Source organism: Ostrinia nubilalis, chromosome 21, assembly GCF_963855985.1.
Source record: "Ostrinia nubilalis chromosome 21, ilOstNubi1.1, whole genome shotgun sequence".
NCBI classification, from domain to species: Eukaryota; Metazoa; Arthropoda; class Insecta; order Lepidoptera; family Crambidae; genus Ostrinia; species Ostrinia nubilalis.
The window spans coordinates 12834554-13058215 of NC_087108.1; the positions used below are offsets into that span (position 1 = coordinate 12834554).

A 223662-nucleotide genomic window follows, 5' to 3' on the forward strand; every position below is an offset into this window, starting at 1 on the left:
TGTTAGTGTGAATTGCCGCGCGTGTTTTCTATACAAACTGAGGTACTTGCATACAATCATTAAATCTGTCGCCCCGCGCTCCGCGGCGGAGCGCGGCGCAGTGTGATAACCGCCTTTAAGACATTTTATTAGAAAGTTTAGTGTGAAATAAAAATAAATAAAATGAAGAAAGAAAAGAGGATCCTGTACATCATCTAACGCTCAAGTGCTCGAAAAGACATGAACCCAAACTCGATGCGATTCCGCCGTTTCGTTTAGGAGTTCCTATGGCCACCTCCCGACTCCATCATCAGGACTATGGTCATCATTCAGTACCAAAGGGGTCTGACGCAGAATGTGCACTTCGCAAAATGAGCATTTCGCTAAATGCGCACTTTTCCATACTAATATTATACAAACAAACTTCAGCTTTTACATTTTTGTGTAGAAAAGTCCGCATTTTGCGAAGTGCACATTCTGCGTCAGACCCCACCTAAGTTCTCGGCAAGGCAAATCCAACGAACCCAAACTCGATGAGTGTCCACCGTTTCGTTTAGGAGTTCCTAGCCACCTCCCGACTCCATCATCAGGACTATGGTCATGATTTAGCACCAAAGTGCTCGGGAAGACAAAACCAACGAACCCAAACTCGTATGTTTCTGCTGTTACGTTTAGGAGTTCTTATGGCCACTTCCTGACTCCATCATCAGGACCCTGGACATCATCTAGCACTAAAGTGCTCCAAAAGACAAATCCAATGAACCTAAACTCAATGAGTTTCCGCCGTTTCGTTTAGGAGTTCCTATGGCCACCTGTCGACTCCCATCATCAGGATCCTGAACATCATTTAGTACTAAATTGCTCAAAAAGACATCCAACGAACCCAAACTTGATGAGTTTCCACCGTTTCGTTTAGGAGTTCCTATGGCCACCTCCCGACTCCATCATCAGGCAGGACCATGGTCATCATTTAGCACCAAAGTGCTCGGGAAGACAAATGCAACGAACCCAAACTCGATAAGTTTCCGCCGTTTACTTTAGGGATTTCCCATGGCCACCTCCCTGTCTCCATTATCAGGACCCTGGACGTCATTATATTACTAGTGCTCGAAAAGACAAATCCAATGAACCCAAACTCGATGAGGTTCCGCTTTTTCGTTTAGGAGTGCCTTGCCACTTTCCAGTTCCATCGACCAGCTCGATGGTACTATAATATTGTATGGTACTATAGTATTGTCATCTAATCTAATCTACATAGTGTCTTGATAAAGTGCACATTATGAAAATAGGTGAAACTAGACCTATTTTTATCGAAGGAAAAAATGACCAAAAAATAAAAAATTACTATGTCTGTTTTTTTAACTTTTATTTTTTAGATTTTTTTTCTTTCAATTATTGTAAGGAAAACGTCATAACTTTTAAACTAAGAGATCCTATTAGTCCTACCAGTCCTACTAATATTATAAATGCGAAAGTGTGTATGGATGTCTGGATGTCATGTTTGTTACTCTTTCACGCAAAAACTACTGAACGGATTTTGATGACGGTTTTATTATTTATAACCCAGCAGTGGCGGCGTAGCATGGGTTGGCACCCGGGGCGGTCATAAGTCCTAAGGCACCCCCTGGTGCCCCCCAGGATTTTGGGGTTACCTACCGATTCGAAGATTGAAGACAATCGCAATTTCCATGCGCAAATACTTGAATAAATTAAGAAAAGATATGAAAAACGATATTATGCCTATAAAATTTGAGGGTTGCCCTCGATTTCCCTAGGATCCCATCATCAGCCCTTGATTTGGTGACAATGGGACCACCTCGGGAGTATATCCTATTGAACAAAAAAAAAATTGGAAAAGTTCTGCGGTAACATACGTTAAAAAAAACACTCGAATAGAGAACCTCCTTTTTTTGGAGTCGGTCAAAAATAAAGTGGACTGTATAGTCAGCGTCAAATATTTCGTGACACCAAAAAAACTGACTATTTTCGTAAAAGGAAGCTATAAAGTAAGCAATATTACCACGTACAATTCACAGAAAAATTGCCCGAAATTCGTACACTATAAATTTAAAAATGTTTACGGTACGGTCGCGACGACCACAAATGAAAAAAAAATTGTCAAGACTGATGTTTAGAACCAAACTATAAAAATCTACCCCATATCGAAACAGATTAACACGCTGGAAAACTTTTGGAGACTAATCTGAATGGCTTTTTTAAATTTTTATGACCTTACCCACATTACACAAAAAAATATGAAAGGTCACTTCACTAACCTTAAAGTCTACCCTCGCCACGGACGGCAGCCAACCTGCAGCAGACGCACGGCATTGCGGGCGGTGGAGCACTGCCTGTGCCTGAGTATCATCGGAGCTGATGATGATGGTGGTACGCGGAGCACTGCTACACTACACGCGCGAACAATCGCAAAAGACACGCGCGAAAAATCACAAATAACCGTATTTCGAAGGGGTGAACGTCAATCGTAGATTCGTTGAGCGTGCGCGACACACGGGTGCGTGTACGCATTGAGCGTCGCCGGGCAAGACAACTGACGCTTGTTGCGACCATTAAACGACGGTAGGAAAATAAAGTTGACGAAGCAAATATGCCAATATTTTTACAAGGACTGAACAATAATAAGACAAAAGAATGACGGAAAGTAGGAGACAATAAAATGTAATAATCGTTTTGATCATGATTATAAAAATATTGTTTAATAAAATAAATAACTAATAAGTTTTTTTTGGGAACGTCATTTAGACGAGGTAAAACAGGGAAAAGTACAAAAGAATTCTTTATTGCACAGGGATATTCAAAAATACTTACATAACATGAATAACAAATTTGCGATTCTCCATTATTATGAAAAATATGGCATGTATCATGATTCATTACCATTATCTGTATGTACAATCATAAGCAAATCTATGCTCGACGGCGTAGACATATTATATTACTTAAATTAATAATAATATAGAACAGTTATAGTATCGCGAAATTAAAGCTCTTTTGTATGTTTTCAAAATTCAAATAACAACGGAAGGGAAAACAATTTAGAATTTCATAACGCTGGCTTTGGTATACAGAACAGGAAACAATGGCACGGAGCATGCTGACATTACTGACGCTCGTCGTATAACTTATGTTCGCGTAACATAAAAATATATACTGTAACATTAATTCAATAACGGCTGCGCTCAAAATCGTGCTTTCAATGCAGACTAAACCCTGACAAGGTCAAGGTAAGGTGATTTCAAACGACGTTTGCGTTACGAGCCATTCCCTGTGTCGCACCATCACACTGCCGAGCGCGCCTGTACGTGGTACAGTCAGCGTCAAATAGTTCGTTTCGTGACACCTAAAGTGGCGAAAAAGTTGACAGCTTATTCCAATGAGGGCTATCGTTTTTATACTTAACAGTTGGCACCCCTGGCGATTGACAGGACCTTACTCTACAGTGGCGCCATCTTGATGAGTGCAAATGCGATAGTCCTCCTACCACTTTAGCGCTCACCAGTTGGCGCCACTGTCTTCGCCACTAGCAAGTGACAGGACCTTACTCTACAGTGGCGCTAACTGGTGAGCGCTAAAACGATAGCCCTCATTGTAATAAAGACGTGTTGCGAACTTTTTGACTAATTTGGGTGTCACGCTATTTGACGCTGTCTGTACATCATCATAAGAGTTGATCTTTGTAAAATTACAAATATTTCACGGACGCGCTCGGCAGACCAGTAATATCAGAGTACATTATCCATTCTAACAAAAATATATTAATTTATATCAGGGTTCGAAAATATCCTTATGATATATATCCGATATATATCGGATATATATCTGATATTATGATATATATCCGATATATATCGGATATATATCATAAATATCGGATATATATCGGATATTTTCGAACCTAGGGTTCGAAAATATTCTTATGATATATATCAGATATATATCTGATAAATATCATAAATATCGGATATTTATGATATATATCCGATATATATCGGATATATATCATAAATATCGGATATTTTCGAACCCTGATTTATATAGAGACTAATACTATGAATCATCTCACTACGGTTACAAGTTTCCGACATTGTGCCCTAAGCCTTGTAATGATCATAAGAATAAAAATAACATAATATTGAGCCCATTCCATACACTAGCAAGCTCATGCAGACATCAAGCATCGATCAATTATAAAATAATTAAATTATTACAATAATGGTTTATTATAAACTTAATGCAATTTAATTTTACTAAATTAAAAACTAATACGCGTCTTTAGACACGCTAGAATATATTATTACAGATGCGAAGAATAATTTGTAGCGTTTTATGTACAGTAAAAAGATTTTGTATTATTATTACTTTGATATTGTAGGAGAAAATCCTTTTATTTCTGTAATGCATTTTATATTTTTACATCGATACAAAATATTCTGGGCATCGTCATCATAATCTATCGATTGAATATAAAATAGATCAATGAGTAATTACTGTTATAGTATTATATTACAATCACATCAGTCTCGATTACAATTTATTAAACAATAACAGCTAGCGACCCCACGCGTTTGTTCTATCGCGCAAACAATATTTAAAATAACGACATAAGAATAATTCGTACACGATTAAGTAAGAATAGTTTTTTAGAAAATTATATCCGATTAGCTGCTGGTAAATATCCGATAGCGATATTTTTCATTTCACTTATTGTACGAGAAGTGAAAAACTAAGCTTAACAACAACAAAGTGAATAATGATGCAATCTGAAGTGCCACGACACAATTTCATGCTAGAACTTCATCGTATGTAAACACTTCTGACTTAGCTCGACTCATAGTTGTTTACAGTGATGGCATCATCATGACAAACAAATTCAAGTACAAGGTATAAGTAGATAAAATTTAAGAAACAAATAATAACGACAAAAATATAACACTTCCTATATCACACCAACGTTATTTTTGCTTACAAATACATTAATATATTTGAATCTCCCACTATTCTCATAAGATGGAATGCAATTTTAGTCGTAATAAGTAGAAAAAGTGAGGTACTGTGAAGGTATAGAGTGAACAACTATTTCATATAAATGACTGTAAGAGTTTAGATAAAAGGTTTGGGTACGGGACTATTCCCACCTCTCGTTCCCACCACTGCAACTCCTGTGTAGCCAGGATCTACAGCTTGACCGCCACAAAAACCCAACCAATGAAGGTCAAGTTTGTCCCGGGGGAAAGTTAAACTGTCATTGGACCCGCAACGAAATTAATCAGAAGAACATAGGAGGAGTTCGAAATTAAGGTTCGGGTAATGCAATATTGCGTTTTTGTCACGATTGAATGAATGATATTGTTATTGGTCTGGGTTATGATGCGGCCAAAACTAGATATATGTATCTGGTTTATGTACAGAATTATCACATTCAATAGGCCAACATGTCAAAATATTTGTGTGTCCCATTGAAAGAGTTGTGTGTATTTAATAATTTAATCCTTTAAATATGTTTACGGTAATCTGTTACCAAATAATATTCTCATATCACACTTGACAATTTGGACACGTCCAGTCCACGCCTCTATCCTTGAAATAACAGTCCTCCTCGTGATTGAGCAATATTTTTGTCAGTATAGCAGCAACCTTGCGTAATACAGCAGGCTGTCTATTATAACATTACAAACATTCATTCCTCGTGGTTCCATGTTGAAGCATCCGACATTAATTTCTTACAAATATGCGGTTTTTGAGCACCCGACATTTATTTCTGCCACATGCATGCAGTTGAGCAAAATGTCGCTCTATTAGTCCACCAATGTATCGAGAACTGCATTACGTTACCGTATTACATGACTACATTGCCTGGCTATTGTGGAAAGGACTTGTGAGGGAACAACAAGTCCTCCAACCATTAAGTTAATAGAAACCGATTTTAGGATGTCACTGGTTGTCATTTGTGTGTCAGTTTTCAGGATTATTTCATTGTTTTAATCACTGAACCAGTCACAAAGTTTCTGAAGCACTAAGTAATAAGTATATCTGATAAACATCCACGATCGCATGTAAAATCTGAAAAAATCTCAGAGCTCTATTTTTGAGGGCTAATGAACTGTCAAATAGTTGCAACAAACGGTTCTGTTACGTCGCATCACGTCTCTTTTTATCACAGTGTTGCTGCTAGTGGCATGTAGCTCGCTCAGTTCTTCGTTGCTCTATTCCGCTGGGTGTATTAACTTTATGCTTTCAACACGACGTGCAGTGCGGTGTAGTGTCATGGCTCACATGGTCCTCAACAAGGCCTCGAGCAGTCGTCGTGCGGTGTCGTGGCTCACATGGTCCTCAACAAGGCCTCGAGCAGTCGTCGTGCGGTGTCGTGGCTCACGTGGTCCTCAACAAGGCCTCGAGCAGTCGTCGTGCGGTGTCGTGGCTCACGTGGTCCTCAACAAGGCCTCGAGCAGTCGTCGTGCGGTGTCGTGGCTCACGTGGTCCTCAACAAGGCCTCGAGCAGTCGTCGTGCGGTGTCGTGGCTCACGTGGTCCTCAACAAGGCCTCGAGCAGTCGTCGTGCGGTGTCGTGGCTCACGTGGTCCTCAACAAGGCCTCGAGCAGTCGTCGTGCGGTGTCGTGGCTCACGTGGTCCTCAACAAGGCCTCGAGCAGTCGTCGTGCGGTGTCGTGGCTCACGTGGTCCTCAACAAGGCCTCGAGCAGTCGTCGTGCGGTGTCGTGGCTCACGTGGTCCTCAACAAGGCCTCGAGCAGTCGTCGTGCGGTGTCGTGGCTCACGTGGTCCTCAACAAGGCCTCGAGCAGTCGTCGTGCGGTGTCGTGGCTCACGTGGTCCTCAACAAGGCCTCGAGCAGTCGTCGTGCGGTGTCGTGGCTCACGTGGTCCTCAACAAGGCCTCGAGCAGTCGTCGTGCGGTGTCGTGGCTCACGTGGTCCTCAACAAGGCCTCGAGCAGTCGTCGTGCGGTGTCGTGGCTCACATGGTCCTCAACAAGGCTTCGAGCAGTCGTCGCGCGGTGCAGTGTCGTGGCTCACATGGTCCTCAACAAGGCCTCGAGTAGTCGTCGTGCGGTGCAGTGTCGTGACTCACAAGGTCCTCAACAAGGCGTCGAGCAGTCGTCGTGCTGTGGAGTGTCGTGTCGTGTCGCGTGTGGGCTCACATGAGCGCGCAGGCTCGCGGCATGTCGGGGTCGTCGGCGTCGGGCGGCGCGCGCGCGGGCGGCGGGCCCGCCACCTCCGGCAGGTACTTGTCATATCTGTGCACGAACATGTTTTGGGTAAGGCCCAGAACAGACGGTGAAACGCAACTGCAACGAAACTGCAACTGCTAGTTAATTTTGAGTTGCATGTAAGTTTCTGCCATAGCGTCCGTTGAGAGACCACACAACACGCGACCAGTTTGAAACTTTCAGTTTCAGTTTCGTTCATCAGAATCATCAGAAAGTTGCAGTTTCGTTGCAGTTGCGTTTCACCGTCTGTTCTGGGCCTAAGACTTAAATTACTATTTTTAAAATATGTTTTTTTTTCAAACACACTCATTAATAATCGAACCTTATAAAATTAAGGTTTCAACTTATTCTTCATCATGACAGGACTTACCATCGAATATGCTGTCAGAATGGCGTTTCATGACATGTATCACATGTCACGTAAAGTTATGTCGTATCTCGTCGTTTGATATCGCGTTCCGTCGAATACCTTTTTTTAATATCCATCGCTGTGGTCAGGCGACGGGTTATGTGGGGCTCTGCTTCAGAAAGGAGGAGGCTACCCACTAAAAATCCACCAATGTCCTTCTTTCTGAGCACGGACAACTAGTAAGCGATTTCAACTTTTGAACGAATTTTGTCCAATGACCCCAAGCTACCCATCCTTATCGCTCGCGCGTAATTATAATATTGCTGTCGCGACTGTGCGACGGGCGCCCGCACTAAGTGTGCGAGCGCGACAGCAACATGATTACACGCGAGTGATAAGGATGGGTAGCTTGGGGTCATTGGACAAAATTATACGTGCTCACAGACCAGACTATATAAATAAAACCATACCTGAGCCCCTGGCGCTCGTAGAACAGCAGGTAGGCGGCGGCGGGGTCGATGGCGCGGCGCGGGTCGACCTCGCGGCAGGAGCTGTCGTTGTAGCCAGCCTGTGACGTCACTGTGTGCGAGCACGCTACCTGAGCCCCTGGCGCTCGTAGAACAGCAGGTAGGCGGCGGCGGGGTCGATGGCGCGGCGCGGGTCGACCTCGCGGCAGGAGCTGTCGTTGTAGCCAGCCTGTGACGTCACTGTGTGCGAGCACGCTACCTGAGCCCCTGGCGCTCGTAGAACAGCAGGTAGGCGGCGGCGGGGTCGATGGCGCGGCGCGGGTCCACCTCGCGGCAGGAGCTGTCGTTGTAGCACAGCCAGGCGCCCGACGGGTTGCGTGCGTATGCCACGTAGTGCCCGCCGCTTAGTTGCCCCGAGTGCGACTGAAGAAGAAACGACAGTGTTTTTTAATCATAGTAGTTGGAGAGTAGGACAAACATAAGATACATAAGTGTAAATGGATATAGGCAGAAGGACTCCTCACACTAGTGCAGCAACGCTAATACTGAGCGGATGTCGAACGCGCTTTGTAGATTCGGCGTTCAGCACGCGCCGCGTCGACGTACTAACGTCCGGTCGCCGAGCAGATAAAATTTCGTTCAATGACCCCAAGCTACCCATCCTTATCGCTCGCGCGTAATTATATTGCTGTCGCGACTGTGCGACGGACGCCCGCAGTGAGTGTGCGAGCGCAATAGCGATATCTCGCACACTGACTGCGGCCGCCCGTCGCACGGTAACTTGGGGTCTTTGGACGAAATTCTATATGCTCGGCGACCGGACTATAAAGGATGCTTGATACACTCAACATCAAATAAACCGCACCTTCCGCGACGCGAACTTTAAAGATTTTCTTCTGACACAATCATGGTACCACAACAATATTGGTGTCATTTGAAAGCCCAATAAATATCCTTAAAGAAAAATACATTTCATTTCTAAATAAATGATTAACATATACCATAAATGTGACCTGAAAATAGACCTCACTTTGGGCTCACCTCTGGGATCAATTAGACCAATTTTTATGGTTATAAAACCAAATAAAGATCTCACGTGTTCTCTTTAACAGATGGATAGCGATTAATCCCAACTTAACAGTTATATAGTCATAAAAAATGGCTATACCGTAACTACCTATTTTTTGAAGAAGTGACTCTGGATCCTTGTAAAGACACATATTTGGGGTAAAAAGCTTTCCTTTAATGAAATGAAGTTTAGAACTAGGCTTTCAAATGGTACCAATGTTGGTGGGAAGTGGGGATGCATACGTTTGATAAGTGCTTGTCGCGGGAGGTGCGATTTATTTGATGCCGAGTGTAGATCAATTATATACCTGAAACGAATTAAAAGTGCGAGAGATCGTGCTTTTGTGGCGTTCTTTGGGGGGAGGTTTACGTTCAGCGGCGACGCGTAGTCCGCCACAGCAGGCCTACTCTAAAACGCTATTTACGTAGTTCTGGTCTACCTGTCACCTTCGCTCATGCTGATATCTCGCTTTACGTTATAGGGATATGTTTTTTAAACTTTTTTTCTCCACAACGAGGAAGCTCTTGGCCTGTTGTATCTCACCTGATGGTAAGTGATGATCAAGCCGAAGGTGGAAGCGAACGTTTTTCAGAGTAACTTCGCAGGCGTCACGCTGGTCTATGTAAGCAAGCGTGACGTCACTCACCACCACGGCGTAGAGGTTGTAGCGCAGGCGGAAGGGGTCGGTGCCGGGCTGCAGGCGGCGCGCGTGGGGCCTGGTGTGACGTCACTCACCACCACGGCGTAGAGGTTGTAGCGCAGGCGGAAGGGGTCGGTGCCGGGCTGCAGGCGGTGTGCGTGGAAGTCTTGCAGGTCGTCGTCGGCCACGGGCGCTACCGCTAAACTGGCCGACTGCAGGCGAGCCCGCCGACCGCGCTCTAGCGAGGCACGTCGCTTGGCTGCCATCTGCGCCTAGAGGAGTAAATGGATGCTCATAAAAGTCATTTATTTATGCAAGTAGGCTTTTAAAAAGCACTTTTACACGTCCCAGTATTAACCCTACCACTGCTTCAGGACAATAAATGGGCCAGTGCTGAAGTCAGCGAGTTATGGAACCGTACATTGTAGTCAGCGCGAAGACACCGGGTTGCAAAAGGAGACTGCAAAGCGAGAACGCAAGGATGATCCTAGCTCTAACGACTGAGGGAACAGAAGAAGCAACAGTATATCGCCTTTTGTTTCCTTTCCTCGGTGATGCCAACGGGCCATCACCAGCATCGAACAGAAACAGCTGCATGCTTCCAACTGCTCCTGTCACCTCCCATGCTGGGGAGCCAGTAGGGCCATAGGACGGACTGGTAGTTGAAGGCTTTGTCCAGATTCCCAAAGTTTCTCTCATTTAAGGTGAGTAAAGCCGCACCAGGATTACTTTAATGGGCATTCCTCGTCCTTCTGAATAGACAATTATCCCACATAATCTGTCCTGCCCCCCACAGATTTTTATTAGAAATTATTACGAGTATGATTATTTCTAAACTGAACTAACCAAAAAAGATTACTTCAGTTTGTATTGAACCTAAAGTAAGGTAGCTACAAATGTATCTTACCTTACTCTTCTGCTTCGGCGGCTGGCTGTCATCCTTCGCCTCCTCCCCCTTGTCATCCCCATCCTCACTATCCTCGCTCTCCGTGATCGCATCCCCCACATCCATAAACAGCGACGCTCTCCTCTCAGTCAGTTCTCTATGCCTGAGGATGGTTTCCTTGGGCACGGACGCGAGAAACTCAGTCGGGTCGAAGTCTTCGAACGGGAAGTTCACCACCTTTTGGGACTTGATCCATTTGTTGTTGACGTACTGGAACCGCTTTAGGTGGATTATCTGGAAGTGGAAATGGCTGGTGAAGTTTGGGTAAGGAGATATGTGATATAAATAGCTGACGTCGCTACGTGATGGGATGGGTTAGAGAAACATAGCGTTTTTTTAGCATATTATGAAGAATAATACGCTGATGAATAAGTCTAGTGTTTTTATGATGCTGTGGACAGTTTACACGTGACGGTGTTGTATACACGTGAAATATGCTTTATTATACATGCAATGGGTGCTGTATACAAGTGACAGGTGCTGTATACACGCTACGTGTGCTGTATACACGTGACGGATGATGTATACAAGTGGCGGGTGTTGTATTCATGTGACGGATGATGTATACACGCGGCTGCATACGTACGAGCACGGGCGGCGCGCGCCACAGCTGCAGCGCCTTGCTGGCGGGCTGGTGCGAGCGGCAGGCGAGGCAGTGGTAGGGCTGCTCGGGGTGCTGTATACACGCTCGGGCGCTGTATACACGCGGCTGCATACGTACGAGCACGGGCGGCGCGCGCCACAGCTGCAGCGCCTTGCTGGCGGGCTGGTGCGAGCGGCAGGCGAGGCAGTGGTAGGGCTGCTCGGGGTGCTGTATACACGCTCGGGCGCTGTATACACGCGGCTGCATACGTACGAGCACGGGCGGCGCGCGCCACAGCTGCAGCGCCTTGCTGGCGGGCTGGTGCGAGCGGCAGGCGAGGCAGTGGTAGGGCTGCTCGGGGTGCTGTATACACGCTCGGGCGCTGTATACACGCGGCTGCATACGTACGAGCACGGGCGGCGCGCGCCACAGCTGCAGCGCCTTGCTGGCGGGCTGGTGCGAGCGGCAGGCGAGGCAGTGGTAGGGCTGCTCGGGGTGCTGTATACACGCTCGGGCGCTGTATACACGCGGCTGCATACGTACGAGCACGGGCGGCGCGCGCCACAGCTGCAGCGCCTTGCTGGCGGGCTGGTGCGAGCGGCAGGCGAGGCAGTGGTAGGGCTGCTCGGGGTGCTGTATACACGCTCGGGCGCTGTATACACGCGGCTGCATACGTACGAGCACGGGCGGCGCGCGCCACAGCTGCAGCGCCTTGCTGGCGGGCTGGTGCGAGCGGCAGGCGAGGCAGTGGTAGGGCTGCTCGGGGTGCTGTATACACGCTCGGGCGCTGTATACACGCGGCTGCATACGTACGAGCACGGGCGGCGCGCGCCACAGCTGCAGCGCCTTGCTGGCGGGCTGGTGCGAGCGGCAGGCGAGGCAGTGGTAGGGCTGCTCGGGGTGCTGTATACACGCTCGGGCGCTGTATACACGCGGCTGCATACGTACGAGCACGGGCGGCGCGCGCCACAGCTGCAGCGCCTTGCTGGCGGGCTGGTGCGAGCGGCAGGCGAGGCAGTGGTAGGGCTGCTCGGGGTGCTGTATACACGCTCGGGCGCTGTATACACGCGGCTGCATACGTACGAGCACGGGCGGCGCGCGCCACAGCTGCAGCGCCTTGCTGGCGGGCTGGTGCGAGCGGCAGGCGAGGCAGTGGTAGGGCTGCTCGGGGTGCTGTATACACGCTCGGGCGCTGTATACACGCGGCTGCATACGTACGAGCACGGGCGGCGCGCGCCACAGCTGCAGCGCCTTGCTGGCGGGCTGGTGCGAGCGGCAGGCGAGGCAGTGGTAGGGCTGCTCGGGGTGCTGTATACACGCTCGGGCGCTGTATACACGCGGCTGCATACGTACGAGCACGGGCGGCGCGCGCCACAGCTGCAGCGCCTTGCTGGCGGGCTGGTGCGAGCGGCAGGCGAGGCAGTGGTAGGGCTGCTCGGGGTGCTGTATACACGCTCGGGCGCTGTATACACGCGGCTGCATACGTACGAGCACGGGCGGCGCGCGCCACAGCTGCAGCGCCTTGCTGGCGGGCTGGTGCGAGCGGCAGGCGAGGCAGTGGTAGGGCTGCTCGGGGTGCTGTATACACGCTCGGGCGCTGTATACACGCGGCTGCATACGTACGAGCACGGGCGGCGCGCGCCACAGCTGCAGCGCCTTGCTGGCGGGCTGGTGCGAGCGGCAGGCGAGGCAGTGGTAGGGCTGCTCGGGGTGCTGTATACACGCTCGGGCGCTGTATACACGCGGCTGCATACGTACGAGCACGGGCGGCGCGCGCCACAGCTGCAGCGCCTTGCTGGCGGGCTGGTGCGAGCGGCAGGCGAGGCAGTGGTAGGGCTGCTCGGGGTGCTGTATACACGCTCGGGCGCTGTATACACGCGGCTGCATACGTACGAGCACGGGCGGCGCGCGCCACAGCTGCAGCGCCTTGCTGGCGGGCTGGTGCGAGCGGCAGGCGAGGCAGTGGTAGGGCTGCTCGGGGTGCTGTATACACGCTCGGGCGCTGTATACACGCGGCTGCATACGTACGAGCACGGGCGGCGCGCGCCACAGCTGCAGCGCCTTGCTGGCGGGCTGGTGCGAGCGGCAGGCGAGGCAGTGGTAGGGCTGCTCGGGGTGCTGTATACACGCTCGGGCGCTGTATACACGCGGCTGCATACGTACGAGCACGGGCGGCGCGCGCCACAGCTGCAGCGCCTTGCTGGCGGGCTGGTGCGAGCGGCAGGCGAGGCAGTGGTAGGGCTGCTCGAGGCGCTCGTCGCTGGTGAAGGCTCGCAGGCACGAGGCCAGGTCCACGGCCGCCGCCGCCGCGCCGCACTCGCTCACCGACGGGTGCTCGATCCACGCCTGACGACAATAGAGTATTGGTGATATTCTGGTTGCTGGTTCATGAGCTAAAGTCCGGTCGCCGAGCAGATAGAATTTCGTCCGATGACCACAAGCTGCACACTCACTGCGGCCGCCCGTCGCACAGTCGCGACAGCAATATAATTACGTGCAAGCGATAAAAATGGGTAGCTTAGGGTCATTGGACGAAATTCTATCTGCTCGGCGACTGGACTTTAAATGACAATGATTCGAGCTACTACATTCCCTAATATTTGGACATTCCAGGAAGGCTATTGAAAGTATTCCAAACCTATGGCTGTAGCCTCTGTTGATACAACACATCTGAGCTGAATGGAGATGAGCAAGATTCCCCAGACCGGCAATGTTTCTTGCAACGTTCCCTAATATTCTTAGGAAATCCTAGGTGCGCTGCTTGCAATGCGGGAAGGTCTGTTATCAGTGGAAGGCACATCGCTAATGATGGTACAGTCAATGCAGTGTAAACAGTGCTGGCTATCAATTTCCATCTCGTCTCCACCACTGCAACTCCTGTGTATCTAAATATCCATCCAGTAAAGTGCTAGCTTTTTTTATGCATACCAATGCAGGTGTTTGACCGCAAACGCACCTGGTGTTAAATGAGATGCAGTCTAGGATGGTACATATCTGCCCTATAAGTGTCTATTCACTCTCGCCTTATAATGGTCCGAATAGTGTTTGGGAAAGACAGCAGCAGACAGCGAATTCCAGTCCCTAGCTGTTCGCATTATAAAAGAGTTATCGAAACGCTTAGTGCGAGCTGGTGGAATGTCAACTTCTGTGTAGCCAGGATTTAAAGGCCAATCAAGTAAGTGCTAGCTAGTCCCATACCTTCTCTCTCGTGCTCTGGTAGCGAAGATGTAGCGCGGTGGGGTCCCAGTCGATGGCCAGCAATAAGCGGCGGCGCGCGCCACTCACTTCCAGCCGCTGGATCACGCCGTTCTCCGCAATGTCGTTGGACTCATCCTGCGGGGAAATACATCAGTATTACAATGAGGTTCCGCGCAAACGGATCACCGACCACAGTGGCCGTCGCTTGCTTCGTCTTTCTTTCGACCTGAAGTTCTTCTGTCGACCCTTTGTCATATAAACTATATATAAATTACTGTATTTTATTGAAAAAGAGGTTGATAAAGGTGACTGAGTTTCTTCCGCCACCTCTTCTCAGCACCAGCCCATATGTTGTCCCGAAGTGGTGGTAGGGCAAGCTATATTTGGGACGTGTATAAGTGACCTGGAAAGGGCCTATGTACTGAATAAAATATTTGAATTTGAATTTTGGCATCACGCCCACGAAGGAGGTCGGTGGCTGCCATCATCAGTTTGTGGTGGCCGCTACCATTAGTAATAGATTTGTATCGAGTGGGTGACCCAGGTGACTTGTTGCGAAATTGAATCATGAGTGGCACCATCAGTGGCGTATCGCGCACTTTGAGTATGCACAGTGTGCATCAATCATCAATTCTATACAAAAGTATTAAATATTTATTTATTTCATGAAAAACAAACAGCACTTATGCAACAAATAATATGTGATTTTATAAGTTATTCATGAAAGAAGAACGGTCATCTGTGACCCAGGCCCGACAGAAACAAGACATGCCTCAGTTTTTTTGTCATGTCTTAATTAGTTAAATTATATATTTTTTATATTCGAAATCTATGTATATCAACAAATTATTACCCTTTGTTTTTGTTCAGGCGTCATACAAAAACTAATACAAAATGCCTATTTATCACCAAAATTGGTAAATGTATGTACTTAAATAGCTGCTATGGAATGTATCTAGGTGACCTGGAGATACAGCCGGATTATACAGGGTGGAAACGTGAAGTTACAAAATCCAAAAATTCAATGTTACCAGCTTCCATAATCTGTAACCTATTATTGGTACCGTTTGAAAGAGCTCATGAAGCACTTTCAGGATCAGCAACTAGTTTTTGGATATCTTGTATAGTTTAGAAATAATCGAGTGAGATCACTTATCGTTTCCACCCTGTATGTCACTGACCTGATGCGCGAATCGCGCGCTGGCGTGTCGCTGCAGCTTGGCGGCGGCGGCGGGCGAGCTCTGCGCCGCCTCCGCGCTCGGCCGCCGCCCGCGACCGCACTCGCCTGCAACACAAGAGGAATACACTAAGTGGGCTGCTAAAGAACACAGCATAGCAATTTGAAATTTTAATATCAGCGGGTGGATGATATTAAAATTGCAGCTTAGCAGCTGCCAACAACTGGTTGACAATTATGACAAATAATTACACTAGTTTACAAAAAAAAAGTTTTTCTTTTACCCAAAGATAATTCATATTGGATGTGTTTTCTATCAGCCCCCTTATTACAAAAATATACGTCTCATATTTTTATCACGTCAAGTTTTTGAGATATCCACATTTACCTAAGTAAGCTGTCTTGTTAGCCGTGACGGAGTTTCTACTTTATTTTAATTGCGTTTAAGTATGATTTTAACATTTTCACTTGTTTTAAAATGTCACCAAGGCAGTGTAAATTAAGCCCAAATAACTTTTGCTAAGTTTGTGGCCAAATTATATTGTCAAAAAAGAAGAGACCAGTCACTAAGGCCGTAAAACCGGCCTATTTCTATTACTTTCTAATCTCGGTAACAAACCTGATAAAAAATGGGTTCCTGGTGTAGTGTGCGAAAATTTGAGGAGTATATTATTGCACTAGGCTGCAGGAAAAAGAAAACATATACGAATTGGCACCCCAATGTTATGGAGAGAACCAACAAATCACACTAATGTCTGTTACTTCTGCCTCACTGAAACTACAGGTTTTAACAACAAAAACCAAGAACATACAATATCTTGATGTTGCATCAGTCACAAGACCTGTGCTACAATCTGAAGGAGTTATTACCCAGCAATTCCAGTAAGGGAAAGATGCTTGATATTAATTTAAAGCAGTAGTGAAAAGTTTCCTGGGAAACTATAAATTTATCTGAGAATTATGCAAAAATTGTTTCCAAATTATTGAGGAATTACCAAAGAATGGGTGTGAATAAGTCGTTAAAAATTCATTTACATTGTCACCTGGATTTTTTTCCTGAGAACCTGGGAAGCGTGAGTGTTGAGCATGGCGAAAGTTTTCACCAGGATTTGAAGGTTTTTGAGGAAAGATACCAAGGAATTTGGGATAAAAAGATGTTAGCGGATTGCTGTTGGTCTATAATAAGGGAAACTGATACTAATTAAAATTAAAGAAGGAGTAATACGACTCATTTTTGGTTGTTTTTAGAAATAAATGTATAAAAATGATAAAAATTAACATAATCAATATTTACAAAATTTGACGTCCTAAATTTTTTCTAAGTTCAGTTTTTAAGTAAGGGTTAATAACTCTAACGATACATATCAGTTTCATCTCTGGGTAAAAAACCTTGTAAACTAGTGTTATTTAACATCTGTAAACCAAATTAAAAATTATGCAACACAGGAGAAGAATGTAAGCGTGTTTATTATGTGACATGTTTTTTTCCTATTTTGGTGCCTTTTGCACTGACGCGAATACTGTGGTCAGTGCGTAAATTCCAGGGTGTGCGAGTGGTATGTCTGGTGCTGAATACACACAACGCTAGCTGTACTCACGCGACAGATGCTGTATACACGCGATGAGTACTGTATACACCCGATGTCAGCTGTATACATACGAAGTCAGCTGTACAGTCTGTTCGCCGAGAGTTGATAAAAAAAATTAAAGATGTTCTAAACTCATAAATTGCGGCCCGCTAATTATTTTTGTCGATATAATGAAAAAGTAGGTAGATTATCATTATTATCTCTTTTAAATTTACGGGAATTATTCCGGTTAGGGCATACGTGGGGATACGGATCAAACACGTGGCGTCCATGTGTTGGATAAAAAGTATTTCATTATTATCAAGTGGCTTATAGTGTATCCCAATGTTGGGCAAAGCCCTACCCACTGTCATACCATTCATTTCGGTCTTATGTAAAATAAATCTATTCCGTTACACACATTGCGTTTCACACATTGCGGCCCGCCGGCCGGGGCGCTTGACGACAGCTGCGTGGCTCGTACCATGGTACTCAGTGCGCGTTGTGACAAACGACGCCCGCCATACAGAATGCGATAATTAAGCGACAGTCGCTATTGCAAGACATTTCATAATATTTATCAACTCTCGGCGAACAGATTTTATACACACGACGTCAGCTGTATACATGCGACGTCCGCTGTACAATATACAAGTCGGGTGCTGTACACTGCCGCGGTGACGTCACAGTACTCACGGCAGCACAGCACGAGCGGCGCGGCGTGCGTGGGCAGCGCGCAGCCGCGGCACAGCGCGGGCCAGGCGCAGGCGCCGCACCACGCGCCCGCGGTGACGTCACAGTACTCACGGCAGCACAGCACGAGCGGCGCGGCGTGCGTGGGCAGCGCGCAGCCGCGGCACAGCGCGGGCCAGGCGCAGGCGCCGCACCACGCGCCCGCGGTGACGTCACAGTACTCACGGCAGCACAGCACGAGCGGCGCGGCGTGCGTGGGCAGCGCGCAGCCGCGGCACAGCGCGGGCCAGGCGCAGGCGCCGCACCACGCGCCCGCGGTGACGTCACAGTACTCACGGCAGCACAGCACGAGCGGCGCGGCGTGCGTGGGCAGCGCGCAGCCGCGGCACAGCGCGGGCCAGGCGCAGGCGCCGCACCACGCGCCCAGAGGCCCGCTCACCAGCCGCAGCGTGAACGGGAACTCGTAGCCCAGGCTGTCGTCGCTGTATACATTATTATTAAAATTTTATTTATTATTAAAAACTGTAATAAGTCTTCGACAGTCGACGAGACAATGACGACGTCAGACAGAAATATGGGATTTTTGTGTCATTGAAATTCATTGCAGTGATCCAGATGTCGTCTAGATCAGCGGTTCCCGAATGGTGGTCCGCGGAACCCTGGGGTTCCGTGGAAAGGCCGCAAGGGTTAAGTAAAAAATATTATCCCACGTTTCGTGACCGACGTTGTTCGCTCGCATCGACTTGTTTACGCACAAGGGAGGGGCAGGGCGTGCGGGCGGAGTAGTACGGGGGTTCCGCTAGGAAAAGTATAATCAATTAGGGTTCCTTGGCAAAAAAAATTTGGGAAACCCTGGTCTAGATAAATGCTCGACAAAGGAGTAGAGCACGATAATGTTATCAAAGTAAGATAAATAGTGAATGCGGTCAATCCAAACCAGTAGTTGTAGTAGGCGTGGTTCATTGAAGAGTATAATTCCTAAATTACATACACGCGGGCTAACTTGAAGACTACCGGCATTGTATGGTAGGCAGTAAAGACATCCAAAGGTTGCCACGACAATAATTCTAAAACACGCTAGATTTTTATTTTAAACTCACCAATCAGTGGCATGATTTGACGTTTCGTGCGTAGGTGGCCTCGCGCTGAGTAGCCTCGAGACCTGTAAGAACGATGGAAGTTATTATTTTCAGTCATTAAAAATGCCAAAACTCTAGGCGAATACTGATTGGACTTGACTAATATTGAAAAATTGACTTTTGAATTTGTCTTCGCTAACATTCGGAGCCAATAAAACTCAGGTTTGATCAATATTTGATATTATTATAATAATGCGCCTTATGTACACTGTTCTATGTGCATGTAAGTTTGAAATAAATAAAATAAATGCGAAGGTAAGTAATTTGACAGTAAAAAATAACTATGAAGTTTGAAACGTCTGTGATGAAACAATAGCAAATGACATGTACAAGTATTTCGACACAATAAATCTCATTAATGATGGTAAAAATCAGCCAGTACCAGTGAAAGGTTGAAACCTTTGATTCAAACAAAAGGGAAGATACGGTAAAAGCGTCTCAAATATGTCATGCTTAAATGACGTGGCACGACAGCATTTCTGACAGAACACTCACTGACAATTTGACATTCGCCATGATGTCAGGGCCTTGTTTTTTCAACAACGTAAGCACATGCCGTATCTTCCCTTTTCATTATACTCTAAGGCAGTCTTTCCCAAAGTGGGCGATAACGCCCCCTTGTGGGCGCTGCAGGCTTAAAGGAGGGCGGTAAGAGACCCAGAAAAAAAAACGGGACGTTGTTTAGAGGCTTGGGAGGCTTCATTTACTAGGAGGACTCTTAGACACCGACTGAGCACTCGACACTCGACTACAAATGGGGGCGCTAAAAAGAATTTATTCTCAAAGTGGGCAGTAGCACAGAATAATAATAAGTACTACGTACAGAAGTTTTACTTCGCGAAGGTATTTAAAAAAATGTATGCTCAATGTCATTAACAATATGGTGTAATCTAGCCTGTCTCAAGAGTCAAGCACCATTTTGTTGACAAACGTCAGTGATCGGCACTGCGCCGAAGCTATAGGGCTGACTTCGGTAAAATGATGTGACGTGAGGTGCCAAACTGCGGAAAATGGCGGAGGAAATACATGATTTAGCATGAATTATCATGAATAATATTAACTACATATTTACCTCTCAGTGTCTTGAGGCAACTTAAAAAGTACATTCTGTGTTTTTATTATTATTTAGGCAGTTAAATACTGCACAGTATTTAGTACCCCATTTTTTTTATTTTCTTCCACCATACACAAGAATACGCGTGCGTGAGTCAATGTTCGCTCGTATGTGAGGCCTTGTCGAATAGTATCCTGTAGGTGGGCCATCGTGCGTGTTTTGTTTTCGATGTAAACTCGCGGAGATGAACAGGCCTGGCAGTAGACAAAATAAGTTCGGGAACCGCTGCTCTAAGGTTACCTGCGTCCAGACGGCGGCGTAGATGTCGCGGCCGCTCATGCCCTCGCGCAGCCCGACGAGGAGGGGCACGCCGAACAGCGCCGGCTTGCAGCGCTGCGACGACAGGAAGTACGCGTCCATGCGGCACTGCTTCCTGAGGGACCATACGGGACTTGACACACTAGTCCAGGGTTTCCCAAACTATGGGTCGCGAGCGAACATTGAGTGGGCCCTGCCTGTAGAACAACACACCACACTACCGATCCAACCGCTTGGCAGCGGGCGAAATTTCCTATACTAGGTGGGTCCCGAGTTTGGGAACTTGTATTAGTAGATGCGTTTGGGAACCAGACAACTTTGGGAACCACTGCACTAGTCAATGACACATGTTTTTGAGCTGTCAAAACGAGGCTCTCCCATAGATTTTGTGTAGCAAAAACAAACTAAGGTTTACTGTTTATTTGAAAGATTCATTTTTGCTGCAAAATAGTACTTATTGCAAATTCATAAGACTCTAGCTTATTTTGATGTGTTGTGTGTACCAAAAAATTTTCAGGTGCCGAAAAACTAGTGGCTTCAGTGATAGTTGCGCGAATGTTTTTTTTAAACTGTGTCTGGCTGTGGTGACAACAAAACAAATATATTTTGAGAGGCAGTTTTTATAACAAAAAACCTCATTTACCGTTCATTCTCATTAATTTTTGACAGGATACAAGATTGATTTCTACAATAAATCAATTTGAACAATAATAACATCTATTTCAACACTCAAGGATCGATCTTAGAAAAACCAGAACACATTTGAAAGAAAATTAAACCTGTAAAGCCCGGTCCATGAGCACGTAGAATTTTGTCCAATGACCCCAAGCTACCCATCCTTATGGATCGCGCGTAACTATATTGCTGTCGCGACTGTGCGACTGGCACCCGCTGTGAGTGTGCGAGCGCGATAGCAACATAATTACGCGCGAGCGATAAGGATGGGTAGCTTGGGGTCATTGGACAAAATTCTACGTGCTCACAGACCAGACTATAGTAGGCAGACATCCTACACTGACCTGTGCACTGCGACCAGGTACTGTATCCGTCCGACCTGCACGTGTCCGGTCGGCGCGTCCAGCCCACACATGTTCGAGGGCGACGAGCCGAAGCGCGCCTTGCCCAGCGCTGGGCTGCCCGGCTTGAGCGTCAATGACCGCACGCTGAGCGTGGGCGAGCCGTTGTCTATGGGTTTTAGAAAAAAAACTTATAAATAGAAAGATCATAGACTAAAGTCCAGTCGCCGAGCAGATAGAATTTCGTCCAATGAACCCAAAATACCCATCCTTATCACTCGCACGTAATTATATTGCTGTCGCGCTCGCACTCACTGCGGCCGCCCGTCGCACAGTCGCGTGATAAGGATGGGTAGCTTTTGGGGTCATTGGACGAAATTCTATCTACTCGGCGACCGGACTTTACATTTTGTAGCCCTTTAAGTTATCATCAATAGATCAATTTTATTGTTACCGCGGTCTCATGGAACCGCTTCGGATTCCACGAGATAGCAAAACTATTTTCGCTCTAATTAAATTTAAATTATTGAACCCAGTGCCGTTGAAGCTCCGACAGTTTCCGTAAAAACTCGAGCATGAGTGACGTTACAATGTCTAATCTTTCTCATTGTAAAAAACATATTTTTCGTCACTTTAAATAGAAACCATTGACACTGTACTATCAAGAAATCATTTTGTGACGTCATATCACAAGCATGGCGATCAATCGTGACGCGTTCGTGTTCACGGGATCTTTTTCAGTTTTTAAATTAATTGAAGAAACATTTTTAAAAAGTTTTTGCATAGACTACAAACATACAATTTTAAAAATACATTAAAAACGCAGGCCGCTACCAATCGATCAACATGGAAAGCATTGGGGAAGGCCTATGTTCAGCAGTGGCTATCCTATGGCTATGGCTGAAATGATGATGAAATTAAAAATGATTTTTTTTTTCAAATACCCATTTCTCTCCGAAGCTCCCTAGGTAGCGTCCGACTGCGCGGGTCCCTACAGGCCTCCTCCGTGGCGTCGGGCCCATCAGGCCCGTCGGTCGCATCGGGCCCGTCGGCCGCGTCGGGCCTGCTGTAGAAGGCTGAAGGGGGACTCTGCGACATGAGGATCTCGGAGCGCGATCTCTGGAAGGGCGGGGCGTTAGTATGTTATTGTTGAACGGACAGGGAGAGCTGGCTCGTTGAAAAAGAAATTATGTACTTTTAGGAGTATTTTTAAAAGATATACACTGGCCATCATAAAAATCGACCCACCCGCGACAAGCACTTTCAAACGTATGCATCCTCACTTCCCACCAATATTACTATACTATATTACTATACTATATTACCATTTAAAAGCCTAGTTCTAAACTTCATTTCATTAAAGGAAAAGTTTTTACCCCAAAAATGTGTCTGTAGAAGAATCCAGAGTCACTTCTTCAAAAAATAGGTAGTTACGCTTGAGCCAACTTTTATGGCTATAAAACTGTTAAGTTGGGATTAATCGCTATCCATCTGTTAAAGAGGACACGTGAGATCATTATTTGGTTTTATAACCATAAAAATTGGTCTAATTGATCCCAGAGGTGAGCCCAAAGTGAGGTCTTTTTTCAAGTTTTTCAAGTCACATTTATTGTATATGTTATCGTTTATTAGGAAATGCAATGTGTTTTTCTTTAAGGATATTTATTGGGCTTTCAAATGACACCAATATTGTTGGGGCACCATGATTGTGTCAGTAGAAACGAGTTTTCCTGTAAAACGTAGGTGGGCCGGTTTTTGTGATGACCAGTATAGAAACGATGTAAGTAATTTTAGAGGTATTTTCAAAAGATAAATACTTGTACTAACTTTCGATAAACAACATGGCTACTCCGATACGCTGTTTACGTAGTTTCAAGTTTATCACCGTCGCTCATGCTCGCATCTCGCTTGGCAAGAGAGGGAAGGCGACATTCGAAACTACGGATAACGTTTATCAGAGTAACCTTACAGTATCGTAATTATTTTTAACATAGCTTTTCAACGAAAGACCATTATTTTAATCAGCCACCGAATTACAGTGGTAACTAGATGTGACGGATGATTAAATTGCATCTTAGCTTGCACTTATCACTAAATTCCAAATTGACTATTTATGAAGTGAAAAAGTTAAGTTTGCAAACAAGGGACATTACTTGAAGTTATGATTAAAAATTGTGACTAATTAGTTGATGTACGAACCAGCTCAAGTTTTTATAAGACTAAATGCCCGTAACCTATACAAAAATCTACCTTTCTACTATACACAAAATAGCCTACACACAGCATAGCAGGAGGAATATTTCCACAAATCAAAAACAAACAATGGGTGGATGATCGGATGATTTTATCTACAGTTCTAACTACTGATGTTTCAAGACAAGTCCAAATACCTACCGATCGCTATATGTCTGCCTCGTTCTATTAGAGTACTAAAATGCTTTCATGCATACTTTGTAAGATCAAAAGAACACACATAGAACGATTCAGTGGTAAATTCAATTCGTTGAATGCAGAATTTCGACAATCAGGGGTGATTCACACAGGAGGGATGAAGAATGCAACAAAATCGCGGGTTCGAAGCGAGATAAAGCGAAGCTATTTCACATTTGAGCATTATAAAAAGGCTTGAGTACAATATGATTTAAACAAGGTTTTTGAGATTTTGTCGCTTTTTTCATCGTTCATGTGTGAACCAACATTTTTTTTACTACAAAACAATGAAAACTTCAATAATAACGAAACACCAAACAAATACATTTCAAAATCGTGTATCAGACTTGAACAGGATAGAATGATGTGTGTAAGAGATTTTTGTACTGTAATTTCAACCAACAAAATGTTATGAAAGTCTACTTTGGAACTATGTACAAAAGTTACAGTGAGTTGGACGTTTACTTACTGGGTCCCACGTTTATGTACAATTGAACAGACACAAGGTACACACCGGATTAGGATTATGTACATTCGTAATATTGTTAGATCCCCCAATTTTAGTTAGATTCTCCCAATCATTATTACCATTTTAGTAGATAGTTTTTAGATATCTGTTAACCCTCACCGACTTCATTTTTTATCATATTAAAATGTGGTATCAACCAAAAATTAATAAACTTAAAAATAATGTTAATTTGTATACTTTATAAGTGACGTGTACTACTAATGGTTCGTGTTGTTATTTATCTTTTGGTTTTGAGCTGTAAATCTTAACAAAATTTTGTACAATGTTATTTTAAAATTACTTTTTACATTTACTTAGGTTTTCTTTGTGGCCGGTCTTGTAATCCAATCTAAAAAACTGAAAAATTTGGAACTTCAATTTGTGTTTTATATAAAATTGATTGACGAAGTGTTAGTGTAATCCAATATGAAATCGCTCGTAAAATGTTTATCAAACGTCATTATAGTGATATTATGCTTTTAGTTACACACAAAACAATAGTTAATACATTAAAAATAAAGAAAAAAAAACATTTTAATTTAAACTTTAGATTGTCAAAAATAATCAACATACGATTAATATTAACCTTTTCAATAACATAATATTATTTTTTCAAATTCAAATTGTGTTTATTTTAGTCACTATTCATTTGAGAACATCTTTATTAATCTGTTTGACGACGTAAGATTACACGTAACATTTTAGTCGTTAATTGAAAACATTTATCGATTGACAATTATGTTACAGTCAGCGTAAAATAGATCGTGATACCCAACAAGTAGCAAAAAAGATCGCAACACGTCTTTGTTACAATGAGGATTTTCGCGAATGAAAGATCCGCTAGATGGCGGGACGTGGATGTGGGGTCTGACTGCTGCGTGATTGGTGGATTTTGACATATCTATCAATGTCATGTCAAAAATAACCAATCATGCAGCATTTGGACCTCGCGTCTACGTATTTAATCTTGAAGAAGTTTAAGAATCTAGAGAATGCCACATGGCATTAAGCTTGCCTGTTGTACCACTATTTTTTGTGTGCAATAAAATAAAGATTTTAAATAAATATAATGATATCGTTCGAAATAAAAGCATTTATGCGTTTCTGAAAATAAATAACAGAATTAACATTCAAAGCTCTTATTCCGTTTCATTAACCGATTTAAAACAATATTTAACATTTTATCGGTAATTTATAAAATACATCTCCATGACACATGACATGCTCGTGTCACATGACATTTTACTCTTAAAGAAAAAATAAACCAAAGACAACCTCAAAATAGGTTTTCTTTACATAAATAAATATTTCCATCTGGCGGATTTTTCATTCGCGAAAACCCTAATTGGAATAAAGCTGTGTTGTCAACTTTTTGGCCACTTTGAGAGTCACGAACTTTTTGACGCTGACTGTACCTAGACATGTGTGTGCGCTGTACTATCGGCCACAGTTCGAGCTATCCATTTCCATTTTTTCTCTCGCTCTCATCAAATGGTGACTCTTTGCGATAGAGCGAGACACATGACCGGGATGGGTAGCTGGAAATTTGGCCGATAGTATAGATCGTTTCATCCACGCAGACGCGCCCCACCATTCTTCCGCTAATGTTTGAGTGTTATCGGTACATCTAAATCATCCATGAGTGCACACGCACACTACAATAATGCCGCTCGGATTGCTCGGATCAAACTCCCCGCATCCCGCGCGACCTCGATCGAAATAGACATGTTGACACCACCAATCAATTGACGTACTTTTTAAAACTGTCAAAACGAAACTCTCCCATAGATTTTGTATGGCGCTACAAGCAAGTGACGTCACTATTTTGTCAACTCTATTAAACTACTTTTTTCTATTACAATGCGACCAAAAATCGTAATTTACAGGTAATTTAAAATTAATTAAGTTTTTAAGACCAGAATGAAGTGTCTTTTTAGAAAAGTTTTGATTTCGAATTATTGGGGAATGGTGTCAAACTGTCTATTGGTGGGGCGCGTCTTCGTGGATGAAGCGACTGTACGTGTGTATTGTGTGTGTGTGTGTGTGTCCGTGCGCGTGCTAACCTTGAAGCAGAAGAGTGCGGGCATGCAGAGTGAGGAAGCGGGGCCGCGCGGCGCACTCACCTCCGCCCACGCCGCCTCCGCGCCGCTCCAGCCTACACACGGTATGTTTCATTAATTAAAATAAAACGTATTAGTGAGTACTAATTTAGGAAAACATTTTTAGCATCAATCCGATTTATCAATCAACAAAAACATCTCAACATTAAACAAAATTGCCTACAAAAAATGTTAACATTAAACAGTGACATGAGGTAAGAGCACTGGACTTGGTCTGTTGTCTTTTAACAACTACTACTTCTATTTTTTTCTTCTTTTACTGAAAATGAGAAACACTTTGATCAAATGTGGTCTTGGCTGAGATATTTGATTAGTTTCGGTACTGGTACTGAGCTTTTTCAAAGAAAAAGCGGATAGGCACTTACTGTCAATGTGCAATGTCCTAGGCATGTCATAATGCCTAGGACATTGCACATTAGCTATGTTTCCGGAGCGGTAGGACCACTCCTGCTTTTCCCCAATCGTTCGTTTCAATTAAATGACGTCCACTGTTGGACAAAGGTCTCCCGCAAGGATATCCACAACGACAGATCCTGCGTTGCCCGCATCCAGGTACTTCCCATGACCTTCACCAGATCGACGGCACACTTAGTGGGGGGCCAATATCTCTATGAATAACTAGGCGTTGTAAAAGACAAGAGTATGGACATCAGGCCTTACCAACTCGTCCAGTTATTGTGTGGGAGTGTCGGCCAACCTCTCTATGTGCGTCTGGTAAATTAGAAAGGGGTCTAACTCCTGAAAATTGACTGGACTGTACACAAGTCCAAGTTACGTACGCGTGGCTCGACCTGCACAGCTGTAGTGCGCGGGGGATCACTGTGTGTGGATGTGGTGCGCAGGGGCTCTAATATATACTAATTTTTTTATCATGTTTTTAATGAATTGATGATAATACTGCGCCATTATTATTTATTGTTGCTGGAAACCCATTGAGTGATTTAGTGTCTGTCAAGACTATACATTTATTTTTTCCATTGAAAATTGATAAGAATTTTCCCCTGAGACCCATTTCTAAATGAGATGAAGATGTTGCCTATTTAAAAGCAAAAAAGTGCTTTCTTTAAGGGTAGTTAATGATACAGCCTTAGATTAATAAAACCTAGATGGATAGTCTTCATACAAACGCTTCGTCAAGAGTGAGGCAAAAATCTTATGTCATTAGTGTCAATTTTGTTGGGGAGTGTAGACAGTGAAGGCGATTTTCCCGAAAGTAGGAAAATTTTTAATACGTTTTTAATTATTTTATAACTAACAAAAACAAAACGCATCATGTACTTACTTATTTATTGAATTCAAAGTACCTACCTGATTACAATAAGATAAATCGACTTAAAAGTCTAGATTTCATAAAAAAGGAAGTGTATTTGTACGGCGAACAATTGGAAAATAAATTTTCTTGTTACTGGTATCATTCCCGTATTTAATTTTTGAAAGCCAAATTCAGGCAAAATACGCGTCGAATCGTAGTACTTACTTATGAAATGTAACACTGGTCACTTTCTTTAGTTTTTCTGATGTATTTAGACACCCTTTCACAGCACAAACCGTCTTAATTAATTAAAAGTCGTCGGACGTGTTTACCAATTTTTCACTTTGACAGTTCATGTGACGTTTACGAGTAAGCCATTCTGGCTCACTAAAATCTGCCTCACCTTTCGTGCACTGACTATCTATCTAGGTTTTATTAATCTAAGGGGGGGGGGCTCACCGGGCACGCAGGGCGCGTGGTGCGGCGCGGGTAGTGGCGGCGGCAGCTCGTAGGCATACAGCTGCATGGCCCGCGCGGGGCACACCTTGTGGCCGTCCTCCAGGACACGCCCGATGGTCGCGCCGCTCAGCTCCACCAGCAGCATCCTGGGGACGCACAAACATCATCAGGCTTGACCCTGGAGTACACGTTTCAATGGCCCTGGAGGACACCGTCGGGTTTTAGTAGGTAAAAGAGTCCTACATAACTCACTGACTGTCCCCATTGGCCAGTGCATTTACCGACGCAAAAAAGGAGCATACAGTAGAGGGCAAAAATCCTGTCTCGCGGTGTGAGCGAGGCTTGCCCCAATACGTGCGATATTTACGATCGCGGGGTGGTGTGTGCTTGAATACGAGAGAGAGAGAGTCGTACACCAGCAAAGTGCGGAGTTAACTCCATCGGGTTCGAGCTTCTTTATCAAAATTGGAACAAATTCTCCAAGTAATTTTACAATTTCTGTGTTCCATCTGGGACTTGATGGAATTCTAACCAGCATCCTAAATCGTTTAATTCTCTAAATGTTTATGCATGGAGTTATTTTATCTATTCAAATCTACTATATAAAAATAAGCCGGTTTTCCTTCCTGACGCTATAACTCCAGAACGCACGAACCGATTTCCATGGTCTCGGGCTCCGTGAGGTTTTATAGCCTATAATATAATGTAGTCCACGCGGGCGAAGCCGCGGGCGGGAAGCTAGTTATAACTAAAATATAAGCTAAAGTTAGTCATAAGACAATGTACATTGAAAAAATGTCTGACAAAAAATGAAAACGAACAAAAGTAGAAGTTTGTGAACTCACGAGTCAGGCTCCAGCCCGCACAGTTTCGCCAGCTTCTGCTTGAGGTCCAGGTACGTGCCCTCCGAGTGCACGCGCACGCCGTACTTCACCGGCACCGAGCCGTCCAGCAGGATCACTGCAAGCAAACACTTTACTATCAAGCGGCGCTCGGGGCGGAGCGGCGAACGCGAACAATGCTCGCGAGCATACGTTCGCGATCTTTTGACTCTAGTAACTTGCTAATAGAGTTGGACTTGGGGCCACGAAGGGTAAGCTCCTGTCACTCGTCAGTGACGCCAACTAAGGAATGCAAAATACAGTAGCCCTCATCATTTATACAGTCTGCTGTGTGTTTCTATCGTCACACGAATTAAGGCAATTTTGGGTTTATATCAATGGCACTTTTTGCATAAAGTGTCAACAAGAAAGACAAGTCGATTATTTTGTTTTCTTTCTTCCTTATTGTATGAGTGTTTTCGTCCAAAATGTGATGACTTATGGTTCGGAAACGTGTATTCTCACTATAGGCCTTATACAGAAGTTGCACAGCGTGCTATGGAGAGGGCTATGCTCGGTGTTTCTTTACGAGATCGAATCAGAAATGAGGAGATCCGTAAACGAACTAAAGTCGCTGACATAGCCCGACGGATTAGCAAGCTGAAGTGGCAATGGGCAGCGCACATAGTACGCAGAACTGACGGTCGATGGGGCAGCAAGGTTCTGGAGTGGAGGCCGCGTACCGGAAAACGCAGGGTGGGACGTCCACCCACAAGGTGGACCGACGACATCATAAAGGTAGCAGGAAGGCGCTGGACGCAGGCCGCTACCAACCGGGCAACATGGAAAGCATTGGGGTAGGTCTATGTTCAGCAGTGGACGTCCTATAGCTGATCCCATGATGATGATGTATGAGTGAAGGTGACGGAGTGTAGCGTGACGGAGTGTAGCGTGACGGAGTGTAGCGTGACGGAGTGTAGCGTGACGGAGTGTAGCGTGACGTACCTCGCACCTCGGCGCGCACGATGGACTCCATGGGCAGCGGCAGGCTGAGCATGTTGAAGGAGTGTAGCGTGACGGAGTGTAGCGTGACGGAGTGTAGCGTGACGGAGTGTAGCGTGACGGAGTGTAGCGTGACGGAGTGTAGCGTGACGGAGTGTAGCGTGACGGAGTGTAGCGTGACGTACCTCGCACCTCGGCGCGCACGATGGACTCCATGGGCAGCGGCAGGCTGAGCATGTTGAAGGAGTGTAGCGTGACGGAGTGTAGCGTGACGGAGTGTAGCGTGACGGAGTGTAGCGTGACGGAGTGTAGCGTGACGTACCTCGCACCTCGGCGCGCACGATGGACTCCATGGGCAGCGGCAGGCTGAGCATGTTGAAGGAGTGTAGCGTGACGGAGTGTAGCGTGACGGAGTGTAGCGTGACGGAGTGTAGCGTGACGGAGTGTAGCGTGACGTACCTCGCACCTCGGCGCGCACGATGGACTCCATGGGCAGCGGCAGGCTGAGCATGTTGAAGGAGTGTAGCGTGACGGAGTGTAGCGTGACGGAGTGTAACGTGACGGAGTGTAGCGTGACGTACCTCGCACCTCGGCGCGCACGATGGACTCCATGGGCAGCGGCAGGCTGAGCATGTTGAAGGAGTGTAGCGTGACGGAGTGTAGCGTGACGGAGTGTAGCGTGACGGAGTGTAGCGTGACGTACCTCGCACCTCGGCGCGGACGATGGACTCCATGGGCAGCGGCAGGCTGAGCATGTTGAAGGAGTGTAGCGTGACGGAGTGTAGCGTGACGGAGTGTAGCGTGACGGAGTGTAGCGTGACGGAGTGTAGCGTGACGGAGTGTAGCGTGACGGAGTGTAGCGTGACGGAGTGTAGCGTGACGGAGTGTAGCGTGACGTACCTCGCACCTCGGCGCGCACGATGGACTCCATGGGCAGCGGCAGGCTGAGCATGTTGAAGGAGTGTAGCGTGACGGAGTGTAGCGTGACGGAGTGTAGCGTGACGGAGTGTAGCGTGACGGAGTGTAGCGTGACGTACCTCGCACCTCGGCGCGCACGATGGACTCCATGGGCAGCGGCAGGCTGAGCATGTTGAAGGAGTGTAGCGTGACGGAGTGTAGCGTGACGGAGTGTAGCGTGACGGAGTGTAGCGTGACGTACCTCGCACCTCGGCGCGCACGATGGACTCCATGGGCAGCGGCAGGCTGAGCATGTTGAAGGAGTGTAGCGTGACGGAGTGTAGCGTGACGGAGTGTAGCGTGACGGAGTGTAGCGTGACGGAGTGTAGCGTGACGGAGTGTAGCGTGACGTACCTCGCACCTCGGCGCGCACGATGGACTCCATGGGCAGCGGCAGGCTGAGCATGTTGAAGGAGTGTAGCGTGACGGAGTGTAGCGTGACGGAGTGTAGCGTGACGGAGTGTAGCGTGACGGAGTGTAGCGTGACGGAGTGTAGCGTGACGGAGTGTAGCGTGACGGAGTGTAGCGTGACGTACCTCGCACCTCGGCGCGCACGATGGACTCCATGGGCAGCGGCAGGCTGAGCATGTTGAAGGAGTGTAGCGTGACGGAGTGTAGCGTGACGGAGTGTAGCGTGACGGAGTGTAGCGTGACGGAGTGTAGCGTGACGTACCTCGCACCTCGGCGCGCACGATGGACTCCATGGGCAGCGGCAGGCTGAGCATGTTGAAGGAGTGTAGCGTGACGGAGTGTAGCGTGACGGAGTGTAGCGTGACGGAGTGTAGCGTGACGGAGTGTAGCGTGACGTACCTCGCACCTCGGCGCGCACGATGGACTCCATGGGCAGCGGCAGGCTGAGCATGTTGAAGGAGTGTAGCGTGACGGAGTGTAGCGTGACGGAGTGTAGCGTGACGGAGTGTAGCGTGACGGAGTGTAACGTGACGGAGTGTAGCGTGACGTACCTCGCACCTCGGCGCGCACGATGGACTCCATGGGCAGCGGCAGGCTGAGCATGTTGAAGGAGTGTAGCGTGACGGAGTGTAGCGTGACGGAGTGTAGCGTGACGGAGTGTAGCGTGACGGAGTGTAGCGTGACGTACCTCGCACCTCGGCGCGGACGATGGACTCCATGGGCAGCGGCAGGCTGAGCATGTTGAAGGAGTGTAGCGTGACGGAGTGTAGCGTGACGGAGTGTAGCGTGACGGAGTGTAGCGTGACGGAGTGTAGCGTGACGGAGTGTAGCGTGACGGAGTGTAGCGTGACGGAGTGTAGCGTGACGTACCTCGCACCTCGGCGCGCACGATGGACTCCATGGGCAGCGGCAGGCTGAGCATGTTGAAGGAGTGTAGCGTGACGGAGTGTAGCGTGACGGAGTGTAGCGTGACGGAGTGTAGCGTGACGGAGTGTAGCGTGACGTACCTCGCACCTCGGCGCGCACGATGGACTCCATGGGCAGCGGCAGGCTGAGCATGTTGAAGGAGTGTAGCGTGACGGAGTGTAGCGTGACGGAGTGTAGCGTGACGGAGTGTAGCGTGACGTACCTCGCACCTCGGCGCGCACGATGGACTCCATGGGCAGCGGCAGGCTGAGCATGTTGAAGGAGTGTAGCGTGACGGAGTGTAGCGTGACGGAGTGTAGCGTGACGGAGTGTAGCGTGACGGAGTGTAGCGTGACGGAGTGTAGCGTGACGGAGTGTAGCGTGACGGAGTGTAGCGTGACGTACCTCGCACCTCGGCGCGCACGATGGACTCCATGGGCAGCGGCAGGCTGAGCATGTTGAAGGAGTGTAGCGTGACGGAGTGTAGCGTGACGGAGTGTAGCGTGACGGAGTGTAGCGTGACGGAGTGTAGCGTGACGTACCTCGCACCTCGGCGCGCACGATGGACTCCATGGGCAGCGGCAGGCTGAGCATGTTGAAGGAGTGTAGCGTGACGGAGTGTAGCGTGACGGAGTGTAGCGTGACGGAGTGTAGCGTGACGGAGTGTAGCGTGACGTACCTCGCACCTCGGCGCGCACGATGGACTCCATGGGCAGCGGCAGGCTGAGCATGTTGAAGGAGTGTAGCGTGACGGAGTGTAGCGTGACGGAGTGTAACGTGACGGAGTGTAGCGTGACGTACCTCGCACCTCGGCGCGCACGATGGACTCCATGGGCAGCGGCAGGCTGAGCATGTTGAAGGAGTGTAGCGTGACGGAGTGTAGCGTGACGGAGTGTAGCGTGACGGAGTGTAGCGTGACGGAGTGTAGCGTGACGGAGTGTAGCGTGACGTACCTCGCACCTCGGCGCGCACGATGGACTCCATGGGCAGCGGCAGGCTGAGCATGTTGAAGGAGTGTAGCGTGACGGAGTGTAGCGTGACGGAGTGTAGCGTGACGGAGTGTAGCGTGACGGAGTGTAGCGTGACGGAGTGTAGCGTGACGGAGTGTAGCGTGACGTACCTCGCACCTCGGCGCGCACGATGGACTCCATGGGCAGCGGCAGGCTGAGCATGTTGAAGGAGTGTAGCGTGACGGAGTGTAGCGTGACGGAGTGTAGCGTGACGGAGTGTAGCGTGACGGAGTGTAGCGTGACGGAGTGTAGCGTGACGGAGTGTAGCGTGACGTACCTCGCACCTCGGCGCGCACGATGGACTCCATGGGCAGCGGCAGGCTGAGCATGTTGAAGGAGTGTAGCGTGACGGAGTGTAGCGTGACGGAGTGTAGCGTGACGGAGTGTAGCGTGACGGAGTGTAGCGTGACGGAGTGTAGCGTGACGGAGTGTAGCGTGACGGAGTGTAGCGTGACGTACCTCGCACCTCGGCGCGCACGATGGACTCCATGGGCAGCGGCAGGCTGAGCATGTTGAAGGAGTCGAAGCGCACGGAGTCGCGCGAGCACGTCACGCATCGGACACGGGACTTGAGTTGGCCACAGAACAGCTCCGTTAGGATTGACTGGTTGCGCGCCGTATACGCCGCCCATGACTCTGCTGCCACCACCTGTAAGCAGACATAAACTTTATAACGGGTAAATATAAAGGTTGCAGGTGATCCGAACGGCGCAGTACTGTACTATACGTCACAGTAACTGGATCGCGCTGCGCGAGTTCGCGCACTCCTGGCACACGATCAGGCGAAGTTATGAGAAGAAGTGATGACATTTATCAACGATAGCAGCCCGACGCGAAGTACCGTATTTGTGGTGTCAAGCCCCAGAAGGGGGAGAATTGACTATGAGAAGGGACATGGATCAGATAAATTTGTAGGGAGTCAAGCAAAGCGCCCGGGGAAAAGAGCCCAGAGCAAGTACCCGCGCGCTCTCCCGAGATTCGGTTCGTACGCCGTGAGGCAGGAAGAACCATGGGTGGTGGTGTACTATACGTCACACTCATAGCGAAAGACGCTGCACAGAAGTGATGTGCGTCACGACAACGCAGAGCTAGCGCCGCGACGGGAGACGGTGACGTTCGAAAGATGATAGTGGGGGGGCTTTAGTCAAGTCAACGTCACTGACCTGGTCGATGACAAACCTTTTTTTGTCACCTGTCATCCGCTTTGCAACGGAGTCGAACCTTAACTTCGAACTCCTATGTTCTTCAAATTAATTTCGTTGCGGGTCCAATCCAATGACAGTTTAATTTTCCCCCGTGACAAACATGACTTTCATTGGTTGGGTTTTTATTGGCGGTCATGTTGTAAATCCTGGCTACACAGGAGTTGCAGTGGTGGGAAAGAGAGGTGGGAATAGTCCCGTTTGACCTGGTCGGCCAGCAGCTCCCGCGCGTGTGACGTTACTGACCTGGTCGGGCAGCAGCCCGCGCGTGACGTCACTGACCTGGTCGGGGCGGCCGTCGGAGTCGGCGGGGGCGGGTGCGGCGGGCGGGGGCGCGGCGCGGTTGAGGTCCTCGTGCAGCGCGTCCAGCAGCCAGGCCAGCAGCCCGCGCGTGACGTCACTGACCTGGTCGGGGCGGCCGTCGGAGTCGGCGGGGGCGGGTGAGGCGGGCGGGGGCGCGGCGCGGTTGAGGTCCTCGTGCAGCGCGTCCAGCAGCCAGGCCAGCAGCCCGCGCGTGACGTCACTGACCTGGTCGGGGCGGCCGTCGGAGTCGGCGGGGGCGGGTGAGGCGGGCGGGGGCGCGGCGCGGTTGAGGTCCTCGTGCAGCGCGTCCAGCAGCCAGGCCAGCAGCCCGCGCGTGACGTCACTGACCTGGTCGGGGCGGCCGTCGGAGTCGGCGGGGGCGGGTGAGGCGGGCGGGGGCGCGGCGCGGTTGAGGTCCTCGTGCAGCGCGTCCAGCAGCCAGGCCAGCAGCCCGCGCGTGACGTCACTGACCTGGTCGGGGCGGCCGTCGGAGTCGGCGGGGGCGGGTGAGGCGGGCGGGGGCGCGGCGCGGTTGAGGTCCTCGTGCAGCGCGTCCAGCAGCCAGGCCAGCAGCCCGCGCGTGACGTCACTGACCTGGTCGGGGCGGCCGTCGGAGTCGGCGGGGGCGGGTGAGGCGGGCGGGGGCGCGGCGCGGTTGAGGTCCTCGTGCAGCGCGTCCAGCAGCCAGGCCAGCAGCCCGCGCGTGACGTCACTGACCTGGTCGGGGCGGCCGTCGGAGTCGGCGGGGGCGGGTGAGGCGGGCGGGGGCGCGGCGCGGTTGAGGTCCTCGTGCAGCGCGTCCAGCAGCCAGGCCAGCAGCTCCTGCGCGTCGTGCTGGCCGCCGCCCGCCAGCGCGCGCGCGTGCCGCGACACCACCCAGCGCACGCGCAGCGGCGCCACCGAGCGCGCGCTGCACGACCACACCTGACACAAAAGATACATAGTCACAGAATTTTTTCTTTTTTTTATGTGACTGGAGGCAAACGAGCAGACGGATCACCTGATGGTAAGTGATTACCGTCGCCCATAGACACCCGTAGTCCTAGGAGCGTTACAGGTGTGTTGCCGGCCTTTAAGACGATCTCTTCTTGAAAGTTTACGTAATGATATCAAATCATAAACGCAATCGAAGCCTTAAAGCTTCAGCCAAACCAACCCGTTCAGCTTACAACTGCGTTAGCGTGCACGATAGAGATCAAATGTCGTGTACAAACTGTGTCAATGTGTTCACATTGACACATTCTGTCATTCGACGCAGCGTCCAATAAAATGTCTGCGCACGATTTCATTTTGACGATTCTGATTTTAAAATGGCGGAGGTTTTTCATGGTGAACGTCTGGAATGCGAACGCGGCAGGGTAAACAAGTTTTGCAAGCGCAATGATCACTATCGCAAATGCAGACTGAGCGCATTAGTTTGACCGAAGCTGTGATAGTAATCACAGTGTCTTCAAACTCAAGTAGAATAATTTTAATACAATAAAATTTTGTGCGACGTATTGTTTATGGAATAAACACTAAAGAAATAATTTATAAAGACAAATAAAACAAAAAAGGCGACAATACATCTAATCTACTAAATCTCTTTTAATCGTGAGTATTCAGTTTTATCAAAAAAAGTAAAATTGACAATTTCTCGAATGTTTTGACTTACCTCCTTGCAGAGCTCTCCGAACCGCAACGCGAGGGCTCCTTTAGTCCCCAGGGGATTAGCGGTATTCAACTCATACATGTGCATGCCAGAGTTGAAGTACTGTGTGAGAGGTCCCGTGTTCCATACCTGTACATAATAAGTTGGAGATTTTAGTTATGCTGTCTACCTAGAAACTTGAAAACAAACAGTTAACCTGAGCTCAACGCAAATAAATATCAATTACGGGTGATTGATTCTCGCTTGACTACTTTTCAATTTGACATGTAAAAAAAGGAAACGTGTTGTTAATATATTGGCTGAGGCTGTAACCTTATCTACGAGTATTATCACGTCACGTTTTTGATTGACATATTCGTAGGTGTCTGACAACATATTCTCCAAGAACGGATTAACCCTATCTACGAGTATTATAACACGTTACTGACAGACATAGGCATGTAAAAATATCTAAGTACGGTGCAGCTTACCGACTGTAGCGCCGCATTCATGAAGCAGGTATTGCCGAGGTTGTGAAGACCAGTGGCGCCCGGCAAGTTGGGCGCGATCAGCGTCTCGCGTCTCTCCGTCGCACGGGACCCACTGAGGAATAAACACGATATTATAGGATAGTGTAGACATACGAGTAGTGCGGCGTGGCCAGTAGGCCTAGGATGCGCGCCGTGATAAGCTTTTTTCACGCCGTTTTATCGATAAGCCCATACATTTTTCATCTAAAATCATCGATAAAATTTTATCACAGCGCGTATCTTAGCCCAGAAGGGCCGAATTAACTTGATGGTTACTCTACCCAGTTGCCTAGAGGCTCCACACTAACCTTTTTTGAAGATGAAAATGGCCCCCATTTTGAAACCGTAACCTGTAAACGGGTGAAGGGCCCTGAGGCAATCCTCAGCCTATGGGTCCCGACAGGGTAAATCCAACCCGCATACTTGCGCTTGAGATGTGCGTTGTGTTTGTCTAAATCCTCCATAGAGAAGTTCACATCAAGCAATAGGCTGCAGCCGAGGTTACAGTGGGTGAAGACTGCGAAAGAAAAAAGAGATTGCGAATGGGCGCAGTCTGCGCGTGGCTGCAAAGTGCAGGTGGGGTGGACTGCAAGTAGGTGCAAACTGCGTCAGGGGCAGCCTGTGAACGGTATCGGGCCAGCGGGTGCAGCTTGGCCGCTCGACGCCTGCGACCCACGTGAGCGCCGTGATCTCCTCGGGCCAGGTGAGGTCGGGGTTGCGCCGCTCGAGCGGCAGGCGGCGGCGGCGGGGCCTGTGTGACTCACGTGAGCGCCGTGATCTCCTCGGGCCAGGTGAGGTCGGGGTTGCGCCGCTCGAGCGGCAGGCGGCGGCGGCGGGGCCTGTGTGACTCACGTGAGCGCCGTGATCTCCTCGGGCCAGGTGAGGTCGGGGTTGCGCCGCTCGAGCGGCAGGCGGCGGCGGCGGGGCCTGTGTGACTCACGTGAGCGCCGTGATCTCCTCGGGCCAGGTGAGGTCGGGGTTGCGCCGCTCGAGCGGCAGGCGGCGGCGGCGGGGCCTGTGTGACTCACGTGAGCGCCGTAATCTCCTCGGGCCAGGTGAGGTCGGGGTTGCGCAGCTCGAGCAGCAGACGGCGCGCGTCAAGACGTAGCTCGTGCAGCGCGGGCCGCTCGTCGTCCAGCAGCACAGCATTGGCTCCGAGTGCCCACAGGCGGACGTCTTCCCGAGCAAGCCCCAGCGCTGCGCACAGGAACTCGCTCACCTGCACACCAATGTCATGCTTACAAAACTGTTCTAAGTCTGGATCGAATCTCATGATTGGGAAAATAGTGTTGTTTTTTATATCTATTCGTATATTTAATCGACGCAGATAAACAACCAATACACACATACACACACACACACACACATTCTTTTGCACAATAACACTTAATATTGAACAGAACTATGTAACTAATTATTTATTTTAATTTTATTTTATTTTATTCGGAAAACCAACAGCAATACAATACAAATAATGGGACCATAAATTATGTATCTGCTTAGCCATTTATAGGTAATCGCAAATGGAAGTTAAGATGCAAATAGACCATATGCCATAGCAGACATTTATAGAATTTACAAGTGAAAACTTAACAGTCAACAATACTTTTTAAGCGCCGCTGGAGTGGGAGTCGAAAAAGTTTGAATTGAATAATTTATTTATAAGTAGTGGGTTTCGTTCGAAATAATTCTAGATCTAAGGTTTATTAATAATTGTATACATCTATGGAAGAGCGGACCCTCCAAACACAGGCATTTTTTGCTTAAATGGAGGTTCCAATCTACTTATTAACTAAAGAAACCTTGTAAACGAATTTTTTTTTTCTGCGGGCACGATACTGGCGACGGCCGAGCAATGAGCGGAGCGACGCGATGCGCAGCGGTGACGATGAGAAATAGTATTGCCATCGCCCCGCCCCGCCGCCTTTGAGCCACGGCCTCACAAAAAACCGGCGTGAAGCAGCGCTTGCGCTGTGTTTCGCCGAGTGAGTGAGGATACCGGAGGCCCAATTGGGGGGGAATGGGATTTAAAAGGTTGACAGCGCACTTGTGACTTCACTGATGTTGCGGGTGTACATGGGCGACGGCAATTGCTTACCATCAGGTGATCCGTCTGCTCGTTTGCCTCCTATCACATAAAAAAAAAAGAGCCCCCGTTCGAGCTACTGGAACGCTGCCACGAAATTCTAATCGACCAGCAGATCAAGCGCCGCAAGTGGAACTGGATTGGCCACATTCTCCGAAGGGACCCCGATCACATCCCTAAGCAGGCTCTGGATTGGAATCCCCAAGGAAAACGCAAACGTGGTCGCCCCAGGCAAACTTGGCGGCGCACTGTAGCGGACGCTGCGAAGAAGATCGGCAAGACCTGGAGCGAGATCAAGCGAGAAGCTCAAGACCGAACGAGATGGAGGACTGTTGTGGACGCCCTCTGCCCCATCTAGGGGACATAGGACCATAAGTCAAGTCCGTTTCGTGCCCGTAGACTTAATGCTGCAATTCCTAGAGTAAAATCTGTCTAACGCCCGTTTCCTATATTCAATCCTTGTCCAAATCCGGATTACAACTGTCAAATTGAATTCAGTTTTAGATTATATTTCCAAAATGTTTGATGCATTTACACTTTAATATTATTTAAATAGTCTTATAAACAATATATAAATGTAAAAACATCAAAAACCGCAGATATTTTGGCCAAAAACATATTTAAATTTGACAGTTGACAATCCAAATCCGTCCAATTTGGATTAGGATTGAATATAGAAATCCAGCATAAGGCAGTCGCGATTCCGCGCACACTATTTCCGCGATTCGGCCAATACAACCGCGAGGTTGGTGTAGCCATGGGAGGTGGGTTTGCTACAACTTCTAGGTAGCCAGGATCTACAGCTTATCTACCAATGCCGGTCACATTCGCCCTAGATGAACTGTATAAGATGATGAATTAAACAGGAGAGATTCACATAGTTTTCTTCTTGCTATTTTCTTTTTAGAATTCTAGAACGGCATACGGAAAGATGATGACTACTATACAGAAATCTTAGCTAAAAAGTACTAAAAAATGGTGCAAACTGATTAACCTGTAAGTTCACAAGAGTATAAGTAAAGCCTGACCTGCTTGACGGTGGCCAGGCGGGAGAAGGCGGCGGTGTAGGCCAGCGTCCGCTCGGGCGCGGCGGGCGCCACGCCGGCGTAGGCGCCGCCCGCCACGCCGCCCGTGCCCACCACGCTCAACGCTCCTGAGGACAACGGACGGATACGTCAGCGGCACGCTACAGGGCATTGTGGATTGAGATATGGCTGTAAAACCATGTATTCATTATAGTCTTTTTCAGCTAAGATGATCCGTATGACACTTTAAGGTTATCCATATTACGCATACTACATATGCAGAATATTTTTGAAAAAATATTTGTATTTCATTAGCAATATAATAAAAAAAAAATTAACTACTTGTCTTGAAATATACAGCCTTGGCCAAAAGTATTGAGCACCCATGATATTTATTAATTTTGAAGGAATTATACATGTGTCTGAATCAAAACAGTTTTTAACAGTTTTATATTGTTTATTAACAACAAAAAATTAATACTTTGTTGGACCACCCTTTGCCTTAATTACTGCAGAAGTTATTTTTGGTAAAGATTGTACTAATTTATTACAATCGTCACATGTTAAAGCGTTCCACTCTTCCCGCAAGCGACGTTTTAGGTCTTCTTTTGTTTTTATTCAATGGCGCCGGACCTTGTCCTTCAATAGACCCCACAAATGCTCGATGGGGTTCAGGTCTGGTGACTGGGCAGACCATTCAAGCAGCTCGATGTTATTGTCACTAAACCAAGCCATCGTTTGTGACAAGGTGCGTTATCCTGCTGGAATTTGACGCTTTCCATGTTGGTGTCACCAAAAAGTGTTGTAAACGAGGGCAGAAGTGCGGATTCAAGAACGTTTATGTACTTTGTAGAGTCCATGCGTCCTTCACACACAAACATTTCCCCAACTCCTGCGGCGCTCATGCACCCCCAGACCATCACACTGCCGCCGCCATGTTTGACGGTAGGTACCTTACACTCCGGGGTAAATTCTTCGTCTACTCGACGACGTACAAATGTCACACCAGGTGTGCCAACAATCGTAAAGTAACGAAATTTTGTTAAGTGTTTTTCGGTCCAATATTTATTTTTACAAATATAGTTTTATAATATTATTGTCGCGTATTGTTATTACATGATATTGGCTAACTTACCTCAAAGTTTGATTCATCTGACCACACAATATTTTTCTAATCTTCCTCGGTAAAAGTTTGGTATTTTAAAGCCTACTCGTAACGAGCTGTTTTGGTCTTTACTGAGAGCCATGGCTTCTTTCTGGCTGTATAGCCCTTAAGCCCAGCTTCTTGGAGTCTTCTGCGAGTTGTTCTTGCAGAAATCGGCGTATTAATTTCAGCTGATAACTCAGCAGCGAGGTCGGAAGAAGATTTTTTATGATTTTTCAAAGACTAACAATACTACAGTATCATAGCTAAACATCTCGAAACGTGTTTTATTGCACGTTGTGCCGTGAGTTTATGTTTCAAAACCTGTCAAAGAAAGGTTTTTATCAAATATCTTTGAGTATCTTTTATAGTTATCACGTATAAGCAGTATTTAGGGGGTGCTCAATACTTTTGGCCAAGGCTGTATAGTAAAATCTGAGTCTATTGATTATATTTTAATTAAATACGATGTAAAAATATTTTTTATTTAATGTACGCAATGTGTAAAACGGAATAGATTTAGTGCTGGGGTATTTGTTGTATAACAAAATCGATTATTTCCGCGGTTCATTAATCGATTGTAGTGATTACTTAGTTAAAAACATCTCAAAAAACAACTATATTTTTCGATTGTTGACTTTAATAAACGCATTGAAAATAAATTAATAGTTTTTAATTTAAAGAAATAGAACCAGAACTTTTTAGGAACCGTTTTTTTGAACACGAAGTCCATGGAATTTGAATATTATCAATAAAAAATTGTTACAATAATATTTGTAATTTAAAAAACATGTTTTTTTTGTTAAATAACACATATACAAAATATTTCTCTAAAAGCAGGTTTCACTAACTCTTAGAAAAAAATCGATAGATAAATCGCTATGGTTTAGTTATGTGACATCTCTATAACTTTCAAACTCGAAACGTCATACGAATCATCTTAGGTGAAAAAGACTATAGGCAACATTTGTTGATAAACTGTTTATGACTAGTGTGAAACAAGTTTACCATAAACACAGGTTTCTGAAACATGGCCGTCCACACTTGTCAGTTGTTGATAGGATAAAGCTCTATGAGCATCGAAATTTGGTTGTTAGACCACACTACCTCCATGTTTATAAACTCGAGCAACACACGTCCACACCTGTCGACTTCTGTCTGATGTTTCGTCTTGCTCTCCACTCATAGCGGGGAGCACGGCAACATGTATCATAAACAATATTACATCATCTATGTTTTATCTATGTTTATGAACTTTTTATAAACCAGAGAATCACAATATTGTTTATGAACAGTTTATAAACAGTGTTTATCAACAAATGTTGCCTAATGATAATGAATACATGGCTTAACTCTTGACTTATCGCTGTATAATATTCCTAAACCAAGAAGATACAATAGATGTCGTTGTACGGAACTAACTCGTGCTGAAGTATCCCAGTGCCCCTTGTAAAGGCACGTATTCTATGAAGTTGAGTATCTATAGAACAATATGGTAATTTGCGAAGTTTTTATTTATTAAAGCAAAACAAAATATAGGTCTAGCACTTAACTGAGTCAATGTAAGTATGCCTTGTCCGCACCAATTGTACAAAGTATCCAATGAAGAATGTTCACTAATTTTGTTTTTTAGCTTATTTGAGTATTCTCTGTTAAAAATAAAAAATACACGTGAAAGAATTATTTCGATACGTCAATTAGTTTCCAAGATATTGAATTTTAAAAGTGCGGGCGGCGGCCGGCCCGCCATTTTATGCGCGTGACGTCATATTACAGAGACTGGCTCATATTTGTATGGGTGGAATCTTGCAAGCTGAATTAAGACCCACTTCCAGGCAACCGATTAAGCTGAAATTTCGCAAACACATGTGATTTGGATGACCATGCAATATTATGATGACATGGAGCTGATCTGATGATGGAGCTGGAAGGTGGCCATAGGAACTCTATAATAAAACGACTTAAATCCATCTAGTTTGGGTTCGTTCGTTTTGTATTGATGAGTACTTTAATTCTATATCCTCTCAAGCGATCTGCGGCGGGAGCAGACGCACGTCACTTAGCTCTAAAGTGCTCTGCGGCGGGAGCAGACGCAAATCACTTGTCCAAGTTCGGGACCTTGTCATTTAAAAAATATAGTTCTGTTTCTTTCGCTCGAAAGTAATAATGCTTAAGTATGAATGTGATAGCTATATTTTCTAGGCACTATGGTTGCTTTTCAACGAAATTTTTCTCAGTCTGTGTTTGAAGATGACGCGATCCGCGGTGCCCGTCTGGGTAGTGAAAAAGATGGATGTTTTTTATCGTTTAGATGCTTTGGAAGTGTGTTTTTCTTTATAAAAAACGTGTATAATGTGATTAACTTTGGAAATAAGTGTTAATATATAACATTGCTTCTAATTTTGAAGGTGAATCAAGTGCAATCACAAAAAGTGACAAAAATGACGAATCTTTTTTTTCAAGTAAGTGTTGTACCTAAAATATATACAGTGTGTCCGGGCTTGTAGTGATCAAACTTTAAGGGCGTAATCTATGGACAATTTTATCGATGAAAATACTTCAAATTTGGGGCTTGACCCATTTCTCGCAAAATTACGAGGATTTAAGTTTTTAATTTTTAGTTTTCACCTCTTCCTTCAAAAACAAGTGAAAGCGTGGGTAGCTTAACACTAATAAGCAAAAATTTTATATCATGCGATAGCCAATAAAATTATCTATTAGCAGAAGTAGAAAACAGATACAAGTTTCATACATTTTAATGAAGTAAGAATGGATTTATTAGGAAAAAACATAACTTTTTTCACTTCTTTTTTTCAGTTATTTTCCAACACAAGAAAAACCAGGTCGTTAAGGTATGTTTTATTTGCATTGTATTATTAGTATTAGAGCTATTCTACAAAACGAATGTACATTTATTAGTCTACGTCTATTAGTTTCGACGTAATTGTTGAACAAAGATATCCCTTCCCAGCGGTTTCCATAGCGCACGCGACATGCGAAAATGCACTGCCTGAAAGAATCACACAACCTATTCCGATTACTATGGAAACCGCTGGGAAGGGGTATCTTTGTTCAACAGTTACGTCGAAACTAATAGACGTTGACTAATAAATTTACATTCGTTTTGTAGAATAGCTCAAATACTAATAATACAAAGCAAATAAAACATACCTTAACGACCTGGTTTTTCTTGTGTTGGAAAATAACTGAAAAAGAAGTGAAAAAAGTCATGTTTTTTCCTAATTAAATCCATTCTTACTTCATTAAAATGTATGAAACTTGTATCTGTTTTCTACTTTTGCTAATAGATAATTTTATTGGCTATCGCATGATATAAAATATTTGCTTATTAATGTTAAGCTACCCACGCTTTCACTTGTTTTTGAAGGAAGAGGTGAAAACTAAAAATTAAAAACTTAAATCCTTGTAATTTTGCGATAAATGGGTCAAGCCCCAAATTTGAAGTATTTTTATCGATAAAATTGTCCCTAGATTTGGCCCATAAAGTTTGATCACTACATGCCCGGACACACTGTATTTGTTAGCCTTAAAAGTTACACCAAAAGACGGGTAATTTTATCCAGATTCCAAAAATGTGACTCGATAGTATGTAACGGTAATAATGATAAGCTATTTTAGGGAAAATGCGCAACGGGATTTTTTTTTTTTTTTCCCGCGGGAAGTGGGGGGCACTTCACGCAGTAGCGCCTTCCCGCGGCAGATCGCTTGAGGGGATATAGTAATCAGGGTCTAATGATGGAGCTGGAAGGTAATTCGCAATAAAACGACACAATCGCATCAAGTTTGGGCTTGGTTCAATCAGTGGCGGCGTAGCATGGGTTGGCACCCGGGGCGATCCCCCCCCCCCCCCCGTCATAAGTCCAAAGGCACCCCCTGGTACCCCCCCAGGATTTTGGGGACCTACCGATTCGAAGATTGAAAGACAATCGCACCCCCCGTATCATGACATAGACTGCAGATTTGCCATGCAGATGCGCCAGTGAGTACTAATCTGCGCGACTTGTGTCACCCCCTGATGCTTGGCACCCGGGGCGGACCGCCCCCACCGCCCCCCCCCTTACGCCGCTACTGGGTTCAATTTTAATTTCTGTGATGGGTCTGGGTGTTAATATGTATAATAAGTTTGTATTTACAAAAAAAAATGTATTTAAGTATGTTTATATCCGTTTTCTAGTGAGCGGACACTGTGAATGTACGTCACGCGGGGTCACGTGACCGTCGGCGGCACTCAATATTTAAGCGAACTTTGAATGCCTATAAAATCATAACTACTGGGTATTTTTGAATGAAATAAAAACGAATGTATTTGTAAATGTAAAAGCCTAACTGTAACATAGGTTTCAAGTGATTTTGCATACCTAGTAACATTCTCAATTTTATTAAAATCCAATGTTATTAAACATACCTTGTTGAACATGTCAGAAACACTTTTTTGGATTACAATCTAGATTAAAACTGTATTTATTGTTGGTTGTACCTTGTTGATTGTACTCTGTATGTGTTTTTTGTACAAATAAAATAAAATAAAATGCCTAAGATATGGGAGTGGCACCGGAGGAGTGACATTGACATATTATGATACTAGCTTTCCGCCCGCGGCTTCGCCCGCGTGGAATTTTGACTGTCACAGAAAAACTTTATCGCGCGCGTCCCTGTTTCAAAAACCGGGATAAAAACTATCCTATGTTCTTTCCCGGGACTCAAACTATCTCTATGCCAAATTTCATCAAAATCGGTTGCGAGGTTTAAGCGGGAAAGCGTAACAGACAGACAGACAGACAGAGTTACTTTCGCATTTATAATATTACTAGCTTTCCGCCCGCGGCTTCGCCCGCGTGGAATTTTGTCTGTCACAGAAAAACTTTATCGCGCGCGTCCCTGTTTCAAAAACCGGGATAAAAACTATCCTATGTTCTTTCCCGGGACTCAAACTATCTCTATGCCAAATTTCATCAAAATCGGTTGCGAGGTTTAAGCGGGAAAGCGTAACAGACAGACAGACAGACAGACAGACAGACAGACAGACAGAGTTACTTTCGCATTTATAATATTAGTTAGGATAGTTGGGATGAAAGAGCATATAAATCTGAAGTCTAGCTGACGTTTGACGTTACAGAAACACCCTCCCGTGCCGCTCCCATACCCCAGGCAGTGACTAATTTAAGCACTCTAAAAACGTGGGATGTACAGCGTCTACAATATTTTGCATAAAAGAAAGAAATATTGCATGAACTAAGTTTAGGTAACTTACTTTGCGTATTCGGCACGTGCCTTAAAATCTTCAGTTGCAGAGGATATAGCTCAAGTTCAACGTCTGAATTCGGTGGCCTTATGACCTGAAAAGAAATGTCATTTTTAGACTGAAGAATTACTAGCGTGACGTATACGTACAGTGACAAAAATGTAAACACTTCGTAAAGAAGGGCCTCCATTAAAATGCGAGCGTCCGCGCGAATTTCTACGGAGGCCCTTATTCCCGTGTCCTAAGGTGTACATTCCGCTGACCTGTCTCGGCAGCGGGTCGGGCACCAGCTCGAAGTCACGGTGCCGCGCCATCGAGGACCTTATGTACAATCCCCTGACCTGTCTCGGCAGCGGGTCGGGCCCGCCGTACCACAGCGCGAGCGCGCGCCACAGCGCGTCGGGCACGAGCTCGAAGTCGCGATGCCGCGCCAGCGAGGGCCTTATTCCTATGTGTTAAGGTGTACATTCCCCTGACCTGTCTCGGAAGCGGGTCGGGCCCGCCGTACCACAGCGCGAGCGCGCGCCACAGCGCGTCGGGCACGAGCTCGAAGACGCGGTGCCGCGCCAGCGAGGACCTTATTCCTACGTATTAAGGTGTACAATCCCCTGACCTGTCTCGGCAGCGGGTCGGGCCCGCCGTACCACAGCGCGAGCGCGCGCCACAGCGCGTCGGGCACCAGCTCGAAGTCGCGATGCTGCGCCAGCGAGACCCTTATTCCTATGTGTTAAGGTGTACAATCCCCTGACCTGTCTCGGCAGCGGGTCGGGCCCGAGCTCGAAGACGCGGTCCCGCGCCAGCGAGACCCTTATTCCTATGTATTAAGGTGTACATTCCGCTGACCTGTCTCGGCAGCGGGTCGGGCCCGCCGTACCACAGCGCGAGCGCGCGCCACAGCGCGTCGGGCACGAGCTCGAAGTCGCGATGCTGCGCCAGCGAGGCCCTTATTCCTATGTATTAAGGTGTACATTCCGCTGACCTGTCTCGGCAGCGGGTCGGGCCCGCCGTACCACAGCGCGAGCGCGCGCCACAGCGCGTCGGGCACGAGCTCGAAGTCGCGATGCTGCGCCAGCGAGGCCCTTATTCCTATGTATTAAGGTGTACATTCCGCTGACCTGTCTCGGCAGCGGGTCGGGCCCGCCGTACCACAGCGCGAGCGCGCGCCACAGCGCGTCGGGCACGAGCTCGAAGTCGCGATGCTGCGCCAGCGAGGCCCTTATTCCTATGTATTAAGGTGTACATTCCGCTGACCTGTCTCGGCAGCGGGTCGGGCCCGCCGTACCACAGCGCGAGCGCGCGCCACAGCGCGTCGGGCACGAGCTCGAAGTCGCGATGCTGCGCCAGCGAGGCCCTTATTCCTATGTATTAAGGTGTACATTCCGCTGACCTGTCTCGGCAGCGGGTCGGGCCCGCCGTACCACAGCGCGAGCGCGCGCCACAGCGCGTCGGGCACGAGCTCGAAGTCGCGATGCTGCGCCAGCGAGGCCCTTATTCCTATGTATTAAGGTGTACATTCCGCTGACCTGTCTCGGCAGCGGGTCGGGCCCGCCGTACCACAGCGCGAGCGCACGCCACAGCGCGTCGGGCACGAGCTCGAAGTCGCGGTGCTGCGCCAGCGTCACGTCACGTCGCAAGTGACCACCCTCGCCCGTCAGTGTCCGGACCTGCCAAACATACTAGTTGGTATCACACGAGCAAAGAACAGAGACGAAGAATTATACGATCGCGCCGTGATAATAACACACACCAGGCAGGTGTGCGTGGACATTTTTCGCTCCCGTTATTATTCATCGACGAAAGCGAAATTAGACGGAAAGCTTTCCCGCCGCGGCCGTAAGTGTGGTTTCGCTTGTCATTTTTTACTTTCTATAAATGAGTCCTTAGTTCCTGACTGCCTTCCTGCCAACTACAAGTTATTGCCTCGTGTATCATAGGTGTGACTTCTATCCAACCTTGTGCTTTAAAAATGCAGTGTCTTTCGTGCAAAAGGGCCAAAGACCACATTCGTCCATCCGTTTCCACATGAAATCGTCACGGTCGCCACCTTCATTTGCATAGTACCAAAGGACGTTGGCATGCGATGGTGGTCGGTGGCCCGTTTTCGCGGAACCTGGTACCTTGAGCGTGTTGGGAGCTAAGAGCCGCTTGTTGTCGACGGGCCCGGGGTGCGGCGGCGGGCGGGCGGCGGCGGCGCTGCTGACGCCGCTGCTGCTGGCGCTGCCGACAGAGGCCGTGTCCGCGCGCCACAGGAGCGACCCCATCGACTCTGCGGAGGAGGGAGAAGTTGTTAGTTGGGCCGTATTGGTTGGGTTTGCCTTGACATATGTAACAAACAATCTGCCAGAGGCAAGCAACCACTGAAGAATAAATGTGATTCAAGTCAAACCCTATGTCAGTTCCGAAATAAGTGCCAATTAAGTTATCGTTTCCTTGAGCACACACAAAGAGCCACCTCGTAGAATTGGGAGGTGACAAAATTGTCCACGGTGCGTGTCTCGTAAAATAGTCGACATTGTCAAAACTAGAATGCTTCAAAAAATAATAACAATAGTGAGGGTTGTCATTAATTACGTCGATGTCACTCACCCGTAGTTACAGGCCGCTAACCGGCCAATCTGGAAATCATTGGGGGAGACCTATGTTTAGCAGTGGACGTCCAATGGCTGAAATGATGATGATGAGGATGACTCACCCGTGGAGTTGCTGGTGAAGCTCTCGTCGCACACGATGGCGTCGTCGAGCTGGCGCGGGCTGTGTGCGCCAGCCTGGTGACGTCACTCACCCGTGGAGTTGCTGGTGAAGCTCTCGTCGCACACGATGGCGTCGTCGAGCTGGCGCGGGCTGTGTGCGCCAGCCTGGTGACGTCACTCACCCGTGGAGTTGCTGGTGAAGCTCTCGTCGCACACGATGGCCTCGTCGAGCTGGCGCGGGCTGTGTGCGCCAGCCTGGTGACGTCACTCACCCGTGGAGTTGCTGGTGAAGCTCTCGTCGCACACGATGGCGTCGTCGAGCTGGCGCGGGCTGTGTGCGCCAGCCTGGTGACGTCACTCACCCGTGGAGTTGCTGGTGAAGCTCTCGTCGCACACGATGGCCTCGTCGAGCTGGCGCGGCGCGGCGCGGCAGCAGCCCTCGGCGCCGCCGGCTGTGTGCGCCAGCCACGCGCTCCACCACTCGGCGCCCACCAGGTACCAGAATTGCCCCACCGAGTATCCCCGCTGGACTTCCCGCCGGAGCCATCCCAGCACTGAAACGGGTAGAGAAAGAACAATGAATTACAGGTTCATATGAAACAGAGTAGGCGCACACCGTCGATTTTTCGTCGGCCGATAGTTTAGTCGGGCAGTTGATCAGTATGGGCATGTATGGGAGTGCGCACACTACGCCGATTCGATTTGGCCGATTCTTCATACAATTTAAAACCGGGCACAACTATCAGCCAACTAAAAATCAACGGTGTGCGCCTACTCTTAAGACAACAAGGAAGCATTGCAGTATGTCCCTGAAAATTCTGCACCATAGCTGAGTCACCAAGGTTCTCGACGCCGACTCATTGGAGGGTTGAGCCAGATTCCGTGCTTTTAAGAGCATTATTTTTTACAACCCAACAGATTTGCAAACGGTTTTGAACCATTCGAAATGTCAATTAATTTGATATTATTTAAATAATAATAATAAATAATAAATAAATCTTTGGACAATTTCACACAGCGCCAGCTAGCCCCAAAGTAAGCAACTTAATGCTTGTGTTATGGGTGCTAGCTTAACGGATATACTACTTATATACTTTTTTTTTTTTTTTTAAATACATACATATTATACATAGTCACACCCAGACCCGTCACAGAAATTAAAATTCATCATTTCAATTTCTGCCCGGCCGGGAATCGAACCCGGGACCTCTCGGCATAGTAGTCCGTTCTGAACCACTACACCAAACGGCCGACTATTGATCGAAAAGACAGACAAAATAATTTATGAGTCCATCAAATCAAAATACTTTGACGTATATTATCGATCTCACGTTACATACACTACTCAGAAATAATAGTGAGTGAGCATTTATACACAACTTATTTTACATAATACAAACTACGAATTTTGGAACTAGGCTAGAGATAATTGTAAAAACTAGATGTAGGATAATGGGACAACTCTATTTCAAACGGACTACATTGTCTCAGTCATTACTGATTTTATGAATGCCATTATGAGTGCAGTTAGGGGTGTCAAAATTGATAAAGGTTTATAGAATCGTCATTTTTTTTGTAAAGTGCTTAATAATATGGCTTCACTATTGTATGAGAAGCTGGTACAATATGACTTTCTCCAAGAGACGTTATATGGTCGCCTTTTTATCTAAATTACTTTAAAAAACTAACCTTGTATTTAATTTTAGGCCAGTCTAGGTAATCAGTTATGCAAATTACTATTTACGCTACGTCTATCTATACAGATATCGTTGCGATAAACGACGCACCGACGACGATATTCGTTCCAATTACTAAAGATAAACTTGATTGCCTATAATTACTCTAAACACTCGAGTATTCTACTAACTGTGCAGATAAGTGTTCGATGAATTTGAACTTTAAGTACATAAAAATAAGGGGTATAAGCTGTATATGTCTCAATAAGTCAGTACGAAGGCAAGTGCGATAAGTGATAAGAATTGGCTGCGAACGTATTTGTTGAACTATGTCTTAAAGGACGTTGCACTGTCTTTGCTACGTTGGATTACGAACTGAGAGAAAAATAACATTCCTCCTTGTGATGTGTTATGTAAATATGTACATATTTATGTCAGTTTTAAGTACTTATATTATTGCGTTTGAAACAAAGTATTTTCAAATAGTAGGTCTCATTTGCCTGTCTATTTTTTAAATAATCTAACAGTACGTTTTTCTCTTCAACAACATTAATATTTTGGGCGCCATTTGCAATAATTATAGTAATATTGGCATTGAAATACAGACTTAAATAGATCTACTTGATTTCAAGTAGTTTCAGCTAATTATATCAAATATCAGTAGGAAAGTTTCACGTTGATAATGAGGATTTCACTTATTGTAGACATATCTTCAGGGTTGCCTGTATTAAAATATCACAATGACAAATTAGAATTTGACACCAGCTGACAATTCTGTTGTAAAAGCGCATAATAGATAATACAAAAATACAAACAAGAAAAAACTGCAAAAACAAGTGAAAAGCGATAACACACAAAAAAGAAAGTTGAGATATCGTCCATCGTTTTATATTCGCTGATAACGGAGCACAATGCTATGATAATGCGCTAGATAACTTAGGGCAGCCCTACCACATCCATGTCAAGCTTGTGACACTGGTACACATAGATAATTATGTTTATTCTCGCATTAAAATCAACAGGGCGCTAATTTTAGAACGCCGTAATGGCTGTTTCGCGAAGGTGTTTTTTAGTTTTTATTGTACAACAAAACGTTTAATTGGGTAGTCTATGCTAGTGTTAGTACTCGTTATTCCGCTAACCTGGCATGCACAGTCACGTTTTTCATTTAAGAAAATGGTTACGTTTGAGGTCAGAGGTTGGGATTGAATTCATACGGATACAAAACAATACATTTTAATAGGTTTTTTTTTTTTTTTTTTTTTTATGTGATAGGAGGCAAACGAGCAAACGGATCACCTGATGGTAAGTGATTACCGTCGCCCATAGACACCCGCAGACCCAGGGGCGTTAGAGGTGCGTTGCCGGCCTTTAAGGTAAAGATACGCTCTCCTCTTGAAAGCTTGCAGGTCGTATCCGTCCGGAAACACCGCAGACGACAGTCCATTCCACAGTTTGGTTGTACGGGGCAGAAAGTTTCTAGAGAAACGTAATGTTGTGGACTGCCAACCATCTAAGTGATGGGGGTGGAAGTGCTGTCGGGTAGATCGGTGGCGAAAAGTGGCGGCAGGAATAAGTCCGGATAATTCTTCGGAGCACTCCCCGTGATACATGCGATAGAATATGCACAGTGAGGATACATCTCTACGCAGCGCCAAGGGGTCAAGCCGATCCGAAATGTCCTGGCAGTCAACGATTCGAGCTGCTCTCCGTTCAATGCGGTCCAGAGGGAGAAGCTGGTACTGGGGCGCACCTGCCCAAAGATGAGAACAGTATTCCATATGAGGCCGAACCTGCGCCTTGTAAAGTTGCAGACGATGGGCTGGAGTGAAATACCGTCTCGATCTATTGAGCACACCAAGCTTCTTCGAGGCTAATTTAGCCTTACCCTCTAAATGACCACGGAACTGGACTTCGCTCGATATGTCGACACCAAGGATTCCGATATTGGCTGAGGCAGTTAGGGGAGTGCTCTCGAAACAGCGGGATACGACAAACGGCAACTTTTTGGCGGTGAACGCGCAAACTTGTGTCTTTGTAGGGTTAAATTGGACCAAATTGCGTCGACCCCAGTCTGAGACCTCCTTCAAGGAGGTTTCAATGTCGGACACAAGTTTGTTACGGCTCTCAATGACGTTCTCCCGAGAGATATTTGCGCGGCCGGTATAAGCGGCATCAACCGTGCTGTCGTCCGCATAGCAATGAATGCCGCTAATTTGCAGCATATCATTGATATGCAGAAGGAAGAGCGTAGGCGATAGCACACAGCCTTGGGGGACACCAGCATTCACAGACATAGAGTCTGAGCATTTACTGTCGACAACGACCTTAATGCTTCTGTCTGCTAAAAAGCTGGCGACCCATCCGCATAATTTCTCGGGAAGCCCATAGGAAGGGAGCTTCGAAAGAAGCGCTTTGTGCCAAACCCGATCGAAGGCCTTCGCCATATCCAAACTGACCGCCAATGCTTCCCCCTTAGTCTCGATCGCCTGTGCCCAACAATGTGTCAAGTAGACCAGAAGATCACCAGCCGAGCGACCTCCACGGAAACCGTACTGTCGGTCACTTAGCAACTGGTGGGCCTCTAGGTACCGAAGGAGCTGGCTGTTGATAATGGATTCCATTATCTTCGAGAACAAGGAGGTGATTGCTATCGGCCTATAGTTGGACGGATTTGAGCGGTCACCTTTTTTAGGGATCGGGTGCACCAAAGCTGTCCTCCATGAGGTCGGGACTATGCCAGAGAGGTAGGAGAGCCGAAAAAGGCGCGTTAAAACCGGTGCTAACTCTGGAGCGCACGTCCTCAGCACGATAGGTGTTTCTCTTACAATGGATTAACTTCAACAGTCTTGACTAGAATCATTTTATCAATCTAACCAACAGTAAGTGCTTGGCCAGGCTGCACACGCGAGCGCGGCACATTGTATTCGAACATATGAAATCTTCATATGACATGAAATCTATACGGATCTGAGACGTGGTCGTTTACTATGGGCCTCATAAGAAGGCTCTAGGTCACCCAAAGAGCGATGGAGCGTGCTATGCTCGGAGTTTCCCTGCGTGATCGAATCAGAAATGAGGAGATCCGTAGGAGAACCAGAGTGACTGACATAGCCCGCAGAATCGCTAAAATCAAGTGGCAGTGGGCGGGGGGGCACATAGCTCGGAGAGCTGATGGCCGCTGGGGCAGGAAAGTTCTTGAGTGGCGACCACGAGCCGGAAGACGTAGCGTGGGCAGGCCTCCCACTAGGTGGACCGAGGATCTGGTGAAGATCGCGGGAGGTGCCTGGATGCGAGCGGCGCAGGACCGGTCTTTGTGGAAATCCTTGGGGGAGGCCTTTGTCCAACAGTGGACGTCTTTCGGCTGAAACGAACGAATATGAAAATTAAATCTTATTCGAGTGTCCATAGCGGCGCACGCGCACGTTTCATTTGTTTGACGCAACGCACCGCGGTCGCCCCGTGTTTACGTATGCAGCCTGGCCACTAAGGCGGGTCTTAGAACCGCGCTGACCACTCGCTGATTGTCGGCGCTGACACATCATATGACCAAGATTTATGTAATTGAAGGAAACGTTCCTAAGTGACGCTGATCGCTCGGCGACAACGCTTCGTACATTTCGGCTGTCAGCACCGACGGTCAGCGTAATTCTAAAACCAGCCTTAGACCTTGAACCACGCTATTAGTTTTAACAAGACATGACTCACTCCGAAGTGCTCCTACAGATCCTCCTCAGACACTCACCGATGTCCCTCTCCTGGTGCTTGCACTGCGGTCGAAGCCCCAGCACTATGTGGCACACCTCGAACAGAAGCTCCAGGAAGGGAGTGACGAGCGTATCAGCACTCTCCACGCTCCAAATCAGGAAGTCTTCTTGAGTGAGCGCCACGTCGTTGCTGATCAGACCCTCGCTCTCTGACTCCTGCTGAAGAAACATTGTGGTTAGTCATTAATAGAACTTCCAGAACCGTCCAGAGTATCCAGCTCCATCTATTTGGATCGGGTGTATTCGTCTGAACATTGATGCACTGGATTTAAATAAAGAGCTACGTTCATATTAGCTTCTGTGTAACATTTTTTAATTCTATCCCTTGTGATATGCAACACAGAATCTGAATTCGGACAACTATAACCGGGACTCCGCTGCGCCTGCATTTAACCCAATTGTATTCAGCATAAAATTTCCTCGTAAGACGTCAACATCAGCCATACATAATGCAACTTTGTCTTACAGTAATTTAAATATAAACGGGAATACAAAATTCGTTTATCGAGCATTTGTGACGTCAATAACTGGTTTGATTTAGGTCATGGTACCAGTACAAAAAACGATATAATTTTGAAACGAAGGTGACAATAACTGCCTGATCGTCACTTACCATCAGGTGAGATACAGGCCAAGAGCTTCCTCGTTGCGGATAAAAAAAACGCAGGGATACTAGGATCGAGTCTCGATCAGGCCTAGGATGCGCACCGCGATAAACTTTTTCGAGGCATTTTATCGATTTTGCATGATAAGCACATACAGTTGTCGTAAAATCATGGCGTATCCTAGCTCTGCAGGTTACTTCAACAAATGAATTGGCGTACAAAAAATTACCGTCATCAATAATGTCTTTTGTACAACAGAGGTAACATTGTTGCATACTCATTGTGCATGGACTGTCGCATATTTACGGTGGTCGTGAAAACTTCAAATTCAAGTAGTTTAGTCGTGGTTTCACAATATTCATTTATTGAACTCAAGCTTACGACTAAACAAACTTTTCGTGGCAAACAATCATGGGAATTTACATATTTCCACATATAAAATAGGCTAGCTCAAAATCGACCGTTCACGTTGGCGTCGCGCACCGGGAAGAAGGAAGCTTCTCGAAGCTTCCGCGTGAGTCGCGAGACGCGCGGGGGGACTGCCTCGCGCCGATTGGCCGAGGAAAGGGCGCGGCACCATACTTCCGCGTGATTCGCTATTAGACGAGATGGCGTGATAACACTAACGTTGCGTTGTTCGCGCGCGATAACGTTATAAACGTTATGAAATAGCGTTGCCGCGTTACAACCTCCCCCTCTAGTTCAGACGACGCAACGCGGTCTGGACTAGCTTAAGACTTACGCGGCCTACCTCGCCTACGCTTTTCCCTAACAGGCGGCTGGATGTGACCAACAAATGGAGTAAATTGTGAGGCATAACACTTCCCTAACTTCGCTCCAGGCTCTCCCTCCAGGAGGTAAGTGCTGTCACTCAAGGCCCTCGATACCTTATACGGGCCGTCACGCCTAGGGTTAAACTTAGGGGTTTGACCTCGATCAGTGTCGTTCAAACTTTGGGTCTTCAGTAAGACCAAATCGCCCACCTTACAGTCTGGCGGCGGCCGACGCTCTTGGTCGGCATAGTTCCTCTCGGTGGCAGCTCGGAGGCGGCTAGGGTACTCAACAAGTCGCTCGTCCGGCCCCTCCCCCTGCTTCAAAGCTACCCCGAGGCAATAACAACTGCTCTCAGACCTCAGCTTCAGCTTCGTGGTCTCCTTGACACGCTTCAGCTCGGCGTCGGCGGTAGGGGTAAGTACACGATCCTGTACAAAAGCGTACCGCCGGTCTGGTGTGTCGGCAAAACTCCACGATGCCTGCTGGATATCAATAACAATACCTGCGTCTCTGATGAAGTCACGTCCTAGAAGCGTCCTCGTATCGGCCCCAGGGATCACCAGGAATGTGGTAAATATCTTTCGACCTTGCAGGACGACAGTGACATTACCTCTAAGGACGTCGTGTACCTGTCGTGTTCCGTCTGCTAACCCGATCAATCGCTGCGTCTCCGTGAAGCGTACGCCACCTGCCACCAACTTCCGGTACAACATCGGACTGGCTAGGCAGTCCGTAGCCCCTGTGTCCATGACAGCAACACCGCTATGACCCAATATCCGGATTCTGATCGTCGGCTTAAACTGGTCGAAGTCAACTCCCGCTGTATAAAGAGTCAGATTAGGGAGGAAACAGAAATCGTGAGGCTCACCCTTCACCTGGGCGGAATTAAGCTCACTGCCACCTGAAAAACTGGCTTTCACCTCAAACTCGGCAATTTCTCGAAAATTGCGTAAAACATCGGGTGAGATAGGCATTTCACATCTATCTTGCGCACGATTACCACTGTGACACATTTCGGATGCGTTACCCTGCATCCCAGAAAAGTCGCATTTGCCACCCTGTAATATGCCCGAAAAGTTCCGGTTGCCACCCTGTGTGTCCGAAAAATTCCGGTTGCCACCCTGTGTTACAGGTGAACTACGGTTACCACCCTGTGTTACAGGTGAACTACGGTTACCACCCCGTACTGAATTAACATTCCCGGGCTTACAATTGTTTCCACAAAAATTCCCGGTTTCACCCTGTATTGTCAAAACATTCCCATTTTCACCCTGTATGACGGGAATTTTACGTGATGAGTTACGAATTTTACGTGATGAGTTACGAGTTTTCGTCTTGTTACGTGATGATAATAATGTTACGGGGGGTTTACAATTCTTGTAAAAAGTACGACGGGACCCTAAAGTGTGGAATTCCGATTGAGACTTCGAACTACACGTCTCACACTTCGATTTGATTACGCCTTGCTGGCCACATCCATAACACCGTATTGTACCATTATTACTACGCGAACTATCATTATTATTACGTTCGGGGTTGTCTTTGCTCGTGGAAGTTTTGTTATTTCGCTCACGGTTACGACAATTATCTATTTGATGACCAAATACTTTACAAAAAGAACAACGTAAACGATTACGTCCCTGTGTTTTTGCGTCATTTGAACTAGAGGGCGAGTGTGTAGGTGTGTTATCAGTTAGCGGAGAACTACTTACGGTTTTCTGGATGGAATAGGTACTTGTGGTGCCGCGTGGACCTTTACCTGCGTCCCCTTGCGTTACCTCGGCGATAGACTCTTCGATATCGCGGGCCCTATCCACCAACACGTCTAACGACACAACACTTTCGCGGGTTACGCGTTTACGCACTCGTCGGTCAAGTAGACCGTAAACAATGTCAATCTGTAGACACTCGTTCAGTTCGTATGGAAGTTTAGCTATCAACGCTCTCGTCTTCGAGATAAACACGTCGCATCGTTGCTGTCCTTGCTCTTGCGCGAATATTTCGCGAAGGATTTTGTAGGCCGGTCGTGCGGCGCCGTACATGCCTCGTAGGCGCGCGACCGCGTCGTCCCAGGTGTAGACGGAGTTCTTGACCCCTCGCCACCACACAGCTGCATCATCCACCAGCAGGATGGGGAGGCCGCGCAGCGCGTGCTCGTCGCTCACGCTCAGGCACTCCTTGTATGTAGTGACGGCGTCCAGAAATGCTTCCAAGTTGTCGGCGTCGTCCGCTCGCCCATCGAAGCGTGCCGTGCATTTTGTGAACGACCCGCCTCGGAACTGCGACTCGGATGTCGACATCGGTGGCGACTGGGGCGGTACTGCCGGCCCCGTGCTCGTCGTGCTCGTGGTGCTCAGCGTCGTCAGTAGGTTCTCGAAGAGGATGCGGTTGGCCTCCTGTTGGGACCGTGCGAAGGCCGACAGGAGGGAGGACACCTGCGACTCGGTCATGAACGGGCCCGCGGCGCTGCCGTCGGGCGCGGTCGGAGCCGCTGTCGCTTGCCGGTCGGCGCCGTGCTGAGCGACCCCCTGGTCGCCCGCGGCTGCCGATGCCGTTGCCGCCGAGTGGTCGTCGTGGTCGTCGCGGTTGCCTGCGACCCCACACTTGGATCGCGTCGCGGAAGCCATCGTTCACTCGTAAAGTTCGAGATTGCACTGTTTTCACGCCGGTAAAAACAGGTTTCGACACGTTGCTGCACTCACGGTAGGTACTTTGCCGGTACTGTTCGTAGGTTAAGGCCTCGAGTTGGGCGTCATTTTAGTCGTGGTTTCACAATATTCATTTATTGAACTCAAGCTTACGACTAAACAAACTTTTCGTGGCAAACAATCATGGGAATTTACATATTTCCACATATAAAATAGGCTAGCTCAAAATCGACCGTTCACGTTGGCGTCGCGCACCGGGAAGAAGGAAGCTTCTCGAAGCTTCCGCGTGAGTCGCGAGACGCGCGGGGGGACTGCCTCGCGCCGATTGGCCGAGGAAAGGGCGCGGCACCATACTTCCGCGTGATTCGCTATTAGACGAGATGGCGTGATAACACTAACGTTGCGTTGTTCGCGCGCGATAACGTTATAAACGTTATGAAATAGCGTTGCCGCGTTACAGTAGTTAAATTACGTTATATTAGTTTATGTTTATTAGTTGACAAATAAAAGAAATCATAAATACATTACACATGCAAGCTGCATGCAAAGGCATGGCATGGCAAATAATACTTCTTATAATTATAGCATTTAGTTAGATCACATTTGTTTAGCATAAAATGTAACCCTATATTATGTACACAGTAAACACCTAATTGGAAAATCACCGTCGTCACATTATTTATTTTTTCCGATCTCGATTACTCACCTGTTTACACGTCTCAATGTAAAAGGAAATGTATTCGTTTGAATGTTCTACGAGTACATGACTCACTAAATTATTGTCCAATTGTTAGTTTACAAATCAAAGTACGGTGCAACTATCGATTCTCCTTTTTAATGAAATTAAAAAAACCGAGGAGGTCCCCAATCGATTGTATATTTTTTATGTTCATTACCTTAGCCATTTATGTACTAATTTGAAGAATATTCTCTGAAAATATGATAATATCACGTCTGAATGTATATGATGTAGCAAGCTGGTCTAGAAGATGCGTTTTACTCCTATCTTAGAGGGTTCGGCGCGCCCGCGCGGTTGTTTTTTGTCACAGTGACAGTATGTCTCTTTTCTTTTCTTTAAAATTGGAGTAAAAGAAACAGATATACTTATACTATCACGAATCATACTGTCAAGGCGCAAGGTTGCATAAGTTGTGGAAGTCAGACACCGGCAGATATTTACACTCATTTATCGCTTATCAACGTTTATTTCGTATGTTTTACTTAGCATAAAATGACCGTCATGTTAATTATTTAAACCATTAAAAACTGACGTTATCAATGAACAATATTAATTCATTGATAAGTTAAATGTTCTGTAGCCAAATATATGATTCATTAATCGGTTCAGATGTAAATTCACAGCACGAACACAAACATAGATACAAATCTTTCTTAATTGTACGCGTAACTTGAATGCAAATGCAGGAAAAAATAATGTAATGAAGAGGATAATAAATTATTACAAGAAAGGTACACATTCCAGCTGAACAATGCGATTATGCGACTCAGTCAAGGCTGCAGTCATCATAACCATCACCTGTATATCAACAGGTTTACCTATCTATAGTATTTATTTACCTAATACACATTTCACTAGCATTACAGGAAAACCCCAATGCATAAGTGAAGTAAAAATAGTTTATTTAATCAATGTAGATGTTTTTCATTTAAACAAAAAATTCTAATGAAGTAAAACGATGAGGAAACTACTTCTAATTATTGCCCTAATATTTCATACAAAAATCTCATCAGCCAGACAGTTTTGACAGTTCCAACTCCTTGCCAGACAGTTTTTTTAGGATAGCTGCCAAAGCCACGATGACCCAAACTTCATAATTCACCAACATTCTATCCTATATTGGGAGCATACGCCGGCAAACTTTCAGCTTTTATAAAATGACGTAGGTCTGGCGTTCTCTAGCTCTTAGTCTATTATGGGAAGTACACGGTGATATTCTTGACAGGCAAAATACTGAAATTAAACCGTATTAAACAGCATCGTCATGACACAACAAGAAAAACCTATTACTATTTTGAAACGCATGTAAATCTGTGGAGCGATTTAGCATCTATCATTGTTTGTAGTTAAGTCGTTTACGATGTTTTTATATAATTAGACCAATTTGTTTTACCTAATTAATCCTTCTAAATACGTTTCGACTTTGTATTTCTTATATGTCTACTTTGTGTGGCGTGCTATAAAAATCATGCATAGAATCTATCATCTACATCGCCGTGTGAACAGGCCCTAATCATTTATTTCTCGTCAGCGCATCTGACCACTTGCGTCTCTTCAATTTGCATTAACTCGTGCACATATGGAACAATAGAGTCGTAATTGTTACATACACTTGCGTTTTCATACACGTCATGCTTGTTCTCAACTCTAATACAGAAGACAGCACGTCAAGCGAACACGGCTTTTTATACAGTCGTAATAAGAGCGGTATTGCAACAAAAATGCCTAGTCTGTTGCGCTGTTATCTGTACTGTATGCAAACGTGACAATAACATATTTCTCGATCTTTCTTTATAGAGACGAAATTACGATTCAAACTTTTTATTCTTTTTTTTTCTTTATGTGACAGGAGGCAAACGAGCAAACGGATCACCTGATGGTAAGTGATTACCGTCGCCCATAGACACCCGCAGACCCAGGGGCGTTACAGGTGCGTTGCCGGCCTTTAACACGTTGGACGCCACGCGGCTCACCGGTGAGCCTCGAACAATACAATTTCCATTGTGTCTAGCGTCTCGGCGTTCAATGACTTAAGGTGAAGATACGCTCTCTTCTTGAAAGCTTGCAGGTCGTTTCCGTCCGGAAACACCGAAGACGACAGTCCATTGCCTAAACATTCGTTTAAATGCACATATCATTCCATTGTTTATTATGTAGAATTTCATTAGGCCACTGCTGTCATGTTTCTATCAGAAAGATAGATGATTATGGAAGTACTTCAAAAATAACATTGTTGATTTGAACGCAAAATATCCCAGATTTTTCTAAACTGTCTGTCTCTATAAAATTAATTACACAGTATGATATTTAGGAATAGGCTTGAATGAGTACACACAACTTTTGGGCAAAAGGGACCCACCTAACCACCCATGACCTAAATTACGGTTCCAATGCTTTTAATGAAACCGGCATCGATTTCCGTCCATTCATTGCTTTAAGTAATTGCTTCATTATCACTAGTCATTTCACTGATTTTATCGATGTTAGTTGTAAACTGATCGGTGTTATAGAGTCGTATCTATCGACGCAATGAAATGTTAACACAGCAAAACAGCGATATTATAACTTATTAGTTTATGGTAAAAATATATCACTAAGTACATAATGGTAGTGATGTTGCCGTTCTACATTATTATTTGAAAATCTATCGACATACTCGCGTGGGCGCACGTGTGTGTGTATCGACGATGATGATACGAGTTTGATTTCGTATTCGCGTCGAGGGGCGGACTCGAATCTCGATCAGTTGAGAGCCGTAATGTAACACAGAGCACACGCATCGGGAGACGAAGATTCTAATGCGTCGGAGGTTCGAACTAGGGATCCGTGCATGTTTTACCGTACAGGTCATAGGTTTATTCTACTGCGTCGGAGGTTCGAGCCGGGCACCCGTGCATGTTTTAGCGTACAGCTTTAAGGCCATAGCAGACTTATCAACTCGGAAAGGGATCAACAACGTAGTATCGCCTTTCGCGAGCTGTCATCGCTTTTCGCGCGGCGCGAGGCGTTTACGTTACGGTGTGCGGATAAGACGTGTGCGTTGCAGTATGGAGTTTCATGCAAAGAATACTGACCGCCTCGAGTTGATACGGTTACGATCCCTTTCCGGGTTGATGCATGTGTCCTTAAAAAAGGTCATATCGACCCTATTTCATCATAGGATATTTTTTCAGCAGACTTATCGAGAGCGCCTGACGATGGTCTCACTCACCTCGTTCAGAGTGACGATATTTTCTTCATCTGCCTTGGGCCCGAGATGGAACATGGCCTTCTTAGGTGCGGGAACCAGCTTGCCCTTAAGGTTCACCAGCACCACTTCTGGGTCGAAACCCTTGTCTGCTTGCTCGGAATCGTTGGTGTCGGGGGTAGACGCTCTTGAGCCTATAATAATAAGGATGTATTAGTATTTCCTGCTATGTGCATTATTGTACAGGTTATTTAAACTTGAATGTGACATAAATGAATACATAAAACGTCATTATGTTATAATAATTAAGGCACTCTCTAACAAGTTCATTGTCAATGCCATTATGAAGTGAATCAAAATCAAAATCAAAATCAAAAAATATTTATTCAGTTTAGACCACAAGTGGCACTTATGAACGTCAATAGAAAATAATAAAAAAAGAAAAGGTAGCCCTTATGGGGCACTTTACATGTCTCCTTATCTTTTGGGCCCTACCAGCGCTTCGAGACAAACATATGGCAAGTGCTGAGAAGAAACGCCGGAACAAACTCAGTCACCACTTATTGCCAGGAATTATCTAACGGTAAGAATAGTCAAATTTAAGTACATCAAATATGTGCAGACTGAACTGACCACGCATCCTTGTCATCAATATAGTCTCGAACCTTGTAGTACCCTTTGGACATAAGGGTATTTTTTATATGTATCTTAAATTTGTTTATTGGCAATTCGACAAGGTTGTGTGGTATTTTGTTAAATATGGTAATACATTTCCCCAAGAATGAATTACCTATCTTATGCAACCTAAATGATGGAACAGCAAGTTTATTCTTATGTCTCGTGTTAAATGAGTGGACGTCACTTTTCTTAGTAAATAAATGTATATGTTTACGGACATACATAATGTTATCAAATATGTATTGCGAAGCCACAGTCAATATATTGATTTCTTTAAAAACTTCTCTAAGCGAGTCACGTGGTTTAAGACCGTATATTGCCCGAACAGCTCTTTTCTGTAAAATGAAAATTGATTCTATGTCTGCTGCTGAGCCCCACAGTAAAAGACCATAAGACATAATACTATGAAAATAACTAAAATATACAAGCCTTGCTGTTTCAACATCAGTCAAGTTTCTGATCTTTCTCACCGCAAAGGCAGCTGAACTAAGTCTTCCCGCCAAGGCAGCAATAGCAATTGTGTGCAAATGATGGCACCAGATGACGCCACTTTGGTGAAGTGGATACAGTCATAGACTATTTCACAAGAAAACAAAACTAGTGTAAAATAAACGATTTCTTCTTGTGTGTAATACCTACGTTAATTGTTTGTTCGATGTAAATTTAAATGTAGGTATTTATTTTTACATAAAAAATTCTTTGAGGAGATAAAGCATCCCCTTTTTACAGGTGACATAGACCAACTACAGCTCATGTTATGGGACTATTCTCACCCCTCGTTCCCACCGCTGCAACTCCTCTATAGCCAGAATCTACAACTTGACCGTCAATAAACACCCAACCAGTAAGGTCAAGTTTGTCCAAAGTTAAACTGGCATTGGACCCACAACGAAATTAATCAGAAGAACATACTTCAACTTCAACTTCCCTCCAGTGCAAAGCGGATGCTAGGTGAAAGCTCATGTTAATCAAATCAAATGTCGATTCATTTACCTTTTTTATGTGACAGGAGGCAAACGAGCAGACGGATCACCTGATGGTAAGTGATTACCGTTGCCCATAGACACCCGCAGTCCCTAAATGCGTTTCCGGCCTTTAAGATGTAGATATGCTCTCTTCTTGAAAGTTTGTAGGTCGCATCGGTCCGGAAACACCGCAGACGACAGTCCTTTCCACAGTTTGGTTGTACGGGGCAGGAAGTTTCTAGAGAAACGTACTGTTGTGGACTGCCAACCATCTAAAACTTTAAGTGATGGGCTACCTTGCTGCTTGAGGGCTTCGTTGGCGACGGTGCAGAGGATGCCCACCATGTCCACCAGCTCCTTCTTGTTCAGGACCCCGTCCCGGTCCATGTCGAAGATCTTGAAGCAGACTGCAAAGAAAACTTGAGGTTAGATGTCTTTGAATAAGAAACCTGGATCGTGAATGCCTTATGTCAAATATCTAGTGTTTAAGGATGGGTTGCACCATCTTACTTTAACTTTGACAAACGTCAAAAATCCGTCAAACTCCATACAAAATTCACCGGTTATTGTTATATTTACCGTCAAAGTTAGGTGGTGCAACTCAGGACTCAGCCTAAGAGAGTTAACTGTACGTCTACGCAATAATATAAATAAATAAAAATATAAAAATACGAAAACGTGGTATTATACACGATATTTATTTCCATTCAATACACATAGTTACTTATCGTTCCTGTATCGAATAATGCACACATAAGACTAAAAAAACGTGTGTAACTACTAACAAAACTAGATTTTCAACTGTATACCTAATAAATAAATAAATAAAAGTACCCCGTACAAAACATAGAGACCTCTTTGGACTGGACAAAGTTGCCTTAAAGTTTCGTTATCGCTTCTTAAATGATGGAAAAGTTATCAATAAAACTCCATTACTTTTTTGTTGTACCTACATCGTACATACTATCTCCTCATTGTGTCGTTCAAAGATCAAGGTGATGAAAATTAAGCATAAACTTCTGTGTGAACTCGTACCTAAAGATGCTAGATACAAAATACGTTAATAATAAAAAATGGAGGTAAACAGTTCTATTTTCCGCATTGAGATCTTAGTAAATTCGTTATCCTTTAAAGTTGTAAGAATGGAAGCTACAACTTCCTTACTAAACAAGGAATTAGGTGAGCATTTCGTAACAAAATACATAATGCATATTTCCTTAACATATTAAGGCCACGTTTCTAGTTGTTTTAAATTGTTTTCAACACCAAAAGATATAGCGCATTTTTCCACTTGGACGCGAAGAACAAGCAAAGAAAAAAGAAGATTCGCTTAATAAGTAAAATCAAATGGCAGCAGATTCAGATTAATTGGGATCCCTAATGAAACATAAGTACAGATTTTTGATAGTAGAAGTCTAAATTAGCTGATTTGCAATTGATTGGACTCCTTCTTTCTTATCACCTCTTAAAAATACACTACATAGTGCGTAGGTATTGAATGTACCACATCTGGTATATTATGTTATATTGTAATGAATAATTAATTCGCACGCAGCGACATTGTTAGATAACGCTTATCAGCATTGTATAATAATACGGCCAATAAATTACGCGGCGTATTGTGCCGGTACACAATACACGTTACGGCCCGAGGACGTAGAGAGACGGAAAGCCTTGGGAGCAAGGTCGATTCCCGATGAGGGTCAAGTAATATTAGACTCGGGTTTTAGTGGGCAGGCACCGCTCTCCTGGCGGGGAGAGTCCCACACCCACATAAACCACTGACTGTCCCCATCGGCCAGTGGGTATGCGCAAAGCATTTCCCGACGCAAAAAAAGGGCATATAGCATACTAGCTTTCCGCCCGCGCGCGGGCCGCGGCTTTGCCCGCGTGGAATTGTGTCTGTCACAGAAAAACCTTATCGCGCGCGTCTCTGTTTCAAAAACCGGGATAAAAACTATCCTATGTCCTTTCCCGGGACTCAAACTATCTCTATGCCAAATTTCATCAAAATCGCTTCAGTGGTTTAGGCGTGAAAGCGTGACAGACAGACAGACGGACAGACAGAGTTACTTTCGCATTTATAATATTAGTATAGACTAGTATAGATAGTAGTGACATAGGACGTGACAGAGCATACACGTCTGAAGCATATCTAAAGTCTCGCTGACGCTTGACGTCACAAAATATACTTTATAAATAAATACTTTCTTTCTTTCAAAAAACCCCTTCCGTGTCACTCTTATAGTGAAGCGCTGATTCAATTAATGTATGTAAACCTGTAAAATTATAGGTACTGGTACATATCAAAACAACCTAGACAAATCATCAAGGATTTAAAACCAAGAAGAAAGAATGATGCCATGATATTAACCTTATTTGGTAGACATACTTGTACTACGTATTTGCATATTTTTAAATGTCCATGATTTCTAGATAAATATTATTTTAACCCAGTAGTGTTAATCAAATTAATATTCTCGTCAAACAAAAATATTACCGAAAAAAATTACCAGCCAGATCAACATGATGATTTTCCAATAATTAATGTTAATTAACGTGACGACAAAACGTTTCACCGTGGAAATAATATTAATAGACATTTCAAACAATAGGTTTTTGTGTTTTAAGAACTGAAGTTTCTAGTTTTGCATGAGTAATATTGATAAGTATTTTTGTTGTTTTGATGGTATAGGCAGGCAGATACTATATCCGAATGTACAATACATACATGCATGACACCTGACGATTGACACGTTACTAGAAGAAATGTATCATGTACCAGATATGAAATACTAAAAGCAACAACAATCAATTGGCCTAACACTAGGCGCAGACCACCGATTTTTAGTTGGCCGATAGTTAGGCCCGATTTTAATTTGTATGAAGATTCGGTGTAATGTACGTACTTCCATACATGCCCATACTGATCAACTGCCCGACTAAACTATCGACCGATGAAAAATCGATGGTCTGCGCCTAGGCTAAATATCCTTGACATCGTTCATGCCGGTGACATTCCCATAGCAGTAAGTTTAGCTATCATGAAATTCTATTCTATTTAGCCTTCTACCTTGGCCTTGAACAAAACAAGGGAATTAACCCTGGCGAAACAAACCATGGCCTTAAAAAAACAAGAGTCAATTGATAAAACATCCTAGATATGTCATTGTCAGTCTTAGGTCAGAGGTAAGGAGGAAGCGCGTTGGAGGAAGTCCGTATTTGGCAGATTAACGCAGATCTTGACACAGCCAGGTCATTGGACAGGGACAAAGAAGATGGCGGAGACATTTGTGACCGTAGAGGACAATGGAAGGGTGGCTTAGACTATGGCGGGGTGAAAAACCCTAGTAGACTATGAAGAAGTTAAGGATTGTACCTACTACCGTTATTTCCATTTATTTCAACCGGCAGACAGTGGTGACTAAGTTTGTTGCGGCGCATCTTTTCAGCACTTGCCAGATGCTGGTCTCGAAGCGCTGGTAGGGCAAAAAGAGTATGGGACTTGTAAAGGCTCCAGCAAAATTTTGCGTGAAAAATGCGTTTTTTTTAGCAAAAATGCTAGAAAGACGCTAATGTCCGTTAATATCAGCGCAAGTAGTCCCGAAAACAAGATGGGTTTGAATCTAAGTAACTAATATAATTGCTATAATTAGAAATGTTTTCAGCTGCACTGATACATAATACAGACTTTTTAGAAATATTTATTAATTACGTATAATGAATATATTATTTTTTACTCATTTTTATTTGCGTTGCATTACAATAGCTCAAGCACCTAGCAAATAGAAGTTAATTTTGTATCGTAAAATTCGTTTTCATTTATTATGTATGTATAATTGAAACAGATTAAAACTAATAAGTTATTAGTAATAACACAGACGCGAAAACGAGGCACATTACAAGTAAAAAGTCGCGTAATGATGGTAGTAACATCAATTAAACATTTCTAACAAGGCAGACGACGCGATTACGCGCTCGAGTGCGTATCGTACTTTATGAACGTTTCTAGACTCTAGTCGGATCCAAGCGTTCCTGTCGTTCATACTGAGATTTTGACATGAGCGATAGCGACAGACATCCAAGTATATCCTCCAGTCTGTTGTCAATTGTCCATAGTAGTTTGTATAACTATCAAAAAGAGAGTTAAGTAAGGTAATTTTAGCATGTTGGTTGCAAATCATAGTCACAACTAAATTTTATATCTTCTTTAGAGTTCCTTATTGTCGGGAATCACGATATGACACAAAACAAAGCTCGGAAATTTCTATACAGTGGTTATGCCATTGTCAGCCAATGAGCAGGTTTCCTTACAACTTTTTTCCTTTATTACTATTTCTTAACAATATCAGTTTAAGTTAAAATTACTGTTTTATTGGTTCTGAAGTGAAATCTCATAATTATAATCTCAATAAAATTCCTAATCATCTACTTATTCAGCTACAAATATGAGTGCAAACCGAGTGTCTGTTTTACCATAAACTATTACAAAAGATTTGATAAAACACTTGATAAAGAACAGTTTCTCATGTGTAAAAGATGTAAATTAAGTAGATATACCTACACAATTTAGTAAAAATGTTAATTAGTGTCGGATCGTTACGCAATTTATTTTTACAGATAAAAAAGTTTCTTCACGTTCCCAGACATGAGTTAGATAGATATACGTAGGACGTAGGTATATACTCGTATATACCTACATACAAAATACCTACCTGAGGTCAGAAATATTATGATTTTATGTAAATCCATCGAGTCGAAGATAAACGAAACAAAACACAGTCTTAAACATTACAGTATTCCCTAACTAAATAAACAGGTAGTTATGTATTGTCTTAACTAACAGCTCAAACACTATTCCTAGCCTTAGCCGTTGTAGTTTAGTTAGTGTAGTTTAATTCCATAGCTTACACAGTTTTCTACAGTTATATGCAAACTGTAAACTATACAAACACTATGGGACTGCGTCAGCTATAACTACAACCGACTTATGACTAGGATTAGTAAAACTTAGATTAGCTTCTGGTCTGCCATCAATGGACCCATAGACATTATTCATGTGGTACTGAGACCATAAAGAGTTCCGTAGGCAGTTGACGACACGCAGCGCATAATCAAGTTCCGTACGGGTCACACGCACAGCGGACTTCCGTACTGAGTACTGTGACAGCTGACAACTGTCACTCAGCAACTGTCAGGCAGCAGCAGTTCACAATAGCGCGCTTGGTTTTATGATTCGGGTCGCTAAATTCAAATTATGCTACAGCTTTTTAATTGAATCATTAATTTGACTCCGTGGTTCAGTGGCTAGAGATTTACTCTCTCGACCCCTGACTCTACGTTCGATATCCATGATATGGGATACATGTAAAATAATTTGTCCAACATGCAGACTTGGAATCAACTTGGTTGTTCGAAAAAAATAAACCCTAGCGTAGAATATAGAACTCTTATAATATACCGGCCGTTTGGTGTAGTAGTTCAGAACGGACTACTATGCCGAGAGATCTCGGGTTCGATTCTCGACCGGGCAGAAATTGAAATGATGAATTTTAATTTCTGTGACGGGTCTGGGTGTTTTCTATGTATAATTATTTATTTATTTCGAAAAAAAAAAAGGATTGAAGTCATTGAAGTATGTTTATATCCGTTGTCTAGTACCCATAGTACAAGCTATGCTTATTTTGGGGCTAGAGGCGCAGTGTAAAATGTCCAAGGATATTTATTTATTATTTATACCAATATAGCGTATGTGGCTAACATACAAAGGAGGAATCTTCAGAGCATATTTTATGCAAGTCCTAAAAATATAATTTCAGCCTCAAAGGTATTTGCACAGCTGCACTTCGCAATTTTGCATCAGGCGGATCGTATTGTGTCCATCATGTAGAGTTGATTGATGTTATCACATATTCGGCGCTAATCCACCGGGAATTTATCGCACACGAGACAATACTCGAATCGCCCTGATAACAGGCACTATCAGAATATAATTACTCTTTAAGGGGCCTTTACACCAGACGATCTTTATCTTATAGAGATAGGTTGTGCTGAGCGCTCGGATTGGACTTTCTGTGAAGCAAAAACCGTTCGGTTATCTAATGGACTTCATACATAAAGATAAGATATTGTTGTTTAGTTATAATAAGACGGTAATAAATACAAACGATGCAAATCCTAATCAAGTAACAGCCGAGGGGCATTGAAGTGAGATGGTGACATTAGTGGTGTCTAAGCTCAAGAAACTATTCTTGAGCTTAGATTACTATTATTGTCCCAAACGCATACTTTAATGACAAAGCGCGCAATGTTGTGGTGTGTAAAAGAACTTTTTATAGGAATAATATTCCATAAACATTTGAATTTCAGCCTTTGGTATGATGGTCCTGTCGCATCAAGCAAATATTCCTTTAAAATTTCTAGACTGCCTTAGTGTGGGGGATAGATTTGGTGAACTTTTATATTCCAGTCGTGTCGTGTAAACGCGGGCAAATCCTACCTGCAGCCGCTGACGTCACCGATAGCGGGAGTCAACAGCAGTGACATTGCTTCTGCTGATACAGACTTTATTTATGACTTATACAACAAACGCGTCCGTCAGCCAGACGATAGGTAGGTACGTACTGAACCTGCCAACTGTGGCAGATTTTTTTCTATACACCTATTTTCCCAGTTTTATCTTAGCCGGTATTCCCACAGTTGAGAGGTCAGACGATATTGGTTTTGATGCCTTTTAATAACTGACTTTAGTTGGAGTTTTGACAAAATGTTGATCCTATTTTCTTTTCTAAGTCAAAGTCAAAGTCAAAATTTCTTTATTTGTTTGGACTAATAAATAGTTCTTACAAATCGTCATTTTGCTCTTAAGGAGCCTCTACATGTCTCATAATCTTTTTACCCTACCAGCGCTTCGAGACCAACATTTGGCAAGTGCTGAGAAGAAGCGCCGCAACAAACTCAGTCACCACTGTCTGCCGGTTAATATAAATAAATAGAAATAGTAGTAGTAGGTACATTCGATTCAGGAGCAGTTCACTGAATTTACCATGCATTCTTGTATGGTGTATCTTATAAGAATGGGTATACAAGATTGCGTGGTATATTAAACAAGGTAGTGACTACTAGGAATGGTCGTTCGATCATTTCAGCCAAATGACGTCCATAGCTGGTCAAAGACAAGGATTTCGACAAGACCGGCCCTGCGCTGCCCGTATCCAGGTGCTTCTCATGACCTTCACCAGATCGTCGGGTTACCTAAAAAGAGGCGAGCCCAGTCCCTTGACTTTTAATGAACGTACAAAATTACAATTATGCATTTAAAATACTTTAAAAAGTTGAAAAAAATAAGGAATAGTTATTATTTTACTGCATGTAGACCAAAAGGTTTATTCGCTCTTTAGTTACTAAGAATGAACGATTTACACAAATTATACTGATAATCTACATGCACACAGCGACCTTCGAGTTATCACGAAATCTTTATCAAATCCATATTAGCATTTTATCTTAGTTACTATGCATCCATAATAATGCAGCTGGTAGTGCTGGTACATAATTCCAAAACAAGCTTCATATTATTTTAGTGGTAGAGAAAATCCACTTTGATTGATGGTGACATAAACGAAAAACTACGAGCGTGAAACTTTGGACCTGCAGGAAAAGTTACTGATATGATATACAAGTAAGTACATAAACTAGCTGTTGGCAGAGGTTTTATACATGTGTATAGTATAGTTTCATATAGGCTGGACGCAGTCGCTACCTACCGGTTACATGGAAATCATTGGGGGTGGTATATGTACAGAAGTGGACGTCCTATGGCTGAAATGATGATGATGGCGATTATAGTTTCGGTCAGTGGTAACACATTTTTCATTGAGATATTTTCATGGCCTTTTTCATTCTCTCTCCTATAAGATTTAGCTTCGTACTATGCATCCTAGAATGCATCTCACTTAATATCTGGTGCGAGTGCAGTCAAATGCTATCTTTGCTTTGAATAAAAACAAAGATTTTCCTACGACAGCAGATCTAAAGACATATAATATTGCGATTTGTAACGTTTCTTAACTTATTGTTATTAACTCGGTTAAATAGCTAGTCTTTATTTTAGTAGGTAGGTAATGTAGGTATTCTACTTATACAACTGTATAACTCTACCTAGAGCTGAAAACAATAGCACAGGGCGCATGATAACAAGAGCTGTGATGAATGATCCAGTCGTGAAGGACGTCATATTGTGTGACGTACAATAACGAACGAGTGTATGTTGTTCGAGCCGAAATGAAACCTACGTGGTGCAGAGCGCAATAACGACACGCGTTTTTACTGGCCACTTTTTTTATCTGTCAAATTTGTATTTTTTATGCATGTCATAATTTTGTTTGATACGCAATACAATTCTTGAGTATGTAAGAACTGCTTTTTTTTCTGCTCACCATCTTCTACGGCTTAAATCATAATTTCTCACACGAAACATTGGTCCTTCTCCGCCGAACACTAACTGGATTACCGCAAACCAGAGTCAGCGAGCCTATAAATTTGCAAATACTGGAGACTACGCATCGGCCAGGATTGGAAGATTGGTACTGGAGCTGCCCCATCATCACAAAGCGCATCGGTACGGCCAGCCAACCTTTCTATTTCCCAACCTATCTCCTCTATTTGTGTTTGATACTTGCGCTTCTCCTGATTTCAGTCGTGGATGTGAGTTACCCGCTCGGTCAAGACTTTTCAACCGAATTAAACCGCAAGCACCAAGTGCACCTTCGCAGTAATTATAACCGTGAGTACTCCACTTTCATTTACTACTAAAATGAGCGTATCTGAGACTTATGACACGCTAAGTGCGGGCTCAACGCGTGACAAGTCTCCATATAGGACAAACAGTGACTGTGATATTAAATTGATCCGAGAACTCGTTAAAAAACGAGGAATTATCAAAGGGAGGCTTACAAGGTTCATTAACTACCTAAAGTCATTTGATGGTATAGATGTTTTGCCTAGTCAGAATGTTATGGACTTGAAACTGCGCATACAAGGCGTCACTAGTCTTTATACTGAATTTAATTGCATTCAAACACAACTAGAAGAAGCAGTGTTAGACAGTGATCTCGATGAACAATTAAATCAAAGAGAATCATTCGAAGATTCTTACTACACTGTTTTAGCCAAGGCAGAATGCATAATCTTAAAATCTAATGCATCTACCACTAATTTGAATGGCAATCATAACCTAAATTCTGTTAAGCTACCTACCATTACTATACCCACCTTTGACGGTTCCTACGAGCACTGGTTGGAATTTAGGGATACTTTCCTTTCACTTGTTCACAATTCCACTGAAATTTCTAGCATACAAAAGTTTCATTACCTAAAATCTTCGCTTAAGGGTAGTGCTGAGTTGGTGATAGATTCATTGGAGTTTTCTAGTGCTAACTATGACATTGCATGGGAACTGCTTCTCAATCGGTACAACAACAGTAGGTTATTACTTCATAATCACGTCAAGTCACTGTTCAATATCCAGACAATAGGCAAAGAGTCGCCAGTTTTAATTAGAAAATTGATAGACACTGTTCTAAAAAATCTACGCGCATTAAAGGTCCTCGGGGAGCCTACAGATTCTTGGGACACTTTAATAATTTATTTAATAGTGTCAAAGCTCGATAAAACCACAGAACGCGAATGGGAACAGTTTAGAGGCACTTTATATTCTGAAACTGGTGACTCCAAAACGAAACTTAAGGTTGATCACTTGATGAACTTCCTTAAAAGTAGGGCTGATATGTTGGAAACATTATCCGTGTCGCACAGCAAACCCGATAATAACTATAAACAAACTTTACACGCCAATACAAGGGTTCACTGCAATGTTTCCACACACGATAGCAGCAAGTCTAACGTAATAGTCTAAGATCCCGCTATACAACGACCTTCATCGAGATGCTTATTTGATGAAACATATTTTATATTCAATTTAACATGTCAATAATTATATTGCTTAAGGGTTGCCTAATAAATTTCAGTCCAGGATATGATTAATTAATCATTAAAAAAAGTTTTATTTTTAAATATTTCATCGGTTTGACTATTAAACAAACTCCATACCAATCGAAAGTATGAAGCCCATAGAATATGCAAACGTTAGGTTGCCTATTCTTTTCCAGTCATAACTCTCGGGTTGCCAGGTATAAACAGGTAAATTGATAGAGCATTTTGCACCGGTCTGATAATTTAATCAAATTTAAATGAAAATAAAGATTATTTCATTATGAATACGGTGGTATAGGGTTGCCTGCGAAAAATCAGTCCTGAATGACGGTTGTCGAATTTTGTAAAGTGAAATTAAAACTGAAAGGTGACATTTTTCGAGTAGTTGGCAACATTTGGGAAAGACGAGTTGTATGAGGCGTTTGTGTGTCTTGTCAAGAGGTGTCGCTTGGGTGAAGAAATTTCTCCAGTGTTGCCATGCTTTGGGAGATTTGGTCCAAAAATGTCGAAAGTGGAAATAACGACTTCCGGTCAAAAATTTGGATGACGCCTCCTGCAAAAGGGTCGTACAAATGACATTTGACCATTTTCATCTCGATCACCTGGCAACACTGGCAGCTACGGGGAAAAGTATTTTTTTTCGACATGGGTGTCTTTAAAGTTAAGGACGGACAGAAGGAGATATGGCAGAAAAAATCCAAAAATGGGGTTTGGTCCCAGATTATGGGAAAAATCCGAAAATTCAGAAAATCAAGATGGCGACCGAGTGAGCGGTCATTTTGTAAAAAGTTTCAGATTTCTGATTTTTCAAATGCATTTTTTGGGCAGTTGGCAACATTTGGGAAAGTCGAGTTGTATAGAGCGATTACGTAGTTTGCTGAGGAGTATCGTTTGGAAAAACAATATTTTCCAGTGTTGCCATACTTATTGCATTTTTCGCTTAATCTAGACCATTCTCCGCGCCGAAACCCATTTTTACTTTTTTTCTAACTTAAACCAATCCCGTGAAACAATTCCTTAAAACCACCCAAGTCCCAAAATTTTGTGGCCCCATAACTGCCAGTGTTGCCAGGTAATCGAGATAAAAATAGTCAAATGTTATTAGTTTGACCTATTTGCAGGAGGCGTCATCCAAATTTTGGACCAAAAGTCGTTATTTCCATTTTTTACATGTTTTGACCAAATCTTTCAAAGTATGGCAACACTGGAAAATGTTGTTTTTCCAAACGATACTCCTTAGCAAACTACGTAATCGCTCTATACAACTTGACTTTCCCAAATGTTGCCAACTGCCCAAAAAATGCATTTGAAAAATCAGAAATCTGAAACTTTTTACAAAATGACCGCTCACTCGGTCGCCATCTTGATTTTCTGAATTTTCGGATTTTTCCCATAATCTGGGACCAAACCCCATTTTTGGATTTTTTCTGCCATATCTCCTTCTGTCCGTCCTTAACTTTAACCTTTAACTACCGACCTATACGTCTCTCAGACGTAATAAATTTTCATTTTGAAATATTTCTAAAATCACGCTACTTTTGGCGTCGCCTCTCCCGCTACCTTCCTCCCTCCGCGTCGCAAGCCACCAGTCGACTTCGCGTCCGTGGCAAGTTCATATGTCTCTGTGTCGAAGCGATCGACGTCTCACAGACGTAAGTACGGTGTTTATGTAACGAAATTTCGTACGCATAAACAAGGGCGAGATCAGTCGTAGCCGATTTTTATCCTCGCTAGTACGTGAATTAGTCATCCCAGAAATGAAACTACGCGTTTAAAATGATATAATCCTATCGAGCGAGTTTTAGGACCCGCCGATATGCCCGAGCCTCTACCACCAAAAAATTATCTAAATCCAGATCCAGGTGTTAGAAAGACGTGTGAAATCTGTCCCGTACGGTTGAAAAGGCGAACGAGTACTGTTGCTGCAAATTTAAGAAACTAATGTACCTTACTTGCTGCCTACAAATATGCAGTGACTGCAAACGTACGTAGTGAATGTACCAATTATTCAAGTGCTGTCATTTTTTTTATATTATAACTAAGAAGTAAGATTTGTGTTTTATTTTGATAATTGTTTATAGAAGATAACATATTTTAAGTTCATTCGTTGTTTAATATTGAATTCTAGAGAAAAACAAGACTTAAGTAAGTCCTTAAAATTAGGTGCCAAATAATCGTGACCTCTCGAATAACTGTTGATTTTACCTAAAAAATAACGTGTATTTTTTTGAAATCCTGTAGTTTACTTACCTCAAATAACAATCTTGTTAATTCATAAAATAGAAAAATGTTGCAGGCAAATACACTTGTAATTTCATTACTTAAATTTTTACGTCTCTCAGTCGTCACATCGGCGTAAGTGCTGCGTTTAGACCAGGTCGGCAGCTAAAGGTTAAAGACACCCATGTCGAAAAAAAATACTTTTCCCCGTAGCTGCCAGTGTTGCCAGGTGATCGAGATGAAAATGGTCAAATGTCATTTGTACGACCCTTTTGCAGGAGGCGTCATCCAAATTTTTGACCGGAAGTCGTTATTTCCACTTTCGACATTTTTGGACCAAATCTCCCAAAGCATGGCAACACTGGAGAAATTTCTTCACCCAAGCGACACCTCTTGACAAGACACACAAACGCCTCATACAACTCGTCTTTCCCAAATGTTGCCAACTACTCGAAAAATGTCACCTTTCAGTTTTAATTTCACTTTACAAAATTCGACAACCGTCATTCAGGACTGATTTTTCGCAGGCAACCCTATACCACCGTATTCATAATGAAATAATCTTTATTTTCATTTAAATTTGATTAAATTATCAGACCGGTGCAAAATGCTCTATCAATTTACCTGTTTATACCTGGCAACCCGAGAGTTATGACTGGAAAAGAATAGGCAACCTAACGTTTGCATATTCTATGGGCTTCATACTTTCGATTGGTATGGAGTTTGTTTAATAGTCAAACCGATGAAATATTTAAAAATAAAACTTTTTTTAATGATTAATTAATCATATCCTGGACTGAAATTTATTAGGCAACCCTTAAGCAATATAATTATTGACATGTTAAATTGAATATAAAATATGTTTCATCAAATAAGCATCTCGGTGAAGGTCGTTGTATAGCGGGATCTTATACTATAACACAACCGAAAAAGTTATGTTTAATGTGTAAAAAGCCGCATCCACTATACTCTTGTCAGCAATTTTTAGATACTGATGTTCTAGGTAGACTTAATTTTGTAAAACAGAATAACCTATGCGTTAATTGCCTGCGTCAGGGCCACACGTTTGCAGACTGCCGATTCGGGCCTTGTAGATTATGTAACGATAAACACAACTCGCTAGTTCACCGCAATACGCACGATTTAAACGCACACAAATCGCCTGCATCAATGTTATCGCTGCACTCTATTAAGGAACCGCTTACCGAGGCGCCGCAACAGGCCGTCGCCTCCGCCACGCCCGCGACGTCAACGCAATCACATAATTTGAACACATCTGGTTCGATCCAGGTAAACAAGGCACACATAGATGATTTACGATGCGATCTAAGTAGTGTCCATCAACCTGTTTTGCTTTCTACGGCGTTGATTGAAATAGCAGATATTCACAATAAATATCACACCGCGCGTGCATTGCTTGACAGTGGCAGCCAGCGCAGTTTTATTACAAAGAAATTATGCGATTCACTAAATTTACCACTAATACAGTCCACTCATGAAATACGTGGCGTTGGAAACTCGGTGACACAAACTACGCAAATGTGTAACATCGATATTCAGTCACGGACCGCAGCTTATAAAACTAATTTGCAATGTTTTGTTCTTTCGAATATTACTTCAGCACTGCCATCAGTACCTATACAAAGCGCACAAATCAGGATTCCTGATAAGATGCTTTTGGCAGACCCATTCTTTTACAAGTCTCATGATATAGATATTCTAATAGGCGCAGACAAGTTTTGGGATTTGTTAAATACTGAAAAAATTAGATTATGTAATGGCCCATTCTTACACGACACAAAACTAGGTTGGATAATTTCAGGCCCCATTTACACTAATGCGAAACATTTTAATTACAGTAACTGTAACTTTACACAGTCTTTTGATTCTCAGCTTCGTAAGTTTTGGGAATTAGAGGAGTTGCCTAGGGTTCAGGACATCTACAGCAAAGAGGAGCGTGCATGTGAAAACCATTTTGTTCAGACTACGAGGCGCGATGAGAATGGGAGGTTTTGCGTTAGTATTCCTTTTAAAACTTCACCTGACACATTAGGAGAAACTTATTCAATGGCAGACAATCGATTTTTGGCATTAGAGAAACGGTTACAACGTAATCCCAGTTATAAAAAATTATACACCGATTTTATACATGAGTACATAGACTTAGGTCACATGTCTGAGGTGTTTAACTATGGCAAACCTCACTATTTTCTGCCACACCATGGCGTGTTCAGGGAGCATAGCACGACTACTAAACTTAGAGTGGTGTTCGATGCAAGCGCAAAATCATCCTCAGGCCATTCATTAAACGATCTACAAATGGTTGGCCCACCAATACAAGGCGATTTAGTGGCCATTTTGTTGAGGATGCGGCAACATAAATATATTGCATGTGCCGATATAGAAAAAATGTACAGGCAGTGTTTAATTGATGATAAACAAAGAAATTTACAATTAATTCTTTGGCGGGATGAACCATCGCAACCTTTACGCATTTATCAATTAAATACTGTCACATACGGTACAGCATCAGCCCCCTTTTTAAGCTGCCGCTGCTTAAAGGAGGTAGCTGCTAATTGCACGGACAGTGACGTCATTAGAGTCATTACGGAGGACATGTACGTGGACGATATGATTACAGGTCACGACGATTTATCTAAATTGTTGTCAATCTGTCAACAAACCGCGAAGGCGTTGCAGGCAGCATGTTTTCCTTTGCGCAAATGGTGCTTTAACTTTAAAAATAATGAGTCAGTAGCACCAAATATAATGAAAAATTTCTCATTAATTGATCAGGCTAGTTCCAAAACGTTAGGCTTAGGTTTTTGTAACCAGACTGACGAGTTTCACTACACAACGCAATTTAAAAGTGAACATAATAAAATCACTAAGCGCAGTATTATGTCAAATATTTCACAGATATTCGACCCACTGGGCCTACTGAGTCCTTTTATAGTGACAGTCAAAGTTTTGTTGCAAAAATTGTGGCTACTGAAATTAGACTGGGATGACGAAGTTCCGAGTGACGTCGCCCTAGTCTGGAACCGGTTTGCTAACGCATTGCCTATTTTGCATACTATACACATACCGCGTCATGTCATTGGTAGTGATCCCGATCGCATTGAATTGCATGTTTTTACCGACGCCTCAGAAACAGCGTACGGCGCCTGTGTTTACGTGCGCACAATATGCAAGGATTCGAATATTTTAGTGAGATTGCTATGTTCAAAAGGAAAGGTGGCCCCTCTCAAACCTGTAAGCATGCCTAGACTTGAGTTATGCGGTGCTTTATTAGGCGCACGATTATATGAGAAGGTTAGGGAAACGCTTCGTTGCAATTTTGATGGTGTCTATTTCTGGTGTGACTCAACAATAGTGCTGGGCTGGTTACGCATGTCACCCAGTCTACTCAAAACATTTGTCCAGAATAGGGTGTCTGAAATTCACGAGATCACTAAGGAAGTTCCTTGGCGTCATATCAGCGGAAAACATAACCCAGCTGATCTCGTGTCACGAGGTGTCAAGTTGGAGGATTTGCCTTCAGCAAGTTTGTGGTGGGACGGTCCCTCTTTACTTCATGACAATACCTTTGACAGTACAAAACCTATGTCCACTGATTATTCTGAAATTGCACAGAAGGACTTACCTGAAACAAAAATCAAGCAGGTACTCGCTTTAACATCTCAAACGCAATCTCCACAGTCTTTGTTTCCTTTTGAACGATTTTCTCAATTTAATCGCATGAGACGAGCAGGAGCATATGTATTACGATTTATTTATAATTTACGCAACAAAAATAAACGTTGCACTGGCTCACTTACTGTTGATGAATTGAAATTGTCAGATTTAATGTTAGTAAAAATGTCTCAAATTGAATCCTTTCCAATTGAATATAATATGTTAATGAATAATAATGATTTAAAGAAAAACAATAAATTATGCAAATTAAATATTTTTATGGATGAAAATAAATTACTACGTGTAGGTGGCCGTTTACAAAATTCTGCAATGTTTACATACGCAAAGAAACATCCCTTACTAATTTCTGGTAAACATTGGTTCTCAGTGCTGTTGTTCCGTCACGAGCACAAGCAACTGTCGCACGCAGGTGCGCAAGCGCTGCTTTACAGCGTGCGTGAGTCATACTGGCCAGTCAGCGGCAGGGATCTCGCCCGGCAGGTAGTGCACACTTGCGTTGTATGTACTCGACTGAGAGGCCGAACCCTTACGCCTATCATGGGAAACTTACCACTAGAGAGAATCACTCCAACATTCCCCTTTATGCGTTGTGGAGTGGATTACGCCGGGCCAGTGCTCGTACTCAACCGAAAGGGCAGAGGTGCTAAATTAATCAAATCTTATATTTGCATTTTTATATGTTTTGTAACAAAAGCAGTACATTTAGAATTAGTAAGCGATCTTTCCACAAATTCTTACCTGTTGGCGCTAAAAAGATTTATTTCCAGGCGGGGTAAACCTGCTGAAATTTATTCTGACAATGGCAGAAACTTTGTAGGCCTCATGAACGAATTTAAACATTTTTTATCACAGTCACATTCTGAAATTGCAGACTTTGCTTGTAGTCATGACTAGAGTTGCCGCGAATAGTGGTTATAGCGAATAGTCGAATACCGATTAATCGCCATTCACTTTGGCGAATAGTCGAATAACTCGACATTACTATTCGACATAAAAATATTAAAATTATTTCTAATTTCTTCTAAGGTTGTGAGAAAAGAAAACAATAAAGTTAAAGAAATCTGTTTCATGTTATCCATACCTACATAATTATACACCACTACTTTTTTATCACCGGAAAAATTTTAACAGGTTATGTAGGAATGTGTGAAAATTATAAAGTAAAAAAAAAATTTAAATTTTTATAAAGTTAATGTTTTTATTAAATTTTCTTTAGTCCCTATTTTACGCGTCACAGCTGGGCCACTCCGCTGCTCGTTCATTCAGTAGAGTAGTCGTACGCGCTCGCACATTGATCTGTCTGTCTCGCTCACGCCTTGACCACGCTTCCAGTGTTATTATTACTAACTTAGACCATTTTAATGCAACATTTCAAGTAATTTTGAGTTCTAATAAGTGTTTCATTACACTTACGTACTTCTTTACGTGGTATTCTGACTGTTAACACTAATTGTAAGTTAATAATACAATGAAATACCTACCTACTGTGAATACGTTACGAATACACACCAATGTGGCTAGTGTACAATGCAATAGTGGCGAGGCTACTACGACTTTAAAAGAAATTTGTAATTCAAAGATCTGCCAAAACAGCGGCTTTCAGTGTTATCATCACAGAATAATAATAATGTATTACTTAGCTACCTATCTTAGGCTATTTTTATTGCAACATTTCAAGTAGGTAATTAGAATTGTAATGAAACGCAGGGCAAAGGACGAAAACAGTAATTTAGTAATTACGTAATACGTCACGTTGTATTTCTGTGAGTTTTTAACACTAGTTAATAATAATACCTACTGTGTAACTCCAATTGAGATCGCGCGTCGTTCGTAGTTCGTGAATTTAAGATCCGCCATAACAGCTGAGTGGTGCGAACAGTTTTAGATGGTGGTTTTAGTAAGCGCTTAGGTAAAATAATAAAATAATTCAACTTTCCCTTCATACTTACCCGGGCTTAGGATCGGCCTTAGGACCGGCAAAATTCAATGCTTTGATAAGCACCCTGCATCGTGCTGAAGTGTGGCTGTCTCGGTACAGTCGCAAAACCGCACTACACAATTTCTCCGGCCAAGAATAATAATGCACGTATCATTAACACGTATTCACGTGAGGTGAATTGGTAAGACAACGTAATAATTGCACGACACTATTGACTTGATTGATACAATGTTAACAAGACAGTTCACGACCGATCAAGAGCTCGCGCGCGCAGTGTTGCCAGTCGGGTCTAGTCAGAAATCACCAGAAATATAAAAAAAGTAACCTTTTTGAATAAAAAGTAACCTTCATACGGGGGGGGGGGGGGGGGGGGGGGGAGCGATGATGGTGGAAGGTTGTTCATGAATGGAAAATGAATACAATTCATCTAAATTCGAAAAGTGACCAGTCGTATAAAAACGTTTCATGGATTTGCGTTTTATTATCGTAAAACATTCGCTAAAACTCATTTTTTTAACAAATATAAATGCACTTTATGACATAATTTTACTTAATATTTTTTACTGAATAACCTGTAAAAGTTAATTCTACAATTTCTGAAAAATCACCTAAAAGTAACCTTTTCATTAGTGTAACCTAAAAGTAACCTCTGCAGTTCAAAAGTAACCTAAAAGGTTACAAAAGTAACCTAAAAGGTTACAAAAGTAACCTTCTGGCAACACTGCGCGCGCGCGCAACTGACCGACCGCGGCCGGCGGCCGGGCGAGCGAGAGGGCGGCGCGGGGCCGCGGGTGATAATGGCCGCCGCACAACAAACGTACACCGCCGCCTTTAGGAAGCGTCGGGCCGGCAACGTCGCATCTCTCTCCATAGTAACGGGCGGCCTTGCGTTGCCGCGTTGAGCGTAAATATTGCTAGCGACGCGTGTGTCCAAATATTACCAATTTTGGGATGAAATTTTGAGTAGCTTTATTTAACTTTTTTTTTGCATAAATAGGATCAGTATCAATAACTCATTACCCAGAATTTTTTTTTTCGGTGATAAAAATTTAGTGGTGTATGTAGTAAATTTTGGGCATGTTTTGAAGAATCATCTATAGAGCAACCTACTAAAGAGCACCCCAAGAATGCCACTGCTGAAGAAATCGCCCACTACATCGCATTAGCAAAGGCTGACAGAAAAAAAACCGATATGAATGGTGGACTTTGAGTACCAATAAGAATAGATTTCCTATATTAAGTAAGCTTGCTAAACGATACTTAATCACACCAGCAAGCTCCGTTTATTCAGAAAGACCATTTTCCGTGGCAGGTTTAATTTACGAGGAAAAACGAAACCGACTTGCTCCCGAACGTGCAGAAAAAATTGTTTTTTTTTGCATCACAATCTGCCTCTGTTCGATTTTAAATATTAATTAAAAAGCCTAACTAATTAAATTTCATGAATATGTTAGGCACAGGTATTACAAATAATAATTGATATTGTGTATTGTTTTATTAGGGAAAATAATAAAAATATTATTATTTTTAACTCATTACTTTTTTTGTTCACTAAAAGTTTATTTTAGAGGACTATTCGCCGAATGCCGAATAATACTAGCTATTATTCGGTATTCGACGAATATCAAAAAAATGTCGAGTAATGCCGAATACCGAATAATAGCGAGTATTCGCGGCAACTGTAGTCATGACATTAAATTCAAGTTGATACCACCTTATACGCCTCATTTTGGTGGTTTATGGGAGGCTGGGGTCAAATCATGCAAGCATCACTTGCTTCGAACAGTGGGTAACGCGCATCTGACCTTTGAGGAGATAAGCACTGTTCTTGCACAGATAGAAGCCATCATGAATTCTCGTCCTATCAATCCTCTCTCGTCCGATCCACACGACCTCCTACCTCTTTGCCCATCGCATTTTCTGGTTGGCCGTCCGCTGACAGGCCTGCTTTCACCGACCTCTCCGAAGAGCCAACTAGTCGTCTCACCCGATATCAGAGAGTGGAGCAGATTCGACAACATTTCTGGACGCGATGGACTAAAGAATATGTCTCAGAGCTGCAGACTCGGATAAAATGGAGTGAACACAAGAGAGACCTACAACCCAATACTCTTGTGGTCATAAAGGAAGACAATTCTCCCCCATTGAAATGGAGCCTCGGTCGTATCATCACCACCATCCCGGGCAAGGATGGGGTATCCCGAGTAGCGGACATCCAAACAACAACTGGAGTGATACGCCGTGCCTTCAGCAAGATCTGTCCGCTATTCCATGAGGATACATTAGAAGCTGGTGCTTCCAAGGCCGGGGGCATGTTCGAGCCGAAATGAAACCTACGTGGTGCGGAGCGCAATAACGACACGCGTTTTTACTGGCCACTTTTTTTATCTGTCAAATTTGGATTTTTTATGCATGTCATAATTTTGTTTGATACGCAATACAATTCTTGAGTATGTAAGAACTGCTTTTTTTTCTGCTCACCATCTTCTACGGCTTAAATCATAATTTCTCACATGATGGATACCGATTAAGATGGCGAAGCATTGTCTGCAGATGGATATAATAATTAAGTCTATGTTCATTTATTATAGGCAAGACTGTTCAAGACAGTCCTTAATCTTCTATTCGGATAACCTAGGTCGAAATTGAGGATACACCTAGATAGAATTCCATGAGCGACTTTCTCATTGATTGATACCCACCACAAAATGACACACTGGTTTGGTCATGGTTCACCATGACCAAACTTCTTTGGCTGATTTCGGCTTTAATACTAAATAAATAGTGAGTGAATAGGCAGTTTGTACATATGTACGGCAGATATGTACCATCTTAGACTGCATCTCACTTAACACCAGGTGCGATTGCGGTCAAATACCTGCCTTATCTAACGTAAAAAAAAAAATAGGAGAAATCAAGACATTTTGTTTGTGGTAGGCTGATGAAAAGCGTTTAAAAAGTTTGAAAAGTATATTAACAAAACGTAGAAACCTGTATAGGTACAGATAGCAACATCAAAATCGTATGTGTCTATGTTACATCTTCGAGATAATCGTTTAATTGTTTTTAATGTTGCCCAATCAAAAGTTTAATTTGTCACGGACGTCGGCCGCAAACGTAACCGCAGCGGGTGACCCTCGTGGACAATCATGGTGTCATTATCAAGGCGACTACTACGCAACAGTGTAGTGTAGTTTACTGGTCGAGTACCTACCCAACTGAGAGGACAATAAGTAGTACGAAAGTGCTACATATTCTTGGGGATCGTATATTGGTAGTTTCTATTGTTCATTTAAGGCAAGGTTGCACAAAACGCGGCGGCCAGTGACCTAATAAAATTAGCGAACTTAGAAAAAATTGTATCTTTATCCAGTTATTTTTATTTTCTGCAACGCGCTTAAAAGCTCATAATCTACACGAGTCGTCCCTGGTCCCATCCCTAGATTAAGGTCTCGCTCATATAGCTACCTTACGCGATTTGTGACATAATTTTATTGTTTTAGTTCATTTCATCCAAAACACGACCACTACTGACAAAGAACTCCCCCTAGAAGTTCCAACATGACCGGTCCTGTGCTTCCCACGACCTTGACCAGAATGTCGGTCCACCGAGTGGGATTGCGGCCACCGAGTGGGCCGTGGTCACTGGACTTAGCTGTCCCAACGGTTACATTTTACAAAGAAGAACATTAAACAAAGAACAAGAAAGAAAAGATGGTGAGTCAACAAGATGTATTTCCTTCCTTTTCTATGTGTCTGCGTTATCACAACCTTGTTATATTATTTACAATAAACGTCACCCGTGTGTCGGACAATGTTATTTTAGCAAAAACAAAAGGCCTTTTTATCTGTCCTCGTTCATAATTTTGCCATTCTCAGGCGTTTTTCGTATATTTCCAACCATTAGTACAGTAAAACTTAGACGATTATCTTTTTGTCATCGTAATTTTTTTGGTTGGCCAGTTTTCTTGAAACGACTGCGCGTTGATTGACCCAGCATGCATCACCAAGTCGCAGAATTTTGCTCATTTATTATCCCAAGACAGAGGGAAATATCTTTTTTCATGTATGTAAGTAAACTTTGTGTATGGAGAATAGAGATGAGACGTATTTACTAGAACAGATCCACACACTAGGTATTTTACAGTACTAGGCGGCACCTATTCCAATTTTTTAAATACTTGATCCACCTAGTATTTTATAAATTACACGATTTCCGACCCTACCTTCAAAGTAATAGAGGTTATTATTGCGTAATCCGTAGTCGTGTATTACCAGGCCTGTTCATCTCCGCGAGTTTACATCGAAAACAAAACACGCACGATTGCCCCCTACAAGAGTACTATTCGACAAGGCCTCACATACGAGCGAACATTGACTCACGCACGCGTATTCTTGTGTATGATGGAAAAAAATAAAGAAAATGGTGTACTAAATACTGTGCAGTATTTAACTGCCTAAATAATAATAAAAACACAGAATGTACTTTTTTAAGTTGCCTGAAGACACTGAGAGGTAAATAAGTAGTTAATATTATTCATGATAATTCATGCTAAATCATGTATTTCCTCCGCCATTTTCTGCAGATTGGCACCTCACGTCACATCATTTTACCGAAGTCAGCCCTATAGCTTCGGCGCAGTACCGATCACTGACGTTTGTCAACAAAACTTCTGACAAACTTGCTTGACTCTTGAGACAAGCTAAATTACACCATATTGTTAATGACATTGAGCATACATTTTTTTAAATACCTTCGCGAAGTAAAACTTCTGTACGTAGTACTTATTATTATTCTGTGGTATTACGCGCACCTAGTATTTCTCGCTAAGCTTATGTGCAAACGTAGAGATTCACTCCGTCTCTGTCTGACCAAACAAATTTGAGCGCGACGAAGCAAACGCACACAAACGTAGTCAAACCATATTCATGTAAATAAGAAAAAATATATTATGTAAATATTTTTATGAAATTGATATCTTTTAGATACGCCAACTTTTAAGTTGACAGTCTTAAGCCTGTTGAAGTATGAAGGGAGGAATTATTATTCAATTTCAAATTGCATTATATTATTACGGTTGTATCTTTTCAAAAAAAAAAAAATATTTTAAAGTCATATTACGTGGATTAGTCCGCACTAGTCGCGTCAAGTATGCTAAATTACTACGTACTAGGTGGAATAGGTATTTGGATCAAGTATTAATAAATACTAGGAATAGGTGCACCTAGTATCAAATTTACCTAGTATAACCCATCTCTAATGGAGAACAACAAAGTATCTAAAACAGCATTACTATCTATTTAACTATTATTTTATAGAAAGTATTGTTCCTCAAGAAACACATAAAATACTCTTTCAATACTTAAAATGAACTAATTCGATGCAACTAACGTCATCCTATCTAACGCAGCGCCCCGTCGGGTCCGCTCATTAGTATTCTGTATTGTCATCACTCGCATTCTAATGCGCGTGCGTTCAACAACCATAGTGAATTACTTTATAGTGCCACTACAGTTGCGACTTGCAGATCAACGTAAACAGAATTACGGCCGATAATGGTTTGATTGGTTCGATCTACATACAAGTGAATATTGAACATGACACACATTATGTATTACATAGTAAGCAATAATAAACAACTTCAGTGTAAACATTATCATAAATGAGCAGTAAATAGATTAAAGCCAATATGAAAGAAACAATCTTCAATTTCAATATGATATACATAGTTACATTCCTTTTCAATTCTTTAGTGGACGAAAGAGACAATAACAATGTATTCAGTTATTTGTCTCATATAGGGGAGAGTTCGGTATATTGTACCGCCGGGTAAATTGTACCACCCTCATAATTCGTAAAGTATTTATTGAATGTCTGTAATTGCAACACTCAGCGATACACAACTAAAATCAATTAATATCGGCCATGTGGTTTTTGCCGTGACAACAAACACGTGTGTTTTATTTTGAAAAGTATTTTTTCATTGTTTTCAAGTAACTTTTGACAATACATGTTTAGTTTGTAATTTTGTTAAATTTAATCACAGGGTGTTTCTAATATATTATTTAGAAGCGTAAATTGGTGTGGATTACAATTATTTGAAACATTTTTCGGTATTTATAAGCTATATTTTTTACAGATTTTTTAAAAGCACTATCACCTAGTCGGCTAAATTGTACCACATCAAGTTGTATGGAACTTTACCAAAGGATTTTGAATTTTTTTTTAGTAAATCATATTTTGAAGTTATAATAGCGTAGTTATGTTTGACTAACAATAAATGAAAGCAAAAGACTGGCAAAGTAGATTAGGTACAAGTGTGCGTTACGATAATTGGAATTACAAAACTTGTACTCAAAATCGTGATAACGTGTAAAACAATATCGATTGTCTATGTTATTAACTACTGTTCCTTTTCGTTTCCTAATTTGTTAAGAATGTATCGTATAATATTTTGCCATAGTTTTTTTATAAGCTTGAAATTTATTGAAATCCAATTTAGTAACCCTGTGGTACAAATTATCGAACCGGTTGGCTAAATTGGACCGAAGCTCTGAACTCGTACTTTGTTGATTTGTGCTAAATATACAACAATCATGTTAATTAATACTTATGAAATAGTAAGTTGAATAATGTATCTTTTATTATATACCATGGACATTAGCATAAAAAAAAGAAAACTATGTGTAAAATGGGATTGAAAAAAACTGGTCCAAATTAGCGGACTCTCCCTTACAATACATAATTCAACTGTATAAATGCTTCCTGAAATTGTTAATTGTAGAAGCTGTTTTTCTGTCTTCTGAAGTACAAACGTACTCGTATATTCCGTTCTTTTAAACTTAACACACAATAACAATTATAATACACAGTAAGTAACTCCACAAGGTGGACCGACTATTTCATAAAGGTAGCAGAAAGGCGTTGGATGCAGGCCACTACCAATCGGCCACTATGGGAATTATTGGGGGATGCCTGTGTACAGCAGTGGACGTCTTATGGCTGAAACGATGATGATGAGGTAACTAATAATTCATCTTCGAGCTTAGACGACGATCTTTTTTGAGTTTGAGTAGAGTTTAATAGTAGAGCTAAGTGCAATGACTTGTATAAACTATTTACAACCTTGACAAAAAGCTAGATTGCGTAAACACCATAACAAACTACGTGTTATCACCGCTGGTGCGTTAAGAGCGGCAAAAAGTCGTAATAGCCGCGTGTATTCAAGCGATATGCATGTTTATCAGTAGTCAGTACAAAACACACTTAAATAAAACCTGAGCGAACCAAAGTCATCGAGGTAGAGCAAATGAACTGATCACATTCATCTTATAAAACCTACTTTACTGAAGAAAACGATTCACATTGCAAATATAGGCGCTCTATAATGGCTATTTCGTCCCAGTACTAATAATACCCTTTGAATCCAGGATGTAGAGCCTGCCTGACACTTTCCACTGAACTTGCGACGACTTAAAGCTTCAAGGCTAAATTAGTGGAAAGTTAAGTTCCGAGTATTATGAAGGTCGTGTGCTAATATTAATCAGAATAATTCAGGAACTAGTGTGTGTTTTTCCTTTAGCGCAGCGATATTTTAGAAAATATCTTAACTGCAGATGTATTGCTCTTTTTTGGTGTGTACCTCATGAATGAATGTAAGTAGAGTATGAAAGATAACATCTTTACAATTATGTAAAAGAAATTGTGTAAGTACCCTCTTTTCTCAAAGTATATTCCACTCACGATGGCGCAACAGTCAGCATATTTTATCGATTTCGCAGATATCGATAAAACGCTGTCAATTTTGAATTTATTCCAGCGAATATTGAGGAAAATTCGCTTTAGCGATAACAATATAATTATCCGCTCAATCGTAAGCATTAACAACCATCAACATTATTTTCCGGTTTGCTTTTTATTGAGCAAAAAGTATCGGTTTGTGATAAAATAATATTTAATTTTATTGTATTATGTGATAATAGAGTAGGTATGCTTCATTTGTATGTAATTCCTTTTATGTGTAAAAAGCAATAAACGTTTTTTTATTTATTTATTTGTTTTAACGAGTGTCCAGTTGTATTTTTGCTACAACAGAAAATCGCGCAATCCGCGACCAAAAGTTTGTGCTTGCGTCCTACTCATGACAAAGGACATGGCAACCAATCGAAGGATTGGGTTACGAAATCGATCGAGGAGGATACAAGCTTCGGCGAGACAGGGAGACAGAGGAATGACCTCTCGAGCCTTGTCACGACCTTTGGCTGAACCATAGACCATGCACAGTAGTAGGTAGGTACTATCAGTCCCCTTTGTCACCTGTCATCCGCTTTGCAATGGAGGGAAGTCGAACCTTATCTTCGAACTCCTCCTATGTTCTTCTGATTAATTTCGTTGCGGGTCCAATGACAGTTTAACTTTCCCCCGGGACAAACTTGACCTTCACTGGTTGGGTTTCTATTGGCGGTCAAGCTGTAGATCCTGGTTACACAGGAGTTGCAGCAGTGGGAACGAGAGGTGGGAATAGTCTCGTGTATCAGTCCCCAGGTAGATCGGTTCATAAATTACTGATTTAGTATAATAAGGCCGCCATCATGTAACTCCCGCTGCCTTTGTACCCGCGTCCTTCTCAACGATCACCATGATGAGACATGGTTCCATAACTAAGGACCTGCCAATGTATCGAAAGTTGGATGCAAAATCGTCGGATAGGTCAAGGTTCAGCGAGACAGGGCAACAGAGGAATGAACTCTCGACCCTTGGACTGAATAGCAGCAGTACCAATCGCCAGGTAGCTAAATAATTACTGATTTTTAACAAATAAGGCTGCGTCTACCGTATAATTTCCGCTGATAGAGATTAATCCTAACTAATTTGTAATTAGCGTTTTTTCGTTATCGGTATAAATAATGACTAGACGTAGTTCTCCAATTAGTGTAAATAAAATACTGATAAGTTCACGGACGAGCATTGAGACGCGTCTGCAGGAATAAAAAAAGAAACTATTTCTCGATAGTGAAATATTAGCGTTGGATCAAATAAATAGTTTTATTTAATCGTCCTTATTGCAGGCACACACACAAGTCATGCATGCACTCAACTGAAACTGTTACTTCTTTACTGGTTCATTATTAATGAGATCTTGAAATAATTATTAGTATACAATACAGTATAGTTTGCTGAATATTGTATGAATCAATCTAACAGACAATCCCCACTTGAGACACCCGGTGTGGTTAAACTCTTGACTGCAGCGATACCAGACAGACACAATCGAAAATGTATTCTGTCGCGTGCGATCCGCACCACCGCATACAAAAGGTTAAATTAAAGAGATAAGTATGTACCTTGTTCGAGGAGAAAAATGTTGTTCGCTTTTACACGTACCAGAATGTTTTAACCCTACCACTTTCTTGCGACAATAAATAAGAGCTCCGCGGGCAGGCGGGTGCCCGCAGCCACCTGAAGCCCTAAGGTTGGCCTTGTGTAAGGTCGGTTGCCGAATCTGAAGACTCAATTTTGCGATCGCTTCATGTAGTAAGTGAAGTGATTTACGTAAAGCCTGGTCCGTGAGCACGTAGAATTTTGTCCAATGACCCCAAGCTACCCATCCTTATCGCTCGCGCGTAATTATTTTGCTGTCGCGCTCGCACACTCACTGCGGGCGCCCGTCGCACAGTCGCGACAGCAATATAATTACGCGCGAGCGATAAGGATGGGTAGCTTGGGGTCATTGGACAAAATTCTACGTGCTCACAGACCAGACTATAGTCAGTGAAGTGATTTACGTAAAAAAAATGGGTCCGCAAAGAAGACGTGCCCAAGTGACTACTTTGTCCAGGGGATCATGTAAGCAGCAGTGGTGTAAATGTTAATAAATAAGTAGCACTCACACTTGAGCCGCTCGGTTCTTGGCCCGCGGCAGGCAGCGCTGAGCCCGCAGCACAGCTCCTTGAAGTCCACGTGTCCATCGCGGTTCTCATCTAGCGCCAGCACGGCGCCGTCGACAGCGGCGCGCGGCAGCGGCGGCGACAGCAAGGCCGTCAGGCTGGCTGCGTCTAGCTGCCCGCTCGGCGCGGCGTTGCGGAGCGACCAGAAGCATTTCTCTAGCTCGATTATGTCCTAAAAGAATTGACGGGTCTGAGTACGGGTCAAATGTAAAAACCATAACTTAAAGGTGCATGTTGGAAGAGGACGACATGAGGCAGCAGCAGACGACGTGTCGCAGCGACACTACTGGTTTCTATGAAATACCATTCGTAGTAAGCGACACGTCGCTTGGAAGTATTTCATAAAAATATATAGAAAGTGACGTGTCGCAGCAATATTTATGTCGTCTGCTGCTGCTGCGTGCAGTCGGCTACGAACTTGCACCTTAAAACGCATTGGAGAGAAATACAATATTGGCTTGTAACAAAGACAATACAGAGGAAACTAGATTCGGGTGACATAGTTAAAGATGGTCTATGCGACCAGAAGCATTTATCTAGCTCGATTATGTCCTAAAAGAATGGAAAGGTCTGAGTACGGGTCAAAAGCAAACCTACACTCATATCTGCAGTAATAGGTACCTACATAAGCTAAAAGAAATTGTGTTTCAAAATGGCAGGTAAATTGAGAGGCAAATGCAGAAAGATATTATGCTTTCTAATCTAAGCTGAAATCACTGCATCAAACGTAAGCATTATCACTTATTATCAGTCATCAACTCTCCCATGTAAGTTTTGCACATGATACATTGTTTTTGTACTTATCTTTGCTAGTAACAAGTGGGTAGCATAAGTAGCATAACAATGAGGTAGGCAACGAGTTTTTGTTTATTAGGACATCAGAACTGCGCAGTCATGCACCAAAACTGATCAAAAAGGAAATCCTCTTAGATTTAGATAAGTGGAGTTGGATTGGACGTTCGTTGTTAACACCTGATAATATGTTTCAGAACAAGAATAAGTCTTTGGGGGTTACTTGCCAATAACCACCCATAGGAAGAAGACGAATATCAATAGCCACGATAGCCGAACGGTGAAGGGGTCGGAGTGGCCGACTCGAGATCCGAGGAACGCGGGTTCGAATCCCACCGCCGCTTGACTATTGTGGTGAGCCCACTCGTAACACAAGCTTATTTAGCTTAACACGAGGGGCTTATGGGACTATTAGTAATTTGGGCAATACAAATTGCTAATCTATCTATATAAATAAAAATGAATTGATGTTCGTTAGTCTGATTAAAACTCGAGAACGGCTGGGCCGATTGGGCTGATTTTGGTTTTAAAATGTTTGTCGTAGTCCAGGGTAGGTCTAAACGGTGAGCAAATATGCGCGCGATATTGTTTTTCTGTGACAGACAAAATTCCACGCGGGCGAAGCCGCGGGCGGAAAGCTAGTAATCTTTAAAAACAAAAAAACATATAACAACTGGGCTGGAATCGTGGTCTGTGGCTGGAATGAATAACAGCGGCACAACAAGATTGCAAAGAGTGGATAATTTTGCCCCACTGAGCTCATCTTCAAGTTCGAGTGCATGAACGCGCACTTAACTAAGATTGAATCAATTAGTTCGTTTCGCATTTGCGCACGCGCCATTTAGCGCACTGACGTATCTCCTTGAAGATAAGGAGTCAAAACCCACGAAATCTCCATATTCAGACTTCTGTAGTAGGTAGGGGAGAGGGGGGCAGCTTTGGACAGGGGCAGCTTAGAACAAATGAATTTAAAAATCACTGGTTTATGCTACAATGGTATAAATCATAATTTATATTGCCAGCACTGATGCGCATAGCCGTCACATCTCATTTTTAATATCTAACTGTAGGTTAACCGGCAAAAGTGGTTTTTTGTTTTTGACTGCCAATTTCGCACTTTTTTATTTTGGTTCTAAGGATTTTGTGGACGTAGTTTTATAAAATAGTGAGTGGTTTGTTTACTATATGGAAGTTTAAAGAGTTTCAATGAAGATTTGATAAGAAATTGCGATATAAAAGTATGTTCCGTTATTAAATTTGTGTTTTTTTCTGGAAATATACCCATGGGGCAGCTTCGAACGAAATGGTTGGGGCACCTTTGAACTTTATAAATTTTCTTTTTTAAGTGGTATTATGAAACCTTAAGTTTTCTAATACTTCGTAGAAGGTTTTTACATAAAAAATAAGCAGATTGCTTTACTGTGACAGATAAAGTTTCAAGCTGGGTGAAGTCCGGGCAAAAGCTAGTTTTAGTAGTTGATTGATATTTTTTAAATTATGGAGTTTTGTCTTTAATGTGTCATTAAACAAAAAGTTTATTAGTATTTAGTTAATTGATATATCTTATATTTACTTTTTTTTTAATAATATCCCTAAGTTTTGTGTTACTTTGTACAGAGTGATGTAAAATAAAATAAACATGTTAAATTGATCCCAAATGACACTGATCATTTAAAATTTTGTTTATTAATTATTTTAAAAATACACATTCATAAATATTCAGTTTTATTTCATTGAAAAAAATACTAATTCAAAACTGCCCCAGGCGTGTTCAAGGCTGCCGCGACTACGGGGCAGTTTTGAACGTTTACAGGTCTGTGCAAAAATCTAAATATCTTAATAAGCGTTCATGAATAATTAAGAAGAACATCATTATTTAGTTGTGTGATAACCATGACCTCTATCTAGGAAGAAAAAATTAATGAAATCGTTCAAATTTGGAAGATATTTAATAAAGTATGAAAATTGTTCAAAGCTGCCCCCCTCTCCCCTATTACCACAGAATAATAATAAGTACTACGTACAGAAGTTTTACTTCGCGAAGGTATTTAAAAAAATGTATGCTCAATGTCATTAACAATATGGTGTAATTTAGCTTGTCTCAAGAGTCAAGCAAGTTTGTCAGAAGTTTTGTTGAAAAACGTCAGTGATCGGTACTGCGCCGAAGCTATAGGGCTGACTTCCAGTGGGTAGACACTTCTCATTCAAAAACTAGTCTCTATATGTAGCAATTGATATACAACCTTATCCCTTAAGCAATAAAGTGCATTTTGGATTGATTTCACTACAGCAGGGGAACCCGCGGATCAATACCACCATACTAAAAATAATTGTTAGTGTCCTTATGTTGGTAGTATTGTTAGTTTGACAAATGAAAAAAAATGTCTGTCAATTGAGTTTGAGTTTTTAACCGGCGAATTGATTCGTGTGAAGTTATTTTCTCAGATTTGGTGCAATATTACTGTAAATAAACTTTTCTGTCGTTTACGTTGAGTTGATTAAGTTCCTCCGTATCGGGCGTGATAAAGTTTGCTGTTCAGTGTTATGTTTTTTGTGAGATAGAGACTCTTTTAAATAAGCTGTGTTTCAACTTCTACAGAAGTTTAAACTCTTATTTACTTTTCTGTTTAATGGGTATGTTATCTACTTACTTGAAATATTAGATCTATTACAAATCTATTATTCATTAAAAACAACCCTATGTGATGAAAATGTAAATGTACTTTCAAAACTGGTAAATGCATGAACCAGGGCATTGACACTGGTTGGAGAGAAATTATAGGCTTTGTTTAATTAATACCTATTTCATTTTAGGCTTCTACTGATAATGGAGAGTAGAAACAACAAGAAGTGCGTTATTTGTAATAAGAGGCGAAGTCGTGGTGGATCACCCTTACTTTTGAGTAGGTTTCCTCTGGATTCTGACCGGTAAGTTTCTAATAACACTCATTTATTACAAGATAATTTTACTGATTGTGTAAACTTAAAGGCTGGGATTAATATTTTTAATCATACAGTAAATAACCATAACCAATTTTTAATTTCAGTATTTTGTTTCATACTCTGTAAATGAATTGCATAACAATAGTAAAAGAAATTAGTTGATGAATAAATTTCAGTTTGTTATTCTTTTTCTTTTCTAATAGGTATTTCTTATTTCAGTTGTCGAATGTGGGTTAAAAATGCTGGCATAGAAGACTTAGCATATGTACCTATTGAAAAGTTACACCAACTGAAGTTTGTTTGTGGTGGGCACTTCACTCCTGAATCCTTCAATGCCAAAGGAACTCGGCTGAAGAACTCAGCTATTCCAACACTGGAATTGAGCAATCCCATCTTGCCAGATGAAGTTTTGACAGAGTTTCCTCTTCATGTAAAAGATTCCAATAAAGAAAACCTCAAGACAGGTATGATGATGACTTCAATTATTTTTTTTAAATTTAATTTACTATCAATTTTTCTGAATTATTTAGATGTCTTAATTAATTTTCTTTGGTTTCCAAAACAAACCAACCGAATGCAATTTAACAAGGTTCTTTCTTTGTAACCACAAACATGTGTTGTATGCTTATCAATAAATAATATATAATTTCAATTATTAATTATATCTATACTTTGTTACAGTTCTTTATGATCATTCATATTGCATTCCAAAGAAGTCAAATCCAGTTGAACGAGGTATGTTTATCTAAAATTATACTAATAATATAAAAAGGAAATATTTAATTGTTTGTTTGTATTTGATCGGCTCCGTAACTCGAAGCCAAGATAGCCTAAAGTGCGGGTTAGAACCCCACAGCTTGAATATTGTAGTAAACCCACTCGTAACACAATTTAGCTTAGAATGTGTGTTGAGTTAGAGGGACTTTAGTAATTTGTGTAATACAAATTCTTCAAAAAAAGTACCGGACCAATTTGAAAAATTTTAGGCAATCTACATTAATTAGCCAGGTCAGCTAGTTTAATAATATTTATAAGCTAGTAATTTTTAATGTGAGCAAGACATGTACTAGACTGATTGTACCCTAAAGTTGGGTAAGAACATGACATTTTATTACCCAATTCACATTTCATTATCTGCTTTCAGTTCCCCTTACAACTACAACCAAACAACTAAATTCAACATGTTTGGGAGCTGTGGATATACCAGATTCTGGTATTTCTGCGAAAACAACTTTTGAACCTCTTCCTTCTACTTCCAATGCACCAGAACATATGACCTATAAACCCATTACTCATGGTAAGTGTACAAACTAATTATTTACCTTCTAAAATATGCCTTCCCTCAAACTAAAGAATGCCACCCTGGATGCGTTCTGCAGTCTGCAGTCAGGTCAAAATGAACTTATATGTACAACATTCTAGGTTTCTGTACATTTTATATTAATGCTATTTGACCGTGCGGATACGAACAAAGAACGCAAAGCACACGTGACTGATTGCCTTATCACGACCACTTACAGATTGTCTTGACATACCCGCAGACCGCATCCAGAATGCAGAACATTAAAACCTCTAAATGCCTTTAATTTAATATTATGTCATTGTTATTGAAGGTGGGCCCACGCTTCATATTTTATGAGAAGAGCTATCATTATCCTGTCTTTGCATTTTTTTAAAACTTGATAATGATTGATTGATTTGGAAATAATATGTTTCATAAAACAACAAAATAAATTTTAAACTAATTTGCATATTTATAATATTTCAGATGATAAAAACATTTGCCATCAAGATGCACAGGCAGAAATATTAGTCCACAGTTATAAAAGACCTAAGAAAAACATTGAAATGAAAGGTAAGATAAAACATCCTAATTTAAAAAACTAAGTAAAATTGCTGATTAATTAACCAATATTCAATTCAATTTGCTTTAATGTTGTTTTTTTTACTAATGGAAATGTTTTTATTACAGACACTTCATCAACATTTACAATTAAAGAGAAGAGGCTTTGGCGACAGTTACAAAATGCAAAAAAAACAATAAGGAATATAGCGAAGTCAAGAGTGAATTTAGACAAGTTAGATTCGGAAGTGCTGACATCGTTAGTAAAGGATGTAGTGCAGAATAACAAAAAAAAGTCACAAGGAAAAAGGTGGACTTTAGCCAACAAAATATATGCTTTGGCTATATTTAAACGGTCCCCTAAAGCATACCGCTATATGCAAAAGCTGTTTACGCTACCAAGCACTAAAACGCTCCAAAGGATTTTAAAAAATATACCAATGGAGCCTGGTATAAATAAAAATATAATTGATATGTTAGAGGCAAAAGCATCAAGTATGCCAAAGGAAAATAAATATTGCTCGTTAATATTTGACGAGATGGCGTTAAAGAAACGGATAATTTATAACGAAATTGCTGATAAAGTGGATGGCTACGTGGATTATGGAGAGGGCGAGAAAAGAAAATTGCAGACCATGCGTTAGTGTTTATGATACAGGGTGCTAAACATAAATACAAACAATATATTGCGCACTATTTTGTGGAAGGCACAATATCAACAGCAAAACTGGCAAAAATTATATCGGACATCATCAAAAAATTAAAAGAAATCGGATTTATGGTTCTAACAACAGTTTGTGATCAGGGATCTACAAATATAGGAGCTCTTAACATGTTAAAAAGAAACTGTGGACAAGGCATAGATAGCAACTTTTTCTCTGTAAATAATGACAAAATTTTTATAATCTATGACATCCCTCACTTGTTCAAATCATTACGAAACAATTTCTTTAAAAGTGGAAATATGTCTTTCGATGGAAAAATTGCACAATGGAGGCATTTGGTAGTTGCAGAAGAACACAACAGAAATTTTTTAAATTTTAAAAAACTGAGTAGTACCATTGTAAATCCAACATTCAAAACTAAGATGAGGGTGAAGTATGCTGCGCATGCTCTGAGTAATACCGTGGCAGCTATTTTAAAAATGATGGCATGGAAAGAAGTTTCTGATTGCAATGATACAGCATTTGTGATTGAACAGTTAGATAAACTATTTGATTGTACAAATGGTCCATCATCTTTAAATGACGTAAAGAAAGGGATCCGGGAAAATGTTTCCACATCAAGTAATCACATTGAGTCTTGGACCTTTTATACTGATAAGTTAAAAACCATAAAATTTATAACAGCAGAAAACACGATACTAAAAAATGTTAAATGCGTAAAGGGATATCAAATATCTATCAAATCCTTAAACGATATTTGGGAAAAGTTAAAGAATGAAGGGTTTAAATATATGAACCTTAGACAGTTTAACCAAGACTCTCTGGAAAACTTATTTGGAATCATTAGGCAACACAGTGTAACCAATAGAAATCCCACTATCACGCACTTTACTGCAGCGCTTAAAACAAGCATGGTTACTGGGCTGAAAGTGCCTCATAGCAGAAGTGCTAATTGTGAAGCAGACAACAATAAACATATGCTGGAATATAAAGACATTTTAAAAACTAATTTAAAAACAACAGAAATAAAAATTAATGTTCAAGATTCCACAGACACTGAATTTTATCCTGTGTTGTCTATCCCGGACCCTGAAAACTTAGAACAGCCCATTGAAAATTTGTGTAGCCTTGAAAACCAACCAGTAGTATATGTAAGCGGGTATTTAGCTGCCAAACTATTACAGAACAGTTCTTGTTTAATTTGTGAAGAGTGTTTGAGCGTGAAAACTCCTGTTGACAATGATTTGTATGCATATATATCTCTTCGCGAATGGTGGCATGATAAAAAAAGTCTCGTTTATCCAACAATTCAATTATGTACCACCGTAAATGAAGCTAAACAATTTTATCATGACCATATTGCCGACCAGATATATATGGAAAATGTTGGAAAATTCATTTTCTTAATGTTGAGTACAAATTGTAATTTTAGTTGGTTTAAATGTCAACAACATAATAAAGAAATTTATGATAAGATGTTTAAAATATTAAGTTACCTTTTTCTAAGAAAAAGTTGTAAAATCATTAATGACAGCTTCATAAAAAGTGAAAACAATTTTGCTGACAAAAGTAAAAAAGCACAGCAACAAAGCATTGAAAAGTAATCTTGAGGCTGAGGTTCGATCAGCTGATAAGAAAATTAAAGATGTTTATAAATAAAAATCCTATTTTTTCTTAGAAAAAGTTGTGAAAATAAAAGTTTACAAAATTATCATTTCTGTACTTTGTTATAATTTTCAATAATTCCTCATGCCTACAACTGCTATGTCATGTTCAATACTTATTGTAATATACCTATTTTATTTCGAAATAAATAATTTACGTTACAAAACTTCGTTTTACTTACACATAGTATAAAATAAAAATAGTAATCATTAAAATATTGAAGGTTCCTATACTAGATATCGATATGCAATTACAACCCTAGCAAAGTATCGATAATCGATAAGTTATTACGAACGTCACTAATACTGTCAGAAAATAAGGCATTATGTTGGTAGCTGGGTAAATCCGCGAAACAGTAAAAAACTTTTGTTCCGATCGATAAAAAAAAAACTGTTGTAGTTCTGGTAAATTAAACTTCTGAATAACGATTCATACAAGTTTCCACATAAGGCGCCATGATCCATATTGATTAAATACTTCAAGTTATTTCGATAATCAAGAAAACACGCACTAAACGTCATTACCATCACAGTAAAAATACTGACCTTTGCCGTTGTCTTTTAATTTTTTTTACTTTACCTATACACAGACCAGATTTTGATTATAAATTTAAAATGTACATATTTACCGTGACAAAATAACAAAATTATATTGAAATCGTATTAGCCAATAAAATGGAATCATGAATTGAAATATTGTCACGAGAAATCGTCATAGCCATCGCGGCAGCATCAAAGGTTCTTTAATGTGGCCGCGACGCGACTTATCCCCGCTTGTGTCCGCGCGTCCTACTCTTCAATTCGTTGCTCGTAACAGAACAGAATGCACGTAAAATTTACGCAGCTCCGAGACTTTTTAAACTCCGAAAACGAGAGACACTCGCAGTTTGTCATCGGCTCGCGTCATTCCCATTTTGTGCGATTTGGTAAGTTTCATATATCGATATTTTTCTAATAATTAGCACTTTGTAGCATGTGATTACAATAAAAAAATGGCGATATTGAGGTGTCCCAATAGTGGTGACAATTATTTTTATATAATTTTAAAATCGTTTTCGTCATTACCATTAACATCATTACCATATCATTTAGGCTTATGGTGATGACACTTTGTATATGGTAATGATGACTATGAATGGTTTCCTAAAAGAACAATGGGACAAAACGTCCCCAGAACTGTAGCACTTTAATACCTACCTTATAATATGATAGTACATGATAATACTATAATTTTATTATAATATGACAGCTCAAGTGTGACATGCATGTCTCAGAAAAATGTTATATCTAAAATAAGAATCCATAAGCAACCCTGAAAAAATACATACAAAATCACTTTTGACCGACTTCAATGGGTATCACGACAGCTTGACCCCGGGACAATTCGACTCCTGTGACAACTCGACCCCTGCGACAACTCAAACCCTGCGACAACTTGATTAAATTACTTTTGACCTACTTCAAACGGTATCACGACTGCTTGAGCGTTAAGAAAACTCGACCTGGACACCTCGATCCTTGCGACAAGTCGATCTCTATTACAACTCGACCCCTGTGACAAGTCGAACACTGCGACACGTCAACCCCTGCGACTACTCTGAGCATTTATTCTAGATTCTGTTCAGGCATTGATTGATGGAGCTAAATGGTTTACAATAAGTATCATAGTTGTCATCGGGGTCGAACTGTCGTAGATTCCCTACGACAGTTCGACAACTGGACCCCTGTGACAACTCGACCCCTGCGATAACAAGATTAAATTAATTTTAACCTACTTTAAACGAAGCTCGACCCTACAAAAACTTGACCCGGACAACTCGACCCCTACGACAAGTCCAAAATATTCAACTATGATACTTATTGTAAACCATTTAGCTCCATCAATCAATGCCTGAACTGTATCTACAATAAATGCTCAGAGTAGTCGCAGGGGTTGACGTGTCACAGTGTTCGACTTGTCACAGGGTCACAAGTACAAGTTGTCGGAGGGTTCGAGTGGTCGTAGGGTTAAGCAGTCGTAGGGTCCAGCCACTAGCGGCGTAAGGGGGGGGCGGTCCGCCCCGGGTGCCACTCATCAGGGGGTGACAAAAGTCACGCAGATTAGTACTCACTGGCGCTAGTATAACGAGGATATGCCATGATTGGGGGGGGGGGGGGGGGGTGTTGCGATTAGTATCATATAGCTCATTCGAACTAACACCTTTCATTCATTCAATCGGTAACCCAAAAGAGGGGGTGCACCAGACCATTTTGGGGTGTCTTACCTCCCCACTATATGTATACCCAACTTACTTACATTAAGGACTTATGACGGGGGATGCTGTGCTGTGCTATGCCCCGGGTGCCAACCCATGCTACGCCGCCACTGAAGTTGTCGTGCCCTTTGAAGTTGGTCAAAAGTGATTTTGTATGTATTTTTTCAGGGTTGCTTATGAATTTTTATTTTTGATATAACTTTTCTGAGACATGTCACACTTGAGCTGTCATATAATAAAATTATAGTATTCAATTTAATTTATTCATTTAAAGATAACAATGATCCACATGGTTAGTAAATGGGTGCCTTATACAACTATGTTAGTAATTTACTTATTATAACATACCACTAATTATCCAACCCGTTCGGTAAGAAGTAGCCGAAGGAAATGTCGGATAATAGGAGAGTCGTACCTCTCCGCCACGGTCTTCAGGATACTGTTGGGGCTCGCCCGTATCCTACTGAGCAACGAGGCAGTCTTCTTGCATAGGACAGCAAAGAAGCCGTCAGTATGCGACTGAGCAAACATTTCCGAAGCACTGCAGAAGCGAGGCAAGCCCAACAGCACCCTGAAACCGTTGTTATATTGGACCCGAAGGACGCCAAGCGATTTCTGCGAGTACGTGGTCCATAGGTTTCCCGTGTATAGACTCTGACAGTATGCTTTAAACAGAGTGATCTTGACATGGTCATTACATCGGGCAAACCTGCGAGCCAACATATTACACCTTACTGCCAGCGCCCTTCGTTCCCTCTCGATATCAACATGATCTTTAAGGTCATCAGTAACGTAGTGTCCGAGATATTTAAATTTAGTGACTCTGTTTAACTTTACCCCATTCAGCAAGAGGTCGGGTACCACGTTTGGACATTTACTGGCGGCCTTAAATACCATGTATTCGCTCTTCTTCACATTATACAAATAAGCCATGGCATTTAGCATACGCTTCACACACACCCACCATCTTTCTGAGAGCCCCCATTGTTGGCGCCAGCAGTACCATATAATCAGCGTAGCTTATGTTGTTGATACAAACACCATCTACCCAGCATCCGATACGCATACTGCTAAGGGCAACAATGAGGTCATTTACGTATAGGTTGAAAAGCCTGGGAGACGTCAGCCCACCCTGTCTCACCCCGCACTGCAACCCATACTCCTCAGAAAAAACGTTAGCCCATCTTACGCTGTTAATCTGGTTAGCATACTAATAATGGAATATTTGTGATACTTCTGACGGGACGCCCTGCCTCCTCATCTTATCCCAAAGGATGTCATAAGACACAAGATCGAACGCCTTGGAGAGGTCGAGGAAGCATGCGTAAATGGAAGTCCCCTGATCCGTGTAGTACCTGACAGTGTGCTTAAGACTAAGGATGGCGCTCTCGGTCGACAGTCCAGGCTTAAACCCGAATTGAGCATTATGTGATTTTAAATATTTATCTAGTAGAGAGTCAAGCACACTGTCAAGGACCTTTGCCGTGATTGTAGCTAGAGAGATCGGTCGGGTATTAGCATGGTCTATCATACAAGGTAGGTATTAAAGTGCTACAGTTCTGGGGACGTTTTGTCCCATTGTTCTTTAAGCTTTGTTTTTAAATGAGAAGGTTTTTTATTAGTTTACGAAAAGACGTTTTTTTATTCATTTCTTGTATGTTGACTATTGTGTAAGTCTAAGTAAGAGTACCTAGGCATATTTTTCAATCAAAATCCTCATTGGCGTAAATATATATTTTTTCTGATTCTGAATAATATTAGGAACGTAAAAAAATTTTAACTAATGTCCGTATTGTTCCAAATTCAATAAATTCATTAAAATATTGAATACATTTATTTTTATTTCCAACCCATTCTTTAATAGGTACGTGCTTAGCTAGGAAAATAACATAGATAAAATTGGTGTTTAGCTAAACAATTATATTTAAATTTTAGTTTTTAAGTAATTTTAATTTAATGTATTACTATAAAATATATTTCGTCATCACCATTAACATAAGATCATTACCATTTTAATAAAATCATTACCATTAGGAAAACGTCATTACCATTTTGTGAAAAAATATTTGGACGCTTGTTACTTCTAAAATCACGATTGAATCTAAGGGCCTCACACTGATCTAAAAAGCTTATTGCTTAACCTTTCAGTTTAAGCTAGTTTGCACGCATCCCTGTTAAGTTTTTCAAAAAACGTAAAATAAATCCCGCGGAATAAAATCGGCGGATCTACCCAGCTCCGCCTGTAGTTTGTGCGGTTGGTAAAGATTTGCGGGTCGTTCTCTAAAATGCATATGTGTGCGTGAGCTCAAAAAATATCTATGGAGTGCCGTCTCTTACTCTTTTATGCTCTTTGCTGACTTCGGTAAAATGATGTGACGTGAGGTGCCAATCTGCAGAAAATGGCGGAGGAAATACATGATTTAGCATGAATTATCATGAATAATATTAACTACTTATTTACCTCTCAGTGTCTTCAGGCAACTTAAAAAAGTACATTCTGTGTTTTTATTATTATTTAGGCAGTTAAATACTGCACAGTATTTAGTACACCATTTTCTTTATTTTTTTCCATCATACACAAGAATACGCGTGCGTGAGTCAATGTTCGCTCGTATGTGAGGCCTTGTCGAATAGTACTCTTGTAGGGGGCAATCGTGCGTGTTTTGTTTTCGATGTAAACTCGCGGAGATGAACAGGCCTGGTATTACAAAGAAAAGTAAACAGTATGTTGATATGCACAGTCCATTTCATAAGGTCTGCTTGATAAGTGAGTGATAATGAATAAGGTGACACAGATTAGTGTAACAATGAAGCAATACATAATTATTAGATCAGATTAGTAACTGGGGTAAACACCAAGTCATTTTATGCTTCGTTAATTTGAATTTAACTTATTCTAAGAAAAATGCATAGTTAAGACATTGTTAGATACAAACCTGGAATATATTATTTGACCTCACGCCTCTGTTTGACTAACACATTCACTTAAGCAAATGAATAAGAGGCGTATTTTTGAAACCTACATTCAAATTTTAATTAGCATACAAAATCATACACAATCTACTGGAAGTCCTACTCCTACATAGCATAATAGTGGATAGCTAAAATTTTAAATCATAAACAACATAAACTTAAAAATATTTTTTTCCCTATAATGTTTTTGATATGTATTATCAATGAATAAAGGGAACTACCTAGATATTCCATTAACACTAAGATGCATTTTGAATTCTTTGTGAGTCAAACTTATGAAAATTTATTGCCCATACAGAATTAATAAAGAATTTTCCTTGAATCCAGCGACTGAATATTTGAGTTTTCCTCAAATACCTGGTTTTAACAGAACCAGTTTTTATTTACATTAAAATAAGCTTCCTTTGTTTTAAATTACCACAAATTACGAAATGTACTAACTAAATACCTAAATTAAATTATTTCTGATAAAAAACTGAGGCTGTCAATCAATCATGTGTTTTTTGAAGTACTTTAGTAAAAATATTTATCTTTGGACTAAATTCAAAACTTTTAAATTATCTTAACCTTAATAAGTACATTGATATTATCAATTTGATAAGTACAGATTTACGGTAATATAAACACTTGTTGGATTTCTATAAATGTGTTTGAATGTGTTGCAACGATGAAGAACCACCAGTTTTATTTGAAGTTAGTTAAAAAGAAGCAAAATGAACTCTCAAAATCTTGAGATACATTTACAATTATGTAAGCACAATACTTTAATAGAGATTCAATGTCTTCATACAGCCTAGCATAGACTGAATAGATAAGCTGTGTTTGCAAAAAAATAATAAAATTTATGATCTAAGTTATGGAGATAACAATATACTTTATAAATATAGATTAAATACTATATCCAGTAATTGCTATTGTTTTATGACCAGTTAAATGTTAAATGGTATTTGATAGAATATAAAAAGTATAAGTAGAGTAGAAAATAACTTTAAATTTCTCTTAGCAGAATCATACTGGAATGCTTACACACAAAAATATCTTATTTGCACATGTTGACTGCCTAACAAGGTAATCTGGATGTCATTGCAAAAGTGATCATATTTGCACTCAAATAACCATGCTCTCAAATATTTGCTGACATTATGTTAATAGATAAAACAAGCTCAACAAAAATTTGTTCTAGCTACCTACATGTTTGAACGAAATAAAAGAAACTTACCCTTTCCTCTAGATGTGTCACTCCAGCCAAACTCTGGTAAAATGTGGGTGTCTCCAAATCTTGGATCACATGCCCTCCACCAGATAAGAGCCATCGGGACAGCACTGTTGCGTCCTTGTGTATGAGCAGCCATGATCTGAACTGCTCAAACGTAACCTTCTCGCCAGGACCAAACAGACTGAGCAACACTTCTGCCGATCGCTGGGCCCCTGTCACTGGCAGAGATGTGTTCTCCAAGTGCAGTGATCGCGCAAAATCCCTCTTGTAAATGTACACTCCATTGTCGCCTTGGTTATTCACATACAGCGTCCATAGAAACCTACAATAATGACCATTGTATGAGCTACCCAATGTTTACCAACATGTTTGTGAGTTTGTTAAGGTTCTTACTTAATTTTCTCTTCGAGGTTCCCTTTGGTCAACACTACTATCCCGCACAGCAGCTCCCTGAAGGCGATGCCCCGCTTGGTGCCGCCGCAGGCCTGGTACAGCCACTCAGCGACCTCATACGGCACTCCGTCACACAGCACTTCATGGACGAACGCCTCCAAACTCAAGGACGTGCCGTTAACTCCAGCGCACCTCTTGAACGCCTCGCGAATCCGTCTCAATTCACTATCAGACACTGCAAATAATACGATACAAATAAGCTGTTATTTATCAAGATCCCACAGCGCACTTGCACCAACTTTATATTGAGCACGCACCTCGCTTCACTGCATCTTCATAGGATATAAAAGTAGGTTTTGAGTCTTTTGCACCCATATTCGCGTATACGTAATGATCATAACATTTTTAGAGGCGTAATAAACACAAAGAAACAAAAATTACTACAGCTGACAGCTCACGTCGTATGATCTGTAGCCATATTGAATTAATTGTTTTTTTTTTCTATTTTTTTCGCATTAGAATAATTCCAGTGTGTTTCTAATAAAGCGCGCTCTACACTCGCGGCGCGAAAGCCGCGAAACGCGTGTGTAGATGGTTTCGCGGACTTTCGCGCGTTCACGTTCACGCTTCGCGCCGTTCCCCGTTCGTTGTCGGTTTTTTGTCCCGCGACAAAGGTTCGCGCTTGGTTCACGGCGCGCGATCGCGAACGCAACTACACTCGCAGTTTTTCGCAATAGCTGAGAAGACGCCGTCGCAAGTAGTTGTGCATTATTGCGTACTTACTAACGTTCTTTTTTTTTAAATGAGTACTAGGCATGGAATAATGAACTTGAGTTGAAATTTATCGAGTGTTTTCAATCCGAACCAATACTTTGGCAGTCCAAACACAAGGACCATAAAAATAAAAATAAGACCCACTATGCCTGGACGCGGATAAGTGACATTTTAAATATTCCAGTGGGTGAATTTAAAAAAAAAAGGACTCACTTATGTCCAGTTATAGAACCTATAGAAAGAAAGTTAAGGATTCCACTCATAGTGGGGCAAGCTCAAGTGAAATAAATAAACCGTTTACATTTTTTATTTGTGTCTTATTTTTAATACATAGGTAATTGTAATACGATATAGCACAGAGCGTCACCGCAGCAACAATCACGTCGTCATCCATTGAGGCCGCGAACGAGACTGCGAGGTTTCGCGAGTGTGGAGAGACACATATAAACGCGAAGTGCACGGCGCGAATCGCGGCGTGAATTCACAGCAAGAATCGCGCGCGAGTGTAGAGCGCGCTTAACTAGAACCGAACGAAACGTTTGATATATATAAGAGATTATCTTTGATAGCCAAATGAATGACAAAGTTAATCAAACTTCAGTAAAGTGTAATTTTAGAGGTAATTAGTAAATAGTTACATTAATGAAGGAAGTTATATAGAATGATTTATCTATTTATTTAATAAATTGGTCAACAAAACGCAGAAATACAACGTCATGTGATAGGAGTCAATTTTAAGAAGTCGTTCTTGATGGTCATATGATATCTTTTGTCTCGCTTGTGTTAGTGGATTTTGCTAACATCTATCTCAACTTTTTATCAGCAATCAATTAAGAAAAGTGAAGTATTATTTGGCAGCATTATACAGTCATCACAAATTTTCTCAGCTGTTGTTTACATTTTTGTGTTACTTTTTTGAACAATAGGAATTTTCTTAAATATTTATCTCATTAGATAAAATATTGTGATTGTTTTATAAGCTGCTGTAATGAACTTGGTTTTATATCCGTAAAATAATAAAACTATCCTTTTGTTTTGATTTGCAATCAATATTTTTCGTAAATGTCTGTGTCTTTGTGCGTTTTGCGAATTGAAATTGACGAAGATCTACCCGAAATGGGCGATAATCCTGCTGAAATAGGTAAGAAAGTATTACAGTAATGCAAAGGCAAAATCCTGTTTGTTTGTTCTGACCGCCTTCACCTTCAAATTGATTTCACAACTGCCTTGAATAGAATAATTTGCCCAGTTGCACAATAATATTATCACAATTGACTATAAAGTCCTTTTATCGATCGATCTAATCTTCTCATACACAGAAGCCGCCAAGGAGCAGAAAAAGAAGGACCGTGGCGCTCGTGAATCCAAGACAATAACAGTGGAGACATACGCAAGCGTATTGTCTGGTCCCAACAATAAAACTGGGATCCTGCCCACGAGCTCCCGTCGCTCGCCTCCAGAAGGCAGCAGTATATCGGAAGACGATGACACTATAAGCTTCTTTTGTGGGAATCCACTGGTAGAAGTCACGAAGGGAGTACTGCATTTGTATAAAGAAAAGTGAGTAAATTCGTGTAACTTTTACAACCTAAGAGATGTGAAGTTATTAAAAGGGTATTAGCCCAATAATATGTGAGTTTTGAAGGCTATTTAACTACATACTTTTATTATTTACTGTTTTCATTACATCCTCTAGTTGAAAACCAGCAAAACAAACTTATGTAACTGTTTACATTATCGCCTACTTACAATTCATATTGCTAACATATTTTATATATTTTACTTAACACTTTCTACACAGTGAGTTTAAAGAAGCAGAAGAAGCCAAGACCCTTTGCCTGCTGTCTGTGCCGGGAGCGCTGGGAGCTCCGGACCTGCTGGCGTTTGCTGCGGCCTGTCAGCAAGATATTGCCCACGTGAGAGTCCTGAGAGACGGGTCTCCAGACCATTATATGGCATTGTTAACGTAAGTTGAGGCTAGGTTTAGGTTTGTACGTAAAATATGTTTCTTCTGGATTATCTGTTTTGCGCTGAGTTGCACCGCTTAATTTTAATCGTAAACGTAACAATAACTACTGTTTTTTGTATGGAGTTTGACAGATTTTTGATGTTTGTTGTTGTTAAGTTAAAGTAAGATGGTGATGCAGCATCCAGCCTTAGAATGGCTATTTTTTTGCAGATTCCGAACATACCAAGCTGCCCGAGAGTTCCACGAGACGTTCGATGGTGTCCCATACAGCAGCTTGGAGCCCAACGCCCTGTGCCACATGGCTTGGGTGTCCCGAGTGGAGTGGGCGCGCGACGGGACCCCGCCGCCTTCCCACACCGAGCTGCCGACGTGTCCTGTGTGTTTAGGTAGGTTTGTCCTACATGATCATCATCTTTATTCACTTATCCTTTGTGTGCTTCGTTTTAGCCAAATGACGTCCACTGCTGGACAAAGGCCTCCCCCAAGGATTTCCATAACTACCGGTCCTGCCTGCGCTGCCCGCATGCAGGCTCTTCCCGCGACCTACACCAGATCGTCGGTCATTGTGTGCTTATAAAGAAACGGACTTGACATTTGTAAAATCACTTGTTCACTATGTTCCCAGTCAAAGAAGTATGACTTGGTGCTTAGAGATAAGATTTTAAGACAATGTTTGATTGTGGTGTCAGCCTATAGGGGTCTTGTAGCCTGATTTAGCCACCACCAGAGTTATAACATCGGTTGTTACTGCAAGACAGAAGGGGGTACATTTTGACGGTGCAGTCCTGTTGTCCCCCCTGCTTGGCCCCCCTAGGAGAGCCAACAGGATTTCGAAATCCTGTTGTCCCCCCTGGCTAGGGGAGACAACAGGACTAGATTTTTAATCAATGATTTGAGGACTGTTGTCCCCCCTGGCAAAAATTATTTAAAAGCCATAAAATTTTATAACATTTAAGAAGGACTGGAGTACCTGAATGAATGCCAAATTGCCAAACTGAATACCTAAACGTATGTCAAATAATAATTAACATTTGGATAACGAAAAAAATATAAGTTCTTGGTACCGATACCGGTACTATTTCAGACTATTTCAAAATCTGCTTTACTTGCTTTTGACAGAAAAGTTATGAATTATCCCTACTAAATAATATTATAAATGCGAAAGTAACTTTATCTTTTTTTATAAATAAATATAAACATATAGCGGACAAAGCCGTAGGCAAAAGCTAAGTACCTCTATTATGCTATTCTCATGTATAAAAAATATTATCTAGGTACTGTAAAGTTTATCAAGTGTAAGTAAAAATCCGTTTAGTAGTTTTTACGTGAAAGAGTATCAAACATCCATACTCACAAAGTTCCGCATTTACTTACAACATTAGTAGGTAGGATGCTAAAACTGAATAATTTTAAATCTATACTTAATATCATAAAGCTGAACGCGCTTTGTTTACTTGAACGCGCTAATCTCAGGAACTATCGGTACGATTTGAAAAATTCTTTCAGTGTTAGATAGCCCATTTATTGAGGAAGGCTATAGGCTATATACTATCACGCTACGAGTAATAGGTGCAGAGCAAAAATGAATAATGTTGCGAAAACGGGTTTTCATGCATACTGTTACACCTTGAAAATGTTGGCTAAACTGCTGTATTGCCATCCTAACCTGCAGAGTCAGCATTTTCACGATGCAGCGAGCCTGAACCTCCAGTTCGGAGGCGCAGTTCAGACCGGGCATTCATCCAGTAAGGACCTCTAACTTTCGGGCATTCAAAATAGAGTCAGTTCGGATATTCAAAGTAAAATTCTGTGTTTAAAGTAAACGTATTTCAGTTAATAAAAAATAATTGTTTTTTAAAAAGACATTTTAATATCCCGTCATAACATTGGTGTCAGCGAGAAGGGATGTAAAAGTACATCTCAAGGACGTCTCCAAGTGTGCAAAAATAATCAGCAGTGCCACGCATCCAACATCGTCATCACCCGAACTATCATAGCCCAGTGTCCGTCATCATCATCATCGTCGTCATCATCGTCGTCATCCCGGTTTGGACTCATCATCATCCAGAGGCCGGAAGTATCCCGGTTCATCCAAAGCCGAAATTATCCCGGCTCTCCAGTGGTCGCGCATCGCTCTTCTATATCCCGCTGTATCCTGCTCTGCAAGTCGTGTCCACGTGTCCAGTGTCAACGAGTTCAACTACAGTGTTCCAGTTCCAAGGTCAACACTTCGAATCCCGTTTAGTGCATCGTAAAATGAAGTGCATCATCCTGTGAGTTAAAACAACTTTTTATTTACTTCGGTTCAAGATCTAATTCAGTGATAAATTCAACAACATCCAGTGAATAATTTTTAGAAAAATAACTATATCATAGCATTAACATTATTCATTAGAGTAACAACATATTAAATTAAACTTTGTACTTAATTAATATCTGTTCCTGTAAGTAAGTGTTAGTCAAAACAAGCGTCGCCTCGTCCGGCGCCCACGCATTCACATACCTTCGTTATCGCTGTACTCGCCGCTCGCAGTGTCTTCAAACCAGGTGGCTAAATTAAACAATATTTTTATACAGGGTCTCTTCGTAAATCTATTTTGTTTGTGTGTCGGTTTTTATTACAGATTTTCCTCGTGAATTTTACGTAATCATTCAATTATTGTGCTCTTATATTAATTTTTGTCGTGTTCATTGTTTTCAGCAAGTTAAAATATTTCATAAATAATATTCATCAATTCAGTAATACATTAAATTAAAAATGCCACCAAAACCAGAAACCGAAACGTCAGAGGAGAAATTAGACATATCAGTTTTGTTCAAATTTATTAACCCTTAAATGCATAGTGTTGCCATATGTCTACGAAGTACTTTTTTAATTATAGCAAGTAACACATTTTACAAGCGTTTCTGAATGTACGCTAATATCATAGAAAACATCAAAATAAAAATAAAAAAACCGCAAATGGAGGTAGATTTGAAAAAAAATTAACCGATATTTGACGTAGCGATCGCGAAGGAGAAAAAAATTGGTAGTGTTAAAATTTGTGGTATTTGATTTTCGGATTCAGTGAGAATTAATTGCTAAAACGATTGGAAAAAAATACATACGTGTTAGAAACAATGTAAGAATTCATTATTATAACTTATTTTTTTGGTAATCTATCCCGAATGTACCTTCGACTTGGTTTTTGTGTATGTAGCCAAATGTCTACACCATGCGTTTATACCTTAAAATTGTTCGATAGGAATTGTTCTATGGTTTGCTTATTTGGCTTTTCTTTTCAGCATGTTTGGCTCGCTAATTGAAAAGGAAATTGAGGCAGCTCTTGCTGCTTTAAATGATGGTGCAGTCTCAGAAGATGATGAAAATTTAGATGATGATAACATCGATTATTACCCAAACGTACGGGATTTATTGCATGATCTGGAGGAGGAGTCCATAGATCATAATCTACCCTTGGAACACAACGAAGATCCTCCCTAGTAGTCTATGAAGAGGAGCATAATATTAGATCAGATGGTGTTTAGTGTCAGTTCTATTGAGACGAATCTCAATAGAACTGACACGATTATTTGAACTAAACCCTCTTTGAGTAATGCATAAATTCGTTTCGTCTACAATTTTCGAAACAATGTCATCGTTTATGAACTTGATAAAGAACTGAAATGGCTCCTCCAGGTCAGATATTTATGTAGGCAATTCCGAATCCCCTAAAAAAGCAATGCGATCATCGTCCCATGGTGGTAAATTTCTTTTTTTCCAAATCATCTCCCGGCTACGTGACCTCCAAGCTGCAATTCCTGGAATACCTGAACTTGATTGTGCAGATGAAGTAGGTACCCGCCACAGGTTCCGCTAAGGAAACACCATCTAATATGTGCTCCTCATCATAGACTATGGGAGGGTCTTCGTTATGTTCCAAGGGTAGATTTTGATCTATGGACTCATGCAATAAATCCTGTACGTTTGGGTAATAATCGATGTTATCATCATCTAAATGTTCATCATCTTTTGAGACTGCACCATCATTTAAAGCAGCAAGAGCTGTCTCAATTTCCTTTTCAGATAGCGAGCCAAACATGCTGAAAAAAAGCCAAATAAGCAAACCATAGAACAATTAATATCGAACAATTTTATGACATAAACGCATGGTGTAGACATTTGGCTACATACTGTAAATTTTCAAAAATATACTTTTTTTTCGTACTAAGATTTTTTTTTATTATTTTTCCCCCTATCTGTGACTAAAAATCTAATTGAAATATTTTTTTCATGACTAAATAAAAAATCATGCATTTAAGGGTTAAACCATTCGACGGGAAACGCGAAAATCTAAATTCATTTCTAAGTAACTGCAATAATGCCAACTCTCTCGCACATTCAACACAAAAGCCGATTTTATTTAAATATATATTGAGCCAGCTCGAAGGCAAGGCTGAGGTAGCTTGCTCTATAAAAGACTTCGACAGTTGGGACCAGCTCAGTGAATTCCTGAAAACCCAATTCGGAGAAAAGAAGCACTACACTCACCTCCTTGCTGAATTACAGGAATGTAGGCAGTCAAATTCTGAGCCCGTTAATCAATTCGGGTTACGGATTGAAACTTGCCTTTCAAAATTATTAACAGAAATCACACTATCCAATAAAAAATCAAAAGAATTAGTCGGAAAAATCGCTGCAATGGAAGATTTAGCTCTCCATACCTTCCTTCTGGGATTAACACCCAAAATCTCAAATATTATCAGAATGAAAGAACCCGCAACATTAAATGAAGCCGTAAACCTAGCCATTTCAGAAGAAAAGATCCAAAAATTGATGACCCGCCATAATCCTGCTCCTGTGGCCGGGCCATCACCGCGTCCCCGATTTAACAATACGGGAAATAATTTATTTAGACCCACAATAAATAATATTCAAAATCCCAATCAAAATCCCAATCAAAATCCTAACCAAAACCCAAATTTCTGCAGATATTGCAAAAACCAAGGTCACACAATTGAAAACTGTCGAAGGAGAGAATACAATAACAACCGCTTCAAGTTTTCTCAAAATCCGACGCAAAATTCCAGTCGTCCAAGCTTTAATCAGAACCAGAGATCTAGAACGTCTCAACCAGCACGCGTTCATTGCGTTGAAAATTCCGAATATCCTGATCCTGAAATTCAACCCTATATTTATGAGGACACAACAATTCAACAGCCCGAAGACGATGACCAAATCCCAACAAATCATTTAAACGAGTAGTGGGCTCACGCAGGTGTCTCGTGCAGCCCAAATTTACGACCTTAGCGCGACCCTATTCTATCAATGGCACCATCAATCATACAAAAATCCAGGACCACACGGGTAACCAGCCCCAAGCAAGTGTCCAATCCTACAAAATCCAGGACCACACGGGTAACCAGCCCCAAGCAAGTGTCCAATCCTCCAAAATCCAGGACCACACGGGTAACCAGCCCCAAGCAAGTGTCCAATCCTACAAAATCCAGGACCACACGGGTAACCAGCCCCAAGCAAGTGTCCAATCCTCCAAAATCCAGGACCACACGGGTAACCAGCCCCAAGCAAGTGTCCAATCCTCCAAAATCCAGGACCACACGGGTAACCAGCCCCAAGCAAGTGTCCAATCCTCCAAAACCCAGGACCACACGGGTAACCAGCCCCAAGCAAGTGTCCAATTCTCCAAAACCCAGGACCACACGGGTAACCAGCCCCAAACAAGTGTCCATTCAAATATCAAAACAGAAAAGTATATACCCACAATTCCTAAATCCTGTAAGGATACAAACAAAGAAGTCTACGAAATCCTAACTGATCCTACAAAAAAATCGTTACCACATGTGCTAATCCAAACATCAGTATCTGATATACCTCTATGTCTACTAGTTGACTCAGGTTCTTCCATCAGTCTTTTGAAAAGAACTTCAATTCTAAATCGACCCAAAATAATCAGAGAACCTATTCAGATCAAAGGAATTGATCCTGTAGAAAAACCAACTCCAACTCTTGGACATCTAAATTTAACTCTTTATTTGTCTGATAAAATCCCTTGTAATTATATTAATTACAAATTCCACATAGTTAAAGATATTCACCTCCCCTACGATGGAATCATTGGAAACGATTTCCTCAGCAATTTAAAATGTAATATTAATTACAACAAAAATATCCTTATGATCAATCAATTCAATTTGAATCTTTACTTCAATGACCCCGTGTACGTGATTCCACCACGATCAGAAACCGTCATTGAATGTTCCGTATTAAATCCAGATGTAAAAGAAGGACTTGTTCTTGACCAACATATTTCTGACCAATTGTTTGTTGCAAATTGTGTAACAAAAGTAAAACAAAATCACAGAATCAATATTTCAATTTTGAATACATCCGAAAACCCAACAACCGTTAACTCGAACCTGAAACTAAAACTTACTCCCTTGGAAGAACCTATCAAAGACAATGTCGAACCAATTAATTCTCAATTCTCCAATTCCTATGACTGTTTCGAACGGACTCAAAAAGTTCTACAACTCCTCCGTACATCTCATATGAATAAAGAAGAAATTGAAGCTCTTCATGAAATCTGCTCTACGTATTCAGATATTTTTCATCTTCCTAACGAAAAACTTACCTATACTGACGCTATAAAACATGATATCACGACAACTTCTCAAAATCCTATTCACGTCAAATCGTACAGATTCCCAGAATGTCACAAATCAGAAGTTGATACTCAAATCAATAAGATGCTCAATGATGGAATCATCAAACCTTCCAATTCTCCATGGTCATCCCCTATATGGGTGGTCCCCAAAAAGCTCGATGCATCCGGACAACGCAAATGGCGCGTCGTTGTCGATTATAGAAAATTGAACGATATTACCATTGGTGATACATATCCCCTACCTCAAATTAATGAAATATTAGATCAACTTGGAAATAGCAAATATTTCTCAACCTTAGACCTAGCCTCAGGTTTCCATCAAATTAAATTAAATGAAAACGATGCGCCCAAAACAGCATTCAATATTCCTCAAGGGCATTACGAGTTCACCAGAATGCCCTTCGGCCTCAAAAACGCACCTTCAACCTTTCAGCGATTAATGAATACCGCCCTATCCGGACTCAATGGTATACAATGCTTCGTTTACCTTGATGATATTGTCATTTATTCACCAGATTTAAACTCACACGTAAATAATTTAGCGTCAGTATTCCACAAACTTCGGAAATTCAATTTAAAACTACAACCAGATAAGTGTGAGTTCCTCAGAAAGGAAGTCACTTATCTTGGTCATGTAATAACAAATGAAGGTGTCAAACCGAATCCAGACAAGATTAAAGCAGTTACTGAATTCCCCATTCCTGAATCCCCAAAAGATGTCAAATCCTTCCTCGGGCTCGTTTCTTATTATAGAAGATTTATTCCAGAATTTTCAAAGATTGCCAAACCACTTACTTCTTTATTAAAGAAAGACGAACCTTTTATATGGGAAAATCCTCAACAACTTGCTTTCGATGAACTGAAGCAAAAACTTACCACTGCTCCTATCTTATCCTATCCAGATTTTAGTCAGCCATTTAACCTTACCTGTGATGCATCCAACCACGCGATCTCCGCAATCCTGTCCCAAGGTCCCATTGGAAAGGATCAACCAGTAGCATATGCGTCTCGAACCTTGAACAAAGCGGAATGTAATTACAGTGTAACGGAGAAAGAATGTTTAGCAATCGTGTGGGGAACTAAAGTCTTCCGTCCATACTTATATGGGCACCGTTTCAAAATTTTAACGGATCACAAGCCTCTCAAATGGCTCTTCAATTGTAAAGATCCTGGATCAAACTTAGTCCGATGGCGACTTAAACTCGAAGAGTTTGATTATGAGATCGAATATAAAAAGGGTAGAGTTAACAGTAACGCTGATGCGTTATCCCGCTATCCAGTAAATCCTGTACAACATTCAACTGAGCCACAGAATTTTCACAACGATGATCCTCCTGCTTCTTCCAGTAATCGAGATCCTCCACTTAATGATCCAGCACCATCCCAAGATCCTTTGCTCGACATTAATCTTGATGATTTCGGACTCCTTGAAATCAGCCCTCATAGTGATGATCTCAACGTTGATTTCGACGTCTTAGAAATTCCCTCTCCACAACCTGATACCTTACCTGTCGAAACACCAGGTCCTGCCGCTCGTCCACCACCATCAGCCAATACCGGTTCTCCCGTCTCGTCACCTTCTCACGCTACCGCACCTGAAACAGAAAATATAAATATTAATGAACATAATGTACAAAACAGTAACTACAGTCAATTTCTTAAAGCAATTGGAGATAAAAATAAATCTTTTGACACAAACATTTTGGAACATAATGAAAGTTTAACTAAAAGTAACTGTTCAATAATACTTATCCCCACTTCATTGGATTTAGATGACTCAAATCCGTATGTGCAAGAAATCTTATCCAAAGTAGATGATCCAAACTCCTATGTTGCAGCTGAAAAAGAACTTTTTAGATATCAAAAAATCCCTTGTAATAATAAAATATATTATTTCATTTTCACAAAAGTACATTACTTTGACGAAGCAACTTACCCCGATATATTCCGAACATTAGAAAATGTAAAAACTGAACTACTATCCGAGGCTCATGTTTCACAATTCGCTATATCAGATTTCAAAAATGCGTTTGAAAAACATTCTTTTGTCAAAATTTATAATATGCTAACATACCTTTTTAACAACACTTCTGTCTCTGTAAATATATACCATAACAACATTATTTATCCTACACCCAGTGAGATCTCAAAGATCATGAAAGAGAACCATGATATTCCTATTGCCGGACACCTTGGTACTGAAAGAATGCTCAATAGAATTAGAGAAAGATATTATTGGAAAAACATGAAATCAGACATAGAACACTACGTAAAAAACTGCTCAGCCTGTCAATCCAACAAAGCCTTAAGACAGATTAATCGTGCACCCATGCAAATAACAACAACATCCACACGTCCTTTTGAACGGGTTAGTCTCGATATAGTAGGTCCCTTGCCTGAAGCTGGACTTAACAAGTTACGATACATACTCACTCTACAGGACGATTTAACAAAATTCTCTATAGCATACCCCATTTCCAACGCAACAGCTGAAGAAACCTGCGAATGTCTAGTTCATTTCATATCACTTTTTGGAATTCCAAAGTCTATATTAACTGATCAGGGCACAAACTTTACTGCAGAACTTTTCAAGAAAACGTGTGAATTTCTGAAAATAAAACAAATTTGGTCAGCTCCATACCATCCACAAACACAAGGTGCTCTAGAGCGGAGCCACAGTACCCTCAAAGAGTACCTTAAATCATATGTTAATGATAATGAAACCAATTGGCATAGATTTGTTTATACAGCCATGCTCTCTTACAATAGTGCAGTTCACTCTACAACTAAGTTTACACCATATGAATTAGTTTTTGGGCACAAACCCTTCATTCCAGATTCAGTATATGATCTACGAGAAGACCTCACATACCCTGAATATATTAAAACACTTCATCACCGACTTAAGGTTTCCCGCCAAAAAGCAATAGAAAATATAACATCCTCCAAAGAAAGATCTAAAACATATTATGATCAACATGTCCGTGCAGTGAAGTACAAAATTGGTGATTTTGTTTACCTTAAAAATCACCCCCGGCTAGGCAAAGCCTTAGCCCCGATATGGAAAGGGCCGTATAAGGTCGTAAAAATACACGGAGGAAACACCTTATCGATACTTATCAATCGTCGACATGTGAAGCATCACTACGACGAACTGAAGCTTGCAAACCCAAGCTTAGTTAGTTAGGACTGCCCTTAAGGCATTTTATTTTAATATAAGAATTAGTCTTAACTAATTCTCTCCTTCTATTATATAATTATAACATGTAGTTTTATATTATATTACAGAACGGTTTCAATCAGCCTCACCATTGTCGCTTCAGATATAGTGCAACAGATAGACGAGAATCCAGGAATTTACTTCGACCCAATTGGAACAGTTAGAATCACCAGTGATGACCTTCACGTTTTGGTTCCGGTAGACATAGCATATATAAAACCTCACATAGACAATATAAATTCCATCCTGGAAACTGCTAGGTATCTTTGCCAACAAAATGATTATATTTCAGATATTGAATGTAATAGTTTATTACAACCCCTGGTTTCAAGACTCAGTGACATAAAACGAGATTATAGTTCTATCTCACATTTGATTTCAAATCGCGATAAAAGATCAGCCTGGTTCGCCGGAATTGGAACCGCTTTTAAACAAATAATCGGTACAATGGACGAAGACGACGCTATTAAATATGGTAACGCCATTCAAACCCTTCAACGTAATGATAAAAAACTTGCATCATTACTTAAGGACAACATCTTAATGACTAGTACGGCACTTTTGCATTACAATGAAACCATAACAGCCATTACCGTAAATGAAGCACGTTTGAATGACGCTATTGAAAATTTGTCAGCTAGTGTTAAGAACCTATCTGTAGTTTCTAATAAGTTAATAATAGAATCCAAAATGGATATAGTCTGTAATGAACTATACTCAAGTTTACTTACTTTATCATTCAAAATTGACGATTTGGTTAATGCAATAATGTTTACTAAAAGTCACTCTCTTCATCCATCTATTCTTACACCAAAACAATTTTATGATGAATTAATAAATAGTGTCAGAAATTTACCGAAATACCAAGAGTTGCCCATAAGTCTAAGTTTGGAAACTGTTCATAATTTAATAGATGTTTCAAAATTAAATTGTTATTACACTATAAATAAAATTGTTTTTGTAATTAAAATACCATTAGTTCATGGAATTGAGTATAATCTGTATAAACCTTTACCGATACCAGTACCACATAATAAAGAAAATCCAGATACATTTGCCATGATTGTGCCTTTCTGTAATTATGTAGCTGTAAGTAGAGATAAGTTAACATATGTATGTAGCAGAGATATTGGGGAATGCGCTAAACCAAATAACCAAGTTTATATATGCGGCGATCTAAACGTTTTGTCTGTACAACATACACCTATTTGTGAAACTGAAATGTTATTAAAAGTAGTAAATAAATTGCCGCAACAATGTAAATCAAAGTTAATTTATGGTCAAATAGACATCTGGCAAGAATTGAAGGGCAACCGATGGATATTTGTTGAAAGTGAACCTACTAAACTTACCGTAGAGTGTGGTTCCCAAGTTACAGAGACTAAATTATCAGGTACAGGCATCCTTAATTTACAATCTGGATGTATTGCCTTTTGCAAGAATAGAGAATTAATTGCTAAATCTAATTTAAATTTTACAATAAATATAAAATATTCAGATTTTAATTTAATTAAAGATAACTGTTGCAATGTAGAAAAGCTTAAATTGTTACAAGAAAAAACGAAACCTCTTAAATTAACTGATGTTAAATTGAAAAAACTTTTAACTGTCGATAATAACCAGATAGTAACAGATGTTGATAAAATATTAAATGAACCTAGCCCATTAATTGAATATGATTCGCATTACCCCATTCTCACTTATTGTGTAACTATTGTAATCTTTATAATTTTAATTTTTATATTTTATAAAAAGCTTATTAGTAAATGCCCGAAATTTAGTTACAAGATTGGAAATAACTCTAATAGTAATGATAATGATTCGGAAAATGCTCAAGAATTAGCAGAAATACCTGCTCCAAGAATTAGAATATTATCCTGAAACTTCGCAAATAGCGTAAGTTTCATCTTAAACGGGGGGCTGTTACACCTTGAAAATGTTGGCTAAACTGCTGTATTGCCATCCTAACCTGCAGAGTCAGCATTTTCACGATGCAGCGAGCCTGAACCTCCAGTTCGGAGGCGCAGTTCAGACCGGGCATTCATCCAGTAAGGACCTCTAACTTTCGGGCATTCAAAATAGAGTCAGTTCGGATATTCAAAGTAAAATTCTGTGTTTAAAGTAAACGTATTTCAGTTAATAAAAAATAATTGTTTTTTAAAAAGACATTTTAATATCCCGTCATAACAATACGAAGTCGCGGGCACAGCTAGTTAATCATAATATTCAACAAATTACTTGCTCAGTGACAGTGATTCAACTAGCAGCCGCCCGCGATTTCGTCATATTATTTTCAATCCTTTAATAAATAAATTCCGTTCTTAGTGGATGTCTACACCCTATAAGGAAACCTACCTGCCAAATTTCAAGTTTGTAAGTGTTAGTTAATACCGGCCGGCACCAATACCTATCAAAATTGTAATTATTACCTTGACAAACGTTTAGGTATTCAGTTTGGCAATTTGGCATTCAGTCAAATACTTCAGTTTTTCATAAATTATGCTATAAAATTTTATGGCTTTTAAATAATTTTTGCCAGGGGGGACAACAGTCCTCAAATCATTGATTAAAAATCTAGTCCTGTTGTCTCCCCTAGCCAGGGGGGACAACAGGATTTCGAAATCCTGTTGGCTCCCCTAGGGGGGCCAAGCAGGGGGGACAACAGGACTGCACCCATTTTGACATCTGTCCGCAGAGCGTATGGACGAGAGCGTGGCGGGCGTGCTGAGCGTGCAGTGCGCGCACGCGTTCCACGCCGCGTGCCTGGTGCGCTGGCGAGACGCGCGCTGCCCCGTGTGTCGCTGTGCGCAGACGCCCGAGCCGCGCGCTAGTGCCAGCTGCTTCCAGTGCGAGCTGCAGCAGGGTGAGCCTCCCACAGTTTCCTCCCACTTTTTTTTTTATGTGATAGGAGGCAAACGAGCAGACGGATCACCTGATGGTAAGTGATTACCGTCGCCCATAGACACCCGCAGACCCAGGGGCGTTACAGGTGCGTTGCCGGCCTTTAAGGTAAAGATACGCTCTCCTCTTGAAAGCTTGCAGGTCGTATCCGTCCGGAAACACCGCAGACGACAGTCCATTCCACAGTTTGGTTGTACGGGGCAGGAAGTTTCTAGAGAAACTTCCTGCCCTTGAGAACACTTGTGGCGAGTGACGGAGCACCGGGGTCTTTTTAGTGGGTATGCCTCGTCCTTCTGACTTGGTGAGCCCCACATAACCTACCCTGTCCCCGCAGGGTAGGTATGCGATTCAACGCATTTTTTCCCCGCAAAAAAAAAGGGTGAGCCTCCTGTAGCCCCAGGACAACCCCAACTCCACCCAGGCCCCTCTTTCCCACTGGGCACTTTGGGCACGTGCCCAGGGCCCCGCGACCGAGGGGGCCCCCATCTGCTAATAAGACCTTTTTCCAGATGATAAGGCCCCCCTTAATCCTTAAATTCCCAGGGCCCGAGTAGGTTAAAGACGGCCCTGACTCCACCATCTTCAAGTTGCGTGAAGCAAATACCTATAAAGACCGATGACATCGCACGCGCACCTAGTTAATTGTCTTTTCACAGTCCAATTTTCTCATTCAATTGTTTTCCCTTTACCCTATATTTTGGTCCTTCGAGACGGATTTTCCTATTCACTATAGTATCAGTAATCTAAATATTGAACGTCATTGTCACGAGATATCTTTTTCAGAAAACGGTCGTAAAGCTTATATTTCTTGCAGAAGAAGACGGCGAGGAGACTCGCGACAATATAAGTGGCGTAGCAGAGGGGCTTTTGGACGGCGTAGAGGCCGGCACACTCTGGATCTGCCTTATTTGCGGACACGTCGGCTGCGGCAGGTGAGATCACGTCTACCTGCGGGGTTACTCCCAAAAACGAAATCCAAAGTTAGAATGTTTCATCCCTCTTACACTAAGCAAGATGCCAGCATGAGCGTCAGTGACAGATATTATATCCAAAACAAAAGAGTAGCCTTGCTGGGGTCATTACAACTTTTTAATTTACTTTCAGGTACGAAGGAGGTCACGCAGCGAAGCATTTCTTAGCGTCGAACCACACTTACGCGTTGCAGTTAGGATCTAACAGGGTCTGGGATTATGCAGGTAAGATTATTTAGGTAGTTGAAATGATTATGCGAACAATGATTATTAACTGACTTACCGATATCCAACTGTTTCTGTCACTTCAATATTTTATTTCAGTAATTTTGCATTGTGATCAATTTTGCATATTATTATAGTTAGTGAGAGTTTTTTCCACTGTTTAAACTCCTGTTTTAGTTTGACCGCCAATAAAAACTGAGCCAGCTAGTCAATGTAGCTAGAACCAATGCATGTTTCATACATCCTTTTCGAATGTGAACCCTGATCTCCAGGGGACAACTTCGTACACCGTCTGGTGCAGAACAAGGCAGACGGCAAACTGGTAGCGGCGGACGGCGCGGCGCCCGACGCGGCCTGCGGCGGAGAGAAGCTGGACTCCGCGCAGCTGGAGTTCACCTACATCCTCACGCAGCAGCTCGACAGCCAGCGCACCTACTATGAGGGCCGGATCGCCAAGTGAGTGTTGCCCTGATGGACCAGGCGAGCTAGACGCGGCGTGTTGAGACCAGAAGCTGGACTCCGCGCAGCTGGAGTTCACCTACATCCTCACGCAGCAGCTCGACAGCCAGCGCACCTACTATGAGGGCCGGATCGCCAAGTGAGTGTTGCCCTGATGGACCAGGCGAGCTAGACGCGGCGTGTTGAGACCAGAAGCTGGACTCCGCGCAGCTGGAGTTCACCTACATCCTCACGCAGCAGCTCGACAGCCAGCGCACCTACTACGAGGGCCGGATCGCCAAGTGAGTGTTGCCCTGCTGGACCAGGCGAGCTAGACGCGGCGTGTTGAGACCAGAAGCTGGACTCCGCGCAGCTGGAGTTCACCTACATCCTCACGCAGCAGCTCGACAGCCAGCGCACCTACTACGAGGGCCGGATCGCCAAGTGAGTGTTGCCCTGCTGGACCAGGCGAGCTAGACGCGGCGTGTTGAGACCAGAAGCTGGACTCCGCGCAGCTGGAGTTCACCTACATCCTCACGCAGCAGCTCGACAGCCAGCGCACCTACTATGAGGGCCGGATCGCCAAGTGAGTGTTGCCCTGATGGACCAGGCGAGCTAGACGCGGCGTGTTGAGACCAGAAGCTGGACTCCGCGCAGCTGGAGTTCACCTACATCCTCACGCAGCAGCTCGACAGCCAGCGCACCTACTATGAGGGCCGGATCGCCAAGTGAGTGTTGCCCTGATGGACCAGGCGAGCTAGACGCGGCGTGTTGAGACCAGAAGCTGGACTCCGCGCAGCTGGAGTTCACCTACATCCTCACGCAGCAGCTCGACAGCCAGCGCACCTACTACGAGGGCCGGATCGCCAAGTGAGTGTTGCCCTGCTGGACCAGGCGAGCTAGACGCGGCGTGTTGAGACCAGAAGCTGGACTCCGCGCAGCTGGAGTTCACCTACATCCTCACGCAGCAGCTCGACAGCCAGCGCACCTACTACGAGGGCCGGATCGCCAAGTGAGTGTTGCCCTGCTGGACCAGGCGAGCTAGACGCGGCGTGTTGAGACCAGAAGCTGGACTCCGCGCAGCTGGAGTTCACCTACATCCTCACGCAGCAGCTCGACAGCCAGCGCACGTACTACGAGGGCCGGATCGCCAAGTGAGTGTTGCCCTGCTGGACCAGGCGAGCTAGACGCGGCGTGTTGAGACCAGAAGCTGGACTCCGCGCAGCTGGAGTTCACCTACATCCTCACGCAGCAGCTCGACAGCCAGCGCACCTACTACGAGGGCCGGATCGCCAAGTGAGTGTTGCCCTGCTGGACCAGGCGAGCTAGACGCGGCGTGTTGAGACCAGAAGCTGGACTCCGCGCAGCTGGAGTTCACCTACATCCTCACGCAGCAGCTCGACAGCCAGCGCACCTACTACGAGGGCCGGATCGCCAAGTGAGTGTTGCCCTGCTGGACCAGGCGAGCTAGACGCGGCGTGTTGAGACCAGAAGCTGGACTCCGCGCAGCTGGAGTTCACCTACATCCTCACGCAGCAGCTCGACAGCCAGCGCACCTACTACGAGGGCCGGATCGCCAAGTGAGTGTTGCCCTGCTGGACCAGGCGAGCTAGACGCGGCGTGTTGAGACCAGAAGCTGGACTCCGCGCAGCTGGAGTTCACCTACATCCTCACGCAGCAGCTCGACAGCCAGCGCACCTACTACGAGGGCCGGATCGCCAAGTGAGTGTTGCCCTGCTGGACCAGGCAAGCTACACGCGGCGTGTTGAGACCAGAAGCTGGACTCCGCGCAGCTGGAGTTCACTTATATCCTCACGCAACAGCTCGACAGCCAGCGCACGTACTACGAGGGCCGAATCGCCAAGTGAGTGTAGCCTTCTAGAGGACTGAGATTAGCAAGGCGAGCTGGTGACTTGCAGCTGAAGAAGCATATCCCAACACCGGTGGCTTGCAGCTGATGAAGCATATACCAACACCTGTAGCAGCTGGACAACTATTGCACGAGAAGAAATAACATCGTGATGACCTTTTCTTTGCGCTCTTCCGTTCCGGTTACGCGAGTTTAGCTTTGCTTATCATGCAGCGCCAATGTCACTGGAAGCATCGTAAGTGGATAGACTCCATCATGTCTCTTTAAACATTTTGACACCATAATCAACCCACAAGATCTAAAATACACACGCAAGAGTTAAGAGAGCACCCTGTTAACTGATAAGTGATTTCCTAGCTCCTCAGCAAGTCTGTTTCATTACATGCCTCAACGAAGATTCAAACCACTCATCACATTTTAACAAACTTTTTATAATTTCTCAGGATCGAATCCGAGCACTTAGCGGAATGTTCCGCGCTACGGCGGCGCGCAGACGAGGCGGAGGCGACATCTTCAGCGCTTCAAGAATCGCTGAGCGGGCTCGCGCGAGAGAACAAGGCGCTGGAGAAAAAGCTGCTCCAAGTCACCAACAAGTAAGGCTGTCGTCTTCTCTTCTCTTTATAAGGCTCTCTCCAAGATATTGTATTTCTTCTTAGTCGGTACACTCTTGCCTGAGCGATCGGGGTCATAATTTTGAATCGCGATGAGTGATGATCTTTGCAATACGGCGCCATTCCTTGCGGACTGCAGCTTCCCAGGTAGGTACATTCGTAAACCGAGCATTTAATTGCGGCCTTGATCTGGTCTGTCGATCTCGTTGGTGATCTAGCCCGTGGTTTGGTCCAAGATATTACCACCATAATTTGAACCTTATTTACTTATGATAAGGTCGAAAATCATTGAAGGTTTAAAAAAGGAAATCCATGCAAGTGTTGTTTTATATTGTTTTATGATTATTAAAATTGAATATAATGTATGTTCCCAGACTGTCAGTGCTGCAAAACGAGTTGTCAGATGAGCGTGGGTTAGCGGCCGCGCTGGCCAGCAGCCAGGCCGAGTGGCAGAGCCGCGCTAAACTCCGCGAGGACAGCTTCGTCAAGGAGGTACATCATCATCATTTCAGCCATAGGACGTCCACTGCTGAACATAGGCCTTCCCCAATGCTTTCCATGCTGCCCGGTTCGTAGCGGCCTGCGTCCAGCGCCTTCCTGCTACCTTTAAGATGTCGTCGGTCCACCTTGTAGGTGGACGTCACACGCTGCGTTTTCTGATACGCGGCCTCCACTCCAGAACCGTGCTGCCCCAACAAGGAGGTACATCCACCAGGATTCTAACGGTTGCTGGACGCCGTTGAATGCGTGGAGGCTTCCAACCGATCAGTCTGGAAATTATTGGGCGAGGCTTTTGTTCAGCCATAGGGCTTCCTATGGCTGAAATGACGAACCACCAGAGCAGATAGCTGTTACAGCAGCCGTTTTATCTCCATCAAAAAATTGTTGGACCGCCCATAAGTCAATTAAGATACATCTTATGAGCTCTTTCTCTCATTAAAAATACCAATGTTGAACGACACTTCGTAGATAGTTTGTCTTCAAAGTCAACTTCTTCTTGTCGTATCGACAACAAACCTACACAGTATCACCTCAAAACTTCGCCACAAGAATGACCTTCATTAAGAGTAGGCGCACACCGTTGATTTTTAGTTGGCCGATAGTTGTGCCCGATTTTAAATTGTATGAAGAATCGGCCAAATCGAATCGGCAGCGTAGTGTGCGCACTCCCATACATGCCCATTGCCCATACTGATCAACTGCCCGACTAAACTATCGGCCGACGAAAAATCAACGGTGTGCGCCAACTCTAAATCTTCCTGCGTGCAGTTGTTTGGGCACGCAGGGCACGTCCAAAGTCAACTGGTAACTTTATTATTTTTCTCTTTTTCTCGGCAGGTGGCCGAACTAAAAGAGCAGCTGCGCGACGTGATGTTCTTCGTGGAAGCCCGGGGACAGCTGGAGCAGGCGGCCGGCGGCGAGGAGCTGGCCTCCGCCGCCGTCAGCGTGGCGCCGCCGCCGCCCGCGCGCCGCCGCCGCGCCCGGCACCACGCCAAGAACGAGCGCGACATCGACAACTAGCCTTTGGCGTGCTATTCGCTGGGTGCGAAGTACTAGGTGGGGGGGACATAATCTATCGCAGCGCTCATGGTGGTCAAAAGTAGAAATAATGTTAGCTCTGTCATCAGATGTATCTGTCAATGGCAAAGCGATTCTACATAATACATTTTAATATCATTAATTAATCGCATGAAAAGGGTCCTACTGGGAACTTAAATAAAAGAGTGGACTGTATTTCGATAGGGCTGTTTTAATAGCCTTTTACAATTTGGAAATAACTAAACTATACAACGTGGTAGTACAAAAATGAGTCACAGTAGTTGTTGTGCACAGATGTTTGCCTTATGATGAGAGCGTGAATTATTGAACTCTGCCCTTGTTTTGTTCTTAATTCTTCTACATCTCGGACTTGTCCAGCCAATACCAACAACTTTCCTTTAAATACGGTTTGTGGTTGGAATTTGATATTGTAACTCTCACAAACCCGGTCTTCAAAACGATACTCATTTCGATCTGAAAACGATATTTAATTTATTACTAGCGATACAGAAACATTTAAATATATTTACTGTTATATAATGAAACCGTTAAAGTAGCTTTTTCTTTTTGTTTTACTGTAAAACTACAACTATAAATGAAGTAAACAAACCCTGACACAATCAAAATTAAACACACTTTTTGGACTTACCTCATTTGATTTGAATGACCAAAATGATTTCAAAACCTTTTTTCCACCCAAATCGTGGTATCACAACAATTTATTAGTTGAAAATATTTGTTATTTTTTCATTTCGATATTTTTTCACAAATATACGACCTAAATGTCAATGTGACAGAGCCCACAAAGTTGTGGACGCTAGTTGGCGCTGTAATCGTGCACGGAGCCAATTGAGCCGCGCAAAACAGCACCCCCCAACTGCTACGGTTTTCAAATGATGTTTCAAAATGACAAAGTAGTCTTTTTTTTTTTTAATAGCAACCAAACCCCTCTGGGAGGTTTATTTCTGCCAATGTCGAGTGAAAAATAATTGACAAAGTTATCAATAGAACGTGGGTGTTTCAGTTCTATTGATTTTTCATGGATTCCGTGGAGTTAAGTATGCCCGTAAGCAGGTTTCGGGACGCCACCGGGTCCAAAGCGGGTTGTTCATACGACAACCCACTCGACACTCGATGCGCGCTCAAATTCGAAGTATTTCAATGTTTTTTATAATTTATCACTTCACTGCACTTTAGAACACAAAATAACACCAAATTTGTACACTAAAGTCCATTAAATAATAAATTGAAACCATTAAAACAGATCGACCATGCTTCCCGTTCAACTACCCTCCACGGAATCCAAAGCAGTCTTGTCTTAGATCTGAGACATAGCAGTTGACGGAGGTTGCACAGATCTGAGACAAAGCATAGGAGAGGCTAGACACGTGCGAACATCGCGGTGACATCTGTCACCACGCCCACATAGATGGCGCTGACACCTCCCTAAAACGGCACACGCCACTCCGCCTGCGAACCTGCATCGCGATGTCAAAGTTTCTACTGAGACTATAGTCTGGTCTGTGAGCACGTAGAATTTTGTCCAATGACCCCAAGCTACCCATCTCTATCGCTCGCGCGTAACTATGTTGCTGTCGCGCTCGCACACTCACTGCGGCTGCTCGTCGCACAGTCGCGACAGCAATATAATTACGCGCGAGCGATAAGGATGGGTAGCTTGGGGTCGTTGGACAAAATTCTACGTGCTCACGGCACGGACCATACTATACTCTCGTGCGAACATCGCGGTGACATCTGTCGACACGCCACTACAGTCTACAGTACATAAATGGCGCTGACACCTCCCTAATATGGCACACGCCACTCCGCCTACGTACGCCAAGCACACCACCAACTATAAGTTGGCATTGGCACAAACCCAGAACGTTTGTTTTTAAGAAAAATATGTAAGAATAATAACAAAATATATGTACAATATATCCGAACCCAGTACACCCCCAGTACACAGTTGACCCAACGTGAGGAAATCATTATAACTAACACTAACTTGCTCTGACCCGCGTTTCACGGTCATTATGAATGTAATTCTAGGACATTATCTAGCCTACATATTTATAATCTATTTTAGAGGAGAAGTAAATGATATAAAGAGGAATTCTCAGGGTAAAGAAATAAGAGAATAGGAATCACTTAAGTATTTTGATCGTTGTCGATGACTCGTATTATGAATTACTTTGCAGTCATCAATTATTAGCGTGTAGGTATGACGCAAATTACTGTGATAACATCTTGTAGTTGTAAGAAAATATTTTATCTTTTTTGGTTGTAATTTATCTCTTGGCTGAATAAATGATTAAAATTATGTCTTTGTTTCTTTTCCCGCACACGATACTTACACCAGTGCTGCAGTGACCAGTGAATCTGTAATTCATAATATAGGTAATTAAATCTATTGTGAAATCTTTAAATTATGATTTTTTTTCCTTTTCCTTTCGTTCAAAAAATCGGAACTATTCTTGGTGTTGGAACCAACAGGAACACGGGAACACCTATTCGTAATATAGTTCCAAAATACTGAACTGTCCTGTGCATGACATTGACAGTGGGGCGCCACCGTCAATACCGAATCGCTAGTTCCGATTTTTGCCATGTTGGAAACCATATAGTTGAACGATGGTAGCGCCCCCCTGTCATTGAGTTTGGCGGGACAGTTCAGCGTGGGTCATCTATATCCATGAAGCTATCTTTAGCTTCATGTCTATGTCGCAGTCAGATTGTATAATCCGCCGTTTTACATTACAGCTAGGCATTTTGCATTACAGCTCTGTTTTGTAATACGGCGGCTTAACGTTTAGCCGGATTGAATACGGCTGAATGAAAATCCGCCGGAATGTATTCGGTGCCAAACGTTCTTCAATACGGCTAGCCGTAATGTAAAACAGCGTGTCATTACCCGCCGCTTTGACAGTTTTTAGTTCCTATTTTCAATACCGTGGCGCTGCCTGACATAACATGTGATAACAACAACAATGGCATCGGATACAGAAATTGTATTGCTAAATTGCGTAGTTATTTGTGAATTTAACAGAGAAAACGTGATAAGTAATATGTCTGTCGACAGTGACTTTAAGAATAATTATAATGTGCAATTAAATAATTCAATGTGGAACAGTAAAAAAACCGTGGACAAGGGAACGAGTTTTAGAGGTTATAACCCACATCAAAACAGCTAAAGTGGCTATGGATTCTGGTGTTCGGCGGAATCCTACACAATATTATTAGTGTAAAAATATGACATTAAGGCTGTGGCCAGTGAAGATAATTTTATCTTAAAGAAAAATAACCCAGAAAAATGACTAAAACTTTATTTTTTTGAGTTACCTGTCCCCTGTGATCATTTTTAATGTCTAAAAAAGACTAAAGCCAAATATCTAATTTATTTTTAAAATGTTTAGAAAAGTTTAATTGTTTTGAGTTCCTTTTTTTAGATGGCTTATCATCCTATCCCTTGTGATTTATAAATAAGTTAAAAAAATTTACTGAAGCCAAATATATTATTTAGTATACAGTAACGAAGATAATAATTCTTAAAATATGTCTTATTAAAATTTATTCTCATTAAACATTGGTTTATTTTGTAAGTATGGTCACCCTACAATCTAAATAGTAGTACGATGCCGCTAAACGTGGGCCGCCGTATTGAAGAACGTATCGCAATGACAATCCGCCTAAACGTTGAGCCGCCGTATTACAAAACAGAGCTGTAATGTAAAATGCCTAGTGGTAATGTAAAACGGCGGATTATACAATCCGACTGCGACATCTATATCTGTAGATGGTCTATATCACCTTTGCGTTTTGTTCATAGTTTTGTTTTTTTAATCTTCGTTTGACAAGACAACGTGTTTGTGTTTCATTTATCCGGAAAATCATCCTATTTATATCGTCTCTATCAGTGGGTAGACACTTCTCATACAAAAACTAGTCTCTATATGTAGCAATTGATATACAACCTTATCCCTTAAGCAATAAAGTGCATTTTAGATTGATTTCACTATAGCAGGGGAACCCGCGGATCAATACCACCATACTAAAAATAATTGTTAGTGTCCTTATGTTGGTAGTATTGTTAGTTTGACAAATGAAAAAAAATGTCTGTCAATTGAGTTTGAGTTTTTAACCGGCGAATTGATTCGTGTGAAGTTATTTTCTCAGATTTGGTGCAATATTACTGTAAATAAACTTTTCTGTCGTTTACGTTGAGTTGATTAAGTTCCTCCGTATCGGGCGTGATAAAGTTTGCTGTTCAGTGTTATGTTTTTTGTGAGATAGAGACTCTTTTAAATAAGCTGTGTTTCAACTTCTACAGAAGTTTAAACTCTTATTTACTTTTCTGTTTAATGGGTATGTTATCTACTTACTTGAAATATTAGATCTATTACAAATCTATTTTTCATTAAAAACAACCCTATGTGATGAAAATGTAAATGTACTTTCAAAACTGGTAAATGCATGAACCAGGGCATTGACACTGGTTGGAGAGAAATTATAGGCTTTGTTTAATTAATACCTATTTCATTTTAGGCTTCTACTGATAATGGAGAGTAGAAACAACAAGAAGTGCGTTATTTGTAATAAGAGGCGAAGTCGTGGTGGATCACCCTTACTTTTAAGTAGGTTTCCTCTGGATTCTGACCGGTAAGTTTCTAATAACACTCATTTATTACAAGATAATTTTACTGATTGTGTAAACTTAAAGGCTGGGATTAATATTTTTAATCATACAGTAAATAACCATAACCAATTTTTAATTTCAGTATTTTGTTTCGTACTCTGTAAATGAATTGCATAACAATACTAAAAGAAATTAGTTGATGAATAAATTTCAGTTTGTTATTCTTTTTCTTTTCTAATAGGTATTTCTTATTTCAGTTGTCGAATGTGGGTTAAAAATGCTGGCATAGAAGACTTAGCATATGTACCTATTGAAAAGTTACACCAACTGAAGTTCGTTTGTGGTGGGCACTTCACTCCTGAATCCTTCAATGCCAAAGGAACTCGGCTGAAGAACTCAGCTATTCCAACACTGGAATTGAGCAATCCCATCTTGCCAGATGAAGTTTTGACAGAGTTTCCTCTTCATGTAAAAGACTCCAATAAAGAAAACCTCAAGACAGGTATGATGATGACTTCAATTATTTTTTTTAAATTTAATTTACTATCTATCAATTTTTCTGAATTATTTAGATGTCTTAATTAATTTCTTTGGTTTCCAAAACAAACCAACCGAATGCAATTTAACAAGGTTCTTTCTTTGTAACCACAAACATGTGTTGTATGCTTATCAATAAATAATATATAATTTCAATTATTAATTATATCTATACTTTGTTACAGTTCTTTATGATCATTCATATTGCATTCCAAAGAAGTCAAATCCAGTTGAACGAGGTATGTTTATCTAAAATTATACTAATAATATAAAAAGGAAATATTTAATTGTTTGTTTGTATTTGATCGGCTCCGTAACTCGAAGCCAAGATAGCCTAAAGTGCGGGTTAGAACCCCACAGCTTGAATATTGTAGTAAACCCACTCGTAACACAATTTAGCTTAGAATGTGTGTTGAGTTAGAGGGACTTTAGTAATTTGTGTAATACAAATTCTTCAAAAAAAGTACCGGACCAATTTGAAAAATTTTAGGCAATCTACATTAATTAGCCAGGTCAGCTAGTTTAATAATATTTATAAGCTAGTAATTTTTAATGTGAGCAAGACATGTACTAGACTGATTGTACCCTAAAGTTGGGTAAGAACATGACATTTTATTACCCAATTCACATTTCATTATCTGCTTTCAGTTCCCCTTACAACTACAACCAAACAACTAAATTCAACATGTTTGGGAGCTGTGGATATACCAGATTCTGGTATTTCTGCGAAAACAACTTTTGAACCTCTTCCTTCTACTTCCAATGCACCAGAACATATGACCTATAAACCCATTACTCATGGTAAGTGTACAAACTAATTATTTACCTTCTAAAATATGCCTTCCCTCAAACTAAAGAATGCCACCCTGGATGCGTTCTGCAGTCTGCAGTCAGGTCAAAATGAACTTATATGTACAACATTCTAGGTTTCTGTACATTTTATATTAATGCGATTTGACCGTGCGGATACGAACAAAGAACGCAAAGCACACGTGACTGATTGCCTTATCACGACCACTTACAGATTGTCTTGACATACCCGCAGACCGCATCCAGAATGCAGAACATTAAAATCTCTAAATGCCTTTAATTTAATATTATGTCATTGTTATTGAAGGTGGGTCCACGCTTCATATTTTATGAGAAGAGCTATCATTATCCTGTCTTTGCATTTTTTTAAAACTTGATAATGATTGATTGATTTGGAAATAATATGTTTCATAAAACAACAAAATAAATTTTAAACTAATTTGCATATTTATAATATTTCAGATGATAAAAACATTTGCCATCAAGATGCACAGGCAGAAATATTAGTCCACAGTTATAAAAGACCTAAGAAAAACATTGAAATGAAAGGTAAGATAAAACATACCTAATTTAAAAAACTAAGTAAAATTGCTGATTAATTAACCAATATTCAATTCAATTTGCTTTAATGTTGTTTTTTTTACTAATGGAAATGTTTTTATTACAGACACTTCATCAACATTTACAATTATAGCCTGACCAGGAACATAAAAACCCTGGCATAGAGGCGCGTCAATTGCATTTTATAGTGCAACACTGAGTACAGTCGTACCTGTGTTAAATTAATAGGCTAACTTTATGTATCAGGATTCAGGATTACGGGCTAATTTGATATTTTCATAAATTAACGAAAAAATATTATTATAGGTAACCTGATTTAAATAAATTAAATGAAACCATCAATCGAGCTAGTAGAATTTATTTTATTATTCATCAATAATCAAATTCAGAACTTGAATATTCAACTGCAATGTCTGCTCATGAACGCTTCAAACTCGGTACTTCTTTCCCAATACCATAAAATTCAACACTTAGAAAGTGACAAAAAATTTTAAAATAGGTAGTTGAAACAAACCCCAGCTAATTTTCATAGTGGACTGTACTATACGATAAACATGTCAGTCAATTTGACAACCTTTGTCGGAAACATTATTCAATGAAAATATTGTCCGAACCCTTAGTATTTCTTTTCGACAAATACTTTAACACATTGTGAACCACTTTTCTTTCACGACTATAAAAATATTTTAGCAATTTAATTCATAAAACCAATTGCGCACATTTAAAATAAAGTTTGTTTACACTTTGACAGCAATAGACTGACATGCAAGGTGACATGTCAATGAAGTTTTCAGTTACTGTTGCCATTAAAAGAAATTAGTACCATTAGTTTTCCGCAACATGGCGAGGGTTTTTATGTTCCTGGTCAGGCTATAAAGAGAAGAGGCTTTGGCGACAGTTACAAAATGCAAAAAAAACAATAAGGAATATAGCGAAGTCAAGAGTGAATTTAGACAAGTTAGATTCGGAAGTGCTGACATCGTTAGTAAAGGATGTAGTGCAGAATAACAAAAAAAAAGTCACAAGGAAAAAGGTGGACTTTAGCCAACAAAATATATGCTTTGGCTATATTTAAACGGTCCCCTAAAGCATACCGCTATATGCAAAAGCTGTTTACGCTACCAAGCACTAAAACGCTCCAAAGGATTTTAAAAAATATACCAATGGAGCCTGGTATAAATAAAAATATAATTGATATGTTAGAGGCAAAAGCATCAAGTATGCCAAAGGAAAATAAATATTGCTCGTTAATATTTGACGAGATGGCGTTAAAGAAACGGATAATTTATAACGAAATTGCTGATAAAGTGGATGGCTACGTGGATTATGGAGAGGGCGAGAACATGGGACGAGAAAAGAAAATTGCAGACCATGCGTTAGTGTTTATGATACAGGGTGCTAAACATAAATACAAACAATATATTGCGCACTATTTTGTGGAAGGCACAATATCAACAGCAAAACTGGCAAAAATTATATCGGACATCATCAAAAAATTAAAAGAAATCGGATTTATGGTTCTAACAACAGTTTGTGATCAGGGATCTACAAATATAGGAGCTCTTAACATGTTAAAAAGAAACTGTGGACAAGGCATAGACAGCAACTTTTTCTCTGTAAATAATGACAAAATTTTTATAATCTATGACATCCCTCACTTGTTCAAATCATTACGAAACAATTTCTTTAAAAGTGGAAATATGTCTTTCGATGGAAAAATTGCACAATGGAGGGTTTGGTAGTTGCAGAAGAACACAACAGAAATTTTTTAAATTTTAAAAAACTGAATAGTGCTATTGTAAATCCAACATTCAAAACTAAGATGAGGGTGAAGTATGCTGCGCATGCTCTGAGTAATACCGTGGCAGCTATTTTAAAAATGATGGCATGGAAAGAAGTTTCTGATTGCAATGATACAGCATTTGTGATTGAACAGTTAGATAAACTATTTGATTGTACAAATGGTCCATCATCTTTAAATGACGTAAAGAAAGGGATCCGGGAAAATGTTTCCACATCAAGTAATCACATTGAGTCTTGGACCTTTTATACTGATAAGTTAAAAACCATAAAATTTATAACAGCAGAAAACACGATACTAAAAAATGTTAAATGCGTAAAGGGATATCAAATATCTATCAAATCCTTAAACGATATTTGGGAAAAGTTAAAGAATGAAGGGTTTAAATATATGAACCTTAGACAGTTTAACCAAGACTCTCTGGAAAACTTATTTGGAATCATTAGGCAACACAGTGTAACCAATAGAAATCCCACTATCACGCACTTTACTGCAGCGCTTAAAACAAGCATGGTTACTGGGCTGAAAGTGCCTCATAGCAGAAGTGCTAATTGTGAAGCAGACAACAATAAACATATGCTGGAATATAAAGACATTTTAAAAACTAATTTAAAAACAACAGAAATAAAAATTAATGTTCAAGATTCCACAGACACTGAATTTTATCCTGTGTTGTCTATCCCGGACCCTGAAAACTTAGAACAGCCCATTGAAAATTTGTGTAGCCTTGAAAACCAACCAGTAGTATATGTAAGCGGGTATTTAGCTGCCAAACTATTACAGAACAGTTCTTGTTTAATTTGTGAAGAGTGTTTGAGCGTGAAAACTCCTGTTGACAATGATTTGTATGCATATATATCTCTTCGCGAATGGTGGCATGATAAAAAAAGTCTCGTTTATCCAACAATTCAATTATGTACCACCGTAAATGAAGCTAAACAATTTTATCATGACCATATTGCCGACCAGATATATATGGAAAATGTTGGAAAATTCATTTTCTTAATGTTGAGTACAAATTGTAATTTTAGTTGGTTTAAATGTCAACAACATAATAAAGAAATTTATGATAAGATGTTTAAAATATTAAGTTACCTTTTTCTAAGAAAAAGTTGTAAAATCATTAATGACAGCTTCATAAAAAGTGAAAACAATTTTGCTGACAAAAGTAAAAAAGCACAGCAACAAAGCATTGAAAAGTAATCTTGAGGCTGAGGTTCGATCAGCTGATAAGAAAATTAAAGATGTTTATCTTTATAAATAAAAATCCTATTTTTTCTTAGAAAAAGTTGTGTGTATGGTTTGTAGGGCCATACATTTATCTTAGTAGAGTTGAAGTTAGTTGAAGTAGAGTTGAAGAGCACGTCGAGAAGAAAAGATCTCCAAAGTTTAAAGTTTATATTGTAGTAAAATACTGACAGAGTTATCGTGGCAAATCTTTTCTTGAGTAGTAGTGTTACGTGGGATGGTTGTTGACGTACTGAGTTATAATAAAGAAAAATACTTAAAATAGTAACTAACGCGCGCCCAAAAAGTAGGACGCAAACGTAAGCGTAAAAGTAAGTGCAATGTACGATGGCTTGCCCGTACATTGTGAAAATAAAAGTTTACAAAATTATCATTTCTGTACTTTGTTATAATTTTCAATAATTCCTCATGCCTACAACTGCTATGTCATGTTCAATACTTATTGTAATATACCTATTTTATTTCGAAATAAATAATTTACGTTACAAAACTTCGTTTTACTTACACATAGTATAAAATAAAAATAGTAATCATTAAAATATTGAAGGTTCCTATACTAGATATCGATATGCAATTACAACCCTAGCAAAGTATCGATAATCGATAAGTTATTACGAACGTCACTAATACTGTCAGAAAATAAGGCATTATGTTGGTAGCTCCGCCTGTAGTTTGTGCGGTTGGTAAAGATTTGCGGGTCGTTCTCTAAAATGCATATGTGTGCGTGAGCTCAAAAAATATCTATGGAGTGCCGTCTCTTACTCTTTTATGCTCTTTGGTCTCTATCTTGATAACAAAAATACACGTGATTTTGACAAAGAAAGAGAACAACACAAGCATTATATAATTTTAGTGGAGCACATAGCATAGACAAGAACACACCTGCACTGCCTTCAAGTTCAAGCGTTTCTTGACTCCCAGCGTGACCACTTTTAGTAGATTTCTACTTTTTTGGTAGATTTGAGGCAAAGAGAACGATGATTTAGTAGTGCGAAATCGTTTAGTAGATTTTGGTAGATAATTGGTATTTTTAGAACATTGCTATAAATGGTAGTCCAAAATTAAATTGTAACCGAGCCGAGAATCCAGGCCAGAAAAAAAGAACTTTAGGGTCCGTTTATGGTCACTATATGAAGGCGAACTAACTTGACAGTTCAATTCAATGCACACAAATGTTGCCACATATTGGCTAGTGTTATTAATATCGACATAAAAAAAATCAAACGTTCAAACCAAGGGTTTATTTTTAAGAAGTACTTTTATTTATCAATGAAATTAAACTTAAAACTTGTATTAAGGTTGGTTGGTATAGTCGGCCGTTTGGTGTAGTGGTTCAGAGCGGACTACTATGCCGAGAGGTCCCGGGTTCGATTCCCGGCCGGGCAGAAATTGAAATGATGAATTTTAATTTCTGTGACAGGTCTGGGTGTTACTATGTATAATATGTATGTATTTAAAAAAATAAGTAGTATATCCGTTAAGCTAGCACCCATAACACAAGCATTAAGTTGCTTACTTTGGGGCTAGCTGGCGCTGTGTGAAATTGTCCAAAGATTTATTTATTATTTATTTATTTATTATTAAATAGTACTAATTTTAAAAGTGTTATAATTATCTATACTAATATTATAAAGAGCGCTGGAAATTGCACAAATTTTAAACCTGAAGCATCCATGCTACAAGTAATGAAAAATGACAAAAAATTATATAAAAATGATAAAAAAGACTATAATGATGATGATAAATAAATAAAAATACTATATTTTGTTCAAATTATATGTTTTATTTTATGTGGTAGAATTTAAGTAGAATTTTAAACAGGTCTTGGTAGATTTTGGTAGATTTGAGCATCGTTTTTAGTAGATTATCTGATGAAAAAGTGGTCACACTGTTGACTCCCCCAAAGTTTTTTTCTGTGATTTTAATGTGACTGCAACAAATTTTGGATGTGGAAAGTAAATAAAATAAGTGTATTTATTTTATGATATATAGTTGTTTAGCGTATAATATAGGCTTAGTAGCTGTTATTAACTATAAATAGGTCAAGTAAGTACACAACCTCCATCCAGCACCATTTTTTTCAACATGCAAAACGGCCGAGAGCTCGTTTATGTGGAAAAAGTAATGAAATTTACTTAACATACTTTCTTTTCTTTGGATTTCCACAAATAGTATAATGGTTAGATCTATATTTAAGAAATTGTTCGCATCTATTCGAGTGGATGACATGGCCGTTTTGTAGGTGGTTATTACGTATTATTTTCCAGCATTTGGATAATCATCGCTGCACGGAGGCACCCTCGCTGTCGCAGTTTTTCGGAGGACTAGCCTCTGTCTCTGTTAGAGGCGCTAGTCCTCCGGAACTCTGTTCTCTTCGCTGGTTCTCTTAGCACTTCACGGCGATGTCTCGGACGTCGAAAGTCTACAGCGAGCGATGGCTAAAATCCAATTGTTGTTGTACATTGGAATTTTAGTGCCATCGCTATTTGTGGACTATCTTTCTGCAACTTTAGTTGGTTTTTAATTGTATCATGTGTGTTCAGAGAGGGGAAAGAAGACTTACTATGATAGCTCATCTGCAAGACAAACAGCTTTAGTTGTTTTAGGGATGAACAGATAGGGTGAATGCTATTGTAACCTGAAATGTTTTTTTGTTTTGTGATGCTTATTACCCAAAAGTTAATAGAAGATGTTAGTTAATGTTGTTTTTGAAAAAAAAAAAATCATAACATCAAGTATAGATTCAATAACATGCCTATTGTTGTAGAATTAAGTGGAAAATCATAAAACATTTTATTCTCAAACAAAAAGATACTGTATGTTGTCTCATGCTAAATGTTTTCTAAATAATTGTTGTATATTATTTGTTAGTCATAAAAAGTAGGGTTATGTACTTATAATATTTTCATAATAATATGTCGTTGATTTAGAATATTAAGAATAACTTAATATTATGTTTAAGTCTCACCCATATTTTTATGGGTCTAACTTCTTGTTATTAACATGTTCGATTCATATTGGTGGCCTGATCAGCCATGAGGCACATGCAATCATGCTTCAAATCGCACCAAGTAGGTATTTAAAATAGTTAATAACATAAACTGTATTATTTGCACTATTTTTTATGGTAAAAAGTTAATAGTGGTAGGTATTAACTCGTATCCAATTTCAGATTTTTGCACAGTAAAGAATAATAGCTTAATGTTTAAAATTATACTGTATTGTCATAAATACTAGAACAATAAAAATTAAATAATAAAAATGTTGTTGAAAAAAAAAGTAACTAGTTACATAGGTATATGAAAAATGCAAGTTACTGTTTCTTTGTCCTTACACTTTTGTGTTAAATAGAATTTGGGGTACAGGCAACTTTTATGTTTTTTTACTGTGCAATGTGTGATAAAGACTCCTGCAATCCTGTGGGTAGTAGCTAGTATCTTATTAAATGCATGTTGTTGTTGTACTTTTTATTACATTGTTGTATTATAATATTATTATATATTATCTCTAGTGTTAAGATATTAAATATTTTTAGGTAGGATAGAAATGAGTGAGACACCGCAGGACTGTGACCTGCCTCCAGCAAAGAAATTAAAACGTGATGAGAGTTGTGATCTCCCTAAGTCAGGAACTGACTCAAAGTTTGCAAACGACAAGTACGAAGATTTCGTTTCACCTGAAGAGTTGGAGAAGCTCAAGGAGTTCCAAGTTCTAGACGAAGTCAGGTCCAACGATGAAGATAGCAATGATGATGACTCCGAAATGTCTGATGGTAGTTATTTATTGTTTTTATACTGAGGGGCTTCTACATATTATGGCATATGGTAGTTAAGACTTTCTTGGGAGGGATTTTCCATTTCTGCTAAAGGTACATCCTTGAAAGAAATGGAAAATCCAATGCCAATGGTTTGATGTTTAAACACAAGCTCATTCATTCTGCTGCAGATTTATAAAGTTCTTGCATGTTAATTGTTAATATCAAAAACACCAAGCAAATGCTTACAGGCAAATCCGATGGCCTGCCTGAGGATGAGATCGAGAAGATGCTGGAAGAGGATCTCCCGGAGGGATTCAAGGGAGCGCCCAAGCCCAAGGAGAGGCCCTATATCACGAGGCAGAAGATCGTGCTTGAGGGTATGTACACTACCTCATCTGTAGCACGGCATAGCAGAGCGGCGGTTTTTAATAATATCATTCATACAGTTTGAGCGCCATGATACCGTCATTATGATGGAAAAAATTTATGTCTTCGATACCGTAGTCGAATACGCAATTTAGAATTTAGGGTTGAAAAATCTCTTGAACTAATGTTAAAATAGTATGTGTAGCCTTGAAAAGTTTGGTAACAGAGATATTGTGCAGAGGAGTTTACAGACGGTCCGTCTAAAGGTGACACAAAACAGGCCCTTAGGGAGCTCACAGACGTGCGACAGTATATCGACGATAGTCGTGCATAATAGCCTATGACCTAATTCAAATTAGACGACCGCATCGCGAATATCGCTGATGGTCGGCGACAGTACCATGCACCGCGAGTCCGTGACTCTCGAAGACGGTCAGTCACTAACGTATAATCAGAGAGTGTCAACATGTCATGACAGCGAAAGGCGCGAGTCGGAGATTCGCCTACCACTATCGCAGTCGCTCGTCTGTGAGCTCTCTAACATGTGGTGGTGTGGTCTGCAGAGAAAGGCGTGAACTACTACGAGGTGCTGCCGCTGGACTGGATGATGGTGCGCCACTACAGCGGCATGCCGGTGTACGTGCACCGCACCACGCGCGTCTGCACGCTCTCCAAGCCCTACTTCCTCGGCAAGGGCAACACAAGGGTAAGTTTTGACTAGACAACCAAAAACCCAGAGCCGTAATACAAAATTTCTCCCCATAACGCGATAGCCTGGCCAGCCAGCCGTCCCGTCGCAGGGTGCTATAGCTTCTAAACCCTCCTTGGCTGGCTTGATAGGTTGCGAGACTAATGTCCGTTTTCACCGTCAATCCCTAATTTTTAAGTGACCCCTGTGGTGACACATTCATTTTGTTTTTCATTAAAAAACGGGCATAACTGTTTTGTCTTTGAGTACCCCCAACTTATCACTGAGGTCCGAATTACATTTATTTGCACAGTGAGGTTATACAACGTCTGCATGTGTAGGCGCAAAAGAGGTTTCAGTCCAAGAATAGTATTGTATCAGTCCAGAAATGTCTATGAACAGGCTCAATCTTCCTTCTCTCCTCACATGAGCACTAATACCCTTCTCTGTGGTTTAGAATTCACGCTAATCTTGAACTGATTCTAGGAATACTAATTTTTCCACCTTAGCTGTAGACACTACTATAAAAATTCAACCTTTTAATTCTACCAATCTTTTCTTGCAGAGACATGATATACCCATTAGTGCAATACCCTGCTTGTCGTATAGAAAAGCTTTGGAAGAAGAAAAAAAGCAAAAAGAAATAGATAAAAGAATTGCAGAACAAATTAGATCTGGCAATTGGGTGGTTAATTCTGCTGATAATAATGGAGATAAGGAATCTGTAGCCAATGCAAGTAATGGAAAAACTAACGCAATAAATAATGTTGACGATAGAAACGAAAATGTGGGCACAACGTGTCCCTTTAAGTTTAGTGATACAATAAATGCCGATAAGGTTGTATTAAATAATGATGGGGACAAAAACGACAGCGTAGAACAAACTCTAGCTAGTGAAACTACAAACGAAGATAAATTAACGAAAATTAATTTGCTAAACAATGAAGGTACAAAACCTTCTCTTTCGAAGATTGAAAATACTTTTACATTGCATAATGAAGATTCAAAGAAAAATCTACTTGCAAAGATGATGGTTGACTCTGAAGCAATTAAAATGGGTACAGAAGCAACTAAAATGGGTACAGAAGCAACAAAAATGGGCTCGGAAGCTACTAAAATGGGTACGGAAGCCACTAAAATGGGTACGGAAGCCGCACAGAAAACATTAGCTGAAGAGAACGAAAAACAGTGCAATAGTAACAAAACAAAACAAGCAGAGCCTGTCACAAAGAAAGAGGTGTCCAACGAAACAAATGAGGACGAATCTGAACATTCTCAAGATGAGCAAGTATTGAATACGGAGGGTGTTAACGAAGGGTGTGAGGTACCGGAGGCGGCGGGGCAAAGGCCTGTGGTGCTCCCAGGAGGGGTGGTCATGCCGCCGCCGCGGGTGGAGACCGTGGCCACGAGCTGGAAGACGCAGCACCTCACGCCCGAACAAGTCAACGAGTACTGCAAAAGGCTGTTTAAGTTCAACACGGTGAATATTATGCACTTCATGTAAGTATGAGTGTTCTGTGTTTTCGCGTAGGGTGGCAAGTGGCAATGCCGCGCCGTTCACTAGGTAGTTTTTTGGTTTTTTGGTAATAGGGGACCGGACACACCAGTTAATCGAAATTGTTTTTATGAGCAGTCAAGCATATGCGAATGTGATATGATTGTTGTGGTAGGGGCTTTTATAACAACTTTTGTTTCATAGTTTTATAGGAGTTTGTTTGCATTGTCGGAAATTGTTTTTGCATGTAATTTTTCTAGGATTTTTTTTACCTGCTGATCATTAAAAGATTTTAAACTTTTGCATTCCACTTCAACTAAAATAGAAAGACACGGGTCTTAACGCGACGTTTATTAATGAGTTACATTATTAGCTCTGCTGATCATTGATAAAAAGAAAACTGGTATAATGGATAAATTATTTGTTATAGTTTTGTTTCTGCAGTTAATGTTTTTTAAGATTACATGAATATTTAGGTCTGAAAATGAAATGAGCAGGCTTTGTGACGTGCTTTGAAGGAGGTCTGTGTTTAGTAGCGGTGGTCTATGTGATGTTTAATGTTTGAATGGTATTATATTATCTCGCTTAAACTGTCTAAAGGCTTGGGGTTATTGGACGAAATTCTACGTGCTCGGCGACCGGACTTTAGCCGCTAGACTTTAGCGCATAACTGACTCAGTGCTTGAGGTATGGGAGCGGCACTGGAAAGGTGACATCGACATTAATATGACAGAGCATACAAATGGCAATGCCAGATTTTGTATGGAAAGTGGCGTCTTTTTTTTTTCGCGCGGCCATCGACCAAACTTTGTTTTTTGATTACAAAATAGTGTAATAAACCAAACTTACTATGGCATGTATACCTCTAAACTCAGTCTGAACTGAGTTACGAGCATTAGAAGTTTGATGATTTTCATACTAGATTTGCTTTTTGTGCTCAAGTTTTGTAAGAAATTGCAACAAAATATTGCGCTATTTTTTTATTGCGCTGATTCTGCTCCATACTGATGTCTGGAGCCTTTAATGGATGGTGTTGTTTGTTTACACATACAATGTCACTATTTTGTTGCAATTTCTTACAAAACTTTGCGCGCAAAAAGCAAATCTAGTATGAAAATCATCAAACTTCTAATGCTCGTAACTCAGTTCAGACTGAGTTTAGAGGTATACATGTCATAGTAAGTTTGGTTTATTACACTATTTTGTAATCAAAAAACAAAGTTTGGTCGATGGCCGCGCGAAAAAAAAAAGACGCCAATTTCCGGCATTGTCTTTTGAAGCAAATCCAAGGTTTCGCTGACGTTTGACGTTACAAAAACACCCTTCAGTGCCGCTTCAGGTACTGACTCGTTTATATGCTAGACGTATAATAACTTAATGGGGGATTAAGAACGTTTCTTCCACAAGTCCCCATTCAGTCTTATGTCCTGTCAATGTCGGTCCTTTGTCTAGGGCAGGGGTCTCCAAACTTTGAAGCCTTGGGGCCGTAATATTTTTTTCGGTATGTTGCAAGGGCCATAATAATATTAATTTTTCTGCCCACCTATGCAAACATAGGTTTAGTCTTATGCTGTCGCGGGCCGGATTGATGGCAGTGGCGGGCTGGATATGGCCCGCGGGCCGTAGTTTGGAGACCCCTGGTCTAGGGGGCTGCTGAATGTGTCAGTTGATATGACTATAGTCTGGTCTGCGAGCACGTAGAATTTGTCCAATGACCCCAAGCTACCCATCCTTATCTCTCGCGCGTAATTATGTTGCTGTCTCGCTCGCACACTCACTGCGGGCGCGCGTCGCACAGACGCGAGCGATAAGGATAGCTAGGTAGCTGGGGGTCATTGAACAACATTCTACGTGCTTGCAAACCGGGCTTTAGTATATTGTTTCCAAATTGGTAATGCTAGTGTGTATCGGCAGGCGGTGGGCCGACCGTCGCAAGTACACGAAGGCGCGCAAGACGCTGCAGTATCCCACGCTGCCGGAGGGTACCAAGCTCATCACCATCCCCGCCGCGCCCGCCAACGGGCAGGACAACGGTAAGCTTAGCCACGAGCATAAGATATGACCCTAGTTAGTTAGTTAGTTTTGCAGGGCAATCGAATACCGCACTTAGCCTCATGATTGGGCCATTGTGCGCGATTTGTGGTTTATCTTCCTACTCCAACCACCCCAGATCCCCTCAGAAGGCGAGCAGCCCGTCTAGGCTGCTGTAGGCCTCCCGTAGCGACGATGGTGATCGAAGAAATTGAGCCCGTTGTTCTTCCACGCTACTGCACTCCATGAGCACATGCTGCGGTGTTTCCTCTGCCTCCATGCACCCCCTGCACAGTGGGCTGTCTGTGACACCTATGTTGTATAGGTGCTTGTTTAGCATACAGTGTCCGGTTATGACACTTAAGACCTTGCGGATGCTGTCCCTGTTTAGTCTGATGAGGCTGCGGGAGAACTTTTTCGATACGTCCGGAACCGCATCTTTTGTTTGCCTGCATCCTTCGCTATTTTTCCATTCTGTGTGGTGTTTTTCTTCTGTTTTGGAACGCAGCCAGTTCCTGATCTGTGCTTGTGGTATCGGCAGTATTGGTTCCGGGCCAAATACTGTTGTGTCCGAACCTCTTTTTGCCAGTTCATCCGCTGCGTCGTTGCCTAAAGAGTTACTGTGCCCTTTGATCCATTGCAGGGTAACGCCATTTACAGCTGCAATGTCTTGGAGCGCTTCATGGCATTCCAATATAAGGGCCGTTGTTATTGTGTTGCTTTGTAGCGCTTGCAGTACGGATGCACTATCCGAGATAATTCTTATGTTTAGACCTCGGATGTCTCTGGCTGTTACCGCCTGTGCTGCTTGATAAGATATGACCCTATTAGGGAAGTGTTACAAGCAACATAAATATTACTTCTTTTTTATTTTTTGACAGTGACAACACTGTTGATCTCTGTTAATCTTTGTGGAGTCGGTGTAAAAATGGTGTCTTGAATAATTTGTGTTATCTGCAACTTCGGTGTTTTCCTGTACCAAGACCTGCCAGACATCAGTCCATCATACACCTCACACTGTCTCCGACAGGAAGGTAGAGTAGGACAAACAAAGGCAGGGCTAGCGATAGTATAATTCCTCACGAACTAAGCTAAGGTCTTTCTAGCCTACTCTTGAATAGCTTTTAAAAGATCCTATGAAGTATTTATGGCATATAACGATTTGCCAGTGGCTGAATGAAAAAAAGCGGGAGATTGTCTGTAGCGCTTCTTGGGAAAGGCTTAGTGGGCCGCAGTTCACAGGATTCTTTTTATAATAATTGTAGACCCGTGAGTCAGCCGTTAGTACCGAAGAAATTACCTTCGAGGTTTAATAAAACTCGTAAAAAAGTGATAAATGTGTGTGTGTGGATGTGCATGTGTGTGTTGTCTTCTATTCGTAATAATTTTCACATTTATTTCACTATCCAAAATTAATATAAAATATTGTAATAATTTTGATATATTTACCCAGGAGCCAAGACGAACAAGCGAGACTGGGTGCTGAACATGAACGGACGCAGCTACCTGTCGGTGTTCCACGAGTACGTGCGGCGCGCGCTGCAGAAGCAGCCGGTTTATGAGTTCGTGCAGCTGGGTGAGTCGGTATTCTGACGGGCAGCCGAGTGAGACTGTATTCTAACAAGAGGACTGGGTGCAACATGAACGGACGCAGCTACCTGTCGGTGTTCCACGAGTACGTGCGGCGCGCGCTGCAGAAGCAGCCGGTTTATGAGTTCGTGCAGCTGGGTGAGTCGGTATTCTGACGGGCAGCCGAGTGAGACTGTATTCTAACAAGAGGACTGGGTGCAACATGAACGGACGCAGCTACCTGTCGGTGTTCCACGAGTACGTGCGGCGCGCGCTGCAGAAGCAGCCGGTTTATGAGTTCGTGCAGCTGGGTGAGTCGGTATTCTACACTTATGCGAGTCTGTATTCTAACGGGCAGGTGAGTTTGTATTCTGACGTTGGGCTGCTGGTTGAGACTGTATTCTAATGTTAAGTAACTGAGTGATATTGTATTCTAATGTTACACAGCTGGGTGAGACTATTCTTGTAAGGTTGTGCAGCTGAGTGAGTCAGTTTTTTGACGTTGGGCAGCTGAGTGAGTCTGTATTCTAAGGTTGTGCAGCTGGATGATAATATTCAATGCTGCAAGAGAATAGCCGAATAAATTTTATAAATTTATAATATGGACAGTCGCGCTGCAGCCTAAGCGTCAGCGCACACTGGGCGAAATTCATGGCACTTAGACGCGACTTGTCAAATTCATATACGCGACGACAAGCATAAGTGAGTGTGCTCTATAATATTAGCCTTACAATACGAAAGTGTGAAGTGACGAACTGGTAGTAATTTTTTATTCCAAGACAACGTTGTCATACAATTTTCCGTGTGCAAACAGACGACAGACGTTCTTCAAAACGTCTTATTTGAAAGAGTCCTGATTACTATTTCGACGAGCCCACAACCTAATCATAATTTGATATTGTCCAGAGAACGCCGCGACCCCGTACCAAGCGACGGTGTACATCGGCGGCATGCAGTACGGCGTGGGGCACGGCTCCAGCAAGCGGCAGGCCAAGTCGGCGGCCGCGCGAGCCTCCATACACATCCTCATCCCCGAGATGAAGGACGAGCTGGACGCCGGCACCAGCGCGCAGGAGCCCGACTTCTCGGTCAGTGGACAGATTGGATGAGGTGGACCGACGACTTGATAGGTAGCAGGAAGACGCTGGATGCAGGCCGTTGCCAACCGTGCGATGTGGAAGTCATTCGGGGAGGCCTATGCTCAGCAGTGGACGTCCTGTGACTGAAAAGATGATGAGGATATTACAGGCACGAAGGAAGGCAACGTAGGATAAAACACCTATTGTTAACAACTTTAGGACACATTATAGAAGTCTGGATCTGGAAAAAAGACTTTGTACTCTGGGGCAAAAGACCTGGATGATCAGTAAGGATACAAAATGCACGATGCTGATGTTCATAGATGATACAGGCTGCGTTTACTTTGACCTGACCCCAGACCGCATCAGTGTGGCACATCTTTGAATAGGACATACGTACTCGGCTCCACAAGCGGCAGGCCAAGCCTCCGTCTGCATCCTCATCCCCGAGATGAAGGACGAGCTCGACGCCGGCACCAGCGCGCAGGAGCCCGAATTCTCGGTCAGTGGACAGATTGGATGAGGTGGACCGACGACCTGATAGGTACCAGAGGGCCCAGACCGCATCAGTCTGCCACATTGATGCGGTCTTTGAATAGACATACGTACACGGCTCCACAAGCGGCAGGCCAAGTCGGCGGCCGCGCGCGCCTCCATCCACATCCTCATCCCCAAGATGAAGGACGAGCTCGATGCCGGCACCAGCGCGCAGGAGCCCGACTTCTCGGTCAGTTTTTTTGCTTTTATCGCGCCATTTTATCGATTTTACGCGATAAGCCCCTACATTTGTCTAAAATCATGGATAAGATTTTATCACGGCGTGCATCCTAAAAAGTGAACGCAGCCCACATCAAATATGAACAACATTGTCGATCAGCGGGCCTGACAAGGCAATCTATGAACGTTCGTTCTTTGCTCGTGCCCGCAACGGTCAATTCGCATCGATACAAATCAGCTGCGTTTACTTTGAGCTGACCCCAGACCGCATCAGTGTGGCACATCTTTGAATAGGACATACGTACTCGGCTCCACAAGCGGCAGGCCAAGCCTCCGTCTGCAACCTCATCCCCGAGATGAAGGACGAGCTGGACGCCGGCACCAGCGCGCAGGAGCCCGACTTCTCGGTCAGTGGACAGATTGGATGAGGTGGACCGACGACCTGATAGGTAGCAGGAAGACGCTGGATGCAGGCCGTTGCCAACTGTGCGATGTGGAAGTCATTGGGGGAGGCCTATGTTCAGCAGTGGACGTCCTGTGGCTGAAACGATGATGAGGATATTACAGGCACGAAGGAAGGCAACTTAGGATAAAACACCCATTGTTAACAACTTTAGGACACATTATAGAAGTCTGGATCTAGAAAAAAAGACTGTGTACTTTACTTTGGGGTCAAAAGAAAAGATGATCGGTAAGGATACAAAATGATACAGGCTGCGTTTACTTTGACCTGACCCCAGACCGCATCAGTGTGGCAGGTCTTTGAATAGGACATACGTACTCTGCTCCACAAGCGGCAGGCCAAGCCTCCGTCTGCATCCTCATCCCCGAGATGAAGGACGAGCTGGATGCCGGCACCAGCGCGCACGAGCCAGACTTCTCGGTCAGTGGACAGATTGGACGACCTGGTATAGGTAGCAGGAAGACGCTGGATGCAGGCCGCTACCAACCGTGCGATGTGGAAGACATTGGGGGAGGCCTATGTTCAGCAGTGGACGTCCTGTAGCTGAAACGATGATGAGGATATTACAGGCACGAAGGAAGGCAACGTAGGATAAAAAACCCATTGTTAACAACTTTAGGACACATTGTAGAAGTCTGGATCTGGAAAAAAAGACTTGTGTACTCTGGGACAAAAGAAAAGATCGGTAAGGATACAAAATGCACGATGCTGTTGTTCATAGATGATACAGGCTGCGTTTACTTTGACCTGACCCCAGACCGCATCAGTGTGGCACATCTTTGAATAGGACATACGTACTCGGCTCTACAGGGTGTTTCAAAATACCCCCTAAAGCCTGAAAGGGCACAGAAACTGAAACAATCTGAAATAGAAGCCGTTGTTCCTATTGTCATATCTTGAACGGTTTTGGAAATAACGTACATCGAAAGTTTCCAAAAATATCGATATGAATTCCCTCACTTTCGATCAGCTGCAGCGGGGTTCATCGAACGCAAATCATAGACTTTGTATTTTTCAGAATGTCAATTAGCCGCATTTTTTGCCTACTTCCTTTATCGATGTGTTCAAAGCATGTTTGTTCGTTAAATAAACATTTTAAATAGGTACTCACTAAAACTTTACATGGGTACGTACATTTGAAAAATTTTGTGAAAACTTCATCTATCGAAATCAGGCCACTTGATGGAAAAAAAATCGTAAGTAAATAACTTTTTCCGATAGCAACATCACTACTAATGGTAGTTTTCAAACATTCTTAGACAACAGAAAAAAAATAAAAAAATCCGTGAAATTCCAGGTAGGTTACGTTACCGTACCTTCAGTCGAATTCTGTTATTATTTAATCTTTGAAATTGCATTTCCGCCCATCTTTAGCTTACTCCTAGTACCTTTCCTGGTACCACCAGGAGTAAGATTGAATTGTGTTCCGTATAAAAATAAGCATTTAGTAACCAGTTTGTAAGTTCACCATAAGCACCAATAAGGCCTCATAATTACGGAGCCGCAGCGCGTGATGCGGTACTTATTATCGCACGCATAAACACAAAAAATATTGATGCGAGACGGGTGAAGTGGTGGTGCCAGCCTCTCTTCGCGCGGTGAATCCCGCAACAATAAACGCCGTGTGAGACGCATCGAAGCCATCCGCAGGATTCGGCTGCAAATAACGTTCCATTTCAAGAATACGCGTCTTAAATCGCTTTTCCGTAAAAGCACTCATGCACACACAATGCCAATGTTTGAACTCAGTACGTCGCACAACGTACGATGCCCGCGGCGTCTCCGTAAATGAGGCCTTAGTTTTAAGTCATTGGATACAGAGGCGTTCACATCATATTTTACAAAATCCTTGCAAAATGGCTCCTATTTAAGCAGCAAAAGGTTGATTTGAACGCATCTGTACCATTATTATTATTTTGTAATAATTTGCCAATAATAATAACATTAATGGCGGCATTTAAAAAATGCTGAGAATTTAAAACAATTCTTAAATAATAATAATAACAACAACAACAACAAAAAACGTACATTTTGACAAACATTTTATTTAGTAAGGCAAGCGCTCAAAGAAAGGCCAACGCGGAAGCAAAAGTACTAGGGAAACATCAGTGCTTGAGCTTAAGCATTTTGGGTTTTCAGTTTCTTTTACGAAACCCTAATAGACAGTGATTGTAAACATTTTTACTTAGAATTTTTTTTGGTGGCTTGTTTTGAGTTTGCACATTTGCATAGTAACGGTTGGCACCTTTTAAACCCGCGCGTTCGCGGGGGCGAGTGGGGCGCCTTACTACATTTTTCAATTATCCCAAAAGTGAAATTTTAAGTTGGTATGAAGAACATGACGTCATACTGTAGCATCGTATCGTACGAGGCAACGTAGAATAAAACACCCATTATCAATAATTTTAGCGACAGCGCACATTAGGACCACAAAACGCATGCATGCGTCATTTCATATTATTAGCAGTCATTGCGACTCCGCGACATGTCGCGTTGTCGCTTAAGATATACATATGTATAAGAAGACTGGATCTAGATACAAAATGCACGATGCTGTTGTTCATGCATGAACATGATGCAGGCTGCGTTTACTTTGACCTGATCCCGGAGAGCCCAGACCGCATCAGTCTGCCACACTGATGCGGTCTTTGAATAGACATACGTACTCGGCTCCACAAGCGGCAGGCCAAGCCTCCATCCACATCCTCATCCCCGAGATGAAGGACGAGCTCGATGCCGGCACCAGCGCGCAGGAGCCCGACTTCTCGGTCAGTGGATAGATTGGACGACCTGATATAGGTAGCAGGAAGACGCTGGATGCAGGCCGCTACCAACCGTGCGATGTGGAAGACATTGGGGGAGGCCTATGTTCAGCAGTGGACGTCCTGTAGCTGAAACGATGATGAGGATATTACAGGCACGAAGGAAGGCAACGTAGGATAAAAACCCATTGTTAACAACTTTAGGACACATTGTAGAAGTCTGGATCTGGAAAAAAAGACTTGTGTACTCTAGGACAAAAGAAAAGATCGGTAAGGATACAAAATGCACGATGCTGTTGTTCATAGATTATACAGGCTGCGTTTACTTTGACCTGACCCCAGACCGCATCAGTGTGGCACATCTTTGAATAGGACATACGTACTCGGTTCCATAAGCGGCAGGCCAAGATTCCGTCTGCATCTTCATCCCCAAGATGAAGGACGAACTCGACGCCGGCACTAGCGTGCAGGAGCCAGACTTCTCGGTCAGACACCATCATTACCATTTCAGCCCAAAGACGGACTACTTTTGGAAAGGGGTCTCCGCCAGTTTCCCTCAATGCCCGGTCCTACGCTACCCGTATCCTTGTGCTTTCCGCGATCACCGATCTTCAGTTGTTCATCAACCGAACGCAACGGGTGGCCTGTTCACATTGCGTTTTTCGATCTGTGATCATCATTTGAAAACTTCTGCCCCAGGTTGGCAAATCTGTATGTTATATCCGATACTTTAGTATCTGACTCGATCTCGTAGTGAAACTACGGTTAATAGAAACATCGAGTGAGGAAACTAACCTGTTCAAAAGGACGTTTGCGTTCTCTAACGCACCCAAGCAAAAGACCTGGATGGCCTGGTTTTCCTTAAGAAACATCCAAGTCTATCTGAAAAGCGCACTGGTATGAGAGACGACCTCACTCCAATGACTGCAGTGGTTTGTTCAGAACAGACTGTTCTCGTTTAAGTCTGCCAAATAATCTTATTCTTTCTTTTACCTATTCTGCTACAATGATATTTCTGTTCCCTTCCAGTTCTTCGACTACGTGGGCATCGAGGACCCACGCATCACGGAGTTCTGCGCCGCCACGTGCGAGCCGTCGCCGCACGCCATCTTGCGCACGTGTTTATTGCGCAACTTCGGCGCCACCGACCGACACATCTCCACAGAGGTAAGTAGGGAGCGAATCAATCTCTCTCTCTCTCAAAAAAATCAACCAGTCAGCCGTTTGGTGTAGTGGTTCGAAACGGGCTACTATTCCGGAGGTAGCGGGTTCGATTCCCGCACAGTACAAACATTTGTGTGCATGAACATATTTGTTTGTATTGGACTGGGTGTTTTCTATGTATAATAAGTATGTATTTACAAAAAAAGTATTTAAGTATGTTTATATCCGTTGTCTAGTACCCATAGTACAAGCTTTGCTTAGTTTGGGACTAGAAGCGCAGTGTAAAATGTCTAAGGATATTTATTAAAAAAAAAAAAAATCAGGGGCGTAGCTATTGCTGTGTCAATGATACAGGGCTCTAAGGCTACAGAGGCCCCAAACATGTTCGTTTTTGTCGTAACTTCTGAAATTACAGCCATTTAGACCTAAGTTTGTCTGAAGGTTTTCTAAGAATAGCAATTTTCCTATTACAATTTAGAATTGTGGTTGTGGTGCTGTCAGTCGATGACGCCATTAGTCAGATGAAGATTGAGAATTTATTTGATGGTGATCTCATTTTGAAGAAGTGTTGCGTTACCATTATTTTGTATAATACCTAATAGAAAGCACCCACTAAAGTTTTCTGGCATTAGAAACTTTTTAAATACATCTCTGGTTCATTATTGTAATACTTGTGTCTGGTTGCAGATGAAGAAGCTGGAGTTCCAGAAGATCGAGCTGACGATGAAGGTGGGCAAGCACAGCGCCACCGTCGTCTGCAAGAACAAGAAGACCGCCAAGCAGCGCGCCTCACAGGCCATACTACAAGTAAGATACCTCCTGTTTATAGTCATAAAGCCCGGTCTGTGAGCACGTAGAATTTTGTCCAATGACCCCAAGCTACCCATCCTTATCGCTCGCGCGTAATTATGTTGCTGTCGCGCTCGCACACTCACTCACAAGGGCTGTTCATCTCCCCGAGTGGGCATGGAAAACAAAACACGCACGGAGTACTCTCCTGGGATGTTTAATCCACAAGACATTCATGAGCGTGTATAGTGACGTACGCGCACGTATTCATCACACATTGTAAAAAAAATATTCGCTATGGAAAGAAGAAAAAATACGCGTGTAGTGCACTAGATGGTGACATAGTAGTTTCTTGTGGCAGTCAGCCCTGTTGCATCCGCACAGTACTGATCACTGACGTATGTAAACGAAACGGTGCTCGATTCTGAGATATAGATGACCCAAGCTGAACTGTCCCACCAAACTCAATGACAGGGGGGCGCTACCATCGTTCAACTATATGGTTTCCAACATGGCAAAAATCGGAACCAGCGATCCGGTATTGACGGTGGCGCCCCACTGTCAATGTCATGCATAGGACAGTTCAGTATTTTGGAACTATAACCTAAATTACACCATATTATTGTCGACATTTAGTTGACATGCTTTTAAATACCTTCGCAAAGAAAAATTTGTTCATATTTTTATTTTGTGGTTGCACTCTTGAGCGTCAAATAGTTCGTGACACCCAAAATGGCCAAAAATTTGACAACACAACCTTAATTTAATTAATTGTAACAAAGACGTGTTGCGCACTCTTTTATCAGTTGAAATGTGATTATCATCATCGAGGAGCACGACCTTCTTATTAACCAGAGTTAATGTAGGACTTGGCCTACATTCCCCACGCTGGCCTCACGAGTTGCGGAGTAGAAATGAGTGTGATACATTTGAAGTAATATCAGGCCTGTTCATCTCCGCGAGTTTACTTCGAAAACAAAACACGCACGAAGGCCCACCTACAGGATACTATTCGACAAGGCCTCACATACGAGCGAACATTGACTCACGCACGCGTATTCTTGTGTATGATGGAAGAAAATAAAGAAAATGGTGTACTAAATACTGTGCAGTATTTAACTGCCTAAATAATAATAAAAACACAGAATTTACTTTTTTAAGGTGCCTCAAGACACTGAGAGGTAAATAAGTAGTTAATATTATTCATGATAATTCATGCTAAATCATGTATTTCCTCCGCCATTTTCCGCAGTTTGGCACCTCACGTCACATCATTTTACCGAAGTCAGCCCTATAGCTTCGGCGCAGTACCGATCACTGACGTCTGTCAACAAAATGGTGCTTGACTCTTGAGACATGCTAAATGACACCATATTGTTAATGACATTGAGCATATATTTTTTTAAATACCTTCGCGAAGTAAAACTTCTGTACGTAGTACTTATTATTATTCTGTGGTAATATTTATAATCATTCCCGTAGGCGCTGCATCCCCACGTGAGATCCTGGGGCTCGCTGCTGCGGCTGTACGGCTCGCGCTCCGTCAAGAGCTGCAAGGAGAAGAAGCTGGAGGAGCAGCAGATCACGCTGCTACAGGTAACGTCTACATAGATTCCAGTTAGAGTTTGAATTCCAGATTAAGTTGGGTTCCAGAACGATTTTGGATTCCAGCACGAGTGTGTATTCCAGCCCAATTTTAGATTCCAACTCGAGTTCGAATTCCAGACCGTGTTCGGATTCCAATCCGACTTTGGAGTTCACCCTAAGTTCGGATTCCACCCTTCCCAAGTTCGGATTCCAGCCCGATTCCAGCCAGCGGCTGAAATCCGGAGCTTGCAAGCTGGAGCTTGAATTCGGATTCCAGTCCGAGTTAGGATTCCAATCTGAGTTAGGATTCCAGTCCGAGTTAGGATTCCAATCTGAGTTAGGATTCCAGTCCGAGTTAGGATTCCAATCTGAGTTAGAATTCTAGTCCGAGTTAGGATTCCAATCTGAGTTAGAATTCTAGTCCGAGTTAGGATTCCAATCTGAGTTAGAATTCTAGTCCGAGTTAGGATTCCAATCTGAGTTAGAATTCTAGTCCGAGTTAGGATTCCAATCTGAGTTAGGATTCCAGTCCGAGTTAGGATTCCAATCTGAGTTAGGATTCCAATCTGAGTTAGGATTCCAGTCCGAGTGAGGATTCCAATCTGAGTTAGGATTCCAGTCCGAGTGAGGATTCCAATCTGAGTTAGAATTCTAGTCCGAGTTAGGATCCCAGCCTGAGTTAATTCCAGCTCGAGTTTGGATTCCAACTCGACTTCGGATTTCATTTTTAATTTGCGTTCGTGCTCTTCCCAGGATAAGGCGCGTCACAACGAGCCCAACTACGCGGTGCTAGAGAAGCTTCGCCACGAGATGGGCAAGCTGCGCGAGCGCGACGCCGCCTGCGCGCCCATCGGCACGCTGCTGCTGGCCGCCGCGCTGCCCACGCACTCCGGCGCCAACCTCAACAACGTCGAGCTGTGACCCCGTGGCCCCCGGCCCTCAGACACTAGCTGTGACCCCCGACGACGCAAGCTGTGACCCCCGACGACGCAAGCTGTGACCGCTGTGACCCGCTCATCCAAGATAAACTGATCCCTGCGCACACCCGGTATGATCGAGAAAAAACCTTAAAACCGTGACCCCCATGCGACCTACTGACCTCAATGATCCAAGTTTAAACAACGTGAGCTGTGACCCCCGCGGCCCCCCCGACCGAGACCAAGAGAACCTGTGGCCCCCGCGCTCCTCCGTATTCAACAACGTCGAGTTAGAACCGCTGTGACCCTAGCCGACACTAGCCGTGACCCCTGCGCACCCGGCTTGACCTCTCGATAGAAACTGACCTCAGCACGCCGCCCGACCTCAATAATGAGCTGTGACTGTCACGCGTCTCACCGACTTCAAAAACGTCAATGATAACACCAACTCGCGAGGGAATTCCTTCAACTCTAGCTACACTCCCACTCGTATACTCGTGCGCTGGACTAAAATGCGCCGAGCAGTAGTTTTATTTCATCATCAGAAACTCAATATTTCACACTATAAACTACGAGTAAGCTTAAGTTAAGTAGACTCAAATGTACTGAGCGGCTGCTGGTGAAGAAGTGCAATAAAATAAAACCCCAGTTACAATAATATTATTATTGTCACAAGGTTGATTTCGCAGGAGTTTTCACTTAAGCCTCAGACACACAGACAGTGTCTGACGCGTTTTGACGCATTATTCAATTTGACATTTGTCACTTTAGTAAAACGCGCCAAGCTGTTACGTACTCTGTCATATACGCTGGCTGTGTGACTGAGCCTTTAGTGTCATCGCCAGCGATCACCAGGAAGAGATGTTAGGTAATAAGAGCCAGTCATCATGGTATTAAATGTAGTCAAATATTGTGACTATTATTCGGGCCAACGATAGAGTTAATAGAAATGTATTGGTCCAGTTAATAGGTTAGTAAAGTATAGTAAACATCATAAAGACATTTGGCAGGAGTATAGAAATGTATAACTTCCATATAAGTTAGTGCAGAATAGTAAGTAAACATTATTACATTAATATAAGTTCTAAATGCATATGTGGCACAATGGTGATTAAATTTTAATTAATAGAAAAAAAATCGAAAAGTAAAAAAAATATCTTAATTTAAGAATAATATGCAGCTGAAAAAACCATATTAAAATTTAAGCGTAACATTATGGTGATAAAAATATTTGATAGTAAACATAGTACGCTCTCAACATTCTTATTGTGTGAAAAATATATTTACTCTTTACTATTTTAATATAGTTTATCAATATTGTGATTTTGAATCATCTTTACACAAATTAAAATATTTAGCTTATGCAACGATAGCAGCGAAGGTATGCGATCTTCGCAGCAATGCAAGCTGAATTATATGCTGTATCTTAATGTGGTTGATAATCCGAATCATTACTCATTACCATAGCAGTAAAGTTCTTTGTCGTGTGGTAGTAAATTTTCGTTTTGCGATGAGGATGCCAATCATCCGTCAAGGATTCGCTCACAAGTACCCAAGTGTCTCACTCGACAGTTATTTCACGTTGCTAAACAACGTTCTAAATCATACGGCTGCAAAGACAAATGCTCAGTGTCTCATTTGTTGCTGCGATGGACGCATAACTGTGCACAAGTCGCGCAGCGAAAGTTTAGGTAAACAACATGGCACCCACATGGATGTAATATCTCAATACAGAAGACAACACATTAAACTTCAAGTTAAACTATCGAATACACTAAATTCAAATTCTTTACCTCGCTCATGATAAATGTGTGCAAGCGAGACAAAGCACTTTACAGAAGCGTATACAGAAGTGCGTACTGAGGGCTGAATGTGAGTTTACAATACATCAAACGTGTTCACTAGTGAGCGCGTAAAAAAATGTCATTAAATGTATGACGGATTGTACAGCGCCCCTGGCGGAAACTTTCAAGAACTAAGATTTTCATATATTTTTTAAACGAGCTCACTAGTGAGCGCGTTTGATATAAACTCACACTAAGCCCTCAGGTCGCTCGTCGCCTCAACCCTCGCTGCGCGACCTATGCGGTACCAAGGTGATATGAGGTTACTCATTAGGTGATAGGTAATTCAATTCCAAATAAGTAACTAAGCGATGTAATTTTACTGTAGATAAAGTACATATTTTGAAAGGCAAGAATTTTTTATATACTTTATCGGTAAGTCGCTGGACCAGAATATTTATATTTTACATACAACATGTAATTGAAATAACCAAACAATTTTATTGTAATCAGAATTGGTATCTTCAATAAGTTGTCATGCAATAAAAAATCAAACGTTTGCATTATTTTAATTACATATTGTAGAAATTGGCATGAATGTATATTTTATTAGATAATTAAGAGTTAGTTAATAATTGAATGAGGGCTTGGTGATATTGTGACTGACACAGCTAGCGTCATCGTGAGCGCAACCACTGCCCCTCGTGTGCCCATTTTAACGAATTTTGAATTCCAGCCGCTAATCGGCCATTAGAGCAGTGAATTCATATGAAATGTCAAACAACTGACGCGTATAATATCTTACATTATATCATAATATTTTTATAATCTGAAACTATATTATAATGTAATTTACTCGAAACTGGCTATTTACATGCAAATCGCACTGAGCCATAATGAATAAAATAAATATTACGACGTCGACAGACGCACAGTTAAGTTTTTGTATTAGTATTTCAACACTCATTGTATGGCTCTGTTAAGTGTTTGCTAGTCACAAATTGACATATCAAATTCGTTTATAATTTTTTAATATTTTTTTAATTCGTGCGCATTTCATTTCTCATTTGGTTGATTGTATAAGAAAACAATTTCAAGTGTATTGTGATAAAACGACCTACCACAGAAATCCCATTTTCTCATTAGGGTAATAAATTGGATCATGCTAAACTTTCATAGTCAATAATTAGTCCTTAGCGGTAGTTCCATGAGAGAAAGATAGATATAAGAAACTTTAGTCTAATAATAACCTTGAGCACATTATTATACTAAGCCTTGAGCCTGCCTCTGTTGTCATTAGGTGATAAAAGTACCTTATTGTTGGTAAAAATATATGTTTACCCACAACATACATAATGTAAAACTTATTCATCTTAATATTGCCATTAGATGTGTTATTGTGACGCGTGCAATCGTATTTAATTATTTTTGTTTGAGAACGCGACAGCTATACACATCTCGCTTACACCGTATATAGAGTGAGCGAGAGGTGTGATAGACGTTGCGATCCAATTCGTAAGTTGTGATTTAATTTAATTTAAGGAGGCGTGACGAACTCATCAGGTTTGTAATAAAATAACAATAAATGTTATATCTTTCTAATATACTACTCGTATAGTCTTTAAGCAATTATAACCGCAACTTGTCATGCATTTATTGTAGAGGTTCGTGTTGTATTTAATGAATGAACTAGTAGATAGTAATACTTTAATCAAAATGTGTAAGCTCGTGTATTTTACTGTATTAAATGTTTTATTGTAATATCGTAAACGTTGATGTTATTATTATAATTTGTAGCAGTGTAACTGCTGATTGTGAACTTTTCACTAATGGGCATTTGACACCACCAATTATTATACATAGGTCGTTTCATCCACGAAGGCGCGTCCCACCATTCTTCCGCTAATATTTCAGTGTTATCGGTCGTACACGCTAAATCATCCATGAGTGCACACGCAAACTACAATAATCCCGCTCGGATTGCTCGGATCAAACTCCCCGCACCTCGCGCGATCGAGACCAAAAATTGGTGGGGCGCGTCTTCGCGGATGAAACGATCTAAAGCCTGGTCCGTGAGCACGTAGAATCCCGTCCAATGACCCCAAGCTACCCATCCTTATCGCTCGCGCGTAATTATATTGCTGTCGCGACTGTGCGACGTGTGCGATAAATTATCACCTTTTAGGGTTTTTGATAATTTGATGCCTAGAAAGGGTTGTATTTGTTTAGGTCTGAGTTAAGTCTTGTATTCTATCTGCGATAGAACATTGTGAAGAATAAATCTGAGAATATTTAGTGTAATTTCACTTAATTGCTTTTTAAAAAATGAACTGCGGTTGGTGTCAATTACCCAAGTTGTTTTAATATAATTTATGTAGTGCATTTGTATTCAAATAATCATAAGATTGAACCTTATTCGCTTGTAATAGAGTTCAACATTTATTCTGTGGCATCAACGCGGGGTTAGGTATACCTACGTATATACGAGCATAACAGAAGACTCGTGTTACATACATACTACGATGCCGGCGTTATAACACTCAATAATTTTACATCTTTATTATAATCTACTGTAAAATATTAAAAACAATTGATAATTTATCAATAATTTTAGGTGCTCAATATTCACCAACTTAGATAATTGTCTTCAAGTGATAAAAATTAGGTACTTATCCTTTTAAATGTCCACTGAAATAAAATTGTGATCTATGCGCTCGTTCCTGTAGACAAAAACTATGTATTTTATCTATTTTAAGGGCAACATGAAAAGTTTTTTTGTATAGGAACGGGTTAATGTTTGGACGTCAACGCGTGAATGTGTAACGTAAATGTGCTTGTATGTGTATGATATGGCGCAAGTACACTGCGGGAAATTGGCCAAGACGTAATAGTGTGAACACCATCTCGGTTACTTTCTCCTTTCCCCACCCGTGCGTCGCTCATACTTTGGTGTGCGGGCTAAGCGCTTCGTCTTGAACAATTTTCCGCATAGTGTACTTGCGGCATTACAGTGTACAGTCGAATCTCTTTACCAGTTAAAACTGCTTTTGATTTGACTAGGGTTTCAGTCACTCCTTTTGGTAGACTCATGCCCGTTTTCACCATCAATCCCTATTTTGTAAGTGACCCCTATGAAAACAAAAATCATATTATATGTTACCATAGGGATTACTTAAAAATGAGGGATTGATGGTGAAAACGGGCATCAGAAGCTTGTTTGCACCACTACACTAAACTAACTTTACCGTGATGTTCTAGCCTCTGAAGTAAATCATCATTATCATCTCAGATATTTATTATTTATTTGTTTATGAAAGCTGTGAAGTAAATCAGTTAAGTAATTTAACTGGCAAAGAGTTCTCACTGTAACACTTACAATGAATGTGTAGGTAGGTAGTTATTTATCAAATGCTTCGTAACCATACTTTTAATAAACAATTCTAGTAGCCAAACCGTCGTTTAATTTTAATTTAGATATTTCTGTACTATGCCCTTACCTCCTTTCATTGCGTTAGGAACTTATCATAGAAAGTAAACACAATTTTATTCAAAATAATATTTTTTTTTAAAATAACATAGAAAATAGTTTCCGATTTCACTTTTTATTTATATTATGGTCGTATTTATAAAAAACTTATCTATAAGAGTATTATTAAAGGCAGTAACTTAATAAATACTAATTTGTACAGTTCGACGCGGATACGCATTAAACTAAAGATACAGTACATCTACAATGGTAACTAAAGTTATCACGACCGCCCCGCAGGCATTCGGGGCAGAAACTTAAACTAACTTATTAATTAGGAGTGATTTTAGTCGGTAATTTATTAAGTAGATTTACTAAAGTGTACGGTAGGGCTTTTTTTCCTATAAGTAGGTACTTACGTAAACTTCTGTTTTTTTAGCATCATATTTTTTAATAGAACGTTGAACTTGAATGAATTTAACCCAATTTTTTAGAGATCGTACACAAGGTTATAAGTGGTGGTGGCACTTTAAAAGTAAGAGCTTTTCTAAAAGCTTCCAAGGGAACTTACAAAAATTGGCTCAATTTCCTTACGTAAAATCATGAAGATTTTCTTTCGCCATGTTAACATGTTTCCTACAATAGTCAGGAGAATAGAGCTATATTTTTAACTTTTTAAGAATATTACTAATTTGTATTGCACAAATTACTAATAGTCCCGTTAGCCCCTCGTGCTAAGCTAATGCTTGTGTCACGAGTGGGCTCACCACAATAGTTGAGCGGTGGGATTCGACCCCCACGAGTCGGCAAGTCGAGCCCTTCTCCGCTCGGCTATCGTGGCTTTATATTGGCAGGGCATAGACACCATGTTGATGTCAGGCCCAGGGCCGCCACGAGGGCTGCTGCTGCGAGTCGCTGGCCGTCAGCACGTTCGAGATGCCGCCATGGTTGCCGAGTGGGTACGGCGCCTGCAAACATTGTTTGGCAAAAATTTGATAATTTTTCTTAACTTATTCTTATTGTTAACTTGAACACTTCTTTTTCTTGCATAGTGGTTTTTTTCTCAACATTAATATCAGTCACATTATGTGATTTTCTCTACTTTGCGTGTATTACTTTAAGGCCCTTATTTAAGCTTTTATATGTCTCAGCACGCCTTAGGACGAGACATAACTACTTTTGCATTTGTCTGGAATCTCGTCATCCGATCAGTTAAACCCAAGAGATAACTTCTGGCCATCAGTGACGAGACAGTTCTCCAAAATCCAAATCAATTCCTGTGCATCCAGGATCTACTGCTTGATCACCAAATAAAGGTCAAAGTCCCGTGGGAAAATTAAACTATCATTGGAACCGCAACGAAATTAATCAGCTAAGAAAAAAGGAGAATAAAATCCCAACCAGTGAAGGTCCAGTTTGCCCCAGGGCAAAGCTAAACTATCATTGGATACGCAACAAAAAGAAACATACCTAATAATTCTCTATTTTAATGATATTTTTAAGATTTTGCAACGCCTTCACTGGGCGTCACATGTACTTACAAAATTATGTTTTATCAACCCATGTGACATGCAATAAATAATTAGCTGGTAGGGTAAAAATATTATGAGACATGTAGAGGCGAGAGAGGAGCAAAATGATGATTTGTAAGAACTATTTATTAGTCTAAACAAATAAAGAAAATTTTGATTTTTGATTTTGATAAATAATTCTCTATTTTAATGTTATTTTTAAGTTTTTGCAACGCCTTCACTGGGCGTCACATGTACAAAATTAAGTTTTATCAACCCATGTGACATGCAATAAATAATTTGAATCAGAAGAACAAAGGTTAGTATAGTTCCAAAATACTGAACTGTCCTGTCCATGACATTGACAACGGGGCGCCACCGTCAATACCGGATCGCTGGTTCCGATTTTTGCCATGTTGGAAACCATACAGTTGAACGATGGTAGCGCCCCCCTGTCATTGAGTTTGGTGGGACAGTTCAGCGTGGGTCATCTATAACTCACGTTGGTGGTCCCCAGCCAGCGCTGCTTGATGAAGTCGGCGGCTCGCTCGGCGACCATGACGGCGGGCGCGTTGGTGTTGCCCGACGGCGCCGCCGGCATCACGCTCGCGTCCGCCACGCGCAGCCGGTCGATGCCGCGCACCTGGAAGTCAAAGTTGTAAGTTAAAGCTTTTATTCAGTACTAGCAACCTGCCCCTGCTTCGCACAGGTGCAATGTATTTATTCTTAAAAATCTTACTATTGAATCACTCTTATAAGTATGTATTAAAAAAATCGCATCAAAATCCGTTGCGTCGTTTTAAAGATCTATGCATACACAGGGACAGACAGACAGGAAAGTGACTTTGTTTTATAATATGTAGTGATAGTGATTAAAGGTCCTTTTGTTTACACGACAATATTAAGCACTCAATCGATAAAACAACCAACAAAAGAGGTGGGACGACCTATTAATTTATCTTTGGGAAAACCCTAAAGCAAAAACATTTTTAGTCGTTTGAAAAAAAAAAAACAGCAATGCAAAATTAGTTTGGAAACTATAGAGTAATGATAATAGTCATTATTAGTCATCGCTTACGATGAATAATGATGCCTCTTATTTGAGTGCAGTTCTGGGTCTGCCATCTAACGTGTTTCCGGTTTGCTGACAGGGGAACGTTCCTCAGTCTTGGGGAGTACCGATTTAGTAGCGTGGGCAAAAACCCAGTGCCTGGTAAGTCTAGTCAACTCCGCAGATAATTCTCCAGACATGCACATGCGCACTCCCAGACCGTCGCCAAGAGAAGTAACAAAACGTAAGCATAAGTATACCTGTAGTAGCGGGTCGACAACAGCATCAGGGTCACCACGCGGTCCCATGCGACAGGAACCGACCTGATGGTTCTCCGGAGCCGTGGACATCCTGACGGCGCACTCCCAGTAGCCTCATGAAGTAACAAAGCTGCTCTATAGTACACACCTACAGCAGCAGGTTAACAACATCATTAGGATCACCGCATGGTATACTGTGGTATACTCACCAGTTGTATCTACTTAGTCACGAAGAAGAGTGCTGTTCTATAGCCTATTCTATAGTTCTATCTACACACCTGCAGCAGCGGGTCGACAACAGCATCAGGGTCGCCACGTGGCCCCATGCGACATGACCCTGCCTGGTGATTCTCCGGAGCCGTGGACATCCTCACGGCGTACTCCCAGTAGCGACAAAGCTGTTCTATAGCATGCGCATACCTGCAGCAGCGGGTCAACCAAGGCATCATCGTCACCTCGTGGCCCCATGCAGGCCATGCCATGGAGTCCGCGCACTCTCTGTAGGCTTCACTAAGCAACAAAACTGTACCATAGTATTACATACCTGCAGCAACGGGTCGACCACAGCATCAGGGTCACCACGTGGCCCCATGCGGCAGGATCCCGCCTAATGGTTCTCCGGAGCCGTGGACATCCTCACGGTGCACTCCCAGTAGGCGTCGCAAGAGAAGTAATAAAGCTGTTCTCGCCACCATCAAGATCGCCGTGCGGACCCATGAGGAAAGAACCGGTCTAGGGCTTTTTTCGGGCGTGGTGGCAATAAGATAACGCACTCCCAATAGCCTCGTGAAGGGAACAACAAAGCAAAGCAGTTCAATATTACCTGTAGTAATGGGTCGACTACAGCATCAGGGTCACCACGCGGCCCCATGCGACAGGACCCTGCCTGGTGGTTCTCCGGAGCCGTGGACATCCTCACGGCGCACTCCCAGTAGGCGTCACAAAAGAAGTAACATAGCTGTTCTATAGTAGGTACACACCTGCAGCAGCGAGTCGACGACAGCATCAGGGTCACCACGCGGCCCCATGCGGCAGGATCCCGCCTAATGGTTCTACGGTGCCATGGCAATGTAGCGCACTCCTAGTAGCATCGCGAAGACGAGTAACAAAGTTACTTCTACTTCCATAGTACTTTATACCTGCAGCATGTCGCGAAGAGAAGAGAGATCAAAGCTCTTCTAAGCACGTGCATACCTGTAGCAGCGGGTCGACCACAGCATCAGGGTTTCCACGAGGACCCATGCGGCAAGAGCCGGGCTGGTGGTTCTCAGGAGCTGTAGACATTCGCAATTTCGCACGGCGCACTCCCAGTAGCCTCGCAAAGCACCAAAGCTGTTCTATTGTGCAAACATAGTACCTGTAGCAACGGGTCGACGACAGCATCAGGGTCGCCACGCGGTCCCATGCGACATGACCCTGCCTGGTGGTTCTCCGGCTCCGTGGATATCCAGGCGGTGCACTCCCAATAGCCTCGTGAAGAGAACAACATAGCAAAGCAGTTCAATATTACGCTCATACCTGTAGTAATGGGTCGACAACAGCGTCAGGGTCGCCACGCGGTCCCATGCGGCAGGACCCGACCTGATGGTTCTCCGGAGCCGTGGACATCCTCACGGCGCACTCCCAGTAGCCTCGCAAAGCACCAAAGCTGTTCTATTGTACAAACATAGTACCTGTATATCCATCTCGGGCGACACATCATGCACCCGGATAAGATAGCAGATATCACGCTCCAAAGAATCTGGAAATTTATAGACTCAACGGGACTAAGCAGTGAACTCTAAAGACAAGGGCTGCCACAATAGATCAAACCTGGTCGAGCTGGCGCAAATGAAGGCCCAAAACCAATAATAATAATAATAGTACCTGTAGCAACGGGTCGACTACAGCATCAGGGTCGCCACGCGGTCCCATGCGGCAGGACCCGACCTGATGGTTCTCCGGAGCCGTGGACATCCTGACGGCGCATTCCCAGTAGCTGTCACGAAGCCTAACTAAGCTGCTATTGTACAGCATAGCTGCAGCAGTGGGTCAATAACAGCATCAAGATTCACCACGCAGGCCCATGCGGCAGAAGCCAGCTGATGGAACTCGGGCGTGGTGGCAATAAGACGACGCACTCCCAATAGCCTCGTGAAGAGAACAACATAGCAAAGCAGTTCAATAATATATTACGCTCATACCTGCAGCAGCGGGTCGACAACAGCATCAGGGTCACCACGCGGCCCCATGCGGCAGGATCCCACCTAATGGTTCTCCGGAGCTGTGGATATCCTTACGGCGCACTCCCAGTAGGCATCACAAAAGAAGTAACAAAGCTGTTCTACAGAACATACCTGCAGCAAAGGGTCGACCACAGCATTAAGGTCTCCACGCGGGGGTCATGCAGCAGGATCCTGCTTGATGGTTCTTCGGAGCTGTGGACATTTAGACAGCGTGCTCTCAGTAGCATCACGAAGAGAAGTAACAAATACCTGTAGTAGCGGGTCGACGACTGCATCAGGGTCACCACGCGGTCCCATGCGGCAGGACCCGACCTGGTGGTTCTCCGGAGCCGTGGACATCCTCACGGCGCATTCCCAGTAGCTGTCACGAAGTAACTAAGCTGCTATTGTACAGCATAGCTGCAGCAGTGGGTCAATAACAGCATCAAGATTCACCACGCAGGCCCATGCGGCAGAAGCCAGCTGATGGATCTCGGGCGTGGTGGCAATAAGACGACGCACTCTCAATAGCCTCGTGAAGAAAACAACATAGCAAAGCAGTTCAATATTACGCTCATACCTGTAGTAATGGGTCGACTACAGCATCAGGGTCGCCACGCGGCCCCATGCGGCAGGACCCGACCTGATGGTTCTCCGGAGCCGTGGACATCCTGACGGCGCACTCCCAGTAGGCGTCGCATCCGAACTTGATCTTCTCGCAGCCCGGGACCGGCGTCCGGTCCAGTTGCACCCCGAATCGCTTCAGCGCCTTCGTCTCTGATAGCTTGATGGCAAACTTGATGCCTTCTACCAGGGTCTTGACGTCATCCGGGTGGGTGAGGTAGCTGAAATGAAGTGTAAAATTAAGTTTAGTAATGGGACAACTAAGTTATAATCCTTCCTTTATATTGTCTGATATAATTCCTTTGAAATACTTCTCCCTTTCTTCAAGTGCCTGGTATTTACACCTATGTAAGTATGTACACAAAATAATTCATCAGACAAGAAAACTCGTCCTTAAAAATGTGATAAGATTTTGGAAGGACAAGTAAAAAAGTGACACGTTAGCCTTGAACCTTGAATAATTGGAAGACCTTTTAGTGGGAATGTGGGAAACGACTGTCGGAGAACGCTTGCAGAATCGTGAGGGACGCAGAAGCTGTAAGCATAAAGTTTATAAGCAGATCAACTTACTTGGCAAAGATCTTGGGTACGCAAATGGATCAGCCGACGCGATCTCCAGCCGTCCCCTACTCTTGGGATGCAGCACGGTGGGTATGATCTGTATGGTCCGCGAGCCGTTGTCGAGGCGTTCGCCCACCATGCCGGTCTTGGCGCAGGAATAACTTAAAAATAAGTATATGCAGAACAACTTACTTGGCATAGATCTTGGGGTACGCAAATGGATCAGCCGACGCGATCTCCAGCCGTCCCCTACTCTTGGGATGCAGCACGGTGGGTATGATCTGTAAGGTCCGCGAGCAGTTTTCGAGGCGTTCGCCGACCATGCCGGTCTTGGCGCAGTCGTAACTTAGTTATAGGTATATGCAGAACAACTTACTTGGCAAAGATCTTGGGTACGCAAATGGATCAGCGGACGCGATCTCCAGCCGTCCTCGACTCTTGGAATGTAGTACAGTGGGTATGATCTGTATGGTCCGCGAGCCGTTGTCCAGGTGCTCGCCCACCATGCCGGTCTTGGCGCAGTCGTAACTTAAAAATAAGTATATGCAGAACAACTTACTTGGCAAAGATCTTGGGTACGCAAATGGATCAGCCGACGCGATCTCCAACCGTCCTCTACTCTTGGGATGCAGTACGGTAGGTATGATCTGTATGGTCCGCGAGCCGTTGTCCAGGCGTTCACCCACCATGCTGGTCTTGGCGCAGTCGTAACTTAGTATATGAACAACTTACTTGGCAAAGATCTTGGGATACGCAAATGGATCAGCCGACGCGATCTCCAGCCGTCCCCTACTCTTGGGATGCAGCACAGTGGGTATGATCTGTAAGGTCCGCGAGCCGTTGTCCAGGCGTTCGCCGACCATGCCGGTCTTGGCGCAGTCGTAATTTAAAAAATAAGTATATGCAGAACAACTTACTTGGCATAGATCTTGGGATACGCAAATGGATCAGCCGACGCGATCTCCAACCGTCCTCTACTCTTGGGATGCAGTACGGTGGGTATGATCTGTATGGTCCGCGAGCCGTTGTCCAGGCGCTCGCCCACCATGCCGGTTTTGGCGCAGTCGGCCAGGAAGCCGCCGAAGAACAGCTGCACGTCGGGGTGGTCGCCTGCTGGGTCCGCGTACTTGGTGTTGATGAAGCCGGTTACTTCGGAGATGCCTGGAATCAATCAATATCAGAAGTCATTTTAGTCTCTCATTTAGCAAGAATATGATTCTCTCCAACAATTAAACAGGAGTAAATGAACCAGATTCCAGAACCTTGCTGCTCCAGCGGCCGTCAGTTCTGCGTACCTGCCCATTGCCACTTCAGCTTGCTAATCCGTCGGGCTATGTCAGAGGCCGCGTACCGGAAAACGCAGCGTGGGACGTCCACCCACAAGGTGGACCGACGACATCATAAAGGTAGCAGGGAAGTGCTGGACGCAGGCCGGATTTGTAAAACAATTCCTTCGCTGGTCAGACGGGTTGAGGAGGCTTAATGTTCAGGACTATCCTGAAGACATCCACGGGAAGATGTGACTTGATTTGTCCCCATGTCCAAGTCTTCACTCTTACACACATTTACAGTCCACAGTGATGGTGACGACGCGAGGGTTGGTTCCGAGACTAAGCGCTACATATTGCTGTGTCAAGAGAGGAGATCAAATAGTCCAGTGGTTAACGAGGATCGAACTAGCGACCGTAGCTGGGCATCTTCACCTATTGCCATAGGTTCATCATACCTTCATCTTACACAAATCCCTCACCTGTGCCGGACATGAGCCCGTCCCTGAACAGCAGGTACTCCATGGCGGTGGCCCAGTTGAGCGGCGCCGTGTTGTTGTCGTTGACGCGGAAGTTGAGGAAGTGCGCCACGTGGTTGTGCAGGTTGCGCCCGACGCCGCGCAGCGCGTGCGTCAAGGGTACTCCCGCGCGGGCCAATACGTCAGGGTCGCCGACGCCGCTGAGCTGGAGCAGCTGGGGCGAGGCTACTGCGCCGGCACTGGAATTAGGGTTGATTCAAATTAGAGAGCGACTGCGCAGGTTATCTGCTGGAAAATTCCAAACGACATGGTTTGGAAAATGACGTGTTTATATCTTTGTGTTGAAGCTGGAGGTTGCGGGGCAGATTTATATCTGTTAGAAGCGACGCTCAAAAGTAAATTACTCTCGAATATTTAATAATACTTTATTTAAGACAACACTTAGGTAGTTCTAAGCACTTTTAGTTATAGTAATTCCATGTATGCGTGTTTGTTTTGTTGGTTTTCCTAATAAATAAAATAAAAATAAATATCATAAAAATACTTACCTACCTACCTACTTAGCATAGAATGATCTTATTTGGCAAAGATGACCTTGGTGCGTGATATGCAGGTTGTGGTGCGCTATCGGTTAAATTTTTTTTTAGTTTTTTTCTAGACCTACCCTACCACCCTTGTCTTTTCTAAAGGTGACGGCATCACAAAGACAACTAAGATAAGTACGACCGATGCAGGGGTTGCTCTTATCAAACACATTTTCGATGCTTGGCAGGAGAAAAAAGATGCTATTGGTGTATTTTGTGACTTATCGAAGGCGTTTGACTGTGTTGATCATCAAACTCTGTTATTTAAGCTAGAACATTATGGCGTATCAGGCAAGGCCTTAAGCCTATTACACTCTTACCTCTCAGACAGATTACAAAAAGTAAATATTCACGGAACTAACTCTTCGGGCGCCCCCCTAAAAATGGGAGTGCCCCAAGGCTCAATACTGGGACCATTGCTCTTTCTGATTTATATAAATGATCTACCTTTTTATTCAAAGGACCTTTGTGAGATAGTATTATTTGCTGATGACACTTCTTTAATTTTTAAAACTGACAGGCGTCAGGAAATATTTGACGACGTGAATAATGCTCTTTCCAAAGTATTAGACTGGTTTACAACTAATAATTTGTTATTAAACGCAAAAAAAAACAAATGTTTAAAATTCACTATGCCTAATGTCAAATAAGTTAATACTAATATTACAGTAAATAATGAACGCATTGAACTGATAAACTCTACTGTCTTTCTAGGTATTACCCTAGACTGTAAATTACAATGGGGCCCCCATATTGCTGCCTTGGCGGGAAGACTTAGTTCAGCTGCCTTTGCGGTGAGAAAGATCAGAAACTTGACTGATGTTGAAACAGCAAGGCTTGTATATTTTAGTTATTTTCATAGTATTATGTCTTATGGTCTTTTACTGTGGGGCTCAGCAGCAGACATAGAATCAATTTTCATTTTACAGAAAAGAGCTGTTCGGGCAATATACGGTCTTAAACCACGTGACTCCCTTAGAGAAGTTTTTAAAGAAATCAATATATTGACTGTGGCTTCGCAATACATATTTGATAACATTATGTATGTCCGTAAACATATACATTTATTTACTAAGAAAAGTGACGTCCACTCATTTAACACGAGAAATAAGAATAAACTTGCTGTTCCATCATTTAGGCTGCATAAGATAGGTAATTCATTCTTGGGGAAATGTATTACCATATTTAACAAAATACCACACAACCTTGTCGAATTGCCAATAAACAAATTTAAGATACATATAAAAAATACCCTTATGTCCAAAGGGTACTACAAGGTTCGAGACTATATTGATGACAAGGATGCGTGGTCAGTTCAGTCTGCACATATTTGATGTACTTAAATTTGACTATTCTTACCGTTAGATAATTCCTGGCAATATGTGGTGACTGAGTTTGTTCCGGCGTTTCTTCTCAGCACTTGCCATAATATGTTTGTCTCGAAGCGCTGGTAGGGCCCAAAAGATAAGGAGACATGTAAAGTGCCCCATAAGGGCTACCTTTTTCTTTTTTTATTATTTTCTATTGACGTTCATAAGTGCCACTTGTGGTCTAAACTGAATAAATATTTTTGATTTTTTTTTTTGATTTTTTTGATAAGCGATCGAGACGGGAAGAAAACCACAACTGTGACTTGACAAATTTTCTGTCTCTGTCTTGCCCTCGAGATGATGCTTATACATTCCCTGACGTCAAGTATCGGTCGCAGTTTCTCGTCGTGGTCTATTGTATCAGTCGTGGCCTTAACGTCTCAAAAAGGTACGTAAATACAGTAAGAGAGGGTCTCAATTGGTTGATTCTGAGTTGTGGTACTATCCTACTTAGCTCTCCTCTCTTCCAAAACATTTCAAAGGTGTAACCTACCTCATAATGATCTGATTACGGCGGAGATTAGATAACTCCTTGCCTGGGTATTCTTCGTTGATTCTGATTTCAGCCTCTAGACCTACTTGGCCTTTCTCTTTTCTAAAATGCTTACCTCAGAATAATCTCATTATTGGCAAAGATGACCTCCGTCCCGCCTTGACCATTCCTGACTTCCACAACGTACGCCTGGCGCGTGGTCTGGTTGATGCGCACTCGTGCGACGGTCGCGTTAAGCATGACGTGCAGGTTGTGGCGATGACGCGAGTCTCAATTTTCCTGGCTTTTACTTCTAGACCTACGTCACCCTTGTCTCTTCTAAAGGCGACAGTTTGTGCCTCGACAAGGGCAAGTAACCAAGGTAGGAGACCGCAGCCCGTTACTTGACTAGACTTTTGTCTTTTTTTCTGTCTCGCTCTCGAAATGATGCATATACTCGTACATACATGGTCTAAAGTTGTAACAGTCGCAGATTCCCGTCTTGTCTTTCTTGTCTCGGTCGCAGCGTTTACCTACCTCAGAATAATCTCATTATTGGCGAAGATGACCTCCGTCCCTCCTTGACTGTTCCTGACTTCCACAGCGTACGCCTGGCGCGTGGTCTGGTTGATGCGCACGCGCGCGACTGTCGCGTTAAGCATGACGTGCAGATTGTGGCGATGACGAGAGTCTCAATGGCCTCGTCAAAGACAAGCGACCGAGAAGGGAGACAGCGAACCTTACATGACTTGTTTCTGTCTCTGTCTAGCTCTTGAAATGATGCTAATACATTGACTAAATAGAAAATACGGTGGCAGTCTTCCGTCTAGGTCTCTTGTCTCGCTCTCGGTAAAATATATCCAAAGGGTTTCCTACCTGAGAATGATCTCATTATTGGCGAAGATGACCTCAGTCCCTCCTTGACTGTTCCTGACTTCCACAGCGATGACGAGAGAGTCTCAATTTATTGATTCTGAGTTGTGGCACTAGGATAATGAGATAGTGCCTCATTATCCTACTTTGCCCTTCTCTCTTCCAAAACATTTCAAAAGTGTAACCTACCTCAGATTCTCTGATTAACAGTGGAGATGACCTTGTTGCCTCACTATGTTGATTCTGAGTTCTAAAGTCCGGTCGCCGAGCACCAAGTGTAATTATATTGTTGTCGCGCTCGCACACTCACTGCGGCTGCTCGGCTACCCGACTTTACCTCTATACCTTTCTCATTTCTATAACGCTTACCTCAGAATAATCTCATTAATAGCGAAGATGACCTCCGTCCCGCCTTGACTATTCTTGACTTCCACAGCATATGCTTGACGCGTGGTCTGGTTGATGCGCACTCGTGCGACGGTCGCGTTGAGCATGACGTGCAGGTTGTGGCGATGACGCGCAGCCTTTTATTATTGATTTTGAGTTGTGGCACTATCATACTTTGCCCTTCTCTCTTAAAAACATTTCAAAGGTGTAACCTACCTCAGAATGATCTGATTACGGCGGAGATGACCTTGTTGCCTCAGTGTGTTGCGAGTTCTCCCTCTATACCTACTTGGCCTTTCTCTTTTTTTAAATGCTTACCTCAAAATAATCTCATTATTGGCGAAGATGACTTCAGTCCCGCCCTGACTGTTCCTGACTTCCACAGCATATGCTTGACGCGTGGTCTGGTTGATGCGCACTCGTGCGACGGTCGCGTTAAGCATGACGTGCAGGTTGTGGGGATAACGAGAGAGTCTCAATTTACTTGGCTTTTGCTTCTAGACCTACTCACCCTTCTCTCTTCTAAAGGCGACAGTTTGTGCCTCGACAAGGACAAGTAACCAAGGTAGGAGACCGCAGCCCGCTACTTGACTAGGTTTTTGTCTTTTGTCTCTGCCTCGCTCTCGAAATGATGCATATACTCGTACATACATGGTCTAAAGTTGTAACAGTCGCAGATTCCCGTCTTGGCTTTCTTGTTTCGGTCGCAGCGTTTACCTACCTCAGAATAATCTCCTTATTGGCAAAAGGGTTCACTTACCTGAGAATGATCTCATTATTGGCGAAGATGACCTCCGTCCCTCCTTGACTGTTCCTGACTTCCACAGCATATGCTTGACGCGTGGTCTGGTTGATGCGCACGCGCGCGACCGTCGCGTTAAGCATGACTTGCAGGTTGTGGCGATGAGGAGCCGGTCTTTATTATTGATACTGAGTTGTGTCACTATCCTACTTAGCCCTCCTCTCTTCTAAAACATTTCAAAGGTGTAACCTACCTCAAAATGATCTGATTACGGCGGAGATGACCTTGTTGCCTCAGTGTGTTGAGAGTTCTCCCTCTATACCTACTTGGCCAATCTCTCTTCTAAAACGCTTACCTCAGAATGATCTCATTATTAGCGAAGATGACCTCCGTCCCGCCTTGACTGTTCCTGACTTCCACAGCATATGCTTGACGCGTGGTCTGGTTGATGCGCACTCGTGCGACGGTCGCGTTGAGCATGACGTGCAGGTTGTGGCGATGACGCGCCGGCCGTAGGTACGCGCGCGCCACGCTGAGGCGCGATCCGTTGCGGTTGGTGGTCTGCGCGATCGCGAAGCCGGCGTGGTGCTCGCCGTTTAAGTCACGGGTCGGGTAGCCTGGTGATAATATTATGAATATGAAGTAAATGTATGTATAGAACAGATTTTTTGGCTGAACTAACTAATTTGTCCATAAAATTAACTTATAGCAAGAAAATAGTGAAGTAAACCGAAATCAATAAGATAGAAAATATTACCTAGCAAAAGAAAACCTTGCTGTGTATTGCTTCCTCGCTCGAGAAATGTCAGTTGCTTATTGTCTTGGTGTGGCAAGTGAAGCAACACCAACAATTGCTTGGCAATCCCTGTTTAGGCCTAAGTAACCTGACCATGTGTATCGTTACAAGTCTGCTACTAGGTGTTGTTTCTTCTAAGGTAGAAAGAAAGATATTTTTTTCCTATGCACAGAATACGGAGGACACCTAGTGCTAGAACAAAGCATCTCTTACCCAACTCCTCTCCAGCCTTCACCAAGCTGTAACTCAGTGGGGGATGGTACGGGAACTGCGAGAACGTCAGCGGGCCACCCGTCGCGTGGTAGCCCTAGTCCATCTGGTCCAGCTGCTTGTTTCTAAGCTCCTTAAACAGCCAGCTTACCCAACTCCTCTCCAGACTTCACCAAGCTGTAAGTGTAACTAAGCGGCGGATGGTACAGGAACTGCGAGACAGTTAACGGGTCTGGTCCAGCTGCCTGTTGTCCTCGGAGCGCATACACATAGGATACAGAGGATACCTAGTCCTAAACCAAAGCAACACTCTTACCCAACTCCTCTCCAGCCTTCACTAGGCTGTAGCTCAGTGGGGGATGGTACGGGAACTGCGACACAGTTAACGGGCCACCAGTCGCGTGGTAGCCCTGGTCCAGCTGCTTGTTGTCCTCGGACCGCATACACATAGAATACAGAGGACGCCTAGTCTTAGAACAAAGCAGCATCTCTTACCCAACTCCTCTCCAGCCTTCACCAAGCTGTAGCTCAGCGGGGGATGGTACGGGAACTGGGAGACCGTTAACGGGCCGCCAGTACCGTGGTAGCCCTGGTCCATCTGGTCCAGTTGCTTATTGTCATCGGAGCGCATCATACAATAAAGGAACATCTCTTATCCAACTCCTCTCCAGCTTTCACCAAGCTACAAATCAGTGGGGGATGGTACGGGAACTGCGACACAGTTAACGGGCCGCCCGTCGCGTGGTAGCCCTGGTCCATCTGGTCCAGCTGCTTGTAATCCTTGAAGCGCATACACATAGGATACAGAGGATACCTAGTCCTAAGCAGCATCTCTTACCCAACTCCTCTCCAGCCTTCACCAAGCTGTAACTCAGCGGGGAATGGTACGGGAACTGCGAGACAGTTAACGGGCCGCCCGTCGCGTGGTAGCCCTGGTCCATCTGGTCCAGCTGCTTGTTGTCCTCAGAGCGCATACACATAGGATACAGAGGATACCTAGTCCTAAGCAGCATCTCTTACCCAACTCCTCTCCAGCCTTCACCAAGCTGTAGCTCAGCGGGGAATGGTACGGGAACTGCGACATAGTTAACGGGCCGCCCGTCGCGTGGTAGCCCTGGTCCATCTGGTCCAGCTGCCTCTTGTCCTCGGAGCGCATACACATAGGATACAGAGGACTAGGTAGTCCTAGAACAAGCAGCATCTCTTACCCAACTCCTCTCCAGCCTTCACCAAGCTGTAACTTAGCGGCGGATGGTACGGGAACTGTGACACAGTGAGCGGGCCGCCCGTCGCGTGGTAGCCCTGGTCCATCTGGTCCAGCTGCTTGTTGTCCTCGGAGCGCAGGAAGTAGGGCAGCACGTCGTCGTAGGCCCAGCCTTCGATGCCGGCCGCCGCCCACGCGTCGTAGTCCTTGCGAGAACCTCGCATGTACATCATGCCGTTCATCACCGAAGTTCCGCCGAGCACCTGTATAGCAAGTGTGAAATGTTGTTCGAAAATCATGCTCATAAAATAAAAACGACTACGTTAAACTAAATTAAATTATGAATGGGACCAAATGGCAAATATCTACTATCGAACCAAAAAGAGTCACTCAAATCGAACGAGAAATCTTCAAGTAATCGGTGAACATCGAGACGACGTGATTGTCATGAACAAAGTGTTCAAGTAAAGTATGTAAAGTCATAGTACTGTATTTAACATAGAATCTAAAAAATTTATTTTCTTTTTCTGTTTCTGTTTACTCAATTTTTAAAAACGATACCTATGTAGGTATAAACTATTTGTGAAAACTATTTTGGCAAATGTGAAGTTTAATTGGTAACTCTATATGTGTTATAGAATGCTGTTTGTTTTCCTAACAATAAAATAAAAATAAAAATGAGCATGCTAAAAACTAACTAAAATTTATCCGCATCTAGATTTATTCTGTGATATAGGTAATAGAAAACGTTTGCTATAGGCTCAATTTGACACATATTTTTGGCATAATCAGTAACTTTTCACACTATTTATATTTTATTAGATCTGCTTGTGGTCGGGCCAGGAACCGTGATCTCCAGCCCGACCACAATCGTACTCTTATTACTCAAAAAGTACAAGGTACAAATTCTTGGGATAAGTGGCACAGTAAAACACAATTAAAATTTCCTTTTTGTGCCACAGTAAAAACTCCGTTCCATGTCGTGGTCGGGTCAGGAATCACAAAACAATAAATTACCTTCCCCCTAGGCCAGTAGCACTTGCGGTCCTTCTCGCCGAGGCAGGCGGCGGGCTCGGGCTCGGTCTGGTAGCCCCAGTCGATGCTGGAGCCGATGAAGTTCAGGAACATGGACGGCACCTGAGCTCCCGTGGGCTCGTCGAAGCCTGTAATGCAAATAGAGTATGCTTGAAGTTTCGCTAGCATGTTTTATGTTTTACATGGAAAATTTAGTCACGTAAAATAAGGCCATGGAATTTTAACGGTTTTAAAAATATTCTTCATTTATTAAAGAGCTTAATTTCCAGAACAAGTAAGTCCTCTTCAAACGGCGTAAATTAATTGCTCGATAAACAAATGGCACTTCTAGATGTAACGAACTAATTACTCAACAATCAACACAACCACTCAAAATCAATGGAGACGAGGTTATAATCATTCTAAAAATTGAATAAAAACTTTTGTATGCTGTTGTCTACCTTCATCATCATCATCAACAGCTCTTTACAGTCCACTGCTGGACTATGAGCCTCCTCCACTATAGTGGAGGGTTTTGCCATAATCCCCACACTTGGCAGGCGGGTTGGAGATCGCAGTTTAAAAGATTGATGTTTTTCGGAGAGCGCTGCTGCCCATTCTCTGTTTGATGTGTAGTCCCTAAGACGCCTCTTGCGACATTTGTCGCCAACTCCTACTCTTCCCGCGGGTGTCTTAAGAGGAAGCCGTGTGGTGACGGCAGAGTAGAATACATTTGTTGTGTACCACTAAAGCAATATTATAATAGAATGTATATGTATAGTAAAGTTTAGTTACCAGCTTCGAGCAGCAGCACGCGCCACTCGGGCACCTCGGAGAGCCGCGCCGCCAGCGCCGAGCCCGCCGACCCGCCGCCCACCACGATGAAGTCGTACACAGAGTCCATGTGCGTCCGGAACTAAGGAAAATCATAATAGTTACTTATTTATTGACGAATAAAATCAATCGCAATATTTGCAGCGACAATAGTCGAACGGTGAAGGTGTCGGACGGTCCGAGGAACACTGGTTTGAAACGCTTGTGTTACGACTGGTATATCCAATCGTAACATAAACATACAAGACTTAGCTTAGTACAAGGGGATTAAAAAATGCTTTAAAAAAGTCAGGCTTTCCATGAGCAATTAACTCCACCCTTTTGAAAAAATGACATATTCGGGGTTTTGTCTATTGCATTTATTATGATGGAATACACAAAACCGATTACGATAGGCATCATCATTAGATAATTTATTTTAATCTCCACTGGAGTATTACCAAGTACTTATCTGTGGTATTATTACCTACAATTATCATACAAAAGTAGCCAGACATTAACTAAGTACCTAACTAATAACTATTTTTATAATTTTGATGCATCTCCACACCAAAGGAAATACATGTTTGACACATAAACGTACCTTTTTAAGTATAATCATTACATTAACTTCCTTCCAAACGAATACCTAGATGTGCGGTAATTATGCGTTTTTACAATTTCCCCGCGGAAACAATGCGCGATTACCATCTGGCTGTCATCCGCAGGCACGTACAGGCGACAGCATATCAAGATAAAAACAACAATCTTATTTAGTTGTATTAAGGTCGATTTTTCTATACAATGTATAGTCTTATATGCTGTCGTACTACTTATGTCTTAACTCTTGAGGTTCACAGGCTCAGTGTGAACGACCTTATACTCGTAGACATGCATCTTTTTAATCAATAGGTACATCTTTATTGAAAATCTTTCGGAAAATCGTTAACGTCTACGTGACAAGTTTATACGAATAACAACTAGGTACTACGGTTAATTTAATTCGGAAAAAATCTATTTTTCAATAAGTACTTTAATTTAATTTTTACTTCGTTATTAGAGAGAGAGAGACAGAGAGGTTAATTACTATCGACTCGAAGAGTTATATTGTTAAATGTTATGATGCAGCTTTCAGTCCAACATAAGAAACTTTTGTCTTGTATTTTATTTTCAAGTTTAGCTATAAAAATTGACTGACATCTACGTTAATTTTATTTTATGATTTTGTAATGCAAATCCACATCTTGCAAGACGCTTTTAGTCTTTCAGCTTATTCAGGGTTTAGAACAAAGCAAATAGCTCTTTTAAATTTCATAATCAGTGCCCAGTCACAACACAATGAGCTTTTGACTTTTGAAAGTTCAATCCTAAAAGATTTGGCAAGATAGATGATCTAGCTTTACTTTTGCACTTTGAAGAACTCTTACGCTAGTCTTTATGTGTACGAGTATAAACCAACCGATACAATATCTTTAGTCAGATTTTAATTTTTCTTTAACTTATACACGATTGTGTATTCTGTGTGTCACAATTGTGGTGTCTGATTAGACAAACTAAACGTTTTTGTTAGAGTTTGTTTTATAATAGGATACCCAATATCTCGATTAGTGGTAATCTAAAAGTTTTCAGCAAATACCTATAAAAATTTCGACAAAGATTGCCTTATATCTAGACCAATATCTAGACATACCATTATTGACAAAGATTTTAAACATTAATCCATAAGTTTGATATCTCTATGAAAGCTGTATATCCCTTGTTACTAAAGAAAGATTTAAAGGAAATTCAAGTTACAGATAGTTAGTATTTAGGATTTGAACTCTCACCCTTCCGTTGTAAACATAAACAAAATACCCATTCCTGATTGCTCTCGTTATCGGCAAATGAGCGCGTCGTGCGCCGGCGCAGCACTCGGTACGGCTAGCACGAAAAACTTTCGAGTTTGAATCGCCGTCAAAATCAAAATCATAATTATCTTTATTTGTTTAAACTAATTAAATTAGTACTTACAAATCGTCAAATGCTCGTAAGGAGCCTATACATGTCTCATTCTTTTTTTGCCCTACCAGCTACCAGCGCTTCAAGACAAACATTTGGCAAGTGCATCAAAAGATTTAGTGCGAAAACTACAACAGCGCCCTTGTGAACGTTATGTAAAGTGAACTTAGCTTGAGAAATGGTTGCACGAAACTTATTATATGAGAATCAAAATTGTCACGTTATCGTTTAATTCGAAGGTTGAGTATCGAATTTTGTCGAATACGCAAACGATTCGAAGACGAAAGTTGTTCATGCTAGAGGTACGGATCTACATTCAATTGCTAATGAACTGTAACTGCTCGGTCGTGGTTATGACTATTAGATTATAATCTGACTTATGCAACGCATTCCCAACCTTCCTGCATTGAATTAAGATTCAACCTCATATTTTAGCCTAATTATACTTGACATTGGAAATATTAAAACTAGATCGTACTACGAAAAGAATAAAGTCTGAAATGGAATGGGACGAAGCTGTGATCATGGATCACGATTGAGTTTCTAAGTTTTTGAAGATATGGCAGTTTGCAGAAGGATTGCGGTTTTCATGCAATCGAGTGTAATTTGTTGGGCATAATGGAAATAATCATGGTATCGAATTATGCCTAAAAAGAAAACAACAAAACAGTGTAATAATAATTGACAATGTTCTTAAATGTATAATAATCAAGCCTTTAATATGTTTAAGACAAAATAATGTAGGGTAATTAAAATTATCGAGGTACTGACTCGTTGATGTCTTTTGTACTAAATGGTTTCGTAGCATTTCGTAGCTGCAACGTAATGACATAAATCCAATTTTATAGATCGAAATTAACTAAATAAGATTTATTATTCGAGGCTCACCGGTGAGCCGCGTGGCGTCATACGTTTTCGAGTATTTTTACATGTTAGTGTCTTGTAACTGGAAAAGAGCCATAAGGTAAGTTTTGTACATTTCGATGTTTTATAACGTCATAGAACCGGGTGCCTTTTTAAATACTGCTGGTAATATAACCCGGTCGAGTTAACTGTGCACCTGGCAGCTGTGACGTCACATCAACGCTCTGGCACGAACGGGCCGAACCTCAGATCATAGAAAGAGATTCCCTTCTATGATCTGAGGGCCGAACGCAGTGAGATGTGCGGGTAACTGGGAGGAACCCAACCAATGAAGGTTAAGTTTGTCCCGGGGGAAAGTTAAACTGTCATTGGACCCGCAACGAAACTAATCAGAAGAATATAGGAGGAGTTCGAAATTAAGGTTCGACTTCCCTCCATTGCAAACACCTCTAGCAGCCCCATGAACAGCATGAAGGCGCCGCCGCCGCACGTGGCGCCAGCGCGGCCGGCGGCGGCACGGTGTGACGTCACTGGCAGTGGTACCTGAGCGCGGCCGCACGGGTCCTCGAGGTCGCACTGCGAGCGCAGGAACACCTCCAGCAGCCCCATGAACAGCATGAAGGCGCCGCCGCCGCACGTGGCGCCAGCGCGGGCCGGCGGCGGCACGGTGTGACGTCACTGGCAGTGGTACCTGAGCGCGGCCGCACGGGTCCTCGAGGTCGCACTGCGAGCGCAGGAACACCTCCAGCAGCCCCATGAACAGCATGAAGGCGCCGCCGCCGCACGTGGCGCCAGCGCGGCCGGCGGCGGCACGGTGTGACGTCACTGGCAGTGGTACCTGAGCGCGGCCGCACGGGTCCTCGAGGTCGCACTGCGAGCGCAGGAACACCTCCAGCAGCCCCATGAACAGCATGAAGGCGCCGCCGCCGCACGTGGCGCCAGCGCGGCCGGCGGCGGCACGGTGTGACGTCACTGGCAGTGGTACCTGAGCGCGGCCGCACGGGTCCTCGAGGTCGCACTGCGAGCGCAGGAACACCTCCAGCAGCCCCATGAACAGCATGAAGGCGCCGCCGCCGCACGTGGCGCCAGCGCGGCCGGCGGCGGCACGGTGTGACGTCACTGGCAGTGGTACCTGAGCGCGGCCGCACGGGTCCTCGAGGTCGCACTGCGAGCGCAGGAACACCTCCAGCAGCCCCATGAACAGCATGAAGGCGCCGCCGCCGCACGTGGCGCCAGCGCGGCCGGCGGCGGCACGGTGTGACGTCACTGGCAGTGGTACCTGAGCGCGGCCGCACGGGTCCTCGAGGTCGCACTGCGAGCGCAGGAACACCTCCAGCAGCCCCATGAACAGCATGAAGGCGCCGCCGCCGCACGTGGCGCCAGCGCGGCCGGCGGCGGCACGGTGTGACGTCACTGGCAGTGGTACCTGAGCGCGGCCGCACGGGTCCTCGAGGTCGCACTGCGAGCGCAGGAACACCTCCAGCAGCCCCATGAACAGCATGAAGGCGCCGCCGCCGCACGTCGCCGCCAGCGTCGGGCCCGGCTGCGACATCGGGCAGTCGCACGTCAGCGCCATCTGAAAAGTCAACAAAAAATATTTTTATTTACTTAATAGAAAGAAAGAAAGAAAATATTTTATTCGATGCAAGTAGGTAAAGCCCGGTCCGTGAGCACGTAGAATTTTGTCCAATGACCCCTAGCTACCCATCCTTATCGCCCGCGCGTAATTAAATATTGCTGTCGCGACTGTGCGACTGTCACCCGCAGTGAGTGTGCGAGCGCGATAGCAACATAATTACGCGCGAGCGATAAGGATGGGTAGCTAGGGGTCATTGGACAAAATTCTACGTGCTCACGGACCAGACTATACACAGCAAGATAATAACTAAAACTAGACAACAGAACGGGTACAAGCACCAAAATGGCATCAGCTCAGTATACGCCGTGACTGCAGAGAGCGCGTCACGACCACTGGTATTCTGCGGATGCCGGTTGAGGTAAAGGGCACGCACAACCAACAAGACATACACTAGAAGACAATCAATATTTACAACGTATTTAAACTTAATCTAAGTGCTGCCTTAATTATAGGTTGCCACGGCATGCAATAGTGGACTTATACATTTAAACAGTGTCTACACTAAAAGAAAATCATGTATATCATCAGATCATTTAGTCTCCACTGCAGGAGCACGACCCTCTCTAATGCACCAGAAGCAAATGGAAGATGTGGCCTACACTCCTCACGCTGGCCAGACGGGTTGGGGTGGTAAAAAAAATGTTTTTTTTTAATGCACATCCCTCAAACTATACCGAACTCTACTCTGCTTCAAGACAATAATGAGAGTCAGTGCTGAAGAGAAACAGTGCAAGAAACTCAGTCACTAAATTGTTAGCCACCTAATCATAACAGAAAAGATAATGAAGCCGATTATCATCACCAACCAACCACAACAGTTTGAAGAATGAAGCCGTCTGGCCAACATGAGGAGTGCAGGCTAAATCCTTCTTTATGCCTCTGGTAACTCAATTAAATGACCTAATGATGATGAAAATCCAAACATAATGAATCCTAAAAATATTTCTATTGAAGCAGATGATTGATCCTCATTGGGGGGATCATTGCCGATACTCGCCACGCTTGGCAGGCGGGTTGGCGAGCGCAGTTTTTTATAAATTTCGCACGCAAACGCTGCTGCCCATCTCGTGCTACAGGATTTTGTCGCCTCTTACGACACGCCTCCTGTTGGCGGTGGGGAATTGTATTCTTTACGGCCGTCCCCACACGGCACATGGAGAGGGCTATGCTTGGTGTTTCTTTGCGAGATCGAATCAGAAATGAGGAGATCCGTAAACGAACCAAAGTCGCTGACATAGCCCGACGTATTAGCAAGCTGAAGTGGCAATGGGCAGGGCACATAGTACGCAGAACTGACGGCCGATGGGGCAGAAAGGTTCTGGAATGGAGGCCGCGTACCGGAAAACGCAGCGTGGGACGTCCACCTACAAGGTGGACCGACGACATCGTAAAGGTAGCAGGGAAGCGCTGGACGCAGGCCGCTACCAATCGATCAACATGGAAAGCATTGGGGGAGGCCTATGTTCAGCAGTGGACGTCCTGTGGCTGAAATGATGATGATGATGATGAGATGATTGATAAGTCAACTCCTTTTACCTCAATCAATACAAACAAGGGTTATGTTGTAATAAAATGCCAAAATTATTAATGCCAGTGTTAAGTGTACAGTCAGCGTCAATTAGTTCGTGACACCCAAAGTATAGTCAAAAAGTTCGCAACACGTCTTTGTTATAATTATTATAATTGGAATAAGGTTGTTTTATCAACTTTTTGGCCATTTTATGTGTCACGAACTACACTCAGCATCAAATAAATCGCACCTCCCGCGACAAGCACTTATCAAACGTATGCATCCCCACTTCCCACCAACATTGATACTATTTGAAAGCCTAGTTTTGAACTTCATTTCATTAAAGGAAAGGTTTTTACCCCAAAAATGTGTCTTTACAAGGATCCAGAGTCACTTCTTCAAAAAATAGGTAGTTACGCTATAGCCATTTTTTATGACTATAAAACTGTTAAGTTGGGATTAATCGCTATCCATCTGTTAAAGAGGACACGTGAGATCTTTATTTGGTTTTATAACCATAAAAATTGGTCTAATTGATCCCAGAGGTGAGCCCAAAGTGAGGTCTATTTTCAAGTCACATTTATGGTATATGTTAATCATTTATTTAGAAATGAAATGTATTTTTCTTTAAGGATATTTATTGGGCTTTCAAATAACACCAATATTGTTGGGGTACCATAATTGTGTCAGAAGAAAATCTTTAAAGTTCGCGTCGCGGAAGGTGCGGTTTATTTGATGTTGAGTATATTTGACGCTGACTGTACCTACCATACCTAACATTAGTTTTGACTCCTTCATTTAAGGTCAAAAAATAAATCTCAGCTATCTTGCCTATCTGCCCTTTAATACACTATCATTTATCCACAATATCTCAAGTCGATCTCACGATATGTGCTCAACAAAGCGCTAAGCTGTTTCTAATCGGACAATAAGTTTTGAGGTCAGATGCAACCGATATGTGTCAAAGTTAACGCGCGGTTTGCGCAAGACATACAGCGCCATCTGTCAGGCCTCGGGCGGGACGAGAACTGACTCCCAGGGCTGACAATGTAAGGTAAAAAAATATTCAAATTTTATTTTCTTAAATTCTTAATGTAAAATGTAATGTGGTGTAATGTGTGTAAATAGTAATATTCAATACTACAACTAAGGTAAGGTAAGGTACCATACCAAAGGGGTTATGAAGGGAACCCAAGGGGTTACCTTGAATTGAGAAACTAGTGCCCGTTTTCACCATCAATCCCTAATTTTATAAGTAACCCCTATGAAAACAAATTTCCTGTTATGTGTCATATGTGTTAGGGGTCACTTGAAGATTAGGGATTGATGGTGAAAACGGGAATTAGTTATTTTATTTAGATCTATGAGATACAACAAATGATGCCACAATGACTTATTGTTGTTGCACACATGCAAACGATTTGAATTCGAATTTGGCACTTCGTAGTAGTTCCTTATTTCGTTTGATAACCTTGAAGGCACATTGCGAGTAACTAATGGATAAATGCAACACAAAAGAAAAGCCAGTAGTCATATAAAAATCGCGGAAATCATGCGTGTAAAATATATTGATTGGTAAATCATGAAGGGGTAACGGTTTAAATTCAGCGGTGTGAGCTGCATATAGGCAATAATCCCGCCTACTATAATGCCTACGCCGAATCAAAACGAATGCATAAAACCATAATTTCCATTTAGTACTTTAAGTACTTTTTATTTTTCATGAATATTTGCCATGGCCTACCTATATAAAACTAAAATAAAATTGGTATGATGTTGTAACCAAGGTATCCTATATATAGCCTAATATGACACTGTGATATCACTTGATTAATTATTAGTGAATGAAGATTCAGCAGAACTCTTTTATAAATAAACGAGGCAACCCTGAGACCTCTGATATTCTGTTACATTGCACTTGTTGCTTGAAAGTAACTAGTTCAATTTTCAAAAACAAGTGTCGTGTTCATGTGACGTTTTTGTAACATTGGAAAGGCGCACTCTTGCAATACATACATACATACACAAGTCACTAATGTACGAGTATTTACAACACGAGTATTAATTATGTAAAATATTCAACTTCGTGTGTCCTTCGCAGATCGATATTATTAAGTTATTTTGCATGTTGCAACAAAATAATATACTGGATCATTTAGATAGCATTCATTTTTTATTAACATAAACCAGGTGTTGATATGTTAAGTATGTATTTCGTTGTTTCAAAGTTGAATGACCAAGAAATGAACCAGTGCTCTTAATTATGTTTGTGCAATGAAATGTTGATGTATATTTGCATGTAGTATTTTACTTATTATGACGTGTGCTTTAGTTTTAAAAAAGGTTTTGTAGAGTGTTTGAGAAGCATTTTATGGTTTTACGAGCTTTCCGCCCGCGGCTTCGCCCGCGTGGCATTTTGTCTGTCACAGAAAACCTTGATCGCGCGCGTCCCTGTTTCAAAAACCGGGATAAAAACTATCCGATGTCCTTTCCCGGGACTCAAACTATCTCTATGCCAAATTTCATCAAAATCAGTTCAGTGGTTTAGGCGTGAAAGAGAGACATACAGAGTTACTTTCGCGTTTATAATATTAGTATAGATTAACACGATGAATGTTTATGTCCTTCCCCGCATTAAGGGAGGCCTTGTACAGGTAGTGTTTACTGTTAATTGACTCTTGAGGTCAAAAAACACCCTGACAGGCATCTAATCAAATCATCGTCCACTAATAGCTGCTTATCATGATAATGGCACATGCACAATGCCACGAAGTTTGATTTAATCATACGTTAGCACTCTGTGACGTAATGCTGGTAGAGTCAGTAGACTTATTCAGTGTTTTTTCATCGCTATCGTAGATGAAAATTATTTAACCTTTAACATTATATTATTTTATTTAACTGTAATCGTTCTATAAGTATTATGTTATTTATTTAGGAGTCTTGCAATGTTAGTTTTAAGAACATATTATTATACGGGATATTATGATACTCATGCGTGCAAAATAAACCACTTTGTTAGTGATACTTCTGTTATTCGGTTACTTTGTGTCAGTATTTGTTTCTAATTACACGATGCGATTCAATCAGTTATCTCTGAAGGTCGCTAAGGCTGGGTTGCACCAACTAACTTTAACGGTAACTATGACTATAACCGGTGCTTTTTGTATGGAGTTTGACAGATTTTAGACGTTTGTCAAAGTTAAAGTAAGATGGTGCAACCCAGCCTAAGTCGCTAATCTGTTAATTGTATGTGTTGAGATTCCGCCGCGAATGTGGGTCAGAGGTTAAACAACAATGAATTTCGACATATTTGTTGTATTTGCAATACCTAAGCTAGGTCATGAGCACTATCATTTATACATATTTTATATGGTTGAATAAACTCTACACGCAAGCTTTAGACAATTTCTAAATACATTTAATTGTGATAGGTGCTATTTGTAATAAAGATGAATCGACTGCTCATTTTATTTAGGTATTTATTACATGCAATAATTGGTTAATGACCAATATTATATTACATATCGACCTTGATCGATATCATTGACACTGCTAACTGATTACTCTCAGCGTAGATAGCCCCGAAATTAGCAAACATAGCGTAGGCGTGACTTTTGATCTCTTATGTCATGTAAGTACGGAACTTGATTTTGCAGTGGACATAGAGATAAGCATAGAAGTAGCTTAATCTGATCATGATTTCAATTAGCAAGTAAAAGCGCCTTTCAAAAGCACTTCCCACTGAAAACTAAAAAAATGGCACAACGAAAAGGACAACGATTTTTCAGCATTAAGTAACACGAATGTGATAAGGATGTAACTACGGTAAATACCAATATTATGTTACTAAGTATGGAGTAGCGAGCAATTCGCGCTGTGAGCATTGCATAGCAGTATTAAACAATAATGTAATTGATTTATATCCGATTGTTTTTACTAACAATAAGAAGAGCACGCCGTAGTAAAATGCCTAGCGATGTTGGATTGCAGTACCTCTGCCTTCCAGGATATAAGCAACGCTCGCCACTAAACAAGCGTACTATGTATTTGTACTCCAAGGTTGAATTGAGCTTACAATATGTGTTTTGAGTCACTAGAATAGCCATTTAAAATATCCGTGGTTTGAATATCGCTTTCACATACACCACAAATTGATTTTATTTATCAGCTCTTACACAGACACAGTCAAAACATTACGAGTACATAATATCAGGGTGAGAAGAAGTCTAAGTATAATCTGGTACAAAGCAACGGCAAAGCAGGCACGCTACTTCTATGCTTAATTCGTTAGCCGAGCATATGTGATAGATCAAGTAGTGATCGTAGAAAGTTGATCGCTTTTAAATTTTCGCAATGATAGCAATAATAACTGGGGCATAGTTTTATGGTCGTAATCGACTCGCAAATTGATTTGGATGTTAATTTATAATTGTTGTAATTTAGACCTGTAATTACATCTTCTAAGGAGAGTCGAAAGATGGGTGTTATACAATATAACTTTAATAGTTTCAAGTTACGCTTGAAATAATGTTATACATTCTTAAAGTGTTATTTTTGATGCACCATCCTTACTGCATGCCGTACCAAAAATGTTTTTTTTTTCAGTTTTGTTAGTCGATGTAGAGGCTAAAACTGTATAGGTAAAGGTAATAGATATGTATGTACTCGTAGTGACTGGCAAAATTTTAATCGACACGATCAACGTTTCATTTACACAAACATAAACCCTCAGGCTACAAGTAAGTAGGTAAGTAACGCCTCAGATGGTTTTGTATATTAAACTGCCTATCAATAACCGTATCAGTGTTGTTAGAGGTATTGTAATAAATCATTGTTTTGCAACAACAAACAAAGCAATGCAGAACGATCCAAACGTTGGCCAAGTGAACTCTGACCCACGATCTTTGCGAATTCTTACCAAATTGGTTGCATGTACCGATCTGAACATATAAGGCAAACGCCAAAGGCCAATGCTAAACACGTTACATGAAATTTTAAGCAGAGCATGCTTAAAGATAGACTTGTTTCAGAAATATAGACTAAAAACAATTTTGGTGCTTATTTTTTACTTACACAACTTTTAATTACTGCTTACACAAAAAGTTATTGCGAACAAAAAGTTGTAACCGATAAAATGACAATAAAACATATTGGCAACTATAGTTGTACAAATGTCAAATGTTTTTTCATATTTCAGTGAGTTTCGATAGAAATATTTTGAAACAGGCCGCTACCAATCGATCAACATAGAAAGCATTGTGGGAGGCCTATGTTCAGCAGTGGACGTCCTATGGCTGAAATGATGATGATGATGATTTTGAAACTTAAAATAATTGAATAAACTTTCCATACAAAACATTGATTTTGACGAGAGAAGAGTCATGATAAAGTACCGAAAATAGCCTTGATATTTCTAGAAATATTTGCATGCTTGTAACTTCGAATTTCAAGAAGTTATTCAATAAGTTGGCTATGATCTATAAAACATATCTGCTGTCGACTGTACCTATGTATTTATTGACTGTAATGCCTTATCTACAAGTAAGAGCTGATGTTTAGTTAAGTTGTGTAATATTTCCTAAAAGCGGAAACTTGACCATATATGATCTACTCATCAGAGATTAAAATTATCATTTATTTATCTTTTATTAATGGCTTTACATTTAATTCAATTGAAGTCGGTAGTGATAGTAGTTACATTGGGTAATATAATTACATTTGGAAATAGGATGTCATCAATTTTGAACGTGATTAAAGGGCCTAATATTTATGGGTTACTTTTAAACACATAACAAGCGTAAATTAGGGTTCTGTAGTGTAATAATTAGAATGCAAGTTGAGGGCTCGGTCAAATTTGGTTTACACGTGATGTCGTAAAAAACTTTATCGTGTCTTTTTTAACGATATTGGAGGCTTAAATCTTGCGGTTTTGAATAGGTACAAAAGATAATTATATTCATTGGAATACGTCAGAAATCTTGTCATTTTAGGAGACACGATGAAGAAACTCTTGTATTTATTTATTTCGTTATTCGCGTCATGTACTGAACTCTGCAAATATACCTCATGGCTAAAGTTACATAAGGTCGATATGTTATTTAATTACATGTAATTAGGTATGGGAAATGTAAAATCAGTACGGTTAGCTGTAATAAACGTTAACTAGCCGAACTTTGATTGCGACAATTTTGCGGTTAAATTATAACGTGGTTAAATTCGTGGTAAACGGATTTGTTAACATTACGAAAATTATACGAGCTACTTGTGCGTGTACCTACTTGCTACGTATATTAGAACGAATTTATATGAATGGAAATATGATAATATCAGTCGTATTTTGAAATATGATTATATTAAAGAGTCTTCCAGTGACTTGGCCCACTCTTAGCTTGCTCCACGGGCCAAGTCGCTGATTGACTTTGAGTCGAGTCAATACGTGTCATGATAAGGTAATTCGTGACCGAAAAATTGCAAATAATAAGTCGTAGAAAAGTCATTCCTTTAAATTTTTGTTTCTAAGAGCTTTAAGCTCTGTCACTAGGACTTGCATAATTATTTACAATTAACAAGAAAGCGTTGCTAAATATAATTTATTTCAAACCTGTATCGTACTTAAGTCTATATATATAAAAATGAAACCCGTTTTCCGTTGTCACGACATAACATGAAAACGGTTTGACCGATTTGGCTGATTTTTTTTTTGTAGTTTTCTAATACTCTGTACAAGGTTTTTACGGAAAAAAATATAAAGAAAATCTCTACGCTAAGGCGGTACGAAGTTCGCCGGGTCAGCTAGTACTTAATAAAGTTGAACTGACTATACTAATTCTTAGTACTTAGTTCCTTACTTTTGTAATAGTAATAGAGCTTTGGTGACAGACCAATCAAAGCCGCGGGCAGCAACTAGTGTTACATGTGAGGCAGGGCCCATTTAGTGAAAGTGCAGCGGGAAATCACATGCACTGAGGACGTACTCGTGTGCAACCGAGTTGCAGGTGCCGTGTGTGGACCCGGCTCAACGTTAGATAATGATGTCGTTCGCGTGGTTAGAGAACTAATGTGCTTCTCAGATAGGTTTTTAAGTGGTACGAATGATGGTTTCATTCCTTGTGCTTATGTATAAGAAAAGCTGAGAAATCTGTATATCGCACAAATTAGTAGGTAACGCCTCTAATAAAAATTCGACAAATTATATTCCACACAATGGAAACGTTCGTTCGTTTCAGCTGAATGACCGTCCACTGCTGGACAAAGGCCTCCCGCAAGGATTTCCACAATGACCGGTCCTGTCAGCCGCCCGCATCCAGGCACCTCCCGCGACCTTCACCAGATCGTCGGTCCACCTAGCGAGGGGCCTGCCCACACTACGTCTTCTGGCTCGTGGTCGCCAGTTGAGAACTTTTTCAGAGAATCATAGGAAAAATTATATTATTTCATAATATTCGTGTTAAATACACTTAGAAGCAAAAATATTATTTTCTAAGGCACTTTCTTCAGGTCAGAGGTGGGTGGATAAGGCCGCGTGCTCGTGCGCCAAGACACGTGCTCGCGTGACAGCGCGCGATGCACGTCGCGATGCGCGCTGTCAAACTTAATGCAGTTTTCAGTACTGCACTCACTATTGTATCGAATTATTTACTAGTCTCGTGTATTGAGTTCGTGCCATTTTATATAAAATATAAAGCTAGCAAGCTTTTGCTCGCAACCTTTATCTACTTATATTATGAAGAAACTGTATCATTGTAAAGTATCATCAAATTCGCCCAATACTCTTTGAGTCTTTATTTTTGATCCGTTTATGTACTGTGGTACAAAATACCAAAGTTATGTTACTTTCCTTAATAAAGCTTCAGTATATTCATTCATATTATATATCTTATAACGTATATAAATTAAGTAAGTTCCTCTTGTTGAATAAGCCGGGGCCCACCCCACAGTTATGTGTGCCGTGAATGCAGTGATAAGCTTATAAACTTACTTTACCTTATGCTTTAAGTAAAGCTACAGCTGCCATGCCAATCTATCTAATGTAAAAGTAGAAGCAAGCCTTCCTGTTTGTTTCAATGACAGATTTTTATGTATCCTCAAACGCTTAACGTGTAAGCCCATAAATTAAATTACCTTAATGGTACAGTTTAATTTGTCATCGCACATAATAATGTTTCGCCACATCCGTTCTAAGTCAAGCTCATGCTCTCTATCTTACTAACGTAAAGTTGGATTTACACCAGCGACGCGTGGGCGGGACATCGGCTTTAAAAGATTAACTTCCGGTTATATCCATTTTAAATAAGACAGTTTGACATAATTACATCGAAACTGAAACATGTCATTTCAGCCGTAATAAAGCTGACAAGACGAATGGCAGTAATGTCACAATTTGTCGGTTTGTCACTTGTCACCCGTTGTTTTCACTTATAATCAACATTTCATATTGTTATTGCCTACTTGAAATCTTGACACAATGCAATATTTTGTGATTGCTCGCAATTTCATGGCAGCTTCCTTTGATGAGCAATATTTGACGGCAGTTGTCAACCATAAGTATTTGAAACTGTTGGTCTAGACAAAGTGCAAATTTTAATCGCAAACCAGTGGAAAAATGGTCGAAAAGCCCCTTTTTTGTATGGAGTTTTGAGGGATTCGATTTTCGATTCGATCAAAAAATGCGTTTTGTCTAGACAAAGTGCAAATTCTAATCGCAAACCAGACGAAAAGTGGTTGAAAAGCCCCTTTTTTGTATGGAGTTTTGACGGATTCGATTTTCGATTCGATCAAAAAGTACGTTTTGTCTAGGGGGGCTGATCACCATTGACGTAGCTGTCATTCAAAAATAAAATAAACCGTCATTGTTCACGTACGCACATTCGCAGCTTATGTAGACGTGCCCTTAGTTGCCTTTACCAGCGCGGCAGCGCTCTGACATTCGATTAATTACACAAATCCTCTAATTACGAGTGACAAGTCAATCTTAGATAGCTTCTGTTGCGACAGCCTATTTTGTGCCGATCGAATTGAGGATAGCTGAGAGATTTCGAAATATTTGCTTAGAAATACTAATCTCATTAAAAATTCTCACTCGTTTAATTTAACAAACACAATAGCTTCGTGATTATCTTAATTACAGTCTATCAATAACGCTTGTTTTTGATTTACGATGCAATCAAAAAATTTAAATCAGACCACGTCAGTTTACTACGAGTATACCTAAAACCTAAGAGAACTTAAAGCTGTCACCGTATTTTTGTATCTGTTTTTTCACTCATTGCGAGGTAAATTATTGGTATTACCTATAAGCGTCTATATCATCTGTCGGTGCTGGGAAGCTTTACTGTGATTAATAATCTACTTTCCGACTAATTTAATTCATTGTAAGACAATTTATTTGCATAACATTCAATAACATCTTTCTAACCGCTTCATTGAAGAGTGATTCAGCCGTAATAAGTAGTTGGCCCGATAACTTGCACAATTATGTGAATTAGTTCCACGAGGTGTGGATTCTAGATCATCTGTGACGCAACATGCGCGTGCGCCGCCTGCTTTACTTCGCTGCATGTGTGGAGCTTTTACTATACCTACCTACTATAACTGGATCGATAGGCAGTTCAAATCACTATCCTCCTACTCAATTATGAATCGGAAAACGATTCATGACGAAAACTGATGTTCTAAAAATTATCGCATCATTGCAAAAAAATAAATATTGATAACAATACAAATAATAATTGATAGCTTTTTTTTTTGACACAGTTTATAGGGTTGTCTTTTGAGCATTTTGTATGTGTGTGTATTAATTGTGCAATGTAAATAAAATCATCGTAACTCTTAAATGTACGCTACTTGTAGGTTGGAGTCTAGACACTGTTCATTTTGTTTATGTATTTTGTTATGCAAATGACTGTAAACTGTATGTGTACTTATTGAATAAAAAAAAAACTCAAATTATGAATCAAAAACGATTCATGAAAAATAATGTTATAAAAAATTTAATGTTTACAAAAAAAGATATGCACTCAGTAATATATGAGTTGATTATGTTGAAAAACTTTAAATAAGTAATTCCTCTGACAAAGTCCGCGTATGCGTAGAACTTCATAAGAATATCGTTATAACAAAGCACGCATTTTAGATGTGTTAGGTATTTCGGTACTTTAGCACTGTATTTTAGTTAAAAATTCGTACCTATTACAATTGCAAAAGATACACTGTATTTCGCTTGATGTGCTGTTGTTCTACCTACCGAAACTTGCCTAAGAATGACAAGATCAAAGCCTAACCACTAATAATATTTTAAAATAACCAAAAACGTAACCTGCGCAAGCTCTGCGCATTATAATGCAATTTGAGGCACCTTGAAGTACGGCGGTTATCTCACTGCGTGGGAAGTGGACCGCGGGAATCGAACCCGGGACAGGTGCTGATATATCTCAGTCGCCACTACGTTGTCGAGCTTGTATTATTTGCGTCCTGAGAGCTTTGAATGGACTTTCTAGCTATGAAAGCTTAGTTTGGGAATTCTGAGAGGGATATTAGAAATAAAGATTCCTAATCATAAGTTTAAGGCTTCTTTTCCGCAAGAGATGTACTAAGCGGAGTTAAAGATGAGCTTTTAAAACACTAAGCCTCTACTCTAAAAGGTTTTAAAAATGTTAGCTTTATATTTTGTCTAGGCCGAGTTGCACCACCTAATTTTGATCGTAACTTTGACGTTAACCGGTGTTTATTGTATGGAGTTTAACAGATTTTTGATGTTTGTTAAAGTTATAAGTAAGATGGTGCAACCCAGCCTTAAAGTATCTATGAGTTTTTACCTAAAATTAATATAATCTGGACTGTAATGTAAAACATAATATTGGTAATAACTTATAATGGACATACCGTTTTTTATAATTCAAATAATTATTTAATAACACCTCCGTGATGTAAGATCTCCGTCAACCAAGCTCAGTGCTAAAAACTGGCAGTAAAATAATTAATTACAATATAAATAGGCATACGTAATGACAATCGTTATTGTTAATTTAGAACCTACGAGAATTTAATTAACATTCTTAGCAGTTGACACCAAAACGGTATGATGTGTGTAGAGTGAGTAGACACACTTCACTAAGCACAAAAAGTGTGTAATATGGTCAGTTTCACTGGTTTTTGACCTATTTCAGATATAATTTAAGCTATTAGGCATCAGATTACAAGGCCAGGTGGAAGGCAAGAGAGCACGCGGTCGATCGCCAACCCGCTGGATTGACGCCATCACAAAGGACACTGAGTTCACCATGGTCCGGTGTACTCACGACACCCCTAACCGTCAGAAATGGAAGCACATCGCCAGGAGAGCTACCCTCGGAGATGACATCACCCCACCGTGAACCTCGTCAGCGCAACCACGACCACTCTGACAAGAGTGCTAGACTAAGAAGATGATCAAGGATTTTATCAGCCAAGTGTGAGTGAAACCAGGCTTAACAAACATCTTGCCACAACTTGTTAAAAATTGCACATCAAATTAGTCGATGGATATCTGAAGTTAAATAAAAAGATCTTTGCAAACAAGAATTTAATACCTTTCACTGGAATGGTAGGAAATATATTTGCAAAAGTTATTTGATGCTATCAATTTCTCTTTAATTTGTCTTTCAGTATGATCTCTACCATCACGTCTCGACAATCTAATTTATGTGATCTGTGAATTTCTTTCTTCCTTATTTATTTTGGAGTTATGTTACGAAATGTAGCGCACATAGTAATGTAAATGTGACTCATATAGTCATGTGTCTACCTTACGCGTAACTTTAATAGTAGGTAGAGCACCACTACTCCTACCCAACGTGCTTTATATCAGTGTTTTTCAACATTTTATGTGACACGACCTCCCTAGTATGAAAAAATATTTTGCGACGCCCCGACCGCTCGCTTTTTTTTCATACATTTTATAATGTTACAAAGATGTTGTAGGAAGAGAATATTTCAATCCATACAACATTTATGCATTAATTTGCATAATTAGATTTCGGATAAATCTGTCTTTATTACTTTACAGTTTTTTTTACTGAGGTAGTTTTTACAACCTCTCGACCCCAGGGGGTCGCGACCCACAGGTTGAAAAACACTGCTTTTTATTTTTTGCTTTATCACAAGTGGGCCTACTCTATATTTTTGCCTCTACACCAAAAGAGCATTCACAGCATGTTCTCAGTGTCAATTATTACATTCGTGTCGGCGCAATTATGTCTAATGGTGTCCATACAATAAGCGGGCACAATGATCCATTTCACATGGCCGAGATTTGGGTCATTTTAAAATATAATGATCTAAAGCGTAACATAATTTGGGAGACACGATCAATATTTTGTTTATACTGAACATTCCAATAGCGTAAGCTTTTACTACGTGTTTCTTATATTAATTCAAGAAGCTCGCTTCCACCTTCGGCCTGATCGTCACTTACCATCAGGTGAGGATGTAACAGGCCAAGATCTTCCTCGTTGTGGTTAAAAAAAGTTGTAATGTATCATGTTGCAATAAGTAGTTATTTTTGTCGGTCGGAATAGTGTTACAATTATTTACAAAGTAGATGCTAAATTGACTATAAATCTGCGTCCTTCTCTCTAAATTTTGCTTTGCCTGACAGGGTCCAAAAGGTCGAATGTTATATGGAATAGCAAATAAAGAATTTGATTATGAAAAATATGTTATCGGTATATGCTATCGTTATATATAGGAACTATCCAATATCGGAGACCATGACAATTGGTGTGTCTGAATGACTTGCATTTCAAGAAAGACAAATGCCGGAACAACGAATCGAAAGCACGACTGCAGCGCAATGCAGTGCTAACATCTCCGCCAATTCGGCGCGCGCGCAGCCTTCGCCGGTGAGCGGATGGCGCGTGTAATGTCAAGGCGCGCGACTGGTTCCCTGGTGTTGTTGTAGGAATTGATTCAAATAGAACCAGTGAGAAGATGAGATGAAACCGAGCTAAGAAGGTTTCACTTTAATTCGGAAAACTTTTTTTCTGTTCTGTGGGAAATATGATCATAAACAAGCGGTGCAGTAAGTGTAAGTAGATTGGTACAAGATTTTTTTTTATCCACAACGAGGAAGCTCTTGGAAGGAAGATATTTTCTCTCTAATTCAAAAACAACCGAAGATATTGTAATATTATAGGTACTCACATTGTAGAGTTTATGAAATGGCAGAGTTTACGAAATATGGCATGTGATTGTGAATCATGGGTTAAATAAATCAATGGCGAGTTTCTCAACACTAAGCAGATTTTTGCTAAAATGCATATTATGGCATTTAATGGTTAAACATGTCACAATGGACATCGGAGATTTGTAAAAAATATGTAGGTATATGGAAAACATGAATAGCTTAAAACATTGATATTGAGAAAGCTGATCGTAATTCTTAAAAAATACCTAAGTGGCTCATGAACTATGGCTCCGAGTGGCCCGCGTGACGTACCGTCGGGCCTCAGGCCTCAGGCACTCAAACGCACGCGCAACGAGTTGCGAGATCGGTCAGCGCACTTTTATTTATCGACGTTACTCAGAAAATCACTGCAATTTCCATTTACTACATAGCATTTTCCTAACCTATACTTACGACCAGTTGTAATTGCGGGTAGTTTATTGATGTAAGTGTGGGTGATTAAAGATTAAAATCACAATTCTCTTAATTTGTAATAAACATAAAATGTTCGTTAGGATTGGAATTATCACCATTATTGTCTTCAAGTGGACGCATATTTATTTTAATTAAGATACAGGACTATTCCCACCTTTCGTTCCCACCGCTACAACTCCTATAATAGCCAAGATCTACAGCTTGACCGCCAATATGAACACAATCAGTGAAGGTCAAGTTTTAATTTAGATACTTATACTCGTAGAATGAAGCTTACAGTACGCCTAATTTGTAAGGTAAATACCTAAGTAAGTACCTAGTAGAAAGTAAGTAGATAGTACGTTATTTTCCGAAGAAAGATTTTTCTGAATAAGGATTGAGCTTTCTATAATTTTCTGGCCGTAAGTTTGAGTAATTTATGTCAATATGGTCTTGAGGCAGTTTATTTCTTACAATTTCAGAATAATTTGAATGTTTATGTTATTTCCCTGAAACTATCAGATAAATTACGATAGTCTTTTGAAATGGTCAATTGTCTTGACAGCAGCCGCGGGCGTAGACTCTACCTCGGTAGTCCACGTGACCTTTGGCCCTTGGGGGTTCCATAATACCTACCAATTGAACCCCCTAGTGTATGTATATTTACAACTACCTCCTACTAAGATTATGAGATGATAGCATGACTGTAATCTACATTAAATTACCATCTTTTATATCATTCCAAGGTTTAGTAATGATTTTGATGATGAAGTAGACGAAACTGCCGTGGCCCTAAATTTACTGCGAGAAATATCTCGAAATTAGATAAAATCTTCTCGCAATAGGTTAAACCGCAGATCATTATGTGGGTGTGCAGTAATAATCGTAATTTATAAGAATAAGAGTCTGAACTTTGACTTTTAATAGATCACATCAAGTTAGATCTAAAGAATCAAATGACTAAAACATCACCTGGGACTTTAAGTTACGATGCACTATTAATTTTAAAAGCTGTTAATGCTTACAATGCTCAAACACAGCCCACCATTGTGTAAGAACACTAACTTGTTATAATCTACAGATATCATCTTGAAATCATTATTAATAATGCCAACAAAGACATCTGTCAGCACAATCATATCGTTTCAGCTAATTACACCGTTTATAGTCCAGTTGTAAATCTTCGGCGTTACATCACTAGAAAGCCAGTGCGGACAATGGGCCGATTATGTCGATATCGACAAAGGAGCTTATCGATGTTGCGACACTGACAGATGAACTGTCGTCTGCATTCTTTGTGGGGTGATCTACTCTGTGCATGACACACAATAATCTTGTTAACAGTATTGTGGTTTGCCGATTTATCGTAAGTATTAGGTAATCCATGCTCAATGCTCATGGGTATACCGGGCATGTTAAAGGAGGTTCATACAGAGTCTAAGGCAGGGCAGGTTTTGGCGCATACAGGCATGAAGCAACGTTTATTTTGAAAAATACATGAAGTGTCTCTTTATCAACTTGAAGTTTGTCGTGTAGCTGCTGCCTGGATTGAACTAAATTAATTCACGACACTGCTTGCTCTAGCATTATCTGAGGAAAAATCCTTGCAGAGTTTAGGAAAATACGAAATTAGATTTTTATGCAAAAGTTCTTGTAAGGACGATTTAGTTATTGGTTATTAGTTTTGGAGTATGCTTACATGCTACCTTTTCTGGTCGTTCTTGTTACTTGTTGGTTGTATGCAAGTAAGCTATATTTGATACGTTTCTAAATAAGTTTAGCATTAAGTATGTAAAGTTATGACAGGTAGTCTAAATGCATACTAACAAGCTGAAACGTGACCCCGAAGTAAACTGGGGTCAACTTATAAATAGACATTTGGGTATAAATTGTCCGATATTGCAATATGTCCTTGTGACCTGCTTTATATTTCCATAATAGATTTATTGATTTACGTTAATGTGTTACCACAAAAAACTACAGTGTCCGTGTAATTTGTCACTGGCAACAGTTTGTGTATTAAATAAAAAATATGATTGAACACTGTTTTGGTTTTTGCTATTATTTGTTGGTAGATAAAAGTAGTCTGATAACTTTTTTCTCCTTGCAAGAGTGGTAAAGATACTGTGCATATGCACAGAGAATGCACATAGGAAATTGTGCTTTTCTCATTAAACTTTCAAAGGTAAGACCCGTGCTCGTGGTAAGACTGTCACACATACGCTTCAAATGGAACTGGTGACGTTGCCACTGGTGAAAGACTTCAAAACTGATACAAATTGCAGAGAAAAACAATTGCGAATCGATATAAAAAAAAAAGAAAGAAAGAAGATACTTTGTGGCCAGGAACGCGAAGTAGGATATTTAAATACACTCAACATCAAATAAACCGCACCTCCCGCGACAAGCACTTTCAAACGTATGCATCCCCACTTCCCACCAAGATTGGCACCATTTAAAAGCCTAGTTCTAAACTTCATTTCAATATAGGAAAGGTTTTTACCCCAAAAATGTGTCTGTAGAAGAATCCAGAGTCACTTCTTCAAAAAATAGGTAGTTACGCTTGAGCCAACTTTTATGGCTATAAAACTGTTAAGTTGGGATTAATCGCCATCCATCTTTTAAAAAGGACACGTGAGATCATTATTTGGTTTTATAACCATAAAAATTGGTATAATTGATCCCAGAGGTGAGCCCAAAGTGAGGTCTTTTTTCAAGTCACATTTATGGTATATGTTAATCATTTATTTAGAAATTAAATGTATTTTTCTTTAAGGATATTTATTGGGCTTTCAAATAACACCAATATTGTTGTGGCACCATGATTGTGTCAGAAGAAAATCTTTAAAGTTCGCGTCGCGAAAGGTGCGGTTTATTTGATGTTGAGTGTAGTTATTTTGAAATCAAAATAACTAATGTGGAACCCATTAAACTCTAAACTGGTGTAAAGTTTATAAAGTTTAATTAAATTGTTTTATCCATGCAAAAAATATGAGTAGAGCCTTGATAGAAAAGAGGCAGTTCCATTGCACAGTTCCCACGTGCCAAGTGTTGTAAAAAACAAGGTTGAACATTGTAGTTTACCAACTGGTGTCGCAGCTAGTTTTAATTATTTATCTAAGGACTAAGTATTAACAATGAAATTGACGTGACTGTATGTAAAGTTGATTAGATACAAGCAAGCAATGGAAGCATGTATCTGATAACTCTTGAATTATTTCGGAACTGACATAGCAAAGGCCTGTATGTGTTTGTGTAGTGGTGTTAAGACTCTGTAAGTCAGAATCAATCAGATGGTCTGAGAAGAATGATATTTATTATGGCTTGAGTTGGGACAATAGAGCCAAGCGGGAATCATATGGCGGCTTATAAAGTCTGAGTAGGAAAATATAATTTATCTTTCTCTGTGGAATAACTTTTAAACTCTATCCATAATCAAGCTCCCCAATGTTGGTGACATCAGAAACCAAGGTAAAAACACAAGTACAGTTTTCATCAAAAGTGATCTAAGAAGGTGCAAGTTAATTTGTTCTTTTTGTGTAACGTAATTAGGGATAATTTCTTAATCGCAAAGTACCTACTTAATTGTCGCATGAGAAAAAAAACGCACATATAGAAAACTATTGTCTATTTACACTTTACGGCATTCAAATTAGGGCAGTTAATAGATTGTACAAATCCCACCCGTGGGAACAGCGCTCATTATACAACCACCTGGTTCGTTTACCTAGAATATAATTACGTTTGTAAAAGTGTGACGTCAAGATTCTTACATATCTGGGCCAGCTGCCATGCACACTTTAATTAGATATTTAATTACATATTTTGTAATTGTGCGCGTCTATTTATAAAGGTTGATTTTGATCTACGCGCCCCGTGCATTGCGTTTAGAGGTGCGACTGCGCTTTCTGATATATTTTCTTACTACCTCCATGTACGAGTATTTGGACTGCTGTCCAGTTTGGTAAAAGCTCTTTTTAAAAGTTATTTGAAGAAAAAAAAATGACTTAGTATAACAACAAAGTTCTGCTAGTTTGAATAGTTGTATTTATTAATATCTACTTGAGTAATTTATTCGATCTTCGCTATAGCAAAAGCTCTACATAGTTTGGGGATAGTATTATTTGATATAAGTAGTGTTACTTGGCAATAAATGTGAAAAACTAAAGCACCAAATACCTATGACAGCAGACTCTACATAGATAAATCGACGCGTAATCGTAAATAAACCAACCATGTCATGAATCTAAGAAAATGAAACCAATTGCTAGACTACGATTATCCTGGCATATACTGCAACAAACTTAAGCACACAATGACTCATTAAGGTGTTCACACGTAAGTAAATAATGACATTTCAAAAAGGCTTCGGCCTGCAAACATTACTAGGTGTTTGAAAACAAAAAATATCTTCCCACCATCTAGTGACACTTGATACCTGCGGCCTATTGTGGGACCTACTTTCTTAAGAGTGGTCTAAATACTTTGTTTCGTTAGTTTTTTGTTTGAATGACAAATTAAAAGAAGGTCTTAATAATATGATATTATTTTTTGTAATGAGAGTTAGCGCAGTACCGTTCATTATGGAAAACCTTGGGGGAGGCCTTTTTCCAGCAGTGGACGTCATTTGGCTGAAACGAACGAACGAACGAATGAAGTTATAATTTCAATGCGTTACCTGAAAGTTATTACTATTGTAAAGTGCGCGTCTCTATGTATCGGTCACTACGCACACCCGCTTCCTCCCATAGTAGGCTCTCCTTGTAATAAACGCATTCTTAAATCACAGTCAGTCTTGATTATTACACTATCTTAATCGCCCAACATTACATAGCGACCCAGCCAGGGTTACACTATCATACTTTCATACTTTTTACAGCACCTAATGCTATTATTCTGATGTAGAGACAATTTCATGATATTTATGTAACTTTAATATATTTTAGTGCCAAAGAATCAGCGTCAGTTTTTCCTTGCGAAGGAATCAGCCAGTTCCAGCAGGTTTGATTACAATTCAGAGTATTTGAAAGGTGCTCTGACGACTAATCGCTGTTACGAGGCGTAGCTCAGTAGCGTTTAACTGCCGACAGTTTGTGCCGGCTTGTGAATGGACGCGTTTACTCTTGATAAAAAATTCATAAATTGCATAGGATAGTTCATATTAAAATGATAATGGTCATATACAGTACATTCCGTCTTTTACACAGAAAGCTTCAACAATATTAATGTGAAAGTTTATGAATATGGATGAAAGCTGTTTGTTAGTCACGTAAAAAGTCACATCATCATCATCATTTCAGCCATAGGACGTCCACTGCTGAACATAGGCCTCCCCTAATGCTTTCCACGTTGATCGATTGATAGCGGCCTGCGTCCAGCGCTTCCCTGCTACCTTTAGGATGTCGTCGGTCCACCTTGTAGGTAGACGTCCCACACTGCGTTTTCCGGTACGCGGCCTCCATTCCAGAACCTTGCTGCCCCATCGGCCATCAGTTCTGCGTACTATGTGCCCTGCCCATTGCCACTTCACGTAAAAAGTACTCGATTGATTTTAATTGCACGGTGTACTACGCCAAATTAAAGAAATGGATAAGGCGAAACTCACGAGCACCAGCAAGATTTAAATAAATGTAGCGTTTAGATAATATTAAAAATATGCACTCGCAATCATGTGGGGTCGGTCTTAGACTAGATGCATGCCCCCATTAGGCTGTAAAGGTGTTAACGAGGACTCCATAATCTAGAGATCATCGCGTCAGTTCACACCGGCTCTGGCGCGTTGCGAAAGGGCGCGATCACATGCGACAAAAACAATATTAGTACCGTACAAGAGAACTGGGTGAAGTATTCTCATTGGACTAAATACACATGCCAATATGAGTCCCCTGGACAAGTGGCAAAACGTGACAGTTGTAAATTCGCTTCAGCGTATTTTTGTATGGAGTTACTTCGCTCCCTGAAGGGCTCCGATTTTCCGACACTTGTCTAGGGTACCAGATACCGAGACACTTTCCGTAGAACATAGCAATAATTTATGTTTTGAATTAAAAAAAACTCTAAAATCAAGACTGTAAAGCCATTTCCGTTTTCTTCTATCACTCTCTCTCTCTCAAAGCTAGATGTCAGTATTACCAGTAATGGGTATTTTAAAGGTATTTTCTTGTTTAGGTCTACTATAATAATATCAACGTCTGTTGCGCATTTCATCCTCAACACATTCGCCTGGCTAGACAAGTTTTTGTGCTGTAGCCTACATCTTAAAAAGCTGTGATATAATATAAGCCTATTAACGAACATTTCGCAGGCAGATTATATTCATTACAGGCCTTTTGTAAATAAACGCTGCGGTCACGCTGCGGTTGAGACGCGGTTCTGTAACGAATGCCGCTTTTAGGATTCATTGACTGTTGTCACCAAAAATGGCAGAAAAAAGAGAATGTTGTTTGTATTGTGATTGCGGTAGTATCATTGGAACTCAATACATAAACAAATTTATTGATAAGTAAGATAATTTTGAATAAAACATTAAGATTTAGTTAACTAATATAAAACTTATTTACATCTAGGTACATTTAGCTCTCTAGCTCTTCCCACACAAAGAAATTATTGACGGGCTGTGTTGAATCGGCTGATTTTCGCAGGAGGGCCGAGATGGTTCACAAATTATCCATCGATATTCAGGAACTTAATACTCTAATCTAAATAGTAAAATATTCGAAACTACAGGATTTTTGGCTCTAAAATCGGGTATATCGGAAAGCTTCAAATTATTAGATCTAAAGACGAAACTCACGAAAGTACGGAATCCTTCGGTCTAGAGGTATTTTTGCTTGTCACGTTTATTGTTTCGTCTTTAATAATAGGCTGCCGACTGTGACGGTTGAATTGTAGTAATAACGTAAATTATCAACGATTCCATTTTATTATTGAGCTGAAAGCTGGTGAAACGTAAAGTAAAAAGTATTTGGTTGTGTACTCGTATTGTAAAGACGACGTCAAGTTAGATCAAAAATTTGATATTAATATGCAATTATGCATAAAAGCAATCATGTATAAATCCAGAAAAGAGATTAAAACCAGTCTACTAATAAGATCACTCAAACAAAGAGGTTACATTATAGTAGTAGAGGATATAACATTACATGTATTACATACTCGTATATTATTAATTTAACACCAGTAAATTGGTGTGCTTAATTTTTCATAACATTATTCAATTAAGTATAACCATTAATTATAACAAATAACGTGTCAAGCGAAGCTGAATGGCCGTAAAGAGTAAACCAACACAACACACAATTATCCAGACAGTTCTGTTGTCTGTCTGACCTTGCTTTTGATGGATGACTCATGCGCACCTCGGTTCAAGGTGACGGTTTAGAAAGATGTATGTTCGCATGAAACTAAAACCACACTAAAACGGTAAAGTTTGGAGGCTTGCAAGACACCAAATGGCAGTAAATCACAAACTGTCAATCGTCTTAGGTCAAGGCCTATAGCTTACGTGACCCTTATCATCATCATCTCAGCCACAGGACGTTACACTGCTGAACATAGGCCTCCCCTAATGATTTCCACATCGCCCGGATGGTCAACGTTGTGGGTGGAAGTTCCATCTCCACTCCAGAACTTTTCTGGCCATGGCCCATAAAGCACAAGGAATTAGGGTGCGTATAACAAACTCCGACAAGGGCTAGTTGGTGGCTTTACAGGACTTATCCTTCTTGCTGTTCCTTCCACTACACTACTGAAATCTTGGCCTTGTATAGCCATCTTGTATAGTCAAAGTTTGCCTGTAAAACCCACCAATTAGTGAAGTTACGAAGTTTGGGGTGGCTTCAGACTTTGACAGACCAGTGACCAGTCTCGTTTAGTGTATAGACATACATTGCATAGCTACAATATGTCCAATGCTGTAACTTGGTACCAATATCCAATGTGTACAAGTGGTGTTAGCTAAAAAAATATCAAATATTATTACTATTCCCAATTAGTTTACTAATAAAACATAACTGCATTTTATTGTCCACAAAAAGGGCCCTTTAGCGCACTTTTAGAACATAGAATGTTACTGGTTTTGATTGGTCGGTCATTATAACTGCTAAACGATTATGGCCATACACGTAAATCGGTAATTAACTGCCTTTTCGTGTGAATATGGATGGGTCTATGGTGTCATATGGCTGCAATATGCAATTATAGGTAAAGTTGTATGTGTGTATGAAATGAAATCATTTCAGTTTTTATAGAGTTCAACTTGCATTATTTGTTTCAGTTTTGGTGGATGGCACTTTCAGAAAAGGCCCATAAAATGATCTTCTTTAAAAAGTCAGTGGATTTCAATGTGAGCTTGGACGAATAATGTGAGCAATAAAAATTTGGATATCACCTTTCACATCATCAATCACACGGTAACAACTTCTAAATGCATAAAGGTAAACCGAAGTACCATTACTTAATCTTTTACGATATGACATGATGTGATTACGTTCTCTCAAACGACATAGGTACGTGCAGGTCATGACAGGTGTCCATTACACATATTTTGGAAAGCATTTTTTGAAATCCGATCGATTTCAAGCGCCCATAAAGGGCTTATCGTGAGAACGACCGTTAATTGTTCTGTCGTGATTCCGCAATCCTGCGCAGCTATGGCGCGCAACACGAACTAGTCTTTGTTTAATACTGCACTAACATTTAAATTTTCTATGGATGTTTTGGATTTTTCGAAATCGTTGCACACAAATAATCGGAGTCTACGTTTTAAGTAAATTTTCTATGGCTACATATTTCTGATTTTTTTAAATCATTGCGCAAGTAGGTGCTAGTGTATTTTAAGTAACTTTTTCTATGGGTATTTTAGATTTTTCGAAATCGTTGCATACAAGTTTTGCTCACTCCGCTACCTATTTGTGGGATATTGACATGCATTAAGGATTGCATGGTTACGACAGACAAAATAAACATAAATTGGCAGCAATTGCTTAAAAATATACCATAGCAGTCATCAGTAATAAATAAGGCGGATGGCGGAAACTCGCAACTTCTTTTACATAGGTATTATGAGAAAAATAGTTATTTCAGCAAAATTGTATGTCGAAGTGGCGGTTAAAGCTATATTACTGAAAATTTCGTCAAAATCATATAAAATAGACAAAATAGAATATAATAAGTTATAGATTTGAAAATATCTAACTTAAATATCATCAAAACTTTTGCTAATTAATACGTGGTACAAATGGAATGAGCTAAGCCAAGTATCCACAATCTCAACACTATTTCACTTGGCAATCAGTGATGCTCTTTTACTGCACTTAGGTAGGTATCGTTAATGCCAGTATTTTACCAGTTGACATATTCCGCAATGTGGAAAAAGTTCACCAATTTTGGCCTACGATACTAACACCCGTATTCACAAACGATGCTTGTTTAAGTGAACGCACAGCGTTGAATGGAGCTCTGTGATTTGTTCGTGTGTGACCCTGTGCGTCCACGCGCACTGTGAGACCTCATAAATAATAATACTTGTGAATACAGGCGTAAGAAATTACTAGTGCTGCGGACCACGCGACACAATACCAACCGCATCGTTTGTCCGTCCATCAATCAAGATATCGTCGACATAATAACTAAATTGGCAGGTTATTGGAAATAATGCGGTGGCGAAATGCACTTTTCTGTAATAGAGCTTGGAATGTCTTAATAGAGCCTTTGGAGCATTTAAAATTAATAGTTTTATGACCGAAATTGGATCATATCTTACAAGTTAGCTTATTGGTACTTGTCACGCTAGTAAGGTTTGACAGAACAAACGCGTAAGTTTTAGAAACCATTCCTTAACTGATTAAAGTACCGAAATGTTTATCTCTTCGGTTGATCACAAAGCCTTAAACAAAGTAGGGCTCTATTATGGTTATGACTCAGGGTTTTAATATGCGTGCTAATCACTTCAAAATTTGTACATTTGCGAATCCGAGAGCACAATAAAATTGGCATTATTTTTATGAAGTTCGGTACGCGAATTACCAATTCAGGCAGCTGTCAAAACATTCTGTACAATCTTAGTTCAATCTTAGTTCAATGGTCTAGTAAATACCTAGGTACAACGTACATCGTGTAACTTTACAGTTATTATCACTGTGATGGTTTTTAAAATCTGATACCAGACAGAGCCATTGTCTTTATCACAAAATATTTCTTCCAATCTAAGAAATGACTTAACAAGAAAACTCTCGTGTTCCAAGCCATCCGGCAGACGCGGCAATAGTTTATGTCTTTATTGTTATACCATAACATGTCGTCATTTTGAGTTAATTTAGTTTTAGACTATTACTCTACTACTACTACTTTATAAAGTTTGACACCAGAGCTACTGCAGTTATTGCAAAATCCCATACAACGGAAGAAAAATAATTATATCAATGAGGGTTTTCGCGTATGAATGATCCGCTAGATGGCGGGACGTGGATGTGGGGTCTGACTGCTGCGTGATTGGTGGATTTTGACATATCTGTCAATGTCATGTCAAAAATAACCAATCATGCAGAATTTGGACCTTGCGTCTACGTATTGCCATCTGGGGGATTTTTCATACGCGAAAACCCTCATTGAAATAATTATTTTTCTCTAAAACCCTCATTGAGAAATAGAAATGAATTAACAAGAAAAGTCTCGTGTATCCAAGCCGGCAGATGCGGCGATAGTTTATGTCTTTATTGTTTCCAACAATGGCGGCTTCTAAACACAGATTGCGGAATGGGGGCTAACGAGGCGGAGTTATTAACACTCTTCCCTTCGCGAGCAAATAGAGTCGTTTCAAGAAGTTATTGCAGGTTGTTATGGAAACCCTACGCTAAAATGTGGGTAGTTGTCGATTTTTTATTGAACTTTTACATTCAATTCAAATTTCACAAAAAAATCTGTTTATTGTAAATAAAGTTGGATTCACATTTTAACAGTTTAATAAAATACTTCAACGAGAGTATACCCTACAACCTACAATTTCAACAAAAAAGCTTATTCGGATGTAGGATGTCACTATCACACAAAAAATACTGAACGGATTTACATGAAATTTAAGTTTTTGAACGTTATGCAAATGAATGCATGAGAATCTGTTAGATAATAATAATAAATTGGTTAATTTAAAACCGTGCTAAATGATCTGTAGATATTTATCTTTACGTTTGTTTTATTTAGAAATCATGTTTTATTAGGTACTTCGTCGTGCGTTTGAGCAAACACAATAGAATATTAATCAAGTTATAATAAAACGGAGTGAATGAAGTAGCAACAATTGCCTTTTCCTAAGTTTTAATGGGTGTCTTATTTAATAATGCAAAGATAAAACAAATAAACATTAGGTAGTGTTAATTAAACCCGCAGTTGCGGGTTATTTGTTATTATTTTTAGATAAAAACTTTTATCTAAAACTTGCAAGATCAACTGACTGGAGAGTGAATCTCAAAATTCGGAGGATCCAGGTTCGATTCTCAAATAATGGCAGACATTACTTACTTGAAAAATTCATTTCCGCTCAATTACCAAGTATGGTTCGAGTTTGTCTTTGCATGCTTGAATCGACTTGATTACTTAATAAAACGAAAGGTGCATTAAGTTAGTTCGATTGAGTTACTCAGACGTCTAGGTGCTTATAGGTTCATGAGGTCTGATACCACTTGGATTTTGGTTGTGATCTCAATTGTTACATTTCACATGATAGGTAGAAGAAGAACTAAAAAACTACGTTGGTTAGAATAAACCTACATAGAACTTTGGTTAAATGCAACGCGACGAAATATCCAGACAAGATTAACTAATCGTTTAGAGACCAGACAGACCCTTTAGGTTTTAAGTAAAGTAATAAACTATACCGTGGAAGTAGTTCCAGCCGGAATGCACGAGACAAAACCGGAACTTGCAATAACAATAAAAGATAGAAAAAATATGAAAGGCACACATGCAGTAATGGTGGACCAAGGCTAAAAACTATTTTAGTACATGATCTTCTTAAGAAGTAATTGGAAAAGATACATTTGGCTCCATGGTCATTGATTGACATTATTGAAAAATTTATAAAAACAACTATTTAATGTCGGTAGTTACTGAAATAATTCCAATCATGATTTAATTTTGTAATATCGATAGACGAATCTAAAATATGCACGGATATAATTTGAAATAGATACTGGCATGTATACATTTGAGGGTATCATGGATCTGTAAAATAATTAGAAAGAAACAATAAAAAATAAAAAGATCTCATAAAAACTATTTGCAAAATACCGGCATAAAATAAAAAAATAAACTTACATTACCGCCAAAACTTCACGGGCACAGAACACAAACGTCAAATTTGAATTTGGAACACACGCGCGACTCCCGCGCAGCGCAACCGCGGACTGTGCTTGCGGGGTCACAGTGAGGTGACTGTACCTTTATCTTTGGATGCATAGCTAATTAAAACCTTTTTTGAATCTGAGTGAAGGTTGCGTGTATTTCGACGCGGACATTTTTTGGGGAAATTATAAATAGCATGTAAAAAATTGTTTCACGCATGTAGTACAAGTACTCAGCAGAAATAATATTGATAGGTTTATTGACTGGTTCTGTATTTAGGTGAGGTGTTTTAATACAATTGTAATTACAAGAGGTGTACATACGCCAAATTGAGACATCTTTGAGATTGCAAGCTTGATTTGGTTCGTACGTTAAATTTTGGCCACAGATGATTTGATCATAGACTTCGTAGTGTAGTCTAAAAACATGTAATGTTATCTTGTTCCATAAATAGGCAGAGAATAAGAATAAGAATAAGAAATTTATTCATAATGTTCATTACATGTCAAATTTTCAATATATTTTCTTATTAATAATAAACAATTGCAGTATTAATAAGAAAGAAATACACATCATGTCCAAATTAATTAATAATACAAATAGAATTAATGTCAATTAAATGTCAAAATAAATAGTGGGTAACAGTGTCAATAATAATTAAATTCCAAACAGTTCGTCAATTTTATAGAACGCCTGCTTGATCAACCACTTTTTTAATTGAAATTTGAAAGAATGAAAGAAAGAGAGAAGTTTCAGCTTAGGTACAGATGACAAATTTTCAGTCACTTTTGGCTTAGGATATTTTCATTCCATTTGCAAGAAATAGACTCTAATCATTCTATGGGGTCTAAAGAAAAGGTCTGCAGTGAAATATTGTACGCCAAAAATTAAGCCTATTTAGACCATCGACTTTTCGATTCTAATTTGTATGAAGAATCTGCCGATACCAAATCGGTGTAGTGCGCACTTCCATACATGTTCATACTGATCAACAGCCCGACCCAACTATCGGCCAACTAAAAATCGGTGGTCTGCGCATAAGCTTATAAAAAACAAAACTAGACGCACAAAATGAAAATAACACAACCTTTTAAATAAGGTCAATTATAATTCAAGGAACTATCGCGATGATCACTCTTTTTGCTCCAGACGCATCGTTCACGCTGGAGTAGAGGCCGCCCCAAGGCGAAGGTTCAAAAACGGTTTGTTGTCGTTACGTAACTGCTCTTCTTTCGCAGTTGCGAAAAGTTGTCGCTTGATCGGTTCCGACCGGCAGTTATCTACGCGTAAAAGAGTTATTTGTATAAAAAATTGAGTTCGCGTTTGAATGTCATGACGACTAAAGAAATGTGCAAGCGTACAAGGTAATTGGGTTCATTTTCATTAATTTCATGATCTATTTAGATTAAAACAGAAAGGGTCTATACTAATATGTAGGTAGGTAGTTTTTCAATTTTTCCGGCTCTTTTTCAAATTGAGCCTATGAAACTTATTTTGTGCCACATCATTTAATCACAAATATGTTCTATTCATAAATAATGGACTTGTGAAGTCGCAACCAAACTTTTACGTGACAACGAGAATCGCCATTCCAACTGTTTCAATAAGTACAATAATTACGATCATGAGTCATTAAGTCTCAACTGCTGCTGGAGGAGCCCGACTCTCTGTTAGAGTAGGCGCACACCGTTGATTTTTAGTTGGTCGATAGTTGTGCCCGATTTTAATTTGTATGAAGAATCGGCCAAATCGAATCGCGGCGTAGTGTGCGCACTCCCATACATGCCCATACTGATCAACTAAACTATCGGCCGATGAAAAATCAACGGCGTGCGCTTACTCTCATTGTTTTAGCAGAGGCAAATCGAGGACTTGGCCCACACTCCAATATAATAAGTCGATCCGTTTTCTAGCTTTCCTCATAGTCTACAACGTGTAGCTACTTTAGTATTGCTAGAGATGTAAAGATTCCACAGGAGTAAGGATCAGCGTCCGTTGATAAGGCCTCGTGAGATACGCGGGCGCGGCGACTTTCTCTCCGCCACGTGCGGGCCGGGAGGGATAGCAGTCACATTCATATGTGAGATGTAATCAAGGGCTTTAGGTAAGTAAATATAGAAGCTAAAAAGTTCAATTAAAGTAAATGCAGCCTCAAACCTCGAATATAGCATACAAGTAATATAATGGACGTGATTATGTATATGAATCATTACAATTTGGAACCAAATGATATGCCACCGGGCCAGGCTCTCAATGGTAGAGAATGGACGAATAGGAAATTAAAGATGCTAGTAGCCACCGCGAAGATACACTTCATTTGCTTAGTAATTAATTTTGATAGTGCAAAACGAAAAAATCTTTATGGTTTCTATCCAAGGGCAGAGCAGACTAACAGATACTCAAATTGTTGAAACAGCGCTATTTTATCCACTAAACTCTGAAAAGGGAGAAAACTAAGAGGGCTAAGTATAACTTATATCTCGTATTTTGTGTAAAAGATGGCTATGGTTTCACTATTATGAAGAATATGAGTTCCTAGGCAGTCTATGCAGATATTTATCTAGTAGTTACTTAAGTACTCGCATTTAACTGGCCTGACCGTACCAAAACTAATTCAGCGGCGGAACCGTATGTGCTTGTGATTAATTCTCTAGCACTTATTAATACCCTACTTGGGACCCGCTAACTAGCCTTATGATCTTTGTAATAAGGTTCATAATGAGGCTAAATGCCCGCAAATGCCTGTTGGTTACCTATTGCCCGGTGGTCAGCGACCGGTCCCAGGTTCCAAGAAAGGGCAGTCGACTGAGGAAGCTAGGTTTCCTATGTTACAAAAGTTTGTCGGCTAATGATGTTTTCTCGTCATTATGGTTATATGACATCACGTCAAGAAAATTGAAGTTGGTTATAGGCTGATTCAATTTTTCATAGTATGAAGACGATTTATTATGAGATTAATATTTACTCTTAGTAAATATTAATCTCATAATAAATCGTCAGTTTTAACATATTTCCCATACTGAAACTGTCAATGTGCCAGTTATACCAGGAGTTATTCTCGGATAAAAGTTTGGTCGAATCGGGCATAATTTAGATAGAGTAGGTCACGTAAACTTTCTAGACTTCGGTTAGTACGACGAGTAAATTATTACACGTACGAAGCCCCGAGAATATTCGTTCGGATAAAATTCAGGTTTTACCAAATTGTCAAATTAAAAAAAGTATTGAAGGATGAAAATGATTTTAAAACGTAAAAATACTGAAAATTACGGTAAATGCGATTGAGTTAACTTTGACTTGTATTACTCGAATAATGATTGTGTTGTTATTGACAAGTCTAATAGTTTAAAGTGTGAAAACCAAAATTTACCCACTACTCCAGCGACTAAAAGTATCACGATGCACTTAAATGACATTAATATTAATCCACTAAGATTAACATTTATGACTCAAAGCACTAAAAAACCGGACTAATTGACAAATTGGTATATCGAGAGCATTATTTCTATTTGGTCCAGCGAGAGCGTCCAAATGTCACGGCTACCCTGAGACATTTCAAAGCCGACACTCGTGAGGACTGAGGACGTACAAACATCACATCAGATTATACAGTTTTGTTGCAAAATAACACGTAATACAACTCCTTAAGATTCCACAGTGTGTAGCTTGAGCTGTCGACTGTTATAATGTCACATGTAATTGGATGTTCACAAAGGAAAGATGAAATAAATCAGTATTTATATTTTCTTGAAAGCCTGTCCAGTGCAAGGGTAGCTGCTTCTCATAAAGAACTTGAATGTCACAAATATACGATGGGCGCCTAAAGGTATGTGACATTGATACGTTCGTTTCAGCCAAATGACGTCCACTGCTGGACAAAGGCCTCCCCCAAGGTTTTCCATAATGAGCGGTCCTGCGCTGCCCGCATCCAGGCTCTTCCCGCGACCTTTACCAGATCGTCGATCCACCTAGTAGGAGGCCTGCCCACGCTACGTCTTCCAGCCCGTGGTCGCAACTCGAGAACTTTCCTGCCCCAACGGCCATCGTCTCTACGAGCTATGTGCCCCGCCCACTGCCACTTGATTTTAGCAATTCCGATACATTGATACGTCTGGGGGGTTTTGTATGTGACAAGGGTCTGCGCTACCCTACGAATAACAGTGTTTATTTAAAACTTATGTATATATGTATACCACGGTACATAAGGTGAACTTAATCCCATTCGGCATTCTCCTCTTGTGATTCTACTTTAAATGCAGGGCAGATTGAGGGTTCATATCCTACTGTGGGCAAATGTTAAAGTTATTAATGTACCCTAACATTTATTGTAAACTTGAAGTCATAAAAGCTTACGAGATTTTCCGTTATGTACTCGTAGTTACCCTTAAACCAGCGATTTGCTTAGTTTTGTGCAAAGTACCTTTTTTTTATCCACAACGAGGAAGCTCTTGGCCTGTATCTCACCTGATGGTAAGTGACTATCAGGCCGAAGGTGGAAGCGAGCTTCACCCGGAATCCTCAACCACGGAGGAACTGGCTATCTGCTGTTAACATTGTTGTTATGGCGACAGACTTAGGTAAGAAGAAGTGCAAAGTATCTAATTAGGTGATAATAACAATGTGCTATTATAATAATGTACTATGCATGACATGTAACCAGTCGCAAGGACCTGATCTACTTCAAGAACGTTCAAAGCTAGCCGAGTTCGGCGCAGGCGCAGCCAGATACAGGCCGTCGGCCTGACCCGATTCTCACGACGCATCACTTTCGGTTTCACGACGCTCACGACCCTAGTGATGGGCGACAGTCGATAAAACCGATTACCTCGATATTGATGTACAGATGATAGCCCATCTAGGTAAACACTGTGTCATCTTTATGTAGTTGTTCTGTTGTGTCTGATTGATTTGCTGTAAGTGCAGCAGCAGTTCATTCAAATTAAATAGATTTTTAGTATTTAATAGGGTTAACACTCAAAGATAAGATAAGACGCATTTTTTTTACGATTTACATGGCTTAGGGTGGTTTCGACCAAACAAGAGTAAATATTAATCTCAGAATAAGTTTGGCACATTGACAGTTTCAGTATGGAAAATATGTCAAAATGATTAAATGTATTAAATTCTTTAGTAAATTACCACAAACTGTTGTAGAACTACCCAAACCCATTCATAAATTCAAAGCACATATTAAAAGTACCTTAATGAAAAAGGGCTACTATAAAGTCGATGATTATTTAAAAGATAAAAATGTTTGGAATACGTTACTGCCTAGCTCGCATAAATATTTATACCTTTGTACATTTTAAAGCATGTAAACCTTTGAAAAAGAGGCTGACAATAGTGACTCGAGTTTCTTGCGCTGCTTCTTCTCAGCACTGGCCCATTTATTGTCCTGAAGCAGTGGTAGGGTTAATACTGGGACGTGTAAAAGTGCTTTTTTAAGCCTATTTACAGAAATAAATGAGTTTTAATGAATTTTTAATGACAAGTTTATTCTTCAGTTAACCCTTAATTGGTCGCGTGGGGTGTCATGCACCCCAGAGCAGGTTTCCAGGCTCACAACTTTTTAAAATTTGAATTTAGCGCGCTGGCCTTCTAGGTAGCTTCGTAAACACGTAAAATGTACACGATTCAGTTGCGAGCGGCGCTCTGTTGTGAACGGTTGGGCTCGGAGAGCGTGTTTGGGGTGCGTAACACCCCAGGTGACTGTTTGTGTGGTCTAAATTTCGAGGTAGTGGATGATGTTAATTTCATTATTTCTGTTTTAAAACATTGTAATAGAGAAAAGAAAGCCCGAAATTATTCATTTTTACAATAAAACGAAAGGGGGAGTTGGTACAAACGACCAAATGTGCGCCAGTTATAATGTACGAAGACGCACCAAAAGATGGCCGATGGTGATATTTTTTCATCTTTTCGATATCACAGGTATCAATTCCTATATGATATACAAATCTAAAATTGACTCTAATATATCCCGAAGAGTATTTTTAAAGCGACTAGCTGTTGATTTAGTCAAACGTCACCAAATATCAAGAGCCAGCATACCCACACTACCACGACCGCTGCAAAAACGACTAAAAAAACAACATGGAATTCAGGACCAAGAATCTCTTTCTGAAGCAGGCCGATCGCAATCATACAAAAGGTGTCATGTATGTCCAAGAAGTAAGGACAGGAAAACAAAGACTGAATGTTCGAAATGCCAAAAACATGTGTGCAATGACCATATGAATATAGTTTGTCGAAATTGTGATGATAAAAACTAGGATTTGTAAAAAAAAAATTTCATATTACAAAAAAAGGTTAATTTTGTTAAAAATACGTTTAAAAGTTGATTAATATGTAAGTTCAAATGTCCTAATTAATAAAAGTCTGATTTTGCATGTATTTCGTATTTTATTTGATTTCCTAATTCTGGGGTGCCAAACACCCCACGCGACCGCTTATGCAACTTTTTGGGCGCGCCCAATTGAGGGTTAAAAGCTCAGATCATAGAAAGAGAATAGATATGAAGTCGCGCGTAACTACAACGAGAACCAGTGTCCCCACATTTCCCCCACCACAGCTCCCACACACACATTCAACTGTGTAAAAACAAAGCGACTGAGAGTCTACGACAACATGTGCAACCGGCTTGAAAGTGCTGTGATTGGCCAGAAGGCATGCCTTATGGCCAATCAATGGCCGCGTGACGTGACGCACACTAAGAAAACGCTAGTGAGACAACAAAGATAAAATGGAGTCGACAAGATATCGATACTTTAAATCGCTAGGGGCAAGGCTCGAAAGTGATTTTACAAAATGCTTATGTATGAAAACCTTTTTATTATTATACGTTATTATTAACTGCTAGCACGCATTTACTTTTTAATTATGGCGATCTGCGTACCGCATATTATGTTTATCAAAAATAATGCCTATATTAGGCTTTCAACTAGCTCTTATAGTAATTACATAGTTGACAGTTACAATTACTTCTACTGTTATTTTTTTTTGTAAAATCTTATAATCGCAAGTAACACATCATTTTTTTATTTAAAATTACAAAATAGAAAATTATAATTTACTTCTATTTATCGATAATAGGAAACCGCATTATAACACGAGCACGGCACTATGTTACGACCGGCACATGCGGCCGTACTGTGTATTTTCACACGACAGTGGATATCGGAAGAAATTAAAAATACATTGCGCAGTAGTTGAGCATGACATAAAGTGGTTGCTAACTAAATCGTCAAAGTACAAGTGTGTTAGAATTTTTATCACCACTGATTTCGATATCGCAGTAACTGTTACGGCACTGAATTTGTTCGTAAAAATGTTTAGTTTTTTTTATTTATAAGCAAAATACCAATGGATTTGCAATACTTACATGTATTAAATGACTCCATTGTTCCTGTAGTTCTTCGTTTCACTTGTTTTATTGCACGTAACGACGCATTATCCAAAATATTGGAGAACATTTCCTTAGTACGACTGAATCGCGACTAACCTAGCTACGCGGCCGATGTTCGTTTCTGGGCATATCGCGGAGACACGCGCCACGCCCCCGTTTCACATCTATTCCTTTCTATGATCTGAGGTTAAAAGTTATCCGACGATGGTAAAATCAGCCCTTAGTAAGGGTAAGATAGTTCTTTGGTCCTTTTCTTGTAAGAAAATAAATAAATACGGAAAAGAGACAGACACAATTCTGGCGGTCTTAACGCTATCAAGCGATCTCTTCCAGAACACTCAGGGAGAGGGCACTTATTTAAAATGTAAATGGGAAGCAGTAGATCTTATACCTCACAATACAGACAAAAATATCCACAATGCCAAACTTATCGATAACTGCTTATCCCAGCCATCACTTTCGATTTCATTGGAACAAAAACTAGACATGATCAACTTGCGGTACATTGCTGCATCGCCATTGCGATCTTCTTAATAAGACGCAAACGGTTGGCTCGTTGCATTTGTATGGAACTTTGACTTTTACTGACGTGGTTTAATCGAGCAGTATAAAACTAATAATACCAAGTAATAAAGTTTAGATTCATCAATGATTACTCGTACTTATATTCTTTCAAAATTCTTGCATGGCGACAATAAAACGTACTTATTACTGAATTAAAGAATTCGACCACTTCACAGTAAGTAAGTATAATTCCATAGTCCTGGGTAATCTATCTAACCTAACCTACACACACCTATTACCCGTGTCACTCCTGAAGTTATGAGCATTTCTATTTATTTTTAGATTAGTACACATTATTGCGGGAATAAAATGTTATCATCATACAGTCAAGGTCGGGTGAAGCCGCGCTTTTAGCTAGTTTAGATAAAGTCAAACCATTTGAACTGTTTGATCTGCAGGACTTTATTAGCAATTTCGCCCATTGCTCTCAAGTTTCCGTAGTGTAGCGGTTATCACGTGTGCTTCACACGCACAAGGCCCCCGGTTCGATCCCGGGCGGAAACAGTTAATTTTTTTATAACTTTCGCCTTTATTTTTTATTTTTTGCTAGTGAATAAACCAAATTAAGTAATTATGTCGTTGTTTTTTAAATTAATATTACTGTTATTCTTGATATTGATTAACAAAAATCTACTTATCTTACGCCTGAAGTAATTTGTAAGCTAAAATCAAACGGGTCAGAGTAGTTGCCATTCTATTTGCAATAGGCGTTTAGAATTTTACGATTAAATTAGCGACTAGCGTGAATTTTGCAAACAACAAGTAATTTAAGAAACTTTTTCTTGTACTTGGTTACTTATTTTTTTTATTGTTTGACAATAAATATTTATGAATTGAAGTAATTCTGAAAATTGCGGTCATGCAAAATATTGTTTTTTTTTTTTTTTTTTTATGCTAGACAAGGCAGGTATTTGACCGCAATCGCACCTGTTTCTAAGAAACTTCTTGAAACAAGTGGGTCACAAAGATAGTTTATAGCCTGACCAGGAACATAAAAACCCTCGCCATGTTGCGGAAAACTAATGGTACTAATTTCTTTTAATGGCAACAGTAACTGAAAACTTCATTGACATGTCACCTTGCATGTCAGTCTATTGCTGTCAAAGTGTAAACAAACTTTATTTTAAATGTGCGCAATTGATTTTGTGAATTAAATTGCTAAAATATTTTTATAGTCGTGAAAGAAAAGTGGTTCACAATGTGTTAAAGTATTTGTCGAAGAGAAATACTAAGGGTTCGGACAATATTTTCATTGAATAATGTTTCCGACAAAGGTTGTCAAATTGACTGACATGTTTATCGTATAGTACAGTCCACTATGAAAATTAGCTGTGGTTTGTTTCAACTACCTATTTTAAAGTTTTTTGTCACTTTCTAAGTGTTGAATTTTATGGAATTGGGAAAGAAGTACCGAGTTTGAAGCGTTCATGAGCAGACATTGCAGTTGAATATTCAAGTTCTGAATTTGATTATTGACGAATAATAAAATAAATCCTACTAACTCGATTGATGGTTTCATTTAATTTATTTAAACCAGGTTACCTATAATAATATTTTTTCGTTAATTTATGAAAATATCAAATTAAACCGTAATCCAGAATCCTGATACATAAAGTTAGCCTATTAATTTAACACAGGTACGACTGTACTCAGTGTTGCACTATCAAATGCAATTGACGCGCCTCTATGCCAGGGTTTTTATGTTCCTGGTCAGGCTATAGATAATTTTATTGTTCTTCTGAAAATTTAAGTAGAGAGTAGTACCTACTCATAATATTATTATGTGGTTTTATTAAGATTGTTACAACATGAAGCCTGGGATGAATTTTATTTCGGTTTATTAATGTAGACCCAAAATATAGCTTGATCTAACTATTGTTTGTTGAAGTTATTTACGACTCTCCATGACGTAGGCTTATGGTCACCATGATCGTGATCAATAAACTTTGACGAAGTGTAGAAGGGAACTAAAATAGGTTTGTTCCGAAGCATCTCAATAATGTCAACAAATGTCACCAAACCAACAGTATTGGAACTATTCACACCTCTCTTTCCCACCACTGCAACTCCTGTGTAGCCAAGATCTACAGCTTGACCGCCAATAAAAACCCTAGCATAAAAAAAACCAGTGAAGGTCAAGTTTGTCCCGGGGAAAGTTAAACGGTCATTTGGACCCGCAGCGAAATTAATCAGAAGAAGAAAACCATCAGTACCAGGACATCACTTATGATGATGTCCCGAGTCCCGATGTTATTATCGTATCAAGAACTCATGTCAGTTCGTTCATTCGTTTCAGCTGAATGACGTCCACTGCTGGACAAAGGCCTCCCTCAAGGATTTCCACAACGACATGACCTGCGCCGCCTGCATCCAGGCACCTCCCGCGACCTTCACCAGATCGTCGCATCGGTCCACCTAGTGGGGCTCTTCCGGCCCGTGGTCGCCACTTGAGAACTTTTCTGCCCCATCGACCATCAGTTCTGCGAGCTATGAGAACTCATGACTTTCAGATAAACATTTTTTAAAAAGCTTTCCCATTTATTACACGAGGAAAAGGTATTATCTATATCTATAACTAATATTATAAATGCGAAAGTGACTCTGTCTGTCTTGCTTTCACGCCTAAACCACTGAAGCGATTTTGATGAAATTTGGCATAGAGATAGTTTGAACCCCGGGAAAGGACATAGGATAGTTTTTATCCCGGTTTTTGATACAGAGACGCGCGCTATAAAGTTTTTCTGTGACAGACAAAATTCCACGCGGGCGAAGCCGCGGGCGAAAAGCTAGGTGTAGTTATGTATAGTTGAATGTCAATGATAATTTTAGGTAGGCATGTTCTAAGTGTTGGGATCGCGATTTAAATAGGAAAAACCATAATTCTAATGAATTATTATAGTCTTTTTCACCTAAGATGATTCGTATGACGTTTCGAGTTTAATAGTTATAGAGATGTCACATAACTAAACCATAGCGATTTATCTATCGATTTTTTTCTAAGAGTTAGTGAAACCTACTTTTAGAGAGATATTTTGTATAGGTGTTATTTAACAAAAAAACATGTTTTTTTAATTACAAATATTATTGTAACAATTTTTTATTGATAATATTTAAATTCCATGGACTTCGTGTTCAAAAAAACGATTCCTAAAAAGTACTGGTTCTATTTCTTTAAATTATAAACTATTAATTTATTTTCAATGCGTTTATTAAAGTCAACAATCGAAAAATATAGTTGATTTTTGTGATGTTTTTAATAACTAAGTATTCACTAAAATCGATTAATGAACCGCGGAAATAATCGATTTTGTTAAACAACAAATACCCCAGCACTAAATCTATTCCGTTTCACACATTGCGTACATTAAATAAAAAATATTTTTATATCGTATTTAATTAAAATATAATCAATAGACTCAGATTTTACTATATATTTCAAGACAAGTAGTTAACTTTTTTTTGTTATATTGCTAATGAAATACAAATATTTTTTCAAAAATACTCTGCATATGTAGTATGCGTAATATGGATAACCTTGAAGTGTCATACGGATCATCTTAGCTGAAAAAGACTATAAACGCGATGTTACACAAGAGCTATTAGAACTTCATTGTTCTTGTTGTCAACACTAAAAAGTTTCCATAAATAGCCAGGTATTTCTTTCCAGTGTCGGATAAAATAAACTAAATAGAAAATGATCTAAAAGACTAAAGAATAAACTCTTTTTAGATAAGGCTTCGAATTAACTGGGTATAAGTAACTGTCAAAAATAGTTATGATAATGATTTCATAATATTTCAGAAAACTATTACTATTTCGATTATTACAACACCCTGTATAATTCGGTAGCGCAATGAGTACAGCGTCACAAATAGGGCGTTAATAGCAGAAAACATGTCCGATCAGTTTTAAAATTGCTACCATCTCGGCAGACTCGATTAGAGGAAAACTAGTCGTATCCACTTTGTACCAATTAATATTACCAACTCTACTCTTTTCATAAACAAAATTAAGTAGGTACATTGTTTTTTTCTTCTCGTATCACTTTTTTTGTATCAATCTTTACCTGGTTAAGTTATGTTACTTACGGATTTAGGACTGCAATTATGGTTATATTTTTAGCTCGTTTAAAATAACACATTTATTAAGGGAGAGTCCGCTAAGGACCAGTTTTTTTCAATCCCATTTTACACATAGTTTTCTTTTGTTTTTGCTAATGTCCATGGTATATAATAAAAGATACATTATTCAACTTACTATTTCATAAGTATTAATTAACATGATTGTTGTATATTTAGCACAAATCAACAAAGTACGAGTTCAGAGCTTCGGTCCAATTTAGCCAACCGGTTCGATAATTTGTACCACAGGGTTACTAAATTGGATTTCAATAAATTTCAAGCCTATAAAAATACTATGGCAAAATATTATACGATACATTCTTAACAAATTAGGAAACGAAAAGGAACAGTAGTTAATAACATAGACAATCGATATTGTTTTACACGTTATCACGATTTTGAGTACAAGTTTTGTAATTCCAATTATCGTAACGCACACTTGTATCTAATCTACTTTGCCAGTCTTTTGCTCTCATTTATTGTTAGTCAAACATAACTACGCTATTATAACTTCAAAATATGATTTACTAAAAAAAATTTCAAAACCCTTTGGTAAAGTTCCATACAACTTGATGTGGTACAATTTAGCCGACTAGGTGATAGTGCTTTTAAAAAATCGGTAAAAAATATAGCTTATAAATACCGAAAAATGTTTCAAATAATTGTAATCCACACTAATTTACGCTTCTAAATAATATATTAGAAACACCCTGTGATTAAATTTAACAAAATTACAAACTAAACATGTATTGTCAAAAGTTACTTGAAAACAATGAAAAAATTCTTTTCAAAATAAAACACACGTGTTTGTTGTCACGGCAAAAACCACATGGCCGATATTAATTGATTTTAGTTGTGTATCGCTTAGTGTTGCAATTACAGACATTCAATAAATACTTTACGAAATATGAGGGTGGTACAATTTACCCGGCGGTACAATATACCGAACTCTCCCCTAAATTGTCATGTCATAATTGTGTTTTGTCTACCTACCCTATTTA

General features: G+C 41.4%; 4 protein-coding genes and 1 non-coding gene across 5 annotated transcripts; 3 read left to right on the top strand and 2 right to left on the bottom strand.

Moving 5' to 3' along the window:
- Nucleotides 1-8261: 8261 nt before the first annotated feature.
- On the bottom strand, nt 8262-107237 carry LOC135082501 (ubiquitin carboxyl-terminal hydrolase 32). Its single transcript, XM_063977299.1, has 33 exons — nt 107088-107237; nt 106771-107005; nt 106381-106699; nt 91970-92198; nt 64524-64634; nt 62609-62778; nt 54610-54790; nt 49551-49742; nt 48560-48615; nt 48022-48162; nt 46508-46592; nt 40095-40219; nt 38009-38199; nt 37833-37907; nt 37657-37731; nt 36942-37053; nt 36475-36600; nt 35538-35744; nt 33775-33964; nt 29054-29168; nt 28209-28354; nt 26441-26532; nt 22384-22558; nt 21443-21608; nt 20406-20538; nt 19013-19074; nt 17916-18394; nt 15656-15759; nt 14475-14609; nt 13440-13622; nt 10655-10927; nt 9843-10019; nt 8262-8461 (listed from the first exon to the last, which is right to left on the bottom strand). Exons 1-33 carry the CDS (start codon nt 107143-107145, stop codon nt 8294-8296), a joined length of 5286 nt encoding a protein of 1761 aa, XP_063833369.1. The 5' UTR covers nt 107146-107237; the 3' UTR covers nt 8262-8293.
- Nucleotides 107238-108405: 1168 nt separating this feature from the next.
- On the top strand, nt 108406-127945 carry LOC135082502 (BRCA1-associated protein). Its single transcript, XM_063977300.1, has 17 exons — nt 108406-108685; nt 108864-109104; nt 109346-109510; nt 109724-109899; nt 122094-122261; nt 123114-123231; nt 123404-123495; nt 123768-123951; nt 124118-124235; nt 124289-124377; nt 124686-124803; nt 124999-125087; nt 125396-125513; nt 125567-125655; nt 126247-126396; nt 126789-126906; nt 127753-127945. The coding sequence occupies exons 1-17, from the start codon at nt 108607-108609 to the stop codon at nt 127933-127935; spliced, it is 2295 nt and encodes a 764-aa protein (XP_063833370.1). The 5' UTR covers nt 108406-108606; the 3' UTR covers nt 127936-127945.
- Nucleotides 127946-139443: 11498 nt separating this feature from the next.
- LOC135082564 (microprocessor complex subunit DGCR8) lies at nt 139444-156951 on the top strand. Its single transcript, XM_063977363.1, has 12 exons — nt 139444-139592; nt 141082-141318; nt 141552-141680; nt 142233-142375; nt 142923-143857; nt 145767-145885; nt 147337-147459; nt 148359-148540; nt 153503-153640; nt 154325-154444; nt 155909-156022; nt 156767-156951. The coding sequence occupies exons 2-12, from the start codon at nt 141093-141095 to the stop codon at nt 156932-156934; spliced, it is 2397 nt and encodes a 798-aa protein (XP_063833433.1). The 5' UTR covers nt 139444-139592; nt 141082-141092; the 3' UTR covers nt 156935-156951.
- Nucleotides 156952-162255: 5304 nt separating this feature from the next.
- Nucleotides 162256-210639, bottom strand: LOC135082563 (glucose dehydrogenase [FAD, quinone]). The gene is made up of 11 exons (XM_063977362.1): nt 210545-210639; nt 182892-183041; nt 178586-178706; nt 177794-177939; nt 176781-177039; nt 174922-175183; nt 170142-170377; nt 169309-169552; nt 167787-168051; nt 164194-164334; nt 162256-163148 (listed from the first exon to the last, which is right to left on the bottom strand). The coding sequence occupies exons 2-11, from the start codon at nt 183039-183041 to the stop codon at nt 163056-163058; spliced, it is 1917 nt and encodes a 638-aa protein (XP_063833432.1). The 5' UTR covers nt 210545-210639; the 3' UTR covers nt 162256-163055.
- An 8332-nt stretch (nt 210640-218971) lies between these two features.
- Trnav-cac (transfer RNA valine (anticodon CAC)) lies at nt 218972-219044 on the top strand. The gene has a single exon. It is a non-coding gene; the product is annotated as a tRNA-Val (tRNA).
- The last annotated feature ends 4618 nt before the right edge of the window (nt 219045-223662 follow it).

Coding starts and splice junctions, on each gene's coding strand:
- LOC135082502 (XM_063977300.1), top strand. CDS start 108,607: ATGTCTGTGTCTTTGTGCGTTTTGCGAATTGAAATTGACGAAGATCTA. Junction 124,378..124,685: donor TACGAGGGCCGGATCGCCAA/GTGAGTGTTGCC, acceptor CTGATGGACCAG/GCGAGCTAGACGCGGCGTGT. Junction 124,804..124,998: donor TACGAGGGCCGGATCGCCAA/GTGAGTGTTGCC, acceptor TGTTGAGACCAG/AAGCTGGACTCCGCGCAGCT.
- LOC135082501 (XM_063977299.1), bottom strand. CDS start 107,145: ATGGGTGCAAAAGACTCAAAACCTACTTTTATATCCTATGAAGATGCA. Junction 37,732..37,832: donor GAGGAGATCACGGCGCTCAC/GTGAGTCACACA, acceptor TGAGTCACACAG/GCCCCGCCGCCGCCGCCTGC. Junction 36,601..36,941: donor TGAATGCGGCGCTACAGTCG/GTAAGCTGCACC, acceptor TATTATGTACAG/GTATGGAACACGGGACCTCT.
- LOC135082564 (XM_063977363.1), top strand. CDS start 141,093: ATGAGTGAGACACCGCAGGACTGTGACCTGCCTCCAGCAAAGAAATTA. Junction 142,376..142,922: donor TCGGCAAGGGCAACACAAGG/GTAAGTTTTGAC, acceptor CTTTTCTTGCAG/AGACATGATATACCCATTAG. Junction 143,858..145,766: donor GTGAATATTATGCACTTCAT/GTAAGTATGAGT, acceptor GTGTATCGGCAG/GCGGTGGGCCGACCGTCGCA.
- LOC135082563 (XM_063977362.1), bottom strand. CDS start 183,041: ATGGCGCTGACGTGCGACTGCCCGATGTCGCAGCCGGGCCCGACGCTG. Junction 170,378..174,921: donor AATAATGAGATCATTCTGAG/GTAAGCGTTTTA, acceptor CCCTAATTCCAG/TGCCGGCGCAGTAGCCTCGC. Junction 164,335..167,786: donor TAGTCGACCCATTACTACAG/GTATGAGCGTAA, acceptor TTTGACTTCCAG/GTGCGCGGCATCGACCGGCT.